The 268,971-nt window shown below is 41.1% G+C and overlaps 3 protein-coding genes across 3 annotated transcripts; 1 reads left to right on the top strand and 2 right to left on the bottom strand.

Moving 5' to 3' along the window:
• The first annotated feature begins 11,386 nt into the window (after nt 1-11,386).
• rpp38 (ribonuclease P/MRP 38 subunit) lies at nt 11,387-17,522 on the top strand. Its single transcript, XM_080210523.1, is given in 3 exon segments — nt 11,387-11,463; nt 14,487-15,448; nt 15,450-17,522. Coding segments are annotated over 3 exon segments (1,008 nt in total). The 5' UTR covers nt 11,387-11,459; the 3' UTR covers nt 15,492-17,522.
• A 3,308-nt stretch (nt 17,523-20,830) lies between these two features.
• Nucleotides 20,831-63,435, bottom strand: nmt2 (N-myristoyltransferase 2). Its single transcript, XM_080210509.1, has 12 exons — nt 63,305-63,435; nt 51,913-52,051; nt 47,666-47,810; nt 45,808-45,926; nt 43,907-43,998; nt 43,693-43,809; nt 42,750-42,920; nt 37,484-37,592; nt 36,886-37,056; nt 28,486-28,653; nt 25,277-25,414; nt 20,831-22,482 (listed from the first exon to the last, which is right to left on the bottom strand). The coding sequence occupies exons 1-12, from the start codon at nt 63,412-63,414 to the stop codon at nt 22,462-22,464; spliced, it is 1,500 nt and encodes a 499-aa protein (XP_080066635.1). The 5' UTR covers nt 63,415-63,435; the 3' UTR covers nt 20,831-22,461.
• Nucleotides 63,436-93,805: 30,370 nt separating this feature from the next.
• On the bottom strand, nt 93,806-267,818 carry fam171a1 (family with sequence similarity 171 member A1). The gene is made up of 8 exons (XM_080210497.1): nt 267,564-267,818; nt 161,903-162,130; nt 144,948-145,040; nt 136,705-136,863; nt 130,179-130,355; nt 98,137-98,253; nt 97,754-97,877; nt 93,806-96,580 (listed from the first exon to the last, which is right to left on the bottom strand). Exons 1-8 carry the CDS (start codon nt 267,664-267,666, stop codon nt 94,993-94,995), a joined length of 2,589 nt encoding a protein of 862 aa, XP_080066623.1. The 5' UTR covers nt 267,667-267,818; the 3' UTR covers nt 93,806-94,992.
• Between the last annotated feature and the right edge of the window lie 1,153 nt (nt 267,819-268,971).

Here is a 268,971-nt window from a genome sequence, read left to right as displayed (position 1 = left end):
CTGGAGCCAATAGTACTGCATGATGATCAAATAGATTCAGAAGAAATTCCTTCTGGTAAAGATAAAGTTTATTTCTTAGTCACAAGTTGGCTTACATTCACACTGCAATGAAGTTACTGTGAAAGTCCCCTAGTCACCATACTCTGGTGCCTGTTCAGGTACACTGAGGAAGAATTTATCATGACAAATTCACCTAATCTGCACATCTTTGGACTGTAGGCGGGGGGAAACCAGAGCACCCGGAGAAAACCCACAGGGAAAACATGCAAACTCCACACAGACAGTGACCCACGCCAAGAATCAAACTCAGGTCCCTGGCGCTGTGAGGCAGCAGTGCTAACCACTGCCACCATGTCTTTATTGTTTTTAACATAGGTTGCATCCTTCAGGTGACAAGTGGGCAGAATTCCCCCATGGGAGTGAATGATTCTCCAGGTTCTATACCTTGGGTATAAGGGTTATAACAGGAGAGTGTCCTCTCTACGATGCAATTCCTAAGCCATGTCAAATGGAAACATGGGAGATTTACTTTCCACCCCAAGTTGCAGCTCCCTCATGTGATACAACACCACTGTTTCGCTCTTCAGGAATTCTGACCCCATGGTGTTTCCTTAAGCCACAATGCTGTTTAATTTCCTGTATTTGTTTAGAATCACATTTAAATAAGTTTTCATGGCATCCTCTTATACATTCCAAGGAAGAAGCAACAGCTTTGTTTTAGATATGGTTATTTTAAGCCGTTTAGAACAGAGTTGAGGAGGAACAACTCTCAGAGGGTGGTGAATCTCTGAAAGGGTGGAGGCTAACTCGTTGAATATGTTTAAGTCACGGGTAGATAAGTTTCTGATCGATAAGGGAATTAAGGGTTATGGGGAGCAGGCGGATAAGTGGAACTGATCCACTTCAGATCAACCATGATCTTAATGAATGGCTGGGCAGGCTCGAAGGGCTAGATGGCCTACTCCTGCTCCTATTTCTTATGTTCTTACTGTATTTATCTTTTGTGCTTAATTTTTAAAGCTTTGCCTAGTATTTCAGATGTTGCAGAGAGAAGTTCATCTTTCACATCATTCAATTATTTACAATGACAATGTAAGTGCATTGTCACACCAATGTTGCCAGAGCTAAACTTTACTATTGTATTTTGGTATTGGTATTGCGAGGTTTGCTTTAATTCAAGAATGCTACACACTGCATGATACGCTGGGTGCAATGACCACCTCAGTTGCTGGAAAATGGTGGCAGCTGAATCTCTGCAGAAAGATCTTCCAATAGCTTATAGAAACTGTGATCAACTATTAACAGAACAGAGTGAACGATGAAGATTGTTTAAGCAGGCACATGTCATAGAAAATAGGAGCAGGCGGAGGGCCATTTGGCCCTTTGAGCCTGCTCTGCCATTCCTCATAATCTTGGCTGATAATCCCATTCAATAGCCTGATCCCACCTTCCTTCTATATCCTTTGATTTCCCCCTGCCTCAAGTGTTATATCTAACTGGGGCGGCATGGTGGCACATGGTTAGCAGTGCTGCCACATAGCACCAGGGACCTGGGTTCAATTCCTGGTTTGGGTCAGTGTCTGTTCGAGTTTGTATATTCTCCCCATGTCTGCATGGGTTTCCTCCAAGTGCTCCTGTTTCCCCTCTCAATCTGAAAGACGTGCTGTTTAGGTACGTTGAGCCAAACAGATGTCGGAGTGTGGCGATTAGGGGAATTTCACAGTTAGTTCATTGCAGTATTAATGTGACTAATCACTTGTGACTAATAAATAAAACCTTTAAACTTTTTAACTTCTTTTAACTGCTTCTTGAATACATTCAATGTTTTGGTCTCAACTACTTTCTCTGGTAATGAATTCCACAGGCTGACCATTCTCTCAGTGAAGAAATTTCTCCTCATCTCTGTCTTCAACTGTCTATCCTCTATCCTCAGACTGTGACCCTTGATTCTGGCCTGCCCTTCTTGCATATCCACCCTGTCTAGTCCTGTTAGAATTTTATAGATGTCTATGACATCCCCTGTCATTCTTTTGAACTCCCGCGAATACAATACTAACCTACTCAATCTCTCTTCATACATCAGTCCCACCATCCCAGAAATCAGTCTGGGATGATTTCTGACTGATCATCATCCCCTATCTGTACTCCCTCTAGAGGAAGATCATCTTTTCTCAGGTAAGGAGACCAAGACTGCACACAGTATCCTAGGTGTGGCCTCATCATAATTGCGTCAAAATAGGCTTAGTCCTGTACTCGAATCCTCTCATTATGAAGGCCAACATAGCATTTTCTTATTTACTGCCTGATGCACCGACATGCATACCTCCAGTGACTGGTTTATGAGGACACTCAGTTCTTGTTGCATGCTCCCCCTTCTGAATTTATAGCCACTCAGATAGTAATCTGCTCTCTACTTTTGCTACCCAAGTGGATAAACTCACATTTATCCAAATTATACTGCATTTGCCAATCATTTGTCCGAATCGCTGACTTGTTCAAATCACACTGAAAGATCTCTGCATCCTCCTCACAGCTCATTCCCACCCAACATTGTGTCATCTGCAAATTTGGAGATATTACATTTAGTTCCCTCATTTAAATCACTATGTATATATATAGTGAACATCCTCGAAGCACTCCAATAGATTTTGTCAAGCTTGATTTCCTCTTAATAAATTCATGCCGACTCTGTCCAATCCTGTTATTGTTTTCCAAGTGATTTGCTATAAAATCTTTGATAATGGATTTTAGAATATTCCCCACTGCTGACATCAGCCTTTTTAAATGGTGGGGTTACATTGGCTACCCTCCAATGTATAGCAACTGTTCCAGAGTCCATAGAATTTGGAAGATGACTACCAATACATTCACTGTTTCTTGGGCCACTCCCTTAAGTACACTGGGGTATAAATTATCAGGCCCTGCAGATTTATCAGCCTTCAATCCCATCAGTTTCCCCAACACCATTTCTCTACTAATTCTGATTTTCTTCAGTTCCTCTTTCTCATTAAACCCTCTGTTCTCAACATTCCTGGTAGTTTATTTCTGTTCTCCTTTGTGAAGACAGAACCAAGGTATATATTCATTTGGCCAGCCATTTCTTTATTCCCCATTATATATTCCTGTGCTTCTGACTGTAAGGGACCTACATTTGTTTTTGCCAATCTTTTTCTTCTCACATACCTATAGAAACTGTTAGTCAGTTTTTATGTTCCCCTCAAGCTGTGTCTGATACTCTATTTTCTACTTCTTAATCAGTCCCTTGGTCCTCTGCTGAATTCTGAACTGCTCCCAGTCCTCAGGACTGTTGTTTTTCTTGGCCAATTTGTATGCCTCTCCCTTGGATCTAATACTATCTCTAATTTCCCTTATAAACCATGGTTTGGCCAGCTTTCCAGTTTAACTTTTGCACCAAACAGAAATAAACAATTGCTGCAGTTCACCCATGCGGTTATTGAATGTTTGCCATTGTCTATCCACTGTCATCCCTTTAAGTATCATTGCCAACTTGTGCCTCGTATCATCGTAGTTTCCTTTATTAAGATTCAGGACCCTTGTCTCAGAATCAACTACGTCACTCTCCATCTTGATGAAAAATTCTATCATGTTATGGTCACTCATCCCCAAGGGGTCTCACACAACTAGATTGCCAATTATTTCTTTCACATTACACAATACCAAGTCTAGAACGGCCTACTCTCTAGTTGGTTCTCCAACTTAGACAGGCACATGACTGAGTTGGAGATGGGTGGATATAGGAGAACCTTTTAAATAAGGCGTCCCTGGTAATGTAAATGGGTATAGTATGATAATAATGTTTTTTCTCTTCATTCACAGGTTTTAAGTCGGTCCACCTCGTGTCCAACGAGGGGCATACACGCGATGGGTCGTACTGGGGCTGCTCTTGGTTGTTCGAGATTGGCCTAGTGCTTCATGTCATTAGTGTGTGCCTAAACTGGACAAGATACTGGGCAACACGACAGCTCAGTGACTATCGCTGATTGCTGTGCAGACACATGGATTTGGGCCGGTGTCTGTGGGAGTTTGCACATTGTCCCCGTGCTTGCGTGGGTTTTCTCCGGATGCTCCGGTTTCCTCCCACACCCCAAAGATGTGCTGTTAGGCTGATTGGCAGTAATAAATTGTCCCTAAATTAGTTTCCCTCAATCTGGATGGCCATAAAACATTAGATAGGGGTCATGGGTAGAGAGGTGGACTGGTGGTGTTGAGATGGCGGCACGGGCTCGTTGGGCCAAAGGGCCTGTTTCCCGGGCTGATTTTGTTCGTTGTTCTTTGTCTAGAAAACCATCCCGTGTACACTCCAGGAATTCCTCCTCTACAGTATTGTGTCTAATTTGATTTGCCCAATCTATATGCAAATTAAAATCACAAATAATTACAGATGTACCTTTATGATATGCATCTTTAGTGTCATTACCAACATCACCATCACAGTTTGGGGGGTCTATAGTCTATATACTAATGTTTTTTGCCCCTTGGTGTTTCTTAGTTCTACCATATAGATTTCATATTGTCAGAGCTAATGTCCTTCCTCAGTATGGGGTTAATTTCTCCTTTGACCAGCAATGCAACTCCATCGCCTTTACATTTCCATCTGTCCTTCCTAAATACTGGATGCTCAATTCCCATCCATGATCATCCTGTAGCCATGTCTCTGCAATTCCAACTATATCAAACCTGTTTGCACCTATTTACACAATTAATTCATCCACTTTATTGTGAATGCTCCACACATTAAGCACAAAATCTTTAGATTCGTCTTTTTAACATCACTGGTCCTGTTCCCATTATTTTTCACTGAGGCCACATTTGAATCTGGCACTTTGTTTCTCTGACAATCACTTTTCTTATTCCCCTTTCTCTCTTTAATTTTTGTCCCTGATTCCCCATTCTCTGACTCCTTGTACAGGTTCCCAACCCCCTGCCATTGTGATTTAAACCCTCCCCAACCATTATTGCGAATACTCCCCCTAAGACATCAGTCCTGGTTTTGCCCAGGTGTGGCCCATCCAGTTTGTACTGGTCCCACCTCCCCAGGACTGTTTCCAATGCCCCAGGAATCTGAAACATTTCCCCCTCACACCATCTTTTCAGCCACATACTCATCCAAAATATCCTGATACTTGCACTCTGACGAGCATGTGGCACTCATAGTAATCCTGAGATCACTACCATTGAGGTCTGACTTATCAAGTTTCTTCCTAACTCCCTGTATTCTGTTTAAAGGATGTCACCTTTTTTTAACCTATGTCGTTGGTACTTATGTGTACACGACCACTGGCAATGTCTTGTATCCACTCTGGGACATCCTTGACCTGGAGTCTCGTTTGCAGCCATAGAGACAGCTATCTATTCCCCTTACAATTGAATACCCTATAACAATTACATTCTTATGCTTTTTATTCTTCCCCTCTGCAGCAGAACCAACCATGGTGCAACAAATTTGGCTGCTGTTGCTTTCCCTTGCAAGGTCTTCCTCTCAACAGTGTTCAAAGTGACATATTTGTTTTACAAAGGAACGGCCACAGGAGATTCCTGCACTGCCTGCCTAGCCCTCTTGTTCTGTTTGGTGGTCACCCACCCCCTTCTTGCCTGGGGAACCCTAATCTTGTTGTTACAAAATTACAAAATTCGCATTCCTAATACTCACAATAAGTATCACAGGCAGTTTCCCCTTCATGAATTTGCTGATCAGTTTCAAATCATAGTAAGCGGAGGCTTTCTTAAAAAATACTGGAGAGTGCTTCAGAAAAAACATAATTTGTAACAGCCTTTACTACAAAATGTATTGAAGCTAAAGTCACCATAGTCTCAGATGACCATAGGCAGCTCTCCCTTTTGATGGTAGTGGGTTATCGTTGATATTTGCTCCCTTTTGAGGGTGAGAGCTGAGTGGTGGTGATGTAACCTGAGCATCACCACACAATTCATGAATAGCCTCAACCCATTCAAGAATTGAATCTGTACTGTTGATTTTCTCTCTCCACCACTTACCAGCTGTCCAGCCAAAAGTGATAAACCAACCCTCCCATACTGTGGAAACATTTGACTCTTTGGCAACCCCTCAGGGTCAAGGAATCCTGGAGCCACAGATTCTGCCACAGGTGGTATAGATGTTTGCTGAAGGATGCTGCAAGGCCTTGCCACTTAGCATCCAAATGCTCCACGTTCAATATTTTTGGCGTCCCTATGAATGCTTCTTTTCTGGTTCGTGCATTCTAAGGCGAGTGATTCCCATTTGTCAATGGGAATGTTGCACTTATTCAGGAAGGTTTTCAGAGTGTCCTGTAGGATGGCAAAGTGTCCTCTGTTTTCCGAGTGAGCACTTGCCATTGCAGAGCTCAAATTTGAGCACTTGTTTCAGAAGTCTTGTGTCGCAACTATTCAATTCCTGCAAAGATCCCTGTGAAGATGAAAAAAACTTGTAACAATCTAGTGGCACTTTCATTCAAACACATTTGAAACTGGAAAGAAAAACTAATTGATAAAACCCATTCAAAGATTCAAATCCCTTCAACTGGTTATTCTGTTAATTTCACTAACCATTTCAAAGTCAAATAAGCCTTTAATAAACCCATAAAACTCTGAATCAAAATGTGAACACAGGCCCCTGCTGAGATAAGTAGTTCTGGACCTTTTAAATTTAACCAAGGATTCATAATGAGCTCAGCTATAATCACAAACCCTGAGAAATGTAAACAATATAGTTACTGGAAACAGAAAAAAAAACAAAGGGCCTTCTTTTCCTAAGCTACACTAAATGGCCTGTCGATCAAAGCAATCCAGGAGCAGGTGGGGCTTATTAAATGAAAGCTGATGGAGATTTTCTTTTATTGTGAAGGTACTCTGGGCATTTCACTTCAAATTATAACACTAGAGATATCAGTGTAAACGCTGCCTTGATCTTAAACCTAGTATTGGTCGACTTTCCGTTACGTGACAGAGCCCTTTAATCAATCTCTGCAGTAAAAACACATTGAACTTACAATATAGAACATAACCCCTGAAATGGAAATAACCTTTTTTCCTATTTCAAACTGGAAAACAGTAAAACGGGAAAGTAATAGTACTGGCCTGAATTGGGCTTGTGTTCTTTAAAATGGAACACCTGTAAAATGAGGAAATAAGAGTACTTGTATAAACAGTTTCTCCTTCTAGGAATCCTTTTGGTGAAAGCAATCTAGAAGCCGATGACAGATTGGTGGCACAGTGGTCAGCACTGTTGCCTCACAGCTCTAGGGACCTGAGTTCAATTCCTGGCTTGGGTCGCTGTCTGTGTGGAGTTTACACATTCTCCTAATGTCTGCATAGGTTTCCTCTAGGTGCTCCAGTTTCCTCCCACATTCCAAAAATGTGTAGGCTGATTGGCCATGCTTAGTATCCCTGGATGTGTAGGTTAGAGGGATTAGGAAGGTAAATATGTGGGGTGACAGGGATAGGTCCGGGTGGGATTATTGTTGGTGTAGACGTGATGGGCTGAATGGCCTCCTTCTGCACTGTAGGGATTCTATGACTGTTCTTTTGATTCTCCAACTGGAAACTGGGGTTTCCCTGTGGTTCATATCTCCATTGGGAGACCATAAGCCATGTCTACCTACTGAAGGACCTAACTCCACTAAAATATGGGAGGGGAGGGGGCTTTAAATAATTCACTTCAACAATGAAACTGACAAGCTCAAGAGTGTTGCATAGAGGTGTGAGACTTGTACCCCTCCTTTAAAACGTTCTTGGAAACAGGAATCTCAGAATGAGAGAATCAGAAGTGTTATAGCACAGAAGGAGGCTATTCAACCCATCACATCTATACCAGATAACTGAACAAGCAACTCACTTAAACGGCATTCCCCCACTTTCTCCCCATAACCCTGCACATTTTTCCTTTTCAGCTAACAGCCTTTTCATGATTCAGTTGAACTTAGCTCCAACGCACTCTCAAGCAGTACATTCCAGACCATAACCACCCACTGCATTAAAAATTTTCTCTCACATTGCTTTTGCTTCTTTTGCCAATTACTTTAAATCTGTGCCTGCTTGAATGAGGTCGTGACCACCATTTTTAAGGGATTCCCCAGTCATCCCAACTCCGCCAAAATGGGGGCCTTGATAAGTAATGTTGAGCTCAATTGGGAAGTGGTGAATGGCAGCAAAGTTATTCATCTGAGATTTATCTGCTTCAAATAGTAAGTGAGCAGGGAAGTAAAAAAAGTTAAGACAAAAGAAAACTGGTAATTCAATTAAATATTGTTAATTAATTAAAATGTTGGGGGATGATGGGAGAACTTGCATGTTTTTCACTGTCGTCACGTGGGGACTTTGCAGTTCCAGCAAAAAACCTGTGATTCATTTAGGTAGGACAAACTTGAATGCGGATTACAGGGTCGGTGACAGGGTTCTGAGGAATGTGGAGGAACAGAGAGATCTTGGGTTCATATCCACAGATCTCTGAAGGTTGCCACTCAAGTGGATAGAGCCGTGAAGAAGGCATATGGTGTGTTAGTGTTTATTAACAGGGGTTTGAGTTTAAGAGTCGTGAGGTAATGCTGCAATTATACAGGACGTTGGTGAGACCACATTTGGAATATTGTGTGCAGTTCTGGTCACCTCACTATGAGAAGGATGTGGAAATATTGGCGTGCAGAGGAGATTTACCAGGATGCTGCCTGGTTTGGAGGGTAGGTCTTATGAGGAAACGTTGAGTGAGCTGGGGCTTTTCACTTTAGAGCGGAGGAAGATGAGAGGCGACTTAATAGAGGTTTATAAGACGATGAGGGGGATAGAGTGGACGTTCAGAAACTATTTCCTCAGGTGGATGTAGCTGTTACTAGGGGGCATAACTATAAGTTTCATGGTGGGAGATGTAGGAGGGATGTCCGAGGTAGATTCTTTACTCAGAGAGTGGTTGGGGTGTGGAATGCACTGCTTTCTGTGATCGTAGAGTCAGACACTTTAGGAACCTTCAAGCCGTTATTGGACAGGCACATGGAACACAGCGGGGAGTGGGATAGCTTGATATTGAATTCGGAGATAGCTCGGCACAACATCAAGGACCAAAGGGCCTGTAGTGTGCTGTACTGTTCTATGTTCTAGCTGACAAGCGGCATCAGAAACAGCAACTGTTCCATATTCCCCTCTGAAGGCAGGAGTACTAAAATTGACACAGAACAGTAAATGCACAACAACTGGGGGTCACTTTAGCTCAGTTGGCTGGATGGCTGGTTCCTGATTGCAGAATTTGATGCCAATAGTATGGGTTCAATTCCCATACCTGTTGGGGTTTTTCATGAAGACCCTGCCTTCTCAACCTTGCCTGAGGTGTGGTGCTCCTCAAGTCATATCACCACCAGTCAGCTCTGCCCCCTCAAAGGGGAGAGCAGCTTATTGTCATCTGGAACTTTAGATGGTAACAAAAAAAGTCTTTATCTGGGAATAGCAATAACATTTTGTGCTTGGTTTCATTCCTAACATTCCTATCTCTGATATCAGCTAAAATTCCACTTGATGATTTAAGTACAAATCTAAGCTGACTTTGGTGAAACGTTAAGGGAGTATTATTTTGTTGGACATGATGAAAAATCAAACAGGTTCCCTTACAGATTTTTCAAAATTAATTGTCAAAATCTCTCTCGCATGGCTTGCATTTATTACCCATCCTTGCTGCCCTTGAGAAGCTGGTGGTGGACCTTCTTCTTAAACCATTGCAGTTCATGTAGTGCAGGTACTCTCACAGTATTCATTTATACAATCATAAAGAATGGAAAGAGGCAATTCTGCACATCCCACCTGTGCTGTCAATTATTCTCACTACCGTGTCTTTTCTAAAGCTCCACAACTTTTTTTACCCGTCCAAGTATTTGCCCTTTCTTTAATCAATCCCTTGGGCGGCACAGTGGCACAGTGGTTAGTGCTGCTGCCACACAGCACTAGGAACGTGGGTTCAAATCCAGCCTTGGGTCACTGCCTGTGTGGAGCTTGCACATTCTCCCCATGTCTGTGTGAGTTTCCCCTGGGTGCTCTGGTTTCCTCCCACACTTCAAAGATATGTGGATTAGATTGATTGGCCACATTAAATTAATCCTAGTGTCAAGGGGATTAGGCAAGGTAAATATGATGTTATGGGAATAGGGCTTAGGTGACCATAAGACATAGCAGCAGAATTAGCCCATCGAGTCTGCTCCACCATTCAATCATGGCTGTTTTTTTTCTCATTCCCATTTTCCTGCCTTTTCCCCATAACCCCTGATCCCTTATTAATCAAGAACCTATCTATCCAGCAACACCCACATCCCTTGAATGGATAAAAGAAGACACACACCATCCTGATTTGGAACTGTGTTCTTTCATTGTCACTGGGTCAAAATCTTTGAACTCCTTCCCTAAGATATCTCTGGGCGTACCTGTGGTGGTTCAAAAAGGTGTCTCACTACCATTTTCTCAAGGTTAATTAGGCATGGGCAACAAATGATGGCCAAGCCAACGATGCACTCTGTGAAATCATTTTTTAAAATTACATATTTTTACATATATGTCTACATATCTTTGTACATTCCAGAAGGAGATAGGCATTGGTCTCTCTCTCCCACTGCAGCCACTGTGAAGACACATGCATTGATGCTGAGGTTATATGCAGGAATGTTCGAGTTCTGGAGGAAGATCATTTAGATCCAAAATGGTAACTCTGTTTTGTCTCCACAGATGCTGCCAGACCTGCTGAGTTTATCTAGCACTTTCTGTTTCTATTTCTGACAGGAGTCCTTCCCTCCACTAGCTAAACTACTGTGCTTGTTTGAAAGTTTTGATAATGAGGTATTCTGTAAAAATAATTCCAATAGTTGGCCTTTTGGCTAAGACCAAGCCCAAATGGGATGCAACGCCTTATCTTGTCAGCTTGGATCTTCTGGTGCGGGGACCATGAACTGGATTCAATTGTAATTTGAATTTGGTTTTTGGAGCAAGCAAGGAGATAGATTTGGGTTTGCCCAGTCCATTCTGCGCATTGACTTTGTAACTTTACGAATGGGGTGAAGAAAAATTTAAAGAGTGTTCCAAAAAGTCTGTTGAGGGAAACATCCGACAGGATACAACACTGGACCTTGGGGAACATTTTACTGTGTAGAACATTTTACAGGCAGACCACTGCTAGACAAAGATGTGTTTGTTTTTTCTGCACAAACCTTTGCATTGAGTGGTGGGCGAGGTGGTGTGGCACAGTGCAACTCTGAACACAAGAGTCAGCATTGGTTGAGCTGTTGCATTTCAGTGTGTGAACCGCAGTTTTCTGCCTGTGTGTTAAGTGTGTGTGCTCATTGATAATTACACAGGAGGCGGGACTCTCAGCCAGAGCGCTCTGTGCTGACTGGCCCCGGTGAGTGAGTCTCAGCCTCCGGATGAAGCGTGCTGTGGACTGAGCTGCGTGTGGCTGAGCTCCGGAAGAGGAGCTGATGGGTGAGATACTCTTTTATCATTCACGTTGCGTTAAAGTCAAATCCGGAGCGTGAGGGCTGACTGTCTGGGAGTTTGCTGGCTGTTCTCCCCTATGAATATTCAGTCCATCCTGTGAACTTTCCGCATGCTTTATTATTAGTGCACATTGTGGAGGAACTGGGGGGGTGGAGGCAACGTGGAGTTGACCGTAGGATAGAAATACAAGGCCGGCTGGTGGAGAGCCCCTCAAACACTGAGGCACAGTTCCTACCCCCCCCCCCCATTCAGTGTCAACATTGCCTCCCCCCTTCGCCCTCGTCAGTTTGTCACCCTCCCCTCCTCCCCGTAAGTTTCTCCCCCACCCCTTCCTTGTCAGTCTCTTACCGCCCCCCCTCCCCCAATATCTCTTGTTGGTCTTTTGTCCCACTGCCTTCTTGACCATTTGTCTCCCCCACCCTGTCAATCTATTGCTCCTCTTCCCCCCCCCCCCCACTGTCAGTTTCCCCCACCCCCAATCCTCTCTATGGGTTTCTCCTCCCCCACCCCTCTTGGTTTCTCCTTCCCCACCCCTCCCCTCTCAGTCTCCCCCCACCTCTCACCCCACCTTTGGTCTTGGCACCACCCCACCTTCGGTCTCCTCCCCCTCCCCCCTTCTCTGTCAGTCTCCCCTCGCCCGTCTCCTTTGTCTACATGGACTTTAGCAAGGCCTTTGACAAAGTTCTGCATTGTAGGTTGTTGCATAAGGTTAAATCTCACAGGATCCAGGGTGAGGCAGCCAAATGGATATAAAAGTGGCTTGATGATAAATGACAGAGGGTGGTTGTAGAGAGTTGTTTTTCAAACTGGAGGCCTGCGACCAGTGGTGTGCCTCAGAGATCAGTGCTAGATCCACTGTTATTTGTTACTTATATTAATGATTTGGATGAGAATTTATGGGGCATGGTTAGTAAGTTTGCAGATGACACCAAGATTAGTGGCATAGTGGACAGTGAGGAAAGTTACCTCCGATTGCAATGCGATCTTGATCAGTTGGGCCAGTGGGCTGACGAATGGCAGATGGAGTTTAATTTAGATAAGTGTTGAGGTGATGCATTTTGGTAGATCGAACCAGGCCAGGACTTGCTCAGTTAATGGTAGGGCATTAGGGAGAGTTACAGAACAAAGAGATTTTAGGGTAAGATTCATAGCTCCTTGAAAGTGGAGTCACAGGTGGACAGAGTGGTGAAGAAAGCATGCGCCATGCTTGGTTTCATTGGTCAGAACATTGAATACAGGAGTTGGGATGCCTTGTTGAAGTTGTAGAAGACATTGGTAAGGCCACACTTGGAATACTGTGTACAGTTCTGGTCACCCTATTATAGTGAGGATATTGTTAAACCAGGAAGAGTGCAGAAAAGATTGCAGAAAATTGTTGGGCCGAAGGGCCTGTTTCCTGTGCTGTGTTGTAAAAGATTTACTAGGATGCTACCGGAACTTGATGGTTTGAGTTATAAGGAGAGGCTGGTTAGGCTGGGATTGTTTTCTCTAGAGCGTAGGAGGCTGAGGAGTGATCTTATAGAGGTCTATAAAAAAAGAAGGGCATAGATGAGGTAATAGTCAACATTGTTTCCCAAAGGTAGGGGAGTCTAAGACTAGAGGACATAGGTTTAAGGTGAGGGGGGAGATACAAAATGGTCAGAGGGGCAATATTTTCACTGAGAGGATGGTGTGTGTCTGGAATGAGCTGCCAGAGGTAGTAGTAGAGGTGGTTACAATTTTGTCTTTTAAAAATCATTTAGACAGTTGCATGGGTAAGATAAGAATAGCAGGATATGGGCCAAAAGAAGGCAATTGGGACTAGCCTTGTTGTAAAAAACTGGGTGCCTGGGACAGGTTGGGAAAAAGGGCCTGTTTCTATGCTGTAAATCTCTATCACCCTCCCCTCCCTTACTGTCTCTGCGTGAACAAAACTCATGTTGAACTGTACAGGGATACATCAGAGGAGGTACTCATTAAATTCTTCAATATTTTGAATAGAGCATCTCATTCAAGTTGTCATGAAATAAGAGATATATTCTAAAGGCTAATGCTCCTTTATGAGCTACCAAAAGACATTGGAGAATCTTAGGTTTTACGGCAGAGTGATGATATTTGATTTGATCTATTATTGTCATATATATTAGTATATAGTGAAAAGTATTGTTTCTTGTGCATTATATAGACAAAGCAAAACATTCATATAAGGAAAGGAGAGAGTGCAGAATGCAGTGTTACAGTCACAGCTAGGGTCTAGAGAAAGATCAACTTAATGCGAGGTAGGTCCATTCAAATGTCTGTTGGCAGCAGGGAAGAAGCTGTTCTTGAGTTGGTTGGTACGTGACCTTAGACTTTTGTATCTTTTTCCCGATGGAAGAAGGTAGAAGAGAAAACATCTGGAGTGTGTGGGATCCTTAGTTATACTGACTGCTTTGCCGAGGCAATGGGAAGTGTAGACAGTCAGTGGATGAGAGGTTGGTTTGTGTGATGGATTGAGCTACATTCATGACCCTTTGTAGTTTCTTGTGATCTTGGGCAGAGCAGAAAGAATGGAGATATGCAAGTTTATTAAAAATGTGGAAAGGCCTTAATTTAAACTAAATTGCAGGAATACAAGTAAGAGACAAAATCTTAAACTAATAAAGGATTAATTTAAGACAGACATTAGGAAATTCTTCAGAGCGATCAGGGAAAATATAATCAGAGGCAAAGCTTGTCAGAAAATATTAACTCCTTCAGTCATAAGAGTTTTTCAGCCCATGTCTGCGACAGCCATCAAGCACCTCCTTGTTTTATTTTCCAACACTTGGCCCATATACCTATCTGGTATGATGTTTCAAGAGCTCATCTAAAGAGGTGTTTTATATATTCTGACAGCTACCTACTGTTCTACATTTAGTTTGACAATTGAGAGGGGTGCTGGTAGAAAAAGCCTGAGCATTGCCTAATCTTTGAGTTGAGTTTGGTTAGGTCAACATATTGCAGTCTCTTAGTTTAATTGCCTTTCTAATGCACTTTTTTTTAAACAGATCGACAAGTATTGTACATGAGTCAAAACATGGAAAGCTCAGCACAAGTTGCAAAAGGAGCAGGGGTACGGAAAACAAGACGTCCGCCTGCTAAAACTTCGTTCAACAATCCTTTTAGCATAGCGTGGAAACATGTGGATGGGAAAAGCATGGGCTTCATCCTGGAGAAGTTAAAGCTAGCTTTTCAACAGACTGGATTGTATAAAGTAGAGCCTACTTTAAGACCCAGGAAACCAAGACCTTGTAAGGGACCAAAAGGTCAAGAAGAGAAAAAAATGGAAGGGGATATCAAAGAAGACCAGCAGAAGGCTGAGAAGCTCAAAGAAGTGATGGACGACCACATTATGAACAGGATTCAAGAATTTAAACAGGGATGGACTAATGTGGAACTTAGGAAGCAGTTGGCCATTGGAATCAATGAGGTCACCCGGGCTTTGGAGAAGCACACATTGTGTTTAGTTCTGGTCTGTAAGTCAGTGAGGCCTTCTTTGATGACACAACATCTCATTCAGCTGAGTGAGAGTCGGGAGGTACCTGCATGCCGAGTTCCCCGCCTGAGTGAAACTGTGGCACCTGTGCTGGGGTTAAAATCTACCCTGGCACTGGGATTTAAAAAGAACTCGGAGGCTTTTATGGAGACAGTTAATGCCATTACCCCACAGATACCGCCTTTAAATGTTTCATGGATGCAGCAAAGTAAGGTCATTGAGAATGCTGAAGGATTGGAGTCGGAGGAGCAAGGTAGCATCAGCGAAATGCCAAAGCTGGAATTAGCGAACGCTGGGTTTCCACCAAGTCAGAAACGTAAATTTGATGAAGTAGCGTCAAGTGACCTTTCCTTCGAATTAGATGATGGTGCAAAATGCAAGAAAACAGGGGTGACATTGCTTCCTTTAAAAATAAAGAAGGTCATTCCAAATCCAAATAAAATTCGGAAGCCAAAAAAGAATAAGAAAATAAATAAAACATCGAATGCTGGAAACACCAAATAAAAACCAAAACTAAATTGAGCAATGTTAAAAACAGAACGGAAGAAAGACAGAGAGGAGGGGGATGTATTTGGACAATATATTGTTGATTTGTTTGTTAAATAAATATTTCATGCAAATACTCTTCTGTAACCATGCAAATTTGAATTAGAGCTTTCCTTTCTTTCATTCTTCCATGGGATGCAGGCATCACTGACAACACCAGTATTTGTTGCCTCCACTAGTTGCCCTATAGAAGGTGATGTGATTTCCTGAACTGTTGCAGCCCACCTGGTCTTGGTATACCCACAGTGCTGCTGGGAGTGAGTTACAGGATTTTGACCTCGTCACTCTATCTATAGAGCGGATGGATTTAAAAATGATACTCTTTGGTACTATTCCATACTTGCTTTTCCAGCTGTTGCATTTTTAAAGAATGCCATAATTTGCTTTTTTTGCGTAATTTGTTCAGCAACACTGTCACCACTGCAGTCTGCAGAAAACTGAATCATGCGAAAGATTAGATTTTTCTCCTTTGAATAAGGGTATTTCTTGGTGAGTGAAACTGCTGTGATGGGCCTTGTGGCTTTCTTGCACCAGGAATAATGTGAATGTGTATTTTACATCACCAAAGGTTACTTGGTTTTCAAAGTTTTGATCTTGTTGGAATAGTTTTTAACAAGAATTAAATATGAGTTTTTCAGTTTCCTCACGCACACTTCTGTGGTTCCTTCCAACCCCATTTTCAATACTAATTGTGAGGCATTGAATTCGGAGTGAATGAGGTCCTTGCAACTTTTCCTCCTATTTACCAGGGTGGCATGGTGACACAGTGGTTAACACTACTGCCTCACAGTGTCAGGGACCTGGGTTCAATTTCCGTTTTGGAGTCACCATCTGTCTGGAGTCTGCATGTTCTCCCCGTGTCGCGTGGATTTCCTCTGCGTGCTCTGGTTGCCTCCATCTGGTTGCATTGGCTGTGCTAAATCTCCCTCTGTGTACCCAAACAGGTGCTGGAGTGTGGTGAATAGGGTATTTTCACAGTAATTTTGTTGCAGTCTTAATGCAAACCTACTTGTGACGATAATAAAATGAACTTTAAAGTTTTATCAGTCCCAGCCCTGATCTCCAAATACATGACTGTTTTGCGTGTCTTTTCTGCACCTTCCTCATCTTTCATGAAATCTAACTCTTGCCCCATGGATTCCCCAAAACCTGGTGTTGTCAGACTTTTTACTGTGTTCCCCACTCCTGGCAGCTATGTCCTTATCCTGTCCATTATGAAGTTTGGCTCACTTATCACACTCATCCTTACAAACTTACAATTTGTAGTTGATTGCTGCAGGGCTAACAGTATCCTCGACCAGACGTGATTTCCTTCTTGCATTCTTCATTCTAGGGTCCTGTGCATCCTCCATTTCTCAAATTGGTGCAGAACTTTTAGTCACCTCAGCCCTGCTTTCTGGAACTTGTTCTCAACCCCGCTGCCTCTACACTGTTTTGAACTCCCACGCATCCTAAACTTTCTCTGGAATTTGGAGTTCCAATGTAACTATTCCCTGAAGTGTCTTTGGATGTTGCTAAGTCTGCAGAAAGGCAAATTGTGACTTCAGTCAGCGAGGAACGTTGATTTGATGCTTAGCTCTGCTGTTTTTTTGACACTGTGGTGATGTCAGTGTTTCTGAACAAATTCAGCAGAAAAGAAATATAGTGTTCTTTAAAAATACAAAAAACAAATATGTAATATTATCATCTTTATAATCCATCCACTGCACAGGCAAGATTGCTGGGTCAAAATCCTGTAACATGCTCCTTAAGATCGCTGAGGGTCTATTTATATCAGATGTATGGTAGTGGTTCAAGAAGGTGAATCATCACCAACTTCTCAAAGAATTAGGAATGAGCAGCAAATTCTGGCCTGGTCAATGGTGCTCACATCCCATGAAGAAATAAAGAAAAAATTGAATTTTAAATCTGCCCTTAAAATGGATGGTGTGTTTAGCTCAACCAAGGACACCCTCTACCCCATTTAAAGAGGTCATCAATAAATTGCTGATTAATTACCACAGGTTTGAGTTTGTGGAGGTGTTTGGTCCAGAGTTGGTAGAAGCTGACAGGAAATGGTGCAGCACATGGAGAAGGTCTTAATTTTGTTCAAGGGTTAGAATCGTAGAAGGAGGCCACTTGATCCATCAAGCCTGCATTGACAACAATCCCACCCACGCCCTATCCCCATAACCTTAAGGGGCAATTTAGCATAGGCAATCAACCTGGCCTGATTGCTTTGGTGAGACTACTTAATTGCCAGTCGTGAGTGCTGTAGTTACTGTTCACCTGGATTTTCAGCAGTGGAGAGATGGAGCAAACATGGGAAAGTAAGTGGGGGGCAAGCTGCTGTGAGCAGGAGGGGGGAGTAGGGCTTTTAACAGGAAACTATCCACCTAGGATCCTGCAGGATTACTTCTATTGCCTTCATCTAATCCGAGAGTGATGTGTAGGTGTGTGCATGTGCACATGGACATACGAACAATTGCTTCTGGAACTTTGTAACCTCTGGCAGCCAGATCTGGAAACTGAGGACAGGGCTACCCCTAGCAGCCACAGCGATTGTATGCTAGGAGAATTCATTGTGGTTTGCTGACTAGACAAGAACAGGCTGAGCTTGTCACACTTACGAGCAGGTTGCACACATGTGGCTTTGAAGGTGCTGTGTCTAAATACTGAAATGTAACACAAATGATACCACTTGCCTGAATCTGCAGGGATTGAATGTATGCTCACCACATCATGTTGGTGACTGCATGCTATCCTGGAAGTAGTCATGGTGCTTTCATTCTGCACCAGTCTGTTGTTCCCTTCTGAGTAACGAAGGCTATTTGCTTAACACTGAGTCTGTGATTCTGCTCCAAACCCAACTATGTATGGCCAGTATTTGTAAATTAAGAGCTATGCTGATGTATGGGAATTCATCGTGCAGGCTAGTGAAAGTTTAGACTGCTGTGGAAGAACCCTAGATTATATGATGGAGCGCAGGCTCCTGCTTGTTGATATTCTGCTGTGTCCTCCACACCCTGGCACAGTCCTCGTCAACAGGAATGTGGAAAGCATCTAGGGAGGAGCAGACAGCCAGCAAATTCCCTTCTGGCTTGGCATGTCTGAGATCATCTCATTCAAAGGAACATGTACACAAAACTTCACTTTCCCATTTTACTTTTCCATCTGTCATAGACCATCCTTTACTCAATGAAGAGAAAAATACATCACGTGAACAGGCCCTTTAGCCCTTCAAGCCAGTACTGGTCATGATGCTCTAACTAAACTAAAAAGACCTTATGCCTTTCCCACGCTGTTGGAATAAAAGTTAACACAAACCAAATGTATCCAATGAATCATCCAATATTTCATGCATAAGTCTACTTATTTACCCTTGTGTGTTCCCTTTGTGCCTGTTTTGAGGGTGCCTATGCTTGACCTGATGCTCCTAAGAAGTGTTGTGCCTGTGGCTGCAAAGCAGTGGAGTGATGGGGAGAGCACATTTGCATAGCCACTTCACTGGGGCTTTATCTCAATGATACTATTCATTTGCTGGGGCACAGATTTCTGGAGTGCTGAGAATTCCTGAAATGGCCATAGACTGAGCCTGCACGGCAACAAGCTGGGAATTCATAACATCACTTTTATCTTGCATTGCACATGCAAGAATTGAGTGGGGTTTTGCAGTTCTGTGAACCTCTTGGTGGTTCATCAAATTTTCTGTCTTACCCACAATGATTCCTGTAGTGGGTTGGGACCAGAAAATGCCACCAATTGGGTGGCTTCTGCTACAACAGTATCTTCTTAAAATCCCTTTTACTGGATGTGAGCATCGCTGGCTAGATAAGAACATAAGAAATAGGAGCAGGAGTAGGCCATCTAGCCCTTCGAGCCTGCCCCGCCATCTGCATTTATTGCCTAACCTTAATTGCCCTTGAGGTGAAACCTCAGCATTGTGGTTGCATCTCCAAGTGTATCATGATCACTCATCATTCTCATTCTAGAAAATGATGGAATCCCAGCTTTACACAAAGCCTGGTGCCAAATTGGAGCTGGACTCTTCCATTCTTCAGAACAATGACACCAGGCTTTTTGGCAGGTCTGAAAATGCACAAAGGAACAGTAACTAAAATTGCTGAAAAAAGACATTTGTCACTCATTAGGACATCTTTAAGATTACAATCCCATCCTAACAGAACTCTAGGTGTACATGCACCAGATGGACTGCAGTAGTTCAAGATGACTCATCACTATCTTCTCAAGAGCCACTATGGATGGGCAACAGATAATACCCATATCCCAAGAAAGAATTTTAAGCAAGGCGGTCTTTGGTTAGACAAATAAAAACCTGGTCAAAGAGGTGTTATAAGTGTTTTAAAGGAAGAAAGCAAGGTAGAGGAACGCATGGCGGGTATGTTAGAGCTTGGGGCCTAGGTAACGGAAGGTGCGGCCACTAATGATACTGCAACTAAAATCATCGATTCACAAGAGGCTAGAATGAGGGGAGCATAGGTATCTCAAAAGGGTGAGGCATTGAAGGAAATTAAAGAGATAGGTAAGAGCAACAATATGAACAGATTTGAAAACAAGGATGAGAATTTTAAAATGAAATAAGATAACAGAGCAGCAAACACAAAGGGTGAAAGGGATTTGGTGCAAGATGGGCAGCAGATTTTTGGATGATTCAAGTTTAGACGGTAGGATGTGGAACATCAACCAGCTGTGCATTAGTCAAGTGTAGGGGCAATGAAGGCATGAATAAGGATTTCAGTAGATGAACTAAGTCAGGGGTGACCTCAGGCATTGTTACAGCAGTGGAAATCATCAATCTTAATGATGGTATGAATGAGATCAGAAGCTTACCTTGGAGTCAAATGAGACAGGGAGAAGGATGGAGCTGGTAGTTAGGGAACAGAGTGTGAAGTGGAGACTAAAAACATTGGATTCAGTCCTCCCAATACAAATGGGGGAAATTTCTAACATCACCACACACGCATTTTTTGACCTTTTCCTGTTCAATGTTCCACTGAAGTGCAGAAATAGACCCAATTCCCATCGATATAAATAAAAAATTGGAGAACAATTGACCTCAAATTAAAATTAGCCAATGCAAAGCAATCTGTCCTCTCAGCAAGGCTAATTAATTGTGAAGGGAAATCTAGAAAAAAAAGGAACAAAAGAAAAACATCCATTTGCAAATATATAATTAGTATAAGTTTGGCTCCTAGGATGATTACTGTATTAAATTGAACTTTCTAACATTTATCGATTTGAAGTGAAATAATTAAATACATTCAAAGTTTACGTTAATTGAGAAAGAATCAAAGCATGCACAAGTAATTGCAAAGTTGTAATGACTTTTATTAATTCAGACATCAAACAGTCATGCTGGTGACTTCAAAACATTACTGAAATCAAAAAGTATATTCTTTCTCTGGCAACATTTAAACCATTCCAGAACCCATTTACGAATAGGTAATTTTTCGCACACATTTTCTAGTGTGGGGCCTTTTCAGTGAAGCATGCATAGCAATAATAGTAAACTGTACATAACCCGTCACTTGACCAGGCAAAGTTTTAAGCTGCTGAACAGCTAAACATGCTTTAACAAACAAGGCCCAAATCCTTTCTTATAACATAATTTGTGCAAAACACAACATAGAACAAAGCTTTCAGCTTTCACTTTTTTTTAAAAAAAGAAACTATTTCCCTTTGATTTAGTTTTGTTGTCAGGTATATTCACATGTGCAGTTTATGCTAAAAAAAATACATATCTGACTCCATGTCCAGGTATCTGGCGAAAAAAAATACCCAAATGTTCATGTGTAGAGAATGAAAAATGATTTGGCAGGAGAAAAATGCTAATCCATCATGATTTTTTAATATATTCTAAATCTGCACGTATCGGTGTGGCTGTTTTTACCTGCAGCCTTCAGCTGCTGTTCTCTTTAAACTGTCACCAACTCAGCTACTCCTGTTATGGCTTGTCCAGAGATCTGAAAATTAGTCACCGACCAGTCTCACATCTCAAATGTCAAGCAACTCCAGGACTTCAATCCCTGATCTATGAACTGTAAAGCAAGTACTTTTACTACTACTACTATTGGGCCACACCAGGTGGCATTTAAAAAAAGCATAAAAACTAACAGTGACAAATAAAGCTTTACCCCAGCCTTACATAAAAAAAACATGTGGGGAATGTAGCCTCTTTCACAAATAAGCCATGAACACTACCTATGAGCAGCCAGATTACACTGTTGACACTGCGGATGCATGTGGAATAGAGTGGGACATTTTCCAATTCATTTGCATTGCTGCAAATTCTGGAATTTGCCCAAATGCACTATTGCAAAAAAATTCCCACATTCTGTTACAAACATGACACAAATGGGTAAAAATTAGTTTGTATCATAGGTCCTTCAAAGTTCCCATAGTGAACACTTTTAAAAAACACTGGTCAATAAATAGAAATCTGTCTGGCAGTACCACCCACTAGATATAGCAGTAACAATTTTCTTCACATGATTTCCTGTACCTCATTTGTACAAAAGACTTGAGCTGTCATTCTGCAAAAGAAGCCTCCAGTTCCTCACTACCCAAGGTAGCCGTAACATGTTCTTCATGAATATCTAAATATAGATTTGCCTCTTGAAACTAACAAAAGTGCATTCAAAATCATCTTCGGCATTGATGAGAATTCTTATTCAGGTTGCCAATAGTTAAAAGATAAAAGTCATAGTGATTTAAATTCCCAACAAACAACATGGAATTATGCAACACTGCACTGCACAATAAAATCAAATCCTAAAAAAAAATCAATCGTCTCCATTCCGTTGAAAGCAAAGTGTGGCTGCAATTACTAGCTCCTTTCACAGAGTTGTGTGTTGAGCTGGTAGATTTTTGTCACCGAACAAAGGCATGATATTGGACCCTGGGCTTCAATGAAGAGGCTTCTACAGCAGTAGTAGAATGTTCTACTGCAGCACGAGACCGACCTACGGAAAAAGAAATCAAAACTTTCAATGAAAGGCGAAGATAGACAAGCTTTGATGAATAAAGCTATAGAAATTTGAAAATGCAATAATTAAGTGAGGATACCATTGAAGGATTTAAGGTGATTCAATGGTATAAAATAAGTCATAAGTCATAAGAAATAGGAGCAGGAGTAGGCCATCTAGCCCTTCGAGCCTGCCCTGCCATTCAATAAGATCATGGCTGATCTGTCGTGGCTCAGTTCCACTTTCCCGCCCTCTCCCCATAACCCTTAATCCCCTCTCTTATCAAGAACCCATCAACCCGCTTCCTAAACATATTTAGCGAGGCAGCCTCCACCACTTCAACGGGCAGAGAATTCCAGAGATTCACCACCCTTTGAGTGAAGAAGTTCCTCCTCAACTCCGTTCTAAACCGCCTCCCCTTTATCTTGAGTCTGTGCCCCCTAGTCCTACTGTCTTTTTTGAGCGGGAAGAGTCTCTCCACCTCTATCCTATCCATCCCATTCATCATCTTATATGTCTCAATGAGATCTCCCCTCATTCTTCTAAACTCTAACGAGTACAAGCCTAGTTTATTCAGCCTCTCCTCATAGCTCAATCCCCTCAACTCCGGTATCAGCCTAGTAAACCTCCTCTGCACTCCCTCCAGGGCCAAAATATCCTTGCGCAGGTGCGGCGCCCAAAACTGCACACAGTACTCCAGCTGCGGCCTCACCAATGCCCTATACAGCTGCAGCAAGACCTCCCTACTTTTATATTCAATCCCCCTCGCTATGAAGGCCAGCATCCCATTCGCCTTCCTGACCACCTGCTGCACCTGCAAGCTGGGTTTTTGCGACTCATGCACAAGGACATCCACAGCATTTTAAAAAGGTCAGGAACATAAGGATAGAAGTATATTTTATAAGTTATATACTTAAAGAGTGGCAAATATTTAAAATTATTTGCTAGACATGGCGGTAGAGACAAAAAACTTCAATGAAAGTTTCACTGCAGATGGATAGTAAAATGGAGGGTATTCATATCATGGACTTTTAGTCTTTAAATTTATTGTTCTAGCTATTTACCAATATTTATAAAATTGGCTCCAACTCATACCTGAAATTATGTTCGGAAGTTCAGAGGACCACTGTGTCAACTCTTTCCTAATTAGTTTTTAAAAATCACCACGTTTCATCAGTTGAAAAACAAGTGAACTAAATTAACATTGTTCTGAACTTTAAGATATGTTGAATTTCAGTATGCCACAAGGTGACTGAAACCATTCAACATTTCAGCTACATGCTACATGTTGGAATGAACTGTCACACCAGAATGAACATTTGGAGATCTCATGGTTAAGAGCATAAAAACATCACAGAATTTTATAAGACCCTTGTCAGACCCCACTTGGAGTACTGTGCGCAGTTCTGGTTGCCTCACTACAAGAAGGATGTGGAAGCTATTGAGAGGGTGCAGAGGAGATTTACAAGGATGTTGCCTGGATTGGGAGGCATGCCCTATGAAGGTAGGTTGAGGGAGCTAGGTCTCTTCTCCCTGGAGAGATGAAGATTGAGAGGTGACCTGATAGAGGGTTATAAAATGTTGAGAGGTGTAGATAGGGTGGATTCTCAGAGGCTATTTCCCAGGGCTGAAATGGTCATTATGAGAGGACACAGGTTTAAGGTGCTGGGGAGCAGGTACAGAGATGTCAGGGGTAAGTTTTTCACACAGAGTGGTGAGTGAGTGGAATTGGCTGCTGTCGGTGGTGGTAGAGGCAAACTTCTGGATGAGTACATGGGATTTAATAGGATTGAAAGTTATAGATAGGCCTGGTAGGATGGCTATGATCAGTGCAACTTGTGGGCTGAAGGGCCTGTTTGTGCTGTAGTGTTCTATGTTCTAAGTAGGCAGTTTGACCCCAACAAGCCTGCTCTGCCATTGAATGGTGGTGTGAATAGAGGGGAATGCAAAAAAAGGTCAGGCTCAAAGAAATTCAGGGTGTTATTTAGCTACAGGTCAGAGTTAGGAAAGTTTAGAAATTATTTATTAGTATAACAAGCAGGTTTACATTAACACTGCAGTGAAGTTACTGTGAAAACCTAGTTGCCACACTCCGGCACCTGTTCGGGTACACTGAGGGAGAATTTAACATGGCCAATGCGCCTAACCAGCATGTCTTTCAGACTTTCGGAGGAAACTGGAGCACCCAGAGGAAACCCACGGGGAGAATGTGCAACTCCACACAAACAGTGACCCATGCCGTGAATTGAACCCAGGTTCCTGGCGCTTTGAGGCAGCACAAGTCAAGGCTTTGAAGGAAACTCAACATATATATGAGAAATTTAAATGAGATAATGTTGACTGGAGGCCAACACTGATAAGCAAGAAGAGAGGCAATCACTGTGCCAAACCAAATATGAATGCACATACTCTGAGCTTGTGGCTCATGATCTGAAACACTGCTGGCATAAGAGCTGCAGAAAATTAGATGGCAATTGCTACTCAGAAGAATATCCAAGTTGGGTATGGCCTGGACACTGTGTGGCATGATCAGGAAAATTAACCTTCTTACACAGGGGACTGAATGATTGGTAAGGATCGGAAAAGTAGTTTTAAGCCAGCACAACCAGTTAGTGCTCTCTCCTCCTAATTAATGCCACCCACCTCATGTGACTTGCCAATGCCACAACTTCCTCCTATGCCTAAATTACATCCATTCCGACTAGAGATATCTGAAATAGCTGAATCCACCTTAACTGTGAATTACAGAACTTGTGGCTTTGGTGTTTACAATAGAGACAAAGTTTCTCACCTTTTCTGGTTCCATATCTGGGCACCTCCAATTGTACAAATAGTACTGTAAATTGCCATCACCTATACCAAATTTTAGTTTTTCTAGGAATGTTTTGTTTTCCATCAGATCAAGTGCATTCAAGACATCAAATCCTTTCTGTGATGGGAAAATAAAATATCTATTAGAAAATCGATAGGAGTGGCAGAAAAATAAAACCTTTAGAAATTATTTCCTTGCATGCTAAGGATTTTCCTTGCACCTTGTCTAAATAATTTCATTTACCATAACCATTATTTAGGGTTACAAGAATACTACAAGATTTAACAGTCCACAAAGAATCAATTGTAGAAAGAAAACAGAAAAAAAGGAAGACCTTAATATCAGGAGATAAACATAATAATACAGGTAGTATCTCAAATCTAGTTATCCCAAAACCAGAATTGATCAAAAACTGGATATTTTTCTCTCAGATACCACTCCTAGAACAGACTAAGCACAGGAATGAAGCGCAGGGCTGAACCCAGACAAATAAACAAGAGTTGTGTACACACACACACACACGCACAAAGTCCTGAGTCTGTTGCAACACTAAGAACTGCTTCCCCCTGGCCTTCCCCATATTCCAGACACACAGCTGCCTGTTGCACCAGCAGAAACATTCTGATCCCAACATTCCTGGCTACGGTCACGTGGTAGGATCTGAAATTAGTCGCTTCTCTCTGTCCAAACAAATGGTGTCACTTCACTGTAATATTAATAGATTTTTTAAAAGTTAGTCTCATCAAACTTTTATATCTTCAATTAAAATCTCCATTTCAAAACTTCTTTAAATCTTATGACTTGCAGAACACAAGCAATCTTCTTCCTGTGATCTACAACCCTAATTATTTTTAGGACATTGACAATTAGACAATCAGGGACAGCCTGATAGGAGCAGTTAGTTACACAATTTGGGAAAATCTGAAATCCTGTGGGTGCAGGATTTGGGAAACTGTACATGTACATACGAAGTTCTGTTTTTCAACTTATCTCAGCCTTGGTGTAGTACGGAGAGACATTTTTTAACTCCTGTTACCTAAATCGGACACTTTTGCTCCACTTTACTAGGATTATTCTAAGGAAATGGTAGGCCAATATAGTTACTGAAATTAAATACTGCACTGTGAAGATTAATTAAGAAAATATTTTGTAAGCATATAATTACAATCTTGTTGCTGAAAATACTCACACTTTCCAGGGTACAATTTATTGAGTCAACCAGCCATGTGCTATTCCCTAGTAGCTCACCCAAGTAACTATTCTTTGCATGAGTTTATTAAGACAGTGATTGCTAGCACATTATTATTTAACGAATGAGGTTCACAGTCTAATCATGCCTTCATCTAATCTCAATGTGCATTGCCTGCATTAAGATTCCCATTATGCTTCTGGCTCATTCTCATTTGAAGTGCTTGGCACTTTGAAAAGATAACAATGGATTGGTCAGGTGGGCAGAAAGTGGCACCCAGAGAAATAAGAGGTCAAACAAGGCAAGGAAATACAAAATAAATAGAGAAGTATAGAGGAAGTGAGGGACCTCAGAGTGAATGTCTACAGATTCCTGAAGGTAGCAGGGCAGGTCGAGAAGATTAAGCTGGCATATGGAATCCTTTTGTTTTTTAGCTAAGGCATTAAACATAAAAGCAGGCAAGTTATTCTGAAACTATATAAAACATTAGTTAAAACATTAGTAGGCAACTTGACTATTCTGAGCAGTTCTGGTCACCTCATTACAGAAAGGATGCAACTGCACTAGAAAACGTACAGAGAGATTTACAGGATGTTGCAGGGCTGGAAAGCTGCAGCTATGAGGAGAGACTGAATAGGCTGGAGTTGTTCTCTATGGTATAGAGGAGGATGAGGGGAGATCTGATTAACAAAATTGTGAGGGATAGAGTAGTTGTGGAGGACCTATTTACTTGAGCAAAGAGGTCAGTGATTTAAAGTGACTGATAGAAGGATTAGCAAGGACATGAACAAACATTTTATCACTCAGAGGATTGTAGTATCTCAAATCTAGTTATCCCAAAACCAGAACTGATCAAAAACTGGATATTTTTAACAGAATGTTTCTGCTGGTGCAACAGGCAGCTGTGTGTCTGGAATATGGGGAAGGCCAGGGGGAAGCAGTTCTTAGTGTTGCCTGAATGAATAATAGAGCCAGAAACCCCCAACTCATTTGAAAAGTGAAGTGACATAACCTGCAGAGCTATGGACCAAATGCTGGAAAGTGGGATCAGGCTGGATGGCTCATTTTTCAGCTGGTGCAGACATGTTGCACCAAGTGGTCTTCTGTGCTGTAAACTTTCTATGATTCAATGAAGTCTGTCAAATTTTAAGATTGTCACCTGGCCATTGGCATTGAAAACGTTTATTAGCAGTTATCAATTTTTAAAAAAGCTGCTCCTAATGCTCCCTCCCCACTCATAAATATAAATGTCCTCAACAGAAATTTACGATAAGTCAACAGATGCATAGAGTAATAAGTGCAAAAGTACAGATATCTTCAAATCCTAGCAATCAAAATTTGAGTTGTCTCAAGTAAGTCTTAAATGGAATGCCAAATCAACTCCACTTTAGGATGCACTGGCACTGCAAGTTCTTCCCCATCTCACCAAAGCTCTCTAAAATTTAAATGTTAAGTTTTTGGCTCTACTCCTTCATGTGTCTTGCACGTGAGGAGCTCTCTCCTAAAGACAACAGTTAAAAGTTCCAACCTTGCATGAGCCAGCAGAGTATAGACTGTTGCATTTCCAACAACCTGCACCTGACGATTTGAGACCCTTTCCTCAGTGAGTCAATTCTGACATATACGTTAACAAATTTATTCCAGAAACTAACACTATTAATTACATTACCATAAGAATGGGATTCAGTCTGACAAAATCCACATAAATACTTAAAGTAAAAGTAAGGTAAAGTTTATTTATTAGTCACAAGGCTTACATTAACACTGCAATAAAGTTACTGTGAAATTCTCTTAGCTGCCACAGTCTGGCACCTGTTCTGGTCAATGCACCTAACCTGCATGCCTTTCAGACTTTCATATCCTCACGCTATAATTGCTGTACCATCCTCAAAACATCTTTGTAACTCAGTTAACCATGAATAATTTTATTGTGCTGTAACTTATTTATGTTGTAATACTAGATCATACATTTCAAAATATCAAATAATGAAAAGTTTACCGATTTTGCAATTATTAATGCATCATTCATAAGATCAATGAGTGGAGTTTCAGTGTGGACATTATAAAAGGAATAGGCAGCCTTAAGATTCTTATGAATAGGATGATGCATAACTGTGGAAGGTAAAGTGTAGAAGCTCACAAAGTCTGTCAGTTCACCATCAGAACCCTGAAAGAAAATAAATACTTGTTTAAAGGAGTTAATTGAAGAAAAGTTAAAAAGCATTTTCAAATCAGTTTAATCATCTTTAAATATCAAAGTTGAAGACAAAACTTGTCCACAAATACATGGACAACAAATATCAGCTAACTGATACAGATTAAAATAATAATTGCAAATGAGTTTAAATTAGAGAGAGGGGAGAGGGAACACAGATAGTGCGGTGTCATTGTGATTGCTGTCTTAAGGAAACTGAATTAATTTACACAAATGTATGATGTTGAATAAGTTATAGTGCTCAGTCACAATTCCAAAGATGAACTGCTAATTAATGTTTGAACAAAATATATGAAAATTCATAGAACGGGCAAAGGATCACTAGACATAGCTCTTTGTTGAAGGCAGGCTTAGTATTGAGAGAATTGGTGATTTTGTAATTTAAACTACACTCTAAAATACAAAGCAATTTACAAAAAACGTACTAGGGTATTTATATAACATCCCATGAATTCAAGTTTTGTCAGTTCTTTCTGGTTAATACAGAGACAAAAAAAATCACCCCACTGTACAATTCCTCTCCCTTTCTTCCATTCTGCAGAAAATTTAAAAACTGAATGTATTTTTCAGTGGGGAATCAGAATACCACACAAGATGTATTTAAATTTAAAACAATAAATTTGTGAAAATTTTGAAATCTGCAATGCTTTTAGTGGCATAAAGGCACTTAGACATTTTATAGCACTGAACCAAGTTCAGAAAGACTATTTTCCTAGTTCTCAATGTATGAAAAGAACAAAACCAAACCAAAAATGTAGGTGCTTAAAGTCAAGGAGATTTTTAAGACAATTTCTGTGCTTTGGGCTACAAAGAACTAGACAAAATAGATTTGAAATAGTGCTACGAATTGAACAAATTGGCAGTAATTTATATGTATGCCAACCATTATCTGTTTTGATGTACAAGGTGGCATGAGGTATATTTTAGCAACATGGAAAAAAGATAGAACATAGAACATAGAACACTACAGCACAAACAGGCCCTTCGGCCCACAAGTTGCGCCGATCACATCATCACCTACCAACCTACAGACCTATCTATAACCCTCAATCTCATTAAACCCCATATACTCATCCAGGAGTCTTTTAAAAGACCCCAGCGAGTTCGCCTCCACCACCACTGACGGCAGCCGATTCCATTCACTCACCACCCTCTGAGTGAAAAACTTACCCCTAACATCACTTCTGAACCTCCCTCCCCGCACCTTAAATCTGTGTCCTCTCGTAGCGACCATTTCAACCCGGGGAAATAGCCTCTGAGAGTCCACCCTATCTATTCCTCTCAACATTTTGTAAACTTCTATCAGGTCGCCTCTCAACCTTCGTCTCTCCAGGGAAAAGAGTCCCAGCTCCCTCAACCTAACTTCATAAGGCATGCCTCCCAGTCCAGGCAACATCCTTGTAAATCTCCTCTGTACCCTTTCAATAGCTTCTACATCTTTCCTATAGTGAGGCGACCAGAACTGCACACAATACTCTAAATGAGGCCTGACAAGGGTCTTATAAAGTTCCAGCATTACCTCCCGACTCCTAAACTCAATCCCTCGATTAATGAAGGCCAGTACACCATACGCCTTCTTGACCACCTCCTCCACCTGCGAGGCCGATTTAAGAGTCCTGTGGACCCGGACCCCAAGATCCTTCTGCTCCTCAAAACTACTCAGACTTCTGCCCTTGATAGTGTACTCGTTCATCCCGTTGGTTCTGCCAAAATGGACGACTACACATTTATCCGCGTTGAAGTCCATCTGCCACTTCTCCGCCCAGTCCTGCATCCTATCTATGTCCTGCTGCAACTTTTGCCATCCTTCCAGATCATCCACAACACCACCGACCTTCGTGTCATCAGCGAACTTACTTACCCATCCCTCCACTTCCTCATCCAGGTCATTTATGAAAATGACAAACAACAAGGGTCCCAGAACAGATCCTTGAGGCACTCCGCTGGTGACTGACCTCCATTCAGAAAAAGCCCCATCCACAACCACTCTCTGCCTTCTGCAGGCAAGCCAGTTCTGGATCCACAAGGCCAAAGGCCCTTGGATCCCATGCCCTCTCACCTTCTCAAGAAGTCTCGCATGGGGGACCTTATCAAACGCCTTGCTGAAGTCCATGTACACTACGTCCACGGCACTTCCTTCGTCACATGTGTTCAGTCACATTATCGAAGAACTCAACTAGGCTTGTAAGGCACGACCTGCCCTTGACAAATCCATGCTGACTATTCCTGATCATGTCAAACCTCTCCAAATGTTCGTAAATCTTGTCCCTCAGAAGCCTCTCCATCAGCTTACCAACCACTGAGGTCAGACTCACCGGTCGGTAATTTCCCGGGCTATCTCTGTTCCCTTTCTTGAAAATAGGAACTACATCCGCAATCCTCCAATCCTCTGGAACCTCTCCCGTCTCCATTGACGACGCAAAGATCATCGCCAGGGGCTCTGCAATCTCTTCCCTCACCTCCCACAGTATCCTGGGGTACATCCCATCTGGTCCCGGCGACTTATCTACCTTGATAGAATTCAAAAGTTCCAACACATCCTCCTCCTTAATGTTCACGTACTCAATCCTTTCCTTCTGCTGCAAATCCATAACAAAATCTCCCAGATCGGCTTCCACTGTGAATACTGAGGCGAAGTACTCGTTAAGCATCTCCGCCATTTCTTCTGGTTCCACACAAACCTTTCCCCCCCTCACCTTCTATAGGTCCTATCCCCTCTCTTCTTATCCTTTTACCTTTCACATATTTATAGAAGGCCTTGGGATTCTCCTTAATCTTACCCGCCAAGGTCTTCTCATGACCCCTTCTGGCTCTCCTAATTTCCCTTTTAAGTTCCCTCCTACAGTCCTTATACTCCTCAAGATCTTTAACATCTCCTAATTCCCTGAACCTCTTGTACACCTTCCTTTTCTTCCTGACTAGGTTCAACACTTCCTTTGTGCACCATGGTTCCCTCGACCCACCAAAACCCCCTCGTCTCATCGGAACGTTGTCATTCAGAGCTCCAGACACACATTCCTTGAATATCTGCCACCTTCCTTCGGTACTTTTCCCTAAGAATGCCTCCTTCCAGTTTATTTGTCCAAGTAACTTCCTGACTTCTTCGTATCTCCCCTTACCCCAGACAAACACCTTCCTAGCCTGCCTGATCCTATCTCGTTCCAACGCAATTGTGAAGGAGATAGAATTATGGTCACCATTTCCAAGATGCTCACCTACCGAAAGATCCATCACCTGCCCTGGTTCATTCGCCAGTACCAGGTCAAGTACAGCCTCTCCCCTCGTAGGCTTGTCCACATACTGCGTCAGGAAACCTTCCTGAACACACCTAACAAACTCCTCCCCATCTATACCCCTTACCCTAGGGATATTCCAGTCGATGTTTGGGAAATTGAAGTCTCCCATCACGACAACTCTGTTATTAAAACATCTCTCCAGAATCTGTTTCCCTATTTGCACTTCAACTTCCCTGTCACTATTGGGCGGCCTATAGAATACACCCAGCAAAGTTTTTGACCCTTTGCTGTTCCTAACTTCCACCCACAGAGATTCTGTAGACAATCCCTCCACGACATCCTCTTTCTCTGTAGCCATGACACTATCCCTGATCAACAGTGCCACTCCACCACCCCTTCTGCCACCCTCCCTGTCCTTCCTGAAGCACCTGAAGCCTGGCACCTGAAGTGCCCAGTCCTGTCCCTGAGACATCCAAGTCTCCGTAATGGCCACCACATCACAATCCCAAACAGCTATCCACGCCCTAAGCTCATCTACCTTATTCACTATACTCCTTGCATTAAAATATATACACTTCAGCCCCTCAGTCTGGGCATTTCCCATCTCCACCGCCTGTCTAACCTCCCTCCCATACTGCCTGCGGTCCTCCCGTACCTGGGAGCGAACCTCCTCCGTCCCAGTTTCCCCATCACAGTTCCCTCCCCCCATCCTTTCTAGTTTAAAGTCCCCCCGGTAGCCTTAGCCAGTCTTCCCGCCAAGATACTAGTCCCCCTGGTATTTAAGTGCCACCCGTCCTTACTATAGAGGTCCCACCTACCCCTAAAGAGGTCCCAGTGATCTAGGAACCGAAATCCCTGCCCTCTACACCAGTCCCTCAGCCACGCATTCACCCTCCACCTCATTTCATTTCTTCCCTCATTCTCCCTTGGCACAGGCAGCAATCCTGAGACTACTACCTTTGCTTTTCTCTTCCTCAGCTGCCTACCCAGTTCCCTATAGTCCCTTTTCACGAGTGCCTCCATATATACCAAAATTTAAATTAAGCTTCTAGATATTCAGCTATCTAGAAGTGAGTAGGTCAGTTTCCAAGAAGAAAAACAATTAGTTATTGATATATCAGATATTATAACATTTCATTCAAACAGAATTCCGATAAAAAACTTCTTTGGGTTATACAGCTGAATTATCATAACCCTTCTTTTCTTTTTTGTAGCTCGTTTTTTTAAAAAATTGCATTTCCAAAACTGATTGTTCTTACTTATTGTTTTTCAGACTTAAAATTTGTTTGCCAAACCATTTTGTCACAAGTTGAGGGCATATTAACTTCCTTATCAATTCTGAAAATTACCAGCATTCAACTACTTAAAAAAGATAAATGTTGGTTATCTGCCAAATCAATCAATATATTTTAAACCACTGAACTAACATTTATTGTGGAAAAATCTCCATGATCATTAGTCTGACCACCTCCAGCAGGAAGAGGGTTAATGTTTAAAAATACCTTCCTGTTTCCATTTCAGATTAAACACAGAAAATTGAGTTAGACTAAGACTGAACTTTAATGGAATATTTCAAAGAAAATAAGTATATAAAATATTTTGATATAAGCAAAGTAGTTTGAACCAAATTGAGATTCTGTAACATCCAAACAGTGATGTATTCTAGTTCTATGTTCATTATCAAAAGTAAGTAATTTGATTTCACCTCAACTATATTTTTTATTTGAAGATCTTTATATGTCTCACCTCAGTTTCTTTTTCCAGTGAAATTTAAGTTCAGCTTCTCTTTACAAATTAGTCTCCAAAAGGCCTGGAAATATCCTGGATACTTCTCTGAACCACTTCTACTGCATCTATACATTGAGGTAATCCAACCACAGTCTTACTCCATATTCCAGAATTGGCCTCACCATTGAGTGTACAATGTCAGCTTAACTTGGGTTGATTCTGGTCCCTGTGTCCATCAGTACCTGACTTACTTGACCAGCTGCTTTCAAATGATTGCAAACTAACACAAAACTCATCCATCCAGCCCATTCAAATTCAGCTTTACAAAGAGTTGCTGCCATTTCCGATTATACCTTAAATGCTTCGAGGATTTTCACCTTCATTATTTTCTCTGGTAATCTATGCAATGAACACTTTGCATGAAGAATTTTCTGATATTTCCCCTAAAGTTACCTTTCACTAGTTCGAACCTCTGTCCCCTTGTTATTAGGGTGAACAAGGATAAAAATGTAGAATGCTAACTTCAGTATTCTAAATAAATAGCACCCAAATGTAGCCAAAAAACCCAAATCTCAGTCGTAACAATTTAAAAACACAGATTCCACCGGCACTCTCTGAAGATAGAAAATATTTACATCACCGTACATATGAATTAAGAGCATGATCAGGTCATTCGGCCCCTCAAGTCTGCTCTTCTATTCGATAAGCTCATGGTTGATCTGACTGTAGCCTCAACTCCACATTCTGCTGACCCACAATAACCTTTGACTGCCTTGGTACACAAGAATCTATCTACTTCTGCCTTAAAAACATTAACTGACCCTGTCTCCCCTGCCCTCTGGGGAACAGAGTTCCAATGATTCACAAGCCCTCAAGAAAAAAAAATTTCTTCTCACCTCATATCTGGCTTTAACCTTGTTAAATTTTTAAACTTAATTAAACAATGGTAATGGTATGGAGGTATTTAAAGTTGAATCAGCTTCACCCATGATCAAGAGCTGATAGCTCAGAGAAGCAAAACTGCATGTGCTGTGAACTAGGCATGATTACGTCACACTGCTACTTGTAAGTTTCTTAATCAAAATGTCTGTGTAAGAAACTAAGATAATTAAAGAAAGAAATAATCTGTTGTACTTCTGCTTTATCTTATACTCATTTTGGAGTATGGTCAATAATCATTCCCAAATTATTTTCCTGGAGAACCACTTACTTTGGTTCTCAATCTTGAAGTGGCCATTAGCAGGCAAAGGGAAGGAAAGTTCAATAAGTAAACTTAACCTGTCTTTATAGTGTCATGTTTTTAGACAACAGAGCTGGTCAGTGACTCGCATTCATAGCCAGGGTGCAGAATGTTAAAATATGAAAGACAATATTGACATTTAAACATTACTATCTAGCATTTTCTGGACAGTCGATTCTAACACACTCAGACTGCACTGAAGCATTCATGCTGCATCGTTAATAAGCTAACTTGACAGAACGATAAAACTAAGTTTGTATTAATATTCTTAATTACGAAAATGTACAAATTTGCTAATCCAGTTAATTAGGTTATGCTATTGAACAAGAGGAGATCCAGAGTCTGAAAAGGGATCTTGAGTCCGAGGACCAATTCCACCTCCTGGAAACACCTGCCAAGTATGCAGTCGGAAATGCAGCTCCAGGATCGGGCTCAACAACCACGCGAGGACCCACAGAACCCAAGACCAGTAACACAGAATTTCTTAGGTGGACAATCACACTCATTAGTGAGTGATCTCCGAAGAAGAAAGAAGACTATTAAACTGACAAAAGTGGAACCTCCATTTCCTCTTCCAAAGAAAACATTTTACAGAAATATAGTGAATCTGCAATATTCTTTCCCTGCATGTTACAGGCACCATTTAAATTATCTGAGTTACATAAAATTCTAGTATTTTCCATGCTTCCGCAGAAATGTTATTACATCCCCAAACCATAAATACAGAATTTATTATTCACTCCATTTCAATATTGTTAACGTACCAGGATGATGGGAAAAACAGCAAATTCTAAAAATATTTCATATTCTCTATCAAATGCTCTGAAAACATGTCACTAAAGCTTAATTTAAGAACATAACTAGGATCGGGAGAAGCCAATTCAGCCTCTCAAGCCCCTGCTCTGCCATTCGATACGATCCTGATTGATCTCATCTTGACCTCAACTCCACTTTCCTGCCTGTTCCCCATAACCCTTCAACCTATCATTAATTAAAAATCTAACTCCTCCTTAAATTTACTCAATTTCCCGCATCCACCATGCTCCGGGGTAGTGAATTCCACAGATTCAGAAGCCCTTAAAGAGGTAGTTTCTCCTCATCTCTGTTTTAAATCTGCTACCCCTTATCCTAAAATTATGACCTCTCATTCTAGATTGCCCCACAAGAAGAAATATCCTCTCTACATCTATCCTGTCAATCTCCTTTATTATCTTAAATACCTTAATTAGATCTCTTCTCATTCTTCTATACTCTAGAAAGTATAGGTCTAAACCGCTCAATCTCTCTTTGCAAGACAAACCCCTCAGCTCTGGAATCAATCTAGTGAACCTCTCTGAACTGCCACCAATGCAACTATAACCCGACAAAAACTGTACACAATATTCCAAGTGTAGTCTCATTAATACCAAGTACAGTTGAAGCAACTCTTCCCTATTTTCATATTTTATTCCTTTAGCAATGCCAAAATTTCATTTGTCTTCCTTATTATCTGCAGTATCTACATGCTAGTTTTCTGCAATTCTTGCACAAAGATGCTCAGATCCCTCTGCACTAAAGCACACTGAAGTTTCTCTTCATTTAGATAATAAATTGCCTTTCTACTTTTCCAATCAAATTGGATAACTTCACACTTATCTAAGTTAAACTCCATTTGCTAAACAAATAAAAACTACCTATCAGCCAATATTCATTTGAAGCATGCAGCTTTACAACTTTCAAAAATAATGTCCTTATTTCATCAAAAATATTCTGATTAGCCCAAACAAAATTTCTCTTGCCATTCCCAAACACAAAAGATCATGACTGGTGCTGGGATAAAATTTTACAAGTGATAAAAGGCATCCAATTATCATCCAAGTGGCTATTTTTTCATGTTTAGCCTAGATGACTGTCAAGGGATGGAGGGATGGGTGCAAAGTTTATCATTTTTTTCCAAAACAATGTCATTACACATACAGACACACAACATCATTGCATTACCTCTACCACATATGTGTCAATAATGTTTTCACGGGGTAATAGCCAATGGATCACTTCTTCCTCACTCATCACTGGAGCAAGCTCAAACTGCTTTAGATAATTAAAGAGCAGCTCTTGTACTCTTTTTATATCCTTTTGCTCCATTGGCCTCAAACCTGTTGTCTTGGGGGTCTAGCAGAAAAGAAATATAATGGAATTATCATTGAGATAAATAGAATTTGGTATTGCCACTTCTAACTAAAATGCAGTTTAGCCTCCTTTCACACCATCAGGCCACGTTGTACCTTTATTTGAACCCATAGGAATACACACACAGCCACTAACTAAAATGAATATAATTTTAATATTTAAATACAAAGTACAAATGCTGATTTTTCAATTACACCACTGAATATATTTGAAAGGAGAATCATCTTCCTAATACTTTGATGTAACAGAGATGCTGAGCACAATACATTTAGGATATTGCAAAGTGTTATTGAGCTGAAACTCTTCCCTCACCAAAATAAATGCTGTAGAAAAGTGACAATAAGAAGTCAATTAGAAAAGGGTTCACTATTGTATCTACTTTAGGAAGAAAGTGATTTTAGCTGCTTACATCTGGTAACCTGTAGAGCTTCATAGTTCTCTGTAAAGTCATGTTTCTACTGAGATGGGAAAACTTCACTTCCACCAGCTTTCTGGGGTTCAAAGATCGATGCCAATACCTTGGAAAACAACAGCAGCATTCAACATAAATCAAATAGCCATCGGTGATCTTCTAACATCAATGCCCTTAGATCACAAGCTTCCAAGTGCATTAATAGCAAACTAAATACAGCCTAGCTGTGTCAGAATGGTAAGATACAAGTTTCTAATCATGCACATGAACCTGGCCTGAGAAAAAAGTTGAATGGTTTTCAAGCATTTAATAAATTGTAGGCAAAGTCACCAAACCAGCTTGTATAACTTTTGAGTCACAGATAAAACCACTTCCTTGTTTCACTCCTCAGCCATATTCAGCTAACCATTCCAGTCCCACTTCCTTCCAAATCTGGCTAAAATAATTTCACTCCAGCAATAAACTCTCCTCCCAAAGCACTTACAAACTTTTTAAAATCTATTTATCCTCATCATCTGTGCAGTTGTCAATCTGCTCAACCATTCCCTAACCTCAACCTTGTGATTAACTCTTTTCCAAGATAGTTGTTTTCCAGGGTGGCATAACTAATCATTGTTCTCTCAATTACAAGACCTAGAGCATATCTGACAAACAACTGAGTTAGACATCTGCTGGCACACCTGCTTGGACCACATCAAGCACCTTAAGACCTTGCTCTCCTCTACCAAAACTACTCATGACTTTGGGATCATCCAGAAAAGCAAAGATAACTCAGTTTCTTTTCTCTTCTGCCAACTGCTTCCACCATACCTATCCCCTCCACTATAACCTGCAAAAATAAGCATGAAGATACATGGAGCGATATGTAACACTAAGAACATCTGCTCAACTGCTCTTGTCATAGCCCTTTTCCTGCTAAGATTCCTCTAAGGTATTTATTACTGCCTGACTCCACCAAGACTGCAGGCCTTAACCAGCATATTTCTCTAGTTCCTCTGCTATCTCTCAGTCTACCCTGTCCGTGAGAAGGTTGGTGTGGGAGAAGTGGGTTCAAATTCATGGGATATTGGCACCAATACTAGGGAAGGAGGGAGCTGTTCCGATGAGACAGTCTTCAACTGAATGATGCTGGGAATACAGACCTAGTGAACTGCATAATTGCAGCTTTAGACAGGGCTTTAAACTAAGTAGAATGGGGTGGAATGGAGCAGGACGAGAGAGAGAAGGTAGAAGTACAAGTGGTGACTACTGAGACAAGGGGCTCGATTTTACCATCAAGTTGTGCCTGTTTTTGAGCATTGGGGAATGAGCTGAGTAAATCAACACCCACTTCCGCGCCAGTCCCCCTTTACCAAGGCCTGAAAACGGCCACGATCGGGACCGCACCCAAAACAGGCATGACAGCCATTTAAATGCATTTGCATACATTTAAATTGTCTTAATGGGCTGCATGCCCAACTTTACTGGCACTTCCCCCTTTACCACCATGTTCGCCTCCTGCCACTCTGCCTGAGATCAGTGAGGGAGAAAGAGGGGGTCGCTGTCACTCTTCCAGAGATCAGTGAGAGGGAAGAGGGGGTCCGCTGCCACCTTACCCAAGATCGGTGAAAGGGGAGAGGGGCCCACAATTGGTCAGGGTGAGGGGAGGGGGTGGGGAAATAAGGGGGTCAGTAATGTTGTGGGCGTGGGGCAATGTCTGTGGGGGCCACTGGGAGTGATGTGGCAAGGCAGAATGCATGGTTGGAGGTGCTGATCAAAGCTGCAGGGCTTTGGGTGCGTTAAGCCCCGCCCACAGGCTTCTGCAGTGCAATTCGGAATTGCTGATATTTTTTCAGGCAGAGTGCGTATGGGGGAGCCTGAGAACAGGTCTTTAAGTCTGCCTAGCACTTAGAATGAAAATGGTAAAATAGGGCCCATGATTACAAGGAAAATAGGTCTGGGAATTGAATATCCAAGGGTACTCAGTATTTCGGAAGGGTAGACAGAAAGGAAAAGGAGACGGTGTAGCTTTGCTAGTGAAGAAAGGGATCTGTTCTCTAATGAGAAACAATATAAGCACTGAAGATCAAAATGTGGAATCAGTCTGGGTAGAAGTAAGAAATAGCAAAGGAAAGAAGTCCTGGATAGGAGTAATCTGTAGGTCCCCAAACAATAGTGCCACAGTGGGGCACAGTATAAACCGAGAAATACTGGGGGCTTGTAAGAAAGGTATGGCAATAATCATGGGTGATTTTTATATGCACATAGACTGGATTAATCAAAAGTGACAGGGTGGCCTTGGGGGAACAGTTCATAGATTCTATTAGAGATTATTTCTTGGGGAAATATGTTGTGGAACCAACCAGAGAGCAGGCTTTTCTGGATTTGTATTGTGTAATGAGCAGGGATTAATTCATGGCCTCATAGTTAAGGATCTTCTAGGAAGATTAATCATGGTATAAGAGAATTCAAAATGCAGTTTGAGGGTGAGAAACAGGAGTCCCATTTTCACATTCTAGGGTTAAAGGTATGAAGATAGACTTGACCCTAGTGAACTGGGCAGGAAGGTTAAAAGGTAGGGCAGTTATTTAAGGAGATATTCATTTTTTCCCAACTAAAATATATTCCGAAGAGGAAGAAAGAATGTAAGAGAAAAAAACATCCACGTCTAAGCAAGGAAGTTGAAGACAACATAAAGACAAAAACTAAGGCATACCATATTGCAAAGGCCAGTAGCAGACTGGAAGATTGGGAAACTTTTAAAGATCAAAGGGTTACTAAAAAATTAATAAAAAGAGCAAAGATAAATTGCATAAGAAAACTAGCATAAAATATAAAAAAGGATAGCAATACTTCTACAAGAAGACAAAAGGGAACAGTGTAGCTAAAGTGGATGTTGGTCCCTTGGAGGATGAGACTGGAGAGTCAATAGTGGGGAACACAGAAATGGCGCCAACACTAAATCAACATTTGGTGTCAGTTTTCAAGATGGAGCACACATCCCAATAATAACAGGTAATGCAGAGGTACTCAACAAGCCATTGGGATTGAAGGCAGACAAGGCCCCAAGCCTGATGACCTACATCCTAGGGTATTAAAGGAAATGGCAGTGGAGATTAGGATCAAATTGGATGCCAAGATTGCAAACAGTAGTTTCCACTTGAGACCACAGTTGGGGAATGGAATGGAATTTGTGGCAAGAGTACAAATTTGAGTTAGAATCAAATGCCAAAATTCAATTTGTTTTCCTTATTACCTACTGTACCTGCATACTGGTTTTCTGTGATTCATGAACAAGGATACCCAGATACCTCAGCACTGAAGCACCCGAAAGTCTCTCTCCAATTAGATGATAAGTTGTCTTCCCACTTTTCTAACTAAAATGGATAACCTCACACTTATCCAAATTCTGCCATATTTTGGCCCACTGCCTTAATCTATTTCTATCTGTTTGTAAATTTATTTCCACATTGCAATTTACTATCCCACCTATTTTAGTGTAATCTGCAAATTTGGCAACAGAACCTTGTATACACATCACTAATAAAAATTATAATAAAGGATCCACTGGTTATAATATTCCAAAAGTCCTTGGATGTGGGAAAGAGCATTATGTTAGTACGTGAAAAAATGCTAATACTCAAAAAGGGATGGAGGCAGAAAGTAGGAAACTATAGACGAGTTAGTTTAACATCTGTTGTTGGGAAATTGTTAGAATCTATTATTAAGGAAGTAAAATCTTTATTACGAAGAAAAGTGGGAAGACAACTTATCATCTAAATGAAAAGAGACTTTCGGGTGCTTTGGTGCAGAGGGATCTGGGTATCCTTGTTCATAAATCACAGAAAACCAGTATGCAGGTACAGTAGGTAATAAGGAAAACAAATTGAATTTTGGCATTTGATTCCAACTCAAATTCGTACTCTTGCCACAACTTCCATTCCATTCCCCAACTACAGTCTCAGATAGAAACTACTGTTGCAATCTTGGCATCCAATTTGATCCTAATTGAGCTTCTAGCCTCATCTCCCATACATCGCGAAGAATTCCAACTTCCACCTCTGTAAAACTCCCTGCCAGTCGCCAGTTTCAGTCCACTTGTTGCTGAGACCCTTTGTCACATTCAGACTCAATTATCCATTTGCTCTCCTGTTGGCCAACCATAAACTTCAGCTCATCCAAAACTACCCTATGATGCATCAAATTCCACTCATCCTGTGTGTTACTGCCTACATATTGTTGGGTTTCGAGTATCTAATACTTCCTAATATCTGTCCTAATGTCTCCCTTTTTGGTTTGGTTATTATTTTCGTCTGAGTGTATTTCTGTAAAGTTTCCTGGAACATTTCTCTACATGAAAGGCACTGTATAAATACAAGTTGTTGTTTTATGATATAAACATTTATAATGAAGGTACAGAAATCTAGCAACAAGCAAGTCAAATGCTGAAATCAAAGAAGCAAAAAGAGTTATTGGTTGGATATCACTTTTAAAATAAAACCTTCAATCTAAATTGCTTGCATTCCAATTGAATTGACTTACCTTAATTTTACTAATTTGGAATAATGCACACCATATTACAAGCATTTTGTATATGACATCTGGTATGTAAATTGCTTTATCATTGATAAAACAAAAACATCTAAAATTAAAACATAAAATGCTGGAAACACAACAACCCATAGGCAATGCAAAAAAAAACATTTTAATCATAAACATTGAGTGTTGTCAAAATTGTCTGTTTTTTGAGTTTCATTCAGTCAATAGCACTCACAGATCTGGATCAGAAGGTTGGCTGTTAAGCCCTATCAAGGAATGAGTGCATTACCTAGGCTGATACTCTATTGCAATATTGAGCGAGTGCTACATTGTCAGAGACGCTATCTTTGAGAGGAAATATTAAAGTTAGGTATGATTGTTGTTCTGGTGATCATTAAAGATCCATTGGTGCCAAAGAAGAGTACCTATCTCAATCACTTAAAGAAAGATTGATCAATTAACCTTTGTATTTAAAAATAGATGGTTTATTCACTTTATATCTGTTCATGGGATTGTTGGTGAGGAATTGATGCAGTTGTTCACATAGCAATTCCTACACTTCAAAAAGTAATTCACTTTCAGATGCTTTGTAGTTAAATGCATTCCTAATTAATAAAACAAAATCAGTGACTTCATATAGACAAATAAGAAGGAACAATCAGCAATATTAATCTTGTCTAACAAATATGCTTAAATGCCACTTAGTTATTCAGTACAATTTAGATTAACAAAAATATCATCCTACCTGCATGTAGCTACAGGCTTTGGAAGAACCACTCCTGCAGTGTAAACTGCCTGAAAGATCCCTTCCAAATTTACCCTTCGTGTAATTTCACGGATCAAAACTGGTGCAACACGTTTTGACCGCAGCTTTTTGTGCACACAAAGAAAATTGATTTCTACCATCTTCTTCTCACTGACAGAAATAATGAGAAAAAATATGCATTTGAAGTATTAGAAAACTAACCATAAAATCTAGCTGCCTTCACCACTCCAATCTTAAATATTCTAATAAAAACCCTCACAAAATTTAAGAAGAATTCAGATCAATACTTGAAACTCCGTAGCATACAAGGCTACAGACAAAGTGTTGGAAAATTGAATCAGAATAAATACATTTTTGTTGGCCAGCACAGACACGATAAGCCGAAGGCCTCTTTTTGTGCTGCAAAGCTCTATGACTCTAATATTGAAGTGGTGGATGTTTGAATGAAGAACCTTCCCCAAAAATGATTGCAAACACATTACTGTCAAATGTTCATGTACCAGTCAGGTGCTTTTGTTAGCTGGGCGAACACTGTCACAAACTGACACTGGTCAGAACGTGACATTAAACTGCATGGAAGCATTCAGAATGTGACAACTGAGCAGATTCCAATGCTGAAAATAGCTGAACAACAACAAAATTGCAGCAGGTTGACATGAGCACCCATGTCAAGTGATCATACACACAAAAATATGGAAAAATAATCATGTTTGGAAATACACCATCTCAGAAGTGGAAAATAATGACCCCAACTCATATGATGCTGTAAATATAAGCACAGTTCAAGAAGATTTCAAGAAAGCAAGTTACTTGATCTCTCAAAACGAAAAAGAATTCAATAAACAAACTTTATAGTTATCATGTTTTTCAATTGTAACAATTAAAGCTTATTTTAAATAAATGCAATAAAATTAAAACTTACATTTCATAAATACGAATATTGGCAGGAATGGCACTGATAAACCCTACTAATTTTCTGTTTGAAGATACACGTACGCCACAATGCCACTGTGGTAACCAGCCTGGAGGACGAAGAGCCCTGCAAGAAAATGCATCTTTTAAATAAACAATCCAAATTAACTTCAAATTAAAATAGAAGTTCCAAATGGCTGCATCAAGTACAAATGTGTACTCACCACTGTAAAAACTGAGGAGAGTAATCAAATCTAAACATATTGTCATCATCTTCCACATAATTTTCATTTAACAATGTGTACAATTCTTTCAGCTGCAAGAAAAAAAAAGTGGGATAAGCTTAATTCAGAAACAGGAAGAGCTATTCATGCTTCATATCAATCACTGAATGTTTGATTATTAAAATTTGTGAAGAAATTTCAGATCCAACAGTTTTATAACACGGGTTCAAAACCATGGGGCAAGTTCAGATTTCACTTAAAGTGAAATTGATAAATATTTTCTATGATGGTAATTAAAATATATAATTGTAATCATGACAAAAAATTGTTCACTACTATAATCCCAAGTCCTGTAGTGAGAGGAGATGCCAAATCAGTTTTAGTGTGGATTATTAGTAATGTTTGAGCTAATATTACAGATGGTCTTATTCCTTTTTCTAAAAATGAGCATGAGAGCTACATTCAACAAGGAACCTTAGTACTGAAAATTACACAATTTCAGGCATGGTACATATAAAACTCCCTTCACTGTCCCAATCTTAAAACTACTGAAAGAAATTCACACTATAGGGTGAATTATTTCATAAGAACATAAGAAATAGGAGCAGGAGTAGGCCAACTAGCCCTTCGAGCCTGCCCCGCCATTCAATAAGATCATGGCTGATCTGTCGTGGCTCAGTTCCACATTCCCGCCCTCTTCCCATAACCCTTAATCCCCGCTATTTACGCAATGACTAGATTTTGCTTATTGAACAAGCGATATACCTGAGCAAAGGAAATTTATTCTTCTTGTTCATGTGTCTCTTAAAGTCCTTGAGACAAAATATATTAGCAACCTTCCCACTAATGAACTCAAACACGAGTGGTAGGTTTATGGAAATAAAATTAACTTTGCAGCCACATTTTCAAACATTTTTATAATATGAACTATATCTCAAACAATCTACAAGAATTGGACTTATTGGTGCAATTGGTCAGATTAGATTCAGAGTAATTTATGACACAGGAGGCGGTGATTTGGCGCACTAAGTCATGCTGGTTTTCTGCAGCGGAAACCAATCAGTTCCATTCCTCCCTGTGTAACCCTGCACATTTATCTTTTCCAAGTGCTCTTCCACTTTTCTTTTGAAATCATTGATTGTTTCTGCTTCTGCTATCCTTGTCAGCAATGAGTTTCACAACATTACCACTATCACAGGTCGCATTAAAATTTGTTAGAATGTAGTACCAAATGAAGTAATTTGAAGGGAATTACTGTCGCAATATACGGAAACACAGCAGCCAATTTTCCTACAAGTTGCATGCACAATGATCAGATAATATTTTAGTTATATTGTCTGAAGGATAAGTTATGGCCAAGGCAAAAATAATTTACTAGTCCTACATTATAATGGCTATGCAGTTTCTTGGAATAATTTACAAAGCCACTTCAGAAAACATGAACACTCCTAAACATAAATGGCAAATCCTGATCCAACTTCACTTCAATATTTTCATGAGTGTTGTATTTCAATTTCCCACATTAATTATCCCAAAGGCTTCCTCAATTTAGTGGTGGGCACATAACTTCTGGGACACAGGGTGTGAATTCTCACATTCATTTCAACAGGACTCTTCCAGGCAGAGAGAAAAGCCTTTCATCTTAACAGTCTGGAATGGATTCAAGTATGTCCCACGTTTTCTCCAAGTCTAGTCCACTACAATATCGAGCCCCATGCCCCTCCTAGCTGATGAAGACTGGAAAAGCAATTACCCACACTGTCTTGTTCTTTCAGTTTGCAACAAGGAAATTGGAGAGGATAATGTACAAACAAGTAAACTAAATTTTAGTTAAAGTAACCATATTCATAAAAAAGAAAACAAACCAACTTGTGTAAGCTTAAAACATTTGAACTACAAACCTCTTCAGAACTGCCCATATCCAGCGTATCCCACATGAAGCCCTGAGGCAAAGAATATGGCTCTTGACGGATATTTTCTTTATCTGGTTCAATAGAACCATGAGTTGTCACAACTTCATCTATAGGGACCAAAACAGAGAACTCTTTCATAAATTCACTGCAAACACAATGCATCAGCAACTTAAATGTGGATGTTAACATAAATCAACTATAATTAAATGGTGTTGCAATGGAGACTGGATAAACAGCAATTTTTTGTGTCAGTCCAAAATATTTTGCAACATAAATTTAGATTTTGGATAATATTTGTAATTCTTGCAGAACCACAAAATCAATTTACTGAAAACTGAAATTATAAATTAAAAATGAATTCACCACTAATAAATAATCTTTTATAGAAAGCATATGGAGCATTTGCACTCTTCCTACAATAAGCTTACAATATTTAAATGTCTCTATTGTAACTTATGTTTTTGAATTTGGTACATGAAGATTTAATCATAAATATGAAATAACTATGTCTGATATAGCTATAAGTGCAAGGGTCGATAAGGCTGGGAAATAAATCAGTCCCTAAAAGCAATACAAAATAGCAGTTAATGAAGAAAATCAAGGTTTAAGCTGCATCAACAGTGCACTGCATTAAATTCGAAGCAAGTTAGTTTGGTCATTCAACTTTTGTTGTTTTACTTCCAAATAAAAACTGCTGACACATTTGAAAAACAAGGAGGAAAACAAAATCTGAATTCAAAATAAAACTACAGTGGTATTCTCAAAGTTAGATGATATCAAACTTCAGTTGACACAGTTAAATATATTGTAGATAGGGCATTGAGGATATGGAGAGTTTATAACACAGATACACCAGAATTATTCCAGGGACAGGGAACTATATTTATTGTTACGTGGAGGAACTTGAAATACTGGAGCTTTTTTGCACTGTTGCACAGAAGACTAAGAAGAGATTTATTCGAAGTTTTTAAAATTATGAAGCGTTTTGATAGCTTGAATAGAGAAAGACCATTTCTTTTAATTCAGTGTCTGGAATGATGGGCCAACAGTTTAAATAGTCACTAAGAAAGTGAGAAAAAGGTTTGGGACAATTTGATTGCTCAATGGGATTACTGAAACATTGAATGAGTTGCTACAGTACATGATTGAGGCAGTGATTATTCTTGCTTTTAAGGGAAAATCAGATGAATATTTAAAAAGGGAAGATACAGGATATGGGGAGAAAACAGCATTCTTCTGGTACTGAAATCCTCCAGAAGAAAAAACAGTTTTAGCAGCCAGAACTTACTTTTCTGTCCTCTAAACTTCTGTAAGTTCAATTATATAATAAGAGTTGAAATTTGATGGAGAGGCAGAATATAGAATCATAGAATCCTTACAGTGCAGTAGGCAGCCATTTAGCCCATTAAACCTGTATCAACAACCCCACCCAGACTCTACCCCTGTAACCCCATGTATTTACCCAGCTAATCCTCCTGACACTAAGGGGCCTTTTAGCATGGTCATTCAACCTAACCCGCACATCTTTGGATTGTGGGAGGAAACCAGAGCACCCAGAGGAAACTCATACAGACACAGGGAGGAAGTACAGATGGCATACAGACTGTCACCCAAGCTGGAACTGAAACTGGGTCCCTGGTGCGGGGTGAGGCAGAAGTGCTAATCACTGTGCCACCGAAGTGCCCCTCCATAAGGAGGTCACAACTGTAAATAGGACTGAAGCATCAGTTCAAGTTAGAAAATTACAGAATCCTCCCTTTGAGTTCCTGAGTGGAAACTGCTCCCTTCACGACAAGAGAAGACTCCTACATTTACTGTAGTCAGTCAGAATATGTGTTAAACGTACTAAGTTTGGGTACCGGTTGGGTGTCCCAGAAGTGGTATCTGTGTTGACTTGCCTCCTCCAGACTCTTGCCAGGCCCTTGGCATGCTGTCAGCAACTCCATGGCTCTTTGTATGTCCTGTAATTTTTGCATTGGAACGGAGGGATTCTAATGAGAAAGAACATCAGTTTTAAAAAAAAGATATTTTAAAAAAAGTCAGCTGCCTTGGGCTATTTTCCTGCATTAATTGTCTGGTAGAAATGCAATTTTTTAATCTAAATAACTGTTCAATCTGCTTATTCTGTCTATATTAACTGAGATATGTATACATTTTCATGCTCTCTGCAAATTTGCAAAAGTTACTTCAATATCTTAATTTAAATCATTACTGAAAATAATATACAACAATGGGGCCAATCTCGAGTAGCACAGAGTCTACTTTGGCCAGATTGTATTCAGATCCACTCCCATACTGACCATCCTCTACTGGCCCAAATAATCTGGCAGGCTATAGAATTCAATTTCAATCTGAATTAGGTGGTTGTAGTCTGAACAGGAACAGAATACTATGATTGCCCCCTGGGATGAAAGGAGAGAGAGACTTTTTTCTGTTCTTGGCCACTATCCAAGAAGCTTTCTATGTTCACTTTTTTCATTAAATTGTACATCCAGACATTAACTGAAATAATGGCCAGGTTTAACTACTTTAGTCACATTGTCTGTAAATTAACTTATGAAAAATGAACACACCAGCAAAGTTGAGAGTTCACTTATCTGTGAAACCACTCTTAACTATGAATTTACCCCATTCAGAAGGGTTTAAGTGAAGGAAAGCGGTAAAACTGAAGGATGGATATGAGTGCCACGTATATAATATGCATATTTCAGCTGCTGATGTCCATACAAAGCAATGCTGATTTTGTGCATTGGGACAGGGGATAACAGAGAATGTTGAGGATGCTCATGGTTATATACAATGGAATTTAGGATTTAATTTGCTCCTGAATAGCTACCATGACAGCAAACCCAGTATTGGAATCTACCAAAATGAGTTTTGAACAAATACATGTTTAAAAAACCAAAAGCATTAAATTTAAGCTTTTAAAAGGAAAATCAGATAAGTATGTAAACCTAGCCTCTCATTGACTGAGCAATGAATTACAATCTCAAAATCATCACAATCATACAGTGCAGAACAGGCCGTTTGGCCCATTGAGTCTGCACCGACATATTAGAAACACCTGAACTCCCACCTAATCCCATCTGCTAGCACTTGGCCTATAGCACTGAACGTTAAGATGCGCCAAGTGCTCATCCAGATATTTTTAAATCTGCACAATTTATCAATGCATATAAAAAATTGAGACAGCAAATAACATTGGTTTAATCACTTCATGTTTGTTTAATGTTTCATTATCTTAAACATACACTCCCCCATCACATGGCTGCAGTATGTACCATCAACAAAGTGCACTAATTTGTGAACTTGGACACTGCCACCTGCCACCCTTCAACTCAAACACCATCCTGATTTGGAACTATACTGCCGTTCTTTCACTGTCACTGGATTAAAAGCCTGGAACTTCCTGCCTAGAAGTGCTGTGGATGTATGTACACTGCACAGACTACAGTGGTTAAAGTAGATGGCTCACCACCTTTTCAAGGGCAATTAGAAACAAACAATAAATGTCGGCACTGCCAATGACACCAACATTCCATGAACGAATGAAAAAGAAAATAAGCATCACTTTATAACAATGACTTTCTTTCTTCATCTGTTCAACTTAATATCTAATAAAGCATTTTGACATTCTGAAATAACACATGTGTTTGAGAATATGCAGAGCTCCTATTTTCTAAAGGGAATGACCATGAGTAAATTCTTTATTCAAGCTTGGCCAAAATTGAGCAAAGTTTGGGATATATTAGGTTTGGAACATTTGCCTGGTTTATACTCAGGAACATCAAGCACTTCAAGATCAGTATTAATTGTTGCAGAAAATGTTTTAAATATTCTACTATTGCTCCTTCCATTCACTACATAATTTTTTCAAATGCAAAGAACTAGTTCCAACGTTATAAAGTAATAAAGAAATAGAATTTATTGGATTAAGTGGCTAATGATATCAAACATTTTATCGGCAAATCCATTTCTATGTGGAACCCTGTAAAGATAATATTTTTATTACATCATCACCTTAAACAACTTCAGCACATCTCTGGTGAAGTGCAAGTTCTATCTCCTCTCAGGCCTACACCTGACTGTGTAATTTTTAAGTGTACAATTCAAATAAATGACATCACTACTCTTCCGGTGGGATTCCAGCTTGTTGGGAGAATCTGCTTCAGTGAAGGAGGAAACTCATGGCAGCAGGCCATGCACAACAGGTTCAGGCTGCAGGACTTAACATTTGCATTTCATGAATTTGGGAAGTAGAATAGATTGCCCCATAACACAACAGAACTGTTAAAGATGAGAAAGCTCATTCAGTCCATTTAGGTTCATACATCCACAGGGAGCCTAACATCTGCCTTCCTCGGATCTAATTGTCTCCTAAATGTTTCAAACAGTTTCGCCTCCAATAAGTCCTTTCAACATGTTCATTCTCTGTGACGAATTTTCAACCCCAATGTTTTAGTTTGAATCAGTGCCTCAATGTCCTACTTGTCAATTTAATACAAATTTGAAATATTATTCTGGATTTAGCATTTCCATTTTCTGAACCATCATATGTACCTCTAAGATTATTTTCCTAATGCGTACTTCCCAGGATTAATAGCTTACATTTCTAGCTTTCTTCATCATTTTGGTCAGCCTTGTTTTTGACATTTTCTGCCTTACTTCCAGCACCCAAGGTCCCCTTTGTGTCTCGAAAACCAGAAATGGATACAACATTCAAAATGTGGTCTGACCATCAACCGTACTTGTCTGCTCCTCAAAAAATTCAATCAAATTAGTCAGACAGAAGCACAAAAATTAAAATTCTACAGTTCAACCTTTCCAGACTAGTGATACAGTTAGAGAGTAAAGCTAAATTAAGTAATGTAAGCAATGAGAATTAAACAGAAATTTTATATTGATATAAAAAGCTGCATTGTGGCTCCACTGTTCTTGACATAATCACGAAGACCAAGGCCCTGACATAAATGCCAACCACTGTGGTGTTCTTCTGGCCTTAGCTTGGGGAGTGGGAATATTCTCTGATGATTGCAAAACATTGAGTAACATTTGCGACTCCTCAGACACTGAAGCAGTCCATGTCCAAATCTCAACACTTTCCAACAAATTAAACATAATTTGTCCATCTAATTTTGTATTTTCCTGCATTATTTCAGGTGCAGGACTGCTTAACAACCATTTATTAACAGGTTGCTTTGCTTGTTACAACCACAAGCTGAACATTTCAAAATTCAAATGATTTTTAGGCATAGATTTTGAATGACAGTAAAAAAAAAGCTTCTTGCTGAAAGAAAAGGAAAGGTGAAAAAATCTCGCACCATCATCTCGCAAGTGATTATATTCAAGATCAAATGGGGGTAAAAATAAACAAGCTTAAGGCTAAATTTAAAAGGAATTGGCCAGGCCCATGGTTACAGTCACACATGTGCATGTGGTATGGCTCAACAGCAGAAACAGAAATGTACACAGTTTTAGCAAAACATCTGTAAATATTACTTTAAATATTGAACAAAAAACAATCACTTAGCATTCCTTGAAGCTTAAAGGGCTTACACCCAAGTCACATTTTGTTGAAGAAATGTATTTTGGATTTGTTACTGAAATGGCACATCTCCTATCCTGCAGAACACAACAACTGGTGTAAAATGGAAGTGATATTTTAAAAGAAACTATACCAAATAGTGCACTGACAGGTGAGAATTGCAAATTAATCCCTAATATTACTTTTGTTTAATGAATTGTATTTGGCTCCAAATTGAATGACATTGGAAAATAATGATTGAAAGTCTAGGCAGCGAGTCCAACTAAAAAGTCAGTACTAAGTTAACAGCAAATCATGTTGTCCGTAGAATGCCTCTACTACTGCATACAGCATTTACACTAACAGTCATCTCACTTACTAGTCAGGAGCAAGCTAGTAGATAAATTACCCAAGTTCTAAGCATTAGTCCACTTGAAGTTTATCAAACGGTACTCCAGTGTAAAACATACCTAAAGCTACTTTTACCAAAGAAATCAAATGTTTGAGTTTTTCGTTTTTTTGTCCTGCAAATAATGTAAATAAATGAATATTGAAAAAAATAACTTCACTTTTGAAGGAGGCTGTTGAACTTTGATTTCCTGTGAATCGGAAGCAGAGTCTGACTTGGTGCTAGCAGAGCTAGGCTTCTCTTTCTTTTTTTTCTGCTTTTTCTTCTTCTTTCTGGCTCCAGTATCCCCTCCAGGACTTCTGTCAACAGGTTTGGAAAACAAATGGGGAGAACAGACATTATAACAAACAAGTAGTTTGGTAGTACAAAATGTACAGATTGCTACATGTTGCTAAAGTTTTTCAACTTGCACTGAACTAGACAAATGCAAGCACACCGAATTTTGCATGATCACAGCAATTTATATCGCAGGAGAAAATGAGGTGAAGACTAGCTGGCAAGTCAACTCTGATTTGATTGAGGCATTACCATGGAGGAAGTGACAGAGAACTATAGCTCCCTACGCTCTTAATTTATTTCAACAACTTTGGAAGGACAATGTAATAGCAGATTATTATTTAAACGAAGAGATGGCAGAAATCTGTGGTACAGAGGGGTCTGGGTGTTAGTTGTACACGAATCCCAAGAAATAAGCATGCAGGAACAGCAAGTAATTAGGAAGACAAATGGAACTTTGTCTTTTATTGTAAGGGATGGACTATAGAAGTAGGGAAATCTTGTTACAACTGTACAGGGCATTAGTGAGGTTGCACCTACAGTACTGTGCAGAGTTTTGGTCACCTTATTTCAGTGGGGATATATTTACATTGGAGGTAGTTCAATGAATTAATCAGGTTGATCTAGGGATGAAGAGGTTATCTCATTAAGAAAGGCTGGGTCTTATTGAATTCAAGAAGAATGAGAGCTAGTCTTACTGAGGCATTTAAGATTCTGAGGTAGCTTGACAGGGTAGATGCTGAGAGGATGTTTTCCTCTCATGGGGGAAATCTAGAACTAGGGTCTAGAGTTTTACAATAAGAGGTCTCCATTTATGAGGTGGAATGTTCAGTCTCAGGGATTGTTAATCTTTGGAATTCCCTTAACCGGCGAGTAGTGCAGGCTGACTTATTAAATACATTGTAGACAGATTTTTGATCCTTGGGGTAATCAAGGGCATGGGTAGCTGGACAAAAGTGGAGTTAAGGCAATTGGATCAACCAATGAACTTATTATGGCTCAAGGGACCAATGACATAATTCTGTTCCTATTTCTTGTGCTGTTGAAAGAGAGTTGGATCTTAGAGGGTTGTGCACAAAATGCATAGGAACTAGTCATAATTACTGGCTTCCTTCTATGCTGCAGGTATTATGATTCTGTGTTATCACCTCAACAGGGCCAAATACGCAGATGTATTCATATGTTAGACACCTTGATACGCATCTCAACATTGTTTCCTTTTTAGCTGCGGGAACATTGTGCTGATGATTTTAGTGATGTCTCCACTGAAACCTAAATTTTGCTAGATTGTGCAGAGTGTATTCAACCAGTCCACGCTTGCAAAGTCCAAAACAAAACTTCTAATGTTAGCTGTGATTCCACAATGGGGCAACACTTGCTGAGCAATCCTAAGTGCACTATTAGTTACACTAATGTTCAATTTAAGTTGAGCTCATAATGTAGTTCATTTACTCATGCTAAAAACATGCATTATTATAATAGAGCAAGATTGATGCGTGCTGCAGTCAAGAGAGATCTGAGCATGTACATGATGCCCAAATCCCTCTGTACTGCAACATTCTGTAGTCTTTATTTAAATATTATTCTGCTGTTAGATTGCTCCTGCCAAAGTGATAAACCTCACATTTCTCCACATTATACCCCTTCTGGCCAAACATTTGCCCACTCACTTAACGACATCTCTTTGCAAGCTCTCTGTGCCCTCTGCAAAATTTACTCTCCAACTTACATTTGTATCATCAGCAAATTTGGCTACAGTCACTTCACCAAAGTTACTAATATAAATTGTATATCATAAGTTCTGAAGAGGACTCAAAGTATTAACTCTGCTTCCCTCTCCACAGATGCTGCTAGGCCTCTGAATTTTTCTAACACACTATTTTTATTTCATATCTCCAGCACCCATAATATTTTGTTTTTATTATTAGAGATGTACAAGAAGAATATGGTGGATATGCGGATGGGATTGCTGACGAGTTTCTCCTGCCTGAAACTGTTACTACATTTCTGTTAGTCTACTCATCAGAGGTTAGATTTAAGATATGTCGCTCAAAGAGGTTTCACATATTAGCCAATTTACCATCTTCTAAAATTTAATAGCAAGACTTCACCACTTCAAGATTCAAAGAAAATATGAGTATTAATGACTAGGAATAACATCTAACTGCCCTGAATCTCATCAAGAGAATCAATCATCAAGTCTTTCTAGGTTTAAATTGGTCTTTGTGATTCACAGTTTTCACACTGTCACAATAGAACGTCTAAAATATAATTAAGAAGGTTCAGCATGACATCAACTATTTGTTGCCTTAATGTCATGTATTTCCTGCAGGCAAGGAGCAGAGATCAAAAGGACTATTTTACCTCAATGGCCTCATTTGTATGACATCGATATCCAACTTGATCCATCAGTTCCCTTGCTGCTAAGCTGATTAACATTAATTTTCAGTTGGGCAAGGACATTTTTTTAGTTTATTAATAAAACCAAAGCCAGCCTGTCAGCTTCTGCCAGAAACCTCACACCTAAACAATCAATGATATAGGCCAGTCGTAATGGGGACAATCTCATCTCACTTTTAACAATGATGTGAGCTTCCAATCCCACATCCTTTCATTCACCATCTATTTGCATTTACTTTACCCATGCAGCAACTGAAACTTATTTGGATCTTCTTCACTTTCAGGCTTCATTTATCTAACATTCATCCTGCCAGCTTTCTAAGAAATGGCCAGTTAAGCACTGACAGAGCTGGCAGCATTCAGTTAAATGATTTTTAAGAATATATTTATGAACTAACAAGAAGCAATTTACACGAGATGCAGTAATTGATTCAAACAACTGTAAAAACACAAGCTGATATTTAGGATGATTATTATTGATTTTAAGGAATATTGTTCACTTTACTCAAGAAATATTCAAGTTTTATCAGTAAAGTTTCAGATGGAATAATCATAGAGAACACAATCATATTTTATGAATAGAGATTATTCCCTGTTTGATGAGATGGACTGGTGCCCAGAAATGGTGTCACGAGTTAGGTTGGTTAGACAGTGAACTTTAAGAGAACCCACGAGAACATTTATTTGAACTCTGGCTGAGTGTCTTAGGTTACTTAGGTAACCAGGGTTTAGGGTCAGCCAAGACAGGAGTTAGCTTCCGGATTACACGGATTAATAAAATACCATTATGCTGAGGGGTGAAATGCGATCGGCTAAGATATTTGACGTGTATTATTATTGATTTGTAAATCTTGAAAACCATTGATTTAAAAGTTACTGAAAGGCACGAATGATTGATAAGAAAAAACAAATTGATCTGTTTTTGATTGTATATGCTGGATTCAAAGAGGTTTTGCTGCTCTATGCCAGAGCTACTTAACCTTTTGATGGTCTCCTGGCAGCTGCTGGTTGAAATAAAGTTATATCTTTAGTACAGAAATGCTGGCTTCGTGAGTCTTGTATTGTTTAAAGTTTGGACAGTACTGGTTACCTTGGCTACCCCAGAAACAATAACTACCCTGGAAACATTTTATGTCACACATAATGTGAGAACCTCCATCAAGTTATGCTCAAAGCCAACAAAATTTGTGATAAAACTTTGTGATAAAGTGTACTTGCAGACGTGTAGCTAAATGTTAGTGTATAGCTAACCCTATATCCTTGGAGGACTTCAAAGTTAATAGTGAGGGCAGAGAAGAAAGCCATTTCCGGGAATACACTGGCTATTATAGATAAAATGTGAAAATAACATGGTGGTCTTTGCTGCAAGTGGATTAAGAGTACAAGAATAAAGAAGTCTTACCACAACTGTACAAGGTTTTGGTGAGACCACATCTGGAATACTGTATACAGTTCTGGGGTCTCCACATTTAGAAAGGATATACTTGCATTGGAGGCGGTAGTGAAGGTTCACTAAATTGGTCCCTGCGATGAAGAATTGTCCCATGATGAGAGGCTAATTAAATTGGGCTTATATTCTCTAGTGTTTAGCAGAATGAGGGGTGATCTCATTGAAGTATACAAAATTCTGAATGGGCTTGATAGGGTGGACAGTGAGATTGTTTCTGCTGGTTGGAAAGTCTAAAATATGTGAGCACAGATTCAGGATAAAATGTCAATCATTTAGGACTCAGGTGAGAAGAAATTACTTCACTCAAAGGAAATGTGAATCTTTGGCATTCTCTACCTGAGGGTTGTGGATGCTCCAGTGTTTAATCTATTTAAGACTGTGATCAACAGCATTTTGGTTTCAAGGAATTAGAGATATGGGAAGCAGGCAGGAAATGGGTTTGAAGCCCAAGATTATCCATGATTGTACTGAATGTTACAGCAGGCTTCAAAGGCAATATGGTCTACTCCTTTTATTTCTAGTCTTCTTATGCATCGAGACTAGATCTCCACCGAGCTGAAGCATAGAAAAGGTTAGTGTCATTAACTGCATCAAAGGTTGGAAACCAAATAGGACTGGTAGGAATAATGAATCACAATCAAAGTCATAGAGTTTGAAATACACAAGTTTAATTAGAGCTAGTTGGGTGCAGCAACATGGACAGAAACTGGTAAGATTCAAACACGGGGTTCAGATATGGTTTTGGGAAGTGTTTAAGGACTTTGGGGAGGAAAGAGAAAATGGTAATGGGAAGGTAGTCTGCAAGAAACAGAAGGGTTAAGAATGTTTCTTTTTTGAGGATGTGTTGATGGCAGTAGTTTAAAAGAGTGGGCAAAAGAGTTGAAAGGGGACCAGTTAGAATGTCAATTAGCATGGGGTAGCCAAGTTCAGTACACGAGGATGGCCTCAACCAGGATCTTGGGTTCATGTCACACTATCTGTAACCTCACGACTTGGCTGAGCTTGCAAACTCTCATTAACTGTCCTGGCTGGAGACAATACACAGCTCTTTAACCCATGCTTGGCCCTCTCTCCACTCATACTGTCTGTACCTTGAAGACTTGATTACCTGTACTGACTTGCATTCCAATCATTACCTTGTAAACTGTGTTTGTGTCTGTATATGCCCTGTTTGTGAACACAACTCCTCACTCACCTGATGAAGAAGCGAGACTCTGAAAGCTTGTGCTGCCAAATAAACTGTTGGGTTTTAACCCAGTGTTGAGAGACTCCTTACTGTGCTTACCCCAGTCCAACACAGGCATCTCCACATCATAACTAGCATGGGGACCAGGAAAGTTTGGTGGTCAGCAGTTTAGCAGCAACAGTTCAAGAAAACAGGTGAGGTGGTACCCTAATGTTAATGCCAGTGGAATGGTAAAGGCCCAGACTAACTCTCTGGGAACACAGATTCAAATCTCACCAAGGGAATTTAAATTTAATTAATAAATCTGGAATATAAAGCTAGTCTCAGGTGATGGTGACCAAGAAACTGTCAGTGATTGTTGTAAAACACATCTAGTTCACTGTAAAGAAAATCTGCCATCCTTAGCTGGCTTGGCCTCCATGTGACTTCAGGCCCACAGCAATGCGGTTAACTCTTATCTGTCCTCTGGAATGATCCAGCAAAACCACAAGGACACTCAAGGGCCTAATCAGTGATGCCCACATCCCATGAAACAATAAAGACAGTTGAGTCTCTTGACAGAATTCAAGTCAAAGAAGGGATGGAAGATTGGAGAAATGATAAAGAAGCATGGATCTAAGGAATGCCTTGGACGAGGTTAATCAACTAGTCAAAGCTAACTTGGCAATCAACTGCAAAATACTTCTTGATAACCTCGTAATCCATGGAAAGCGTAGGTTAGGTGGATTAGCCATGGTAAATGTGTGGAGTTACAGGGATAAAGTGAACATAAAAGTAACAGCAATCACTCCATAACATGTCAATGATCTAAACTGAAACACAGCACACAGGGACATTTCAAATAAATAATTCAATTCTGTTTTTCAGATGGCAGTTATCTGTTGTAGGTTATTACATTACCTAAACCTCGATTAAATTATTGCTTCAATTACTCCAAACAATCTAGTACTTCAAATATACTCTCTCAAACCCCTGGTTCTTCTCACACACATGAAACAACTGAACCTTACATTTTTAAACAGTATTATTCTGTACTTCTCTCGATCTCTTTATGATAGTGACTGAAAGAGTTACATCTCAAGTGTTTGGTATGTAGATAACAACAAATTCATGCAATCCAACTGTGACTTTTCACCAAAACCCACTACAAAATATGAAGTAAACCACATATTTGGCTACAATTAGGATATAAGTGTGCACAGTTAACATGCTTGACAGGATGTTACTGGGACTTGATGGATTGAGTTATAAGGAGAGTGTGAATACACTGGGACTTTTTCCTCTGGAGCGTAGGAGGCTGATAGGCGACCTTATAGAGGTCTATAAAATAATGAGGGGCATAGATAAGGTAGATAATCAACATCTTTTCCCAAAGGTAGGGGAGTCTAAAACTAGAGAGCATAGGTTTAAGGTGAGAGGGGAGAGATACAAAAGTGTCCAGAGGGGCAATTTTTTCACATAGAGGGTGGTGAGCATCTGGAACAAGCTGCCAGAGGTAGTGGCAGAGGCGGGTACAATTTTATCTTTTAAAAAGCGTTTAGATGGTTACATGGGTACGATGGGTGTAGAGGGATATGGGCCAAATGCAGGCAATTGGGAGTAGTTTAGGTGTTTTAAAAAAAATGTGGCATGGCCAAGTTGGGCTAAAGGGCCTGTTTCCATGCTGTAAACCTCTATGACTCTATGCTACTGTAGGCTTTTAAAAATGTAGGCACAATTTCCACCAAGCATTTTACCAGCACAAAACAATGAAATGCACTGTAGTTTCTCCAATCCAGAGATCAATTGCTCAGAAATATCCAGTTGTCTGGAAATATTTTGAGCAGGCTCAATGTTTGATACTCCTGCATCATTTTATTACAATACTTTGTGGTGTGGAAACATGGAAGATATTGTATTTGGATAGGTAATACATATTTTAATTATGGCTTTATGAGTTTTATCTATTTAATTTACTGGTAAATATTTATACCTATGGTGTTTGCCAGTTCACATACTTGTGGTTAGGCATTCTAACACCATTCTATAGAAAATTCCAAAATCCAGAAATAACTTGGTCCAAACATTTCAGAATGGAGAGGTTGCAGTGCACTGAGTGCACAGCTTGCATATTCAGCTCTGGGAGAAATAATTTCTGAGTGCTAATCTACATTCATGTTTTTAATCTCTGCCTACTGACCCCAGATGAGTTAAAGGTCAAACTAGCATTTTTTAAATTCTGCAATAAGATATTGGCATCACTGGCAACACCAGCATTTGTTGCTCATCCCTAATTGCCCTTGAACTGAGTTGTTTGCTCGGCCATTTCAGAGAACAATTTAGAGTGAACCAGATTGCTGTGGGTCTAGATCCATATGTAGGCCATATCAGGTAAAGATGACAGATTATTTTCCTACAGGGTATTTGTAAACCAGGTGGGGTTTACAACAATCAATGATAGTTTCAGAGTCACCATTACTGTGGCTGGCTTCCAGATTTTATTAATTGAATTTAAATTCCACGCGCTGCCATGATGGGATCTGAACCCATTCTGCCACTGCATTAGCCTGGGCTTCTAGATTACTAGTCCAAGTGATAATACTACTGCCCTACCATCTCCCCTAAATCAGCTGTATGCTACATATGTGAAATAAAAACATGTTAAACTTTTGAGTTTACATGTTCAAAAGAAAAAAATTGTATTGCTTAAAAAAAAAAGCCATGCATTCTAAACTGTTTGCCTTTGACTTATCAGGATAGCTTGCAAGAAATGATCAAATTGTAACGGGGGATGACAATTTTTACTGCATGAGAAGAGAATGCCGATTGATTGGCAAATGGACGCTAATTGGCGAGGATGTTGCCGTGGAGAACGCAGCATGGAGCAATTAACTGCCCAGCAGTGTTCAAATTCAAAAGGGCAGCTTGACTCTGGTTGGTCAAGGCATTGCTCTGGGGAATGAAGCAGCGAATGACTGCTTGAGTTGAAAAAGGTGCCAAGCATGGACATCTTTCTTCTGTCTGCAAGGACCTTGTGTGTGAATGTGAATGAGGCTTGAGCACATGCAGGTGAGCCACATTGTTAGTACAACCGGTGATCTAAAATTCATTTTCAGTGTAATTCTTAGCACACTCAGGATTGTTTAGCAGAATTGTATCTAATGGTGAACTCTGTATTCTGAGATTTGCAAGCAAGGGCAGATTGGATATGGTCAGCATCCAATCACCAATCATTGGAACATATGGCCTACATAACCGACATCACAGTGGCACTGAAATTCTTATGCCATATTACTCATTGTGTGGTAGTTAGAACATCTCTCTGGCTTGATGGCAGCACTCTGTTAGTTGCTATTGTACAGTAATGACATGCAATGACTAACTTCATCTGTCGCTCAAATTTTTGATATACCTTACCCTTTGGAAGACTGGGCACTTTTCAGAACTGAAAGGTGGCAGCCTCAGGTCCATAAATTTGTCCAAAACACAGAGTGACGACCCAATCAGGATACCCATTATCCCACAGGAAGATGCTGATGTGCCCACATTTCAGCTTGTGCAATAAGCAAATGGCTTGGGCCCTATTTACTAGAATGCAGTTAAAGCTATTATAGTGCATGAAGTTGTCGGAATTCCGACATGCATATTCACCAGTGAAGCTAGGCTTGCAGTAGGCAATACAAGAGAACCAAGATTTGTAAACTAGTACGTCAAGGAAGAAGGGGCTTTTTTGAATGCTTCATTTCAAAGGAGAATGGGCTTCATTTCGTGTTCACATTCACCATTGAAATGAAACAGTCAAATGGGTTCTTCCCTTTTTCCTTGGTGTTCTAGATGAGAAACCTGCCAATGGAATCTCTACTACTGTCTATCGCAAGCCTATCCTCACTGGTCAATAAACGCTCTAGGATTCCTGCATTTGCGCGCACTATCATGTTGGCTTTATTGGCAAGCTCATAAATAAGGTCAGAGCAATTTGTTCATCACGCAAGCTTGATGCTGAAATGAAGCACATCAAAATCATCCTGTGGGATAATGGCTCCCCTCATCAGATCTTTATGCAGTACAGAACAAACAAACTCCTGAATGGGCGTAAGGCTGTCACTATCAGTAAGGAAAAGTGCCCCGTCTACTTTAAGTTACCTTGGAAGGATAAGGTGTCTCAAAAATTTGAGCAAAAGATGAAGCTAGCCATTGCAACCTATTATTATACAGTAACAACACAAGCGATGTCCTCCACTAACAACATGCTGCCATCAAGCCTAAAACATATTCTGTCCAATTGCACAAATGAGCTATGTTACATATGAATTTCAACACCAATGTGAAGCCAGGTATTTGCAGTTTGTTACCACAGGCAATGTAGAGACAGTACCCAACCAGCAAGTGCTTGCAAAACTTGAAATATAATGTCCAATATTAGATGTGATTCCACGATTGGTCAGCACCTACTAAACAATCCTGATGGTGCTAAGAACTATATTGAAAGCCAATTTAAAATTGCCAGTCGGGTTTGCAGTGTGGTTCACTTACACATGCTAGAAGCCACATTTATTCACACACAGACAGAAGGGACACATGCAAACTTTGCACCTATTTCATCTACACGAAAGCTTAGAGAATTGTCATTCCGTGAATCGTTCTCCAGAACAATGTCTTGACCAATCAGAATCAGGTTGCTTGGTTTGAATTTGAAAAAAGCTGGGCAGCTCCATGCTGTATTCTCCATGGCAACATCTCCACCAATCATAGTCCACTTGCTAACCAATCAGAACCCTCTTCTCATGTACTATAAATTGCTATTTCCCTGTTGCATTTTAGTAATTTCTTGGAAGCTATCTGACAAGTGCAAAACAAAAAGCTTTGATAACATCACTCTTTTTTCAGCAATATGCGCGCTCTGTACTAAACAAAACCAAGTAATATTTCTACTAATGTCATCCATATGTTAGTCCATACACTGCAATTATAAACTGTTGTTATAAATCTAAATGCATTTATTAGGCCGTACCAGATATATGATTCCAATGAGAGCAAATCCCAATTAGATACCACCTTCCACATCTCAGTTCAATGGAAACATCCCTCGTTTGTATATGCTCTTTACCTATCGTAGCCAGTGCATCTCCAGAAGCAGTTTTTCTTCCCTGCTCCGCAACTGTTACTACTGGAGTCTCTCAAAATCTTGTGTGTTCCCTTCCACCTTCTCATCTGTTTGCCCTTTGGCAAAATCATCTGCATTTCTGGGATCAAGTTCTGGTTACATCCCTGTTAGTTTGTCTCGTGTTCACTTTCATGAAACAAATAGCATACTGGAGACAGAGGCTGGGACAGAAAAGAAAGATGCATTTCCACTAACATGTTAAGAAAACAAAAGCTATTTTGATGCTTTTGCCTTGCAATCTTTCAAAATAGCACAGTGGTTAGCACTGCTGCCTCACAGAGCCAGGGAGCCGGGTTCGATTCCTGGCTTGGGTCACTTGTCCATGTGGAGTCTGTACATTCACCCTGTATCTGCGTGGGCTTCCTCCCACACTCCAAAAGACGTGCTGGTTAAGTGCATTGGCCATGATAAATTCTCCCTCACTGTACTGTACCCAAACAGGCATCGGAGCATGGCGACTAGGGCATTTTCAGAGTAACTTCATTGCATGCTAATATAAGCCTACTTGTGACACTAATAAGTAAATTTAAACCGTGCAAGTGCAAATGGAGTGATCACCTGATCTCACTCCACCAAGCACGTTTACTCGCCAAACCTACAGGTGGGAGGTTGAACCTGCCAATTTATAGAGCCCAGGGGCTCAATCCTCAGGCAGCCATCAACCACCATTTACTTGCCAAGTGTATACAGCGCAAGGGACAGATTCAATCCCTTGTGATCTGCCTACCAATCTTACAGACAGGGGACTGACCCACCTACATAATGACCTGTCAAAGCTGCCGGGCTCTAAGGGTGAATGGCCAGGCAGTGACCCTGAGTGATGGAGGGGCAGAGACCTCTTCCCTCCCTCTCCACCTCCTCATTACGCTGGGAAGCAGCCAGTTACCGGGGCTCGGCCCTCTCCCCCAGCCTGGATTACCGCTCCGCCCGCCCTCCTGCATGAGGGGCTTTCCTCTCCCCCTGTAGCCCCGGCTTTGCTGCCGATCAGCCGGGCGCTGGGCCCCAGCTCACACCCACCCGCCCCCGCCAAGGCCCATCCCTCTGCCCAGCTCGGGGCTCCGGCGGGCCGCTCCCTTCCCCCGGCTAGCGGCCACTACCTGTGCGTCTGCTCATTTTCCTCCTCGTTGTCTCCGTCGATGCCGCAGGTGTCGTGATCGTCCAGCTCCAGACTCTGCTGACTGGCCGCCGACTCGCTGTCCTCCGCCATCACTGAACCTGCCGCCCGGCAGCCCGGAGCCGCAAACAGCGCCGCCGCCCGGCGGGAACGGGAACAGCGCCCGCCCCGCAAATAATTGCAACGCCCGCAAATAATTCGCAATACTCCGCAAATAACCAGCAAATAATTCACAACACCGCACAAACAGCCTGCAAATAATTCGCAATGTTTCGCAAATAATTTGCAATATCCCGCAAATAACCCGCAAATAATTTGCAAAATCCCGCAAATAATTCACAACGCCCTTAAAATAATTTGCAACACCCCGCAAATAACCCACATCCGCCCTGCAAATAACCCGCGAATAATTTGCAACATCTCGCAAATAACCCGCAAATAATTTGCAACACCCCGCAAATAACCCACATCCGCCCTGCAAATAACCCACATCCGCCCCGCAAATAACCCACAAATAATTCGCAATGCCCCACAAATAACCAGTAAATCTGCAGCCGCAAATAACCTGCAAATAACTCACAATGCCCCGCAAATAATTTGCAATGCTCCGCAAATAATTTGCAACATCCTGCAAGTAACCCACAAATAACCTGCACCTGCCCCACAAATAACCTGCACCTGCCCCGCAAATAATTTGCAACACCCTGCAAATAAGTCGCAATGCCCTGCAAATAACCCACAAATAATTTGCAACACCCCGCAAATAATTTGCAAATAATTCACAATGCCTTGCAAATAACCCACAAATAACCTGCACCTGCCCCGCGAATAACCCGCAAATAATTCGTAATGCCCCATAAATAACCTGCAAATAATTTGCAAAGCCCCACAAATAATTTGCAAAGCCTCGCAAATAACCAGCAAATAATTTGCAACACCCTGCAAATAACCCGCAAATAAACCGCAAATAACCCACAACACCCCACAAATAACCTGCACCCGCCCCGCAAATAACCTGCAAATAATTCACAATGCCCTGCAAATAGCCCGCACCTATCCTGCAAATAACCTGCAAATAATTCGCAACACCCTGAAAATAACCTGCACCCACCCTGCAAATAACCCGCAATAATTCACAACGCCCCACAAATAAACCGCAAACAATTCACAACGCCCCACAAATAACCCCCAAATAATTTGCAATGCCCCGCAAATAACCCGCAGCTGCATATAATCTGCAAATAACCTGCAGCTGCAAATAATCCATAAATGACCCATAATGCCCTGCAAATAACCCGCAAATAATTTGCAACACCCTGCAAATAACGTGCAAATAATTCACAACGTCCTGCAAACAACCCATACCCGCCCTGCAAGTAACCCACAAATAATTTGCAATGCCCTGCAAATAACCCACAGCCACCCCATAAATAACCCGCACCCGCAAGTAATCTGGAAATAACCCGCACCTGCCCCGCAAATAACCCATCCCACAAATAAACCACAAATAATTCACAACTCTCCGCAAACAACCCACCCAGCAAATAACCCGCAGCCACCCTGCAAATAACCCACAATGCTCTGTAATTGCTCCGCAAATAACCTGCAATTCTCCGCAAATAAACAAAATCCTTCATAATTGCTCCACAAATAACATGCAATGCTCCTCAAATAATCTACAAAGCCCCATGAATAACCCAGACTGTAAGTAGCCTGTACCCGCCTCACAAACCTCTTGACCCAAACCATAACTCTCCAACACCCAACCTGCTGATAACCCACATCCACAAATAACTGGTAAATAACCCACACCTGCCTTGCAATGCTCTGCAAGTAACCCGCAACGCTCTGTAAATAACCTGCAATGGTCTGCAAATAACATGCAATGCCCTGCAAATAACCCACAACGCCCTGCAAATAACCCACAATGCCCCGCAAATAATCCTGCAATGCTCCGCAAATAACTCACAATGCTCCACAAATAGCATGCACCCACAAGTATTCCTTGAATAGCCCGCTCTGCAGATAACCGGCACCCACCCCATGAATAGCCCAGACTCTCCTGTAAGTAACCTGCACCCGCCTCGCAAATCTCTCACACCAGAAATCTCCAGCATCCAGCCTGCCGATAACCCTCACCCACCTCTCAAATAACCTGTTCTCTCCTGCAAATAACCTGCCCAACACATAAATAACCGGCACCCAACCCGCAAATAACCCAGATTCGACCCACAAATGACCCGGAGCTGACCCACAGCTAACCCAGCGTTGATCCGCAAATAAACCGGACCCAACCAGCAAATAACTCAGACTTGACCTGGACCCACACACTAATAACCCAAACTCAACCTGGATGCAAGCAGAAGTAACCTGGACTTGACCTGGACCTGACTTGCAAATAACCAAGACTTGAATGAATGAATTTAAAAATAACCTTTCAAACACACAACCTCTACCACCTAGAGGAACAAGGGTAGCAGATACATGGGAACACCACCACCTGGAATCGCCCTTCCAAGTCACACAACATCCTGACTTGGTGCTATATAGCTGTTCCTTCACTGGTGCTAGGTCAAAATCCTGGAACTCCCTCCCTAACAGGGATGTGGCGGTTCCTATAGAACGTGGAGTGCAGCTCCATTGAGTGTAATTTCTCAGCGGCCAGGAGTTGAGAAACTGCACAAGAGAGCTTAACTTTCAAAATGGAGTGACAAAAAGGAAACATAAGTTCATTGGTTGGTGACAGGAAAACAGGTGTAGAAGGGAGGACATCAGATTTCTGAGGCATTGGGAATGGTTCCGGGATTTGTCTACACTTCAACAGAACTGAGACAAATTTGTTCGCAGGGAGATTTGCTAGTGCTGTTGTGAGGTGGAGGTGGGAGGAGAGTCGGGGGGGGGGGGGGGGGGGGCGGTTTGGTGGGGAACAGCAGGGGGGGGTTTGCTGGGAGTGGTAGGGAGATTGTTTAAACTAGATTGGAAGGGGGATGGGAGGGTACCTGAGTGCAAATTCGGAGCAGAAAACTGGAGATGGAAAATTGGTGAGTGACACTGAAAGACAGAAGAAGCACAAGTTATAACCGTACAGTACAAAAATTGGACAGTGTTAAAAGGTATATATGTAAATGCAGGGAGTACACAAATAAAGCAAACGAGCTGAGGGCAGATATAGGCACATGGTGGCATAATATCATCGCTATAATGGAAACTTGGCTTTAAGTGGAGCAAAAATAACAACTCAATATCCCTGGATATACACTTTTCAGGCAGGATGGGGGAGTATAAAAAAGGTATTAAAGAATCAACTACAGCTGTCAGCATGGATGCAGTATCAAATGAAGCATTAAATGAAGTAATTTGTGTTAAAATCAAAAATAAAAAAGTGGCAGTCACACTGCAAGGAGTGTACTATGGACTCCCACATAGTGAAAGGGAGTTCGAAGAGCAAATATGTAGACAGATTCCTGAATGCAAAAACAGTAGGGGAGGGTGGTAGCGGGGGGTTGCCTCAGATGCTTTAAAAAGTACCTGGATAAACGTTTGGCATGTCGTAATATTCAAGGCTATGGGCCAAGTGCTGGTAAATGAGATTAGGTGGGACTTCAGGTGCTTCTCAAGTGCCAGTGCAGACTTAATAGACCAAAGGGCTTCTTCTACACTGTATGATTCTATGAATAGGGCAGTAATATTTGGAGATTTCAACTAACCTACTGTCAGTTAGGAAACAAACAGCATGAAGGGCACAAAGGACATAAAATTCTTTAACTGTTTTCTGGAGAACTTGTTTTAGCCAGCAAATAACATGCCCAATAGAAGATTGTGTCTTAGTAACTGAATTGATTTTTTGATTTTGATTTGATTTATTATTGTCACATGTAGTGGGATATAGTGAAAAAGTTTTGTATCGTGTGTGCTATGCAGACAAAACAGACTGTTCATAGAGTACATGGCAGTGGCGCGGTGATGTAGTAGTTAGCACTGCTGCCTCACAATGCTAGGAACCCAGGTTCAATTTTGGCCCAGGTCACTGTCTGTATGGAGTCTGTATATTCTCCCTGTGTTTGTGTGGGTTTCCTCTTACTTGTGGTACTAATAAATGCACTTGAAAGGAAGGGGTGCAGAATATAGTGTTGCAGTTACAGATAGGGTGTAGAGAAAAATCACTTAATTTATGATAGGCCTATTCAAAAGTCTGACGGCAGCAGAGGAGAAGCTGTTCCTGAGTTGTTTGATATGTGATCTCAGACTTTTGCATCTTTTTCCCAATGGAAGAAGATGGAAGAGAGTATGTCTGGGGTGCGGAGGGTCCTTGATTATGCTGGCTGCTTTTCTGAAGCAGCGGGAAATGTAGACAGAATCAATGGATGGGATGCTGATTTGTTTGATGGACTGGGCTGCATTCACAACCCTTTGTAGTTTCTTGTAGCCTTAGTCATAGTAGGAGCCATACCAAGCTGTGATACATCCAGAAAGGATGCTTTCCATGGAGCATCTGTAAAAATTGGTGAGAGTTGTAGAGGACATGCCAAATTTCCTTAGCCTCCTCAGAAAGTGGAGGAACTGGTGGGTTTTCTTAACTACAGCGGCAGTATGGAGGGACCACGACACACTGTTGGTGATCTGAACACATAGAAACTTGAAGATTTCAACCATTTCCACTTTATCGCCATTGATGTAGACAGGGTCATGTCCTCCACTACGTTTCCTGAAGTCGACGACTATCTTCTTTATTTTACTGACATTGAGGGAGATATTATTGTTGTTGCACCATTTCATCAGTTTGGCTATCTGTTTCCTGTATCTGTCTCATCATTCTTTGAGATCCGACCCACTACGGTGGTGCCATCAGCAAACTTGAAAATGGAGTTAGAGCGGAATCTGGTGAAATCTCATGGGATACAGGGGAAGATGGCAAGTTGTATCCAAAATTGGCTCAGTGGCAGGAAACAAGAGTGTTTGAGGGATGCTTTTGTGAATAGAAAACAGGTTCCAGTGGCATTTCACCAGTCTTTGTGTTGGGACACTTGCTGTTCATTATATATATTAATGATTTGGAGTCATGCGAGAGGTATGACTGGGAAATTTGCAGATGACACAAAAACTGGCTGTGTAGTTCACAGTGAAAAGGAATGTTGTCATCTCCAAAATGATACCAATAATTTGGTTGAGTGGACGGAAAAGTGGGAAATGGAATTCAATCCTGAGAAGTGTGAGGTAATGCATTTGAAATAGGCAAACTGAGCATGGGAACACTTAATAAACGGGAAGATTTTGTGAGTGGTAGAAGAAGTGAGAGACATTGGAGTGTATATCCGCAGGTTGCTGAAGGTGACAGGACAGGTGGATAAGGTGATAAAGAAAGCAGATGGAATGCATTCCTTTATTTGAAGAGCTGTTGAATATAAAAGCAGGGATGTAATGTTGGAACAGTATAAAATGCTGGTGAGGCCACAGCTGGAATTTTGTTCATTGTTCTGGTCACCACATTACAGAAAGGACATAATTGCACTGAAGAGGACAGAGGTTTCCAAGAATTTTGCCAGGACTTGAAAATTGCAGCAATGAGGAAAATTTGGACAGGGTAGGCATATACTAGGAGGTCAGTTACTGAATATATTCACAAGAAATCTGTCAGTGTATTTTTAACATGAAAGATATATATTAAACATCTAAAAATGAATTACACTGCAGAAAACAAAAGGTTGGAAAGATTTCAATACAAAGATTTCACAGTGCTCAGCAAAAGTATACACCAGTGATAAGGAAGGACTCTTGAAAAAGAGATAATCAGCCATGGATATCAAAGGAAATAAAGGCAGGTGTTAAATTGAAAGAAAGTGCATATAAAGTGGCAAAGATTAGTGAAAAACTAGAGGATTGGGAAATATTTAAAGATCAACGGAAAGCCACGAGAAAAGCTACAAAGGAAAGTAAGATTGTTTTTTGCGGGTAAACTAGCTCAGAATACAAAAACAGATAGCAAAAGTTTCTACAAATGTATAAAATGAAAAAGGGTGGCTAAGATAAACATTGGTTCTTTGGAGGATGAGAAGCGGGATTCAGTAACGGGAAATGAGGAAATGGCCAGGACACTGAACAGGTATTTTGTGTCGGCCTTCACAGTGGAAGACACAATGACATGCCAAAAATTGATAACAAGAAGGCTAAAGCAGGTGAGGAATTAGAAACAATAATTATCACTAAAGAGGTAGTGTTGAGCAAGCTAATGGGTTTAACAGTAGTCAAGTCTCTTGGCTCTGATGGAATGCATCCCAGGGTACTGAACGAGATGGTGGCGGAAATAAGAACATAAGAACATAAGAAATAGGAGCAGGAGTAGGCCATCTAGCCCTTCGAGCCTGCCCCGCCGTTCAACAAGATCATGGCTGATCTGAAGTGGCTCAGTTCCACTTTCCCGCTTTCTCCCCATAACCCTTAATCCCCTTGCCTACCGAAAACCTATCTACCTGCGTCTTAAATATATTTAGCGAGGTAGCCTCAACCACTTCAACGGGCAGAGAATTCCAGAGATTCACCACCCTTTGAGTGAAGAAGTTCCTCCTCAACTCTGTTCTAAACTGCCCCCCCCCTTATCTTGAGGCTGTGCCCCCTAGTCCTGCTGTCCCCACTGAGCGGGAAGAGTCTCTCCACCTCTATCCTATCCATCCCTTTCATCATCTTATACGTCTCAATGAGATCTCCCCTCATCCTTCTAAACTCTAACAAGTACAAGCCCAGTCTATTCAGCCTCTCCTCATAGCTCAGCCCCCTCAACTATGCTATCAGCCTAATGAACCTCCTCTGCACTCCCTCCAAGGCCAAAATAGCAAATAGCAAATGCACTATTGGTAATTCACTGGACACTGGGCAGCAGTTCCAGCAGATTGGAAAACAGCAAACGTGATGCCACTGTTTAAAAAAGGAGGTAGACAAAAGGCAGGTAACTATAAGCGGGTTAGCTTAACGTCTGCAATGGGAAAAATTCTTGAATCTATCATCAAGGAAGAAACAGCAAGACATCTGGATAGGAATGATCCCATTGGGAAGACACAGCATGGGTTCAGGAGAGTCATGTTTAACTAATTTAGTGGAATTCTTTGACGATATTATGAGCATGATGGACAATGGGGAACCTGTGGATGTGGTGTATCTGGATTTCCAGAAGGCATTTAACAAGGTACTGCACCAAAGACTGCTGCATAAGATAAAGGTGTATGGGTAATGTATTAGCATGGATAGAGGATTGGTTAACTAACAGAAAACAAAGAGTGGGGGTAAATGGGTGTTTTTCTGATTGGCGATCAGTGATTAGTGATATGCCTCAGGGATCAGTGTTGGGGCAACAATTGTTTACAATTTACATCGATGATTTGAAGTTGGGCACCAAATATAGTGTGTCAAAATTCGCAAATGACACTAAGATAAATGGCAGAGCAAAATGTGCAAAGGACACTGAATGTCTGCAAAGGGATATAGTCTAAGTGAGTAGGCAAGGGTCTGGCAGTTGGAATACAATGTTGGTAAATGTAAGGTCATCCATTTTGGTAGGAATAACAAATTGCAGCATGCTGTTGTGCAGAGGGACCTGGGTGTCCTTCAGCAAGAATCACAAAAAGTTGGTTTACAGGTGCAGTAGTTAATTAAGAAGGCAAATGAAATTTCCATTTGAATAAGTGGGCGACCAATCCAAAATCATTCATGTTGCATTATTACTCAGCCACTTCAGTTCAAATGTTAAGAAATTTTGAAATTCTGAGACTGGTAAAGAAGAAATATTTCTTTTAAAAAAGCATATTGAGACTGTGCTTTACATGTTGAGTGTAAACGTTCATCGCCTGGAGTGTTTTATTGCTTTCTGTTCACTTTGGTCTTAGCCAGTAGAGGGTGCTTGTATTTCAATTTTGCACTCATTCAATGTGCATTTCAGGGCCGTGATGTGGAGATGCTGGCATTGGACTGGTGTAAACACAGTAAAAAGTCTCACAACACCAGCTTAAAATCCAATAGGTTTATTTGGTAGCAAACACCATTAGCTTCCGGAGCGCTGCTCCTTCGTCAGGTGAGTGGGAGTTCTGTTCACAAACAGGGCATATAAAGATACAAACTCTTGAGTTGAATTTTCCAATGGTAAGGTGAACCCTGGAGGAAACTGCAGCGTGGCATGTTTACACATTGTTTACACTACTTGTTTTCAATGTCTTGATATAGGTTTCTGAAGTAATTGGAAAAATGCCAGTTCATTAATTGGAATTGCTCCAGTTAAGCCAGCCCAGCTTCAATACCTCCACATGAGAAATATATGCATCAAAAATTTAAAAAAATCAAAAAACCCCAAAATTTACGTCTCAGAACCCAAACAATGTTGGATGGAAATCATAGGATCCCTTCAGTGTGGAAACAGGCATTTGGCCCATCGAGTCTGCACTGACTTTCCCACCAAATATCTCACCCTGCAACCCTATCCCCGTAACCCCACATATTTATCTTGTAAATTCCCTTAACCTACACATCTTTGGACACTAAGAGACAATTAAGCACAGCCAATCAACCTAACCTGTGTGAGAGGAAACCGGAGCACCTGGTGTAAACTCTAAACAGTCACCCAAGGCTGGTATTGAATCTGGGTCCCTGTGAGGCATCAATGCTAAACACTGTGTCGCGTGCTTTTGGGATCTCCTTGGGTTGAATTTTACATATCAGAGACGGGCACTCGCCTGACCCGAAAGTACGTGCAATTGCACAAGACGATGTAGAACGTGCCTCTTGCTGTCCTCATTCATTCGCTTGCTATTTTGGTTTGTGGCATGAGTTGGGATTGGCTGTGAGCCCTGCAGCAAGTTAAAGTTAAAGGGAATAAAAGTCCAGTTGACTTGAATTTTATCTTGCCTGTCCCAAAGTCTCTCCTACTAATAAGGCCAAAACGATTTCAAAAACAAATTATATATATCCCTAGGGGCTAAAGGGATCAAGGGATATGGGGGAAGCGGGTTCAGGACATTGAATTCAATGATCAGCCATGATCAAAATGAATGGTGGCACAGGCTCATAGGACTAAATAGTCTATTCCTGCTTCTAGTTTCTATGAAACATCTTTCCCACGTCCACTCTATTCAGGCCTTTCAGTATTCTGTACGTTTCTGTAAGATCTCCCCTTTTTCTTCTAGACTCTATCTAGTAGAGAACCAGAGTCCTCAGACGCTCCTCATTCGTCAAACTTTTCTTTCCTAGGATCATTCTCATGAACCTCCTCTGGACCATTTCCAAGGCCAGCACATTCTTCCTTAGAAACGCGGCCCAAAATTAGTTGCAATATTCCAAATATGGTCTCACCAGAGCCTTGTAAAGCCTCAGCAATATATCTCTGGGCAGCAGGGCAGCACAGTGGTTAGTATTGCTGCCTCACTGCACTAGGGACTTGGTTTCAATTCCAGCCTCAGTTATCTGTCTGTGTGGAGGTTGCACATTCTCCTTATGTCTGTATGGGTTTCTTCCAGGTGCTCCGGCTTCCAAAGATGTGAAGGTTAAGTTGATTAAGTTGCCCCTTAGTGTCAGGGTAAAGATGTGGGGTTACGGGGATAGGGCCTGTGTGGGATCAATGGGCTTAATGGCCTCTTTCTCCACTATAAGGATTCTATTATGTAAATAGCATCCAATGAAATTCATATACCACATTGCTCACTTACGATAGGCAGAACATCTTTTTGCTAGATGTCAGCATCCTGTTAATGGCAAACATTATTCATGTTTCTAATGTACAGTAAAAAAAATGAAACAGCTAGCTTCACCTGTTGCTCAAATTTTTGAGATACCTTACCCTAACCTGAGGTAATCTGGGCACTTTTCCAGGCCAAAAATGGTTCTTTCAGGCCCATTCAGGGGTTTTTGCAATATATTGCAAGCAATGACCTGATCAGGGTAGCCATTACTTCACAGGATAGCTTTGTTGCGTCCCATTTCATCATCAGGCTTGCACAGTGAGCAAATGGCTTGGACACTATTCATGAGATTGTCAATAAGGCTACCTCTGATTACCCTGGAAGGGTAAGGTATCGCAAAAAATGAATACACAGGGCCCTGTTCTTTACAGACAGAAGGAACATATACACACATTGATTGGAATTTTACCATTCTGCCCGCCATGGGAATTGGAGCAGGTGAGGGGCAGACTGCGGAAAGTTCCGTTGGCCTTAGGCAGGATTCTGACGTTTCGGGATGAGCGAGGCTGTAAAATCCCACCCATTGTACCCATTTCAGCTGAACAAAATAGGTGACAACTATGTTCTGGTTCAGTCCCTAGGCCTTGACCAGAGTCAATCTGCCTCGTCCGAAGTTAAACTAAGCTTGCCGGTTAGTTGTCAGTCATCAGTTAACTCGTGCATTCTCCATGGCAATGTCTTTACCAATCAAAGTCCACTTGCCAACCAATCTGCACACTCTTTTCATGAAGTGTAAATTGTTGTTCCCTTTACATTTGGTATTCTTGCAAATGTCCTGGTCACGGCAAGATGAAGGCCTTTGACCTGTCTCTTTTTCAGAAATACTCAAGTTTTGTACTAGCAAATGATGATTCATTTAACTTTAATTTGCTGTGTCCTACATTACCACAACTTGTTGATGGCCTATAAACAACTATCATCAATGTTTGCTGCCTTTTGCTCCCCCAAACTGAATCTACATCTTGATCCTCCAACCTGAAATCCTCTCCCATTAATTTACTGGTCTCATCCTATATTAACAGAACTACCCCAGTTCCTTTTCTTTTTTGCCTATTCTTCCCAAATGTTGAATCCTTAGTTCCCAGGCTTATTCACCCTGCAGCCACATCTCAATAATGACAATTAGATCATAACCATTTACTTCTATTTGTGAAGCCTGTTTACCTATCTTGTTGCAAAAGAAGTGTGCATTCAGATAGAGTGTCTTTGATTTTGTCTTTTCAACATTTTTCTGTAGCTTGACCCTGTTTGATGCTGGCCTTCATTTCTGCTGCCTTCCAATTTCACTCACGACTTTTCTTCCCACCATTACCAGCTTTGTTTCTTTCCTACCCAAATTCCTCCTCAGGGACCCATCCCCCTTGCCAAGCTAGATTAAACCCTTGCTAACAGCACTAGTAAATTTCCCAGAGAGGATATTGGTCCTGGTCCTGCAAAGGTGTGTCCCATCATCCTTGCGGAGGTCCTAACTGTCCTGGAACCCGTGCAATGCCTCAGAATCTAAATCACTTCTTAATGCAGCATGTCTTAATAAGAACATAAGAACATAAGAAATAGGAGCAGGAGTAGGCCATCTAGCCCTTCGAGCCTGCCCCGCCATTCAATAAGATCATGGCTGATCTGTTGTGGCTCAGTTCCACTTTCCCGCCCTCTCCCCATAACCCTTAATCCCCTCTCTTATCAAAAACCCATCAACCCACGTCTTAAAAATATTTAGCGAGGCAGCCTCCACCACTTCAACGGGCAGAGAATTCCAGAGATTCACCACCCTTTGAGTGAAGAAGTTCCTCCTCAACTCCGTTCTAAACCGCCTCCCCTTTATCTTGAGGCTGTGCCCCCTAGTCCTACTGTCTTTTTTGAGCGGGAAGAGTCTCTCCACCTCTATCCTATCCATCCCATTCATCATCTTATACGTCTCAATGAGATCTCCCCTCATTCTTCTAAACTCTAACGAGTACAAGCCTAGTTTATTCAGCCTCTCCTCATAGCTCAATCCCCTCAACTCCGGTATCAGCCTAGTAAACCTCCTCTGCACTCCCTCCAGGGCCAAAATATCCTTGCGCAGGTGCGGCGCCCAAAACTGCACACAGTACTCCAGCTGCGGCCTCACCAATGCCCTATACAGCTGCAGCAAGACCTCCCTACTTTTATATTCAATCCCCCTCGCTATGAAGGCCAGCATCCCATTCGCCTTCCTGACCACATGCTGCACCTGCAAGCTGGGTTTTTGCGACTCATGCACAAGGACCCCGAGGTCCCTCTGCACCGTCGCCTGCTGCAGTTTTTCGCCACGTAAGTAATAGTCCTTCCTACCATTCTTCCTACCAAAGTGGACCACCTCACACTTGCCAACATTAAATTCCATTTGCCATTTCCTGGCCCATTCGCCCAGCCTATCTAGATCCTTCTGCAGACTCTCCACACCCTCCGCACAATTTGCCTTTCCCCCAATCTTGGTGTCATCAGCAAATTTCGACACCCTGCACTCGGTTCCCTCCTCCAGATCATCTATATAAATGGTAAATAGCTGAGGCCCCAGCACCGACCCCTGGGGCACCCCACTAGTCACCAACCGCCAATCCGAATAGCACCCATTGACCCCCACTCTCTGCCTCCTATTTGACAACCAATCCTCTATCCACGCTAACACCCTACCCCCAACTCCATGTCCCCTGACCTTCTGCAATAACCTCTTGTGAGGTACCTTGTCAAACGCCTTCTGAAAATCCAGAAAGACCACATCCACCGGCTGTCCTCTATCCACTGCCCTAGACACATCCTCATAGAACTCCAGTAAATTTGTCAGACACGACTTCCCTTTAATGAAACCGTGTTGCGTCCGCCCTATCAAGCAATTCCCTTCAAGATGCCTCGCAATTTCCTCCTTAATGACGGATTCTAACATTTTACCTACCACAGACGTTAAACTAACCGGCCTATAATTCCCCGCCTTTTGCCTGGCACCCTTCTTAAACAACGGCGTAACATTAGCTGTTTTCCAATCTTCCGGCACTTCCCCGGAATCCAGCGACGTCTGGAAAATAACCACCAAGGCATCCACTATCACCTCCGCCATTTCTTTCAGAACCCTCGGATGCATTCCATCCGGTCCTGGGGACTTGTCCACAATCAGCCCCTCCAGTCTGTCGACCGTTCTGCATTCTTTTGCTCTGTCCCCTGTTTCTGTTCTCTCCTATATGTCCCACTGGGAATAATCCTAAAATTCCTATCTTGGAGGTCTTGTTTTTTAATCTCTTTCCAGCACTCTAAAAGCTGCCTTGAGGACCTCATCCCTCTTTCTATCTTTGATATTAATACTGATGTGGACTGCTGGTGGTTCATCCTCCCCCATAAGAATGTTCGGCAACTGTTCAGTGATACCCGTTATCCTGAAATCATAGAAGTTACATACTATTCTGGACATGCCTACAGCTACAGAAATGCCTGCCTGTTCCCCTGTTGAATCCCCTATCAGTATTGCTGGTCCGGAAATTCTAGAAGATTGTCTGGAAATGAAAATATAATAACAAATAGCGAACATGGATTTTAAAGAGAAAATCTTGCTTGAATTATTTTGAGGAGAAAACAGAGAGAGTGTAGACAATGGTAATGCAGTAGATGTCATTATCTGGATTTTCAAAAGGCGTTTGATAAATGGCCCCATAATAGACTAATGTCTAAGGTCAGAGAAGGTGCAGAGCAGGGAACAAATGTATTGCTAACAGGTTTCAAGACAGAGAATGGGAGTAAAAGGGAACAACTCAGAATGGCAAATGGTGGGAAGTGGAGTTCTGCAAAGATCAGTATTGGGACCACTGTGGTTTATAATTTATATCAAATATTAGGACTTTGGAATCAAAACCATTTTTATCATTTTCAGTTTGTACCAAATTGGGGTGGGGACGTATTCACTACCAAGGACAGCTGCAACAAATGACAAGAGGACATTAATAATTGGCAGATGAAGCTGAATAGAGAGAACCTTGAAGCAATGCATTTGGGTAGGAAGAGTAGAAAGATCACTTAGCACTTGGAAGATGCAAGTCTAGATGGGACAGAGACGAACACAAGGCTTTCAGAGAATACATCAATCAATAAAACTTTCACTCAGGTTAGCAAGGTCATAAAAACAAGCGGTAGGCTTTATTTCTAGGATAGAATTAAAAAGTAGGTAAGTTAGGCCAAACCTGTATTTGGTTTGATCACACTTTGAGCATTGCACGAAGTTCTGTTTGCCATGTTATAAGAAGGAGAGGGGATCTGGAAAGGGTGCATAGAAGATTTACAAGGAAAATGCCAGACATGTGTGGATATACATTGATGGGTTGATTTTTTTCTCTTGAATAAAGAGGGTCTTCAAAAAAAAAAATTCATCATTTTAAATCTCTGTTTAGAGTGAATACAGAGAGAATTTTCCCTCTCATGGTGAAGTGTATAACTAAAGGCTGTATGTATAAGCTAGTCACCAAGAAATTCAACAGGAAATTCAGAAGAAACTTCTTTACCTATATAGTGATGAGAATGTGGAACTTGCTATCATAGAGTTTGGTTGAAACAAATAGTTATAGAGGCATTTAAAGGGAAACTAGACAAGCATTTCAAGGAGAAGGAAATAGATTGTTACGAAGATAGGATTAAATGTAAAAAGATAGTAGGAGGTTCGAGTGGAGCTTAAACACTTGCATGGACTAGTTAAATTGAATGGCTTGTTTCAATGCTTTTTATCCTATGTTATATATTCCAATAATTTATATAGCCAACTAATATTACAAAGAACAAAGAACAAAGAACAACCCAGCACGGGAAACAGGCCCTTCGGCCCAACGAGCCCGCGCCGCCGCATCACCCTACACCTATTCTACCCTGCATGCCTACGAATGGAACCCTACTCAGTCAGATTCAGGGAAGAAATAGTGTCAATTTGGTAAAAACCGATTAGCCTAAGAGCACATCTTTGGGGTGTGGGAGGAAACCGGAGCGCCCGGAGGAAACCCACGCAACCACAGGGAGAATGCGCAAACTCCCACAGACACAGGCCCAAATCCATGTGTCTGCACAGCCAGCAGTGCTAGTCACTGAGCTGTTGCGGCGCCCGTCTACCGGTCCAGGATCAAGCACACACACCGACATGAAGTACTAGGCCACTCCTGGAACTTCCAAGAGCAGCCCACGCACGACCCGCCGTGTGCATGCCCCTCGTTTGACACGAGGTGGACCTCCACCTGTGGAATAAAGACAAAAATATTAATCTTACAGCCTGCCTTTCCGGTGTCTCCCGAGGTTTAACCCTATTTAATAGCCCCTACCATATCCCTCCATTCTCGTTTCACTCATGTGCCTATCTAACTGCATCTTAAACGAGTCCAACATTCCTGCCTCCACCACCCTACTCGGTAGCGCGTTCCAGACCCCCACAACTCTCTGCGTAAAGAACCTTCTTCTCACCTCCAAATTATACCTCTCCCCCCTCACCCTTAAATGATGACCTCTCGTGTTCGTACCCAGTCTAGGGAGCAGTCTCTCACTATTAACTCTATCTATTCCCTTCAGTATCTTATATACTTCTATCATGTCCCCTCTCAATCTCCATCTTTCCAAGGAGAATAGTCCCAGTTTCTTCAACCTCTCCTCGTAACCCAGTCCCCCCATGCCAGGCAACATCCTGGTAAACCTCCTCTGCACCCTTTCCAGAGACTCCACGTCCTTCCGGTAGTAAGGTGACCAGAACTGGACGCAGTACTCCAAATGCGGTCTAACCAACGTTCTGTACAACTGAAGCATTAGACGGCAGCTTTTATACTCTATGCCCCTTCCTATAAAGGCTAACATCCCATAAGCCTTCCTAACAACCTTCTCCACTTGTGACGCAACCTTCATGGCTTTGTGAACCTACACTCCCAGGTCCCTCTGTATGTCTATACTCCTAATCGGCCTACCTTTTATCACATAGCTCCTCTCTGCATTATTCCGTCCAAAATGCATCACCTCGCATTTGTCAGGATTAAATGCCATCTGCCACCTATCTGCCCACTGCACCAACCTATCTATATCCTGTTGTATCACCTGACAATCCAGTTCCGTACCCGCCAACCCTGCCATCTTGGTGTCATCAGCAAACTTGCTGATCACACCACCTACGCCCTCTTCCAAGTCATTTATGTAGACTACAAAGAGGAGAGGTCCCAGTACTGAGCCCTGCGGCACACCACTGGTCACTGGCCTCCAGCCTGACAAGGTCCCCTCCACAACTACCCTCTGTCTCCTATTTCCCAGCCAGTTCTCAATCCACCTAGCTACCTGGCCTCGTATCCCATGCGCCTTAACCTTTTCTACCAGCCTACCGTGAGGGACTTTGTCAAACGCCTTACTGAAATCCATATAGATGACATCAACGGCTCTCCCATCGTCAACCGTTTTTGTCACCGACTGTTACTGACTGTTTACCTTGTTGCAGTATATTATTGGGAACATTTTCTACATTTTCTTTACTGTATATATTGTAGCTTTGCTGTATATATTATACTTACCAATTCAATTTCACCTGCTATTTTCTTACCGATTATAAACCCGCAATCAGATCCTGCTTTTTTCGTCATTTGAGGTATCAAATGTTCACTAATTGTCTCATGACAAACTAAAGTCAGAAGATTTCCCTGGCGAGCTTGATCACCATTATTCTTTCCTTTATTTACCTACATTGCTTTTCCTCCTTTATTTTTCTATATAATTTTATTTCCCATTTTATTTGGTTTCGATTCTTGGTTTCTATCCAGCTTTCCTTTTCTACTTTCTCCAGTTGTTCTATTTCTATCTTTGACATTCAATCTTTCTGTCGTGTGTGCACGTGGTTCTATATTAATGCTTCCTCCATTCTTCACATTGATATTCTCCTTTCAGTAATTTATTCTTTCATTCATATTGCTGAAAGCCTGAAAAGAGTTAGACAAAGTGAGCTGTCAACATATTTTGTTAAGCATGTATTATCACTTTTGCAACTATCGGGTACTGAAGTGTTTGTCTCCAGTGATCTGTGTTCACACACTAACAGTTCAACGAGGATGGGTGCCTATCGTCAGCAGGAAGGGAATACAAATATAACGACTTCACCCACCCTGACCCTGAGAGATTTCTGCAGTGATGTCCTGGGACAGAAATGAACGTCTCTTTGGGATGTTCCATTGCAACTGTTGCCCTTGGTGATAGAAGTCAGGGGTTTGGAAGATGCTGTCAAAAGAACTTTGGTGGATTGCTGCAGTGCATCTTGTAGATTGTACTCACCAGTGACATGGTGCGTTGGTGGTGGATGGGATGCAACAAAGCTGGCTACATTGTTTGGGATGGTGTCAAGCTTCTTGAATGTTGTTGGTGCTGCATTCATCCAGGCAAATGGAAAGTATTCCATCACACTCTTGACATGAGATTTGTAGATGGTGGATAGACTTTGGGGAGACAGGAGGTGAGTTACACATTGCAGAAGTCCCAGCCTTTGACCTGCTCTTGTAGCCACAGTATTTATATGGATGGTCCATTTTGTTTCTGGATTTAGTGATGGTAATGCTTTTGAGTGGCAAGACAAAAGACTTTACGTAGTTGGAGATGATCATTGTCTGGCACTTATGTGGCAAAAGAGATCGTCATGAATATCAGCCCTAGCCTGTATGTTGTCCAGGTCTTATTGCATGAGGATATGGACTGCTTTGTTATCTGAAAAGTTATGAATGGAACTGAACACTCAGTGAACATCCCAATTTCAGAGTTTCTGTTGGAGAGAAAGACATCGATGAAGCAGCTGAAGAAGATTGGCTCTGGGACATTATCCTGAGGAACTCCCGCAGCAATAGTCTATCTGGAATTAAAAAGCTAAATGATGACAATGAAATCATTGCCAATTGTCATAAAAACCCATCAATAATGTCCTTTATGAAAGGAAATCTGCCTTCCTGACCCAGTCTGGCCTCCATGCAACTCCAGACAGCAATGTGGTTGACTCTTAAATGCCCTCTGAAATGGTCTAGCATGCCATCCAGTTCAAAGTCAATGAACAATGGCCCAGCAAGCAATGCTCATAACAGATGAAGAAAAAAATGTCCTGGAATTGAGATAAATATCTTCCAACAGACACAACCATCTTCCTTTCTGCTAGGCAGCAACCTAGGCAAGTGAGAAGTTTTCCACACTATTACTCCTGTAGTTAAGAACTTCATCCCCTCCCCTCTCCTCCCACTACCACCCTTTGACTTCAATTTTACTTTCAATGTCACACTCAGTCAAATACTGTCGTGGTGTCTCAAATCACCTCTGCAATTCAACTCTTTCATGTACGTTTGGACCAAGGCTGTAAAGAAGCCTGGAATCGAATGGTCTCGGCCCAGTCTGAACATCAATAAGCTGGTTATTGGTGAGTAAGTGTCATTTGATAGCACTGTTGCCAACACTGCCCATTCTTATATTGATAAGTGGAAGTAGACTGATGAGCATTAATTGGCCAGATTGGATTTGTCCTGCTCTTTGTAAACAAGAGATATCTGGACAATTTTCCCATATAACCACATTAATGCTAATATTGTGACTTGGATAATAGGTATCGACGAAATATGCCTGAAAAACTTAGGACATTCCAGTACAACTGTTTTTAATGACTGCGTTTGAATAATACATTCCGAAAGCAGGAGCAAAACATGATACCTCAACACATTATCGAACACGAAAACGTCAGGTCAATCCTAATGTCATCACAGCAGTCTGGAATAATTATGGATGAATCTGGAAATCAGGAACCTGCTTATGCTATGCAAATTGAACATAATAGGCTAGCTATGCTCATTGAAAGGCATTCTACTGGCATATTATGCCAGTAGAATGCATAATATGTGCAGAATAGAGTCAAACACTTTCAGAGTGGGATTTACACTGGCCATATTTCCTGTTTTTTTTCATCAGGCAGGCAGTAATAGTGGGTTATCTGTGGGCAGAGTTAAATCTTGGCTACGCAGTGTTATTTGGCTGCTGGAAGTACTTTGTGGAAGTAGACATATTGAGACTTAATTTCATGATTTAAGAACCTGAGACTTCACGTAGAGAAGTCTATTTCTGCATTGTGCTGCTAAAGAGGCTAAAGTGGTCCTTTAAATTAAAGGCTGTGACCTTGATTCTGGTCATAGTCCACGAGCTCCAACATCAGATATTCCACCCTACCGCTCTGATTGGGTGGGATATTCTCAGTCTGTGACCTGGAACCCGCCCAATACTTTTAATTGGCCCAATTGGCACTTTATTCAGTGTCTTTAGGTAGTAGGCTTGGAATTCTGAATGCTGGCTGCTTTCAGGTGCATGGCCCGTGCACCATGCCAGTGCATATTATTTAGCCCATGATAAGCCTTGATGACTGCTACATAATTAATATTTACAATTGTGGATTTTAATTGCTGAAGATTTATAAAATATTAAAAAACTTAAATAGTTTTGTTTTAGAAAATTCTATCTCCTGATGTATTAAGGTCTCTTTGTTGTAATGTGCTTTGTGCTTTGTATTCATTCTTTAGTTACCGTTTAACTGCTGTTCACTCAAATGCCCAAATGTCAAATGCAGTCACTCAACATTCAAGCTCAACTCTTATCCATGTTTGGACCAAGGTTGTAATGAGATCAGGAGCTGAATGGCCCTGACAGAACTCCAACTGAACATCAGTGAGCAGTTTAGTGGATGAACAAGTGCCAGTTGATTGAAAACGTCATCAACAGCACAATCACTTTGCAAATGACTAATTCACGGGATTGCATTTGTCCTGGGTTTTCTTTGAACAGAACATACCTTGGCAGCTTTTCACAGTGCCAGCTAGATAGCGGTGTCATAGCTGTACTGGAACAGCTTGGCCAAGGGTGCAGTTCATGGTTAAGCATGAGTCTTCAGTACCACTGCTGTGATGTTGTTAAATCCAATGTCCTTTGTGCATCAGTGCCTTCACCATTTCTTGATATGTATGGAGAGAATCAAACTGGTTGATGATCAGCATCTGTGATAGAGTCACGGAGGTTACAGCATGGAAACAGGCCCTTCAGCCCAACTTGTCCATGTCGCCTTTTTTTTAATCCCCTAAGCTAGTCCCATATCCCTCTATAACAGAGAGCCCATATCCTCTATAATAGGGAAGTGATGTTGGGGATGTTTTGAGGAGGCCGAGAACTATCATCCATTTAGAAGATCTGGCTGAAGATGGTTGCAAAATACTTCAACCTGTCTTTTGCACAGATGTGCTGGGTCCCATCACAATGAGAATGGGGATAGTTGTAGAGCCTTCTCCTCCTCCAGCTAGCATTTTGATTCTCCATTCACAACTGGGTGTGGCATGTATAATGCACCACTATTGAGTTAGAAAAGTCCATCTCTTGTGAATGCCATTTAGATCTCAAATGAACTGTAGTGGTGGTGGTTTTACTGTGGCAAATTGATTTCCTCAACGTTTCACTGTTTGCTAAAATTTGAATTATCATTTGTTCAGCAAATTCAAATTCATATTGAATAATATTTTGAATAAGCTGGGCCATGAGCATGCTGATTTGAAATAGGCTTAAACTGACAAGGTTTAGGCTGGTTTAAAAATGCAGGAAAGGGTGTCCGAGGTGTGGTGCCTTGGCGAGACCATGAGATACTATGGCAACAAATGAATGAATGTACACCGCACAACAATCACCAGGCAGGAGTGTTCTCTTCCAGTTGGGAAACACTTCAGCAGTGAGGGGCATTCAGCCTCCGATCTTCAGGTAAACGGTCTCCAAAGTGGGCTTCAAGACACACGACAACTTGGACTGATAGCCAAGTTTTGCGCATATTAGGATGGTCTCAACCAGGATCTTAGGTTCATGTCATACTCGTGTAACCATCACCATTTGGCCTGTGCTTGCAAAATCTTACTAACTGTCCTGGCTTGAGACAATTTGCACCTCTTTAACCAGTGATTATCCCTGTCTCGACCTGCACTGTCTGTACCAGTAAAGACTCGCATTCCAACCATTATTTTGCCATTGTGTCTTTGTCTATATATGCCACGTTTGTGAAACCCAGCTCTCCACTCACCTGATGAAGGAGCAACGTTCTGAAAACTCATGATTCCAAATAAACCTGTTGGACTTTAACCTGGTATTGTGAGACTTCTTACTGTGCCGGCATCTCTACATCATGGTTTGAAATAAATTATGCATCCAGTATTTAAAACATGTTTTATGATGTCGTTAGAAGTCATTTTTTTTTGCATGAATCAACCTAGTTTGAGTTTAGAACTACTTTCCATTTGTTCTTTGTACTCTGGTGTGGTGATCAGGTAATGGTGTTTTTAATTAATAGTGAAGACTCTGAGGTACATTTAAATGCTATTGGTTTAAATGTTCAAAATCATCATGTTTCCTGTGAAATGAATATATAATTTGCAATTGTTAGCTTAATTTATAATGACCGATGGAAAAAAAACTGTAGGACATGGTGGTAACTAATATTGAGTGACCTGATTCTGCACAAAACCTGGCATTTTCATATTTTTATTGCAAATTTCAGGGTAATCAGGCAGCAAATTTCATTATCATGGCAAATACAAAAATTTGCTGTTTGTCAGAATAATGTACACTGTGCCAATGTTTTTGCCCAAATTAGCGACTAATCTCATTCTGATTGAATAAGATGTTACGCATTCCATTCTTGCTTTTAAAAGATCTTGACCAAGGGCAAAGAATAATTAAATAAATGCTCCTTTTTCATCCAGATTACAAATGTCTCAATCATCCTGTTTTGCTTAGTTGACACTCAATATCAAATATAATGATTCAGACAAAGAAGAATTTTGCAAGTACATGTAACAATGACAGCATTGAGGATTGATTAACAGATCACCAAAGGATACTAATTGCTATCTATATACTTGTACTTAATTATATGTTGTTTCACATACCATCTTTCAATGAATTCATAAGGATATGATTTGCATTCTATTATAGGTTACAATAACCAATAGCATTAATTATGCTGCAAATTATTTGTATGTAATTTAGTTTAAAATTGTATATTTGCATTAGCATTAATTATTTCACATCAGCATTCATTCCTATATGTGGTGTTATTTCCAAAAGGGAATATTGTTCAGGGCAATATTCAATTTCTACCAAGGAACGATATATTCTTGGGAGGAAGAATGCCAGTCATATATTGCAACATTTGAAAAGGTAAATGAGTGTGACTGGTTTGCAAATGGGCAATTAGATTGCATCACAATGAAACAACCATGTGAGTAAGGTGGAAAAAAAACAAAAACCAGGGGCCAGATAAAAAGCGTAAAGAAAAATGCATGAAGGACTGCACCAAAATCCTTGGTGGGGGTAGTGGTCTTTTGTCATTAATTGGCCCTATTTGCCAGTGGCAGGAGTCCTAATGCCCTGTTGAATGGGACTTTGAGGCTGAAATGGGATTCTCGATACGTGTCAAACCCACTGTCATTCACCTAACCAGCCCCACTGGCCCGGATCAGGTTCCTGCTAAGGGCAGGAACAATTATGCAAAACTGTCAAGAATGTAGTTAGCAGTCATGAAGCCTGATTCAAAGCCCACCCCACCATTCATCTACCTTGCAGTAGAATTTGCACTGGGTGGGCTCTGGTGGAGATTCCTGTGGGAGATTAAGGAGTTATGCATTGCTCATGTAACATCTGCCACTGCCAAGTTGTAGAGGGTGGGTTCTCCAAGGAATCAAGTCTGGACACAATTTGAAACCAGGCTCCAACGGTGAAAGACAACAGTTACTCTTTCACCTCCCCTCACACTTTGTAAAAAGGAGCGATTTTTCATGTAAGGCAGCAAACATGGGGTATGAACGAACTCTGGTCATTTACAAGTGTATAAAAGAAAGACCAGGAAGGGAAGTCATGGATCCTGATATTCCCCCCATTTCCGTGTCTCTTATTTCCTGGCCACCTCCCTCAATGATGCATGTTTTTCCTTTCCTTTTCAAGATTCAGCAATCACAGAAAAGTGCAAGTAAAATGATAAATACATTGTTGTCATCTGATTACAAAAATAACCCTCACCCACACACATACAATATTGGTCTTTAATATTAACAGCAACAATGTTAGTTTGTGTGTGCCTTGTCAGTGATTCCACTTGGCTATTAAGAAGTCTGAATGAGCTAATTTTCTTTTAATAGTATTGTATAATATTAACAGGAACATATCCTGGTAGTTATTTATAACATTATGTAGTCAGTAATATGGATTTTGGTGGCTGCCTCATTAACATATGTTCTGCACGTCACAGCATATGCACGAGGTGTCAGCAAATTCAAATTTGGGGGAAGATTCAATATTTGCAACCCAGATTGCAAGAAAACCTTAAGGTTTCGTTATATTTTGACTTCCAGCTCAGTACAGGAAAGAAGTGCCATTGCTATGCTGCAGCTTCCATTGCTCAATTGTTGGAGAGTTCTAGAAGGGGAAGAGATTGGGAGAGAGGGGTGGTGGAGGAGGAGGAGGAGGGATCCCATTCACTTGTGTCTGCCCAAGCTCCCTCCTTCCTCCCTGGACCCACTGAGCCAGTACTCACTCACCTAATTTAAGATAACTCAGCACCACTAGAAATGACTTCCAGTTTCCTAGGAGTGGCTTGTGCCAAGAACACTGACATCAGTGGGCTCAGCCTGGTATGAAGATGAGTGACAATCCCTCCTACCAGCGCCCCAGCTTGGCCTTGTTACCAGTAAAGACTTCTTCATTTCCTTGTATTTTCTATTTCTTTTCCTTGGTCTCCTGAAAGACGTTATCACAAATCATTCAGTGCAACTGAAAGACCACTACATAGTGGCCAGTGGGAATGGTCAGAATAAGTGATCCAGCTCCTCTAAAAACAGGTTTCCTCTTTCTTACTGCTCCTTCAGTCATGGATTGGGAGAGTGTCAAGAGTGGAAAGGAAGGAACCTGCAATTGGACGATCTGAAGCAATTATTAACTCTAGCATGGAATGCAGAGTCTTGTTTTGTCTTATTGGTTTCCACAGTAGATTGATTCAACAGGTCTTAGCAACTTCAAGGAAAGATGACATGAGAATTTCAACATCTCTGAAATACACACATCTGCAGATCTGTTCATGCATTAAATTTGTTTGTTGTTTATTCGTGCATAAAACAAAGACATTGCTAGACAACCTTTATAGACCGATCAGCATGAGGGAGTATGGAACAGACAGCACCGCACAGAGTCACCGGAAGATCAGTCGGCAAGCAAATCAGTAGAATCAGAGAACAAAAGAAAGAAGCGCATCAAGGTAGGTAAATCCCTAGGACCTGATGAAACGCATCCCAGGACACTGTGGGAGGCTAGGGAGGAAATTGCAGGTCCCTTACCAGAGATATTTGAATCATCAACAGCCACAGGTGAGGTGCCTGAAGATTGGAGGGCAGCAAAAGTTGCGAGCTTGTTTGAAAAGCGCTGCAGGGAAAAGCCTGGGAACTACAGACCAGTGAGGCCAATGTCTGTAGTGGGTAAGTTGTTGAAATGTATTCTGAGAGACAGGATCTACAGGCATTTAGAGAGAAAGGACTGATTAGGGACAGTCAGCATGGTTTTTTTAAGTGGAAAATCATGTCTCACGAATTTGAGTTTTTTGAATGGGTAACCAAGGAGATAGCTGAAGACAGTGCAGTCAATGCTGTCTGCATGCACTTTAGCAAGGCCTTAGACAAGGTACCGCATGGTAGGTTGTTGCATAAGGTTAAATTGCATGGGATCCAGGGTAAGATAGTCACTTGGATACAACATTGGCTTGATGACAGAAGGCAGAAGAGGGTTGTTTTTCAAACTGGAGGCCTGTGACCAGCAGTATGCCTTAGTGATCGGTTCTGGGTCCATTGTTATTTGTTATTTATATTAATGATTTGGATAAGAATTTATGAGGCCTGTAAGTTTGCAGATAACACTAAGATTGGTGGCATAATGGACAGTGAAGAAGGTTATCTAGGCTTGCAATGGGATCTTGATCAATTGGGCCAGTGGGCTGATGAATGGCAGATGGAGATTAATTTAGATAAATGATGCATTTTGGTAGACTGAAACAGGGCAGGATCTACTCAGTTAATGGTAGGGTGTTGGGGAGAGTTATAAAGAGACCTAGAAGTACAGGTTCATAGTTCCTTGGAAGTGAAGTCACAGATGGATAGAATGGAGAAGAAGGCATTCAGCATGCTTGGTTTCATGGGTCAGAACATTGAATACAGGAGTTGGGACGTTTTGCTGAAGTTTACAAGACATTAGTAAGCCACATTTTGGAATACTGTGTACAGTTTGGTTACCCTATTATAGAGACGATATGATTAAATTAGAAAAGATTTACCAGAATGCTAGCAGGACTTGATCATTTGACTTATATGGAGACTTATAAGAGACTTTTTTCCTTGGTGTGTGGGAGGCTTAGGGGTGATCTTATAGAGGTTTATAAGATAACGAGGAGCATAGAACAGGTAGACAGTCAACTTATTTTCGCAAAGGTAGGGGAGCCTAAAACTAGAGGGCATTGGTTTAAGGTGAGAGGGAAGAAATATAAAAGGGTCCAGAGGGGCAATTTTTTTTCCACTCAGAAGGTAGAGAGTGTCTGGAATGAGCTGCCAGAGGCAGTAGTAGAGGCGGATACAATTTTGTCTTTTAAAAAGCATTTAGACAGTTACATGCGTAAGATGGGTATAGAGGGATATCGTTTCAATCCGGGGGCAATTGGGACCAGCTTAGTGGTTAAAAACTGGGCAGCATGGATAAGTTGAGCCAAAGGGCCTGTTTCCATGCTGTAAACCTCTACGACTCAATATCCAGCGTGGGAGACAAAATCTGTAACTGGAGGTGTAGCTCTGTTCTTCCCGTGTTTGCTGCTCCTCCAATCACTGTTCTGCTATCCATTTCTGCTCTCAGCAACTGACAATGTCACCCTCTAATTTAGAAAGAAATGCCAGTTGCTCAGAGCAGGACTTTTTGGCAACTTCTTGGTTGACTGCTGTCAAGAAAACTTGGAACCAGTTGTGTATAGGAACTGCTGTGGGCAGGTTTTAAAATAATTGGAACCATGAAGCTGCCTGTAGGTCAGAAGCAGCAGCTCCTACTTGCAGCAACTTTTACTGAAACTGACAGTCCCACTTGGTTACAAAAGAACAAAGAACAACACAGCACAGGAAACAGGCCCTTCAGCCCAACAAGCCCACACCGCCATTTTAACATTGTGAGTACCCTCTTCTACCTATGACCTTTGTCTATGCCTATTGGTGTCCACAATAAAGGAATTCTACCCAGATTGAGAGACGCCTAATTTAGGGACAATTTGTTAACACCAATCAGCCTAAGAGCACGTTTTTGGGGTGTGGGAGGAAACCGGAGCACCCGGAGAAAACCCACGCGAGCACGGGGAGAATGCGCAAACTCCCACAGACACTGGCCCAAATCCATGTCACTGCACAGCAAACAGTGATAGTCACTGAGCTGTCATGTTGCCCGTCAGGTGGTCCAGTTCTAAGGCCAATTTTTCCAGATCTGAAACTGACTACTCAATCTGGTCAATAACGAAAACTCCATTTTATAACAATGAGTCTGGATAGCCTGGATGGCTCATCATTCAGAACATCTGGTACTAGTGAAAAGCAAAGGATGTATTCCATATCGGTGCACAAGAGGATTCTCAGTCTGCTTAGGTACCTGATCTAAGGCTTCTTCAACAGAACTACTGTGAACAACCATTATACATAAATCAAACTTATTCTCTTGTTAATAGTTGAGTTCTACTTATCTAATTATGATATAATCTCTGGTCCTGGCTGGGAGGTGTTACCAAGCCGGAGAATGTGAGCATGCAGAAGTAACTTCAGTAGCCAAAGGCTCAGCAAAGTCTGGTGATGACTGGGAACACCTGAATAGAATTGTTTTTGGGTTCCAGCATAAAGAATGTTCTTAATGCTGGAACCCAGAAACATCAGCCAAGCCAGGTGGCAACTCATGATTGGAGATGCTTTTTGATGCATTTGTGATTTCCTTCTGGAAAACCCAGAGGTTGAAATGCTGCTCAGATTCATATCGAGAAGTGCTGCAGTCACACAGATGGACGCTCCTTTTGTGCTGTAAAATGAGATGGGGAGACCTTGACACTGGAATATTTGAGTCCCAGAATTGAGGGAGTAGGTAATGAGCAAATCAAAAGCAATGCAAACAGCAAGAGAATATTCTAAGTACTTGAGAAAACAGCCAATCCTAAAACATCAGTCATTAGAACTTGCCAGTGACAGAAGGGAAACGAAGAGAAATCAACTGAACCACTTGAACATTCTTTGTTCGTGACTGAAATTTCAAACATTCGAAGCAAGGTTTTGAAAATAAAATTAAAATGACATATTTCATACGATAGTTGAATCCAGCTAGCTTTTAATACCTGTGGAATCAAATTGCCACATCTGGTAGCACAATCCCCCTCCAAGTCAGGTTATGGACTTAAGCCCCAACTTCAGTGTAACACCAAGGGAGTGTGGCATTATCAGAAATGCCATATTATAGACGATATGTTAAATGGAGACAATCTGCTCATGTGTACGTATTAAGCTCAGCTGTATAGTTTGCAGTGTTGTAATATTGCTCCCTCAGCTTGCACCACCTAAAGTAAATCTACTGATTAATCATTAATTTCTTATTAATGCAGTTTATAACCGACTGCCATGCTCATCTACCCAACAACAGCGACCACTTCAAAAGTAATTTGCTGGTTATGAAGCATTTTGGGATATTATGAGTGCTCATTTAAGTTCCATATAAATGGCACTCTTTTTCTTTGTTACGCTTCACCTGAAGGCCTCAGTCTCACCCAAAGCACTAGCCTTAACATAGCCCTTTCTTGGGAAAATTCCTCCCGTCGCCCACCAAATGTCATAACAAAGAAAACCAGAGCAATGCGGGTCCGTCTGTCCGGTGTGCACTGGACTGCAAACATCCCACATTTAGTCATTTTCTTTTGGGAGTAGTAGCGAGCTGCATGCCAGTTCTGGGAGGGGTAGGGTCTAATCATGCTGGTGAGCCTGGCTCTAAAACGACTGGGCGCCGATTTGAAAGAGTGCCTTGATCTCTCAGTGCACTGGAAGAAACCCTCCCTTCCCTCACGGACAAAGAGAAACAACAACCCCCTCCCCCCACCCCCCAATCATTGGCATCTTTCCTCATCCCCCTCTCTGACACAGATTTCTGGCATTGGGGTCCTCCTAATTGGTCCCACTTCCTGACCCCTGTCATGCCCCCATTCTTCCCTTCACGCCCTCGTGTATCCCTGTTTTATAAAGCCCCCCGACATGAGTCCCACTCAGGCCCCACTCCCTTGACAACACCCCGGCAGAGCCCAACTGGCAGTGCCAGTGTGCCAGATGGGCACTGCCCAGCCATGTCCCCAACCACCAAGGGGTTCAATGGCCTCCGAGCTCCCCAGCAACATCATCATGCCTGGTCTCCAGCAGTGGAGACCAAAAGTGACTTTCGCGGTGTTTGTGCCACATCTGAGGGCCAGAAGGCCTCAGGAGCTGGGAGAATCCGGCATCAGGGCTAAGCCTATTTAAATGTTACTTTAAATCCTTTCCAGGTGAGATCCAGTTTGTTCCAGTAGGAAGGGACTGGGTTGAATGCAAACCGTTTGGCACTGTGCGCAGCGCCTGTTTTTGGGCTCGCACAGAGTTTTCTTGGATTAGTGCTATCTGCACCAGGCGTGGCAAGGCTGGGAAAATCGCCCCCAGTGTTTTTTTGCCTAGAGCTGTAATTCTGCTAACTGAAGGCCGACTCAGCAGCCTGAGCAGCAGTGATTATAGTTGCCAAGGAAGGGTCAATAGCACTTAGTGAGCTCAACAGATGCTTCTGTTCAGTTTAGTCATATCTTTCGTATATTCAAATTATTTGAAGAAAAACTGGACTATAAATTACAGAATCTTTATTTGGGCAATGTCTGCATTAGGTTTATATTAAAAAATAATAAGCTGTTTGTGTGTGTGAGTGGAATCTATTTCAGGCATGACAAGCTTATATGTACCAGCTGTAATTTTTGTTTCGTGGTCAAATTATAAACAATCTACAAACTGCAAGTTAAGAGTAGCGGAGAACCTGATTTTATCCTAACTCACTCAGTAGGGGCAGGCTTGGGTTGGATGTTAGTTCTGCAGTCCTACCAAATTTACTCCTCAGTGAAGTTATTTGCCTCTGCAATTGACCTTCCCAAATTCCAGGCCCAGCTCTGATCATTTATAAAGCAAAGTATTCGAGGCTGCTTCTAACCTTCGGGAAGCTTTGCGGTTTTACTGTTCAAAAAGGTATCTATCCTTGCCTAAAAGCATGCAATGAGGTAGCCTCAACTGCTTCACTGGGCAGGGAATTCCACAGATTCACAACACTGTGTGAAGAAGCTCCTCCTCAACTCAATCCTAAATCTGTTCCCCCTTATTTTGTGACCATGCCCCCTAATTCTAATTTCACCCGCAAGTGGAAACAATTTCCCTGCTTCTATCTTATCTATTCCCTTTGTAATCTTAAATATTTCTATAAGGTCTCCCCTCATTCTTCTGAATTCCAATGAGTATAGCCCCAGTCTACTCAGTCTCTCCTCATAAGCCAACCCTCTCAACTCCGGATTCAACCTAGTGAATCTCCTCTGCACCTCCTCCAGTGCCAGTATATCCTTTCTCAATTAAGGAAACCAAAATTGTACACAGTACTCCAGGGGTGGTCTCACCAGCACCTTATACTGCTGCAACATAATCTCACTGTTTTTAAACTCCATCCCTCTAGCAATGAAGACAAAATTCCATTTGCCTTCTTAATTACCTGCTGCACCTGCAAACCAACTCCTTGTGATTCTTGCACAAGAACACCCAGGTCCCTCTACACAGCAGCATGCTGCATTTTTTTTTTACCATTTAAATAATAGTCCATTTTGCTGTTATTCCTCTCAAAATGGATGACCTCACATCATATCTACATCCCTCTGCAGACTTTGTGTCCTCTGCACACTTTATTCTGCCATCTTAGTGTCATCTGTGAACTCTGACACCGTATACTTGTTCCCTAACTCCAAATCATCCATCTTTGAAGCTCTGGCAGCTCAGTGTGGACAATGAAACATATACAGCAACATGCCCAGGTCTCCCTAGCTCCCAGTGTTCTGAAATTTGTTCAAGTTTCTCTCCTGGGCATGTACAATCTATGAAACTGTTGATGCAAATATAAATGGACCATATTACAAAAGGCAAATTTCCAGCATGTAAAGCAGGATGGCAGAAGGATGGAAAACAGCTACTCCAAGTAAATCAATTTATTTACATATTGATAAGGGGTCAGTGCTTAGACACCTTTAGGCAAATTGGTTATCAGGGTTGCTGCCCTAAGTGTTGAGTATCCATGATGTTTTTTAACTTTTAACATTGGGTAACTAATTACATTTAAACATACATTAACTGGAATTCATACAATGCAGAAGCCACAACATCTTAAACAACTAGCAATTTTAGTGAGACAAAGGAGAACATAATTTCAGATACAGATTTGTTTTTTTTAAAGAAACTATCGTAGTCACTGAGTAAGCAGATATTCAACATAAGTTCTCAGCCAGCAGGCCAAGAACAGAACAAAAATCTCCAATCCACAAATAGGAATTGGTTTTCTGTGTATATAATAAAAAGTATAAATACAGGACTAAAAATAAAACTGACTGGGAAACCTTTCAAAAAATAAATACAAGAAAGTTCAGCTTTTACCCAAGATTTATTTTGAATAATTAGCTATATAGAAACAAGCAACCAATCCAAAAGATTGTACAGAAAAGGAATCCTGGCACTGTAAAATGATACAGAAGGACAAAACATTGGCTTAAACAGATTGATCATTCAGTCTTGACCACTCAATTATCCCAGACTGAAAAGACATGGGAATGCTAGCAATTAAAATATTCAACTGCAGCCAAACATACAATATATACAGAACATCCAGTCATGGCTACTTTTTTCATGTCTCTGTAAAAGTTCTCTAAGTCTACCTGTAGTTCAACAGCAAAACCAGTAATACAATACACATTACTATCTACAGTATACGGTTGTATTTAAAGCATGACAAAAGAGCGCAACTGGTTGATAATTGCATGCAAATCAATAAAGAACTGTCAAAAAACTGACAATTTTGTAAAGCAGAATCTCAAGAGTCCAGAGACAAGAACTATTGAAATAGGGTTTGTTTAGTGGAAAACATGAAGGCACTTGGAGAATACCAGACCAGATTATTTATTTACTTTTTTTTTTAAAAAGAGGACTGTTTGGTTTTAATCAGTGGCTTTCTGCCATCACTGAGTATGGTCTTTCACAGCGTACTGGTAGCTAAATGCTCTAACAAGATCAAGTCTAATAGAATAAACAATCTTAAAAGAAAATAGTTTACAACAAATATTAAGACATGACAAGTAATTTCAGCAACATAATTTTAAAAGCAGCAATGCATAGCCTTTCTTTCAAATATTCTATAACTGTGGAGACAGCATTTATGCATGTCCTTTAATACACTATTACAGTATAATTCTGACAAATAAGTAGAAATCCATCAATGCCACCACTACTGGGATATTCAGGTAAAATATCTGGCATGGAACTGATTATTTCATACAATAGGTCATTTATGGCAAAAATAAATTTGAAGACATTGTCTTTCTATAATCATCTGGCTGTCTCATAGGCCTTCATTCCAGCAACAATTGCTTGGAAAATTGTGAATTTTCCCTCATTGTATCTGAAAAACCAGCACAGCATTCAGAGTTCCTTTCAAATATATTCATAGTTTTTCCTCTTTCAGTTACCTCAAATTCTCACAACTGAACAAGCACGTCCATAAAATATTTGGCAACCTTGTATTTTTAAAACTCCAGTGAGAGTAAACCTCTAAATGATCATTTCAAATTAAAAGCCATTAAAGGTCTTTCCTCCCGTTTCTGCCAGGGGCTTTTTTTATCCTCGTCTTGATCTTCAGTGCTGTCATTGTCATCATTTTCATTGATCTGATCATTGTCATTAATACGATCATTTTCATTATTCATCATCTTATCATCAGTATCAGCATTCTCGGTCTGTTGTGAATTAGTTGGAAGACATTCTTCAATTTCTTCAATTCTCTGTATATTTTCATTCTGCAATCCTACTGTCATGCCACCATCTCTTTCAGCTGATCCATCCATGAGTGGCTTCATCGCGGTGTCCTCTGGACTGCAGACAGCTGTGCCACTTTCACTCCCACTCTGCTCCATGTCATCCACATATACCAGCCTTGTGTAAGTCATACTGCCAGAAAGATTTCGTTCTCGTGCTTCTTTTCCCTTACGGGAAGGTTTTGGTTCATTCATATCCACACCAGAATCCAAACTTGCGTCATTACTCCCATTTTTTCCAGCTTTCTGTAAGTCAATGTAAGAATGTCTCACCTGGGCATTTGCACGGCCATCTAGGGAAACAAACCAAGCTCGAGGATGAGGGAGGGGTTTCCCTCCAGCTAGTTCCAGCAGTGCTTTTTCCGTAAAGAGTTGGACTTCTCCGTTCATCTGAGCCATTGCAGCTTCACTTAGTGATGCTGGGATGGATACAGATTCTGACATGGTGGATGATTGTGGACTCCAGTCTCCACCTTCCGTTTCCTGAAGCTGTTGCTGTGATAACGTTTGCGGTGTCACTTGCTGTTGAGAATGTGGATGCACCTGTTGGTGAGAAATAGAAAGCTCTGCCTGTAACCTTTCCAGCTCAAGCTGCTGTTCTGCTGGGGCAGTCAAGGGCTGTCCTAAAGATGGATATTCCATAGGCAACTTCATATAACGGGCAGGAATGACCAACGTGGGTAGTACTTTTCTGTAAACATTGTCATTCACCTCATCTGCTGAACTGCAACAGAGCAACTGGCCTGGCTGAGGAAAAGAGGTTGGTCTTTCAAGGTGGTCAACTGACCGGGACATCATGTAATCAGTTGTTTTCCTATCCACCTTTTGTGCTTTGTCAGGGGCATATGGCAGCTGATAATCTGGTTCTCGGATACTACTCTTACTGTCAGTGGACAGTAGGCTTATTGAAGCCTGAACTTCTTTATCTCTTTTATCCAATAGTGGCTGGGAAGCCACTGAATTGTAGCCTTTCCTATAGTCTTCCCTCACAGGAGATTCAAAATCCTCAGAAACATCAATAGATCTTGCCATTTTGAGGCGATAGTTTCTAGGAGGAGACATACAATACTCCTCCTTTAAAGTCTCTCTCAAAGATGGGTCATTACGTGAAATTAATTCTTCCCTAGAACTGAATTCTCGTGAAGTACTATATGAGGGTTTCAGCATTGGTGTACGAACATCTGCCTCTCCGTTGGCTGATACCAGTTCCATGTGGACTGCACTAATTAAGTTGAGGTGAGACATGGAAGTCGCTTGGTCCTTCTTCGAACTGTCCAATGCTGAAGTCAGCTGAATTTTCCTATGGTGTTGACGGGGTTTTAAGCATTTTCTCCTGGAAAAAAAAAATGAATGGGGTGGGAAGGAAAGAATAGTTTAGGTTGTGTTGGAGAGCATAATAAAAAAAACAAAATGCAACTGGAAATGTGTTTAAGAATAAACTAAACACATGAAAACTTTCCCAGGAGAATGTATCTGGCATTTTAAAAAGCAACTAGTGATTACTTAAACTGACTTAGGATGGCTAAATTTTGGCTCTTTAGACTTTGCAAACACTAATCTAATAGCAGGAAACAGATACACTTAGTCAGCAGACACCACAAAAATGTTTGTTGCAATGGATGATACAAAAATAAATCAAACATTTTCTTAACCGGCTCTCTCAAGGAACATCTCCAGGACTTTAAAATGCTCCCAATTGTTTTTATTTTTAATTATAATTGAGATTTTGGTACTGATGCTAAATTATCCATGTTAACTGTGTTTATTATAATGAATAAGCATATATTTCAAGAAAGCTTTTTTTGGTACAAAAAAATTACCAATTTTTCCACTTTATCTTAGTGTCCCAGTCCAACAATTTCTCAGCCAACAGATGCACCCTTAGCAGCACGGCTGAGATTAGGAAGAATCACAGCATGAAGCACTTCCCTACCATAATATGGTCCAACATGTTGGATAAAATACATTAATATAATTTGGGTGGCATAGTGGCAAGCACTGCTGCCTCACAGCACAAAGGACCCAGCTTCAATTCCGGCCTCAGATGACTGTCTGTTTGGAGCTTGTAAGTTCTCCGTATCTGCTTGGATTTCCTCTGGGTGCTCTGGTACCTTCCCACAGTCCAAAGATATGCAAGTTAGGTGGACTGCCCCTTAGTATCACGGGGATTAGCAGGCTAAATATGTGGGGTTAAGTGGATAGGGATCGGGTGGGATTCTTGTTGGTGTAGACCAGATTGCTCAAATGGCCTCCTGCCCTGTAGAGGTTCTATAATAACTAAGAACCACTGCAGCAAAATTAATCATCTTTCAAACTTCATAAAGCTCTGGCTCCAAATATTTTTTTCAATAAATCACTAATGAGCACAAGAATCATGCAAATAACATTTTGTCATTCAGAAATTTAAGATTTAAAATCCTTCCGATTAGACCTCATCGTTTTGAAAATGGATTATTTTGAGGTTCTGCGCTTTATTCCTGAAAAGTAGCTTCCTCTGTCAGGTTACCTGCAATAATAGATGAGTAAGCAAAGCAGAACCAGCAGAATGACAGTCATCCCTCCAAGAATGGCCAACAAGAAGGCTGTATGATAGACAGAGATGTCACTGGATCCAACGGGACCCATATTACCTAAAATGTGCAAAATACATATCAAATGATTTACGTTTGTAATGTATAATTGAGCAAACTTCAGAGTAGATTTGTGAAAGCAGTAGATAATCTTTTTACCACATTAAGTAGAATATGCTCATTATCAACCATCCACATTTTTAATATAATTCAAACGTCAACACAGTACTTCAGTGTTTTAGTCCATTAATTTTCAACCCCCCCCACTCCCCACTACAGCCATCTTCAAACTTGGCTGCAATTCTTCCAAATTATTTACCTGGGCTCTGAGGGGACATGGCTGCTACCCAATAACCCAACTGTGGAGCGAGATATGTCCAAGTCAGATAATCCCCTTCTCTTTGTACAAGTCCCAATCCACTCTTCAGCCAAACACCTAAAGAAACAGGAATCAAAAAACTTTGATTCAAATCATAGCTACATTTTTTTTCAAAAATTATTTAGCCCGTTAAGCTAATACTGGAAAACTGGGTACCCTTGTTAAGAAACATACCCAATTTCCTCCAATAATTTTAATAGAAGGAAACTAAAAGAAGCAAGTTGGTATTGAGAAGGTAGGTGGAAGAGTGTTTTGAAAATGTGCCTTCTTGGCAGCTGTTCCTCTCACTCCGATGGCATTATCATCAGCGCTAAGTCCAATTTAACATAAATCACTAAATAACAGCAATTCAACATCTATTTTGTAACTGAATCGAGCAAATCCTATCACTTATATTTGCCAATCCCAATTGCTTTAACATTTGTGCAAGCCTTTCATTGCTCACTAGAGGGCATATAAGCATAGTGGATACATAACATAAAGAACAAGAGTGTATTGTTAGCGCTCTTTGATAATTAAGGCCAAATACCAAATCAAAGTTGTTGCACAGCTCTTTGCTTAACATTCAAAACCACTTAGACATTCTCGAGTGAGCAGCGGGTGATAATGCACGCTGTTAGCAAAACACACTCAAGCTTGACAAAGGATGCCTTGCAAGTCTTCTTCCCAACTCTCCCTGAAATAACTGCAGCCACCTACTGATATTAAAGTTTGCTCTCAATTACACACTCAGCAGAACTGCAGAGGGTCAACGTCAGGGGGTCAAAGCTCTGACATCAGGTTACAATACAACTCTGACCAGTGCATTATGTAGCATATTTATTTGTGTCACAAGTAGGCTTACATTAATACTGCAATGAAGTTACTGTAAAAATCTTAGTCGCCACACTCTGATGCCTGTTCAGGTACACTGAGGGAGAATTTAGCATGGCCAATGCATCCAATCAGCACGTCTTATGGACTGTGGGAGGAAACTGGAGCATCTGGAGGAAACACATGTAGACACGGGGAGAATTTGCAGACTCCGCATAGTGACCCAAGCTGGAAATCAAACCCAGGTCCCTGGCACTGTAAGGTAGCAGTGCTAACCACTGTTCTACCATGCTGCCCATAAAGAATAAGGCTATTTTTATCTTAAAGTTGTAATAAAATACCACAAGATGCTGATTATAAAAGGCCAGGCTTTGAATGTTGAAAACACAAGTGTAACGTTTAGTGATTACTCAATTGTCCATTGTAACTGAGTGGTCAGATACTCAGAATACAATTACAGCAAACTACATGAAAATATTCTACCTAAACATTCTTCGTTAGTAATATTTGAAAACAAAGGAAATTAAAAACTACATGAAGGATTCTGTATTATTTGACCAAAAGCATTTGAGGACCTTTAAAAATGGTGAGTTGGACCCAGATCCATAGCTCTCACTCCCATATCGTCAAATCCCATTTTATGTAGGCAGGGATAAAGGGCACAATTTGCACAGGAGGGAAACCCAAATGCAGCAGAGCCATTTGAACTTCAGTCTGAGTTCAAACAGACCCCATTTTGGCTGTTACAAGGACTTTAACCCAATGTGGAAGTACAAATTGATGGAGTAGACGTCTATGCTTATGAATGACAGACAAGCTCTGTTCAAGTATAATGTGAATTTTAAAAAATTCTTTGTTCTTTAAACATGAAAATAATGTTGAAGCAGTCAGTGAGAATTTAAAAAAAAAACCCTACTGGTCTGCTTTGATTGATAGGCATCTGATCATACAGTTTCAATGGAGGTTTTAATGGATATTTCCCTTGGGCATTAGGTCATTATGAATGCTTGCCTTCAGAGTTTCAGAGTCTCTGATTATCTCAGCAGGGTGTTTTGAGTTCACAGTTGGATTCACAGTTTAAAGAGTTCATGGAGAGACTAGCTGTTTTTGATGTGGAATTTGATTATAGAAGGTTTTTTTTTAAAATAAGAAAGTGACCACTTGAGATTTAAAAGATTTGAGTAATTTCCGTGAATAAGGGCTCTATTTGTTCGCAATTTTATCATCTCCACAAAGCTCCTCATGTCTGGCCATTGTAGATGTTGGGTGAGAGAATATAGAGGTTGTATAGGGGTATCTGAGGGGCATGAGTTGACATAGAGGTGGTGTGGGGATATGAGGTGTATAGGGGGCAACTGAAAGTCATGAGTTGGCATGGAGGGGCCAAAGAAAGTTCAGGAAAATAATTCTGTTAAGTCCACAATTAATGTGGTAAATGACTAAGAACAACCAGTAAACTGACTGAAAATTTGTGATGCAAGATAGAGATGAGTTTCCAATGGGAGCATGTGGAACGAAGTAGGTTAGAGTAATTTCTAAGGAAATAAGAATCTGTGCTAAATCGTTCTTTAATGCCCCTCAAATGACTGAACCATGATTGCAGGTTCTTGTACAAATGTATCAGCATTAGATTTTTTTCAGAAAGCAAAGTTTTTCAAGGGTAATAAAATCATGGGTAACTGAACCATTCAATGCATTGAACCTAATTGCTTCAGATGCAACCTCTTCCAATGATACCTTAAAAACATGTCTTTGTATGTGGGGAAAAACATGGAATAAGAACATAGAAAATACTCCATTCAGTAAGAAAGCTATGATGAAAGCAGAGCTTCCTGTTCTAAGATGTTATAGTACAAAGTTTTCACCCACTGTCAATTAAAAAATAGCACTTTAGAAAGTCGTGATAAATGCATGTTCTGAATTGGATTCAGGTTACAGTTGCTGAAATAAATCCTTTTTTCTCTGTGCCAGAGTTTTGACAATGCATAAACAGAATCAGTGTTACGAAGAAACTAACCTCATTTGTTCAACTTTAAGATGGAACCTGGAGATAAATTGGCAATCAGACCAAGCCAGGTCATTTAATTTGTAAATTTATTCACTCTGTGCAATACTCTTCATTGTGCTTTCTGGTCTCACATCTGTTAATTTGGTTGCTTGCACAGAGATTGACAGCTTTTCCGACGTGACCATCATAGAATAATTGAAGTGCAATTGTTTCCCAAAAACAACATGTTTAATCTCTTCCAGGAAAGCTCAGGAGACTGCTAAAATGATGAGTAAAAATTGCTAATCAACAGCTATGATATTGGTTTTGAATAAAAATTCCTGGACAATTTCATAAAAGTTACTTCTATTAATCAGCAATTTTCAGAATCAGAGGTCATCAGAATATAAATTGAAGAATATAAAGGGACTTTTAATTCCAATCCAAATTATTGACACCAACTTTAAAACAATGTGGAGAATGAAGAAATTTGAATTCAAAATTAGAAGTTAATCCAGTGCGCAGATTTGATTTATTATAGTCATACGTATTAACATACAATGAAAAGTATTGTTTCTCGCACGCTATAGACAAAATATACTGTTCATAGAGAAGGAAATGAGAGAATGCAGAATGTAGTGTTATAGTCATAGAGAAAGATCAATTTAATGCAACGTAAGCCCACTTAAAAGTCTGACAGAAGCAGGGAATAAGCTGTTCTCGAGTTGGTTGGTATGCGACCTCAGACTTTTGTATCTTTTTCCTGGAGGAAGAAAGTGGATGAGAGAATATCTGGGGTGCATGGAGTGCTTGATTATGCTGCTGCTTTGCCGAGGCATTGGGAAGTATAGACAGAATCAATAGATGGGAGGCTGGTTTGCGTGATGGATTGGGTTACATTCACAATCTTTTGTATTTCCTTGATATATCTAGATGATAAATTTATGATTCAGAACACCAGGCTTTGACTCTTAGCTCAATCTATGAGTATAACATGTGGTGTGGGTCTAGGTTATAGAAGACCTGGAAGATTGTCACAAGATTCCTTGTTTGCAAAGTTGATTCATCTTAAGCATCTGCTCCTTGATGACTATTGCGTGCTATAGCAAACCTCTTCATGGGGCAATTCATGTTTCCAATGGCTTTCCACTTAGAAATATGATGTTGATGTTTCTAGATGAGAAACATGTGTTGAATTCTCGTGACCAATTTTTTAGGCCTCAAGTCGCAGGGTCGACTTTTACAAGGATAATGTCGGAGGGATTGACACATGCTTGATTTGGGCCCAATTCAATATTCATTTTATAATATTAGGAATTATACATATTACATCCAATGCAATATAAATAAACTGTAACAGTGACAAAATCCTTCAAATTCACTGTTTGCCATCTGAAGCAACAAACAATTTTTCCCAGTTTGTGCTGGTATAATATCACATAAATCTTCTTCATCAATAGTAATTTTGGTACCATTTGACGAGCAATCACCCTCCGTGCAGATTTGATATTCCACATCTAAGAAATGACGTTTGGACAATATTAGGATTAAAATCATTTCATGTGCCGATAGCCCATTGACACTATGATGCTAGTGAGGACGTTTGCATAGTTCCATCTTTAGTGAATGTTCTTTCCAGCATCCATTTGCTCTATAACTTTTGGATATTGGCCTTGAGAGATTTATTTATACACACATCCAAGGGCTGAATAACACCTGTAGAATGGTTGGGAATAACTGCCATGTTGGTTGGTCTCACATCATAGACTACATCGTCAACAAGGTGTAATTTGAAAATGTATCTGACAAGTAAACTTTTTGGTTTCATAGTACCCCGGCCTTGAATTGCATGAGTCTTTGATCCATTTTTGCAACCAGCTTCATCCATCCATTCTCTGAACATGGATGACAACACCTTCTGTGAAATTCTTCTTTGGAAAAGTTTTCCACTTGAATATCATAATAGGCTTGAATTTTGTGCTATCCACCATACAAGATGTTATGTTCAGGTGAGGAGGGGTCAAATGACTCCCCTTTGCCCTCTCCTTGTTTAACAGCAATGGTTTTACTTTGCAGTGGGTGCGATCTTACTGCCCATTCACACCACACTCCCAATGCAGTGAAGTCGAAGAATTTGGCAGCAAGCCAAATCTCCATTCACTGCAGTGGGATAGGAAAATCACACTCGCTTGACGGTTGGAAAATTCCAGCCAATATATTTGCCAATTTAGTGAGTGTTTAGGTGGTCACATTAAAAAAATCAAACTGGTTAGGTTTTCTGGACTTTAACAATGAAAGAGATTAGCTTTAGGAAAATAGTCACAAATACTAATAGAAAATGCTAGATAAACTCAGAAAGCTTGGCAGCATCTGTAAAAAGAAGTAAAATAGTAATTTGGCAGTATAGAAATTGCACAGTATTGCTGAAAAAGGAGATATGGTGTCGAAGCTTTCCAACTTGCAAATCTGTCCTGATGAGCGTAAGAATACCAAATATCAACGAGAACAACAATTTATATGACATGACAAGAGGGTTGGTTGACAAGTGGACTTTGATTGGTAGAGGCATGGCCTAAAGAATGCACTAAGAGAACAACTGACTGCCTAGCTTTTGCTGAAGTTCAAATCAGACAGATTAACTCTGATTGGTCAAGGCATTGCAAAAGGTGAAATGCATGCACAAGTTCTGTTTGCAAAGGACAGGGCCTTGTTTATGAACATATGTAGCTTCTGGCATGCATAAGGGAGACACATTGTGAGCTTGACTAATAGTCTTAAATTGGTTACCAGTTTAATTCATAACTCTTAGCACAGTCAGGACTGTTAATGAGTCTTGTCCAATTGGTTGAATACAATCAGTATCTTGCCTATTGTAAAAAACCAAGGGGATATGCTGTTTGAAACAATTCCCCAGTCACTGGGATGCACGAGCTACATACCTGGCATCACAATGACACTTGTAATTCACATATTACATTACCATTGCGTGGTAGGCTGAAAGTCTTTTTTTGGTTTGATAGCAGCACTGTCTTGGTGGAGAATAATACTCGCATTGCTCCTGCATTTGTCACAGCATGAAAAGGCTAGCTTCACCTATTGCTCAAATTTTTAAGACACGTTGCCCTTTCCGGGGTAATCTGAGGCAGGTTTTTACAGGATCAAAAGTAGCAGCCTCAGGTCCATCCATGATGTGAGATATAGAGAGTGATCAATGATTTGACTGGGGGAGCCATTATTCAGCAGGGTAGCCTTGATGTGTTCTATTTTGGCATCAAGCTTGCATGCTGAGAAAATTGTTCTGGTCCTATTTAGGAGATTGACGATATGGCCAATTTGATAGCAAATGGAACTGTAGACATCCCAACGCACATATTAAACAGTAAAAGTGGGTTGCAGTAGACAGTATTTTACGATCCATTTGTACTTCTCAACTAGCACAGAGGAAAAGGAGTTCGTTTGACTGGTCCATTTCAAAGATGGAAATTCCGCGACGTGCTAGTTGAAAAATCTGTTAATGAGTTCTTTACTATTATTTACCAGAAATCCACTGATTAAAACTGCTCCTATTGCACAGACATGTTGGGCTAAATCACCTACTTCTGTGCTGTGACAACTTTGTGATTCATTATCAAAATCTCGCATGATTTCAAATGCTTATATTAAATCTCCTCAACTCTTTCTGCTTTGGGAGAACAATCCTAACTTTTCTAGTCTCCCCGTATGACTGAAGTCTTACTCATAATTTCCATCCTAGTCAACTTACTCCACACCTTTTCAAAAGCCTTGACACACTCAAATGTGGTGTTCAGAATTGACCACAATACTCCAACTGGGCTTAATCATTATCTTTAGCATAGCTTCCTTGCTTTATATTTTATGCATCTATTTATAAAAGCAAGGTCCCTTATCCTACTTAAAAAGTCCATTGTACTGTTTAGTTTCATGTCATCTACAAACTTTGGAATTATGCCCCGTATACGCAGAAACAGTTCATTTATATATAGAATAGTGATCCCAACACAGATACCACTGCATCTACCTCTAATCTGGAAAACAACCTGGTATCAGTACTGTCTGCTTCCTGTCCATCAGCAACACAAACTTTGCCTTTTTGTCTGCACAGACTTAATTACGGTACTTTATCATGTGGTGGCCAGTTGGCTTGATAGCTAGCGCAAGTTTCAGATTAATACCAGTAGCACAGTTTCAATTCTTATTCCAGCTGAGATAGACTTGGGACCTGCCTCCTTACCCTACCCCTGAGCATAGAAGGCAATGGCAAACCACCGCTGGCAAAATCTGTCAGGAAAATCGCACAGGATGAAACATCAGCACACGATAGGCCAAAGACAGACCTTCCTTCGGGTAGAGCACACATGAATGAATGAATGAACTCTATTGTACACCTTTTGAAAATCCATGTACATGATATCAATCACATTACCTAGACCTGGTGATGTCTCTCCCCAACCATTTTGTCTCCTGTTGTTGTGACCCAGTTAGGGACTGTCAACATTTAAAAAAAAAATCTGAATTTTTAGTTTTAACCTATAAAAACTACACTGCAACATCTCATTTTTCTTTAAAACAAAACAAATTTAATTAATAGCAATTGTTAAACTTAATTTTTTTATACAAGGAAGTATAACAATCACTATTAATTTAACAACATGGTATGTTATGCACTCGGGTTTACTTCATACTTCCTTAAGAATTCTCTTATAAAACTCATTAATCTTGAAGTTATTTACTTATGTAGGGTTGACCCACATGTCTTCTTCAGTGCTCTGGATAATTGTCCTCAGCACCAGCTATTCTCAGAAGTAAAACTCCCATTTACCACTTCTTGACTTTGGATGGCCCAGTTCTTTGTTCTGGTTATTTATTCAATATTTCCCAGTTAATTTAACTGATTGTTTTCTATTTCATGAGATTCTAAAGGCCACTGCAGATTCTTGCACTAGCTTCAAACTTAGCAATCTTCCAGCTTCTGTTCCCTTGGAAAATTCAAACAGATTATGTCTCACACACCTCCCACATAGTAAATGATGTTAGTTCTTTACTCTGCTTACAGTGCAGATCTAATTCATTTATCCTAGCTAACTTCGCTCAGTGAGCTGCAAGCTATACAAGGGCATATTGCAACTAAAAACGTAGTCAGCAAACACCCAGATCGATTGAAACCAGAGAACCTTCCTAACCTCCATTCATTTCCATAATGACATTGCCTGCTCTGGACAGTCCCTACATCAATCTTTAAGTTAATATTCCTTATTTACATAGATAGAGAATTGAAGTCCCTAAATGAAACCATCTCTCCGGGCAGCAATTACCGCATGCTTTGCGGACATCACATCTCCACTTCTTTAGCTAAGTAAGCCCACCTTCTAGAATCATAGAATCCCCATAGTGCAGAAGGAAGCCATTTGACCTATTGAGCCTGCACTGACAACAATCCCACCCAGAACCTATCCCCATAACTCCAGATATTTACCCTGCTAATCCCCCTAACCTACACATTTTAGTGCACTATGGGGGAATTTAGCATGGCCAATCAACCTAATCCACACATCTCTGGACTGTGGGAGGAAAACAGAGCACCCAGAGGAAACTCATGCAGACACGGGGAGAATATGCAGACTCCAAACAGACAGTCACCTGAGGCCAGAACTGAACCTGGGTCTCTGGTGCTGTGAGGCAACAGTGCTAACCATTGTACCACTGTGGTTTATGGCATTCTTCTGGTTTATAGCACTCGCTCTTCTACTCTACTTTTAATGGACATGAGTCGCCTTTTGAGCTGCTATTTCTTCAGGCCGTCTCAAAAACCCAGCATCTTAATCACCTTTCCTTTTAACTGTTATTCCCTTAAGGTAACTTGGCCCCAAACCTTTGTGCAAAAGGCTTCAGGCTTGCCTTAATTATATTTTTCCCTTTTTCACTGATAAAACTTTAATTACTAAAACTATAAATTGTATTCTAAACCACATGAATCAGACATTCACAACATTATCCAATGTCTTTGCTTCCTATGCCTTTATTCTGTTATTGGCAGCATTTCCCTATAGTGAAAACAATTGTGAAGAATTCACTTAGTATCCTAACCATAGCTGCTATTACACAAGGCAATCACCTTTACAGTTCCCAAATGACCCTACCTTTCCATTTACTTACCTTTTACTATGTATAGGTTAATAAAAGACTTTCAACTTTCCCTTTCTATCATTCATTAATCTATTCTTACCCCCCACCCGATGCCCCTCTAATTTCATATTTCAGTTCTCCTTTGCACTTTCTGCATTCTGTTTCATTCTCTATTGAATTAAGAATCCAGCATTTATCATGAGCATCTTTCTGTTTAATTTTAATTTTTATGTTTTCAGTCATCCAGGGATGCACTAACTTTGGTGCCCTTCCTTTCTCCCTTGTGGCAAGGTGTTTAATTTGTTCCCAAATATCTCCCTCTTTGAAGGACTTTATCTATCTGACAATCTTTCATTCCAGTCTATTGGGCCAGGTTCTTTTTATTAGCTCATTGGAATTAGTCTTGCTCTATTTGAGTAAAGCACAAAAAGGTATTTTCCTGTTTGAATGTCACATGTCCTCTTTGTAACTATTCTAAACCTAATGGTATTGTGGTCATTGTTTCCTAAATACCCCTAAGTTTCATTAATTAATCAACAAACAATCTTTACTGTGGGAGGAGGCTGTGTGTCATGGTCCACAGGCATAAATACTTAGAATTGTATGTAATTCAGCAATATTCTAATAAAATTTCATTATCATAGAATCACTACAATGCAGAAGGAGACTATTTGGCCCACCGAGTCAGCAGCGACTCTCCAACAGAGCATCTTATCCAAGTCCTATCGCTACCCTTTACCTTGACCAATCCAGCTAACCTGCACACCTTTGGACTGAGAGAGGAAATGAGGACACCCAGAGGAAACACACAGACCTGGGGTGAATGTGCAAGCTCCACCCAGATAGTCACTCAAAGCCAGAATTGAACCAGGGTCTCTGGGGCTGTGAGGCAGCAGCAGAGCTAACCACTGTGCCACCATACTAATGAAATAATCAGATATCCAAACTACAATTTCAGGAACCCTTAAAATTTCGCTGATTAAACAGACAGGCTTTTGGGGTCACTTTGTCCATCAAGGTTCCAGTCTGTCGCCTTCACTATGCTTTTAATATATTTGCAATTCGCAGGAGAAAATTAGAATTGAAGGTAGGAAAAAAAACAATTCAAGGAGCTTTCTACAAGATGATCCACAACACTAATTTTAGGACCACTATTTTTTTTTTACAAATTATTTTTGAATTTGTCCTCCTCAACCAAAGGCAAATTTTTTTTTCATTCATTTGTTGGACATGGGCATCACTGGCTGGTCACCATTTATTGCCCATCACTAGTTGCCCTTGTTCAGAGGGCAACTGAGAGTCAACCACATTGCTGCGACTCTGGAGTCACATGTAGGCCAGAGCAGTGAAGGACAGCAGATTGCCTTCTCCAAATGTCCTTGGAGTCTATTGCTCTGTGCAAGGTCAAGCAGTTTCATCATGGTCTATATTATCCAGTCCTTTAGAATCCCTCTCAATTTTCTGTTTTTCAATGAGAACATGCTTGCTCTGTTCTTTCTTCTTTCAATAGCTGTAATATCCTTTCTGCATTGTGGCAATACTGTACACAGTATTCCACATGCAGCTGTAGCAATGATTTATGAAGTGATAGGATTACCTCACCGTTTTGGCTCAATATTCGCCTTTAATACATCACAACATCTGATTTGCTTTATTCGCTGCCATTGAACATTATTGCCATAGCTTCAATTTACTGTCAATCAGGGGCCTCAGACTGCATTCATTTTCCACCCACATTATTTTCCTTCCATTTAAGTAATCAACCCATCCTGGAGTTTTTTTTTCTGCCCCTGTGAAACACAAGCATTTAACATTCACATGTGAGGTAGACTACATCAGGGCCACAGATGTGTTTCTTTTTATAAATGCAGTGTGCGAACACCAGAAAGTCAATTAAATTTATTTCTGTTTCACCATCTTGTAGGAAATCCGCTAGTGAAGGATTACATTGTTTTAATGGGCAAGAGTTTAAGACATTATAGTATGCTATTACAGTTATAGTTAAACAACAGCCAAGTAAAGAGTTGTAATGCTCCAAGTAGTATAGCCCAATTTCCGCCCACCTGGCTACAAAGAGATGTCTTCATTACACAGTACCAGTCTGCCTGAACTATAGCAATGACTTTGAATCTACTTTGTGGGTACCAGGGGCCTATCCTTGCATACTAGAATAGGATGATGCACTGGAACATTAATATCCTCTGATCCAGGACTTTTTTTATTCAATCGTAGGACATGGGCCTTGCTGGCTGGCCAGCATTTATTACCCATTCCTAGTTGCCCTCGAGAAGGTGATGGTAACCTGCCTTCTTGAATCACTGCAGTCCACATACTGTGGGTTGAAACACAATGCCACTAGGGAAGGAATTCCAGGATTTTGATCCAGCGACTGTGAAGGAATGGCAATATATTTCCAAGTCAGGATGGTGAATGGCTTGGAGGGGAACTTGCAGGTGATAATGTTCCCATGTATCTACTGCCCTTGTCCTTCTAGATGCAAGTGGTTGTTGGTTTCAAAAGTGCTACCTAAGGATTTTTGGTGAATTTCTGCAGTGCGTCTTATAGATAGATGGCTGATGGCCAACAATAAAAGAGAAAGACATAGGGGATTTTCAAAGTAGGGGAAAACGCAGAGAGTGAAAACTTAGCAACAGAATTACCAAAATTCTAACCAATGGTGCTGAAAGCATACCTGTTAACAACGAGAAGAAAAAGCACAGGGAAACATATTAGGATTGATGGGTGAACGAAGATTAATAAAGGTTGAAAACCTTAGGATAATCAAGAATTTGTTTGAATTGCAGCAAGTAGAGGTGGCAAAGAGGTCAGCAGTGTTGCATTACTGGATGTAGTCAGTTTTTGATAGAGAAGCTGTGTAATTGGAAATTCAGTTCAGGATCAAATAGGACTTTGAAGTTCCAGTCTATTTTTGTGTGAAATAATGGCTGGGGGAGGGGGAATGGAACAAGTTGGACATCAATAGACACTGTGGCAGGAGCTCAAGAAGATGTATTTGTTAATTTCATGTGAAACCGGTTGAAGTTTAGACTTATCCAGGATGATATGACGGAAAAGTAGTTTAATAACGCATAAGTCATCAACAGATCAAGAGAAATGGAAGAATTGGATGTCTTTGGCATACATGTATCTGCTGATGTCACAGCAAGGCAGCATGTAAATGAGAGAGTGGGGTTGCGGGGGGGTTTGTGAAAGTAAAATCCTTGGCGGCTTTGGAGGTACAGAGAAAATATCATGGCTATGTTTGGATCAATAGGTATGAAAATAGATGGAGAGTGTTTTGAGAAACTGAACAGATAAAAGTTTCAGAGGGGAGATGATCAGGAGGACATAAACAATCATAGAGCAGGCAGACAAGGGTTAAATCTAATTAATGTGGGAGAGTGTTAAGCAATTCATTTTGAAGAAAAAGCAAGGAGTTGAGTATTAATTTGAGAATCAGACTTGAGGTTCTGATGTATAATTTCCTGAAACTGCAATTAGAGGTAAGTAAAGGGTCAAAGTATTTTTGGTTTGTAATATAACTTTGTAAGATAACAATAAGAATACAGTTAGCCACTGTATATAGTTTTGGGTGTCCTAATATTGGAAGGATATTCAAGTTAGAGAACGTATAGCAAAGATACCTCAGAATTAAGTCCTAAAATCAGAATCCCTACAGTGCAGAAGGTGGCCATTTGGCCCATTGAGTCTGCATTGACAACAATCCCACCTAGGCCCTATCCCCGTAGCCCCACATATTTACCCTGCTAGCCCCATGACATTAAGGGGCAATTTTGTATGGCCAATCTACCTAACCTGCATCTTTGGACTGTGTACTTGAAAATGAAGTGCCAACCTGGCGATGCTACAACACAGGACCACCTGCATGTCAAATAACAGAAATGGCTGAGCTAAGAAATCCTGTCACCAATGAATCAAATCAAAGTTTTGCAATCTTGTCAAATCCAATTGAGTTGTGGTCGACAACTAAACAGTTAACAGGAGCAGGTGGCTTTAAGAACGTTCCTACCCTCAGTAGTGATAAGCTCATTGGTGAGATGAGTGACGGTGGCACAATGCTTAGCGCTGCTGTCTCACAGCAGCAGGGTTCCAGGTTTAATTCTGGCCTCGGGTCACTGTCAGTGTAGAGTTTGCATATTCTCCCCGTGTCTCTGTGGGTTTTCTCTGGGTGCTCCAGTTTCCTTCCACAGTCCAAAAGGTGCGGGTTACGTTGATTGGCCATGATAAATTGACCCTAGTGTCAGGGGTAAATGCGTGAGGTTACAGGAGTAGGGCCCGATTGGGGTTGTGGTCAGTACAAACACAGTGGGCTGAATGGCCTCCTTTCTGTACTGTAGGAATTCTATGATTCTATGGCTGCACAAGGCAGCATTTCACCACGTGTGGCATCAAGGAACCCTTGCAAAGCCGGAGTCAGTGGAAATCAGGGAAAACATTCCACTGGCTGGAGTAATATCAATCACAAAAGGAAGAACTTGTGGTTGAAAGCCAATTATTTTAGCCCTAGAATGCTGCCTCAGGAATCCACCACAGCAGTGGTCTAGGGCCAAAAGCACAACCTGGACACATTCAGGCTTGGGCTGCCAGTGGCAAATAGTATATTCACCAGGCACAGACCAGCTCCAACAAGAATCTAACCATCTCCCCCTGACATCCAATTCACCATCGCTGAATCCCCCAACATCAATTAGAAGCTTTTCAGAGAACTTGTTTACGGCAGAGACTTCTTAGAGCGGAGGCCACTGCATCCTTTATGAGAATTTTTAAAAAAAATAACAGAACAAATGGGACAGAAGGAACTGGTGAAAGCAGAGACAATCAATGATTTCAAAAGGAAACTGGATGGGAAATTGCAGGGCAATTGGACTGACTGGATTGTTCTACACAGACCCAGCATAGACTTAATAGGCCGAATAGCCTCCTTCTGGGCCACAAATGACAGAGCAATGAATGTGATTCTACTAAAGAAAACTAGAATGACCTCCTTTGTAGGAGGTCCTCCTTGCTTTATTATTCTGCAGACCTAAATTAGACCAACTGTTAACATTCTAGGCACTAGTGAAAAAAAATCTATTCACCTCTCTAATTAATTGCGCTCTCTCAACTCTGGTAAATATTCCAGGGAATCACTTTCCATAACACACAATTTAGCAGGCCAGGGAGAGGGGTAAACATGTGGCTCTTCTTTGGGGAGTTAGGTACACATTTCCTACAGTGAAACAGATTCACAATTTCCACCTTATGTGGGTGCCAGTACCGACTTAAAATGCAAAGCCATCAAGCTTCTCTTAAGTACTTGCCGTAGCACTTAACTTTTGACTTAATCCAACACTGGCCTGTCACTTCAACTTAGCAGTCCCAGCAACTTAAAAAAGAAACATGTTTAGCAACCTTGAATTTAATTCTTTAGGAAGCTGATCACTTTTACAAAGTTTGCTGAACAATTGACAGAAGGAAATTAATGGCCTAAGTGCAACGAGCAAATAAAAATGGTGCTTATTTTAAGACTAGAGCGATGTAATTAAAGTGTTACCTTTAATGAATGTTGCTTTACTTTGAAATACTTATTCGTACCTCTGGCAACATCATTTATGACAGACCGCTCAATGCATCTCAATGACTCTCCCAGGTCGTGGTCACAGATGGCTTCCTGCTCAACTCAAATTACCAATCCCAGGAGTTACATGAATCAGTATACCCGATTTCATTTGGATATAAATCAGGAAAGCGTTTGCAGGCATCAGACATTACTTTAAGGGAAAGCCACAAGTTTATTTATAAAGTATGTTAAACCAGATGTAGGCAAGATTGTGGCATTGAAACTGTCACAATTATTTCAGAATGATTACCACTCTACGCGCATACTAACATGGTCTCGTTATCAAGAGCAGGTTTAATTTTGAACCATAAAATCCTTACAGTGCAGCAGGAGGCCATTTGGTCCATTGAGTCTGCACTGACCACAATCTCACTCGGGCCCTACTCCCATAACCCCTCATAATTACCCTGCTAATCCCCCTAACACTAGGGTTAATTTATCAAGGCCAATCAACCTAACCCGCACATCTTTGGAGAGTGGGAGGAAACCGGAGCACCCCGGAGGAAACCTATGCAGACACAGGGAGAACTTGCAAACTCCACACAGTCATCCGAGGCTGGAATTGAATCCGGGTCCCTGGCACTGAGAGACAGCAGTGCTAACCACTGTGCCACCCCAGTGTCAATGAAACCTGCTAGTAATAATTCTAAATTTGTTAAATATTTTAAAGTGACATTAGAAAGCAGATTTCAACAGTCTACTCCCATCTTGTGAAACAAAACTATGGACAAAACAATGAAAAGTCTTAGTAAATGTTAGCACAAAGCAAACGTTGTTGACTGTCATGAAGACAGAAGGCTGTCTTGTCCATAGGATACTTCATTATACAGCGATTCTTCTCAACAGTTCTGTACCATATACTACGCTCGCATTACAACTTCTCAATCAGTCACAACGGCCAGAATTGTACCACTGTTCACATCAGTGGGATTTTCCCATTCTCCCACAGTGAATGGAGATTTGGCCAGCTGCCAAATTCTCCGACCTTGTTGCAGCAGGACGGTGGCATGAACGGCGATAAGATCGCTCCCAACCTGCTTCAAAAATTGCCTCGAGAGAACCTGCAAGTCCAGAACAGTGCTTGTCTCCTTTTAATTCGTTTATGAACAGACACTGGAGAGATTTGTTCTCTTAGGCAGAATAATTAAAATTTCTCCGACTCAATTATTTTAAACTATAATTATGCTTCAGTTCTAAAACTGTACTTTTGCTCAGTTATTCCTTCTTCCAGTCCTCGTGTGGGCAAAAGAATAGCTAGAACAACCTAGTCTCAGAACAATCCTGTTCTATACCCATCAGATGGAGGTGCAGCCAAGACCAGTGTCTTAACGCACCGATAGGTAATTTCGTCATATGCAGTGTTTATGAACACTGAACATATGCAGTGTTTATGAACACTGTTCATAAACAAATCGTCTTTACGATTAACTATTTTATGCAACATTCATGGGAAAATTTATCAAACATCTGCTTTTCTAGATATTGTGTAACAAAGGCATGAAATAAAAAAAGATATAGATAGGGTGGATTCTCAGAGGCTATTTCCCCCGGTTGAAATGGTCGCTACGAGAGGACACAGATTTAAGGTGCGGGGAGGAAAGTACAGAAGTGATGTTAGGGGTAAGTTTTTCACTCAGAGGGCGGTGAGTGAATGGAATTGGCTGCCGTCAGTGGTGGTGGAGGCGAACTCTCTGGGGTCTTGTAACAGACTTCTGGATGAGTATATGGGATTTAATGGGATTGGGGGTTATAGATAGGTCTATGGATTTGTAGGTATTGATGTGATCGGCGCAGCTCGTGGGCCGAAGGGCCTGTTTGTGCTGTAGTGTTCTATGTTCTATATATAATTCAAACTGACAAATCTTTCACTAGCATAGGCTGTGGAAAGCCTGCCCCATTATAAATTCTACATACCCACTCAATCTGCTGGGATAGCTTTGCACACAAAGTTCACTAGTTACCTCCACTCTTCAACCCTGATCACCACTCTCCCACAATGGATTATTTAGTCCTTTTCTATGATCATGTGCATTAGGAGACCATATGGACAGCTTGCCCAGGAGGAATGCAAAGTTTATAGTTCTCACTTGCTGCCAATTTCAATGTGGTCCATTCTGTGTTCCATTCTTGCAATGCTGAAGCACTTCTCCCCATTCTCTTCACCCTGAATGCAAGTGAACAGCTTGCACAATTCAGACTTGAAATGTTAAATCATTTCCTCCCTCCAAAGATGCTGCTTGATCCAATGTGTGATTCCCACATTTTGTGTTTTTACTTTAGATTTGAAACATATGCAGTTTTTTGCTCTTGTCAATAATAGTTGAGCTGTTCTTGATTACCATTTGGAATGGAAGCAAAGGAAGCTCCAAGGCACAGAAACTTCTAATGTTTCAAGATTTCTGAAGAATTCTTTTTCTGCTCATCAGAAAGGATTTTGCAGTTGTGCTATGTTTTGTTCTAACATGACGTGAATTGACGCAAATTTTAAAAAAGATTAAAGGCATCGCAAGTATGTACTGAAGCAATTTGAATATGCATGAGGGATGTTACAACTCTCAGCCCACTTCAGACTGATACAAGGACCCATTATTTCTTCCCAGACCCAATACCTAGTGTGAACGGTGGAGTTAAACAATTTGATACATCATTTCAGGTGGCCAAATATTCACATCCATTGGGGTGAAGATAATTGTCTTCACATGGTTCAATAGGTGTGAAAGGTATTCTCTGGAGAGAGAGGATAGTCATTTTAATTCAAATTGGCAAATACCAGCAGTGGACTACATTGGAGATAATGCCCCTCTGCTTCTGAGGCCATGATTTCTTTTGGGCCAATGGAATTCTCGCCTGCCAATCAGGGACCAATTTCATTTCCACAGGGAGGCCCGATGGAATCAAGTGACCTTCACGCTTTTGCATGGCATCTGTTGGCCTGCCTAGTGATCTTGGTCCCCAATGACAGCAGTCCTACTTATGGAGTACCTCCGGCCAAATCAGGATCCTGTAGCTTCTTGTTCTGCAGGCGGGAGTGGTAATAGCTGCTGGCAATGTAAATATCAGAAGTTTAGAATCATTAACGGATCTCAGGCCAAAGGAGAGAGAAGATGGGATAGCGATTGTGGGGTGATGGTCTCAGGGAGCAGGGGAAATCAAGGGCAAGAGCAGAAGAGCAGCTTCTAAAGACTCCTGCTCCCTGATACAAGGTCCCTCGATCAGGCACAGAGTACCTGATCATGAGCAACCTTGCCAGGAGGTTGCTAGCAAACCCAACCGAGTCAACTCAGCCTTTGGGAAGCATTGAAAAGCTACATGGCACCTATTTAAAATTTAAAAAGGTGCAGAGGGACCTCGGGGTCCTTGTGCATGAATCGCAAAAACCCAGCTTGCAGGTGCAGCAGGTGGTCAGGAAGGCAAATGGGATGCTGGCCTTCATAGCGAGGGGGATTGAATATAAAAGTAGGGAGGTCTTGCTGCAGCTGTATAGGGCATTGGTGAGGCCGCAGCTGGAGTACTGTGTGCAGTTTTGGGCGCTGCACCTGCGCAAAGATATTTTGGCCTTGGAGGGAGTGCAGAAGAGGTTTATTAGGCTGATACCAGAGTTGAAGGGGTTGAGCTATGAGGAGAGGCTGAATAAACTGGGCTTGTACTCGTTAGAGTTTAGAAGAATGAGGGGAGATCTCATTGAGACATATAAGATGATGAATGGGATGGATAGGATAGAGGTGGAAAGACTCTTCCCGCTCAAAAAAGACAGTAGGACTAGGGGGCACAGCCTCAAGATAAAGGGGGGGCGGTTTAGGACGGAGTTGAGGAGGAACTTCTTCACTCAAAGGGTGGTGAATCTCTGGAATTCTCTGCCCGTTGAAGTGGTGGAGGCTGCCTCGCTAAATATTTTTAAGACGCGGGTTGATGGGTTTTTGATAAGAGAGGGGATTAAGGGTTATGGGGAGAGGGCGGGAAAGTGGAACTGAGCAGCGACAGATCAGCCATGATCTTATTGAATGGCGGGGCAGGCTCGAAGGGCTAGATGGCCTACTCCTGCTCCTATTTCTTACGTTCTTATGTTCTTATTTAATCCAAGAGTCATGAATAGATTACAATGGGCTCAGGAATAATGGATTTCAACTGGTTCATTAATGAGCCGATTTGAAATCTCCATCAGCCCCTTCAGTCTGTTAACTTAGTTTTGCTCTTAGTGGGAAACTGACATGGGCCTCTCCCACAATTAAGTAGAGCAGGCCGCCATATTTACTGTTATAATGAGCTGCATTAAATCCATTCCCTAGATTCAGAGCTAATAGTGAAAAGAGAGAAGCATATAATCCCTCCAGTGCAGAAAGAGATTACGTGGCTCATCAAGTCTGCACCAACTCTCTGAAAGAGCATCCCACCAAGGCCTCCCACCCGCCTTATCACCTTAACCCTGCCCATGGCCAATTCACCTAACCTACACATCTTTTGCCCTGTGGGAGGAAACCAAGTACCCGGAGGAAACCCGCACAAACACAAGGAGTAAGTGCAAACTCCACACAGTCACCCAAGGCTAGAACTGAACCCGGGAGCCTGATGCTGTGAGGCAGCAGTGCTAACTACCGTGCCACTGTATAGACAAAACAACACGGGGTACAGCAGGATTCAAACCAAGGTATGAGACACAGCCCTTGACACAAACCTGGGCTGCAGTGAGAAGTGATCTGAAACAGAGACAATGTTTGAAAGCAAGCAAACAGCCCATGAAGAGGACAAGTAAAACTACATTGGCAAATTAGGCATAACTAAGGGACCAGCATCTGGCACCTTTTATTTGAACGTGCACTCATTTTCCCAAATAAACATTCTAGGCACAGTAAACGGGATCAGCCAAATATTTCAGGATTAGTCGCTTCTTCTGCAGGGTTCCAACAACTTTTTAAAACTTTTACTTGGAATTGCGGCTAATTTTGGAGCCCTGCCAGCAGGATATATGATTTCAGCTCGTGTATTTTTTTTTGCTGACGTTCCTGGTTCTTTGCCATCGCAAGGTCTTTCTCCAGTGAGTGAAGGATATCAAGGCTTCACGTTTCACATCGATCTCTCTCCAAGAAATGCTGGCTGACCCACTGCATGCTTTCAGCATTTTCTGTTTTTATTTCAGACTTACAGCATCTACATTGTTTTGCATTTGTGAGGAAGTTTTGGCCCTTGCATCTGCGACATTCGCATTGTTATCAAGGCAAGGTGATTGCTGTAGAGCCCCAGTGCCTGACTGAGTGCAGCCCACTGAATAGGATAGAATCTGTACAGTGCAGAAGGGGGCCATTCAACCTCTCGAGTCTGCACCGACAACAGTCCCACACCCAGGCCCTATCTTCACAACCCCACATATTTACACTATTAATCCCTCTGACACTAAGGGGCAACTTAGCATTGCCAATCAACCTAACCAGCACATCTTTTGGACTCTGGGAGGAAACTGGACCATGCAGGCACAAGGAGAATGTGCAAACTCCACACAGTCACCCAAGGCCAGAACTGAACCTGGGTCCCTGGCACTGAGAGGCAGCTGTGCTAACCACTGTGCTGCCCCTTGGGGGGGGGGGGGGGGGGGGGTGGTGCTGCAGTATTAAATGTCTTGCTGCTCCCCAACCAGACCTAAGTCTCTACATGCTGCAGCTGCTCATGTCTCAAGGCCTACTGAGTGAGCAGAAGCTTCTGGTACCTCAACAATATCAGGCACAATGGCGCAGTATGGTCACCAAGCCTGGTTGGAAGCATTCTTGGAGGTCTGACCATGCGACGCTGTGGCCACAAGCCATCTGACCGTGTGCTGTCATATGAAACTGTTATTGGATTTATCATATAAAAATGGATCCTCTGTTATTGAAAATCTTTGTGGTTTTACGCCAACAGGTGTTGTGCGAGAGTTCCCAAGACCAGGAGGCTACCTGAGAACAGGAGGAGAGGAGCAACAGTGATTGGGTGGGGGGAAGGGAACGAAGGAAATACTTTCTTTACGCAAACCTCCAGTATCAATCTTTGTCCCCACGCGCGACCCCCTGCAGTTGTTATCCCTCAGTTTCCTCTCACTTAACCCAAGCCTGCCTCCAACTCGAGCTCTCACCCTCAGTTCAAGGTCCTCAATTCCTTTTCTCCATGCTGGCAGATCTATGCATTTCTGCAATGAAGACTGTTCTAGCCAACTGTCTGGTGACAATGGAAACCACAGTCTGAGAGTGCTGGGCAGCGTACAATCCCAGGGAAAGGTGGGTTTCTCAGTTACTGTGAACGGTGGGGAATAAATCTTCACGACACAAAAGCTGTTCTTTAACCAGCTGTCAACTCATACTTGTGCGTGTCCAGTGTTTTAAGTTGTGAGCAGACTTGCTGCATTGAAGGCTGTCCATAATTTGTAACACGGAAGCGCTGATAGTTTAAGGGATAGTTTTTAAATCTGTTATTTATTATATTTACTTAAAATAATTGAGTGTGTTGTATTGAAAAAAAATAGGGGAGGAATGCTCAAGTGCCTTAACACTTTACCAAATTACTTTTGTCTCCAAACCTGCCTTTAAAAAAAGTCATTGGTAAACTTAACACAACACTGATCGCAGGGGACTATTGGCTGGGTTAGCAGTGTTCCGTCAAATAATTTATAGCTCCATATATCACGTCCTTGACTGGAATCTGGACTCAGCATAGGACACAATTTAAACAGTTTTTCCAGCAAAACAATTAGTTAAAGGCATCCTCCTTCTCTTTCTAACTGTAGACGTTGGTATTAGATAAACAGGCATAATGTTGATTTTTGAACTAGTCTAACTAAAGCGCACAGATCCTAAAAGGAATGCTGGATCTCAACATTAAATCAGTTTAGATACTGATTTGTTAATGTTGCTATGCACATTTGACAAGAAATATATTAATAATATAAATTATACATAGTTAAAGGACATTATTACATAAAGCTAACAAAAATATACCTAAATTACTCAGGTATGTGAAAAATATTTTACACTTCATTGTCTAAAATTTAGGCTAATTTTCACAAAACTTATGATGTAAATTAATTGATCATCATAGCAGATCATTTGACACATGGAATGAATTTTGCCGTCCCGCTCAACACAGGAATCGGAGTGGGTGAGGGGCGGTCCATGGAAAAGTCCGTTGACCTCAGGTGGAATTTTCTGGATTTGGGTGAGTGAGGCTGGCGAATCCCACCCAAGTCTGTGTCAGCTCTTTGAAAGAGCTTTCTTCTCTTTCAGCTTTCACAGTATACCCATGATGTGTTGGACTAGGGTGGGCACAATAAGAAGTCTCACAATATCAGGTTGGAGTCCAACGAGTTTATTTAGAATCGTGAGCTTTCAGAGCACTGCTCCTTCATCAGGTGATTCACTTTAACCTGGTGGTGTGAGACTTCTTAATGTGCCCACAGCATACCAAAGCTGGCGTTTAAAATGCAGGGCATCCTTCTGATTTTAATCTTCAATGTTTAGTCATAAAAACAAAGTTTAAATAAATGTAAAAACTGTGGTTCCAGCAGGCTGCTGTACCAAGATACAACATTACGCTCTTGCTCACTATTCCCCAGTGGCTGGGTGACAAATCTCAGGGGCCATGCCATTTTCAGGAATTCTGCTGTGTACTTTGTACTAGTCATTCATACAGAACTGTTAGCAAAGACTTGTAAGAATAGGTTGTCTAGCAAATTCATGATAGAAGAGGAAGGAATTTAATGGGCGCCTTACCAGAACAACCTGAGCCATACCCCACTAAATGAGGCATCATAAAAATAGAATTCTGCCACAGACTTGCTTGGCGATGTATAATTGCAGACAGAAAATTGCGAAGAGTATAAAAAACACGCTAGAGAGCTGAGAGTTGACTTCATGCAAGTCAGTGATTTTTTGGGCCACTGCAATGCTGCAGTTCACTGAAAAGAATTTGCAAAGATGAGTACAGCACAAGACCATTACATACATAAAGTAAGTTTCAAGAATCTCCTGCTTTTTTTGTTTGGAGTTCAGTAGCTTAAGACAAATTGTCAATTCATGGCAAGTAGGTGTAGGGCAGAACTCCTTGCACTCTTGTCCAAAAGGACATTTCTAGAAATGGAAGACACCATCTGATACCTTAACCATTCATAGAAACTAGGAGGAGTAGGCCATTCGGCCCTTTGTTTTCATCATGGCTGATCATCAAATTCAATATCCTCATCCCCCTTCCCCCATATCTTTAGCCCCTAGAGCTATATTGGATTTCTTGAAGTCACACAATCTTTTGGCCTCAACTACATTCTGTGGTAGTGGATTTCACACATTCACCACCCTCAAGATTCGCCAATCTCCAAGATTCAATCTGTACTTAAGTGTTAGATGATCTCAAATGTCTTTGTAATCTGTCCATACCTTATACTTTCCAACTTAACAGGAGGATTCAAAACTGTGGCAGCCCTTTCCTCTAGGGTTAGGAAGATGATGCCAGACAAGGAGATCCTTCCTACCCCCATGACCTGAGCCCACAGACTTGCCATAATGGTTTGTCCAATGGCCTTATCACAAGGCTTGAGCACAACTCACTGCTGGTTAAAATACCAGTGGGGATGGGAAGAGAGCCTTATGTGGTGAATTGATAATCAGTTAAGGGCTTCAACTGAGCTAAGGGTGGGTGGGTGGAATGACACCTACTCTGCTGTCAGTAACATACCTACAGAGGCAGGTGGTGTATGTCTAGGTTGGGAGGTGGTGGGGGGATGTGACAACTTGAACACTTGTATCTAGAGATATCTATAGTTTGCTGTACAGTGATAGGACTGTAATTTCTCATTTACATATATATAACAACAAAAAATATACACCCAAGCTTACACTGCCGTTGTGCATTATATTACAAACATGGAGCACGTTATTACCGTAAGACACAGGAGCAGAAGTCGACCAGTCAGCCCATCAGGTTAGCTCTGCCATTCAATGAGATCATGTTTGACCTAATATGATAATCTTCAAATCCACCTACCTGCCTTATACCCATAACCCCAGATTCCCCTACTGATTAAAAATTGGTCTATCTCAGCCTTGAACATACTTAACGACCAAGACTTAACAGCCCTCTGTGATAAAGAAATCCATAGATTCGCTACCCTCTGAGGAGAAATTCCTCCTTATCTTGGTCTTTAAAGTACGATCCTTTACTCTGCGATTATGCCCTCTGGTCCTATACTCTCCCACTAGGGGAAGCAAACTCTCATCATCTATCCTATATGTTTCAGTAAGGTTACCTCTCATCCTTTTATATTCTGAGTACAAGCCCAAACTTCTTAACCTCCTCTCATAAGAAAACCCCTCCATATCCAAGATCAACTCAGTGAACCTTCTCTGCACTACCTCTAATGTCTGCATATCTTCCCTTAGATAAGGGGACCAAAATTGTTCACGGTACTCCAGGTGTGGTCTAACTCATGCCAGTAGAAGCTTCCCAGCACAATGCAATTGAACACTTTACAAGCTATATTTATGATATATTTAAAAATAAAACATGGTTTAAAAACTGTGCCAAAGTTAAATAAGGAAAAGAAAACTAATATTGTAATATAAAGCTCCATATAGCAATGTTTCACTCCTAAAATGTTTATAATGGAAGTTTCCATATTCAGCTTATTAATTGCTACCAAGAAAACCTTAAAAGCTGGACATTAAATACAGTATTGCAGCACAAAGTTATCTTATTTGCTGCTTGAGTAAATGGTGCAGCAGATTCAAATTCTGATTGTTCGGAGCAAGGAAACATCCAGAGTAGTAAATGTCATGGTTCTTATTTCCTTCTGTTGGAATTATTGTGGATATGAGCAAAAGTCACTCTTTTTAGTAACTACTAGTTTTTGGGTAACTTGACTGCTGACATAAGCATTTGTCTGCGTAGAAATAACGTTCCAAAGAATCTTCTGGCTGTAAATCTAACCTTTCAGTCTTTCCAACGTGAGTGCGCAGATCACTGTCATGAGAAATAGAGCATGGCAAATTAAACTGATTATTTTCGAGTATGGCATAAAAAATGAACAGCAGTGGCAAGTAGTGACTAAGCAAGATGAACTTGGTTAGAGGATGGCAGTAGTCAAGGTGAAAAAAAACAGTGATGTTGCTGGGATTGGGCAGCTTCCAGTCATCTGATTGGTAGTGGAGGTAGGACATCCTCCCTCATGGGGCAGAAACCACCACCTTAGGCAGTTACATAAAATCCAGTCATGGCTTCCCAAGCCAGCAGAGGGTGGCTCATCCCTGAATTCAGCTGGGATGTGGCCATCACCCCCACTTAAAATCCAGCCCATTTATACAAGATAGTGTACCGTTTATACTTGAGTAATAATCAATGTCAGGTAAAAGTCGACCCTTAACATTTAGTCAAAAAAAAATCACATATATATCCAGTGTACAAGTAAATCTTAGTTTTTAAGAGCTAGAACAATTTTTTTAATGCCGAATACTAAACCAAAACATAATACAAGCTGCTATTGGAAGTTATAATTTCTTAATATTACAGCCATACTACCAATACTATTACATTACCTACATTTTAATTACAATATCCTTTGGTGCCACGTACGGTAGAATCTTGTAAAGTTACTTGAGATGAGAAATGCTCTCAGTTATGAATCCGTTCACAGACAGAATGCCAGGAAGATGATACCATGTGTGGCCTGGGTTGAAAATCCACCAATCTCACCCTCCAAACAAGCCAACACCATGATAAATAACCTGTTACTACTGGTAGTTTTAATTTCTTGATATTATGATTGTATCTACTAATATTTTCTTCTGCTACAATGATTTACATTACATCCTATTAAACTGTTCTGAAAAGAAAACATTGAAACCAAAGCAGGAAATCTGGAAACTGGCATCACAAGCTTTGTACATATCACACCTATGTACTGATATAAATACAGGCCCATATTTTCTGACAAATGGCATCAAGAAAAGTCCAGTTCAAGTTTAAAGTTGTTGAGTTTGGAGAGCAGAAAAAAATATTTGTGCAGCAGCTAGAGAATTCAGGATAGTGGAGATAAGAGGAAGTTCTCTAAGAAGATACCCCAAGCATAAATACGCTGAGAGCAAATGGGCACAATTGGAAGATGAAGTTGCTAAATATATCAAACACTTTTTAGCTAGTTTTTGTCGTCAGCAGAGACAGAAAGCTACTTGACTTTATGAGAGATGACAGCCAAAAGCTGGGAGAAGAATCATCACTGGGACAAGCTTTAATTGCTGGTGGCAGATTTTGAAGAAAGCACCTGGAGACAGTCATGCCAGTTACACTTGAGAGACTTGGGGAAGTCTAAAAATGTACAAGGCATGAAAGGGAGATATGCAATGACAGATAAAGAACGTGAGGGGGAGAAACCTGGTGCGAAGCTTAAAGAGCTATGCAACTCAATCCAGTCTGTGGACCAATTACGTTCAGAGAAAAATAAAAGATGGTATCCCAGGGAAAACATTTAAGTGATTGGTTGGGTGAGTAATTTACTCACTTATTCTCAAATCTCATCTAATTTATTAGTAATTGTAGGTGTTATTAGTATTGGTAAACTTTACTACAGTAATGAAGTGTAATGGGAGTAGAGGGGTTTATTAATTATATATTAATATCAAATTAATTAACACATTGAAAAAATGACAGGGCAGATGATGTGTTGCAAATACAGAATGTGGGGAATCCTGGACACCTCTGTGATCTAGGGCACAAGTCCTCTACAGTTAAGTGTCTGCGGCTTGAGGAGCTTTGGTTCAGAGTCACTGAATTTGTGGCTAAGCAACAGGCACAGATGCAGCAAAGGTGGGGCATAGGTTATGTTACCAGAAAATTTTGTTACAGAAGATGGTCACACATTTGATGATAGGGACCTCTGATTTGGGCAGTGATTGTGGACAGGACAGTGTGACTGTGAGCCAGTTTGAGGGACAGGAGTGGATCTAAGATTAGTATTTTACGCTTAAATAAGGGAAATTATAAGGGCGTGAAAATCGAGCAGGCTAAAGTCTGTCTTATTCTTTTCTTGAATTGTCATTTCCAGAATCTATAGACCAATCCACCCATTATCTCTGCTGCCGCTTTAAAAAAACAATGACCGAGGATACAAACCATCACAGTCCAGGGAACTGGTCAGCTGTTAGACAGATTTCCCAGTACTTTTCCTCAAGTGACCATGATTGTTTTAAGTTTCTCTTTCCCTTTCACTTGTTGACTTACTACTATTTTTAGGCTGTTTTTTGTGTCTTCTACAGTGAAGACAGAGAGAAATATTGTTCAAAGTCTGTGCCATTTCCTTGTTTCCAGTTGTTAATCCCCTAGGGATAGGTCAATGGAGATGCAGTGACAGACATTAAAGGGGATATTCAGAATACTCAGGAAAAAAAATTCTAGTGGGAAAGATAAAAGACTTTAAGGGAAGGACATACCTTTCATGGCTTAGACCAGAAGAAATAGGAACAGGAGGTAGGCCATTTGACCCATCAAGCTAGCTCCATCATTCAACAGGTTCATGGCTGATCAGACTTTCCTCACATCCAGTTTCCCCATAATCCTTGATTTGTCTTACTGATCAAAAGTCAATCTACCTCAGCCTCAAAAATACACAAGGACTGTTTCCCCGCAGCTTTCTGTAGCAAGGAATTCCAAAAGCTCACAACCCTCAGAGAAGAAACTCCTTCTCACCTCAGTCCTAAATTGGCACCCCTTTATTCAGAGAGCAAAGAACAGTACAGCACAGGAAACAGGCCCTTCGGCCCTACAAGCCTGTGCCGCTCATTGGTCCAACTAGACCATTCTTTTGTATCCCTCCATTCCCAGTCTGCTCATGTGACTATCCAGATAAGTCTTAAATGATTCCAGCGTGTCCGCCTCCACCACCCTGCTTGGCCGTGCATTCCAGGCCCCCCCCCACCCTCTGTGTAAAATACGTCCCTCTGATATCCGAGTTAAACCTCGCCCCCATCACCTTGAACCTGTGACCCCTCGTCTAGGCCCTCTGGTCCTAGTCTCTCTCACGAGGGGGAACATCCTCTCAGCATTTAGTCTGTCAAACCCCTCAAGAATCCTATATGTTCCATTCTTAGATTTCCTCTCTCATTGTTCTTAATTCCAACGAGTATAGTCCCAATCTGCTTAACCTTTTCCCATAAGACAATCCTGCCATACTAGGGATCATCATACTGAAACCTTCTCTGGGCTGCCTCCAATGAAATAATATCTTTCCTCAATTAAGGGAGCTAAGACTGCTCACAGTCCTTCAGATGTGGCCTTAATAATGCACTCCAGCTTTACCCAATGACACATATTAGACTAACTGACCCACCATTTTTGCTTTCTGACTCACTCCTTCCTTGAATTGTCATTTCCAGAATCTATAGAAGTTTACCACCAATCCATCCACTATCCCTGCTGCCACTTAAAAAAAATACAGGCCATCACAGTCCAGGGAATTGGTCAGCCTTTAGTTTTCCCAGTACTTTTTCCTCAAGTGACCACGATTGTTTTAAGTTTCTCCTTCCCTTTCACTTGTTGACTTACTACTATTTTTGGGCTTTTTTTGGTGTCTTCTACAGTGAAGACAGGGAGAAATATTGCTCAAAGTCTGTGCCATTTCCTTGTTTCCAGTTGTTAATCCCCTAGTCTCATTCCCCAAAGGACTGATGCTTAAGGCTACTCGTTTCATTTCCATTTACTTGTAGGAGCTTTTAATGTCTGTTTTATATTCCTTGCTGGTCTTCTTTCATACTCCAATTTTTCCTTCAGTTTTCACCCCCCGCCTCCCCCACCACCCCCATGTCATCCTTAAAATGCCCAACTGGTCTACATTCTCCAATGTTACTATTCCTCTAGGAACTTTCCAGTAGTAATTAAATTAATCGTTTTGTGACTATTTCTTATGCCTACTTCAATTAGACTTTGATTAGCAGTGACTGCAAGGCTACTACATGGGATAATACTTGTATGTTTAGCAGGCATTACGGTTTAAATGGGGCCAGTATCCAGGACAACGTTTTTAACAGATGTGGTTTGGCAAGGGTTGAGACATTCCTCTTGGGGCCTCCCTTCTTCTACATTGTATTATTCTAGCATGGCTCATAAGCTTTGTGACAAAGAAAGCAAGGTTACCTACTCATCCTTAACAACACTGACATTCTTTGAATGACCATGTGTGTCATAATCTATGATTCCTTCCAACCATTTTCTCAGGCCACGTTGGATTTCTTTTGGAGTCAAGACAGACTTTAGAACAAAGTCAGTTCAGAAATAAGCTGCTTTCTACTTTTAAATGGAGTCCACAGGAACTATTACCGGAACAAATTAATGCTATCTAAATTCCTAAGATAGAAGGATAAGAAGTAAATTAAGTTAAATGCAACCTCAACTGGCAATCAGCTGTGGCTACTGCATTAGGTTTCCAATTTTCAGTCATTATGCAACTGAGCAGGTAACATACTCAACATATATCAGGTGACATCTTGAAATTAAAGCCAACAAGGTTATAAATCAGGCTAAAAGAATAGCTCACTGCATTGGAAAAACAATCATCCAACTTCTGCTCCAATTTATATGTTAAGACTGGGGGCAAGGTAAGATTGCAATATAGCCAAAGTATTCTGCATCCTTAGCTGTATTGCAGCATCAGCTGGCTTTTGTTCCCTTTACATGGGCAAAAGCAGCTCAGCTGGCAAGAAAAAAAAGTCTGAATTCAAGTCCCTAACAGAAGTTTAGTTACAAATGCTTAACGTGATGATAGTTTTTCACCCTCAGTTATGACGCAATTAACTTCAACAGAGCAGTTGAAATCTAATTGCGCGTATTAACACTGATCTTTTACCATTACAATGTTTAATTTGCAAGCTGATTAGCTTGGCTTGAAATTCAATATACACTATTTTCCATTGTTGAGCCTGAAAACACATTTTCTTGACATTTCAAGTTTTGTGTGTTATTCAAAAAGCCATTCAAGATGACATGCTTAGTGCCACAATCAATCAATCTCTCTTCATCTGGCATTTTCGAATGGAAAGTTGGCAATTTACATGGACTACTGGACTGAGATGGACTGAAAGGGAAAGACACCAAGAACAGAACAAGCAAAAAACAAATGTTTACCAGAAAGCAGAGTAATTGGAACGATTGAAAAGACAGAAAAATACCACGACTAGCAACTATTGAAAGAATCAACTTATATATTTAACTGGGACACCAAAAAAATCTTCTGAGGAAACACCCTGGCAACATATAGATTCCTTCAACCAAAAGGATAAGAGCTGATGACAATATGGTTCCATTGAGAGTACATTCTATGGGGATTGTGCAAACATTAATTGGACCCTCATTATAATGGACCATTTACTGACACCCAAACAGTAGATCACAACATGTTTAATGTATCTGGTAAAAATGTGAAATGTGGAATGGAGATATAAACACAACCATTAGTACAACCAAATGTTGTTACCTGCAGCTGCAACATGCACTAAACCAAAATTACTTTAGGGTCAACTGCATACTTATGTCTATTCTAGCTTATTTCCATTCATGTAAACACATAAGGCTGCTGATTAAAATTATTAGCATATTTTACCATTTAAATGTGCAACTTGACATTCTAGCTTGTGATACAGCATACAAATGAGAATAATGGGACAACCAAACATCACAAGGAAATGGAAACCTGTACATAAATGTTACGCAAGGTTTTAGACTGTTGAATTTTTAGAAAATGTGCAACACGATTTAGATACCGAGAACACCTAGAAGCATTCATTCAATAAGAAAGAATTATAGGACATGCCTCAAACAAATTGCACTTTCAATTCCATCTTTTTCCTTTTCTTTCGTTAATATGCCCTCTTGTAGTCCCCTTCAGAAAGTAGAACGAGAGACAGTCCGGAGAATGCAATCCTTTGTAACTATCAGCAATATCATGGAAATATCTCACGAGATATGCTTGATGGAGAGTGAGTAGTAGTTGGTGTTTCACCTCCTGGGTGAGGCATCTTGCTATACAATTGATAGATATTGATAGATTAAGAGAATGGGCAAAACTGTGGCAAATGGATTTCAAGATATGCAAATGTGAGGTCATCTACTTTGGACTTTGAAAGGACAGGACAAGCTCATTTCTAAATGGTGAAAGGCTGGAAGTAGTGAAGGTCCAGAAACCTGGGGAATTCAGGTACATAGTGCATTTGCAATGTCACGAAAAGATACAAAAATAATCAGAAAGGCTAATGGAACATGAGGACTCAAAGGGATTAGAACACAAAAGTCATGTGTCAGCTTTAGAAAGCCATGGTTAGGCAGACCTGAAATACTGAGAGGAGTTCTGAGCACCCCATCTTAAGAAGGATATATTGACTTTGGAGGCAGTGTAGCATAGGTTTATTAGAATGATACCCAGATTTCAGGAGTTAAATTATAAGGAGCTATATAAATTAACAGGAGGGCTGCATTCCCTGAAATTAAGTTTTGAAAAAAAATCATTTGTGGGACATGAGCATCGCTGGCTGGCCAGCATTTATTGCCCATCCGTATTGACGTGAGCTGCCTTCTTGAAATGCTGCAGTCCACATGCTGTGGGTTGACCCACAATGCCGTTAGGGAAGGAATTCCAGGATTTTTGACTCACCGACTGCGGAAAATAGGCAGCAATATGTTACCAAGTCAGGATGGTGTGTGGCTTGGAGGGGAACTTGCAGGTGGTGGTTGTTCCCATGTATCTGCTGTCCTTGTCCTTAGGGGATGATTTAATTGAGGTTTTTAAGATATTAATGAGACTGCTGAGTGGAGGGGCTAGGGCTCAGGAATATAGTCTAAAAATTGAAGCCAAACCTTTCGGGCATAAAAGTAGGAAACACTTTAAATGCAAAGGGTGGTAGAAAAACTGAACTTTCTTCCACAGGTGGCAGTTAAGACTAGATTAATTATCAACTGTAAATTTGACTTTGATAGATTTTGTTTAATCAAAGATACTGGAAGAAATGGGTAAAGGCAAGGAAATGGGGTCAGGTTACAGATCAGCCAAGTTCTCTCAGAATAATGGCTCAGGTTGAAGGGACTAAATAGCCTACTCCTGTTCCTACAGCCATTTTCTGTATTGGGCCCAAATGAGTAAAGGACAAGACTTCACAGTCACTATAAAAGCTGCATTAACTACAATGGCCCAACGAACTAACGCAAGAAGTTTAAGAGAAAGATCAACATATATGATGATGGAAATAAGTAAACTTGCAGGGAGGCCAAAAACAGGATTTTGTGTTTTCTACTTGCCACGTAAACTTCTCAATAAGAAAGAGAAATATATAAGCTTCTGTAACATACTGAGCACTGCACTTGGAGAACAGACAAACAGTAAGCTCTTCTGTTCAGTTTTCCAAAGTTTGACAAATTATCTGGACTGCTTACCAATTTTCTTATCAAACTTCCAGGCTGGAAGAGGATCGTTATGCTTCAAGGAGCTTTTGGTTGGCAGGGGAATAGTCACACAGATAGGACCGTTCACTTGGATCTCAGTTCCATCACCATTCAACAGATGAACACTCACTGCTGTGACAGGGGTCAGCTCAAACCTGCTGCTGTTTCCTGTTAAAAAAAAAATTGCATTAGCAGTATTGAACGGATCAGATAATGTAACGGAGAAACAAAGAAAATCAGTGTAGCTATAATCATTTGTTATCTTAGCATTAATCAGACAAACTGTGTGTAGGTTTAGGGAAACAACGTGCTCAGAATATGGTTAACATGTGCTAGTTGTCACAATCCATCTTCCCTGCTTTAAACCAAACAAAATTCTGCCAGGCAATGATATGGTTCACAAAACCCACATCACAAGTGTGCACAATTACACAAATGGACCCTTCTAAGCAGCTGAATTTGCCCCACACTGCAGTGAACTACGACCGATTCAATTAACCAGATGCACATAATCAATATAGGCATTATTTTCAAACTTACCAACTGCAACACAATGTGAAGATTTTCAGTTAGCTGAAAATTTACATTCAAAAAGTTCATGAAGGGTCCCCACTTTTAAATATAGCCAGATAAAATCTCCCATTTCACTGATTGAACCAAAACACAAAATCACTGGCGGTTTTATAAAAACTAGATCCACGTTACAACAAAAAGTAAATGGCGCATTAATAATGAACAGTATCAGTGTTGATGATGAAAGAAACTGCTACGTTTAACTTACAGATCTATCTCCTATTGCACGATTCCTGAAAGGAAGGAAATAGCATGTGCAGCCAATGGGGAAATAAGAGGAATAATCTGAAGAGAATTTAAATACCATACAAGTCACTCAGCTGCTGTGGTAATCAAAAATAATCAAATTGAAAACATTACAGTAGCTCAATGAACACACTGAAAATGGCACATTTTCCCAATTTAACGTAATTTATTTTAAACCGAAAGAAATACGTTGCTTTTCAATTCTTTGCCATTAAGGATCTTGTAACGATAATAGGATTTGCATTCAAACTGCTGGCTGTCTAATTGGGCATGGTTTATATCACAAGTTTCAGTCGCTGGTTATCCTTATTGTTCTTACTGATCAACCACTCTGAACACAGTTAAATGAACCAGGTACGCATGCAACACACCACACTGTCCTGGCCAGTCATTATCCCTCAGTCATCACTAAAACAAATTCACTCATCATTAGCTCATCGCTGTCTGTGGGACCTTGCTGTTTACAAATTAGCTGCACTATTTCCTATATTACAACAGTGACTACACTTCAAAGGTACATTTTTGATTGTAAAGCACTTTGGGACATCCTGAGGCTGTGAAAGATGTGATAAAAATCGTAAGTTCTCTCTCCTTCTTTGCTTGATGAATTATCATTCCTCTGTAAGGAGAAATTATGATGAATTATGCATGGGAACACTACCACCTGCAAGTTCCCATCCAAGCCATACACCATCCTGACTTGGAATTATATCACTGTTCCTTCACTGTCACTGGATCAAAATCCTGGAACTCCCTCATTAACAACACAGTGGGTGCACCTACACCACATGATTTAAGGCAATGGCTCACCACCATCTTCTCAAGGGTAATTAGGGATGGGCAATAAATGCTGGCTGAGCCAGTCATGCCCACACCCCATGAAAGACTAAATTATAAAAAAGGTCAATTTAAGCTATATGGAGGAGACAGTTCTTGATTTCATTTTGTATAAGAAAAGCAAAGTTCTGCTATCATCACTTGCAAGTGCTTGAATTTATTTTTTGCTTAATGATAGCAAGTAGGCAATTTTAAACCAAGATGCTAATATTTGTCATTAACATGAAAAATAAATTGGAGATAATAGGCAATGTTAACAAGGCCATGACAATGTGCCACTCAGTACACACTATCTCTTGAAATATACTGCTGCAGGAAGAAAGTAGTACTCATTGACAATGGACATCAGGTTAAAAGTTTCTGTTAAAAGTCTGATTTGCAAATTAAAATTAATTACTTATTTTAATAAAAGATTGTTTTATTTTGCAAAATTGGCATGCAGCTTGCAGTTTATTATAAATCAAGCTGGGGAGTGATAGGGAAGGATATGGAGGTGAAAAAACACAGCTTAACAGTAGAGTGAGAATTCATTGTATTATCCCAGTTCAAAACTTAACAATCTCAGATCCGCAGCTAGTCTCATCCGTACTGTGAGGCCAACTACACCAGACTGCATATAATGAACATTGGTATGAGCAAATAATTTGAGTATTGAAACTAAGAACAAAAAGGAAGTTTGTGTGAAATGGAACAGCACGATGGTCAGAAAGAATTGTTCTTGAGTCACTATGCTCAGCTGCAAAGTAAAAAACCATAAGAGATTGGGTTGAATTCTAGGGATAGAAAAAATTGTACTCTCTGTTGAAGTAACCTTCACCTGCTACCTTCATGAACGCCAACTTACTTTGTTTGCCAGTCATATTTGTACGTTGATTTTTAAATTTTCAACCTTATTTTTGCTTAGGCCATGTTAAATTCTCCCTCAGTGTACCCAAACAGGCGCTGGAGTGCGGCGATTAGGGGATTTTTGCAGCAACTTCATTGCAGTGTCAATGTAAGCCTGTGATACTAATAAACATAAACTGAAATAAATCACTCCATGGCTTTGCCCTTTACTATCACTATAATCTTCTCCAGCCCCACAATCTTTCAGATATCTGTACTCTTCAGCACAGCTGACTTTAATTATTCCACCATTGGATGGCTGTACCTTCAGCTGTTATGCTCCTAAGGTCTAAGATATCCTCCCTAAATCTCTGTTGCTCTCGCTCTCTCTAACCCCCATTTAAGATGCTCCTTAAAATCTATCCCTTTCATCAAACTTCCAGCCATCTCTCTTAATATTGCCTTGTGTAGCAGGTGTCTCATGCTCTTTATAACTCTGTGAAACATCGGGAGATCCTTAATTATGTTAATGGCACTACATAAATACAAGTTGCTGCTGAAGATGTTGCTTATACTCAAGTAACGTATTCTGCATAACTCTTACTTAACCATATCATGAATATTATTACCCGAGAGGATAAAGTTTAGTGCTGAGGATGATTGCAGTCTCACAAATTTTAAATTATGAATGAGAAAAGTATGCTCATTTTTATTTTGAAGATATTTTAAAGATTCTCTAATGGAAGTTTCAGGTTTGTAAAAGAAACTGGTAAAACTGGTTCTGACACGGTGCAAAAAATGAAGCCATTTTGCCCAAATCTGTCTGTACTAGCCTTTTTAATTATTCATTAAATCACAGTTTTAAACTCAGTTAAAAACTGTCATGAAGAAGAGTGTGTGCAAATCTCTCAATTCTCATGGATAGCTTTTTAAGTAGAAAACTTCTGACTATTCTATTCACCAGTAAAAGAATGTGGCTTAATTACAAACAACATCGATTGCATTAAAGGCACCTGTATAATTATTATTATACATGTCTACTCTCCTTTTCTTCCATCTCTTCATTGCTTTTCTTTACAATTGAAAAGCTGCTGAACTACAATTTCTCTTAACAACTTGTAGTTAGCCAGGTGAACAATTTGACCGTTTCAGTGTTGCCCATCAAGCATGGGCTGTCACCAACAATTCACATTTTTGGAATGTGAACTTGTTCCCATTCTAGCATAGCAATTACGAACAAGTGAGAAAGGGTAAACCAGTGCCCCTCTATTCAACCTCTTGGTTGGTCACAACAAAGGTTTACATATTTCTTTCATGAGGATACGCCTCTTCCGAATCAATGTATTTAAGCTGCGAACAATAAGGAGACGATCAAACAATGTTTTCTTGAGTCAAGGAAAGAGCAAATTTATTAACCACTAAACCTGAGAAAAATAATAAAAACTCAATGCCAAGCATGCATGACTCATGCGGTCATTAGGGGGAGTTAGAGTCCAATAAGAAAGGGTAAATGAATATACGGCTAAGTGCCCTTCGATTGTCCTCAAGGTGTAGATTTTACAATGTTATGGCTAATTTAGATTAGCTAATTTCTTTTGTGATCAGATAAAGAAGGCAGTGAATTATTGAGAGATCTCAGTTCATGGATACGTTTCTGATTCAGGTGACCTCTTGAACCAGATGAAAATCTTATTTCAAAGAGAGGGACAGAGAAAGAGCAGTCCTTAGCTTGTGCCATTTATTGAAAAATTTCTTGACATCATCTGTATCACTTGCAATTTCTCTCTACTGACTGGCAGTTTTGCTTTGAAATACTCACCCAATGTGTTTTCCCAACAGGATTTGGTGTCCTTGAGACAGCTAGTGTTTCAATATCCAGTACTTTACATTTTCAATGTTTCTGCCTTAAACAGTTATGCATTTCGATGGGTGTCTGGATTATAGGAAATGTCTCTCTCTTCACACTCCCTTGAGGGTAATTTGTTGGTTTCCAACCGTCAACTTGGAAGCAAAGCAGTTTGCTTTGTCTCAATTTAAATTGAAGACGAATAAGACAGTCAAATTGAAAAATCATACTTTCAAAAATAAAATGACAGTTTTGTAAGAAGGAGGAACTCTAGATGATCAGTGGAATATTGGTTTTATTTTTGGCACCATTTTGAATGCTCTAAAGTACATTATAAGTCAGCAGAGGATTTTGCAAGTGCAGATCACGCAGCAAACCATTATTTAAAACACCCCAGTGAATTGACTTCCAAGGATTTGTCTTTAAATTGAGCAGTTGTTGATTTATGAATACATATTCTTAAATGGTCTACTCGATATCTGCCACGCGTGAACTTTCATTGCAATGATTTCTCTTGGTTCTCACCCTGCCAGAACTTGTAGTCACAATTATTTGTATGTGGTTCTTGAGAAGTCCCAACTAGTTTACAGGTTGAGAAGACAAATTCTGAGAGGAAATTCATGCATTTCCTAATGAATAAGTTTGAACTTTGTTGGCTCGAAAAGATCTTGCCTGCTAAGAATCAGAAACTTAAAGAAAAGGACATTGACTTCTATGTTCCAGCTAACCAACAAGAAGCCAGCAATGCTTTTTGGAGTGCCCCTGCAAAGATTTTGTTTGCAAGCCCAAAGAGCTTTTCCTTACCCCAGCAAAGAAAACGGAAATGTTGCTTTTTAAATTGAATAACCTTGAACACTTGTCCTTTCACTTTTATTTGCCGCAGTTACAGGTGGTCGCTGCTCAATTGTGCTAGTGACTTAAGTGGTCACAAGATTGAGCAGCAGCCAAATGAATGCCACAGCAATAGGACAAGGAATGTGTGCTCTCAAAGTGTTTCAATGTAGATCTTCAGTGCAACAATACTAATGAGTTTTGTAATCTAACTTAAATTAGAAATGAAAAGCCGTGATTATGCTGAACTAACATAGGTCACAATATCATGCATGCAAATGCATTGTTATTGCATTATGCATTGCAGAGAAATTAATTCTCACTGTTGCCCACTTTCACAATATTGACAATTTTGCTAGGACAAAAAAAAGATAGAATTCCATGTAGGCATATACTTTTGCACTATTTAGCAGAACATGCATGCTGTCAATTAACCTAAATTCTGTGATATATTAAAACATGCTTAGCCAATAAGCATTTTATTGGTATTGGGTATAATTTTTGAAATTAGTGGTAACAATCTGCAGCCTTCTGGCACTTGTTGTTCTTGGGGCACGGAAGAGAAAGAAAATAATGAATCCTGGTGCTGTGTGCATTGCTCACCACCAGTACAGCCTCCTTTGGGAACGGTCTTCTAGATGCTAGTCAGGCAGTTTAAGGGTTAGCGACAGACCTTTCCTGAGATCAAGGATCCCAGAGACAGAAATCCCACTCTCTGAGAGTTGTCAGTCAAAGGGGGCCCACTCCTTATTGCTATCAGCTCCAGTGAGAGATTCATAGCAGCTGTCGGCAACGCACCCACGAGAGGCCCAGGATCAGTGAGGGACCAGATCACCGGTCACTGAGGGAAGGTAAAGTCAAAAGAAAGGGCTAGTTGTTATTTTTATTCTACTTGTAATGAGATTAAAATTTTCAATATTCCAATTGGCCTTTGCTATTTTCCTAGTGAATATCACTGTCCTGAATCTTGACGGCTGATATTGCACACTGTACAGTGGGATATGAATTTATACCACAAGGAGCAGCCATGTTTGCATTCTGATAGTTTTACAAGCGAGAAATAAACTATTCCCATTGAGTATTAGGGATTATATCACTTATTCACTTTGCACATAATTACTTTCAGACTACTTTGGTTTGTGTGAACATCAAAATGAAGGTTGTTTCGATTCTTTACTGAGAAAGCTTGTAAATACATCACCCTAACTTGAGTCATAACAGCAACATGAAGCAAATTGGCAGTTATTGCAGCACCATACATGAATTGGGAGAGGTAAATTTAAAAATACATCAATATTAAGAGGACCCATCGCAACTTAATTCTACACATGGGTTTGCATTGCCTAAACTGTGCCTTACCTGTTCGATTTACATCAACTCCTTGCAAATAGGGGAAATTGCCTACTTCCCAAGGGGTGACAGCTACTGTGAGAAAAGCTATCAGATTTCTATAAGTTGAATTCTTTGGCAAGTTGAGAGACCTTCTGTGGAACTGGACTCTAGGCTGAATTAGTGCACCTATGGATTAAAACAGATTAGGATTTATCAATCATTTATCATTAGAGATCACCATATAAGCATTAAACTTCAAGTTAAAACATTAACAATTTACAATCAATTGTAAAATAAAAGAAAAACACTGCAGATGCTGAAAATTTGAAATAAAAACAAAGTGCTGGAATACTCATCAGGTCCCACAGCATCTGTGGAGAGAGAAACAGAGTTAACACTGAATTGAATAGGACTCTTCAGAAGAAGTTTCCTGCCAGTTTCCTTTATCCCTGATTCCCTGAAACCAAAAATATCTTCGCGTTAAATGTATTCAATGATGGAACATTCACAACCCTCTGGGATAGAGAATTCCAAAGGTTCACAATGCTTTGAGTGAAATATAGAAACGTAGAAGATAGGAGCAGGAAGGAAGCCAGTTGGCCCTTCAAGCCTGCTCTGCCATTCATCAAGATCATGGCTGATCGTTCAACTCAATAGCCTAATCCTGCTTTCTCCCCATAACCTTTGATCCCATTCGCCCCAAGAAGAAATTATTTCTCCACATCTCAGTTCTGAATAATCAGCCCCTAACCTTGAAGCAGTGTTCCCTTATTTTAAATCCCCCAGCCAGCAAAAACAATCTCTCACTGTCTACCCTATCAAACCCCTTCAGAATCTTACATGTTTCAATGAAATCACCAGGTTCTGATGAAAGGTCACAGCCTGAAACGTTAACGCTGCTTTTCCCTCTGGTTTCTCACTCCATAGGATGCCACCTCATCTGTTTAATATTTCCAGCATTTTCAGTTTTATTTCAGGAATATACCTTTACAACTTAAAACTGGATGTAGTTATGCCCTGGGTAACCATGAGGCTGCAAAAACTCCTTATTGTGTGTGCTGGATACTGTGATTTTGTACACTTCCCACTAGTCTTTGGCATTTCATCTCATTCACTTGCGTTTTTCACGTACATCTGAATACCATTTTTAAAGCAAGTTTTACCTTTTTTCAAATCAGCACTCAAAACCAAAACATCAAATGATCTTACATAAGAACATAAGAAGTAGGAGCAGTGGGCCATCTAGCCCTTCGAGCCTGCCCCGCCATTCAATAAGATCATGGTTGATCTGAAGTGGCTCAGTTCCACTTTCCCGCCCTCTCCCCATAACCCTTAATTCCCTTGTCTGTCAAAAACCTATCCGCCCGTGTCTTAAATATATTTAGCGAGGTAGCTTCCACCACTTCAACGGGCAGAGAATTCCAGACATTCACCACCCTTTCAGTGAAGAAGTTCCTCCTCAACTCCGTTCTAAACTGCACCCCCCTTATCTTGAGGCTGTGTCCTCTACTCCTGCTATCCTTTCTGAGCAGGAAGAATCTCTCTACCTCTACCCTATCCATCCCCTTCATTATCTTATACGTCTCTATAAGATCCCCCCTCATCCTTCTAAACTCCAATGAGTACAGACCCAGTCTATTTAGTCTCTCTTCATAGTCCAACCCCCTCATCTCCGGTATCAGCCTAGTGAACCTCCTCTGCACTCCCACCAAGGCCAAAATATCCTTGCACAAGTGCGGCGACCAAAATTGCACACAGTACTCTAGCTGCGGCCTCACCAATGCCCTTACAGTTGCAGCAAGACCTCCCTGCCTTTATATTCTATCCCCCTCGCTATAAAGGCCAGCATCCCATTTGCCTTCCTGATCACCTGCTGCACCTGTAGGCTAGGTTTTTGCGACTCATGCACAAGGACTCCCAGGTCCCTCTGCACTGTAGCATGCTGCAGCTTTTTGCCCTTTAAATAGTAATCCCTCCGACTATTATTCCTGCCAAAGTGGATAACCTCACACTTGCTAACATTGTACTCCATCTGCCAGGTCCACGCCCAATCGCTCAGCTTATCTAGATCCCTCTGCAGACTTTCCACACCCTCCGCACAATTTGCTTTTCCATTTATCTTTGTGTCATCAGCAAATTTCGTCACCCTACACTCAGCCCCCTCCTCCAGTTCATCTATATATCTTATTCCTTTTTTCTTATTCATCTTATTCCATATTCATCTTATTCCTTTTCTCTGGGCTAAATTAACTTCTTAAAATGACCGGTACTGATTTTTCTTATTGCAGGGGACATGTGGTCATGCCTCAAACTTGAATTTGTCACAGCCTTCATTTGCCTAAAGAGAAACCAGGAGTAGAATTTTCCTGTCCTGTCCACTGTGGGAATGACGGCCGGGTTGGGGGGGGGGGGGGGGGGGGGAAAGCCATACAAAGGTTTGTTGACCTTGGACAGGATTTTCCAGACTTGTAGCGAGCATTGCTGGAAAATCCTGCCCCAAGAATCTTCTACCTCTCTATCTGTTTTAGTTAGCTAACGCGGGTTTACTTTCTTTCTCAACCATAGAATAACCCAAAAGCTTAGTCTTGAACAAACATCCTGAGTACTCTGTGAGCATAGAAGACATCTTATAGGCCACTATTGTGCTAAACAGTGAGTGCAAAGGTCAGTAAAAAAACATTGTATTGAAAAAATTGGCCGTGCACAACATTTTTTTAAAAATGGGAAACATAGTCTTGAATTAAAATTCACCACATATATTCTTCAAGTCTGTTAAATCTCTTGGACCCAAGGTTGCTTCCCAATTGGTTCAAAAATACCACCTTTTAATTAATTCTAAGTGAACCAATTGGGAACCCACTTATTCCAAAACTCAGCAAGTCGTCCAAATATAAAACTTGCAATGTTATTTCAATGTGTGAAGAAATCCACAGACTAAGTAAAAGAAGTCTGCAGGCTAAGTCTGCCCCCATGGACCACCCGTTTCATGCTCTTGACAATATAATATTTGAGCCATATCCTAGGGAATGTTCTACATTTGGTAACAAAAAAAAATAAATAACCTGTCTCAAATGCTACTTATTTAATGTTTTCTTTTTTGTTCTTTTGAAGTATTGGAATGAAGCTGTAGGCAGCCCCTTCCTTCAAAACATGAGGCCATGCAGGTACCACCTTTGCACAAGTATTTTTCAAATGACTGCATGCAACGCCCTTCAAAGGCAGAAAAAAGGCATCCCTGTTAAATTTTATCCTACCTTCTAGCCCAGCATCAATACTGAGAACAATGGATTCAATAACTGGATGCTTTAAAACCAAATCCACCTTATTAACAAAATGCTTAAAACCAGCTAACAGGCATTTGGCTTTATCAAATCCAATGAATTTAACTTTGGCATTCAGAGCAGGATATAAAGTCAGAATTCAAAACAAAATACTTCCATCTCTCCACTTGGGGCTGTCTTTCACATCAATCTGTCTATATTTGTAATATTTACTTCCCTAACCTTGCTGACAGTTCAATAATGCCCAAAATTTAATAATGTTCAGGATTACAATGCGAATTCTGTCACTTACTTTTGTCAATAGAACCATGGTTGTCATTTCTTTCTCTACTAGAACAGTTATTCGAAGGTTCTGCTTAAGAAAATTTGTTGCAGTTAAAATATGGCAAGGTTATTTTCCGTGAATACCTTTAGGTGCTTTAAGGGCCTCCAAGATGACTGAGATGGGAACTTCAACTGCACTGCTGGTTTAGTGCAAGGTAGCATCTTGAGAAAACAGCTGAAGCATGTGCTTGGGACATTGACTTGGAGGAGCTTTAAGGGTTTGATTGAGAATTAAATTATATGCTCATGCGCATTAACGAGGCAGCATGAAACTTTGAATGCTAGTGTTCAACAAATGCATTCTTCTACCAGTGACCAGCTGAACAAAAACCAATAAATTGTAGCTGAGAATCCCCTGAATTACATAAAGGCATGCTTAATTTTCACTGTTAGCTGCTGCAGGACGTTTTGTCGTACATGGAGACACTTGGTCAAGACATCAACATGCTATCAACATTTATTCCAGAAATTCTCAAAGGACTTTAGTGAAGGAGAGTGAGTACTACTCTAGGAGAAAGACAGTGCTTGTTCATGAGCATCCTGCTCATGGTCCCCTTGTACTTGAGGTGGAAGATGAGTGCCAGGGACCTGGCTTTGATTCTGGCCTTGGGTGACTGTCCGTGTGGTGTTTGCAAGTTCTCCCAGTGTCTGCCTGGGTTTCCTCTGGGGCTCCGTTTTCCACCCACAGTCCAGAGACGTGCAAATAAGGTGGATTGGCCATGATAAATTGACCTTTAGTATCCAAAGATGCGTAGGTTAAGTGGATTAGTTATGGTAGATGCCCAGGGTTTTGGGGATAGGGTGGAGGCATCCTGGGTAAGATGCTTGTCGGAGATCAGCGCAGAATAGATGGGCTGAAAGACCTCCTTTTGCACTGTAGGAATGCTATAGTAATCCCTCCTGCTGCAGTAGCGATGGATATAAGGATAAGGCGGATAACGACTCAGCTTTGAATACAGGACATCCATCCTCCTCTCAAACATTTTCACCAGGACCTTCAATGCAATACCCGAGGTGATATGCAGCTTCTCCCTGGAGTGTGTTGTGGTCTCAAACCACTCTCTGGTTTGAGACCAGAACTCTCCACTCACCTGACGAAGGGGCAAGCCCCAAATGTTTGTGGGTTTACTATCAAATAAACGGGTTGGACTTTAACCTGGTGTTGTGAGACTTCTTACTGGGTTTACCCCGGTCCAATGCCGGCATCTCCACATCGTGTGTTGTGGGTCAGAGAAAGCTTTCCACTGTTTCAGTGGAAGTAGGTACATAGAGGTTACGTACAAGCCGCCATTAAAATTGTTGTCCATCAGCATGTCAGTTTTAAATCTGCAGGTACCTTCAACTTCTAAATACAAACTGGTGTAATAGTGGCATTGTCACTGGACTAGCATTCAATAAAAATCTGAACTTAAAAAGGTCTAATTATGATCCTAAAACCATCTGGTTTCACCAAGTCACTCCGGGAAGGAAATCTGCTATCTTTACCTGGTCTGGCCTGCATATGACTCCAGATCTACAGCAATTTAGTTGACTCTTAAATGCCCTCTGAGATGGCCTAACAAGCCACTCTGCTAAAGGGCAATTAAGGATGGGCAATGAATGATGGTGCAGTGACACCAAAATCCCATGAATGAAAAGAAAAAAACTGCACATTTCTTCAGGAGATAATGAATTTACTTTGTAAAAAAAATCTTCCTAAAGCATTATCCCTATTCCTGAAGGAGTGGGAGGGGAGAGTTATGGTAGCAATGTTTGATGGGGGAAGAGAAGAGTTGACTCGCTAGTATTCACCTTGACTGTAGTGAAAGTCCTTAGTGAGCTGCGCTCATGGATACAAGTATAAGGAACAAATATACCACAGCAAGTTAGGTGGACATTCCTTTAAAATTAATGCAAGAATCAAATAGGCCTAAATGCAACATATGCTTCATCTCCTCAAAAGTAGTGGCCAAAACAGTGCAGCACACTAAAAATACAGCAAATGCATCATCAAAACCAAACAATGTATGCATGCAATACCATGGGAATGAAAAGTACACACAATCGGATTAGTATTAATCTATAAATCCACACTGAAAAAAGGTATTTGGCTCAGTAAGCCTACTTCATCTGGAGTTTAGGTATAATTGCTATCATTGACTTCCATCTCTCATTATCCACTGATCCCTATATTAAGGGAAACTAATTTCCTTTCTCGATTGACCCTGAAGAAAAGAAAAACAAGCAGTGTTATCAGCTTTTCCTACAACTCCCAATCCTGCTGCTTAAGAGGTATTGATCCAGCTTCTTCTTAAAGATGTAAGAAGACTGGTGCAAACTGATGCTGCAGACAATTAAGTCCCAATATTGAGATATAGGCACACCATACTGGCCACAAGAAAAGCTAATTTCATCCAAGAGTATTTATTGCAAGTCCAGGTCCAAAGCTCTTCTGACCTACATCACCACCCATTCCTTGGATAACTAAATATATGAATCATTTACTGAAGGTTCCTGGAGAAGTGAAACCAAGCAAAAATATTGTATATGACATTTGAAAACGTCATAGAATCATAGAACCCTACAGTGCAGAAAGAGACCCTTCGGCCCATTGAGTCTGCACCAACCATAATCCCACCAGGTCCTACCCCCATATCCTACATATTATTACCCACTAATCCCTCTAATCTAAGCATTTTAGGACACTAAGGGGCAATTTTAGTATGGCCAATCAACCTAACCTGCACATCTTTGTCTGTGGGAGGAAACCCACGCAGACACAAGGAGAACATGCAAACTCCAAACAGACAGTGACTCAAGCCAGGAATTGAACCCAGGTCCCTGGAGCTGTGAACCAGCAGTGCCACGCCCCAACTTATTGTTATAACATATTGAAATGAATTGTAGCATCTTCAAGTTGCGGTTCAATTTGACTGGGGCGGCACAGTGGCAGTGGTTAGCACTGCTGCCTCACAGTGCCAGGAACCAGCGTTTGATTCTTGGCCCGGGTCACTGTCTATGTGGAGTTTCCAAATTCTCCTCGTGTCTATGTAGGGCTTTCTCCATGCGCTGCGGTTTCCTCCCACAGTCCAAAGATGTGCGGAGCATGGTCGATTGGCCATGCTAAATTGCCACTTAGTGTCAGGGGGACTAGCAGGGTAAATACGTGGAGCTGCGGGGATAGGGGCTGGGTGGGATTGTGGTCGGTGCAGACTCAATAGGCCAAGAGGCCTCCTGCTGCATCTGAAGGATTCTGTGATATTTACAGTACCAAACTGATTTTGGAGCCAATGTGACATGTACACACACGCAATCCAAATCAGAGGAATAGCATCTTCCACAATGTGTCTCACTAACCCCCCATCTACAAAAATATCCATAAAGTGCTTATACCAAATAAATGGATAATTTTCCACAATTGGTTGGGGTTGGGAATGTGGGGAGAAAAAGAAGAGTCTATATTCATCAGACTATATTGACCACACAACTAAGAAGGACCAATGGCATGATTTCAGAAGGAAAAATATCATGGGTTACAACTTGGAAGTATAAAATTAGATGAGAAAACAAAGGCCTGGATATAGTGGCCAGCAATGAAGTGACAGCATTCACTGTTGACCTCAAAAAGAACTTGCCACAAAGATTTAATGGTCCCTATAACATGAATTTCCTAATGTAAATTTAAATCTGGTGCCAAGTCAAGGGGATTTCCCAGTGTCCAGCAACAGTAACATTATCAAGCGGGGTAAACAGCAAATCACACTGAGGTATTTTCAGGGACAGCAAATTAAGCATATTGCATTGAGAGTCTTTCCACATTTTATACATTATACAGAGGTTAAATTAATGATTTAGATATTAGAAGCAGAAATACCAAACTTTAAATAAGTATCACGCCTGGAATTATCCAAATGGAAAATCTGACATTACATAATTATCAAATTAGATTTTCTGGGCCAGAGAGGTTTTTCTGCAGCTTTATACAGGAAAACACTGTGGACGCTGTAGGTTCGAAATAAAAACAGAAGGTGCCTAAAAACTCTGAAAAATCATTTTAGCTTTGAAATTTTAACTTGCTTCTCACTCCACAGATGCTGCAAAGCTGGCTGATTTATTGCCAGCACTTTGTCTTTTGCAGTTGTGACTTTGTGAGTAATAAAAACTCAGCTACACCTCATTAACAAAGTGTGATCTTTTCAGGGTTTTTTGTCAGCAATGTTACAGCGTAAAAGAGTGGGAAATTCCTGTCAGTGCCACGATTTCTAATTGATTGCAGTCGGTGGAGGTTTCAACAGTGCAAGCTACAGAGAAGTGGAGAACCACTGGCAGGATTTGTGCATTTCTGCATTTAACAGTGCAGGTACAGACTCCAGATGTTGTCAGTTTCAGAAGAGTGACAGTAGAGACTGCTGACAATTTTGCTATCATTACTGCTGCAAAATCTGGATGCTGATGTACATTTATACACCATAAATTTCAGTTTACAACAATGTCATTTTTAAGAAATGCAAGACAACAGGGTACCTTCACACAATATTGCAGTGTATTTTTAAAATCCAAATAGCTTTCAAACTTGAAAATAAACTCTAATAGAACATGAAGGCATCTCTGTGGTATGGGCAAGTCTTTGATAATAATATTCAATAAATCATTTAAAATTATTTGTCATATTCCTCCAGTACATACCCTGAAATCCTGAGACAATCTGAACGATGTCTTCATACACCATTAGGGTTGCTGACCGTTCAGGATGTAGAAGCAGGCTCACAGATGAAAACACTGATAAAAAAAAATAAAATTTAAAAACAATATGTATATTAGCTGGATCCTCATTGCTTTGCAGGAAGTTAGAAAATACAGAACTTCATAAAAAAATTACCAATTTTTGCTAAACCTGCATCCTTACAATTTACAAAATGCTCAGATCATTAATTTTAGAATAGTTATTAATTTGGACAGTAAATAGGTTGCTTAAATCATCATCATGCAAGGCAGACAACTGTTTCACACAATCTTGCAATTTACATGTGAAGGGCATGACAGCATTATGGACGATTGGCAAGTCATGATTGTATGAATAACCATATCAGTAGACAGGCTCTATACAAGCTCTTTGCAGCCTACAAATTAATGTTTTCCAGTCGATTAACTTTTAATGAAGTAGACTACAAGGTCATTGTTTTGTAGACTCTCCAGCTCCTTTTTGGTATGCTGGATCTATCTAGCCAACATTTTGTAAATGTAAATCACAAAAAGCAAAAGCAAGATTACATTGCACCCTACAAACCTGATAATTCTCCTACTTGAATAATTCAATTCAAACCCCTAGCACTGATGGTTTTCTTGGGAAAATACGCAGCATTTAACAAATAATTTGGGGAGAGGGCGGAAATGTGGGACTGAGCCACGACAGATCAGCCATGATCTTACTGAATGGTGGGGCAGGCTCGAAGGGCTAGATGGCCTACTCCTGCTCCTATTTCTTATGTTCTTATGTTCTTGAAAGTTCCTTTCAAAATTTGCCTCAAAAGTAGTTAAGGGTTAACATTCATTATCTCCAGTATTCCCCAGCCCCTAGGTAATCAGTTACATTCTTTACCTGCTAATTCAATCTAGTCTTTTAGCCATTGGTTAGCACAATTCAAACTAGATTAATTGTTGTATATTTTGGTATTAGAAATGAGTAGTTTTCAAACTGATTAGCTTTGAATTTCTAGAAACAGGCAGGAACTGGAATAGTACATAAATAATTCCATCTAATTAACACACAGTATGCCAGTATTATTTTCAAACTCTCTCAGTTTCTGGAATTTCCCTTTAATAGTTCACAAAATCCGGACTTGTTTAGCAGAGAAATGTTTCAGGTTTGTATTATTCCAGCTGTAATTGTTTAAGATGTAAAGCTCGTGTACCTAACAGACGACCTTCCAGGAGTGTACTAGGCTGATACCGGAGTTGAGGGAGTTGAACTATGAGGAGAGGCTGAATAAACTAGGCTTGTACTCGTTAGAGTTTAGAAGAATGAGGGGAGATCTCATTGAGATAAGATGATGAATGGGATGGATAGGATAGAGGTGGAGAGGCTCCTTCCGCTCAGAAAGGACAGTAGGACTAGGGGGCACAGCCTCAAGATAAGGGGGGGCAGTTTAGAACAGAGTTGAGGAGGAACTTCTTCACTCAAAGGGTGGTGAGTCTCTGGAATTCTCTGCCCGCTGAAGTGGTGGAGGCTGCCTCGCTAAATATTTTTAAGACACGGGTTGATAGGTTTTTGATAGGCAAGGGGATTAAGGGTTATGGGGAGAAAGCGGGAAAGTGGAACTGAGCCACTTCAGATCAGCCATGATCTTATTGAATGGCGGGGCAGGCTCGAAGGGCTAGATGGCCTACTCCTGGTCCTATTTCTTATGTTCTTATGAGTGTTGTCAACAGCAGCAAGGATTACAAATACTGATCACATTTTTATGGACAGAAAGCATCCTTGGAATGATCAAATTTGCTCCTTCCTCCACTCACCCTTCTCATTTTATCAATAGTATTTACATAAAATCAGAAAGGAGGTGGCTTTGACAACCTATGCCCTTAACTAACTGGGCTTGCTCATGAGCTAAGATTGTCCAGATTTCAGGGATTGCCAAAGATTCTCAAAATAAATTTCAGTTGATACTTAAGTAACGGATGGCCGGCATCTATATCATGTTAGAGAAAATGTTTAACATGGCAAGTTGCTGGAACAACAAATTCTGGCAAGTAAGGTATAAAAGTGAACACCCATGCATCATTTTCAACACCTTTTTTGCAATTAGTTTAATTAGCCTGATGCTAATTTAAGTACAAGAGATGCATTTCATTGCCAGGCTGCAGTACATTGATCTAGGCAGGTCTAGTTCCCAAGTTCCAATATCTCCAAATGCATTGGTGGAAAAAGAGAAAGTCTGCACAGTACTGTGCTTGTAAATTGGCACAAATGGGTTGATCAGGAGATGAAGGTGGTACAACTCAGTTCTAAAGTCCATAGGTTCACGCGATACTCCACCAGAGACAGGAATGCAAGAATATAATTAGATGCTTGTGAGAATTTGAGAGTGGGTTACCCGCATAAAGGTTCATTTTTGCGAAGCGTTACCAGAAAAGGATGTTCTCCATAAAGGATGGTGAAAGAATGATCAAAGATAAATTGTAAACTATTATTTTGTTTTATGTGCTGTTACAACATGATTATAATCTGCAAGAACAATACATCACAGATGGCCAGCACTCAAAAGGAACTGCAATAGTATTGAGCATTTAAATACTTTCATCAAGTGCCAAGACTTCCAGGCTCACCTACTGGGTTAGAAGCTTATACATATTTACTCCTCACTGATCACAAGCTGGATCTCCTAGCAGCCCTTCTACTCAAATCTTTTGACTGCACAGACTCTAAGGCGGTCATCTTGGCTCAGTTAGCAACACGCTCATCTCTCAGCCAGGCACTGAGCCACATTATCAGATTTCAGCTCATAATAAAAAGTGGACTGTTGCTATGTCAATGGTGCCATCTTCCAGAAGAGGAATTGATGTCAGAAAGGCATGTTCTATGAATCGGATGGGCATAAAGAAAATACATAGAGAGTATTTGGAGAGTAGAAAATGTCCCTGATAGCAATATTTTCAGCTTCAGCATCTCTGGTATGGAGCACATGTCAAGAACTTGACCACTTAATGTTCTGAAGCGGAGTCAAATTGGACTTAAAATGTGAACTTGGCTTCTCTCCACAAATGCTTCCAGGCCTGCTGAATTTTTGAAGCACTTTGTTTTTATTTATGAACTTGACACACGGTCTATATTTTCCACTCATTGATTTTAACTCAGCTCCAGGAAAATTGAAAATTGATGACTTTACTTCGACCATAAATAGCACAAAGAGGAAGACTAATGACATTTACAAACTGAAAGCCAGTGAGCACCATAACAAAAAATAACGAATGAAGCTGTATCGGTATCTTAAGATATCTTGGGACGGCACAGTGGTTAGCTCTGCTGCCTCACAGCGCCAGGGACCTGGGTTCGATTCCCGATTTGGGTCACCTGTCTGTGTGGAGTTTGCACATGCTCCCAGTGTCTGCATGGGTTTCCCCCGGATGCTCCGGTTTCCACCCACAGTCTAAAAGACATGCTGATTAGGTGCACTGACCTGAACAGGTGCCGGAATGTGGTGACTAGGGGAATTTCATGGTAACTTAATTGTAGTGTTAATGTAAGCCTTACTTGTGACTAATAAATAATAAGTACCAATGTTGCTCATTTGATTAGAGGGGATACTCCCAATGGTGGGAGTATCCAGAACCAGGGGCCACAGTCTCAGGATTCAGGGTAGGCTATTTAGGGAGAGAAATAAGGTGACATTTCTTCACCCCAAGAGTGGTGAGCTTGTGGAATTCATTACTACAGAAAGTAACTGATGCCAAAAACACAATGTATTCAAGAGGCAGCTAGATCTAGCATTTGGGGCAAATGGGATCAAAGGTTATGGGGAGAAAGCAGGATTAGGCTATTGAGCTGGACGATCAGCCATGATCATAACGAATGGCAGAGCAGACTCGAAGAGCCAAATGGCATGCTCAGTTAGGACCCACAATGTTTCTGCTTCCAGAGAGGCCCCGCATCCTGTCTGGCAGCTTCAATCACAATGCAGGCATCGTACAGTTACGATTCACAGCCTTTCTGGTGGCTTTGGCAGCTTCTCCATTGAAGTAAATGGTGTGGTTACGGCTTCCCAGCAAGAGTCCTCCTGTCAAATAGCTGTCATCGCACTCTACCATCTGCAGCTGTTTAACTATGCTTAGCTAGTACAAACGGGTAAGGTTTGCAATGTCTGCAAAATAACATTCACATTTAACCATCTGATTTTATGGAAATGAAAGTTAAAGAATTAAAGACATGAACAAGTAAGGAAAACATGAATAAACAATTTATATTGATGACAGAAGTAGTATAAGCTTGAGGAGATCAGCCATGAGGAAGGGTTATGTTTGTGATATATGCAAAGTACAAAATACATTAAATTCATTAACCCTTTCCTTACTTCAGTCCCCCCTTTTGGCCAGGGCCAGGTCTAAGCATGGCCCCATGACCAATTCAGAGCCCAATGTTACTAGCATATGGGCCTACCTCCTTCATCAGGAAGTTTGCCACTTCCGCCTGTACACTGGCACTCGGCATAATCCGGGCTGTTAGCGTTTTACAACAAGCGTTCAATAATACCATACAAACACAACAAGCGATAACAATGACAATTAATACAATCAACCCATGCATCAAGTACGATCCCCACTACCCAAATCATTACCCCAGCCATCCTGGAGGGTTATATTATGAAATTGACTCCCTTCATTTTGTATTATTTTCGCTACTCGTTTGATATGACCTGCCAAATGAGTTATATTCTCCAAAGCATCCGGAATATACGTACAGCATTCAGAGCCAACTATAGCATATGTCCCTCCTTGGTAGGCTAGCACATAATCAAGTACCAATCGGTTCTGTAAAGCAACAGTCTGGATAGCTACAACTTCGGCTGATAACCTCAGAGATGGCTGCGCTTACTTCCTAGTTTCATCTGCAATCCCCTCTAAAGTTGAGGCCCTATGTATAAGTTCCTGAGCTGCTTTTGCTGTCCCATAAAGCTATCATGAAGAACCATGCTGTCTCACTAATGGATCGCCTAGCCCTAAGCAGGTGTATTTTGGGGTGGTCCCGTAACTCAGTGTAATAGAACATAGAACATTACAGCGCAGTACAGGCCCTTCGGCCCTCGATGTTGCGCCGACCAGTGGAACCAATCTAACGACCCTCTAACCGAAACTATTCCAATGTTATCCATATGCCTATCCACTGACCATTTGAACGCCCTTAAAGTTGACAAGTCCACAACTGCTGCAGGCAGGGCATTCCACACCCTTACTACCCTCTGAGTAAAGAACCTACCTCTGACATCCATCCTATAATTACCATCCCTTAATTTAAAGCTATGTCCCCTCGTGTTAGCCATCACCATCCGAGGTAAAAGGCTCTCACTGTCCACCCTATCCAATCCTTTGATCATCTTGTATGTCTCAATTAGGTCACCTTGTAGCCTTCTTCTCTCTAATGAAAATAACCTCAAGTCCCTCAGCTTTTCCTCATAAGACCTTCCCACCATACCAGGCAACATCCTGGTAAACCTCCTTTGCACCCTTTCCAACGCCTCCACATCTTTCTTATAATGCGGCGACCAGAACTGTATGCAATACTCCAAGTGCGGCTGCACCAGAGTTTTGTACAGTTGCAACATGACCTCACAGCTCCGAAATTCAATCCCTCGACCAATAAAAGCTAACACACTGTACGCCTTCTTAACAACCTTATCAACCTGGGTGCCAACTTTCAGGGATCTATGCACATGCACACCGAGATCTCTCTGCTCGTCGACACTACCAAGAGTCCTTCCATTAGCCCTATATTCTGTACTCCTGTTATTCTTACCAAAGTGAATCACCTCACACTTTTCTGTATTAAACTCCATCTGCCACCTCTCAGCCCAGCTCTGCAGCTTATCTACGTCCCTCTGCAAACTCTAACATCCATCCTCACTGTCTACAACTCCTCCGACTTTGGTGTCGTCAGCAAACGGTGAAGATAGGGCACCACATACGCTAAATAACACAATCCTGCCCAAGCCCATGGAAGCCATGGGTAGGTATTGTTTCCACAGAAAAAATGGGTACTATTATACGCAGCCATAAGAACATAAGAACATAAGAAATAGGAGCAGGAGTAGGCCATCTAGCCCTTCGAGCCTGCCCCGCCATTCAATAAGATCATGGCTGATCTGTTGTAGCTCAGTTCCACTTTCCCGCCCTCTCCCCATAACCCTTAATCCCCTCTCTTATCAAGAACCCATCAACCCGCTTCTTAAAAATATTTAGCGAGGCAGCCTCCACCACTTCAACGGGCAGAGAATTCCAGAGATTCACCACCCTTTGAGTGAAGAAGTTCCTCCTCAACTCCGTTCTAAACCGCCTCCCCTTTATCTTGAGGCTGTGCCCCCTAGTCCTACTGTCTTTTTTGAGCGGGAAGAGTCTCTCCACCTCTATCCTATCCATCCCATTCATCATCTTATACGTCTCAATGAGATCTCCCCTCATTCTTCTAAACTCTAACGAGTACAAGCCTAGTTTATTCAGCCTCTCCTCATAGCTCAATCCCCTCAACTCCGCTCCCATGCCGCTCCCATAAGCAGAGGAGAGGCGGACTGGGACATCGGTTGTGGGGCAATGGATGTAAGTTGTTGCTCCAAAGTCCAGGCACCACTGGTGACATTAATCTGCTGAGTACAGTAGCTATGGCCAACAGGTAAGGTTCCGTTTCGTACCAAGCAGATAGACCCTCTTTGTTGATTTTTCACCACAAAGTAGGGAGAAGAGTCCAACCTATTATAGCTCGGCTGGTAATGGTTCTTAAAAGTTGATAGAATGCACCCTCCACCTCCTAACCCCAAAACAGCATCACTGTCGCTGACATCGAAGGCACCTTGCATAGTGGTGCCTGGTGGGGTTTTAAGTGTCATTTCCCTTGTCCCGTCCTGGGTTCCCCTCTGATTTAAAATCAATTCTACCATTTCCAGAGTTGACAAAGGGATAGGGAATAAAGGACTCCCCCTCCTTGTCTCCATGCATGGGAATGTGTGAGCAGACCCGGCACTTCCTTAAATTTGACTGTAACGCATACAAGTGAGACATATACACGAAAGTGTTTACGTGATGGGGTCCGATTTTAAAAGGGTTGGTATAATGACTGTTTGGATCGGCCAAATCTCAAGTTGATGTACTCGTCGCCCCGAGCTCTCTGCTGCCACCGGGCACAGGTTCACTCCGGTCCCTCAGCTAAACACCAGAAGTTCCAGCTACACCAAGTTACATTGCATAGGAGACCCCAATCACTTCGCTCCTCCAACAGAGTTAAGGAACCCTGAGTAGCGGTCCCTATGGGTTACCTCCCAGGGGCCTATTCCATGTGTCGAAAGGTTACAATAGACAGAGTCATCGTTAAATAGATGCTTGCAATGCTCTGTCCCTAAGTCTACACAATTCTACAATACTTTCCCTCTGTAATTGGCAGGGCAAGGGTCATGGGAAGCAGCAAAAGAATCATCCTATCACTTAATTATAACCCATGCGACCGTTATACAATGGTTCAAAGGCGTGCAATTCCCCGTGAACCTGGTCGCTCACGCACAGCTTCCAGCGAACCTAGTCGCTCGCGCGCAACTTCCCGCGAACCCGGTCAGCTTGCTCGGAGGTCAACGGTCTCACATGTCTGCGAATTGAGCACAGATACGTGAGAACTTTCCACTCACCTGACGAAGGGTCAGAGGCCCGAAAGCTAGTGGCTTTTGCCACCAAATAAGCCTGTTGGACTTTAACCTGGTGGTGTAAAACTTCTTACTGTGTTAAGCTAATTAAACAGTTCCACCATTGCATCGATCTCGGCATTTGTCTCTATTGCATTCGTTCACCTTCCGCCTCGGTAATCCAACTGAGCTTGGTCGGCAACGTTATTCTGGCCCGCTCCGTCATCCATTAGTCTCCACTTGTCCTGTGGGCAAGCGGCCCGTGCCAACTGGCGTATATCCCGCAAGTGTAACTGGTCTCCAGTTCTGCCCAAAATTTGCTATTGTTACTCCGGGGCTAGAACCGTCCCAGGGATGCCAAAACTTGTCGTCTTTCTCCTGGCGTGAAGGGTTTATAACAGGCAGTGGGATTCTGTAATGTCCTGCCCCGAGTTACGGAAGCGAGATTATTGGATTGAAGTCTCCTACGAGTGCCATGGGTTTTATGGCCGACCCATAGGGAGGTAAGGATCCCCAACTGGGGTTCTCTTAAACTTGGTTTCTCTTTTCTAGTTCTCTATTGCGTGATTCCAAGATTTCGATTTTTGCTTTGTCATCAGCCGATTTCTTACCTGAGACTGAGACTTGTTCAATTAATCCGGCCAATTGGTGAACTAGGAGAACCCCAATTTTCTTAGTTCTATCTTTCTTTTCTTTCTCCAACCATTTCCATTGTTGGTCTAACAGGTGAGATGAGTCCCACCCCCCTTTTCTCATCTGTTTAATGAGCCTGTCTCTCTCGGTCATATATTCATTTATCAGGGATCCCAGGGGTCTCCAATGTCCTTGTGATCCCGCCATAATACAGATAAATTTTACACTCCCCCTTCTCGCTCTCCCCTCCCTGGCTGCTCTTATCAGTGTCTGGTGATACCTGTCAGGGGTGATCAGTGCCCTCCGTAACACCGCTTACACAAGTAATCTACACTATTAAGCCGGCTTTTCCTTCTACTCCGGCGATCACTCAGACAATCTCTTTCTTACACATGTCTGAACATCACACTCCAGACATTGTTCTCCAGTCTCCACACGCACTTCCAAATCCTGACCTTCGTGTGGGGGGGTGGGGGGCTACCCCTCTTAACAACTGGTCTAAGGCTGGATGTTTAAAGACAAATGCTTCCTTGTCCATATATGTTCAGTTCAGACCTCTTTCACACTCTCACAGTCTCTCATCACAGACTCTCTTCACAGATGATCATCCACTGTAGTTTGACTCACCCTATTAAGTTCAGTATTCAATTCCGGTGCCCCGGTTGTGGCCATTCAACTGAGCCCGCAAACAGAATCCCAGGTTTCTGCACCAAATTGTTGTAGGTAAAAGACACCTCTGAGACTGTTAGTGAGTCAAAATACAGTAGCTTTATTTCAGAAGCTTTTGGGAGACACCTGCCCCCTAACAATGGTTTACCAGGCTTACCACCGAACACAAATAAATGTGGATATTTATACATCATGATTTTCAGCACCAGTCACGATGCAAACACTAGTATCAGTTAGGGCCCGCAATGTTTCCACTTCCAGACATGACGCAGCCCCCGGCTTCAACCAGGACCTGCAGCCTGTTTGGCAGCTTCAATCACGACGCAGGCATCGTACAGTCACGATTCACAGCCTTTCCAGCGGCTTTGGCAGCTTCTCCACTGAAATAACTGGTGTGCTCGTGGCTTCCCAGCAGGAGTCCTCCTGTCAAATAGCCGTTATTGCGTTCTACCATCTGCAGCTATTAAACTATGCTTAGCTAGTACAAACAGGGAAGGTTTGAATGTCTGCAAAATAACATTCACATTCAACTATCTGTCTTTATGGAAATGAAAGTTAAAGAATGAAAGAAATGAATAAGTAAGGAAAACATGAATAAATAATTTATATTGATGCCACAAGCAGTATAAGCTTGAGGAGACCAGCTATGAGGAAGGGTTATGTTTGTGATATATGCTAGGTACAAAATACATTAAATTCATTAACTCTTTCCTTATTTCGCCCATCAACAGCCTCGACACAGCGATCCCAGCAGATCTGCCAACCTCACTACTGCACCGGCCTGTTTATAGATTCCTGTAATGGTACTGTAGTAATAATTGGATTGCCCTACACATTTTCCAGTTCTTTACTGGGTGTATTCACTATATTGTAAAGACCACCACACCCCAACCTTCTCCCCCCCCCTCCGCCCCCTTCAACTTCCATCATTCCAACATTTGTTAACCGTCAGTTATATTTTGATGCCTGGTGGTCAAGCTTAATAAAACATTATGCAGAAAGACAATTAGCATTTTTTTCATTTATTTGGTTAAATCAATCAGAAATTCCCAAGGGTCTCAGTAAATAGTCTTTTAACATTTGATGCTCAAGATAATTAAAGCAGGGGCGGGGGGGAGTAAGTATTTTACCATTTCACTTGCATTTGTAATCCCTGTAATTTGTACAGTTTGGTTGGTCTCTGAAGCAAGTATAATAAGTGCAAGTGAAACGACTGATAAATGAACTGCCAACAAGAAAACCAATTGTTTAACATTGCTGCATCACATAAGAACAGAACTAGGCCATTTACCTCAAGCCTGTTCCACCATTTAATGAGATTATGATTGATTTCGTTATCCACTTTTGCGCGTATCCCATAGCAATTTTGGTTAACAAAAATTTAATCTTCATTTTAAAATTCATCTCACATCAAATACCATTTGCAAAAGAGATCTCCAACATTCTAACACGCTTTGCACGTTGGAAGTGTTCCCAAATCTCTTGCCACAAAAGCTCTGGTTCTAACATTTAGACCATGCTCCCAGTTCTCGACACCACAACCAGCAGAAATAGTTACATGGCCTTTTTTTTGAATGTTAAAAACTTCAATGCAATCAGCACTAAAGTCTAAGAAATGCTACCCTAGCTTGTGCAATTTAAAAATCACAATCTAACCCTTAGAGTCCAGATACATTTTAATAAATCCAAGATGCACTCCCAAGACCAATATATCCTTGCTAAGGTGTGTGAGAATGGTCCACAATATCCCAGGTGTGGTGGAACCACCTCATTGGCCGTAAAGCGCTGCGGGATATCCTGTGATTATGAAAGGCACTATATAAATGCAATTCTAGCTTTTTTCTTTATTTCAAAATATGTAAACATCAGGAGATTGGCTTGAAAAGTTGAATTTGCTTATAATTTAGCAAGAATTTTGGAGGTAGACTAAATCAACTTTGGAAATTGGTGAACAAGCATGTTTAATTGATTATGGCTGGGTGAGGATGGGAATTGCAGCATTAATACAAGTTGAACAATCCAACTGAGCATTATTTCAACAATGCAATAGGTTGGTGGCTTTCTCTAGATATATGGCTTCAAAATATCACCTACATGCAAGATTATACATAGTGTTTAGCTGTCCAAGGTCAGTCTATTAACTCACTAATTTTGTCATTTGGTAGTACAGAACTTGAGTATTGCTGACAAAAAAGACATATCAAAGCTTTTTGTCTTGCACTCATCAAGATGTTTCACAAGAATACCAATATAAGGGAAAAGCTACACTTTTTACTATGTGAGAAAGAGTGCAGATGGTCAGTCTTACAGTATAATGTATTTTAATGTACTGGAAGCTACCTATAATAATACACAAGGCCCTGTTCTTTGCAGACAGAAAGAGCAGGTACACACATTGCACCTGTTTCAGCTAAACAAAATAAGTGACAGCCATTCACTGACTCAATCCTCAGGGCAATGTCTTGACCAATATGGATCAAGCTGCCTGGTTTAAATTTCAAACTATTTTGACAGTTAACTGTCAGTCACCATCCTCCATGGTCTCTACCAAAGTCCGCTGAAAAACCAATCAGCACTCTCTTCCCATAGTGTAAATTCTTGTATCCCCTCATCAGGACACTCACACATTGACAGTGTCCTGATGAGTGAAGACAAAAAGCTTTGGCATGTCTCTTTTTTCAGCATTGATTTATTTTGATAAATAGCCAGTCCTCATTGTGTTTCCAGAAAAGTCTGAAAGGGTAACTATGTTTAATTATACTACAATTGAACGTGCACTGTTATAATCTAAGAAACTGCTTCTTATATTGTAATAAATTTTGTCAAAAAAGGATTTACATTATTTACGGCCCGAGAGGGGTAAACCTCTATTGTTTATCAAAGATGTTGTGTAAATATTTGGTTCTAATGGATAGGTGTTTGTGTATTGATTTTTGTAAAGGTTGCATTTTTGAAGATAGTAATGATGCAAAGATTAGTATATATTTAGTTGAATTTGAGGAGGGAATGTGGGGATGGTGGTTGTAATTATCAGTGAATTTCCTGGATATTACAGATATCAAGCACGAGTTACTGTTAATATTGAAAGCATGGTCATCCTACATTGGAAGCACACTGCCAAGAGACAGCATAGAATTATTTTGTCATTAAGAACATCTTGAAGAATAGCTAGCTCATAAAACATAATTGGATTTACTAAAATGATTGCAGTACCTTCGGGCACTCAGTATCATGATTTGTAGAAGACACAGTTATTGACAGTCCTGCGCAAAGGTTTAAATTAACTTTTAAATTAGATGAAAACAAAAACAAAATGAAATAGGTGCTCAAATATATTTAGCAGAACAATGGAGATGTAAAGGACTGTCATCAATATCTGTTACAACTCTTGCAAAACGGTCCCATAGATGAAAGCACAGCGGGCAACACCATACAGCTAAACAAAGACAGCATGGGCACCATATCCTGAGGCAGAAATACAACCAGCTCTTCTGTTTATTAAAGTTAACCTCATTTGCACTTGTATTTTCCTTTGCATTACAACTCTGGTTATCAAAACAAAAGACTGAGTCTAGTTAAACCACTATAACCCGAAGCAATCAAGGCCAAGTTCACGACACAAAAGCACGAGTGAATCGAATATTGTGCTTTCTGCCAAACTCATTAGCAACTGGCTGTTCGTGCGCCAAATTTGCTACAGTTTATACACTAATTACTAACTTGTAAATACAGATGGAGTGTGCAAAATTGCTGGATGTTCTCTTTTGCGGAGACTATAGTAGCGCTTTCCAAAGGGGAAAGAAAGGGAGGCATCAATCTCTCCAGAAAATTGGGAGCTAGTATAGCAGCCCAAGTAAATGAATGTATTGAAAAGATGGTACGTTAACCAAAAGGCAGAAAGTAAACATTTTGTACAATTTATTTTGTTCGAGAATTTTGATCAAGAGTTTTGAATTTTTGAGGAGATTTACAAAAACTTCCAGCAAAAGAATTAAAAACATGAACAAAGCCTACATTTCCTGCCATTCAAACAGAGCCCATTAGTTTGAATATTCCAACAGAAAAGACCTTGGCAATTGCCATATTAAGATAATATAATTAATGATCTTGTGAAGAAAAGGTAAAGAAAAGCTATCTAAATTGCCATGCCAACAAGGGATGAAGCAAGAAAATCTGAAAAATCTGTTGCTGTTCCATATTCTCTTGTTTAAATTCTGTTTTTCAAAATGGACCATTGCTGGTCTGATATAATGGTCACATGCTGATAGTTCTAACCATTATTGATCTGAAGACTGGCCTTCAGAAAGTCTTGTCAGGACAAAGAACGGAATCCTGCCAGACTGAGCCAGCTGATATTGGGCTTGGACTCACGTGACATTCCGGTCTCACTGATTTATGTCAAGGCCTGCTTTGATTTTGAGAGAGGAAGTAAGAAATTTATCTTTTATTGTTGATGCTGAATGAAACTCTGAAATATACAGAATGGCAAGTTTGATCCCTGGCTTGAGTCATTGTCTGTGTGGAGCTTGCATGTTCTCTGTGTCTGTATGGGTTTCCTCCAGGTCCTCCGGTTTCCTCCCACAGTCCAAATATGTGGTTTGATAATTGGTCATGCTAAATTCTCCCTCAGTGTATCCAAACAGGTGCCGAAGTGGGCAAGGTTTTAGAAAGAATTATTAGGGATAGGATTTATAGTTATTTGGAGAGTAATGAATTGATTAGAGATAGTCAGCATGGTTTTGTAGCGGGAAGGTCATGCCTTACTAACCTTATTGAGTTCTTTGAGAAGGTGACCAAAGAGGTGGATAGGGGTAAGGCAGTAGACGTGGTATATATGGATTTTAGTAAGGCGTTTGATAAGGTTCACCATGGTATGCTTCTGCAGAAAATGCAGATGTATGGGATTGGTGGTAATTTAGGTACTTGGATCAGGAATTGGTTAGCAGATAGGAGACAGAGGGTGGTGGTTGATGGCAATTATTCATCATGGAGTTCGGTTACGAGTGGTGTGCCTCAGGGATCTGTTTTGGGGCCACTGCTGTTTGTAATCTTTATTAATGATCTGGATGAGGGTATAGTTGGGTGGATTAGTAAGTTTGCTGATGACACCAAAGTCGGAGGTGTGGTAGATTGTGAGGAAGGGTGTCGAAGTTTGCAGGGTGACTTGGACAGGTTGCAGAGCTGGGCCGCGAGGTGGCGGATGGAGTTTAATGCGGAGAAGTGTGAGGTAATCCATTTCGGTAGGAATAACAGATGTGTTGAGTATAGGGCTAACGGGAGGACTTTGAATAGAGTGGAGGAGCAGAGGGATCTAGGTGTATGTGTACATAGATCCCTGAAAGTTGGGAATCAAGTAGATAAGGTTGTTAAGAAGGCGTACGGTGTCTTGGCGTTTATTGGTAGGGGGATTGAATTTAGGAGTCGCAGCGTCATGTTGCAACTGTACACAACTCTGGTGCGGCCGCACTTGGAGTACTGTGTGCAGTTCTGGTCCCCACATTACAGGAAGGATGTGGAGGCTTTGGAGAGGGTGCAGAGGAGGTTTACCAGGATGTTGCCTGGTATGCAGGGGAGGTCCTATGAGGAGGGACTGAGGGATTTGGGGTTGTTTTCACTGGAAAGAAGGCGGCTAAGAGGGGATCTTATAGAAACATATAAGATGATTAGAGGTTTAGATAGGGTGGATGGTGATAGCCTGTTTCCTCGGATGGAGAAAGCTAGCACGAGGGGGCATGGCTTTAAATTAAGGGGGGGTAGTTATAGGACGGATGTCAGGGGCAGGTTCTTTACCCAGAGGGTGGTGAGGGACTGGAATGCCCTGCCTGCTGCAGTTGTAAATGCGCCTAGTTTGGGGGCGTTTAAGAGATTGGTGGATAGGTTTATGGACGAAAAGGGATTGGTTTAGATTAGTGGGTCAATGTTTTTTTTAAAAAATAAGACTGGTCGGCGCAACATTGTGGGCCGAAGGGCCTGTTCCGCGCTGTAATGTTCTATGTTCTATGTTCTATGAAGTGTGCCAACTGGGGGATTTTCACTGTAACTTCATTGCAGTGTGAATCTAAGCATTCTTATGACTAATAAATAGACTTTACTTAAGTTTACTTCATTTAAAATGCTTACCTGGGACCTTCCAAAAGGGATACTAAGGTGCATCTTTGGCTACTCCCTCCCAAATCCGACCCTGGGAAGCCAGCAAGTTACAGATCATTAAGTATTCTTGATTTGCTCTGTGATTCTAAGCATATATCACCCTTTTTGCCCGAATAGGACCCAATGTTGTGTGATGTTTCTCGGGGCTAAAGAGATCAAGGGATTAAATACAGGAGGGTTCTCCTTCCACACCTCAAAAAAGATTTGGGAGAGTTTTGGCAATCTGGTTACTCTTGACCTGAGCTATTTCAGTTTACTTACCACCTGTAAGAAGCAAAAGTTCCATCTATTCTCTATGGGCAAGGGATGGAGTCACAGGCATTTCACTCCCTCAGACAGATATCCCACTCCTGACTCACATTTGGGACCCACCATTTGTCTAAGACTCAGTATGCTGGTAGATGTTGAAGATGCTCGTTGGGCTGCCAATCAAATGAGCTGCTTTGTCTCGGATGGTGTCAAACTTCTTGACTATTGTTAGACCTGCACTCATCCAGGCAAGTGGCGAGTATTTCAGCGCACTCCTAACTTGGACAGGCTTAAGAGAGTCAGGAGCGGAGTTATTCTCCACAAAATTCCCAGTCTCTGTCCTGCTCTTTCAGCCACAGTATTTATGTGGTTGGTCCAGTCCTGGTTAATTGGTAACCCCTAGTGTGTTGATAGTCGAATACATTTGGGAATAAGAAAAACTGTAAATCATAGAACGAAAAAAAAACCGGATGTTGAAATAAATCAAAATTTAATAGGTTCTTTTGAGGGAATGTTACTCCATTTTTGTAAAAGTAGTTTCTCAGGCCAGGCAAGGATGTTCAGCATTAATTAAGTCTTGATACACTACAAAAGCAACTCACTACGAGAAGAAATTCCTCATCACCTTAAATGAGAGACTCGTTAATATAAGTGGGTTGAGCCTTGTATGAGAACACATTAAGCTTGTGTTTATTATCCTTGACAAAGGCAATGATGCAAAATTCCTGAGCTCAGTGTGGCTGCACAACTAAATAAAGTTGCAGGGATTATTACATTTTGTAAATATAGCGGTAAATTTTAAGTCATTAACCATACAAAAACCACTTTTTCCCCCAAAAGTAAAATCAGGCTGAGATCAACAATTCCTTGCCCACTACTTAACCAATTCAGAGATGTTATCATCATTTGGATGTTGTGTAAATCTTGCTGGAACAATAACATTGGTCTCTTCGTCCAAATCATTTATATAAATTGTAACGAGTTGAGGCCCCAGCACTGATCTCTGTAGTAAACCACTTGTCACACCCTGCCAACCAAACAATAACCCATTTATACCATTTGTTTCTTCTCAGCTAGCCAATCTTCTATTCATGTCAATATGTTATCCTCTACACCATAAGCTTTTATTTCCTGCAATAACATTCATAAGGCACCTCAAATGCCTTCTGAAACAGTTCCACTTTATCCCAGGCATCTGTTATTTCTTCAAAGGGCTCCAACAAATTGTTTAATTTCTCTTTTAAAAACCATGTTGACTCTGCCTGTTTACCTTGAATTTAGCAAAATGCCCTGTTAAAGTATCTTCCAGCATTTTTCCCTATTCAGGCCGCCAGTGTCAAATCAATTAGATTCTCAGCCAGTTTAAAGTGGTTAGCTTAAAAATGAGTCACATCACATCAGATTTTATGATGGTCACATCTACATCATGCATAGAGTGAAAAACATTAAGAAATTAAAGCCACCTTCTTTCAATAACAACAGTCCCCCCGCAACCCCACCTTTGTCCTTTCCCTAAAGAATAAAAGAATTTTCTTACACTTATTAGGAGAGTACTAATATAAAACTCACAGGGCAGTTTGGTGGCTAGCCATGGTGAGGAGTTTGGGACGTAACCACTTTTTGTTGCAGCAATAAGCAGTTGGACTCCAAGGATGTAGCGGAACGTGATGAAGGCTACCCCATCTGCTTCTGAATATCCTGAGGCAAATGAGGTCTGGTTGGTAAAAATCTCAATGAAGGCTTTACCCAGAGGCTGATGTGTACTGAAATCACTCACGTGGACTTTTAACGTCACCTCTGAAAAGAAAAGGAGGATACAATCAGAAAGCGCTGATCACTGGAAACTTAAGTTTGAAAAGATTTTTTGTCTTTACTGCAAAACACTAATTACCCCCATTTTAACTCATAACATATTGTAGATCTGAGGTGCAACTTATACCTGCTTATTATGATGCTCAGAAAGATGACAACAAGCGAGATAGTGACTAATGTGTCTTTCTTAAAATAAAAAGTTGTAATAATGAAAAAACTATGTGCAACAATCAAGAGTTTAAACCATATTAATACATTTAGAGGGCCAATGTCCCTGCACTTTACGTTGTCAACCCTGCCAGTTTTTGGAATGACCACTCGTACTAAGTGATCGGTGAGTTGAATTAGTCACGGGACAAAAAAAAATACGAAGTTGAGCCACATTGTATCAAGTGCATCAAGTTTATTTTTTGAATTCTTTTTCATGAAACATGGGTGTTCTTGGCTAGACTAGCATTTATTCCCCATTTCTGTCTGCCCTCTATTTTCAACAGTTTTCTGTTTCAATTTTTTTCTCTTTAATCCATTGGTCTTACTTAAAATTGAATTCTGCAATTGTACCCTCCTTGTGGTTATTTTTCACATTTCTGCAATTTATAAATTAAGACTGAATACAACTTCCTCTGAAATTTTTGTATGTTTTAAAAAAAATTAGATCTGATTTTATTGCATGTACAGTGAAATCTTTTAAAGGAGATGCCCCAAAAACAGACACCTACAAAAAGATGCCTGAGAAGCACAAATAATTTTAATGGTCAAATACAAGGCATGTATTGAGACCATGAATAAGTGTAAATGGTGAATGAAGGGGAGCTTATGATGCACCAAACTCTTTTATAACTCAAATCATGGGACAAGGCTCATTAAAAATGTTCACTGATTGATGATTACTGCTGCTCAACCTTGCAGCTAGCTTACCTCCTGCCCTCAAATCCTCACAAGGTCAGCGTATATGGGTCAGACCAAGGTGGCAGCAGCTTTTGTGAAAAATAAAAGCTTTTATGTGAGGGGGGAGAGATACAAAAGTGTCCAGAGGGGCAATTTTTTCACACAAAGTGTGGGGAGTGTCTGGAATAAGCTGCCAGAGGTAGTAGTAGAGGCGGGTACAATTTTATCTTTTTAAAAGTATTTAGATAGTTACATGGGTACAATGAGTAGAGGGATATTGGCCAAATGCAGGCAACTGGAATTAGCTTCAGGGTTTTTAAAAAAAAAAAGCAGCATGGACAAGTTGGGCCGCAGGGCCTGTTTCCATGCTGTAAACCTCCATGATTCTATAACCATCATTCATTGTGGCAGTGAAACCACACTCTGGCGTGCACATTCTTTCCTGGGAGTACCTGCAGAGAAGTTTCTATTCTCTCGTGCAAGTCATGAAGAGAAAAGTTTCCAAATCAGTGGAGCATTTAAACAAAATAGTACATTGAATAGCCATTCTGAAAATAAGGAAACATGCATTAAAAAGGTATAGGAGATGCCAGTCACCAAGGTGTCTGTAATTTACAAGTTTTCAGGTATTTCCTAGATATGAGATTTTTTTTAATTAAGTGTGCTATCTTGCGCCCTTCTGGGTGACAGATGTTAACACTGTGCAACGCTAGATGGACAATGTAAATTTCAGCACTCAGGTCAGGCACAGCATGGACTGGATTCCAGGGAAAAGCTCATTCCTTACAATGAACAAACTTGCCTTTACCCAGCCAGGAAAAAAGACTACGCCGCACTGCACAGCACCATGACAGTTCAGTTTCACACTGGCAACATTTGTGTAATTTGTAAAAAGGGAAATTATCAAAGCAATTGAACAAATTTGCATTTAGGAGGGCTCCAGGACATTCCAAAGTGCTTTACAGCCAACTAAATACTTTTGAATGGTAGTTACTATTGTAATATAGGACACAGCATAAGTGCTTGGTGGCACAGTGGTTAGCCTAACAGCGCCAGCGACCTGGTTTGATTCCCGGGTCACTGCCTATGTGGAGTCTGCACGTTCTCCCTGTGCCTGCGTGGGTTTCCTCTGGGTGCTCTGGTTTCCTCCCACCAGTTTAAAGACATGCTGATTAAATGCACTGGCCATGCTAAATTCTCCCTCAGTGTACCGGAATAGATGCCAGAGTGTGGCTACTAGGGGATTTTCATAGTAACTTCATTGCAGTGTTAAAGTAGGCCTACTTGTGAAACTAATAAACTTAAAACTGCTGTGGATTCAGCCATTAGGAATTAGCAGAATGAGATAAAATCCTAGAATATGGCCATATATTTATCGTGACTTAGCAGACTAACAATTTTTTTTCAGATTAATTTCACATTTACCATTCTGGAAGTAACAAAAACCTTCATCAGCTGGGAATGAATTTCAAATCAGTTTTCAAAAGGTGAGAGCACTACATTCTGGTCCCCTGCCAGAATAGCTAGCTCCAGCTTACTGTGCAGATTGAAGTAGCATAAGGATGCCTATTATGAATATGAAGGTACAAGGTAGGAATTAAATTAAGTACTAGCTTTTTTTTGTATGCTACTGTTCAAATGATTACAGATTCTTTTTCTTAAAAAAAAGCATAGAAATGAAAGACAGCAGCCAGTATAATAGTCAATGGTTATTTTACAGAATTAATGATCTAAAGGCTTGGATGAATGATCTGGTTACACGAGTTCAGATCCCATGAGGGTGACTGGGAAATTTAAATTGAGTTAATGAAATAAAAACCTAGTATTAACAACAGCGACTATAAAGTGTCATAAAAACCCATCAGATTCACTTTTCCCCTTTATGTGTGGGGATCTGCTGTCCTTACTCAGTCTGACCTACATGCAACTCCAGGTCCTTGGCAATGTGGTTGACTCTCAGCTGTCTCTGAAATGGCCCAGCAACTCACTTGTATCAAGTTGCTGCAGAAAAAGGCTGGAAACACCTGCATTGAATTTGGCACCAGACACAACACAAGCAAACCAAGCGCAGTCAACCTGCATAATCCTACATAATGCATTAATGTCTAGGGAACTGTGTCAAAATTGGGAGAACTGTCCTTATATTTTAGTCAAGCAATAGTCTGAGCTGTCATACAGGCTCTTCCTTTTCAGTCAGTAACCCAGATTCATCCATCATCACTGTGCCACTGTGGGCTGCTATGAAATCAGGAAGGACTGACCCGGAGTGTATTCAATATTGACTCCAGACTCCTTGAGGGATCAAGTAGAGCATAGGTAAAGAAACCTCCTGCTGAATTAATATTCCTACAAGGTGAACTCAAGTTCAAAGAAGCATAGGTTTGCATGGGCACTTAAGGAGGAAGCTTCCATCTGCATCACTATGGGTGGCTTGGTAACGCCATGAGTGACCAAGCTGGCTGAGTCTTGACGGCAATTGGTGACAAACTGGGTTACTAGCAGGTGAAGAGAGAGACCCAACACAAGGGAAAAACCTCATTCTCAATCGATCAGCTACAGATACATCTATCAAAGGTATTATTGGTAAGAGTATTCTTTGCAAAGACAAAGTCCCATCCTCATACTGAAGACACCTTCCATTGTGCTGTGTGGCATTAGCATCATACTAAATGGGACAGATTCAGAGGGATCTCCTCACCAATGTTGAAACATCTCCAAAACTCAAATTGTGTAACAGGTAGATCAGTGGTCTCCAACCATACAACGAAGACTGAAGTACATATGGTAGAAATGGCTTGACTGTCACCTCATCTTATTGACCACTTGATCAAACCCCATTATTTCATCATCATCAAACTCCATTCTCATTTTTGCTCCCACTGGTGTGACAATACCACGCCTTTAAGAAATGTATTTTAATCATGTTTCTCCACAGTTTTTTTTCCCCAAACAGGCCCTGGTATTTTATTGTTGCCATAATGTCCGAATTGATGTCCTCTAATTTTGATCGAGATGCTAATGTAGTGTCCTGAAGTTTTATGACCCTTTTGGAATTGTTGGATGCAGCGTGACTGACAGGTCAGGTCAGGTGCTGCCTTTGGTCAGTTCTTTATTCCCACAAAAAAAATGCAAAGTTTTAGTTTCAGTTTTGTCAGAAGTTGTTTGGATTGAAAGTAGTGTTTTTTTTCTCTCTCTCTGGTGTTGGAAATCTTGTTGGGTGGGTGTGGTGTTGGGATTGCAGTTAGAAGCTAGAGGCAAGCAGTGTCTCTATCTCCCTCTCCATTTCTGAAAGTTCCCAGACTGGAAAGCCTCAGTGTTTTAATCCAACATCCAAAGGACACATCAGGAGTTCAAACGCTGCAAAATCCAGCATCATGTGAGCATACCTGCTTTTTGTGCTAAGCCTAGGGTTATGTTTGTGGGGGTTGTTTGATTTAGAACTGTAAAGTTAGCTGTTAACGTTTATGCAATGTTATAGTTGTTTTCCTGTAATTGGTGAAAAGTATGCTAATTTTTCTTATTATAGTTTAACTGCATTATTAAATAAACTTTGTTTGATAAAAACTTCCCAATGGGTGCCTTGAATCATACCAGGAGTGAAACGCCTTATGCTCACCCGTGCTAAATTCAAATGTAAAAACTTAGGGTCCAGGCTATCTCCACAAAACACCTTGGAGTTTCCGGCCTAGATCATAACATGTGCAACCAGTTTTCCCTTCCCACCAACGTCATTACAGAATGGAAGCGTTCAAGATTCCCTTGTATTTATAATGAAGAGCATCCATTCAGCCACTTGTGTCTCCTGCATTCCTCACTGCACCATCCCTGAACCACTCTTCCGACACCAGTTGTCAATTTGGGCTCTCATACTAGATATTGTCCTCAAGTTCAGCAGCATAGGCGAACCCAGTAAATCAGCATTTATTTGTTGAATATCTGGTTAAATGTAAGCCCAGCAGTCAAGCAGATTAGGGAACCTGAGATTAGTTTATTCTGGCTTTCTGACATATTCTCAGTAGGCTTCTGAGAAAACATACACTCAGGCTGTGAATTCGGTCATGGACTAAAGATGGAGAGAGTAGAGTAGTTCAGTGATGGAACAGGACCAGTGCAGCTGAAAGCTTTGCTGCCAACGTTCAATAATAGAGACAGGCATAAAAGACCAGAGTCAGGACCGCAAGGAGCAACAAGGAAGTCCAAGAATACAAGAGGTGGCAGAATGGTTTTGGTGGTGTTTGAGGAGTACAGAGGAAGGGTTGATGGTGGGGGGTGAAGAATTTTAAACTCAAAGACAAAAAACCTTTGTGTTTGATGCATTAAGAGATAACAAATCAATGTAGGTTAGCAAAGACAGACTGGCTGATCGGCCAACTGGATTTCGTGCAGGTCAGGAACCTAATGTTATACTTGCTTCTCAAACAACTTTCTCCTGCATCTGTCACCCCGCCTAAATAAAACAACTTCTCCTTTCAATCTTGTATTCCATTTCCTCCAGCCAATCTCCTTGGTTTTATTTGACCTTGACCGACTTGTTATCTACACGCATAGAACACAGTCACATACACGGGGAAAAAACACAAATTGAAAATTAAAAGTCATTCATAAATTACAACTACCCCTCTGCTCTTCCCACCTAATGTATTCAATATTTCCAAATAGATTTTAACAATGCTTACAGATAACTGGTGTAACCATGGAAACACTCCTGGAATATGGAAATGTGAATGAAAAAGGCCCCATGGAGGACACATGCAACATAACCAGGGTGGTTCCACTCAACCTACCCTTTTCCATTTAATAGGCTGAGGCTGGATTATACCCAAGGGAGGGGGGTATTATAACCATAGCAACATAAAGGTTAATTATCACAAACTACAAAGCAGGAGCTGTAATAGGAGCTGCAGGATGACAGATTGCCACCAGGACAAAGGGAAAGCCTGCAGAGAAACACTGCGCAAAGAAAAACTGACAGTAGGGAAACATTCATCACAATTGAAGCTGTGAAGACGCAGCGTAACACAAAAAAAACCTGACCTATTAATGGCCAACCAGGATTCGAAAATACTGCAAATTTAGAGGTTAGTTCAATATATTGGTGGCAAAACACTGCTGACTTTGGAGAAACGAGCAGCATCAGTTGAAAAAAGTCACGGTCTACACAAATACCGCAGAAAGCTTAAAATTCATTAAAAAAAATTCAGTCGCACTTCTACTATAGCAAGAGAAGAAATATTCGGGGCTCCAGTCATTTTTTATGTCTCTCCAGGTATAAACTGATAGAGTGTTAATGCTATATATTGTTGGTTAGAAAGGGAAGAAAGGATAGCTTCAATAGGACAGTCAGCCTAACCTCAGTGATGGACAAATTATTGGAGAAAGCTCTGAGAAAGTGTAAAAATCATTTAGAGACAGACTTAACAAGGGCAGACAGTATGGATTGCTTAAGAGAAGCAAAACAGAAAATGAAGAGAGTCAATGTTTTGTATTTGGAACTTTGGCTTTATTCTCTCTCAGTAAGAAGTCTGACAGCACCAGGTTTAATTTACTCTCTCTCCACAGATGCTGTCAGGCCTGTTGAGATTTTCCAGCATTTTCTGTTTTTGTTTCAGATTCCAGCTTCGGCAGTATTTTGCTTTTGTTAAGACAGGGTTGCCTCTGATGAATTCAGTTGGATTTTTTGAGTAGGCAACATGGTGGGTCAAAGAGGGTAGTGCATTTGGTGTGAACTATGTACATTTTAACAAGACTTTTGACAAAGTCCTACATGACACTCTGGTCATGGGAGCAAAGGGAAAATTGCAATGCAAATCCAAAATTGCCTCAATGAGCGCATGCAAAAGATAACTGTCAGCCGGTGTTTTTCCAATGGGATCATTTGCTGTGCGCTTAAAAAAAAAGTGATTTAAGCATAGATTTAGACGGCATGATTAAGTGGTTGCAAATAAATAACGAGGAAAAAAGTTGCAGAATGATGCCAATGGGCTAGCAAGGTGTGCAAAAAGTGGCAAATGGAATTCACTCAGGAGAAATACAAGGCAATACATTTGGGGAGGACAATTGCAAATACACAAGAAATGGTATGTGGTGGAAACCCAATACATCACCCTGCTCAGCCCGTGGGCGGGAAAGCTGGGGTACACCTCCGTCACTGGCCCGCTTTCCCAATTGGGTGCTTGCCATCATCACATCCATCATCATTCTTTTCCCCAGTCCCCCCCCCTCAATCTCACCATGAGACTCTGTACACTTAGGGAGGAAATCCTGCCACCTGTAAAATTCTGCCCATAGTGTACAGGAGAGCAGGGGATTTATGCTAGAACTGTAGAAGATGTTAGTTAGACCATAGCTAAAGAACAGTTCTGGTCATCACATTACAGGATGGATGTGATCACATTAGAGAGGGTGGAGAGGAAATTTACAAGGACGTTGCCAGGATTGGAGAATTTTACCCATGAGGAAAGATTGGGCAGTCTGGGGTTGTTTTCATTGGAATAGAGTTGGGTAGAGGATATTTAGTTCAGATGCATAAAATTAGGAGGGAAATAGACCATAATGGAGAGAAAGGACCAATTTCTGTTGATAGAAAGGTCAAAAACCATTGGTTGGTTAGTTCAGTTGGCTAGAACGTGATGCAGAATAATGCCAATGATGTAGGTTCAATCCCCATACTAACCAGTGGTTCTTGGAGGCCTGCATCCTCACCTTGATCCACGCTGGAGAAACATTTTCCCTCAAATATATGACAACCAATTATCACTCACAAATGGAGTGAGGTGCTTCTGGTCTTTTGTGGACTATGGCCATTTAAAAATGACCAGGTTTGAAGTAAGTAGTGGAAGTACCTTTTTTCATCCAGAGGGTGGAGGTGGTCAAGAATTCACTGAACTGAAAGGTGGTAGAGGCAGAAACCCTTATTACATTAAAAAAACAAATGGATATGCTGCCGACATGCCATAAATCACAATGTTACAAATTAAGAGCTGGAAGCTGGGATGAGGCTGGAAAGATCTTTATTACTCAGCACAGATGCAATGGGCTGCATGATTTCTGTCTGTGCTGTAATTTTTTTCTAGATTGCTAACTTTGTTCAGTTTCTAAATACTGAAGAGAGTTGATTACCATTCATTATAAAGCTTAATAAGCACCAGTATCCAATGTGCAAGCACTTCAGACCAGATTTGTAGAGCTGTTACTGATGAGTCACAGTTGAACCGCCAACAAAAGTTTTACTTGGGCGTTACACTTGTACGACTCGAGTAGGGATAACATGGGAAAACAAAATTCTTCCCCAGTGGACTGCTTGGTAAATACACCATCTGCCGTGGCGCTGAGCTTATAACAACAAGAATGTCCTTGGCTCGATTCCCCATCTGTGTCAGTTGATCTCAACTGAGAGTCAGTAAAGTATTACAGTTGGCTTCTGTGCCTCTGGGTTTGAAAAACAATTCAAATTTGCCTCCATCCTCATAAAACTGTTCCTCCCCACCTGTGGCACACATTATTCTCCATAAGAGATGTGGAGAGAAAGCCTGCTTCTAACCACTTTTGGCATTTGCTAAAACAGCCTGTGATAACTCTCAGTCCAATTTCCCCATGTCCTAAAGGAAGGCAGCCTGGACCATGCTTAGTAAGTTCTTTGGCTGACCGTCAATATCTCAAACTTGAGATTTATACCATCAAGGGACATAACAACTCTGTGGTAGAATACATTGCTGTACGGAAACCAAAATGATTTATCAACATTTAAACAATATTATGGGATCTTCAAATCTACTACCTCAACGGGTCCTAACTGGATTACATAGATAGAATCTACTTTGATCAATTATTCTGCCAAAATTAATATCAAAAAAGGGTCAAGTAGGCATTTTCAGTACAATATAATAGATGTATTACAAGATATTCAGAATCATCTGAAAGTGCAGTGCAATTAACCTTCAACCCTGCATCACTTAGCTTAATTATAAGCACTATACAATTGAACACACACAGCTAAAATAAATAAAATGCTTTTACAGTTAGGGTACAAGTCTGCCAAATCCTATTATCTTGTTCGACATCCTGTAGAAATAGGGTATTCAGTCTCGACGAATCAATAACTGTATTTATTATGTTTGTAAAGGTGCAGCCTTCTGTGTGGTTGCTGCAAGGCATTCTTATTTGCAAAAATTAAAGAATATCAGCATATTTAGATTCCTATTTATTGTAGGAAAGTAAGTGTTGAATAGTCCAATTAGCAACTTATTTTGAACAAGAATCCTAGGAATGGAGTTTAAGTTTACTTATTGGTGTCACAAATAGGCTTACATTAAAACCACAATGAAGTTACTGTAAAAATCCCCTTGTCACCACATTTCAGTACCTAATCGGGTACACTGAGGAAGAATTTAGCATGGTCAATGCAGCTAACTAGTACGTCTTTCTTCCTCTGTGGGAGGAAACTAACAGAGACACGGGGAGAATGTGCAGAGTCTGCACAGACAATAATCCAAGCCAAGAATTGAACCCAGGTCTCTGGCACTATGAGGCAGTAGTTCGAACTAATCATTGCACCACCGTGCCACCTACAATAATATATTTACAGTGTATTATTACTGAGCTAAATGACACAAGAACTGCTTCTTTTCTATATCATTCACAGCACACAGCAAAAGCTATGATTTGCTTGAAACATTCAAAATGGTTTTCCTCATTACCTTTATCTATTACAAACAATGCAGCTTTGCCTTACACATCTTCATATTCTTGCAATGCAGGTAGTGCTGTACCAAGGTGAGTCAAAGACTTTCCACATATTGTTCTGTGTAAAGGTTCCGTAATATCAAAGCATTACACTGTAAGAACAAACTAATATCCATGTACATCTAATTTCATATACCTGCACATCATTTGCACTATAGCTGTTTGACCATGATCACTTAACTTTCAGATTGCCACTTCCTAAATACCAGTTATTGAGATCTATGCTGCTTAACTAAAGATAGCATCTATAAAGAGAGAGAGATTTGGCAGCGAATTTTGTAATCAACACCTTGAAATTAATTCAGAGTGAAATTCTAAACTATATGGGGAATATGTTAAGCTTTAATGTCATGTTTGTTTCCTGTTAGTTTATTAATCTGGATAAAAATGCGCAAACAGCTGCCTGTCTGCCAATGCAACATGTACAGATTCCTGGATTTGATTAAAGGAGTGGTTTTCTCCATGATCAATGATTGTGAGATAGCTAGCATAAATTTTCCAACTGCAGTTAAGGGGAGTGGTACCTCATTTGTATTACATAGAGAGAGCACAAAGATATCACATCACTACACCCAAGTAAAGAAAACTCCCGCCACAAGGATTAGTATTTCTATGGAAACCATCCCTATAGCCCATGTAATGTTGTATTGTGCCACATGCATCTGAGTTTGATCCTAAGCTCTTGCTAAATGAGCTGATCTCTTCCAAGGACAGCAGAATTCGCAGGCTCGGCAGAAAACAACAAAAGTAGCCCTGGTCATTATTCAATAGATGCTAAGTAGCACCAGGCAAAGGCAAAGTCAACCTTAATTGTGATATTCCTCTTGCAACCAAAAATGACCAAAACTATGCAAAAGTATGATTTCCTAAGCAAAGAATCCCAGAGTTATCAACTGATTAATCCTAACAAAGTCTTTAGGGGAAATGAAATGGGAAGTGGACAAAACATTTCCTTTCTGGATGGCTTTGTGCTTCTCATTGAAAGGAAGGGGGACTCTAACATTGGGGGGTATAATTTCCCAATTTGGGAGTACCTGGGTAGGTTCACCTTAAGTCAGATCCCTGAAAAACAAACATTCACAAGTGTGGAAGGAAATCATTGCAATGTTGTGTGACCCTGTTGCAATCCCCAACTCAAAATTTCAGATCTACGTAAACTTTAATTACAGCAACGATAGATTGAGGACAAATCAAGAGTGAAAAGCTTAAGTAATCAATATCAGCAAAGAAAGGCATTAGGGAAGTTTAAGGGATTTAAAATGGACAAATCCCCAGGGTCTGATGGCCGATATTGCTCAGGGTCCTAAAAGAGGTCACTGCAGAGATACTGAATGCACTGGGTATGATTTTCCGAATTTCCCCAGATCCTAGACAGTTCCAGCAAGCTGGAAGCTAACTCACATTGTTATTCCCAAAAAGAGGGAACTACATGTCTGTTAGCCTAACATAAATTCCTCAACTTTTCCCGACAACCTATGATTAGGTTTGACAATGCATTTAGAACGTAACAGTATGGTCAAGCAAAGTCAACACAGTTGCACGAAAGGGAAATAGCGTTTGAAAAATTTATTTGCTTTTTTTGAGGATGTAACTAGCAAGACAGATAAAGGTGAACTAGTAGATGTAGTATGTTTGGTTTTCAAAAGGGCATTCATTAAGGTAACACAAAAGTTTAATATACAAGATAAGGGCTCATGGAGTAAGGGATGATGCATCCCAAATGGATGGAGGATTGGGTGACCAACTGGAGGAAGTGGAGAAGAGTGACCCCGAGTAAAACAGGAAGCTTAAAGAGAATGATGCAAGTGGCTTGCAGTAATGTCCTTCGTTCCTTAGTTTCTGTTCCTTGTCAGACTTTGAATTTAGACACTTAAATATATAGGCATGCAAAGACTGATGTTCTGATTATGATAAAATCTGCCTATAGAATCACAGATTGCAATTGTTCCTTCACTAAACATAATGGTAGTAGTACAGGAATGAAAGGGCGGAGAATAATGTAATTCACTTGTTTGAACAGTTGAGGCAGAAAGCAAGATCACAATAGGTAGGAAGTGTGGGAAAAGACGCTGAATGGACATGAAGAGGATGGGTAAATTGGAATAGAATTATTTATTCATAAGGAGGGTAAACATCATGTATTGGCATGGATAGAGGATTGGTTAACTAACAGAAAGCAAAGAGTGGGGGTAAATGGGTGTTTTTCTGGTTGGCGATCAGTGACTAGTGGTATGCCTCAGGGATCAGTGTTGGGACCGCAATTGTTTATGATTTACATAGATGATTTGGAGTTGGGGACCAAGTATAGTGTGTCAAAATTCACACATGACACCAAGATGGGTGGAAGAGCAAAATGTGCAGAGATGCTGAAAGTCTGCAAAGGGATATAGATAATCTGAGTGGGCGAGGGTCTGGCAGATGAGTCCAATGTTGGTAAATGTGAGGTCATCCATTTTGGTAGGAATAACAGTGAAATGGACTATTATTTAAATGGTAAAAAATTGCAGCATGCTGCTGTGCAGAGGGACCTGGGTGTCCTTGTGCAGGAATCTCAAAGAGTTGGTTTGCAAGTGCAGCAGGTAATCAAGAAGGCAAATGGAATTTTGTCCTTCATTGCTAGAGGGATGGAGTTTAAAAACAGTGAGGTTATGTTGCAGCTCTATAAAGGGCTAGTGAGGCCACATCAGTGTACAGTTTTGGTCTCCTTAAGAAAGGATATACTGGCAAAGGACGAAGTGCAGAGGAGATTCACTAGGTTGATTCCGGAGTTGAGTGGATTGGCTTATGAGGAGTGACTGAGTAGACTGGGGCTATACTCATTGGAATTCAGAAGAATGAGGGGAGATCTTACATAAATAAACAAGATTATGAAGGAAATAGACAAGATAGAAACAGGGAAGTTGTTTCCACTGGCAGGTGAAACTAGAACCAGGGGGCATAGCCTTAAAATAAGGTGAAGCAGATTTAGGACTGAGTTGAGGAGGAACTTCTTCACACAAAAGGGTTGTGAATCTGTGGAATTCCCTGCCCAGTGAAGCAGTTAAGGCTACCTCATTGATTTTTAAGGCAAGGATAGATAAATTTTTGAACAGTAAAGGAATTAAGGGTTATGATGAGTGGGCAGGGAAGTGGAGCTGAGTCCACAAAAAGATCAGCTACAATCTTATTGAACGGCAGAGCAGGCTTGAGGGGCCAGATGGCCTACTTCTGCTCCTAGTTCTTACGTTATGTTCATACATTGGGTGGACCAAATGATCTGTTCCTGTGGTGTCACTTCCACATGAAAGAATTTGAGGTCATTCTTTACAGCAGTTATAAGAATATAAGTATAGGGGCAGAAGTAAACCAAGAGGCATGCTGAGCCTGCTCCACCATTCAATATGATCATCGCTGAAAATCTCCATCCCTCGTTCGCAGTTGGGATTCTCTGGTGCCGCTGAAAGTGCTTGGGGTTTTGGCTGGAACACCAAATTTTCCATCCGCACAGGGCAGCCATGGATGAGGTTGGGGAATCCCGCTCATAGCTAATCTTCAGCCTCAACGCTGCTTTTCTGCCCAATCCCTTATTCATTAATTCCCTAGAAACCAGAAATCTTGAACATACTCAATGATGCAACATCTACATCCTTCTGGCATAGCGAATTTCAAATTCAACAACCCTTTTGAGTGAGGAACTCTCTCCTCATCACAGTCCTAAATAATCAACTCTTTATCCTGGGGCTGTGCTGCCATGTTCCAGTTTCCCAGGCAGGGAAAACAAACTCTGAGTACCTAGCACTCTTGTATATTTCAAATGATATCACCTTGTATTCTTCTAAACTCCAGAGAACAAAAGTCCCATTTACTCATCCTGGGCAGCACAGTGGTTAGCACTGCTGCCTCACTGCGCCAGTGACCTAGGTTTGATTCTCAGCTTGGGTCACTGCCTGTGTGGAGTCAGCATGTTCTGCCAGTAAATGCGTGGGTTTCCTCCAGGTGCTCTGGTTTCCTCCCATAGTCCCAAAGATGTGCTGTTTAAGTGCATTGGCCATGCTAAATTCTCCTTCAGTGTACTCAAACAGGTGCTGGTGTGTGGTTGCTAGGGGATTTTCATCCCCTAGCAACTTCATTGCAGTATTAATGCAAGTCTACTTGTGACACTAATAAATAAAACTTACTCTTCCCAAAGTACTTGAATCTACTCCATTTCTCCAAGTCTTTACCCATAACCTTTACAATTTCACTCTGACCCTTTCATCCTGGCTAAAACTGACAGTCCATAAACGGGATACTTTCCTTGCCATCTTCCAGGTCATGTTCGCATCAACCCACCACATAGTCCAACATCATCTGCAAACATCATTGACCGTAGCGCTTCTTGCCTTACTTACCCAAGTGAGAACATCCTTGGGCAAGTAAGGAAAAGGATCAAGCTCAGGGCCAATCCTTGATGTAATCTAACTTTGAAACTGAAACTCTCCCTGTGCGGCTTCTTATTCTGTCTGACATGCCTTGGAAACGTCTTTTAATAGTCACATACTTCTCAGGCACTCCACAACTTTTAGGAAATCTCAAGATCTCCTCCCTAGGTACATAATGATAGCCTTTTCCAGATAGATGAATCACAGAATTCCTACAGTGCAGAAGGAGGCCATTTGGCCCAAAGTGTCTGCACCGCCAACAATCTTAACCCGACCCTATGTCCATAACCCCACATATTTACCCAGCTAATCCCTCTAACCTACACATCCCAGGACACTAAGGGATATTTAGCATGGCCAATCGAGCTAACCCGCACATCTTTGAACTGTGGGAGGAAACTGGAGCACCCGGAGGAAACCCATGCAGACACAGGGAGAACATGCAAACTTCACACAGACGGTGACTCAAGCCTGGAATTGAAACCTGGGCCCTGAAGCTGGGAGGCAACAGTGCTAACCGCTGTGCCACCGTTCCACTATAATACCATCTTCATCTTGCATTGGCCTTGTTAATGCTTCTCCATCACTTGTCGCAAAACAAAAATGGCATTGGTGGTGCCCAGACATGAATCTTAATTGACCTCATGCATTTTTACTACTCATCTGAGTCTCTGGACAATGATGCTATCTTATATCTTGAGCATCTCGCTTTCATTTGAATATGGTTACCAATGTGCTCTGTCTCCATGCCTTGGGACCTTCTCATTTATAACAGAATTGGGTGGCTTGTTTAAGATCTGGATCCCATATCCACCTTGACAATTCCTCTGGAGTCTCACCAGTCCTAATGCTTTGCCCTTTGCCCTTGCTTTCAATGTTATTCCAATTCCTTCCAGATTGATGCTAGTTGTCATTTCCTGACTTTCAACGGCTTTTATTTTTGTTCTTGGATTTTCTTCATTTGTGAACCAGTTAAAATATTGGCCCTCATCTCCCTTCATCCTCTTTCAATAAGGTTAACCCACCTACACCATTTCTCACATCTTCTACTATCGTATCTCGAGCAGCCACTATTCTGAAGTTCTCTCTTTTGATATGCAGACATTCCCATATGTATTCTGTGGCCAGAGATCTGCAAACTCTCTACTGGGACCAATTTTCTAAAGTAGATTCAGGTGGAACAAGCAAGACAGAACTGAAATTCGATTTAGCTTTCAGGTTGGCTTGATGTTTGAATCCCACAGTTGTGTACTGCTACACGTTAGATTGCTCCCCTGTGACCCTCAGAAAAAGCATAACTAAACCAAGGGAGGAAAGAAATATGTGGACGTGCTGCATTTATTAGGAGAAAAAAAACTTCCTTGGAGCCATAAAGACATTTGCTGTATGGAGTCTTCTTCAGCATCAAAACTAATTTGATTCATCACGCAGGCTATATCTGGATGAACTCCCCCTGGGTTTACGTACAATTTTATATCTTGGCATCGTAAAAAGATCGATTTGGATCGCTGAATCTGATCATGCTGATCTGAATACAGCTCACAAAATGTCATGGTGTGAATAGTCCAAATAGAACAAGAGTCTGTTTGGTGTAGTTAATTTGGAATGTTTTGCAATCTCAAGTTCAGAAAAAAATACAAATTTCGCAACATGTTTCATAGGAAGCTCAATCCCTTACAACAGTCATATAATTTTACTTCAGTGATTGCACATAAACAAAATGTCCATATAACAAACATGGTCAAGACCCTTTTGGTGCTATTATGAAGGTCAGGAGTTGACACTGAAGCTTTATAGACTCACTTATTGTGTAGACAGGGCTGTAAGTATTTGCAGACACTTTTACATGAAATATTGATTACAAAAGTGTAAAGTTAATCAAACTTCGGTGGGGTGTTCTCTTGTATTTACATTATACTTCACCCCTCTTAGCAACTGGAGATCCATTAGGGAAAAAGATGCGTGCAAAGGAGCTCAGACCTCCATATTGCAAGTTGTTCACAAACTATTGGAGGAAAGTAGGGACAAAAGAAAATGAACAAGATTAACCTGAAAAGCCATTTCTATAGGAATTACAAAATAAACATTTTAAAGGGTGCAGGTTACACACAGAAGAAATGAATAACTCAAGGAGCTAGCACAGGCTCTTTAAATAAAAACTCAAAATGCATCAAATTATAACAAAAAAAAGAAGCCCCATTTTTAAAATCACAACCTATCTCAATGGAGGGCTTGTAGAGTTAGGGGCTTTGCTGGAATGCAGGTGAGTAAACACTTCAATTTTATTAGAAGTTTAAAAGAATGGAACATGGTAGGTAAAAGCAGAGTACTTCCAATATTTGGAGTGGTTTAGAATAAGACTATAGATTAAAAGATTGAATGTGGAAGAGAGAGCAAGAGAAACAGAGAGTCACACACTAAGATGACATAGCACTGGAGAAGGCCATTTGGCCTATCATGCTTGTGCCAGCTCACTGAAACAACTATCCAACCGGTCCCACTACTCTGCCCTCTTCCAATGGTTTTGAAAATCTCTCCAAGTACTTATCCAATTTCCTTTGTCCTTCAATGTAATTCAGACCATAACAAGGCACTGTGTACAGAAAAAAATCATCTTGCCACTGATTCTTTTGCTACTGACCTTAAACTGGCATCCTTTAGTTACTGGCTTTTCTGCTGGAAACAGTTTTCTTTCTTTACTCTGTCAATGTCATTCAGAATTTTTAACACCTCTATTAATCCTCCTTAATACCTGCTGCTCTAACTTGAACAACATCAACCTTTTCACAATTTAACAGCCCCACGTTTTATTTATTTTGTTTGTTCATGGAATGTGAACATTGTTAGCTGGGCCAGCATTTATTGCCCATCCCTGAGGGCATTCAAGAGTCAACCACATTGCTGAATATCTGGAGTCATAAGATCAGGTAAGTATGGCAGATTTCCTTCCCTAAACCTGATGGCTTTTTACAACAATTGACAGTGGTTTCATGGTTGTTATTAGACTTTTAATTCCAGATTTTTATTGAATTCAAGTTTCACCATCTGCCATGGAGAGATTTGAATCTGGGTGTCTAAAGGATTAACCTGGATCTCCAGAGGATTAACCTGGGTCCCTGGATTACTAGTCCAGTGACAATACCACTATACCCCAGTCTACTCTCGAATATCATTCTAGCAAATATCCTTTACTCCTTCCTTATGGGTTTAACATTCTCCCTAAAGTTTGAAATCCATAACTGGACACAATATGGAACTTTTACACATAGATTTTAGATATAGTCAATAAAATGTAATAAAGGATGGGCATTAAATGCCCATCACTAGCAATGTTCATACATCATAAACAGATTAAAATTTGTCATGCTGTTGAATTAATTTAAACCGCTAGGGGTTGAAGCAAAAACTACAAAGATTAATCTAGGCCGGCAGAAGATGGAAATGCACTGGAAATGATGATGAGAGCAGGCAGGAAGTGTGACTGGACTTGTATGGAAGATAAATGTCAATATGGAATGGCCAATGGCTTATCTCCATGTTGCATTTTTTTCCCTTTTTCAGATGCTGGACTTGCAGTGAAGCTCTATTTTGTAACAGAATTATTCTTCAGTGTGAAATGAGTCATAATCTCATGCGAGCTTGCATCATAACATAATATTGTGCAAACTCAACAAATTTAGTGCGTGGTTGTTTGTAGCAAAGGCAGAAAGTAGGATGAAGAGTATGTGTCAACTCTGGCTTTCGATCAGCAGTGGAGGCCAGTCAGCTACAGCAACTTAAAAATGCCAAACTTTATACTTCAAATGCTGCTGCCATCTTAAAGTTAGGTCGCAAAGCTTGAAAGCAAATTGAAAGGCACTTTTACAACACTTAAAAAAAAATCACCATTTATGCATTCCTTCTTTGTATTGCTGATACTATGTAGAGCTGATTAGTTAATGGAGCGTAAAGTCATACTTTCCAACTTAAAAATATAGGGCCTTTAACTAATGGGCATGATATAAACCAGATTTTCATAGGCCAATGTTGCACCAATTTCTTGGATGCCAGTTCATGTACACTAACATGTTCAGTTGGTGGAAGGCTTTAATGTAAATGTTGTCCATTAAATGTTTGACTTGATTTGATTCACATTGGTGAGACATCAATGTTATAGCAATAGCAGCTCATGAAATGTATATTAGAACCTAGATAACATAAATGGTGCAAAATGTCACACTGAACCCATCAATCAAGATTTTTTTTTAAGTGCACAGTTTAAATACAATTACTAACGGACAGAATGTTGACAGCAAAAGCAATTTCCACAAAGCATAAAACACCCACGTACGGGCAACTATTTTTGAAACCTGATGAGTTATAACTTAACCCAATTTTTATTCCTGTAGTCAGCATCAATTGTTTCAGCAAGTTCGCAATCAAATCTCAAAACATACAAGACAGAACTAGTCCATCTTTGGCAATTTTAAAATACCACAATAAATTCACTGTACTCTCAGAATCAGCTGATGGATACTCATCTCGCCCTGAAGTAATAACTTCCCTTCTCCAGATATTTTTCTAAGGCAATACAATACTGAGCTTTCTTCTCAGACTATAGATTCCATTGCATTCTTTGCACCTCTATGTACTTTTACTGGCATTAATCCAACTGAAATGCACGATAATTTGCTGCAGAGGTAGGTAACACGCTGTTGTAACTTAAAATATTTATTTTAGCAATAAAAAAACCGTAAAAAGTTTTATTCTGTGAAACATGGTGTTTGGCAAATTTACTTTTCCATTCGATTTTCCAGGAATTAATTGCGCAACACTTGCTCAGTAGCAAAATTTCCAACTGTTAAAATTGGAAATGTTCCTGGCTCTGGTGAGATTCCGAATAAATCTAAATGGAGAAAGTCACTGTTTTTCCTTAGTTTATCTATGATCATCTCATAAGGGTCTTCGAAGAAAGGGCATGGTAGATATGATCAATAAGGTTGCTTGTGTATAGTGCCTCTTCCATTAAAATGTAGTTTAATGAAAACAACAGCTAAGCTGTACATACATTGTTTAAAAAATACACTGGCAATTTCTCTATATTAGAAAAGAACAAAAATCCTCATTTGAAACAAAGGAGGAAACTGCATTTCTTTTCATTCATCATAGCTGTTGGCTGCATCAAATTAAATTGTTGACTGAGAACTAACCATGCACAAAAGGAAATCCTTGGATGTGAGAAGAGATTATTTTATGTAAGCTAACTGGAATGGATAGCTTCTTTGAAATCACACTGATAATGCGAAAAAGTTACAGCAGTTGACACTCATCTCAAGATGTCTCACATCTTGACACATGTTGCTATGAACCATTTTTCCTTTACAAATAGGGGAAGCAGTAAACGGTTATTAAAATAAAATTCATTTCAGGCCAAAAGAATTGAGTTATCTTCTACAGTATCAGTGAATTACCAATTTAGTTAAAATTCTCCATGAAGTTACATCTCTTCTCATTAAGTTGCCATTACATCACAGCAGCTACTGTAATGTTCAATGGTTTGATTGAGCGCTGTTTGATTATAAAACTCTGGTTAGGCAACTGTACTTGACTGCTTAACCATGGGAGTGAAGTTCATGAGCTTTGCAAATTGAGAAGATTGAGTTCAAGCTGAAACCATGTACGTACACAACATGGTGCCCAACCGTTCCTTAATTTACAGAATTATTCTGTATCTCTGAGTCCACTGTCCCATGTTGCATGGTATCCAGGCACTTTGTCCCGTAATTTGGGTCTTTAAATTTTGAGCATGTGCAGTACCTGTTGACTATGCCCTTTTTGATATGCTTGGATTCAAATTTGAAAACTTTACCAGAGCACTAAACATGACTGATGATGCCATCACGAGCATTCTTCCCTATTTACTGGAATTGGGGAGATTAAGGGGTACTGCCATGCTCCTCACCTTGACACATTAATTAGTGTCATTTGCAATTCATGCCAAAGAACGGCTGAAATGGCCAGAAGCAGAGCATTGAATAAATTAGTTCATTGACATGGATATCAAATTGATTCATTGCTCAATGACAGAATGGCATATCTAGAAAATGCATTGACATTAAGATAGTCAATACAATCATTCCAGTCAAGCATCTGCTTCTTACAATCCAAGAACTGTCAGCATAATTTCATGTCTCCACAGTTTTAATAAAACCTGATACACAATGGAGCTAAAGCTGATATCCTAAAGATTTTGTTACTCATGTAGATGTGTTTAGGTATTACAGAATAACTTCTGGACCAAATTCAGCATTCTTGAAGATGGTTTCTTCATTTTTGTCGGGGCATTCATCCTAGTTGATGGTGCTGTTGCCCATGGAAAGGACAGAGCAGAACATTTGTCAACCAGACCCAGCATAACTCACACGACTGACTAAACATTACTTGATGTCTAACAAAGACAAGTGCACATTGATGGAATCCAAGATCGACTTTCCATGATACAAATTGACATGAGCTGTTGCAAAGCCTACACATGATGCTGCCAAAGCATTTCACGCATTTACAACATCTTCTAACACGAGCATCATAGGGTCATAGAGGTCTACAGCCTGGAAACAGACCCTTCAGCCCAACTTGTCATGCTGCACAATTTTTACTACTAAGCTAGTCCCAATTGCCTATGTTTGGCCCATATCTCTCTATACCATATCCATATAACTATCCAAATGCTTTTTAAAAGACAATTGTACTTGCCTGTACAATGACATTTGGCAGGTCGTTCCAGACACTCACCACCCTGTGTGTGAAAAAATTGCCTCTCTGGACCCTTTTGCATTTCTCCCCTCTCACACTAAACCTATGCCCTACAGTTTTAGGCTTTCTACCTTTGGGAAAAGATATTGACTATCTTGCTGATCTATGCCCCTCATTATTTTATAGACCTTTATAAGATCACCCCCAAACCTCCTATGCTGCAGGGAAAAGAGTCCCCATCTATCCAGCCTCTCCTTATGACTCAAACCATCAAGTCCCACGAGCATCCTAGTAAATCTTTTCTGCTCTCTTTCTAGTTTACTAATATCCTTTCTATAATAACGTGACCAGAACCATACACGGTATTTCAAGTATGGCCTTACCAATGTCTTGTACAACTTCAACAAGATGTCCTGACTCCTGTATTCATTGTTCTGACCAATGAAACCAAGTATGCCAAATGCCTTCTTCACCACCCTGTCCACCTATGACTCCATTTTCAGGAGCAATGAACATGTGCCCCTGTTCTGTTTTATAACTCTCCCCAATGCCTTACCATTAACTGAGTAAGTGCTGCCTGGTTCAATCAAAATGCATCATCTTTCATTTATCCAAATTAAAATCCGTCTGCCATTCATCAGTCCTCTGGCCCGATTGATCAAAAACCTGTTGCAATCTTAGATAACCTTCTTCACTGTCCACTATGCCATCAATCTTGGTGTCATCTGCAAACTTACTAACCATACCTCCTAAATTCTCATCCAAATCATTAATGTAAGTGACAAATAACAGTATATCCAGCACCAATCCCTGAGGCACACTGCTGGTCATAGGCCTCCAGTTTGAAAAACAATCTTGTGTCATTTGTCGTCAAGTCAATTTTGTATCCATTTAGCTACCTCACCCTGGATCCCATGAGATTTAACCTTATGCAACAACCTACCATGCAGTGTCTTGTCAAAGGTCTTGCTAAAGTCCATGGGATTAATAAGATCAAATAAGATAAAATAAGGTCCATGGGGGCAGCTCGGTAGCACAGTGGTTAGCACTGCTGCTTCACAGCTCCAGGGTCCTGGGTTCAATTCCCGGCTTGGGTCACTGTCTGTGTGGAGTTTGCACAGTCTCCTCGTGTCTGTGTGGGTTTCCTCCAGGTACTCTGGCTTCCTCCCACAGTCCAAAGATGTGTGGGTTAGGTTGATTGGCTATGCTAAGAAATGCCCCTTAGTGTCCTGGGATGTGTAAGTTAGAGGAATTAGTGGGTATAATATGTAGGGATATGGGGGTAGGGCCTGTGTGGGATTGTGTTTGGTGCAGACTCGATGGGCCGAAGGGCCTCTTTCTGCACCGTAGGGTTCTATGATTCTATGATCCTGACTGTATAAAAGTCATCTAAATGTTAAGATGAAACATCAAACCTGTGAAGTAGTGTGGTGGCCAGCAAAGTTCACTGTATAGAACAGTTCATCAGAAACTGCATTGCTTGTACCCTTGGTGAGAAAGGAGTTAAACCATGGTCCGCTCGCAAAGGAGCACAGTGGTTAGCACTGATGCCTCACAGCGCCAGGGACCCAGGTTCATTTCTGGCCTTGGTGACTGTGTGGCGCTTCCACTTTCCCCCCATGTCTCCATGGGTTTCCTCCGGGTGTCCTTGCTTCCTTCCAAAGGTATGAGGGTAAGGTTGATCGGCCATGTTCAACTGGTAAATATGTGGGGTTATGGAGATAAGGCCCGGGGGGGGGGGGGGGGGGAGGGAGGGAATTGTTGTTGCTGCATGCTCGATGGGCCGATCGACCTCTTTCTGCGGGGATTCTATGATTCTAAAGCTGACCCCATGAGCCTCAAAACCATGCTAACAGCTCCAAAATATATATTTGGAGAATTGTAAGTTCTGGGAATTAAATGTTTTCTTTTTGTTCAGAGTCTACATAGTAAATGGCCAGAAATCGCTACAACAGTTGGTCTGGAGACACAGACTGCAGTTTGTTTTCCAATCAGCGTGCAGGGTTCCTAGAAAGTTACAGATTTCACCACCATCTGACAGCGTGCTACTACTCACAATTGAATGGTGGCATTTGAATGATTCAATGATAGTCTGACAGCTCAGATCAGGAGGAAAAACATTTGAACAATACATTCAGATCTTGACTGACACATATCGATCCACTCCACTGACTGGAAAGACACCAGCCGAACTCAGGTAGGTCGCAGCTTTCACATACCACTGCCCATTCTAAAGCCATCGACTCCAGTTAATGAGAATACAAAGAGAAAGCAAATAAGATCACCAAGTGAAAACATAAAGCAAAATCATTTTTAAGCCGAATGAACAGCTTCACAATTTGCCTCAATGGTGGACTTAGAATAAAATTTACAACTAAGATGAGGTGGAATTTCGTCAGTTAGTGGATGGTAAATCTTTGGAATTCACTACCACAGAGGGGTGTGCTTTTTCATTCATCAAATATGTTCAAAGCAGAGATCAACAGATTTCTTGAAACCAATTCTATTTAGAATAGAGGGATAGTGCAGGGGGATGGCTTTGAGGTAAAAGATCAGTCATGATCTGGTCAAATAGCAGAGTAGGTTCGAGGGCCAAATGGCCCATTACTGGCCTTGCATTCCTAAAACTGCCACTGATTGTGTATTTTGTTTATAAACACCTTAAAAATGGTTAATAGGTGGTATGAAGAAGTTGCTGGCTTCAGGTTACACTACAAAAACTTGACATCTGGTCAAGGTGAGCCAATTGCCGCAGAGTAATCCCACTAGCTGCAGAAACAGCCGAATCCATCCACAGCCCAAACCGAAACAACAGCCCACACCACCATAACCCCACCCCCCTCCATCTCATTACTCAATGTAAAAGATGCATCAACATTTTCCCTGGTGCCTTGTTGGGTTTCTTCATATTTCTTTATTCCCCGCCTCAAATTACCAACAGTTCTCTAAGTAGCAATTATAGGTTTTGATGTGCAAGAGTGAATTTTGAAGAGAGAAAATAACTCTATTTCTTTATAATTAATGACTGGGTAATGAAATTGTATGTTTAGAATCACAAGTTCCTATAACTATCAAGTCTTTAATTACAGGCATCAAGCAATCTTGTGTTTTGTTCGAGGAATTTCACCCTAATGAGGGAGTGCGTTAATAATTTACAAAGAGTGAGCCGCTGTGCTGCAAGAATAGGAATCAGGCCTGCAATTTTAATTTAGTTTATAATGTCATTTACAACTAACTCTTCTGTATCTGCAGCAAGGATTTTTGGTTAGAAAATTAACAGCCTTCAGTAATCTTCCTTTGCAACTCAAGACACATCTGGTGCATTCATTCGTACGGAGATCAGCCACATCCCACTTACGGCTTCATTCCAACTTAGCTGCATGAGCATCTGTCACATCATCTTGATCCATTAAAGAGCACATCCAATCCCAATATGTTTCCAACAGTCTTTCCAATGACAACATTAAACAAATGAGTCAGAATTAATTTAAACAGTTGTGGAAGTTTGCAAAAGAAAATTAACATTAAAACAAAAAAAAATTCTCAATCTTTGCCCTAATGTTTTGATGGATGATTTGGTTAGCCTTTCCCAATGTTTAAATCTCTATACACAAGATTGTGGGGAGATATATCAGTGTGCTCCTTGAACAGCTTTTCTTGCCCATGCAGCTTGAGGCCAACTCCTGCCTGCTTAGTTCTCACCACGAGTTAAAAAAACTAGCATAAAATCCTCAAGAGTGGAGAGAAGGGAAAATATTGCAACGCCCACACGCGCAGAATGCAAAAACAAAATGAGGGAGGTGCTGGGTTTTATACTTAGAATACCATAGAATCCCCCTTAGTTTATTCTTTGCCCCAGCTGTTAAAAATAGAAATCCTCCCAGAATCCACATAGTGCAGAAGGTGGCCATTTGGCCATCGAACCTGCACCAACCACAATCTCACTCCTGCTAGTGCCCCTGACACTCAGGGGTAATTTAGCATGGCAGATCAGCCTAATCTGCACATCTCTAGTGTGGGAGAAAATTGGAGCACCTAGAGGAAACCCACACAGACATAGGGAAAATGTGTAAACTCCACACATACAGTCACGCAAGGCCACAATCGAATCGGGTCCCTGGGGTGCTGTGAGGCAGCGGTGTTAACTACTTTGCCACTGTTCCGTCCCTCCCAATTCTTTCCTCAATTTTAAACTTTCCACTTGTCATTGTCGAATGGATAGCTCATCTTGTTTACATTTTTCAAACCTTTTGATATCATAAAGTGTGGGCTTAGTTTCAACTTGGCATCAGAACTGAAAAATCACTTTGCCTGCAGAGCCTTGTGTGGCATGCACAGCCCCAAACATATCTTGTGAGCACAAAAATGACCAGAAGTGGTACGTTATATAAACGAGTCGCAGGATTTTCAGTGCAATCGCTTGGTTGTCAGAATGCTCACAAACTACTCTTCCATTTGACATGATCTGCATTCCAGACATGCAAGCTTAAACAGCTGAACGAAATTTTGTTCTGAACCTTCAAAAACAACCGTTCTTTTCCTCATGGTCTGCTGCACAACAAGACAGATCAAAAAAGAAAACGAAAGCTTCACATCCGTAAGTAAGGTTCAAATAAAAGGAACTCCATTTGTAGGTCAGTAAGTAGGGCAGCAAATATTAGGTTCACAAGTGAGCAGATCGCTCATGAAATCAAGTGCACTCAAGTAACAAAGAGGGAAGGGGAGGCTGTAGAACTCAACCATCTCCTATCTGACACTGTCAAAACTACATTTAAGTGCCATTTGTGGATTAATATTTTAAACATCCAAACATGCTGCAATGGAACACAAGAGGTGAGAGTCGTTACACTGAAACACCATAAATTTTAAATAGGATCATTGCTACCACCTAAAAGTTCATTCCTTGATATGGGGATTAGTGCTAACCTTTGCAATTCTCAATGCTGCTATTTAAAAATGTGCACGTTCTCATCACTTCCTTTGCTAAATGTCTCAGCCAAAAAAGCAGATGCCATGTCTCTGGGGATTCATCAGATGAATCTGCCCAGGGCAGCCACATTCTCACAACTTCTAATTGTTTGTTGAAAGACTAAATCTTTGTACCTGCCACATCTTAATTACTGACTGCTCTCTTCAAAAAACAGCTCAGCAGTCATTGCACAATTGCTCTCATCATCCTTAGCCTCACCGTGCATCAGAACCGGTAGACTAATGTTGCAAAATGAGAATCTTAAAAAGTATTCAGATCAAAATCGACAAATTCAGGTGAGTGAGTCTTTGAAATGGCCTTTTACAAATCATATACAGTTGGAAGTACAATCCTAATGCTAAACCTATCAACAAATCTCCAAATAGACCTCGACAAGAACGGGATTCGATGTTACAGTGAGATGGGAACAGTGTTTGTGCCCTGATCACATCTCAGTGATCCTGTTTTAAAAAGGTCCAAATGAGTGGGTGAAGATGTGAGCAACCTTAACTAATATGCATCTCAATACAGTTAAAATCCAGCTAAAATCCATTGTCTAGATTCACGTTAGAAGAATGACATTTGGTACAAGATGGATGTTTATATTCTTGGAAATCTTTTCCAGATTAACATCAAACTTCTCAGAACTTATTGGTGAGAGAGCAAAGGAGGCCAATCTCCACTTTTGTAGTATTCAATTGAGTATGATGTTAGAGGATCATTGCTGGCTGTTAAGGCTTCCATTGTTAATTCGTCCCCTCATGTTTTGACCAACTCTAGTTTGATGGACAACATTGATTTTTGTCAAACATTCCCATTGCTTGTATCTAATATACTGTGGTGTTGTATAGTTTTAGCAACAATTGTCATCTGCTGGGATAGAAGTTCAAATATTAGTCAAATGTCTAATGTTAAACAGCATGTTGCATTCCAAAACCACAGTATTTGGATTGCACATTATTGTTAAATAACACCACTGTATTTGCTCTCTACTTTAAAAATTCATTCATGGAACGAGGGCATTGCTGGCTAGGTCAGCATTTTTTTGCCCATCCCTAACTGACCTTGGGAAAGTGGTGTGAGAGGCCTCCTTGAACTACTACAGTTCAGTGCTTTTAAGTCAAAAGTTTCATGAATTAGAGCCAGTGGCAGAGAAGGAACAGCAATAAATCTCTAAGACAGACAGTATGTGGTTTGGAGGGGAACTTTTAGGTACATCTGTGCCCTTGTTCTTCTAGGTGGTACAGGTTGTGGATTCGGAAAGTGCTGTTGAAGGAGTCTTGGTGAGTTGCTACAGTCCACTGTGTAGATGGTACACACTACTTCTAGCATTGTACATCAGTGGTGGAGAAAATGAATGCTTAAAGTGATAGATGTTGTGCCAGTCAGGATTGCTTTGTCCTGAATGATGTCAAGCTTCTTTAGTGTTATTGGAGCTGTACTCATCACACTCCTGTCAGACCTTGTAGTTGCTGGATAGGTCTTAGGAAGCCATAGGTGAGTTACTGCTTGCAGAATTCCCAGCCTCTGACCTTGTCTTGTAGCCACAGCATTTAGAAGGCTGGTCCAGGTGTCTTTTTGGTCAATGTCGGTAACATTGGACTTTGTGATGGTTATGCCATTGAATGGCAAGTGGAGATAGGTAGATTACCACTTGTTAGAGATCTCTTGTTCATTATTTGGCTATTGCTTGCATTCATCAGCCCAAGCCTGAAACTTGTGCAGGTTTTTGCTGCAAATGGACATGGACTTCTTTGGTATCTCACAAACGGTGCTGAACATTATTACAGCAGTAGCAAACACCCCCGCTTCTGACCTTATAATGGAAGGAAGGTGACTGATGAAGCAACTGAAGATGGTCGTCCCAGGAGACTACCATGAGGAACTGCTGCAATAATGTTCTGAGACCGAGATGATTGTCTTCCAACAACCACAACCATCTTTTTGTGCGAGATACAACTCAAACCTGTAGAAAGTTTCCTGCGATTCCCATTGACTCCAGTTTTGCTAGGACTCATTGATGCCACACTGGGTCAAATGCTGCCTTGATGTAAAGGGCAGTTACTTTCACCTCACCTCTGGACTTCAGTTCTTTTTTTCATGTTTGAACCAAGACTGGAATGAGGTCAGGATCTGAGTGGCCCTGGTAGAATCCAAACTGAGTGTCGGTGAGCCAGCTATTGTTGAGTAAGTGCTGTTTCATAGCACTGTCAATGACCCCTTCCATCACTGCACCGATGAACCAAACCTAAATTAAGAATGGTGTTGTTGACAATCCCAAGCCACTTTTTGAATAACAAAGTTGTGTTCTGCGTCAGTGGAGTTAATTAAATGTAATGTCTGCCAGAAGTACAGTCTTGGGATAATATAGCAGATATTTCTCTTCCAGTTGAAAGTATTTCATCTTCCAAATTGAAAAAATATTTGGGTCTGAACATTCCATTTCCATTTTGTCAAATGAAGGGAACCAACTAAAAACCAGCATCACAGTCAAATCTAGAAAGTAAAATGTTCCTCAGAATAAGTTTTTAACATTAAATATTTAGTAAGAGCCGCAATATCTTTCCACCGCATTACTGCTTCAATTGTGATCACACTGCTACAAACAGGGAGCTTTGTCTGATCATATTTTGAATTCAGTTAGTGCAAGGAATAACTGGAGACATCTCCAAATGGATTTCAGGCTCTGAAAGGAGCCATGGACTTCACTGCTGGACATTTGACTAATATTTGAACTTCTATCCCAGCGGATGACAATTCCTAGTATTGTTGCTAAAACTATACAACACCACAATATATTAGATACAAGCAATGGGAATGTTTGACAAAAATCAATGTTGTCCATCAAACTAGAGTTGGTCATAACACAAGGGGACAAATTAACAATGGAAGCCTTAAGAGCCAGCAATGATCCTCTAACATCATACTCAACTGAATACTACAAAAGTGGAGATTGGCCTCCTTTGATCTCTCACCAATAAGTTCTGAGAAGTTTGATGCTAATCTGGAAAAGATTTCCAAGAATATAAACATTCATCATGTACCGAATGTCATTCTTCTAACGTGAATCTAGACAGTGGATTATAGCTGGACTTTAACTGTATTGAGATGCATATTAGTCAAGGTTGCTCACATCTTCACTCACTCATTTGGACCTTTTTAAAACAGGGTCACTGAGGTGTGATCAGGGCACAAACACAGCTTCTCCCACCTGGCCTCCACATCCAACAGTAATGCCCAAACACTCAGCTGAGACCAGGAAATTCAGTACAGACCTAGAGAACTTCTCAATCTGCATGACCATACATCACTCATGGTCCATATGGCCACTGAGCAATCATCAGAATTTAAACAATTCTTTAAAGATGTGTAGATTTTTAAAAAATGTTAATCTTGTCCAAGACCCATCTTATTTATGGGAATAAAGAAAAAAACTTTTCAATGATGAGAAGCTTAGGATGTCTTAATGAATGGAATCACATTCTCAGCCAAACTATAAAACAAGAAAGAAACTGAAAAATAATAAGATGAAACTCCTACTGTGCTTGGAATTACTTTCTCACATAAGGAATGTCAAAACAAAACTCATGAAGGGATTCTTTTAAAGAGCTGCACTGAAACAAAGAATAAAAGTACAATTTATATAGAGCATGGAGAGAGGTCCTTAACCCATCCTGCCCCTACACCCACCCCCAAAACAGTTTTTCTTTGAAAATTTTATTCTCATTGGTTATGCAGACAGAATCCCATGTTTAGACTTGGGATAACAATCAAATGGTGAGAATTTTGTTTAACTTTGTATTGACAGTGGCTGTATGGGCAGCAAAAGTAAAAGAAAACAGGAAATGCAGCAGATACCCAGCATGTAACCTATCCTCTACCATCTACAAAGGCACAAGATCGGAGCACCATGGAATACTCTCCACTTGCCTGGGTGAAGTGCAGCTCCAACAACACTCAAGATCTACATTATCAAAATAAAATCAATGTAAAAATGATTTTCAACTTGACCAAATCTAACGTTTGGCACAATCAAAACTTATCCTGTTTAGTACTGAACTGAAACTTGGCATCTCTCTCCATCTCCTTGTGTGGCTGCTTGCTGATAACGCACAGTTCCTGTATTTCTTACGATAGTCAGCTGTGCTTGCATCCCCAGATTCAGTTCATTGAAAAGACTACTAGTTACCAGCCAGGGGACAGTGCCTACCTATACTCTTAACCTCTCACCATCCATTGTTAAAGTCTTCATTGTAAGGCTCAATTGCTGCATGTTTATTTAAATTTCTGGCCTTCCTAGTTCTACCCTACACACAACCTCACCCAGAATTCTGCAGTCTCCATTCTACCCTACATACCTATATCCCCTGTCCTTCACTTGTTTCCATCAACCGGGATATTAACTTTAAAATTCTATCCCTTATCTCCATCCATCTATAGCCAAATAGCACACTAGCTTTGCAATATGAAGTTAATGGCCTTTTACACATCTTCAATTCTACTGTACACTCCTCCAACCACCGTTCCAAGTGTACCAGGCCATTCAACCATTCCGAAAAATCACTCCCTAACCACGTTACTTCATTGTCTTTCCAGACCACTAAAAGCCTTCACAGAACTTCTGGTACGATTGTACAGAAATGGTTTCAGTTGCTGGGTTTCCTATAGTCTATTCTCCGTAAGAATAACGTGTGGTATAACACCCTAAGAGGGGATTAGCAGCAGCACAATGTAGTAAAGTTCCCTGAAAGTGTCACATGATTGTTCCAACAATCCTATTGGACTTTGGGAAAATATAAAGGAGCTAATGTTAAGAATTACGGGTTCTTCCAGACAGCAGGACGAAGAAAAAGCATCTTTCACAGTTAGCATCTGCTTTCAATCAGTGGCTGGAGCCAAGTACATCCAGGCTTGTTGTCAAGGTTGAATGTTAGGCCACAATCTGTTGATGAGATACAGATAATGGAGGAGAACTGATGGTTAAAGCTGAAGGAACCAATCACAGCTTTTATCAGTAATTAAAATATGTATTGACTCCAAGGAATCCTTGCAATAAGTTATCATTCAGATTGGCTAAAATGACAAAGGTGGCTTGATATAAAATTTGAAAAGATAGTTTTTTTTGACATAAACGATAAAAGGGCTCAATAAGTCAGACGGAAAGGTCAGACAGTCACTGATGGATGGGCAACTTTTGATAAGAAATTAAATTTATGGAATAGAGGGAGACTTGAAATTAAGAACTCTATTAGACATAGAAAGCCAATGAATTCAGCATGTCAGCTGCATGCATAAATTATTCCACACATAAATTATTTTGAAAAGAGAAGCAAGGTCATTTCTCCTGAACTACACTTTCCCAGCCTTAAAATTCAATTTTATCTCGAATATACCTCTGTTGCTTTAAACCAGCAATGTGTTGCTGCACTGTTTTTATAGCTCAAATAATGTCCCTTTCCATTGTTAATGCTGGCTTGCCCTTACTGGAGGGAGGTTATTGATAAAATCCAGCCCCAGGTTTTAGGCCCAGCATTTCCACAAGCTCCACAAAATCCTTACAAAAAAACATGTAACTGGCAGCAAAACAACTGCAGTCGCATGACTGCGTGCAACTGCTGTATCTAATCTGTAACGACTAACATGAATATAAAAAAGAGTTCTATTTTTATACATCAGAAATGAGCAGTAATGTTGTCAAGTTGCTGAAATATCACATGGCAATGGAATCAACGAAGTATCCTCTATGTATCCAATGATCTACATGAAGCAAATACATATGTAATTACCTGGATTAATAGTAATGTGCTAAGTATCCAAGAGCTAAAGGCATCATTCCAGATCTAATAGCAGATTTATGTTGAAGTACTAAGAGTCAACAAAACAAGCCAGCCATTGATTTAACTTTTGGCATCCAATATGTTCTGCTAATTTAAAGCATTCATATAAAATATTTATTACTCAAAATCCCTTATTTAGAAGGCTCTGCATTCTAATGTAAAGCACATGCAATTCTCAGTTTCATATCCCTTCCAGGCACATCCTTAAAACTATGCAAATTTTCCTTCCATTTTGCAAATGTGACATTTCTTTCACTTGACTGACATTTGCTCCTGTTCATCAACAGATTTACCAAGGAATGCACTGATAACACCAGCCATTTTTCCTGAAAGGAGCAAGGGAGACTGAGAAATAAATGGGCACAATTATTTAAAAAGAAATGTACTGGATAGCAGATAAGTTACTCACAGTACTGTCACATTGGGATACAGTCTGGGTTGGATTGTCATTGGTGCAAGCTTGATGGGCTGAATGGCCTCCTACTGCACTGTGGGATTCTATGATTCCACACCACTAACTGTTCCTCTGGTCCCTCACGTGCTTTCAGCAACTCTAGATTTGTTTTTTTTGGCTAATGTCCCTAGCCACCCATCATAACATTCAACTTCCAATAACCTAGAAGCAACCTGTACGACTCGCCCCATATCCCCATCTTTGTTGGCCAACATGGACACAACATTTAGCTGCCTTTACCTTACATCCACAATCTCCTCCAGACTTGTATTCCATTTATTCCAATACACCATTCCCTAACCCCTTACTGCTTTTGTTTCTGATCATGTGTGCATTCCCTCCACATCTTCAACTCCCTCTCCAGCTTTAAGCATCATCCCACCTCTTCAATTGACATTGATTTCTACCCTCTCCCTGGCAATTTGTGAAACTTCAATATGACTTATACATTAAAAGATTCTAGATAAGTTGACATTGAAAGGGGTATAAATACAGATCCCTTTTGATTATGCATATAAATCAACAAGATCTCTTCATGAATGGGTCTAGAACATAGAACATTACAGCGCAGTACAGGCCCATCAGCCCTCAACGTTGCACCAACCTGTGAAACTAATCTAAAGCCCATCTAACATACACTATTCCAATATCATCCATATGTTCATCCAATGATCATTTAAATGCCCTTAATGTTAGCGAATCCACTAACGTTGCAGGCAGGGCATTCTTACTACTCTGAGTGAAGAGCCTACCTCTGACATCTTATATCCATCACCCCTCATTTAAAGCTATGTCCCCTTGTGCTAACCATCTCCACCTGAGGAAAAAGGTTCACACAGTTCACCCTATCTAATCCTCTGATCGTCTTATATGCCTCGATTAAGTCACCTCTTAACCTTTTTCTCTAATGAAAACAGCCTCAAGTCCCTCAGCCTTTCCTCATAAGGCCTTCCTACCATACCAGGCAACATCCTGCTAAATCTCCTCTGCACCCTTTCCAATGCTGCCACATCCTTCCTATAATGCGGCAACCAGAACTGTACACAATATTCCAAGTGCGGCCGCACCAGAGATTTGTACAGCTGCAACATGACCTCACGGCTCCTAAACTCAATCCCTCTACCAATAAAAGTTAACACACCGTACACCTTCTGAACAACCCTATCAACCTGGGTGCCAACTTTCAGGGATCTATGTACATGGACACCGAGACCTCTCTGCTCAACCACACTACCAAGTAACTTACCATTAGCCCAGTACTTTGTATTCCTGTTACTCCTTCTAAAATGAATCACCTCACACTTTCCATATCGAACTCCATTTGCCACTTCTCGGCCCAGCTCTGCAGCTTTTCTATGTCCCTCTGTAACCTGCAACATCCTTCCGCACTGTACATAACTCCACTGACTTTAGTGTCATCCACAAATTTACTAACCCATCCTGCTACGCCCTCATCCAGGTCATTTATAAAAATGACAAACAGCAGTGGCCCCAAAACAGATCCTTGCAATACACCACTCATAACTGAAATCCAGGATGAACATTTCCCATCAACCACCACCCTCTGCCTTCTTGCAGCTAGCCAATTTCTGCCAGCATTCAGGCTTTTCCCAATTCTACTTGTGGTTTAAGCCATCATTTAAGATTGGTAAAAAGTTAAAACAAAATTGTATTCCAAAAAACAAACTTTATAATACCTACAAAAGGCAGTAATATCTGACCTCAATTTAAATATAGCATTAATAACCTACCTATGAGTTCTATGTTCTCGATGTTCAGAGTTTGAGTTACACAATAATGCCAAAATGAATCTACCAGAGTGGTAGAACACTAATCCCATTCTCTTTACTTTCCTGGTTCAAGGAGCAAGTCTACCTCAGTTCATCTCTTAATCGTGGTTCCTGATACCTACTTACTGGCACTTGAGAAGATCAAGATGGGATCAAAAGTCCTTCCTATCCTGTGCTGCACATTTGATGTCTGCAGCAGCAAAGTGTAGGAAATGAGCTCAGCAATCATGGTCAAGTTAGAGAATGAGCTAGAATAATTTGGGGAGATTGATAAGGGGGAGAATAATGTTCAAAACTGTTGCAATAAAAATAGCTGATTCTCCGCTATCCCATTAATATCTAACTCTAGGGATGCTGTGTTTCCCAAGCCCAATTGTTGGCTGCTAAAAGCCTGTCAATGCTTAAAGCAGGGGAAATATCCACACACTCTCATAGTCCTTATCAGTAGTCAACATCATGAACTACTACTTCTTAAAGGGTGGAAAAATGCTGGGCTGAATTTTCCCACCCATTGGGATTAGCTGAGAGGTGGGAAAGTTGACCCTCTTGATTGGACCAACAGCTCGAGGTTGAGGCACTGTCCTTGATTGGACAGCCTTGGTGGGAACTTGTTAAATGGCTCCCTCTGACTAAATGCTGCTCTAGACTCTTGCAGCCCACTGGAACAGGGCTGACTCCTGCTTTCAACAGTGGCAGCAGGACTTCACGGTCCCTTGAAAAGTTCAGCCTGCCATATTTTTAATTGTTTTCCCCTGTAAAACAAAGCAATTTGTTAATGGTTCATGTTAATCACTGGCTGTGTGAATTTAATCAATTTATGTTAAATTGATTCACAGTTAGCCACATATAATATCTTGGCAGAGAAAAAAATTCAGATCAATGTTGTAATTAACAGTAATCTATTAAAGTCATTGAGTTATTCATTTTTTGACTAGACTTTGCTCGGGTTACTGAGAGGTTCAGTTCAACACGGGCTTTGATCAAGGCCTGAGATCATTTGAATTTGGTTTGGTCATTTCCCATTGAATTGATGTCTTTATGGGATAGAGCAGCAAATTTGGTACATTTTTATTTTACAATGAAGAACAGTAGTGTTAAATGGCTTTGCAATAGTTCTGGTATATGTGGAGGATGAAATGAAACACAAGGTTTAAAAGAGAAAGTCTTTTGGTAACAAACCAGAAATGGTTCTCTAACACGTCATGAACAAACAAGGTTATTTGAGAAAATTGGGTCAGCAATGGATTATGGAAAACAAACTAGCTCTTTTTCTCCACCTTCCCCTCTCCACTATGGTTAAGAAGTATTAGCTGAAATTGATACATGGTTTTGCACATTTAGTTTTAGGACTTCTTTCAAAAGAAGTGGGAGAATCTAAGTTCCATCAGAATAACCCTGTTCAACATCAGACTGGAGATGTACATTTTATGATGCATTATACAATATGCACATTGGATATGCAAAGTATCAAGAGCAAATGAACTGCATTATAATGAGCCACAATGTACCATAGCCTCAGTTGAGGATGACATATACCATGTTTTCAGGATAAACGTGATTAAAAAATCTGCCATTAAAATTAATATGGACTTTCTGCTGCTTAAAATACAGTTCTTGAGGGGTACAGGAATGGAGTATGGAAAGGTTAAAAATTTATTGAGAATTACCCAATTTATTCATAAGAAACATAAGAACATAAGAAATAGGAGCAGGAGTAGGCCATCTGGCCCTTCGAGCCTGCCCCGCCATTCAATAAGATCATGGCTGATCTGTCGTGGCTCAGTTCCACTTTCCCGCCCTCTCCCCATAACCCTTAATCCCCTCTCTTATCAAAAACCCATCAACCCGCTTCTTAAAAATATTTAGCGAGGCAGCCTCCACCACTTCAACGGGCAGAGAATTCCAGAGATTCACCACCCTTTGAGTGAAGAAGTTCCTCCTCAACTCCGTTCTGAACCGCCCCCCCTTTATCTTGAGGCTGTGCCCCCTAGTCCTACTGTCTTTTTTGAGCGGGAAGAGTCTTTCCACCTCTATCCTATCCATCCCATTCATCATCTTATACGTCTCAATGAGATCTCCCCTCATTCTTCTAAACTCTAACGAGTACAAGCCTAGTTTATTCAGCCTCTCCTCATAGCTCAACCCCCTCAACTCCGGTATCAGCCTAGTAAACCTCCTCTGCACTCCCTCCAAGGCCAAAATATCCTTGCGCAGGTGCGGCGCCCAAAACTGCACACAGTACTCCAGCTGCGGCCTCACCAATGCCCTATACAGCTGCAGCAAGACCTCCCTACTTTTATATTCAATCCCCCTCGCTATGAAGGCCAGCATCCCATTCGCCTTCCTGACCACCTGCTGCACCTGCAGGCTGGGTTTTTGCGACTCATGCACAAGGACCCCGAGGTCCCTCTGCACCGTCGCCTGCTGCAGTTTTTCGCCCCGTAAGTAATAGTCCTTCCTACCATTCTTCCTACCAAAGTGGACCACCTCACACTTGCCAACATTAAATTCCAACATTAAATTCAGCAAAATATGGTTTCACTGATTCAACAGTCACTTATAAAATCCAACAATTAACTGTAAAGTGCATTTGGCTGACTATATTAAATCATATTTAGTAGCTTTTGAAAGTCTTCAGTATTCAATGCCCTCCAGAGATTAAACAAAGTAAAACGGTGCAGTTTGCCGGCAGAAAGCTAAATGCCATCCGTTTAGCTAGGGCTACCTTGTCAGTAGGTCTATTGACTTGTAGAGCTGCTTGGAATCAATAGTAGTCGCTTACCCAGTAACAATTCGACCTTGCCAACGAAGTCAAATCAAAAGTAAAATTGAGAGACTCATCAGCACAGGCTGTGTCTGCCCCATATCTCCAGACAGGGGGATATGGGGCAAAGAGAGGGAGGAGAGAGCAGAGTGCAGGATAATATTCCTGTACAGGTGAGAGAGAGAGAGAGACTGGCATCCATGCAGCAGCTCAGTGTCTGGCTTTTTACAACAGTTCTGCATTTTCCTCTCGCACCATTTTCTATTCTGCCATTTAATTTTTTCCCAAAACAACATTTGGCATGAAATGAAAATTGTAAATCTAACCTATTTGTAGTGTATTGAAATAACTCAAGAGCACCAAATACTATATTAAAAGATAAAAGCAATACACTGCAGATGTTGGAATCTGAAAACAAAATCAGAAAATGCTGGAAAATATCAGCTGGCTTGACAGCATCTGTGGGGAGAGAACAGGGCCAACACTGACCCTTCGTCAGCACCCCCCAAAGATGCTGTCAGACTGGCTGCGATTTTCCAGCATTTTCTGTGACTATATTAATGGAAATTGAATTGTATTGCAGTCCATTGGAACAGTCAAGTACATTTACTTTATTCATGAAATATGTTAAAAATCAAATCAGAAGTAAAATTGTCTATTCTGGAAAACAAAGGCAGCACCCTATCTGATTCAGTCAGTATTTCAGTCAATAAGTCAACCAGTGACATGTTATTGAAGCCTGTCTATTAAAAATCGGCTGATATTCATGCTGTCAATCCCTGAGCAGGCCAACTATTTGTTAAGGCCACTTTCCCACCCCAGAGTTAAAATTCCTACTTTAACACTTGATTAATTAAAATTTCTGACAAGTTAACTTAACCTTTCTTAAAGATAAATTGTCATTGGGACGTGGAAAGGAAATAATTCCTCAGAGGCTGGTGTCTCTGCACCAGATTCCCTTTTATTTGCAAACTTATATCTCCACTCCTAAAAGTGTTTCAGGTACAAACTCAGAATCTGGACTGTCAGTAGACCTGACACTCCTCATTATACACAGGGTGAGACTCCCTGATTGGGCAGGCAATCATTACCTCAATCAAGGAGCTCGTATTCCTAAGACGCCAACCTCATGGGGCTCGTTGAGGTCATTAGAATGACCAGTACTGGAAGTTGCCCCAAGAGGTTTAAGAGCCAATGGTGAAGTTTAGAACTGGAGTCATGTTACTGGGTCAAAATTCTAGAAACTTCTTGGCTAAAAGCACTGTGGTGTAGCTACCAAATGGACTACAACAGTTCAAGAGGGCAGCCCACAGCTCCAAATGCAATTAGTGTAGGTAATAAACGTGGACCCATATCCAGAGAATTAAGTTTTACATGGATCACAGGTTTCCATCTCTTAAGGCTGTGGGTTTCTACAACAATCTAGCAGCTTTCATGGCTTTTTTTTGGGGTGAGCCCAAAAACAATCAGATTCTTTGCTTTCAATTTCAACACTTGGCATGGTGGGATTTGAATTCAACATCTCTACATACAACTACCAGGCTACAATTTAAATCACTCCAATCATCACTTCAGGTTAATTTTCATGAGATTCCAGAATGACACTCGACTTGAAGCTGAGAGTCTCCTTCCCCACAGCTATACCATTACAAAGATCAACTTCAGAATTAAATGTACACCACGACCAACACTATCATTCAATTTCTCCTGCTCAGAGCCAGCCTATTTCCACCCTCCACAAACCCATTTTCACTTGTTGTAGCCCATGTCCTTAAACTGCTCAAAGGCTAATACTTTCTTTATCCTATATCTTATGCAAGTCCAAAAATGCTGGAAAATATCAGCAGGTTTAACAGCATCTGAAGACAGAATAGTGCGAATGTTTCATCAGAGCTAGTGAAGGGTCATCCAAACTCAAAACATTGGCTCTACTCTCTCTCCATAGATACTGCCAGATCTGTTGAGATTTTCCAGCATTGTTTTCTCGTTTCACATTCCAGCATCCACAGTGGTTTGCTTTTATTCATATTATCAACCATTTTCTGACTTTTGTTCTGACCATTAGCACCTTCTTCACAATGTCCTTGTTTGCACCCTTCAGTCTTATTCCTTTCGCTCTCACAGCAATCACTCTTTTTCTGCCATCATGACCCTACCCATCAGAATGGTCTCTCAACATGTTGCCATCTGAGACCATGTCAGGAAGTAAGATTTATAACCAACACGAGCAAAGCAAAGTTCAAACTTTTCAGAATTCATATTAATATTGGTTACACTTCTAAACCACATGAATTGTGTCACATTCCAAAATGTAAGCTTTGATAGGCCTGACAGGGATCCTATTCAAAACATGGAAATATTAAACTCCTACGTGCACTCGTGCATTTTTTTTTAAGTTTGACTCTACGCTTTGTAGCTGCTGGATTTTGAAAACAGATACGTTATGTCTGACTAGGCTTCGACAACCAATCATATTCATCTTATGGTGCTGCAAACATGTGCCCACCCGGTGCTAGCACGAGTCGATACTTGTTTTACTGAATATGCTCTTGCCAAAAGGTTTATTGAGTTGACTGGGTTTCAAATGGGACTCTACTCCCATTTTCTAGAAATTAAAAATGATGCAGTGGAAGACTGCCATGTCATAAAAACAGGACTAAAAGTGGTCATCTGTCATACTGACAATACTCATTAACATGAGAGAAATAAAAGCAACCAATTCTGTTTCAATATCTTCCTTATGAAAGGACGTGGTTAAAACAAGAGTATCATGTAGCGCAACAGAGAAAGAAAATGTGAGAAATACTCTGTGTGTCTAACAGTAGCTGTGGGGGGAGAAACAGAGTCAACATTTCAGATCAATGACCTATCATCAGAACTACTGTCCAGTGGGGTGTACTGGAGCTCCACTTAAGAGGGGCACAAAACAGAAGACATCCAGTAACATGTCATTCTAGCTTAATTAAATGTCTTTTTTAAGAAAAGAGGTCAGTACATAACAAGAATTTCCAGGAACAGGAAAAATACTATTTAAGCCCAAAAACGTCCATCCTGTATCTCATGGACCATATTTATGAAATATGATTAAATGTTCTAAACATTCTTTCTAACCAAAACTTTGCTTAATCTTGTATATTTCCAAGGTTCAATTATTCTTTCAAAATATGGCTTCATTCTAATGCTTTTTTACTGTGATGCCGAGCAGTAAATTGCTTTCGGCTAAAGAGAATAATGTTCCTGATATTTTGAATGTATTATTGATTTTAAGGAAGGCAAATATCAGTATGGTGGCACAGTGATTAGCACTGCTGCCTCACAGTGTCAGGGACTCGAGTTCAATTCCAGCCTTGGGTCACTGTCTGTGTGGAGTTTGCACATTCTCCCCGTATCTGCATGGGTTTCCTGCAAGTGCTCTGATTTCCTCCCACAGTCCAAAGATGTGTGGGTTAGGTTGATTGGCCACATTAAATTGCCCCTTAGTGTCAGGGAATTGGCAAGGTAAATATGCGGGGTTACGGCAATAGGGTCTGAGTGGGATTGTGGTTGGTGCAGACTCACTGGGTCAAATTACCTTCTTCTGCACTGTAAGTATTCTATGATTCTACTTCATCTCCACACTACCTCAATCTAATAAAGTCTGTACTTCCCACTAATCTATTCTGAGACTATTACCCAATTAGTTATCTTGTACTTGATTTCCATATTTATAAAATGCACCCATCAATATTTCAATCCTTTGTAGGGATCTGGATTGGTTCATAATCCTGAAAACAACTGCCAGTTATCCAATATCCCAGATGCTTCACCATGGAACTAAATTAAGAGAAATCATCACCAGGGTAAAATACTTGAGAAATGACTGAAAGCTTAGTGGAAAATGGATTTGATTAGGTTATTTATATAAAGGGGGTGAAAGGGCTTGATAAAAAGCGATCGGGTTGTAAGTGGGAACCCAAATAGGTTTGCAAGATTTTTAAACCATCAGACATTAAAAGTACTGACAGAACCAGCAGCATTCAGTTTGATGACTTTTAAAATAAGTTTGAGCTAACAAAAAGCAATTTACACATGAGATGCAATAATTGATTTATGATTGTAAAACACATATGCTGACATTTAGAATGCAATAAATTATTGATGTTAAGGAATATTGTTCGCTTTGGCCGAGAGCAATTTACTGCTCGGCATCACGGTAAAAAGACATTAGGATGAAGCCATATTTCAAGAGAATAATTGAATCTTGGAAATATGCAAGATTTATCAGTTAAAGTTTCAGTTGAAAAAAAACGCTTAGAACACTTAATCATATTTCATGAATAGAGTTTATTCACTGTTTGGATGAGATGGACTTGTGCCCAGACGTGGTGTCACGAGTTAGCCTGGTTAAATAGTGAGACTAACAAAATACCATTATGCTGAGGAGTGAAATGTGATTGGCTAAAGTATTTGACAAGCATTATCGTTGATTTGTGTATCCTGAAGATGACTGATTTAAAGTTACTGAAAGGTGGGGACGATTGATAAAAAAAAGCTACAGTTGATCAATTTTGATTGTATATGTTAGATTCATTGGAGAAGTTTTGCTGCTCTATGTCACAGCTACTTAACCCTTTGATGTTCTCCGGGCAGCTGCTGATTTAAATAATGTTACGCCTTCATACAGAAACACTTGCTTCATGAGACCTATATTGTCTAAACTCTAGGCAGTACCAGTCATCTTGGTTACCATACCAATAAAGGCCAAGGTAATCCAATTCTCCTTTTAATAGTTAAAAGATGAAAAAAAAGGGATTTGAAGATAAGAATGAACATTTTAAATGTTTAAATGGGAATAGAGGAGTTAACGTAGGTTAGCAAGGATGGGGGTAATATTTAGGTAGGACAGATGTAGCTGGCTGAATTTAATTAATTTGAATACTTTCAAATTAATGAAAAATGCGGAACGGGGACAGTGGATGGAGATTACCAATGTGTTTCCTTATTTAAAGAAAAAAAGTGCAAGCTCCTCAAGTTTTCTTAATAGGTTAAACTGCTGATACCAAGATCATTTTTATTACTGACTTCTGTAATCTCAACAGCAGTTAACAAATTATTGCAGTGATATAAAGGATTCTAGATTGAAGTCTGATCGATATCCAGGACAAACACTTCAGATCCCCATAGAGGTTGTGAAGATCTCCTACCTATAACCAATAACTCCAATGCCCTTTGGATCCCAGAACCAATTTCCAAGGCATTCCTTTCAGTATATCTCCATAACCTGATGTTCTTTTAAATGGCACCTGATTCTTCTTTTCCAGTCAATTTCTGCACAAACTGTAAGCTTGAATCAAGGATATTTTACCAAAACTTAGGTGGAGGTCAAGTTATAAACAGCTTGAAGGAGCTAAGTGACACAAGAAATGAGATTTATTATATGCGGACAGACGATCATCGATGAAGTTGGTGTGGCTCCATTGAACTTATAAACATTGGTATCTATTTTCGAGAAAGTTTATGAAACAAAAATCAAGGCTTAGCAGTTTAGTTAGTCTGCTATTGGCAAAATAATAGAATCTAGCATAGGGAGCAAAGTTGAGTATGAATATCTATATGAAAATCAAAGCAGCATCCACTAACTCCTCACCCAGCTCCCGGCACTCTATTCAAAGTCACTGGCAGTGCTAAATAGCATTGAAATGTCTATTTACATCCTGCTAAAACTCATGAGTTAGCTAATTCCAGTTACAGAAACACAGGTTTAAGCTGCTTTCCTTACTTAGTTAGTTTCAGCTCCTCTTGCAGTGCAAGGCTGAAAAATTTACAATTTAGTCAGTACATTTCAAGTAAATGCAAAAAAACAAACATTAGTTTCTTATAAAGATATTAACACTCCCATTCTCATCCAAACTGCCAGCAATCAATCAATTAGCATATCACATGGATGGTCCCATGCCTTTACCGAAGAAACAATAAAACAGAAACATAAGTGTATTCAGCATGATAACAGGCCCTTCAGCTCAACTTGTCCACGGTGCCAAGTTTTTAACCACTAAGCCAGCCCTAACTGCTTGCATATGGTCCATATCCCTTTGTACTCATCTTACCCACATAACTATCTAAATACTTTTTAAAAGACAAAACTGTACCTGCCTCTGGCAGTTCATTCCGGACACTCACCAACCTTGAGCGAAAACATTTGCCTCTCTGGATCCTTTTTGTATCTCTCCCCTCTCACCTTAAACCTATGCCCTCTAGTTTTGATTCGCCTACCTTGGGGAAGATATGTTGATTATCTACCTTATCTATTATTTTATAGATCTACCTTCTCATTATTTTATAGACTTCTATAAGATCACCACTAAGCCTCTTACACTCCAAGGAAAAAAAAAGTCCTAATCTATCCAATCTCTCCTTATAACTCATACCATCAAGTCCTAGTAGCATCCAAGTAAATCTTTTCTGCACCCTTTCTGGTTTACTAACATCGTTTTTATAAGAGAGTCACCAGAATTGTATTCCAAGTGTGGCCTTACTAATGTCGTGTACAACTTCAACAAGAAGTCCTAACTTCTGTATTCAATGTTCTGATCAATGAAACCAAATATGCCAAGTTCTTCACCACCCTATCCACCTGTGACTCCACTTTCAAGGAGCTATTAACTTGTACTCCTAGATCTCTTTGTTCTATAACCTCAGCTAGTTTGCTTTATGAGAGAACTTCCTTGTTCTGTTAGTACATTGTCAATTAAAAGTTTATTCATTAGTCACAAGTAGGCTTACATTAACACTGCAATGAAGTTACTGTGAAAATCCCCTGGTCACCACACTCCGGCGCCTGTTTGTGAGGGAGAAATGTGAGGGACAATCCACCTAACCAGCATTTTTTTTAAAAGAATTGGATTGTGGAAGGAAACGGGAACACCTGGAAGAAACCCATGCAGACATGGGGAGAACTTGCAAACTCCACACAGACAGTGACCCAAGCTGGGAATCGAACCCAAGTCCCTGGTGCTGAGGCAGCAGTGCTAATCACTGCGCCACGGAGCCGCCCCAAAATTGTGTTTTGTATCAGTATTTATCGGATTGATATCGGAAAACTGGCTTGACCTGCGAGTAAGATTAAAACACTTGCCCTGGTGAATCCAACTTATCTGCTCTAATATCACAGCCCTAAACATAGTCTTTTTCTCTCAGCTAGAAAGCTTCCTGTGATCACAACACAAGCATTACTTCACAAGAGGCAAGTATAGATGAAGGAGGGTATTTGACCCATCTATCACATCACAAGAAACCATTGTATCAAACTGCCCCTAAGGATTCTTACCATCAAAAAAAAGACTTTGCCCAACATTTATCAACCTGTTTGAAAAAAATGCTTCCTGGCACCACGGCCATGATTTTGTGCCCACGTTCACTGAGAGGGTGAACGGCAATATGGGCACAAAATATATCATGAGACTTGGAAAATGAGAATCACGCCAATGCAATCTTGTTTTCTGATTCTCCCCCCACCCAGCCAGTGACAAAACAAGGTTCCTGCCTAGGGAGGTCAGGAACTTCAACTTCATTTCAATCTAATTAACGGGCTTTCCTGCCATATCATCACCCCACGTGATGTCACATTGATCAGGTTTACAACTGTTTTTAAAAAACAAGAAGCAGGCTAAGGGAACCCGCTGGGGGCACACAATAAGTGTAGCTACAGGGGGAGAAGGGCATGGGATCATGACCCGTTAGAACCCTGCACTGCCCTCAGCTCTACTGGGGTAAGTGCCAAGGGGCTCCTCTAAGGATCTCCGTTGGCACTTCTTCTGCACACGGGGAGTGCTCATGTCCATGCGTTCTCCCCTGAAGTTAATCAAATTTCCAGTATTTTCCAGCCCTGCCAGTGTGGACCACATTTCCAGATTTTTTTCTGCACAGTGCTGGAATATCTGGCAAGAAAAGCCAACTGCTTTTCTCATCTCAACCAGCAGTCCATGCAGAGTGTGAAAAATTCTGCCCCACGCCTTTCCTATGTTGCCGATCTTGCAGGAGTCATTAAATTTGGAAGTATCTTCAAGGTTAATTTTTTCTATTACATTTAGTGTTTTATATTTCTTTATAGTGTGGCTGGCACGAATCTTCCAAGGATGATGCCTTCCTAACCTTTTCTCATACATCAAGAAAGTAACCTCAGCTACGTTCTGCACTGGTTTTTTTTGTGCCTAGTGCACTTGTACCCTGCTGCATGGAGTGGAACATGGTATCTGATGTGCAGCCTACCAAAACTTCAGCATCATTTGGATATTAATCTCAGCGATCCATATCCTTTGGTAAATGCCGCTTTACAATGATTGGATGTGCTCACTGTAGAGTTCTCCATAACTCCACATTCTCATTCGTCTTTCCCTGACCAGGCTAAAAACCTGACTGCGTCCAATTGCTTTTTACCATGTGAAAAATCCTGCATTTATCTGACATAGTTCTTGCAATGTGCAAATGTTGCCTGTGATTCCTGGCTGCTTCATTAGAAACTATCACCCTTATTATCCATAAACTTGCAGCCTGTGTGAACTTGATCAACTTTCTTTGAGTAATGGAATCCTAATCTTTCATGCAGATCTAAAACAGTAGAGGTCCCAGAACCCATTGCCAAGGGATTCCTTTTAGTATAGGGTGGCACAGTGGCACATTGTAGCAATGGTGCCTCACAGTGCCAGAGACCCGGGTTCGATTCCTAGCTTGGGTCACTGCCTGTGTCTTTTTTCTATTCATTCATAGGACATGGGTGTCACTTGCTGGCCAGCATTTATTGCCCATCCCTAGTTGCCCAAAAGCAGTTGAGAGTCAACCACATTGCTGGGGCTCTGGAGCCACAGACCAGGCCAGGTAGAGACAGCAGATTTTCTTCCCAAAAGGACATTGGTGAACCAGATGGGTTTTTCCAACAATCGACAATGGTTTCATGGTCATCAATAGATTCTTAATTCTAGATACTTTTTATTGAATTCAAATCCCAAATCTGCTGTGGTGGGATTCCAACAGATCTGTAGAACAAAAGCTGAGGTTATGGATTTTCACCCCACCAGTCTCCACATTCAAAGGATCATCCTCCTCTATTTCCGCAAACTCTAGCATGATCCACGACTCAACACATCTTCCCCTAATCTCTCTCCATTCAGCAGAGCCCATTCTCTCCAGGAAACCCTGATTCACTCCTCCATCACACCTAACACCTCAACTCCAGCCCAAGGCAGCTTCCCATGTAATCGCAGAAAGTGCAAAACACTTCCCTTTACCTCCTTCCTGCTCATTGTCCCAGGTCCTAAATACCAGTTTCAGATGAAGCAGCTTCACAAGCACCTCCTTTAATCTGGTCTGTTGCATTCACTGCTCCCAATGTCTCATCAATACTCGACATGAGGGAGACCAAATACAGACTGGGTGACCGCTTTACTGAATACTTTCAGTCCGTCCACAAACAGGACCCAGACCTTCCAGTTCAACAAACCACCCTGCTCTCCTGTCCCTACGTCCGTCCTTGGCCTTTTGCAATGTTCTAGTGAACCCCAATACAAACTGTACAAACAGCACCTCATCTTCCAGTTGGGCACTTTACAGCCTTCCGCACTGAACACTGAGTTCAAAAGCTTCAGAGTATGAACTTTCCCCTCCATCTTCACTCTGTTTCCATTTATTTTATTTCATTTCATTCATCCACTTTATCAGCCTTCTTTCTCACTTCCATTTTTCCACTTCTCATCCTTCCAGCTCTTCTTCTTGCCTCCCCTCTCCCCAAACTCACCTTCAGGTCAACTGCCATAATCCTCAGGTAGTCCCTTAACAATCTGTACCTCTGTTCTGCCATTCACACTTTCTGATCACTTAATGGACACTTTAGCACCTCCTCAGCATTTTCTGTTTTCGTTACCAACAACACTGCAGACTTTTCTTAACTTTCTCAGTTTGATGGAGTCCACTGAAATATAACTATGCACTGCAGCAATACAAGATCATCTCATTTCTTTCCACTAATCAGTTAAATTCTCTGGAAAACAGGGCAATGCCATCTAGAAGAACTGTGCATAAGTGCTTGGCTATTGGACTATACTTTCAACAAAACAAACTCTACACAAACCTCAGCAAGCTGTTACAGTTCCCATTGGGAACAAGACCGTGGACAGCCCAAGAATTAACTTGATAGCCTAAAATACAGTGCAATTAGCATTTGATGCTTTGGGAAACTCCAAGCTCCAATTTTAAAGTATATAATATATTGTAGAATTTTCTAAATTTATAACAATTTTGAAACATATTCTGGGTTGGGGTAGTGATGTACAATTAAGCCATTGCAGTTTCTAAAAGAAGTCATAAAGAATTTAAACAATTAAAACATTTTGTTCCTTGGAACACAAAGTCACTCTGTGTCTTAAAAGTCTTCACTTCTCATGTTGATCTTGCCAAGCGCCCACACAAGCTGGGTAAGAGGGTCTCAGGGGTGCCAGCACTATATTCCAGGCTCAAATACAAGTCACATTACCATAAAACATCACTATAAAACCTGCCTGTCTCCATTTTAATGAGCTTCGTTTACACCCAATGGTGGAATGACTCATTGCAAATGCTTCACCTCTGGGAAAGGAATAACTGTCATCATGCCCAGAGTTGGCAGGCAACAAAGCAGTGGAGTCTGCAGCCAGACCTCCCCTCAGTTCTGAGTAAAAGTAGAGTGAGACAAGTGGGAATTATTAGGATGGTTACCAGGACAGAAAGGTATTTTCAGAAGAAAAGCAAATATCAAAAATTATGGAATGTATTCTCTGTTCAGGCCATGGTCAGCTGACATACACAGTTTGAGTTCTGGTCACCACATGTGTTGTGAGGAATTAAGGCCCTGGAAATGTTCAGGGATGAACTAAACTGAAACTTGGTTTAAGACCTTAAGCAACCTCAATAGGCTAAAAGAGAAGATATATGTAACTCAAAAACAATTATAGGCATTGAATGAGATCTTTAAAAGTGAAAAGTGAAAAGAATTAGACTCAGTCTTAGTTGATTGGCTATTTGAATTGAGAGAGATTAGGACAATCTAGTAGGTATAAAAAGTTTATTTATTAATGTCACAAGTAAGGCTCACATTAACACTGCATGAAGTTACTGTGAAATTCCCCTAGTCACCACACTCTGGCGTCTGTTTGGGTCAATGCACCTAACGCGCACATTTTCAGACTGTGGGAGGAAACCGAAATATACGCAAATCTTTGTGTCTTCCTTGGACACAGGTGAGGTCCCAGAAGACTGGAGGGTAGCTAATGTTGTACCGCTGTTTAAAAAAGGTAGTAGGGATAACCCTGGTAATTATAGACCAGTGAGTTTGACATCGGTGGTAGGAAAAAATTCTTAGGGATAGGATGTATGAGCATTTGGAGCGTTGCGATCTGATTAGGGATACGCAACATGGCTTTGTTAGGGGGGGGTCTTGCCTTATGAATCTGGTAGAATTCTTTGAGGAGGTGACAAAAACGGTTGACGATGGGCGAGCTGTTGATGTCATCTATGTGGATTTCAGTAAGGCGTTTGACAAAGTCCCTCACGGTAGGCTGGTAGAAAAGGTTAAGGCACATGGGATACAAGGACAGGTAGCTAGGTGGATTGAAAACTGACTAGGCAACAGGAGACAGAGAGTAGTTGTCGAGGGGACCTTTTCGGGCTGGAGGCCAGTCACCAGTGGTGTGCCGCAGGGCTCAGTACTGGGACCTCTCCTCTTCGTAGTATATATAAACGACTTGGAAGAGAGCGTACGTGGTGTGATCAGCAAGTTTGCAGATGACACCAAGATGGCAGGATTGGCAGATACCGAGGAGGACTGTCAGGTGACACAGCAGGATATAGATAGGTTGGTATATTGGGCAGATAGGTGGCAGATGGAATTTAATCCTGACAAATGCGAGGTGATGCATTTTGGAAGGAATAATGCAGAGAGGAGCTACGTGATAAAAGGTAGACCGATTAGGAGTATAGAAATACAGAGGGACCTGAGAGTGCAGGTTCACAAGTCTATGAAGGTGGCGACACAAGTAGAGAAGGTTGTGAGGAAAGCTTATGGAATGCTAGCCTTTATAGGAAGGGGTATAGAGTATAGGAGCTGCCGTCTAATGCTTCAGTTGTACAGAACGTTGGTTAGACCGCATTTGGAGTACTGCGTCCAGTTCTGGTTACCTTACTACCGGAAGGACGTGGAGGCTCTGGAGAGGGTGCAGAGGAGGTTTACCAGGATGTTGCCTGACATGGAAGGACTGAGTTACGAGGAAAGGTTGGAGAAACTGGGGCTCTTCTCGGAAAGACGGAGAATAAAGGGGGATATGATAGAGGTATATAAAACACTGAAGGGAATAGATAGAGTCAATAGTGATAGGCTGTTCCCTAGATTGAGGACAATTACGAGAGGTCACAATCTAAGGGTGAGGGGGGAAGAAGTATAATTTGGATATGAGAGGAAGGTTCTTCACACAGAGGGTCGTGGGGGTATGGAACGCGCTACCGAGTAAGGTGGTGGAAGCAGGCACGTTGGACTTGTTTAAGGTTTACTTAGATAGACACATGAGCGAAACAAGGATGGAGAGTTATAGTAGAGGGTATTAAATAGGGTCAGAGCCTCGGGACGACACCGGAAATGTAGAATTACATGTTAACGTTTTTGTCTTTTTATTCCGCAGGTGCCGGTCCACCTTGTTGTCAAACGAGGGGCACGCACACGGTGGGTCGTGCGTGGGCTGCTCTTGAAGGCTCCGGGAGTGGCCTAGTACTTCGTGTCATTGTGTGTGCTTAATCCTGGACCGGTAGACGGGCGCCGCAACAGCTCAGTGACTAGCACTGCTAGCTGTGCAGATACATGGATTTGAGCCTGTGTCTGTGGGAGTTTGCGCATTCTCCCTGTGGTTGCGTGGGTTTCCTCCGGGTGCTCCGGTTTCCTCCCACACCCCAAAGATGTGCTCTTAGGCTGATTGGTATACCAAATTGACACTATTCTCCCCTGAATCTGGCTAAGTTAGGGGTTCTACTCGCATACACACAGGGCAGGGTAGGTGTAGGGTGATGCGGCGGCGCGGGCTCGTTGGGCCGAAGGGCCTGTTTCCCGTGCTGGGTTGTTCTTTGTATACGGAAGAAAGGTAGGAAATGTGCAAACTCCACACACACAGTGACCCGAGGCTGGAATTGAACTCGGGTCTCTAACCACTGTGCCACCTTGCCACCCCTCAAGAAAGAACAGGATTATTCAGAACAAATAGTTCTGATCCTTAACAATACTGCAGGCTGCTGGCCACCAGTTGAGCCACGTTCTCCTCCCTCCCAGGATATCAGAGCTGCATTGGCATATCTGACTGGTACCCAGAGTTCACTGGCTTCATACAGATGAGGTTTGAGACCCAGTTTCCAGCAAGCGTTAGGCACATCTTCCAAGCACATCACCTGTTGCATCAGTTTCCGGCACAATGCTTCAGACATTACGTCCATTCCTTTCAGACTTAGTTATTTGGAATGAAACATCTCACTTATTTCCAGCTTTGAGGTGGCCCATATTCCTCACTTTATCAGTGATGGAGCTGTTGCATATTTCTAGTTTAGCCATTATACTTAGCATCTGTTTGAAATTGTACGGTCTATGTCATCTACTGTGCTAATTAACACATTCATGCTGGTTTTCCTCAAGGGCAAATCATGTTTAAATAACTTGAAGTTCAGAGGGGGCTTATTAGAGTCATGCTGTTGATAGTATTTATAATAATACTGGTATTTAAGAACATATAGATTAGGAGTAGGCCATTCGGCCATAGAGTCATAGAGATTTACAGCATGGAAACGGACTCTTCAACCCAAGTTGTCCATGCCGCTCTTTTTTTTAAAACCCCTAACGTAATCCCAATTGCCTACATTTGGGCTATATCCCTCAATACCCATTGTACCTAAACGCTTTTTAAAAGATGAAATTGTACCTGCCTCTACTGCTACCTGTGACAGCTTGTTCCAGACACTCACCACCCTCTAAGAAAAAATTGCCCTTCTGGACACTTTTGTATCTCTCCCCTCTCACCTTAAAGCTATGCCCTCAAGTTTTAAGACTCGCCTACCTTTGGGAAAAGATATTGACTATTTACCTTGTCTAGCTCCTCATTATTTTCAGCCTCCTACGATCCAGACAAAAAAAAGTCTCAGTCTATTCAGCCTCTCCTTATAACACAATCCATCGGGTCCTGGTAGCACCCTAGTAAATCTCTTCTGCACTCTTTCTAGTTCAATAATATCCTTTCTATAATAGGGTGACCAGAATTGCACACAGTATTCCAAGTATGGCTTTACCAATGTCTTGTACAACTTCAACAAGATGTCCCAACTCCTGTATTCAATGTTGTGACCAATGAAACCAAGCATGCTGAATGCCTTCTTCACCACTCTGTCCACCTGTGACTCCACTTTCAAGCAGTTATGAACATGTACCCCTAGATCTCTTTGTTCTCTAACTCTCCCCAGTGCCCTACAATTAACTGACTAAGTCCTGCCCTGGTTCAATCTACCAAAATGCATCACCTCGCATTTGTCTAAATTAAACTCCATCTGCCATTCATCAGCCCACAGCCCAATTGATCAAGATCCCACTGCAATTGGAGATAACCTTCCTGACTGTCCACCATGCCACCAATCTTGGTGTCACCTGCAAACTTACTAACCATGCCTCCTATATTCTCATCCAAATCATTAATATAAATGACAAATAGCAGTGGGCCCAGTACTGATCCCTGAGGCACACTGCCAGTCACAGGCCTCCAGTTTCAAAAACAACTCTCTACAACCACCCTCTGGAAACCTGGTGTTGTCAGATTTCTTATTCTGTCAAGAAGCCAATTTTGTATCCATTTAGATACCTCACCGTGAATCCTGTGAGATTTAACTTTATGCAACAACCGACCATGCAGTGCCTTGTCAAAGGTCTCACTAAAGTCCATATAGACAACATCAACTGCACTGTCCTCATCTACTTTCTTGATTACACCTTTAAAAAACTCAATCAAATTTGTGAGACATGATTTTCCACTCACAAAGCTATGCTGACTGTCCCTAATCAGTCCTTGCACCTCTAAATGCCTATAGATCCTGTCTCTCAAAATATCTTCCAACAATTTATCCACCACAGGTGAGAGACTAACTGGTCTGTAGTTCCCAGGCTTTTCCCTACAGCCCTTTTTAAACAAAGGCACATTTGCCATTCGCCAATCTTCAGGTACCTCACCCGTAACTATTGATGATTCAAATATCTTGACTAGGGGACCTGCAATTTCCTCCCTAGCCTCCCACAACATCCTGGGATATATCTGGTCCTGCAGATTTATCTGCCTTGGTGCACTTTAGGACTTCCAGCACCTCCTTCTCTGTAATATGTACACTCCTCATGACAGTAAATACTGATGAGAAATATTCATTCAGGATCTCGCACATCTCTTGTGGATCCGAACATAGACTATTTTGTTGTTCCTTAAAAGGAACTACTCTTTCCCTTGTTACTTTTTTGCCCTTTATTTATTTGTAGAAGCTCTTTGGATTCTCCTTTGCCTTATCTGCCAAAACAATTTTGTGTCCCCTTTTTGCCCTCCTGATTTCTCTCTTAACTCTACTCCTACACCCCCTATACGCTTCAAGAGATTCACTTAATTCCAGCTGCCTATTACGTCATGTGTCTTTTTCTTCTTAGAGATGCAGAGGAGATTTACCAGGATGCTGCCTGGTCTGGAGGGTGGATCTTATGAGGAAAGGTTGAGGCAGCTGGGACTTTTCTCTTTAGAGCGAAAGAAGATGAGGGGCCACTTAATAGTGGTTTATAAGATGATGAGGGGGATAGATAGAGTGGACGTGCAGAAACTATTTCCTCGGGTGGATGTAGCTGTTACTAGGGGGTATAACTAAGGTTCATGGTGGGAGATATAGGAGGAATGTCTGAGGTAGATTCTTTACTCAGAGTGGTTGGGGTGTGGAATGCAGTGCCTGCTGTGATAGTGGAGTCGGACACTTTGGGAACTTTCAAGCAGTTATTGGATAGGCACATGGAACACACCAGAATGATAGGGAGTGGGATAGCTTGATCTTGGGTTTGGACATAGCTCGGCACAATATTGAGGGCCAAAGGGCCTGTACTGTGCTGTATTGTTCTATGTTAATCAGGGCCTCAATATCCCGAGTCATCCAGGGTTCCTGACTTCTGCCAGCCTTGCCCTTCACTCTAAGAGGAATGTGTTTACCCTGAACCCTGGTTAACACACTATTGAAAGCCTCCCATTTACCAGACATCCCGTTTCCTTCCCAATTAACTTTTGAAAGTTCCTGCCTGATACTATTAAAATTGGCCTTGCCTCAATTTAGAATATTAACTCTTGGGACAGACCTATCATTCTCCATAGCTATCTTAAAACATAATTCTATTATGTTTTATGGACACTGGTCCCAAAACGATCCCTCACTAACAATTCTGTCATCTGTCCTTTCTTATTTCCCAAGAGGAGGTCAAGTTTTGCCCCCTCTTTATTCGAGCCACCCGTATACTGAATGAGAAATTTCTCCCAAATACACTCAACAAATTTCTCTCCATCCAACCCTCTAATACTATGGCTATCCCAGTCAATGTTGGGAAAATTAAATTTGAGTTTTTTTACATAAGAACATAAGAAATAGGAACAGGAGTAGGCCATCTAGTCCTTCGAGCCTGCCCCGCCATTCAATAAGATCATGGCTGAACTGTTGAGGCTCAGTTCCACATTCCCGCCCTCTCCCCATAACCCTTAATCCCCTTGCTTATCAAAAACCCATCAACCCGTGTCTTAAAAATATTTAGCGAGGCAGCCTCCACCACTTCAACGGACAGAGAATTCCAGAGATTCACCACCCTTTGAGTGAAGAAGTTCCTCCTCAACTCCGTTCTAAACCGCCCCCCCTTTATCTTGAGGCTGTGCCCCCTAGTCCTACCGTCCTTTCTGAGCGGGAAGAGTCTCTCCATCTCTATCCTATCCATCCCATTCATCATCTTATATGTCTCAATGAGATCTCCCCTCATTCTTCTAAACTCTAACGAGTACAAGCCTAGTTTATTCAGCCTCTCCTCATAGCTCAACCCCCTCAACTCCGGCATCAGCCTAGTAAACCTCCTCTGCACTCCCTCCAAGGCCAAAATATCCTTGCGTAAGTGCGTTGACCAAAACTGCACACAGTACTCCAGCTGCGGCCTCACCAATGCCCTATACAGCCGCAGCAAGACCTCCCTACTTTTATATTCAATCCCCCTCGCTATGAAGGCCAGCATCCCATTCGCCTTCCTGACCACCTGCTGCACCTGCAGGCTGGGTTTTTGCACCATTCAATAAGATCACGGCCAATCTGATTGTGATTTCAACTCCACTTTTCTGCCTGCCCCCCAAAAAGCTTGACAATCAAAAATATATGCAACTCAGCCTTGGCTAAATTCAATCATCCAGCTTCCAATGCTTTTGAAGAAAAGCTATTCCAAAGACCAACAACGCTGACAAAATTCTCCTAATCTTTATCTTAAAAGAAAGGCTCTCTTATCTTAAATTAAGTCCCCTACTTCTGGGCCTGAACTTTCCAGTCCTTCCCATTGGTGGGACACCACAGCACCCTCCACCTCCGCCCCGCCTCCCACCATCCCCCACTCCAGCAGCACGACTGGTGAACAATGCAGAAGGCCATAAACATCGGCAGGGCCAGAAGATCCCACTGCTGCGTCTCCACTGGATGGGAGTTGGGGTTGGGGTGGGGGTGGGGGGCAGAATATCACCCCATAGAGGAGGAAACTTTCACCTAATCCCCTTTTGAACTTGCATGTTTGACCAAGATCATCTCTCAATCTTCTAAACTCCAATGGGTGTCGGTCAAACCTGTTCAACCTTTCTTTATAAGGTAACTCTGTTATCCAGGGATCAGAAATGCCTTCCTGCTAACTTGCTGTACTAACACATGTACCAAGAGATTATAGAAACTAGCTAATCCCTCTGACAATAGGGTCAATTTAGAATGGCCAATCCACCTAACCCGCACATCTTTGGACTGTGGGAGGAAACCAGAGCACCCAGAGGAAAACCCACGGGGACACGGGAAAAACATGCAAACTCCACACAGTCACCTAAGGCGGAATTGAACCTAGATCCCTGGTGCTGCAAGGCAGCAGTACTAACCACTGTGCCACCCAAATTAGTTCAGTTACATTATCATTATGCCACTGTCTCCCAATGTGAGGATATGGAGACAGAAAGGCATTAGAGAGAGTGCAGAAAAGGTTCACATGAAAGATTCCAGAGATAAGAAATGTTACTTGTGAAAATAGATTGAAGAAGTTGGGACTGTTTTTCTTGAAGAGAGGGTTGAGAGGAAATTTGATAGAGATTGGGGTTTGGACAGAGCAAACAGGGAGAAACTATTCCCAATGGAGGAGGATCAGAATGTAAAACACACAGAAATTAAGGTGATTAGCACAGATTTAAAGTAATTGGCAAAAGAAGCAATGGAGACATGAGGGGACTTTTTTTTTCATGCAGAGAGTGGTTGGGATCCGAGACTCTGATAGTGGTAGGTTCAACTGAGGCATTCCAGAGGGAATTGGGTTGTCTGAACAAAAGGAAGAACGTTCAGGGTTATGGAGAGAAGGCTGCAGATAGCACTGAGTGACTTGTTCATTCAGAGAGCTGGTGCGGAGACCAAATAGCTTCCTACTGTGCTTTACCAATTCTGTGATTAATAACAATTCACTGTTGATTTTCAGCTTCCTCTTACCAGCAACACATTAACTTGAGCTTGCTTGTTGAAAAGGGGTCCAAGTGGGTCAAGCAAAAATATTCAAAACAACACATCAAAACACACATCCTGCACTACTTTCAAAAGAGGCACAGATGGCGAGACTTCATCCATGTATTGTAATAGGATACACTTTCCGTACTTAAACACACGCTCATTCAATCCAGTCTGCCATGCTGACATGACATATGGAGAATGAGCTTTATTATGACACAGGCAGGCATGAAATTTCTCCTGAACTCTGGCCTGAATAACATTTTAAAAATTACAACCTCTCATTTCTGCATGATTTCCAAACAAGAACAAAGAAACACCAATGCAGCATGTGTTAGCTCCCAGAATGAAAATACAATCATAACCTGAAGCTTTATTTTAAGCCTGTATTATAGAAATATTAAATTAACAAATTCGGTCAAGAAAATGATCTGTCAAAGGCCTTGTGCTAACTTGATAAAATTTATAACCAAGTTTGACAATAATAGCAAATGTATAAAACTGACCCAGAAACAGTAAAGTAAGACTTCTCTATAATCTTCTCCCAAAACAAATCCTACCTCCCAAGTTTCGTCATATTAAAATATCTCAAAGTATCTCACACAACGTCTTGCGAGGGATGCAATGAATTGTGTGGACAAATATAGTGGCCACTCTGTGACAACAATGAAAAATAATTTTGTTTTAAAAAAGTTCACTAAGACAGGAATATCTGTAAGGTCACAGCTTACGCCATGATCTTCTTTAAAAAGTGCCATATAACCTTTGTTAATCTTTGGCTGATCCATGAGGTTACAGGTGTGGTCTTGGTTTACTATCCCAGATATCTCACATGAAGAATATCAAATATTACAGCATTATCTTTTACTGATTGGCATTTTGTACAATAAACAACATTTCCTGTTGTAACTGGCCTTTTCAAAAGCTCGTGATGTGGAGATGCCGGTGTTGGACTGGGGTAAACACGCCTGACAGAGGCAAAGCCTGAAAGCTTGCGAGTTTACTATCAAATAAATCGGTTGGACTTAAACCTGGTGTTGTCAGACTTCTTACTGTTTTCAAAAGCTACCAAGAAAATTGCAAAACAATCAAACGTTAACTATAGGAGAACCTGTTCGATTTTAAACTCCGTCATCTTAGATTTAGCCCCAGTACAGCGAGACTCCCATTATACAATTGCTCCTGACCTCAAGAACAGATACTTCTGTTCAGTAATTGAGCAAAATAATTGTATAAATGTAAGACTTTTGACCAATCTAGGAATGAATATAGATGAAAATAGATGTTGAGACATTAGCAGAATGAAAATAAAAATGTCAACAGAATCCCATATTTTTCTTAGCATTTTTAAAAAAAATTGTTAATTATCATTTGAAAATAAAAGCGACAGAATCTCACATTGATTGTGGGACAACTCGAGTTCACAAAACAGGATGAAATTAATGAACACTTTGGAAAGCAGAGGATAATTTGGGTCAGATATTTAAAGGGCAACTCATCCTCCACTACTACAATTGATCTTGAGGAAGCCACAAAGGATGTACAAGTAGAAAGACATCAATATTCTTATAGAAGTTCCAGCAAAGGAAGGGGCCATGCGATCCACTGTGCCTCTGCCATCACAAGCTCAAACTGGAACTGCCTCAACTCATTCCATTCATCTGTCCTATTCAGCAACCTACAGAGTAATTATTTTTAATATATATTTAGTAACTAGACATTTAAAAGGTTTAACAGATGTATCAAAAAATCAAACGTATCAGGTGGAATGTGGCTGCATAGAGAGAGAGAGAGAGAGAGAGAGAGAGAGATCAGAATCATGTGGCAAACACCATGGAGGTACAGTCAATGGAAGTTGTTGGATTAGTAGACATATGGACAGAACCCCGCGCATTTAACACCCAACCTACACATCTTTGGACTATGGGAGGAAACTAGATAAGCCAGCAGAAACCCATGCTGACATGGGGAGAACATGCAAACTCCACACAATCACCCAAGGCTAGAATTGAAATTGGGTCCCTGATGCCACCTTCCCACCAATGAGAATTGCTTGTATAAAAGACACAATTTCAATCTAAAATGAACCAAGTAGCTACAAGAATAAACGTTCAGGGTTATTTGAATTTATTCTGCCTCAGATTCTCACCAGGCAATCTGACCATCCACCTGTTTTCTACACAACCAGATTAAAGTAACAGGAAAGTAAAATTGAATGGGGTGTAAAATGGATAATTAATCCTATGATATCAGTTTCTCACCCGACAAGTTCAGTCAAATTGTCCCTATAAATCAACATCACTACGAAGGAAACATGGGGGATGGGGAGGTGGTACAAAGTTCAATATAAATGGACAGCACTCTCCCATTACAATGTGTTTTCAGACTACTTTCAATCTCAAAACACAGCAGGACATCTGTGTGCTATGGCTCATCAAGCCTCCATAAAATGTTTGTTGAGCAAAGTAGCTTTGCATTCATACTAACCAACACACAGTGCAAGACCCTGATTAATTATTACCAGCAGTTAATAACAATGGCACAGATCAGTAGCTCTTGGCAAGAACAACTGGATTAAAGATGCAAATTCCAAAGTCTCAGAAGAGTCAACAGAACGGAGAACAAAAAGCCACACACAATGTGTTCAAAACAATTCCCAAATTCATGTCAACGGAAGGCCACCAACAAAACCCACAAAGTACTACAGAAATAAAGAATAAAACCAAAACGTTTTTTGAAAAATGAACCACAAATTACTCCTCAGATACGGGCTTAATCAATCATCTATTTTATTTTTCTTACTTCCCCCAGCAGAGAGGTTGGTATTCAGCAAGTAGCCATGATGTGGAGATACCGGGGTTGGACTGGGGTACGCACAGTAAGAAGGCTCGTAACACCAGGTTGAAGTCCAACAGGTTTAATTGGCAGCACAAGCTTTCGCGGTCTCGGGCTCCTTCTTCAGGTGAGTTCTGCAAGTAGTCATGATGTGGATATGCCGGCGTTGGACTTTCTGCAAGTAGTCCAGAGGAGTTGAGCAAAATATTTTCCCTACTTCATACCGCTCAGCAAAACAGAATGAGAATGGCAGCATTATTGGTGAGCAAGTATCATCAAGCTAATCTGTACAAATCCAGTCATCTGGGGAAAGTTAAGGCACTGTGCTTTCATACTCAAACAAATTCATAAGGATCCATTCCCTATTTCTGACTGTTAGTGACATATTGAATATATTAGAACAATGTATTCTGTCATCTTGTTCCTTTTGAAATTTTGACAAACCAGCCAACTTTTTAAAATCACAATAAAGATTAGTTTTATGCTGGCTGTCATCAGGCAGCCCCATTTGACATCCAGTACTTCATTTCCAAAACAAAATCTTCCAAGCGGTTAGGACAAAAAACACAAACACAATGGGCTGTACAACTAACACAAACAAAAATATACTTTATACTAGGATCTTAAGTCAGACTCCAGAATTAGGCTTTTATAAACTCATTTAATTCTTTTAATCATATGTATTTTAATTATTTTCCCCACCGTTGCATCCATTTCTATTAAACTACATGCTGCTGCTTTCCCTCAAGAAATAAATCTCAGGATAGTGCAAGCACACCATCAATAATTTTTGTTTTCCAGCTGAAAATGGAACTCTACTTCTGCAGAAATACATAACGTACCCTTCCCAGAACATCATCGATCCCACTTACCAGGACTGGCAAAGACCACCAAACAAACATGATCACCAGCAAGTGAGCAGGACCCCTCTCACCCCAAGCTGCACAATAGATATAATAATCCAATAAAAAGAAAGGAGCCAATAAGTTAGTGAATAAACCATCAAGTGAGTGAGGTCTGTGACTCTTAACAGTGCCCTTCATATGCTAATAAGCTCAATGTTACTACTTGGTGAACTATTGCTCTGTATTTTATGCTGAAGGAGGAGCTTTAATGTTAGTCGAAAGCAATTGACGCCCTTGCTTTATTAGCAGAGCACTCGATTGTTAATTATGCCTTCATTGCTTCCCACTGGTTTCTCTTGTGTTGAGTGCTATTAGCTTGGTTAACTGTTCATTTTCTGAAGCTCAAATGAAAAAAATAACCTGGAGAATGGAAAGGGGTCAAGTTAGTCTCTCAAACTTACAGCTCTCAATCCCCACTCAAGCCAACAATGGTTTGAAATTGAATTAAAACATTTGGCTAATTAAAAGCCTTTGACCAGCTAATAAATAATGTAGGTTCCACTCCATAATAGAATTGAAAAATCAAAATCTACTACAGAGACTTGGAAGATGTGCTGGTTAGGTGCATTGGTCATACTAAATTCTCCCTCAGTGTACCTGAGCAGCTGCTGGAGTGTGGCAACTTGAAGATTTTCACAGTAACTTCATTAGGGTAAGTCTACTTGTGACTAATAAATAAATAAACTTTTATTACAATAACTAGTCATCTTTTCTATTTACATGCTAGTTACAAGTAAAACCATTTTAAAAATCATTTTGTTGCCCCGCATTGTATCTTTCGAGTAGGAAATAACATTAAAATGATACCTCTTTCGGAAGCCTAAATAGTAATGAAATGTCTCCTGAAGAACTGAAGTATTCAGTGTACCAATAGATTCATGCTATTAGTGAAATAATACTGATTGGCACACAATGCAGAGACGTGGATATCCATGATTGAAAAAGACACACGCACCCGTGCGTTTCCTAGCAGCCCAATTCACAATACTTCTGACAGAAATGGCCTTAATGAGCTCAATTCATGTCACTTCTCATTCCAGGCCTTCTTTTACAAAGGTCATGTTGTAAATTGAGGAAGGAGGATTGCATTAATTCTTTTGAAGACAAGAAAGTAATCCAGTTTCATTTGGTTTAGATTTTCCCATGCCACCTCCTCACAACAAACATAATGGATTCAACATACGAGGACGTCACATGCTCTTAGTGCTCTACAATACCAAAATAACTAAAAACTTTGCAGCAATAGTACCTCCAACCAAGTTAACAAATGAGATTATCACTCAAAATCATAATGAGTGTAGGTTGGAAGATCACAGAGTACAATTTTGAGTGAAATGCAGTGAATCTCATTTCCAGCAAAGTGATTTTTTTTAAACAACGGCCAAACAATGCTTAACAACTGTGTTTCTGACACCTTACAGAACAGGCATTAAAAAAATGGGAAGGTTGAAGATGGCTTGTGTCGCCCCACCTCTCTCTTTCTGTGTCTGGCCACCATTGGTCATCAGCTGTTTTATTGGTCTCAACCCAGGAAATTCAGCCAGGACTCGCGCTTTTGCAGAATGTACGAGAACCAACACTGCTGATCTGGAAATATGGCCTCAACATGTGCTTCAGACCCGTACATTAGAGACATCAGCTTTTCAAGCTCGACTACATTGCAAATGGAGCAAGGGTGCATACTAATGCAGTCCAAAATGGAAAGCAGTATTTGTCAAACAATTTTCTACTGTCTTCACCTGGAAGAAGCAAACTTTTCTGATGCTCCATTTTTGTAAATAAAATTTGATTGTCATTTGTTCTCAAGGAAAAAAGAAAGAAAAATCCATCCACTAGTTCCGCACAGAGGTTGCGATATTCCAATATCTGTTCTTTCCTAAGGGTCTTCTCAGAAATTTTGACTTGCTCAATAAACATCCAATTGCCCAAGAAACTTGCTCCCTTCCATACAAGTAGATCATGTTCCAATAGGCAGGAACAGTTTGCGACACCTACTTCCCAGTCTGCAAAGGCTCTCCCATCATTGAAATATTAATTTGCCCACCTTTAAAAGTAGCACCAAAAGATAATTTCTTGAAAAAAAATTTGTTCAGAAATGAAATGGTGTAAGCAGAGAGAAAGCAAGAACTTTTATTCCTCCAGTTTCTTGCTAGGTAGCTCCATTCATTAGGCACAACACCAAGGATATGAGAAGGCTATTCAACCAGGTAGTATCACTCACAGGCCTATTTGTATCTTTATCCTATGTGGAACTATTTTGCTCTAAACATAGCCCTCAGAGGTTGTAGACCTTGCGAGAAGATAGCACTGGCATAATGGACTGAATACTGGAGATTTTTGGATGGTGGTTAGTAGTAGGAACCTTGATCAGAGACTTCAAAAACCCAATGCTGTTTACTTTGGGAATCACACAGCACAAAAGCAGGCCTTTGCTCCCATCATACCAGTGCCTGCTCTCAAGTGCCCCTCCCCTGCCGTTTCCAGTATTTATCCCTACCCTTTTTGAAAGTTGCATATGAACCTGCTTCCATTGCCCTTTTAGGCAATGCATTTCAGATCGCAACAGTTTTCTCCTCATCCACCCATGCCTTTTTGCCATTTTCTTAAATCAGTATCCTAGAATCCTACAGCACAGGAGGCCATTTGGCCCATCAAATCTGCACTAACCACAATCCCACCCAGACCCTATCCCCATAACCCCATGCATTAACCCTACCTAGTCCCCCTGACACCGAAGGGCAAATTAGCATGGCCAATCCATCTTTGGATCTGGTTATTCGTTATCTTGAAAGTTGGAAGAAAATGGTTGTTCTTATCCATTATCAAAGCTGCTTAGAATTTTGCATCCTAATTTAATTCCAAGGTGCTCATTTTGATGAGGGCCAACGTATTTCAAATATGTGATCAACTGCAAATCACCACCACTTTGCCATCACCACTCCACACTGTCATTACATAATAACATACAGCAGAGGACTAGGCCACTGAACCCATTCAGTCTGTTCTGGCATTTAATCTCCCGGTGACACACTGTAAATTAACATTCTCCAGCTATCACTAATGGTTAACTGTACTCTGGTCTATGGGAAATACGATAACCTCTATTATTGTAACTTTGGCACTTGCTTTAACCAAGAGTGGTGAGCAATTCTCCTTTAAAAGGGAGCAGCATCCTTCTCAGTGTTCACTTTCTCAGTCTGACTGCGCACAAATAAACATGCACCATAAGAAATACTACTCTTATGGAGAGGCTTCCAGAATTTTAAAAAAAAATCAGCTGTGGGACATGACTGTCGCTGGCTGGCCAGCATTTATTGACCATCCCTAGTTGCTCTTGAAAAGTTGATGGCGAGTTCCCTTCTTGAAACCCTGCAGACGACATGCTCTGGGTTGACCCACAATGCCGTTAGGGAGAGAATTCTAGGATTTTGATCCAGCGACTGCGAAGGAGCGGTGATGTATTTCCAAGTCAGGATGGCGAGTGGCTTCGAGGGGAAATTGCAGGTTCCCATGTATCTGCTGCCCTTGTCCTGGGTTTGAAGATGCTGTCTAAGGAGCTTTGCTGATAAAAGACAAAGCTAGTAATCAGCTATTGGTTCAACTGATTGACACTTAAAGCTTGAAATGGGTGAAGTGATTGTGTGTGGATTTTGTACAATATCCTTGTTTTAAGAAAAATTAGATTAGCTACCCTAATTTGGATCGAGTGGGTTTAGTGCTTAAATTTTTTTTCTTTACTTGGCCAGACACACCAAAAATATTACTCAGGTTCCAGTACAATGCTAGAAAGAGGGCAAATGTTAACTCTGGGCTATGCAACCCAATACATTCCATACTTGAGGATGGCACAGTTGTTAGCACTGCTGCCTCACAACGTTTGGGACGCAGGTTCAATTCCAGCCATGGGGCACTGTCTGGGTGAAGTTTGCATGTTGTCCCCATGCTGGCATGGGTTTCCTCTGGGTACTTTGATTTCCCCCCACACACCAAAGATGTGCAGGTTAGATTGATTAGCCATGTTAAATTGCTCTTTGGTGTCAGGAGGATTAATAGTGTAAAATGTGTGGAGTTGCGGGAATAGGGCCTGGGTGGGATTGTTGTCAGTGAAGGCTCGAAGGGCTGAATGGCCTCCTTCCGAACCATAGGAATTCTGTGATTGATCATGAGTTGGGCAGATAAAGCTTTCACAATGGAAACAGTGTTGAAAAAGCTTGAGCTGTAACAATTTTTTTAAAAAAATCCAGTCAAAAAATAAATTGCCACTCCAACTACATAACAAGGAAAATAGAAACCGATCCCGGATTTCAGAATCATTCCCGGTACTATTAAATTCCACTCAACCTTTGTGTGGAATATCGCTTTCAGAAATAAATCAGGGGACAAAAGATTTACTTCATGTAATGGTCAACTGGATTTTTCTATGCCTAATAAATGCGCAGGAGTCGCTATCTGAAACTGGATCCAGGGAGCAGGAAAGAAAAACAAAATGTGCATGATGTCAACGAGAAACCATTTTTGCAATACAGTTGGTTCAATTTACAACTGAAGCAGACTGCCAAAGATTTGATTTCACTGGTGAAACTTTGCTAGTGTCGACTACGCGCCAGCTGGCCAACAGTCACTGAATATTGAATTTTCTCCACATGTAACCTGTCAGCAGCTTTTCCACAGGGCATAGCAGCCTCCAGACAGAGAGGATGCATTTTGCTATTGGCCATTTCCTCAGGTACGTGGTTTGTCATGTGCTAGCTGCACCGTAAAGTTGTCACTCAGCCACTTAGCTATGAACTAATATGAACAAAGTTTTAAATCTAAGTGAAAAATTGGCAAAGCGAATAGAAAAAAAAAATGCTTAACAGTAGTTGGCAGAAACAGTTGAAGGAAAGATTATTGAAAAGCTCCCTACTTGCTCTCATTCTACTAAAAAAATCTATCGCTTGTGGTGAATTAGGATAATTTACTTTCTAAATATTCTAACAATGCACATTTTAGACTCAAGTTGTGTAAAATTTGTAATCCAAACATTTTAGATTAATGTGATTTCTCTAAAGCTCAGAATTAAAATCAGTTCAAGAAAGTAGCAACCTGAGGGTCACTTTTACAGAGCACCTTTTCATTGGTCAGGACATTGAATATAGGAGTTGGGATATCTTGTTGAAGTTGTACAAGACATTGGTAAGGCCACATTTGGAGTACTGTGTACAATTCTGGTCACCCTATTATAGAAAGGGTATTATTAAACTAGAAAGAGTGCAGAAAAGATTTAGTAGGACGCTACTGGGATTTGATGATTTGAGTTAGAAGGAGAGGCTGGATAAACTGGGATTTTCTTCTCTGGAGTGTAGAAAGCTGAGCGGTGATCTTAGAGGTCTATAAAATAATGAGGGGCACAGATCAGCTAGTCAATATGTTTTCCCAAAGGTAGGGGATCTAAAACTAGAGAGCATAGGTTTAAAGCGAAAGGGCAGAGATACAAAGGTGTCCAGAGGGGCAATTTTTTTCACACAGACGGTGGTGAGCGTCTAGAACAAGCTGCCACAGGTAGTAGTAGAGGCGGGTACATTTTGTCTTTTAAAAACCATTTAGAGAGTTACATGAGTAAAATGGGTATAGAGGGATATGAGCCAAATGCGGGCAATTGGGATTAGCTTAGGGGTTTTAAAAAAAGGGCGCCATGGGCAGGTTGGATTGAAGGGCCTGTTCCCATGCTGTAAACCTCTAATGACTCTATGAGCTTTACACGTGAACATGAGAAAAATGATGGAAAGAGATTCCTGCTCTCAGACCTGTTGCAGTTAAGTACCATGATGGACAAGGTTGTCCTTTTTCTTCTACAACTACAGGGATTTATCTACCAGCTTTGAAAGAATCGAGCACCCCAACAGCTTCACTGAAATGTTCTCAAACAAAATCTGTTACTGAGCCACATAAAGAGATAGGTGGAGGAGCGCACCAAGGACAACTGTGAGGCTGAAACAGATAACAGAAATAGGGACGAACGAGACCATAGAAGGATTACAAAACAACAATCCAAATTTAAAAAAAAAAATCGTGTTGCTGAACCAAAGCCAGGTGGCACAGGAGTGATGAACAGGATTTGATACGGATATGGGCTGTACGGTTTTGTATGGTTATGCATCGTGGAGGATGGGAGATGTTGGAATATCCACAAGATTGACAAAGAAGTTGATAAAGAAGGGTAGGAGAAACTATGAAGCTGGGCTAGCGCTTAATATAAAAAAGGATAGCAAGAGTTTTTATAAATATATAAAAAGGAAGAGGCTGGCTAGGGTGAACGTTGGTCCCTTAGAGGATGAGAAGGGGGACTTAGTGGTAGGGGATGGGGAAATGGCTGAGGTCTTGAATAACTTTTCTGTTTCGGTCTTCACGGAGGAGGATGTGAATAATTTGCCGGATGTTAGAGATGGAAAGGTGGTAGGACTGGAGGGTCTCGATGACATTGCTGTTACTAGAGAGGCGGTGCTCGACAGACTGGAGGGGCTGATTGTGGACAAGTTCCCAGGACCGGATGGAATGCATCCGAGGGTCCTGAAAGAAATGGCGGAGGTGATAATGGATGCCTTGGTGGTTATTTTCCAGACGTCGCTGGATTCCGGGGAAGTGCCGGAAGATTGGAAAACGGCTAATGTTACGCCGTTGTTTAAGAAGGGTGCCAGGCAAAAGGCGGGGAATTATAAGCCTGTTAGTTTAACGTCTGTTGTAGGTAAAATGTTAGAATCCGTCATCAAGGAGGAAATAGCGAGGCATCTTGAGGGGAACTGCTTGATAGAGCAGACGCAGCACGGTTTCGTTAAAGGGAAGTCGTGTCTGACAAATTTACTGGAGTTCCATGAGGATGTGTCTAGGGCGGTGGATAGAGGAGAGCCGGTGGATGTGGTCTTTCTTGATTTTCAGAAGGCGTTTGACAAGGTACCTCACAAGAGGTTATTGCAGAAGGTCAGGGGACATGGAGTTGGGGGTAGGGTGTTAGCGTGGATAAAGGACTGGTTGTCAAATAGGAGGCAGAGAGTGGGGGTCAATGGGTGCTATTCGGATTGGCGGTTGGTGACTAGTGGAGTGCCCCAGGGGTCGGTGCTGGGGCCTCAGCTATTTACCATTTATATAGATGATCTGGAGGAGGGAACCGAGTGTAGGATGTCAAAATTTGCTGATGACACCAAAATTGGTGGAAAGGCAAATTGTGCGGAGGGTGGTGAGAGTCTACAGAAGGATCTAGATAGGCTGGGTGAATGGGCCAGGAAATGGCAGATGGAATTTAATGTTGGCAAGTGTGAGGTGGTCCACTTTGGTAGGAATAACGGTAGGAAGGATTATTACTTACGTGGAGAAAAACTGCAGCAGGCGACGGTGCAGAGGAACCTCGGGGTCCTTGTGCATGAGTCGCAAAAACCCAGCTTGCAGGTGCAGCAGGTGGTCAGGAAGGCGAATGGGATGCTGGCCTTCATCGCGAGGGGGATTGAATATAAAAGTAGGGAGGTCTTGCTGCAACTGTATAGGGCATTGGTGAGACCGCAGCTGGAGTACTGTGTGCAGTTTTGGTCGCCGCACTTACGCAAGGATATTTTGGCCTTGGAGGGAGCGCAGAGGAGGTTTACTAGGCTGATACCGGAGTTGAGGGGGTTGAGCTATGAGGAGAGGCTGAATAAATTAGGCTTGTACTCGTTAGAGTTTAGAAGAATGAGGGGAGATCTCATTGAGACGTATAAGATGATGAATGGGATGGATAGGATAGAGGTGGAAAGACTCTTCCCGCTCAGAAAGGATACTAGGACTAGGGGGCACAGCCTCAAGATAAAGGGGGGGCGGTTTAGAACGGAGTTGAGGAGGAACTTCTTCACTCAAAGGGCGGTGAATCTCTGGAATTCTCTGCCCGTTGAAGTGGTGGAGGCTGCCTCGCTAAATATTTTTAAGACGCGGGTTGATGGGTTTTTGATAAGAGAGGGGATTAAGGGTTATGGGGAGAGGGCGGGAATGTGGAACTGAGCCACGACAGATCAGCCATGATCTTATTGAATGGCGGGGCAGGCTCGAAGGGCTAGTTGGCCTACTCCTGCTCCTATTTCTTATGTTCTTATGTTCTTACAAGAGTATAAAGTAATAAGGGCATTGACGAGGATTTCAGCACCAATTCAGCAAAGGCAGGGGAGCAGTCAGGCAATGTTATGGACGTGTTACAAACACAGAAAATATCAGCTGGTTTGACAGCATCTGTCGAGAGAATGTCGAGCCAACGTTTGGAGTCTGGATGACCCTTCATCAGAGCTAAAGACAAGCAGATAGGACAAGATTTATACTATGAAGCTGGGCAGGTGGGGAGAGGTCTGCAATTGGACAAAGGGAATATAAATGGTGACGAAAAATCTGAGAAAGGTGTTAAGAGCGTCCACTAAGAGACTGGAATGTCTGAACGGCAAAACAAAAAAGATTATCAGAGGACAATGTGAGGATTGTGTAGATTGTGCACAGACAATTGCTAACTTAATGGACACTCTTAATGTCTTCATCAACACTTACATTCCCTTTGTCCAATTACAGCAACTATCCCTCCAAAACCCCCCCATCCTCATAGTATAAATCTTGTCCTATCTTTGTTTTCACCCTGATAAAGGGTCATCCTGACTCAAAAATGTTGGCTCTGTTCTGTCTCCACAGATGCTGTCAGACCTGCTCAGGTTTTCCAGCATTCTCTGTTCTTGTTTCAGATTCCAGCACTTGCAGTATTTTGCCTTTAACTTATTTAGGTAGTCATGATGGTGCAGGTGTGGTCAGTAAGTTCATCTCAGGGACAACACTGAGGTTTATAAACAGTCTGGTTCAACCTCACATGGTTGCCAGGGAGGGAAAGAGTTGGCGGTTTGGTAATTTGACCAAAGATAATGGCTTTAGTCTTCCCCATATGTAATTGGAGAAAATGTCTGTTGAGTGTTTGTTGGACAAACAGTCAGACGGTTTAGAGACAGTAGAAAGATCGAGACACATGGTACAGCTGACAGTCATCCAAGTGAGCGTACATAGCACTTTTAAAGCTTTAGAGCAGGTAGTATGCAGATTCAGTAAGATGTTTCTTGTTCTCAAGGATCCTTGTAAAATGAACTTTGAAAGTCTTGGTCTAGTTCCCACTGGGTAGAAGAGCACAACAAACAAAATACAAGTAATCAGTACTAAAAACGTAAGCTTGTGGTAACCACAAAATGACTATTCTCTCCAGTTTGTCAAACCGCTGAATCAGAATAGATGCTACACCCCACATAGCCTCAAGAGCCCAAGGTAAACGCTGGGCACACAGAGTAAATAAATGTCATGATATTTCTTATGGTTAATGACAGGAAAAGCTGTGTAATGTCATGTAAAGCATAAAATAAAATATGCTCGACAATTAATATAATAAAAAGACCACCGAATAGTGCAGAAAGTTCCATACAAGAAGAACTGCTTAAACAAATGAAGAGGTGGTAGAGCACAAACCCCTGCTACACTGTTAACTCAACATTATTACAGTAACATAGGAAGAAACCCCGAGGGCCCGATTTCCTGAATCAGGACTAAGTGCCCATGCCAGCCGGAAAACCAGACTGCTCCCCACTGGCAGCTTCCGTCAAGTGGGATTCTCAAACCTGATGGATGCAAATTCATGCATCCCACAACTCACGCATCCCACAATTCACGCCTGCCAGCCCAGCTTTTCAGAGATGGGGGCGCCCCCAATTTCTGCTGTCAGAGGCAAGTTCCCCTCCCCACAAAAACTGAGCACAGTAAGGAGTCTCACAACACCAGGTTAAAGTCCAACAGGTTTATCTGATAGCACAAGCTTTCGGAGTGCTGCTCCTTCATCAAGTGAGTTAGGAAGGAGCAGCGTCCGAAAGCTCCTTACTATGCTTTCCATGGATAATTCTTGGGTTGATGCTCATGTTGGAGCAGTACTAAAGCATCTAGATTAAGAGCATGACTAGCTCTAGAGGGCAAAGCTTTGTTGTTTTTGTCGTGGTTACTAAAATTTGTTCATTTTTATGCAGACTGATCACTTCAGGGTATTTTAAAATCTTTGACTAACATAATTTTTCCTTATTAGAACAGAATAAAATCGTAGAATAGAATCCCTGTAGTGCAGAAAGAAACCATTTGACCCATCGAGTCTGCACCCTCCAAAAGTCCACCCAGGCCCTATCCTCATAACCCCATGCATTTACCCTAGCTAGTCTCCCCGACATTAAGTGGTAATTCAGCATGACCAATCCACCTAACCCGCATATCTTGAGAGTGTGGGGGGAAACCAGAGCACCCAGAGGAAAGCCACGCAGACATGGGGAGAACGTATGAACTCCACACAGATATTGATCCAACGCCAGGATTGAACCCAGGACCCTGGCGCTGTGAGCAAGCAATGCTTGCCACCTTGCTGTATTAAGTGCATATAAGCTGTATTAGATTATTGGAAGTTTAATTTTCTTTTCACCTCCACAGGGCTCCTAGTTTCTTGAAACTGGATGAGTGGCAGTGATGGCATGGAACAGAGGGCAAAAGGAGTATGAGGAGGGAGGGTTGGAGGATCTAGCAGCTTTCAAAGACAACGGACAGAAAGTTCCAGAGAACAGTGGCAAGCCTTCCTACCAGCATGCCTTGCCTGCCCATACGGTCATCCCTGACCTGCTTCAGGGGGTTGACGAGCACTGGAATTGCTGCCAACTTGAGCAATTTCTTCACCTAAGCTACACGCCTCAGTTACAAAAATCCAAACCTTTTTGTCTTTAAATCAACGTTCATCAGCAAAAACACATTTTTCCATACTGCCCAATCACCCATGGCATTATTTACAGATGTAGAGATGCCGGTGTTGGACTGGGGTAAGCACAGGTCAGCTGTAAAGACTTGGATTCTAATCAGTATTCTGTAAACTCTGTGTGCTTTTATTTGCCTTTCTCAGATCAGAACCTTCCACACACCTGACGAAGGAACAGCGTTTCTGAAAGCTTGTGGGATTACTACCAAATAAAATGGTTGGACTTAAACCTGGTGTTGTGAGACTTCTTACTGTGCTTACATTATTTACAGACTCAGGTGATGTATTATTTTACAGTATGCAATGTATTACCAGGATAACTGATTTGTGGAGGATACAGAAAAACATCATGGAGTGCTTTGGTACTATTTACAGGTACAAATAATGAGACTGTGGCTACATTTTCTTGGAAATTGTAAATAAGTGGCTAGGATGCTTAATAAGTAGTTGTTTAACCATGCATTATAGCTCTAACATACCACTTCTCACAAGTGCAGGAGGAAATAATAGGCAAGATTCTTCCAGATTGGTAAGAGGAGTACAGGATTACAGAGGTTGGAGGGGAATTATAATGGTTTGGTAGGGTAATCTCAGGGTATGGCAGGAACTGGCCTTGTATGGGTAGGATGAATACATGGGAATCTGGTGGCATTCAGAACAAAATATAATAATGGTATTTGTAATAATAATGGCTTTAAATTCAACAATATACTAATTAACAGCAGTAGGTCATTTTGGCCCCTGGAACCTGCCTTGCCATTTAATAAGATCATGTCTGATCTGATCGTGGCTTCAACTTCACTTTCCGCCTACCCCAAATAACCTTAGATTCTTGACTAACGGGAATCAATCTAGCTCTGCCATAAAAATATTTATTGACCCAGCTGCCACTGCTCCCTGGGAGTTCCAAAGATTCACAACCCTCAGAGAAAATTTCTTATTATCTTGGTTTCAAAGAGGAGACCACCTATTTTTAAATCGTGTCCCCAAGTTCTTGCCTCTCCCAAATGGGGAATTATCATTTCAGCATTGACCCTGTCAAATCAGCTAAAAGTCATACATGCTTAAATAAGATCACCGCTCAAGCTTCCAAACTCCAGTGGACACAGGCCCATTCTTTAAAAGAAAATCATTCAGGGATGTGGGGTTTGCTGGCTGAGCCAGATTTGGCACCCACGCCTTGAGAAAGTGATGGTGAACTGTCTTTTTGACTCACTGCAGTTCATGTGGTGTAGCCTGTCCAACTTTTTCCGTGCAAGACAATCCCCCATCCCAGATATCAACTGACAGACCTTCTCTGAACTGCTTCTAATGCATTTATATCCTAAGGAGACAAAAACTGTACACCGTAGCAAAACATTTCTACTTCTATATTCCATTCTTCTTACAATAATATCACACTTACCTTCCTTTACTTACTGCATCTTCACACTAGCTTCTCCTAATTCATGTATTAGTGCACCCAGATCTCTCTGTGTTCAGATTTGTTCAATTTCTCTCTGTTTAAGTAATGCACTACTTTTCCACTCTTCCTGATAAAGTGGAAATTCACATTTTCCCACATTATATTCCTATCTGCCAAATGTTTTGCCCTCTCATTTAACTTGTCTGTCATTATGTCCTCTTCATAGTTTCCTTTCCTATCTTTGCATCATCAACGAATTTAGCAAACCACATATTCAGTCCCTTCATTCAAGTGTTTGATAATAATAATTCGTAAAATAGTTGAGGCTTCAACATAGAACCCCGTGGCATTTCACTTGGACATCTTGCCAACCTGAAAAAGATTCATTTTTGTCCATGCTGTTTCCTGTGAGCTAACCAGTCTTCAATCCATGTGAGTATGTTACCCTCTATACCATGAACTCTCATTTTGGGTCGTAACCTTTTTGATGTGGCACCTTGTTAAATGCCTTCTGAAGTCAAGGTATAGTACATCCACAGGTTCACCTTATCCATGCTCCTCGAAACACACTCGCAGCCCAAATCTGAATTGCAGTGTGACTCATGTAAGCTAAGTAATCAAGTATGTAGCTCTACAAAATAGGTATACAACGTCTTGTGCTACACAACTTAATTGATTAATTATGAAACAGTAGACCTAATAATAAGGAAAAGGGAAGCTAGATGTTTTTAGAATTACTGGGTGACAGATTATTTTGTGACAATGTGGAGATTTCTGAATTTGTGCATCTCTGCTGGATAAGCATAAATAAAGCTGTGCCTGGGAGAGTTTAGGATTAATTAAAAGTGATGTTGTTGAAGTAGTTGCCTACAGAAGCTAAGATTAATGGTACAATCTTCCTGCATTTTGTAAATGAAACACCATAGTGGCCCTTAACAGGGTAGAACTGAAATTTGCATTTGGGAATATGTGCTGTAGCATTGTAAGAAAGAGAGTCTCAAAGTACTTACATTTTACAGATTTGTAAGTAAATAGGGGTTGGCGTTTCCAATTTTATTGACACAAAATAGCAGTAAAATAGGAACGTGAAAGGTTTTAATATTTGGGAACCTGAATTTTCAAGGGGATATTTGAAGACAATGGAGAGCTAAGATAAAAGGGGTGAAAATTTATTTATGAAAATGGGTTGTTAGCTGTAGTTATTTGCTGTGGAGGGAGGTTCCACAGAAAGTCAGCTCCTGTGTTTTGGATTGTGTTGGAAAGTTGTGAAAATCTTTCAGCCGAACAGTTTTGGGCCAGGAGAACATTTGTCTTGAATTTCATTTTGGAAAACCAAATCAGCACTGATTTGTTCTGGCAAGTTTGGATTGTATTTCTGTTTTAACATGAAAACACTTTGGATAATATTCCCTGAATTGTATGCTTAAGAATCAATAAGGGCTGTTACGAAAAAGGTAATTTTATGGAAACTTTGATAAGCATTTTGGGGAGTTATTTTGTAATTTATTTCTAACTGTTGTCCTTTTATCTCAGCAGGTCTGGCATCATCTGTGGAGAGAAACAAAGAGTTCTGAATGGCACTGCCACTCTACCTGGGTTCAGTGAAGGGGGAAGAGGGGTCCGTTGTCACTCTGCCTGAGATCAGTGAGGTTTGGCTGAGGTTAGGGAGAGACTGGGGTGTCTGCTGCCACTCTGCCTGTAAACCGTGGGGGAGGGGGGGGGTGGAGAAGAGAGATGGGGGGTTCCACTGCCACTCTGCCCAAAATCAGTGGAGGGGAAAACTGTGGGTAAGGGGGTTCCACTGCCACTCTGCCTGAGATCAGTGGGGGGAAGGGGGAGGGGCCCACAATCAGTCTAGATGGTGGAAGGTGGGGGGATAAGAGGGTCAATAATATTGTAGGGGTGGGGCAATGTTTGTGGGAGTTAGGGGGCCAGGGTGAGGCACTATTTAGCCCGGGAGGGATGTGGCAGGGGAGCCGCATTCTATCATTTTATTTTGCACACACGCAGTTAGAGACTCCGATCAGAGCTGCAGGATTTCAGGTGCGTTGAGATCTGTCCACAGGCTTGTGCAGTGCGATTCAGAATTGCTGATATTTTTACAGGCAGAGTGTGTACAGAGGCGCCTGAGAACGGGTCTAAAAGTCAGATCTGAACCACTCCCAGTTTCAAGTCCGCCCAGCACTCAGAATCAAAATGGTAAAATAGGGGCCATAGAATCCCTATAGTACAGAAGAGGCCATTTGACACATCAGAATTTGCACCAACTCTCTGACAGAGTACTTCACCCAGGCCCTCTTGCCCACCTTATCCCTAATGGCTTATCCACCTAACCTACATATCTTTGGACTGTGGGAGGGAACACGAGCACCTGGAGGAAACCCATACAGACACAGAGAAAATGTGAAAACTCCACAGTCACCCAAGGCCAGAATTGAACCCAGACATCAGTGCTAAGCACTGTGCCAACGTGCTGGCCACATTATCAAAGGAAAAAGGCACTTTGCACTTATACAGCATGTTTCATGGCCAGACGTCTCAAGCGTGCTTTATAGCCAAGCCAATAATGCACTTTTGATGCTTCTGCCACTGCAGAAAACCACGGGAGCCAACTTGCACTCACCAAACTCCCCAAAATAGTAATGCAATCAAGATCAGACAATTTGCTTTTTGTGAAGGTGATTGAAGCATAAATATTGGTTAGAACACTGGGGATAACTCCTCTGCTATTTTATAAAATAGCGCCATGGGATCTTTTACATTCACCCGAGCTAGCAAAAGGGACCTTAGTTTGAATGCCTCATCCAAAAGATGGCGTTGCAACATTTCCTCAATACTGATTTTATTTATTGTTGTCACATGTACTGGGATACAGTGAAAAGTCTTGTTTCTTGCACGTTATACAGGCAAAACATACCTTTCACAAAGTACGAAGGGGAAAAGGAAAAGAATAGGGTGCAGGATGTAGTGTTGTCGTTATAGGGAGGGTGAAGAGAAAGATCAGCTTAATGTAGGACCATTCAAAAAGTCTGCTGAAAAACAAGGAAGAAGCTGTTCTCGAATATGTTGGTCTGTGTTTTCAGACTTTTGTATCTTTTTCCAGATGGAAGAAGGTGGAAGCGAGTATGCCAGGAGTGCATGGGGTCCTTGATTACGCTGGCTGTTTTTCCAAAACAGTGAGAAGTATAGACAGAATCAATGGATGGGTGGCTGGTTTGCATGATGGTTTGGGCTACGTTCACAACCCTTTGTAATTTCTTGCAGTCTTGGTCAGAGCAGGAGCCACACCAAGATGTAATACACCCAGAAAGGATACAAAGGATTCCATGGTGTAAAAATTGGAGAGTGTTGTAGTGGATATGCCTGTCAGCCTTGTTTCTCATTCTTGAATCCTGTGCGTCAGAGGTGAGTGTGCTGCCACTAAGGTCAGTGGGAAGGCATCCAGTGATCTGGACATTGGCATTGTACATGAAGAGTCATGGGAAAATTGCTGGAGTGCCCATGTAACCAATGTGGGTAACAGCATGAAGAAAACCAGTTCACAGAAAGCTGGCTGATCAGCAATAGCAAAAATATTTGTGTCAATGGCACTGGCTTGTGACCGCAAGTGACTTGTCAGTGCCACATTTCCTCTAAACCCTTCCTGCCACCACCAGCAATCAACCCAGCAGCGCTTATATACTGGTTTATATTGGCACAGATGCCCAGGAAATACTTAAAGCAGCTGGCTTTGCCCTGACTTTGAATACTTCAGCAAAGTCAGGAGTGCAAGACAATGGCACAGCATGTACAAGGATCAGCACCAATACTATTAGATGCTGTGATATTTTACTGCAGGCTGAATTCACATTCAATCCTCTTGTGATTACAGCCTTCCTGCAGACCTATTGAGACAGACTATTTAATTTGTTTGGAAATTAAATCAAGATATATTACTCACCTTATGAGGGAAAGTCTCATAGTTCATCCGAGTGTCAGCAATTTAAACCTGTTCAAATGAAGGCGGTAAGCTAATCAATTCACCAGTGGATGCAATTACACTCTAATGCTACAGATATTTAACTGGTGAACGATGACCATTTGATGCCTTTCTTTCCAGTTAAAACTTCAAAGGGGATAGGAGCATATCAGTCCCCGTTAAGAAAAGATCTTTATTCCTCTGGTTGCAATGATACGGAGTGGAACAAGACTCTAAGGGGGTTAACTGAGCTCTTCAAAAAACTGATGGATCAGTTGTCAGCTGAGGTTCGGTAAGATCAGGAGAGTTAAAAGTGTCACTCACTATATTATTTCTTGTATCCAAGGAGATGTTACAGGTTTCATGATCAGGCATTCTGTTTCATTTTCAGAAGACCTAATTCATAGTATATGGCTCAAATCAGACTGCCCAACAGATTGTATATTCTTCCTCTATCTGAAAGCTATGAAAACACAAGAGGACTTGTGTCAATTCTAGTGAGTGAATTACAGTGACAAGAATGCTCTGTTCAACCCCAGGCAATAAAACATCACCAGACAGTATGTGCGTAAGATCACAGTTTGCTTTGTAGACGCCAAGCCTTGCTCATGTTCATTGTCACGGAGTCCCAAATATTAGCAATCGTTGTAAACTTGCACTTTATTGGTTTCATTATGATTTTAGATTCAATCTCTTGACATAGTTTTAAGTAATGGTCTGGATTTAACCCATCTACAACATTTAATGTCTGCACCGTCAAAAGCTCCCTATTCACAGTTGGAACATTTTGCAGCCAATTTTTAAACTACCAGCATATCTATAAACTGCCAATCTAGAAAGATAACTTTATTATCTCTGCAAAATAAAGCAACATTTCAGGAGGTTGACCAAGTGAATTTGCGTAACAGGAGAATTTAGTTAGTTTCAATTAGGTTAAAAACATGTATCTATGTAACAATTTGAACAGCTTCTACCCTGGCGCCAGACTTTTGAGTTGTATTAAGTTGATGTTTCTCTACACCTTAGCTATGACTGTAACACTACATTCTGCATCCTCTCCCTTCCTTTCCCATTTAATCTATATGAACGGCATGCTTCGTTTGTATGCCGTGCAAGAAACAATACTTTTCACAGTATATCCCAATACATGTGACAATATAAATCAAGTATAAAATGCTACTGTATATTTTACTTTTAAAAATATTTAGCAGTTTTATTTTGATGTTTATTTGGTAACCTGACAAGAATGCAAAAGTCAGAGTTGTGCAAATTATTAGATCACAAAGAAAATGCTATAAATCTAATGCAGCAAGGACTGGAATAGTTTTAAACTGGTCATCTGTTCCAACTGGGTCATTGTAGGCTGATGTTACACTGAGGAGATCATTCAGCCATGTACACAGGAGCATTAGCATCATGCATGTGTAATCAATTGTCACATACACTGAAGCCAGATGGGAAGTATATTTCTTTACACTGGAGCAGTCATAATAGCCGGAATAAAACGATTCAAATTTGGACTGAGCTTGTATCTATTCTCCCTGTTTTCTACATATATTGCAGGGTGGCTCCTATGAGCAGCACAGGCTTTGCAAAAGCAGCCACTACATCTGATATTTAAATGCTAATCCACAGCAAGTTTGAAACACAAAATTAGAAGCCCCCAAAAAATCCAGTTTTGATATTTATGTTAAGATCGTAAATGTAAATAAAAAACACAAAGTAAAAATCTTTTCTGCGAATTGGCACCATTATTTCATTCTATCATGGGGTATGGGTATTACTGACAAGGGCAGCACTTGTTGCCCATCCCCTATCTGTCCTTGAACTGAGTGGCTTGCTAGGCCACCTCAGAATCACAGATAGGCCTGGCTAGGCAGAGATGGCAGATTTCCTTCCCTAAAAAAGGATGTTAATGCACCAGACAGGTTTTTCTGACAATCAGTGATGATTTTACCGAGACTTAACTGCCAATTCTGGATTTATTAACTGATTTTAAATTCTTCCACTGCCACGGTGGGAATATGAACCCATGACCTGCATCAACCATTAATATGTGCCTCTGGATTACTGTTCAGTGACATTACCATTATGCCACCATCTCCCTCAGTAATGTAAAAGCAATTTACATTTGTTGAACAATATACACTATTATTCCATTTGACCAACAGGGGAATGCAAGTCAAAAACACAAGAACCTACTTTGGATGACCAATGAAAATCTGATGCTTAACACAACAGCCTGTGAATGCTCCACAAAATCTTTACCCAAGTCTGCAAGTGTGTACTACTGCTGATCAATACTCACAGGGGCCACCCAGAAATCCTATCAATTACATAGCATAGAACAGGCCAAAGCTGTTGTTTTTTGGATTAGAGTAGTGCGGGGGTGGGGGTGGAGTGAAGAAAACAAAAGATCCTTACAATTATTTCCACGACAGTTCAGTGCCTTGTGTGCATTGTGGCAAAAGCTGATTTGAATGGAGGTGGTTCTAAGGGGGTCACGATGAACAGACAAAAGCACAAAGTGCTATACTTCATGGCTAGCTGGTAAATGCCTGAAGCTGATCATCTCAGCTTTTAACACAGCATCCAATTTGTGACTGACCTGATACCATGAGTGCAGCTGTGCACTAAATTTGCAAGATCCCAATGACTTGTAGCCTTCCAAATAGAACAAATGTTTTATCATATGATTTTAAAAAGGGAGATAATCATTCTCCTTCCTCACTGTAATTATTTGGATATGCCCGAGAAATAACAGGGGCAATAGAAATTCAAGATGTTATTATGCTAATAGAGCTCAAGGAACACGAGTTTCCCCAAACTCACCTCCTACATTTCTTTTTATTCATTCGTGGGACATGGGCATTGCTGGCTGGCCAGCATTTATTGCCCATTCCTAGTTGCCCTTGAGAAGGTGGTGGTGAGCTGCTTTCTTGAATTGCCACAATCCATATGTTGTGGGTTAACTCACAATGCCATTAGAGAAGGAATTCCAGGATTTTGACCCAGTGACTGCAAAGGAACAGCGACATATTTCCAAGTCAGGATGGTGAGTGGCTTGGAGGGAAGTTGCAGGTAGTGTTCCCATTTATCTGCTGCCCTTGTCCTTCTAGATGGAAGCAGTCATGGGTTTGGAAGGTGCTGTCTAAGGATCTTTGGTGAATTGTTGCAGTACATCTTGTGGATAGTACACACTGCTGCTACTGAGCATCGATGGTGGAGGGATTGAATGTTTGTAGATGTGGTGCCAATCAAGTGGGCTGCTTTGTCCTGGATGGTGTCAAGCTTCTTGGGTGTTGTTGGAGCTGCACTTATCCAGGCAAGCGGCGGGGAGGTGGGGAGAGAGATATTCCATCACATTCCTGACTTGTGCCTTGTAGATGGTGGATAAGCTCTGGGGAATCAGGTGGCAAGTTATTCACTGCAGTATTCCTAGCCACTCTGTTTATGTGGTGAGTCCAGTTGAGTTTCTGGTCAATGGTAAGCCCAAGGATGTTGACAGTGGGGGGATTCAGTGATGGTTACACCATTGAATGTCAAGGGGTGGTGGTTAGAATGTCTCTTATTGGTGATAGTCATTGCCTGGCATTTGTGTGGCGCGAATGTTACTTGCCACGTATCAGCTCAAGCCTAGATATTGTCCAGATCTTGTTGCATTTGAACATGGACTGCTTCAGTACCTGAATCGTTGTGAATGATGCTGAACATTGTGCAGTCATCAGTGAACATCCCCACTTCCAACCTTATGATGGAGGGAAGGTCATTAATGAAGCAGCTGAAGATTGTTAGGCCTCAGACCCTACTCCTGCAGAGATGTCCTGGAGCTGAGATGAGTGACCCTCCACAACCACAACTATCTCCCTATGGCATAACTCCAACCAGCATAGAGTTTGCCCCCTGAAACCCACTGATTCCAGTTTGGCATGGGCTTCCTGATGCCACACTCAGTCAAATGTGGCTTTGGTGTCAAGGCTGTCAGTCTTGCCTTACCTCTGGACTTCAGCTCTTTTGTCCATGTTTGAATCAAAGCTGTAATTGGAGGTGTGGTAGATTGTGAGGAAGGGTGTCATAGTCTGCAGGGAGACTTAGATAGGTTGCAGAGCTGGGCCGAGAGGTGGCGGATGGAATTTAATGCGGAGAAGTGTGAGGTAATTCACTTTGGTAGGAGCAACAGATGTGTCGAGTATAGGGCTAACGGGAGGACTTTGAATAGTGTGGATGAACAGAGGGATCTAGGTGTGTGTGTACATAGATCCCTGAAAGTTGGGAATCAAGTAGATAAGGTTGTTAAGAAGGCGTACGGTGTCTTGGCGTTTATTGGTAGGGGGATTGAATTTAGGAGTCGCAGTGTAATGTTGCAACTGTACACTACTCTAGTGCGGCCGCACTTGGAGTACTGTGTGCAGTTCTGGTCCCCGCATTACAAGAAGGATGTGGAGGCGTTGGAGAGGGTGCAGAGGAGGTTTACTAGGATGTTGCCTGGTATGGTGGGGAGGTCCTATGAGGAGAGACTGAGGGATTTAGGGTTGTTTTCGTTGGAAAGAAGGCGGCTAAGAGGGGATCTTATTGAGGCATATAAGATGATTAGAGGTTTAGATAGGGTGGATAGTGATAGCCTTTTTCCTCAGATGGAGAAAGCTAGCACGAGGGGGCATGGTTTTAAATTAAGGGGGGGTAGCTACAGGACGGATGTCAGGGGTAGGTTCTTTACCCAGCGGGTGGTGAGGGATTGGAATGCCCTGCCTGCTGCAGTTGTAAATGCGCCTAGTTTGGGGGTGTTTAAGAGATCTCTGGATAGGTTTATGGACGAAAAGGGATTGGTATAGGCTAGTGGGTCATTGTTTTTGTAACTGGTCGGCGCAACATCGTGGGCCGAAGGGCCTGTTCTGCGCTGTAATGTTCTATGTTCTATGTATTGAGGTCAGGAGCTGAGTGACCCTGGTGAAACCCAAACTGGATATCACTGAGCTATTGAATGATACAGATTCCATGTGCGCCTGAACACAACTATTAGTTGGATCATAAACTTTGTAGAACAAGACCCCAGAAATTACATCTAGCGTCATCTGTACTCTCTCTCACTTCACACAATGAAAAACTGCTTTACTGCTCCATTGTCAGGCATGAGAATTGCCCATTCCTGCTCAAAAAGCTAAATGTAACGTTTAAAATAGAAAGCCTGGAGCCCATTATATCAAGGATTCATCCTGATATTTGCTGTGAAGAATTAGAACGATCCCGTCTTTTTTTCTTAAAAGTCCAAATGGTAAAGCATGTGTTCCCCTCGGAGCTTACACATTCAGGAATTTGTGACATATATACCGCTGTACTTGGTGATGCCAGGTTAGCGAAGGATTGGTTGCTGGACTGAAAAGGAGAAAAAGGTCATCTGGAGGTAGTTACCAGCTATCCCTAACCCATAACATTTTGTGCTTTCAATCTTTGCGCCTCCCATTAAGTGAAGCTCAGATTATTCAGCCATTGCAAGGGAAAACAAATCCCATCATAAAACCTAAAGAGAACATCCGGAATTTAACACGGGCTGATTTTGTTCCTTACAAAACACGCTTCACATTAAACATGAGCTGGAAGGCTGCTATGGAAATGTTCCAGCTTTGCTCTGCCGAACTGTCCACAGAGTTAATGGCTCAGCATTGTGTGTAATTTCCTCAACTCCTGCACTGAAGCTACAAGCAGACCAAAACTGGGAGTCACTAAATGAACTGTATTTAAGAAATTAATCAAATTTTACTTGCCATTAATCTATTTTCCTTATAAGATACTACACATTAATGGAATTGTTCCTCCTAATTTTAAACAGTTACTAGGTTTATGCTTCCCTTTCCATTTCCTCAAGTGGTTTCAGCACAGCACTGCAGCAAATCTATTATGTGACCGAGTGTGTGATAAAAAATGCCTACTCCATTCTGTAGTGACGTCTCTACAACACATCACAGGCTTTATGTCTATGACACTTTTACAAAGACACTTGTCAAGCAAAACAAAAGTGGCAAAATATGTTTCAGCATTATACCAATTAATAGATTATTAGCAACCAGGAAAAAAGGCACTTCTAGTTTGGTAGGAGGTCAGTAACACCATTCCAAATTTTGAATCAAAATGAAAATTTAAAAATTCTTGGACAAGTGAAGCAAGAAATAAAACCAAACACAAAAACACATGCTTTCTGAATTCAACACTGCTTTCAATTGAATCCATTAGGTGAATTGAGCCATTTCCCATGGTAGGCAGTTAATGGATACTGTTCTTTCCTGTCTGCCCCTCCCCCACCATGTCCTAGTTCTCCCCCTCAATTTCTTCACATCCTCATTATTTGTCATTCTAACTAACTGTTTTTATTGCAGTCCCTTCCTAGGCCTTATGTCAGTAGCTTCCCATCACTAGCATGCAAAGATGCCTTCCTGACCTCCATCACAGTACGTAGAATAAGATGTTTCCATCTGAGGCACATACATAACAAACATACAAAAGAAAAGGACAAATAAAGCAGGACAGGCCCTTCAACCCTGTCCTAAATGAATTAAAATTGGCTGGTAAAAATTTCTATAATCCTCACAAGGAACATAATTCAAATTGTTTAAAAAAAGACCATAAGCTTCAAGTTCCTCAGGGCCACTTTAAAAATAAATGAAAATTGAACAATTTGTATCTAAATGGCATCTTTTCTATAAATGTGGATGCATTATTTACAAATGTGCCAAGGCATTTCACAGGAGTGTTACCAAACAAAACTGAGCCATGTCAGGGAAGTGACCAAAAAAACCGAAGAGATAAGTTTTAAATGGCGTCTTAAAAGAGGTAGAGACACAAAAGTTTAAGAGACAGAATTCGGGAATTGAGAGCTTTGGCAGCTAAAAGTGTGGCTGCCAACTATGAAGCAATTAAATTTGGGGATGCATATTGCAGATATCTTGGAGGTTTATAGGGCTTGACGATGTTACAGAGAAAGAGATGGACAAGGCCTTGTAAACAAGGGTGAGAACTTAAAAAGAAAATTGAGGTATTGCTGAGCTGGGAGTCAATGTGGCACAGGGATGATGGGCGAACAGGAACAGTTTGTGCGACTTAGAACATGGGACAAGAGTTTCATACGAGCTCTAGTTTAAGGAGGAGAAGCCAACCAGGAGTGCACTAGAGTAGAGAAGCATTGACATGACAAAGTTATGGATGAGGATTTCAGTAGATCAGCTGAGGCAGGACAAAAATCAGATATTGTAATGAAGGCAGAAATACATTAGTGATGGCACAACACATGATCAGAAACTCAACTCAGGGTCAAAATATGTAAAAATTTTGGTCCAGCCTCAGAAAAGTTATTAGTGAGTGTGATAAAGTCAGCAAGTGGAAGCCCATGGGGCTTCCTGCCACTGACACAGAGTGGAGATGGGAAAGTCCCTAGCCACTTAATTAAAATGTCACATGCACCACATGGAGGACACAAAATTCCATCCAATGACTTTGGTCTTCCCAGATTTAGTTTGAAGGAAATAGCTGCTGAACCAGCAACCCGACAATTTAGAGATGATGTGGTAAGGAATGGATAGGTGAGGCAGAAATGGGTGCCATCAGCATCCATGTGGAAAGAAGGGGACATAGGGTTTAACAGGTCTGATACAAATAAGGAAACAAATTTAGTTAACTGAAGGACAAGGAAAGTAAGGTGGGAGTACAAAGATAGAATTAACAAAAAGGTAAAATATTCTACAAATGCAGAGGAAAAAAGGGAATTGTTAGATGGAACTTCAGGAAAGAGTTAATTAGCATAAGTACTTAAGTATTTCACTTCATAATTTGCAAAAGACAATATTAGGGAGGAGGTAAATCCTCAATTTATGAGATGGACATAAAACATACTATAAAATATGATAATATAAATACTACACAGAATATAAATACAACAAACAGGGAAGTATTGGAGTTAAGTTAAAGGAGTTCAAAGTGTCTGGATTTGATGCGTTACACCCAAGAATCCAGAGGGACTGGAAACTAAATTATTTTTCAGGATTAAATTGAATGTATTTGTGCATTAGTGGACTGAAAAGGGACCAATATTGTAGCCAATTTCAAAATAGTTGACGGTGACAATCTATGAAATGATGTAGAGATGCCAGCGTTGGACTGGGGTAAGCACTTTTACCTGGTGTTGTGAGACTTCTTACTAAATCTATGAAATAACAGAATAATTCAGTTTAATCCCTGTGGTGAGGAAAGTTTGTCCAACTAAAGGACTACATTTATAGATGAGGAGAACATTAGAAACAAGTAATACAGGCTTCAGAAAAGAATGGACAAATACTTTGGATGAAAAAAGATAAAAGTGGTGGATGGGGTGTACGTGAACTTTCAGAATGCTCTCACCATATACGATATGTAAAATTATTGGGGATTATTGAAAAGGTATGAAATTAATGAAAGGTAGAGCAAAGAAACTGAGGAGAGTCTCAGAGTTGCTTGGAAATGGATATTGGTGTCCTTCAGGTGTCGGTTCTGGGATTGTGTATATCAAATGAGACCTGGCCAAATGGTTAAAGACAATGATGTCCAAATATTGCTTAAATTGTTACTACAATGAGACGCCAAAAACAAAGGAAACTGTGAAGAGATATTGTGAAAATAGCATGTGGTATTCAAACATAGGGTGGCACATTAAAAATATACACTTTCTAAATGAGAAATGCTGACCGATGAGGAGGAATAACAAGATTTATAGGTTCAGGTATACAAGTCATTAAAGCAAAACCCAAGTGAAAATGACTATAAGAATAAAGCTCAACAGAATTATGGATTTTATGAAAATTGGTTTTTAGAAGTAGCAATGCAATGATGAATTTATTGAAAACATTAGGACAAAATTTGGAATGCAGTGTGACATTTTACACTTAAGGATAATGGAGAGGGTACATCACAGTTTCATTAGCATACTAATATAGGAAACACAAACACCGATGATTTGGAAAACTGGGCTATTTTCATTAGAATTGTTGATGTGGGTATTTTTTTAATATGAAGTGATGGGACAGTTGATGAAAACAGACTAGTTCCAGTGGCTGAGGGGTGTGGTAGAAAAGGGATACAAATGTGCAGTTAAAGTACAGATTGAGACATATCTAGAGAAACATCTATTTCAAAAAAGTTGTGTGACTGTGAAATGCGCAACTAGTTATCAATGAAGCAAGAGACCTGTTAATATGCAAAATAAATAGATGTGAGAATACAAAATTAGGAGCACTGCTTCCAGAGAGGATAAAACCAACATGAACCTCAGCATCTGTTGCAATTTTAATGTCATTCCATTCAGGTCCATACTGTGCAAGTCCCAAACAATGAATGTATAGATAAGGAGGACTAAAGATTTCAGCAGACACAAAAACCAAGCAACCAATCAATAATATTTCCCCCAATACTATTTGAGGGAAGAAAATTGACAAATCCTACATCCGCCAAGATGAGCGGAGAGATAAGTCCCTCAATCTTCACCTTAGACTCAAGTCAAAAAGACCTGGACACATTGAGAATAATTTAATTAATAAACTACACAAGAAAATGCAGAATGAGCTAACAGGTGGTAGACCACAGGACTTCATTTCTCTCATCGTAAGCGAGCTGCATATGTCATCAGAGCATCGGAGGGTGATCAAAATGTCTGGAGTACTGGTGAATCAGAAAAGATCAAATACAACAACTAATGATTAAACAGTGAATAATCTACCTCAGATAGGATACAAGCTTTATAAGGATGTGATCATGACTTTGTCCCCTCCCACCCCTCCCCCCAGAATGATTGGGCAGCGATGCGGAGAGGGATGGTCAACACAAAAAAATGCCTTCCCAACCCACTGATTATAAGCCAAATGAAAAAACAACCTTATATATCTGACAAGGAGAACTGACAGCTTCCACACTCCTCCCTGGATAGAAGGGAGCTATGGATACAAACAGACCAAGACAGTAGATAACCGCCTACAACACATGAGGTTTCTGGGCCTCAAGTTTACTGGTCCCTGTGGAACATTATAGAAGATTGTTTCCCCTACAGTAATGATTTTCTTGGAGCAGCTATTGTGCAGTGAATAATTAAATGCTAAATTCCATGCTGAATTATGTCAATATGGAGTTTCTGACCTTCAGAACCACTGGGAAATTAGACCTCTTTCCACCTGAAAGAGTTGAAGCGTAAGGGAGCTCACAGTTTGAGAGTCAGTAAGCTGAATTAAATACTGTTAAGAATTTACAAAGTTACTGGCAGACTAGCTCGAGATTAGTCAAAAATTAACAGTAATCCACTTTCACAACATTTTACATTCTGATTAAACAAACCCCACTCTGTTCATTAAGAACCACTGTTCAAAGATCAGGAAGTGCATATTTTACAAAATACATTATCAATATCATTTCAAATGTATATTCTATCTTACAATAATGTAATCCACCCTTTCCATACTCATGCTGAAAAATCTGATTCATCTACATCTTTATGCCTATATGCAGGCTTAACTAAGAACCCAAAGAATTGTATTGCAGAAAACTGTACAGAATATATGACACTGAAACAGTATAGTCAGCTCAACCAGACCATGACAGCTTTTATGCTCCAATCATACCTCCCCTCACCTCGCAGCATTGCTGAGCAGAAATTGATAGCCAAATTCCACGCACATGAGGATGGCCTCAACTGGTATCTTGGGTTTATGTCACACTGTCTGTAACCCCTACAACTTGCCTGGCCTTGCAAAATCTCACGAACTGTCTTGGCTGGAGACAGTTCACACCTCTATAACCTGTGCTTAACCATCTCTCCACTCTCATTGTCTGCAACTGTAAAGACTTGATTACCTGTTAAGACTCACATTTCAACCATTATCTTGTAATTGAGTTTGTGTCTGTATGTGCCCTGTTTGTGAAACAAATCCTGCACTCACCTGTGAAAGCTCATGCTACCAAATAAACCTGTTGGACTTTAACCTGGTGTTGTGAGACTTCTTCCTGTGCCTTCCTCATCTCAGCATAACTCTCTATTTTATTCTCCTCTCATGCTTATCTAGCTTCCACTTGCATGTGTCTGTATGGTTTGTCTCAATACTCCCTGTGGTAGGGTGTTCCAACTGCGCATTCCTCTCAGAGTAACTAGCACATTTGATTAGATTAGAAAGCTCCTAGTTTCACTCAACCTCAAAGATGGAATCATTCTCTCAGCACCTATTCAATCAAAATCTTTTAGAAGTAACACATTGTTTGCTAGCGGCGGGATTCTCTGGTCTATCCGCTGTCATTGGGAATTCCCACTGATGTTATTGCACGCTGGCAGGAAACCCATGGGTGGGCGTGCACTGCCGGTGGAGCCGGAGAACCTCACCAGTGTGAATGGTTGGAGAATTCCAGTCAACCTCCCTACATCTCAATTTTTTCCCCCTCTGTAAGTAAAACCTAGTACTTGGTTTGCTAACAGTTTTGTAAACCTGTGCTACTTTTATAAGTTTGCATATCTGTACTTTGCTTCTCTGCCCGATTTAGATTCTTATTTTCTATGTAATACATGACCTCCTTATTTTTCTTACCAAAATATAATACCCCACACATAACTATGCTGAATTTCATTTGCTAAACTTGTAGAATCTGCATATAATTATCAAGGTCTTCTTGTAGCTTGCTACAATACTCCTCAGTATTGACTGTACTATAATCGCACCCCACCATCCAATCTGGAGCTGTCTATAAATTTAGAAATCGTGATCTTGATTCCAAAGTCTAAACCATTAAACATAAATTGCAAACAGCAATTCCAGCTCCGATCGTCATGGAACCCACTTCTCTCTTTGTGCCACCTATTAACCCTACTTCGTCTGACAGTCAGCTAGTTTTTTAGAACTTGAGTCAGGTGGTGAAGGGTAGAACACTGGCACCAGGCTTTTATTGATTTACAAACATTGCAGTTACAGAAGCACACAGTACATATCATGCACCTCAAACCCAATAAGCACAGTTGCAGACTGTTTATGTATAAACAGACACAGTCAAGTCTCCAATTAATGCCCACCACCCAACCCACATACTATTACCAAATCTTCCACTCTGCTGCTTGTCCATTGACTCCACGTGCTTTAACCTTATTCATTTGTCTATTGTGGCACTATCAAAGGTCTTTTGGAACTAAATTACTTCTACTGCATTACTTTATGAAAGAATTCAATGAGATTGCTAAAGTAATATTTGCCATTTAAAAATCCATGCTGATGGTTCATTACTATGGTTGCAGTTTTTAGACATTTTCCTATTTTAGCAGGGATTCCATAATCTCTCTTACCACAGATGTTATGCTAACTGATCTGTAGTATCCTTCACAAGTTATCTCTCTCTGAGATATTAGAAATAACACTACACTAGTTTCTAACATAATAAAATCTCCTCTCAGAGGCCTCTGCTAACTCTTGCTTGTAGGTGCATGGATGTAATCCATCTGGATCAAGGGTTTTATCCAGAATTTGATGAGGTATTTAATATCCTTCCTCCTTATTTTCAATGCATTTATATCATTTTGAATCTTATCTTCTAACGTCATGTTGGCCTGATCCATCTCCCTAATAAACACTGATGCAAAACATAGAACACTACAGCACAAACAGGCCCTTTGGCTCACAAGTTGCGCTGATCATATCCCTACCTGCCAGGCCTATCTATAACCCTCAATCCCATTAAATCCCATGTACTCATCCCGAAGTTTCTTAAAAGACCCCGAGTTTGCCTCCACTACCACTGACGGCAGCCAATTCCACTCACACACCACCCTCTGTGTGAAAAACTTACCCCGACATCTCCAAAACAATTAATCTTTCTGCTTTTTCAATATCACTATCATGATGTTGCCCACTCTGTCCCTTACTTATGCAATGCCTTCCCCTTTAGAAAATCCCTGTGAAACATTTCACTATTTTGTTTAATTTTGTTTTAATAATTCCATGGTTCCTCCTTGCCTTCCTATTTTTATTGCTCTCCTAATATCTTCACTCTATTGAATGGTTTTAAATGTTTCTTTGCTGTTCTTTATCATCGTCCTCCAACATTATTACAATTTGCCTTTAGTTTGATTTCCCTACATAAACCCAAAGGATTTTAGAACACTAAAAGAATATGTAACCACTCCCTGTAACAAACGTTTCCAATATCCGGTACTCACTTTTCTCCTCAGTGATAAATATATTGTTAAAATTGGCAATAATTCATCAAAGTATCCAATTCCAGGAATAATCTACTTTTCTCATTTAAATTTTCAAAAATTCTTGGCCTTCTCTACTCCAATGCAAAGTGTTTGAAATCTCTCTTCATAACTGTAGTTTCTTATCCCTAGGCTATGCATGCTTTCTAGAATGGAGTAGCCAAAACTGCATATGATAATTTTGGATTAACTAAGGTCTCATATAAATTCATCATTAGTTCTTAATATAGATAGGTGTAATAACATTCATAATTCAGTATTTAAAATTATGGTGTTGACAACTTGATAATTAGCCACTTTTCCATATGCCCAAGGAATAATAAAACTTCCATATTCTATTGAGCTTGTTGTAACTAGGTCACTAGCTCTCGGACTGTGTGTTTGACTACATCAAATCCCTCCAGGTCAATGGAACAAATTTAATTTCCCCATGGTCTGGGAAGCCAGAGAGATCAAACTCATATCAGCTACATCAACATAAGTGAAATAAAATTAATTACAATATCTACATCAACAACCAATGCATTAACTTTCATACAACACCAGTGTTATTAACAACAAGATATAGCTCATATATCTAAAAGATTGAATATGCAGGAGAAAGTTCGTAATATAATGACATTCCCAAGGCATCACCTGGAGACATTTTACTATATAGTGAAACATATCCATTAATTCACTAGAATTATGTTAGCAAGATATCTAGCTGAGCTCAATGTTACTTGACATCCAAATAACTCCCAATTGTATTGGTTGGTTGAGGCTAGTTTAAGTCACAGGGCACATTTATTTGTTGGAGAATGATGGGATGAGTGCAAGACGCTAAGGTTGTGAAATTCAGGAATGTGGGACAGAATTAGCAGCTTGATGCAAAAATTAGATTCCGTCAATATAAACCTATCTGTACTGGTTGCAACAACATAAAAACATTGCAAAATAGACCATGTAGTAATTTTAAAGGTTGGGGGCAGGGGCGGGGGGAGACCACAGATTCTTCTTCACAAGATAGCTTAATCAACAATTTTAAAAGTAATTGCTGCAACTTCCTGAAAGGAAATGACTGAATTAATTAGGATTTGATTTATTGTCATGTATTAATATACAGTGAAAATTGTTTCTTGCGCGTTATACAGACAAAACATGCCATTCATATGGAAGGAAACGAGGGACTGCAGAATATAGTATTACAGTCATAGTTAGGGTGTAGAGAAAGATCAACTTAATGCAAGGTAGGTCCATTCAAAAGTCTGACAGCAACAGGGAAGAAGCTGTTCTTGAGTTGGTTGGTACTTGACCTCAGACTTTTGTATCTTTTTCCTGACAGAAGGCGGCGGAAGAAAGAATGACTGGGGTGCATGGGATCCTTAATTATGCTGGCTGCTTTGCCGAGGAGCAGGAAGTGTAGACAGAATCAATGGATGGAAGACTGCTTTGAGTGATGGATTGGGCTACACTCATGCCTGTTTGTAGTTCCTTGTGGTCTTGGGCAGAGCAGGAGCTATACCAAGCAGTGATACAGATGCTTTCTATGGTGCATCTGTAATAGTTGATGAGAGTTGTAGCTGACATGCCAAGTTTCCTTAGTCTTCTAAAAAAGTAGACATGTTGATGGGCTTTCTTAATATAGTGTGGGCACTGGGGCGGTGGGAACCAGGACATATTGGTGATCTAGACACCTAAATATTTGAGGCTCTCGACCCTTTCTACTTCATCCCCATTGATGTAGACACGCTTCGTGAAGTCAATGAAAATCTCCTTGGTTTTGTTGACATTGAGGGAGAGATTATTGTTGCTGCACCAATAATCACCAGATTCTCTATCTCATTCCTGTACTCTGTCTCGTCATCGTTTGAGATCCGACCCATTACGGTGGTGTCATCAGCAAACTTGAAAAGTGAATTGGAGAGGAATTTGGCCACACCGTCATAAGTGCATAAGGAGTATAGTTGGGGGTGGGGGGTGCGGTGGGAAAACAGATGAGAACACAGCCTTGTGGAGCCGCGAGTTAGGAAGTTCAGGATCCAGTCACAGAGGAAGGAGCTGAGGCCCAGGCCACGAAGTTTGGAGATGAGTTTTGTGGGAATAAGTGTTGAAGGCTGAGCTGTAGTCAATAAATAGGAGCCTGACATAGGTGTCCTTGTGATCTAGGTGTTCCAGGGTTGAGTGCAGGGCCAGGGAAAAAGTGTCTGCTGTCAACTTGTTGCAGTGGTAGGCAAAATGTAGTGGATCCATGTAGTCTGGGAGGCTGGGATTGATTCATGCCATGGCTAACCTTTTGAAGCACTTCACAATAATGCATGTCAGAGCCATCAGCCGATAGTCATTAAGGCATGCTACTTGGTTTTTCTTAGGTACATAGATGATGGCCGTCTTCTTGAAGCAGATAGGACTGCAGGTTGTTTAAAAACAGGTTGAAGATGTCTGTGAATACCCCCATCAGCTGATCGGCACAGGATCTGAATGCACGTCAGGAACCTCATCCGGGCCAGTCGCCTTCTGTGAGTTGACCTTCAAGAAAGCTGCTCTGGCATCTGCAAATGGTGACCCCAGATACAGGTTCATCCTGGGTGGAGGCCATGCTCTCGCTGATCTCTTGCTCAAAATGGGCATAGAATGCATTGAGCTCATCAGAGAAGGGTACATTGGAGCTAGCAATTTTACATGTCTTCATCTTGTAGCCTATTATGTCTCGTAGACCTTGCCATAGTCAGCAGGGGTCAGTGTGGCTAGCCTGAGAGTCTAGCTTGGTCCAGTACTGTCTTTTGGCATCTTTGATGAATCTCCTTAGATCGTACCTGGCTTTCCTGTATAGGTCAGTGTTGCCTGACTTGAATACCTCAGACCTGGACTTCAGCAAGCAGTGGATATCCCTGTTATCCATGATTTCCAATTGGGAACACACACAGTAGATCCCATTCGCTGTTCAGTAATTTACTCCTTTTCCATATAATGCTTCTGACAAATACACAAAATAAACCTTCAAACATTGTACTCAGAAAACTTAGTGTACTGATCAGCAGACAGAATGGGTTCTTAAACGGTTTCAATGCGTTCAAGAAGACTGTGAATTAATACAAGGATAAGGCAGCTCCTTACAGAATTATTCTCAGATATACCATTAGTTCAAAAGTAGCTATATTTTCTAAAGCTTCTGTTAGTGAGAGTGAACTGCAAACCTCATCCACAGCTTCCAAAGACAACATAACAATCAGATTGTAATTTGACATGCAACCACACTTGAACAAGTCGGTGAAATTGTATTTTCTAATGGTGAATGCCAAATTCCATTCAGAATGAAAGACTGTTAAAGACACTTATGAAATCAAAGTGAAATTTTACAATTATTTCCTTGCAATTTTCCCCAATCAATTGGTGTACGCAACCTTGATTCAAAAATTAACATCTGTTTACAAATTCTAAAACAATTTTTACACTTGAATGCTATTTTCTCTGAGACTTAATAACATTGTAACATTCAAACTAATAACAAAAAATAAAAATAAATAATAGCGAGTTTTAGAACAGAACTTGCTTGAATTAGTTTTGTGAATGCAATTTAAATTGGAATCCAACTGAGCTATTAACTATGCCAAGTTGAAGCTTCCATCTTTAAAACCAACTTGCTCAGGAAAAATGAAAGCAAAAAATTATAGAAATGCTCAGTAGGTCTGCTTGTATCTGTGGAGAAGAGAGTTAATGATTCAGATTCAGTTATGATGAAAGGTCATTAACTTGAATTGCTAACTCTTGTTCTCTGTCTACAGACATTGCCAAACCTGGGTGAAACAGCATTTTATGTTTTTATTTCAGATTTCCATCATCTACTGTAGTTTGCTTTTGGTCACTCTCCTCAATATTCATAAATCAAATCTTACTATTTAACTACGTGGCTAGATCAAGTAATTGTATGCCTATCCAACTATCATAATTTTTTTTATGTATCATACGCAACGCAAATATGCAAAAGCAAATAAACCTCTAAGAACAGCAGAACAACTCTTTCTTGGATCTAGATTTCCATAAAAGTGAAAGACATTGCATCATTAGAAAAACCACTTAGTTTTCAGTAATTACACCTGCAAGTAATTTGAGCATAACTTATCAAATAGTTATAAGCTCATTCCTCAAACCAGTAACATTTACTTCATTAATATTAACAAACAACTTCACATCGTGGATTGAGTTTTCATTGTTGCTGTTAATGATGTGACTCAAATGGACTCAAAGTTGAAAGCAACTAAATTTCAATAAAATTCCTTCTCCCCTCCTCCTCCCTGCTCCTCCCTTTGTTGTCAAAATTTAGGTACTAACAAAAGTGGGATTCTTTGTATGTTTTGCTTTAGTTAAAATAGTTCATTAAGGTATTTCTGCCTACATAACTTCTTATGCTAAGCTTTGAAGCTAACTTGGCCATATTTTAAAACTCAGCTGGGAATTCTGAGATGAGCTTAGAATTGACTGTATTTGAAAATATGATGTTAGCAGAAATGGTTTTGGTTATAAACAAGCTTTCATGATCACAGCTGCCAATTGTTCATGTTAGTTGAAGACTATGTGTTCCTAGCTATTTCATAACACAGGTAAGCGCTTATATATTGTAAGTAACAGTTATCTACTTAATTCAGTTGTGTTGAATCCTGTTCAAGTTCAAGTCTATATTGGGACCAGCTTTTGAGGCCCTTTACCTCTCTTTTACTCTTTTCTCTCTCTCTCTCCAGTAAATCAGTCTCTTTCATTTCTAAACATAAGGACATAAGAACATAAGAAATAGGAGCAGGAGTAGGCCATCTGGCCCTTCGAGCCTGCCCCGCCATTCAATAAGATCATGGCTGATCTGTCGTGGCTCAGTTCCACTTTCCAGCCCTCTCCCCATAACCCTTAATCCCCTCTCTTATCAAAAACCCATCAACCCGCTTCTTGAAAATATTTAGCGAGGCAGCCTCCACCACTTCAACGGGTAGAGAATTCCAGAGATTCACCACCCTTTGAGTGAAGAAGTTCCTCCTCAACTCCGTTCTAAAACGCCCCCCCTTTATCTTGAGGCTGTGCCCCCTAGTCCTACTGTCTTTTTTGAGCGGGAAGAGTCTCTCCACCTCTATCCTATCCATCCCATTCATCATCTTATACGTCTCAATGAGATTCCCCTCATTCTTCTAAACTCCAACGAGTACAAGCCTAGTTTATTCAGCCTCTCCTCATAGCTCAACCCCCTCAACTCCGGTATCAGCCTAGTAAACCTCCTCTGCACTCCCTCCAAGGCCAAAATATCTTTGTGCAGGTGCAGCGCCCAAAACTGCACACAGTACTCCAGCTGCGGCCTCACCAATGCCCTATACAGCTGCAGCAAGACCTCCCTACTTTTATATTCAATCCCCTTCGCTATGAAGGCCAGCATCCCATTTGCCTTCCTGACCACCTGCTGCACCTGCAAGCTGGGTTTTTGCGGCTCATGCACAAGGACCCCGAGGTCCCTCTGCACCGTCGCCTGCTGCAGTTTTTCGCCACGTAAGTAATAGTCCGTCCTACCATTCTTCCTACCAAAGTGGACCACCTCACACTTGCCAACATTAAATTCCATTTGCCCTTTCCTGGCCCATTCGCCCAGCCTATCTAGATCCTTCTGCAAACTCTCCACACCCTCCGCACAATTTGCCGTTCCCCCAATCTTGGTGTCATCCGCAAATTTCGACACCCTACACTCGGTTCCCTCCTCCAGATCATCTATATAAATGGTAAATAGCTGAGGCCCCAGCACCGACCCCTGGGGCACTCCACTAGTCACCATCCGCCAATCCGAATAGCACCCGTTGACCCCCACTCTCTGCCTCCTATTTGACAACCAATCCTCTATCCACGCTAACACCCTACCCCCAACTCCATGCCCCCTGACCTTCTGCAATAACCTCTTATGAGGTACTTTGTCAAACGCCTTCTGAAAATCCAGAAAGACCACATCCACCGGCTCTCCTCTATCGACCGCCCTAGACACATCCTCATAGAACTCCAGTAAATTTGTCAGACACGACTTCCCTTTAATGAAACCGTGCTGCGTCTGCTCTATCAAGCAATTCCCTTCAAGATGCCTCGCAATTTCCTCCTTAATGACGGATTCTAACATTTTACCTACCACAGACGTTAAACTAACCGGCCTATAATTCCCTGCCTTTTGCCTGGCACCCTTCTTAAACAACGGCGTAACATTAGCCGTTTTCCAATCCTCCGGCACTTCCCCGGAATCCAGCAACGTCTGGAAAATAACCACCAATGCATCCACTATAACCTCCGCCATTTCTTTCAGAACCCTCGGATGCATTCCATCCGGTCCTGGGGACTTGTCCACAATCAGCCCCTCCAGTCTGTCGAGCACCACCTCTCTAGTAACAGTAATGTCATTAAGACCCTCCAGTCCTACCACCTTTCCATCGCTAACACCCGGCAAATTATTCACGTCCTCCTCCGTGAAGACAGAAACAAAAAAGTTATTCAATACCTTAGCCATATCCCCATCCCCTACCACTAGGTCCCCTTTCTCATCCTCTAAAGGACCAACGTTCACCCTAGCCAGCCTCTTCCTTTTTATATATTTATAAAAACTCTTGCTATCCTTTTTTATATTAAGCGCTAGCCCAGCTTCATAGTTTCTCCTACCCTTCTTTATCAACTTCTTTGTCAATCTTTGTTGACATTTAAACCTCTCCCAATCCTCTTCTCGCCCACTACTCTTAGCTACTCTAAATTCCTCCGCTTTTAATTTAACACTTTCCTTCACCTCCTTCGTTATCCACGGCTTATTACCTCTCCTCCTACAGTCCTTTTTGACCATCGGAATAAATTTCTGCTGAGCACCAAGAAAGATCTCCTTAAAGATCCTCCACTGCTCCTCAGCAGACCCTCCCTCCAATGCACTCCCCCAGTCCACATTTGCCAATTCTTCTCTCATCCTACCGTACTCCCCTCTATTCAAACAAAGGACGCGTGTCCGGGAACCCACTTTCTCCTCCTCCATCTGCACCAGAAACTCCACCATACAATGATCACTCTCTCCAAGAGGATCCTTCACCGCAAGGTCCCTAATTCTACCTGCCTCATTACATAGCACCAGATCCAAGATAGCTCGCTCCCTCGTCGGCTCCAACACACACTGTTCAAGGAAATTATCCCGGCAGCATTCCAAGAACTCCTCCTCGAGCCCACCGTGTCCAACATGGGTCGACCAATCAATATGCAGATTGAAATCCCCCATAACTACGGCCGTCCCATTCCTGCACGCCGCACTTATTTGCGCGTTAACAGCCCGCCCCACCTCCAGATCATTATTCAGGGGCCTATAGACGACACCCACCAGCGTCTTCCTCCCTTTGCTGTTCCTAATCTCCACCCACAACGATTCCACGTTCTGCTCCTTGGCTCCAATATCATCCCTTGCTACCACCTTGATACTATCCTTAATCAGCAGAGCTACGCCCCCGCCTTTTTCCTCCCGCCTATCCTTCCTAAACACTTGATACCCCTGGACATTCAGCTCCCAGTCCCTGTCACCTTGCAGCCACGTCTCTGTAATGGCCACCAGATCATATCCATTTGTGTTGATCTGCGCCACCAGCTCATCCACTTTATTCCGAATGCTTCGTGCATTCAGATACAGCGCTTTCATCCCAGCCTTCACCTGGACCCTATTTGCCGTAACGCCACCAACCATACTCACGCCCCCTACTCCCTCTATTATTGGGACATCCTCGGCCTCTTCCCTTACCTGTACCCTCTTCTTAACTTTAGACCTCGTAAGGTCACCTACCCTCGCACCCTCCCCCCCCCTAATTAGTTTAAAGTCCTGTCTACAGTCCTCTTTACTCGATTCGCCAGCACTCTGGTCCCAGCACGGTTCAGACCAACCCCATCCCGCCCGAACAGGTCCCACCTACCCCAATACAGGTGCCAATGCCCCATAAATTCAAACCCATTCCTCCCACACCAATCCCTGAGCCACCCATTCACTTCCTTAATCTTATCAACCCTACGCCCGTCTGCACTCGGTTCAGGCAGTAGCCCAGAGATAACCACCTTGTCGGTTCTACTTTTTAATTCCATTCCCAGCTTCTCATACTCCCTCCCCAGATCCTCAGTCCGCACTTTGCCTACGTCGTTGGCACCCACATGTACCACAACGACCGGATTCTCACCCTCCCACTCCAGGTTCCTCTGCAGCCCAGCTGCGACATCCTGTACCCGAGCACCAGGCAGACAACACACCCTTCTGTGCACTTTGTCATTGTGACAAAGGACAGTGTCAATACCCTTCACCCCACTGTCCCCAATTACTACTGCGTTCCTTTTCCCCTTCTTTTTGCCTATGTCCTGCTGCATCACTGTACCGTGTGCAATTTGCTCACCAACCTCACCTGCCTCGTCCTCTTCCAGACTGGCAGCAAGAACCTCAAACCTGTTTTGCAGATTAAGAGGCTGAGGCCTCTGCTCCTCACCCCCCTTCCTCCTCCCAGCAGCCCCCTCTTGTTCCTGACCCTTAGAGTTAGCCAGTCTAAGGGGGGTGGATGTCACTTGCACCCCATTGACAATGGCACCCTTTCTCCCCCTGATGAGCCTCAGTGTCTGTAGCTCAGAGGCCAGCTCATTTACCCTGAGCTGGAGCTCCTCCAGCAACCTGCACTTACTACAGACATGGTCACTGGGATGGACCCTGGAGTCCACCAGTTCCCACATCATACAGAAACCACACATCACATGCCCCTCCATTATTCACTGTAGTAGGTTTGAGAAAAAATTTTTTCCTTGTTTTTTCAAACAAACTCACCTGGCCTTTTTTCCTTCCAGCCCTTTTTGATATTAAGCCCTATTAACTCACTCTGCTTCCCTCTCACTCCGCTGCCCGCTCAGACGCTGCCCGCTGTCTACACCAGGCCTCCTTTTAAACCTGGCGCTGATTTAAAGCAGGCTGGTCCACAACTCCTTCTAAACACTCCCTCAGAATTCTTAAAGCAGTAAATACAATAAAATAAATGCTTTAAACAGTTCTACAAAGAACAAAGTGCTTTAAACTTATTTTAAACAGGTTTTTAACAGGTAAAATCTTAGCTCTCTCTCTGCTCCAGCAAACAATGGAAGGCTTCGGACCAGTTGTACCTGCATCTATTTTAAGAAAACAGACCCTACAAAAACTTATCAACTCTGAGATCAAGCATCAGCATTAGCAGAAAATTAATAATTTTGACATTATAATTATGAGAAATAGACAAAGATTACACCCACAAATCACAGAAAAAGAGGAATAAGCATGAAGAATGGACAAATAAAGTTCAACACAGATTAATGTGAGGTAGTACCTCCCTTTTCTTTTTAATGATGTAAGTTATTAGTAGGAAGGTACAGGTCAAGGTGGGGAGGAGAACAAAAACATCTCTATTCACTAAAAGTTGTGTTGTAAGACCATAAAAAAAGACAAACCATGCACAAGACTTTATTTCTACAGGAAGACTGGAAAAGTAGAAAAGTTACACTAAACCTGTATCATACATTGGCTTGACAACACTAGACTGCTGCTTGCAGTTTGGTTGTCAAAGTGTAAAAAGGTTTGGGATGCACTAGAGAAGATTTACAAGGATGTTATCAAATCAGAGAAAGATGGGTTCTCTTTTCCCTTGAGAGAAGGCTGAGGCGTGACCTGTTGGAGGTCTCTAAAAGGGCAGCATGGTGGCGCAGTGGTTAGCACTGCTGCCTCACAGCTCTAGGAACCCAGGTTCAATTCCTGGCTTGGGTCACTGTCTGTATGGAGTCTGCACATTTTCCCTCTGTCTGCGTGGGTTTCTTCCGGGTGCTCCGATTTTCTCCCACAGTCCAAAGATGTGTGAGTTAGGTTATTTGGCTATGTTAAATTGCCCTTAGTGTCAGGGGGATTAATGGGATAGGTGTGTGGGGTTAGAGGGATAGGGTCTAGGTGAGATAGTTGTCAGTGCAGACTCGATGGGCTGAATGGTCTTCTTCTGCACTCTAGGGTTTCTATGATTTCTATGAAAATTGAGAGAGTTTTTGATAGAGTGAATACGAAGAGTATTTTTCCTCGTGCGGAAGAGCATAACCAGAGGCCTGGAGTGTAAGATAGTCACCAGAAATTCAACAGGGAATTCAGAAGCAATTTCTTTACCCAAAGAGTGGTGAAAATGTAGAACTCGCTATCACAGGGAGTGGCTGAAGTGAATAGTATAGGTGCATTTAAAAGGATGCTCAAGAATCACAGGAGAGAGAAGGGAATGGAGTTATATTAGTAAGTTTGGGTGAGGAAAAATGGGAAGAATTTCAAGTAAAGTGCCAGCATAGACTGGTTGAGCTGAAATGTTTGTCTTGGTATTATTATATATTACTGCAATTCTATTTGAAACAGAGATGCCATCTGCTTGCTCAGATATATGCAAAAGATTCCATGGCATTATAGAGAAGTTTTCTTGGTGTTCATCTAACTAACAATCAACATCAACCCACACCATAAAACAAACCGGTCATTTATCTTATTGCAATATTACAGAACTGTGCTGCACATAAATTGATTCCATATGTGTCTAGATATTGCAAATACTGCGTGGTATCATGAGATCATGAAGGAAGTGTTACACAATGCAATTTTTTTAAAAAAAGAAAAATCAACGCTTGGCAGATATGAGTTCAATGGAATATTCAGTGGGTAAATGTTCCCATGGTCCTATTCAAAGGAAAATAGGGATGGTTCTCCCCAGTGTACTCCCTTAATCAACATCATAGATTATGTGGTAAATTTATATCAATCTTGCTTGAGAATTTGTTGTGCACAAATTTGCTGCCACATTACAGCCAATGAAGTGCAGTCATTACAAAGAGCTTTCCAATATTCCAAGACTGCGAAAGGCACCATATAGATGCAAGTTGAACATCCTTGCAGAAAAAAAGCGATTCATATTGCTTTTATATCCTTAGCTTATTGATATAGAAACAAATTTCACTGATACGCAAACATAAACGTCTTGTAACAACACCATCCATCCATCTACGATACATTGAAGAGGCAACTTATTGCAGGAGTCACCAGAGTCAACTTTCCGGCATCCTGAACATACAACACCATTGGGAGATAACATTCCTTTCTCACATCACACTATAAACTTTGTATGAACAGCACCCCAGAGGCGCAAGTTTGTTATCTGTTACAGGGCATGAAATTTTACACTGCTCAAAGACTGTTTACCACCATTAAAGAAAAATATGTTAATTAGCATGAGATGGTGCAAGCCCTCTGAAGTACAGACAACATACTCAATTTGACCACCGTAGTATTAATTACAGTAAGAGGCCTCACAACACCAGGTTAAAGTCCAACCTGATGAAGGGGCAGTGATCCCAAAGCTTGTGGCTTTGTGCTACCAAATAAACTTGTTGGAATTTAACTTAGTGTTGTGAGACTTCTTACTGTGCTTACCCCAGTCCAACACCGTCATCTCCATATCGTAACTGAATTACTCAGAATAAAGCACTTAATTGAATTAGTTATTTCTGGTAGTGTTCTTTCACATTAAAAAGCACAAATTTAGCAATTCAAACCTATTTGACAATTCTGCTGATTGTGCTATTTTTCTAGCTGTTGAATTTTCCTGACTTCACTCTATCCTCTCGCAGAGTGGATGAATAGCTGGTACCACAGTAATGATAAAATGGCTGCTATAAATTACACCAAAATTCACTGCAAACTTCATTCTGGAACATTGCGTGCATCCTAGATAAGAAGCAATTCTGTGCGACTTTCATTTCTAATTTGTTAACATACAGAATGGTTTTGACATTAATAGGAAGCAAGCTTCAGAAAGTCTCTATTTGAAACAGCACTCAAAGTTTCCCCCCACCCTCACCAATGTGAAAACTGTCAGTGTACCACCATTTAATTCTGTAATGGCAACCATTCTCCTCAATGGACAGAATTTTCCCTTCCCACCCACCATGGGAATTATAACAGGTGGGACAGAAAATTTGACCTCGGGCAGGAATTTCCGATCTTGGGATGTGTGCAGCTGCAAAATCCCACCCGTTATTAACTGATATTTTAAAGATTTTTTTTAAGGCTACCCAAATTTACTAAGTGGATTGGGATAAATTTTGTAAAATTGAACCAAATAGGACTGCCTTTATACTTGTCTTTCATCTGTCCTTGTTCAGAGGAATGGCCACACTGTGAACAATCTTTCCCCATTGATTTCTGTTCTCTGCTGCCTTCACTGTCTGTCCTATTTAGAGACAAGTTCATGTTCTGATATCATCCCATGCCACCTTAGGTCTCCCATATGCATGTTTTCCAGATGTTTTGTCTTTTTTCAAACAACCCTCTTTGCACTGCATGTCCAAAAAAAATGCGAGCTTCCTTGATATCACTACTTTAACAAATATTCCTCTTAACACCACCTTTCTCAAGCACCCACTGTTAGACCATTCATGACATGTAATATCTGCCCAAATCCTCGTTAATTTCAAATGCTTTCACTCTGGCCTGGTCTCTTCATGATCGTCCAGCCTTCTGCCACAGAAAGGCTTTCAGAAATCAAAATTTTCATTGTAACTGCTGTGGTCATGACTCTTGTTAAGTCCAACCTGAATTTCTTTGGTGAATTCTGCATGTTAGGTGATGATTGACCCAAGATAGTGAAAGGTATTGGTGTTGAGTTGAGGTGTTGAGGAGCAGAAGGACCTTGGGGTCCGGGTCCATAGGACTCTTAAATCGGCCTCGCAGGTGGAGGATGTGGTCAAGAAGGTGTATGGTGTGCTAGCCTTCATTAATCAAGGGATTGAGTTTAGGAGTCGGGAGGTAATGCTTCAACTTTATAAGACCCTTTTCAGACCCCACTTGGAGTACTGTCCGCAGTTTTGGTCACCTCACTACAGGAAGGATGTGGAAGCTATTGAGAGGGTGCAGAGGAGATTTACAAGGATGTTGCCTGGATTGGGAGGCATGCCTTATGAAGATAGGTTGAGGGAGCTAGGTCTCTTCTCCCTGGAGAGACGAAGGTTGAGAGGCGACCTGATAGAGGGTTATAAAGTGTTGAGAGGTATAGACAGGATGGATTCTCGGAGGCTATTTCCCAGGGCTGAAATGGTCGCTATGAGAGGACACACGTTTAAGGTGCTGGGCAGCAGGCACAGAGGAGATGTTAGGGGTAAGTTTTTCATTCAGAGGGTGCTGAGTGAGTAGAATCGGCTGCCGGTGGTGGTGGAGGCGAACTCACTGGAGTCTTTTAAGAGACTTTCGGATGAGTACATGGGATCTAATGGGATTGAGAGTTATAGATAGGCCTGGTAGGTATGGACATGATCGGCGCAACTTGTGGACCGAAGGGCCTGTTTGTGCTGTAGTGTTCTATGTTCTGTGTATCAACCTTTTCAAACTGGAGTCTCAGAATCCAGGCCTTTCCACCTATCCACATCACCTTTTGTCTTGTGAACACTGATCAGGTGAATGCATTTCTGGTTAACTTGGTCAAATTGATTCCGACTATCATCCTTGCAAAGGTATGCCCAGTATACCTGCCATTCTTCAGCAAATTTTACAGATTCACGTCATCATTCCGGTGCAGAAGGAGGCCATTTAAATGCTGTAGCTCCTTCACTGAATTAGCGAGCAGGATATCATCACCCAAATCAAAGATTCAAAATGCACCATTTGCCAATAGGGTCCCATCTTTGTATCCATCAAGTGTCTCTCTCATAATCATTTCTGCTGGGATGTTGAACAAACATGGTGCGAGGACGTCGCTTTTTGACTCTGAACTACGTTGAGTGGCTGCCGGAAACTTTGACCCGTGCTCATTGCTTATGATAAAGTTCCCTTATCAGTTGACTAAAGGTGGTGGGTATCCCACATCTAACATTGTCAACCAGAGTTTCTTGTTTCAGACCAAATCGAATGCCTTCTCAAAGTCAATGAAGCACATGTATGTTGGCTGATGTTCTTGGAATTTGCGCATTATAGTTCTAAGATTAATGACTTGGTCTTGGGTTTCTCTTTCAAATCAAAAGTAGAACAAAGAACAGTACAGGAACAGACCCTTCAGCCCACCAAGTCTGTTCTGACACAGGTGCCTCCCTAATCTAATTTTTTTTGCCTCTACGTGGCCTGTATCCCTCTATTCCCTGCCTATTCATGTACCTATCCTGATGCCTCTTGAATGTTGCTATAGAATCTGCTTCCACCACCTCCACCTGCAGCAGCACAAGGCATTTCTCATACCTTTACATATAATGCTCATTTGAATGCCTAGAGAAAGAAGGAATTTAGAGGAATCACCCACTTAGAGGATGCAAATTGTGACTCCCAAGTTCTCTAAATGCCAACTTCCCCCATTCAGCTGTACAAAGTTTGGGGGCTTGGGGCACAAGCATTTTATTCACCCTTGTGGATTGGAAAGGAAATTTCACCATGCTCTAACGTCAACCAGGGTCATTCAAACAGTTCTTGGAACCAAAACTAATTTATGCATTATTTAAAATTTTTCCTCAAGTTAAACTTGTCGATATACAAAGCAAGACTTCCACAATTGGTGGGCACCAAAGGTCATTGTCACAATGACGAGAATGGGAATTATATTTACATGTACTTTTAGTTGACTTGTTTCAGTGGCGGGAAAGCAATGGAAAAAAAGGGCACATCTCGTAACATTTATTAATTTTGGACTTCTGCCGAAGGGCCTCAATTCACTTCACCTCAGATCCCTCACCTCAGATGCAGCAACTATCGTATACAATGTTTCCCCTGACTGGGAACGATATCCGTCTCTAACAGTAGCAAACTGTGACTGCTGTAAGTGATAAACAGGATGCACTGCTGTCATTCACCAAATTTATTTAAACGGCACCTTTCGGCTCCACAACCTTGAAGAACAAAGCCACTGGGATACCAACATCACCAAGTCTCATTCCAAGTCAAGCATGTCACAGCATTGTCTTTCTAGCACCATCTGCAGTTCCAACAAGCCTATTATCTTCTCAAACAATGTTCAGCAATAACAATAAAAATTCCCTACACTCTCCCCCTCAAAAGAAATGGACTCCATTCAATAATAGATTAGTGAAATAGAAACAACCAGAAAGCTTTCCACGTGTTTCACTTCTTGCACAACTAGCCCAGCTGTTTGCCATTTATGAACAATTAATGCTGAAATCTTCAACAGATGGCACTACCAGTATATCCTCTTGCCCTGGTTTATGATTCATTCTTATCTCTATGAAGACTGTTAAATATTTAATTGTTTTATATTACACGTGATCTAGATGCGTCACTCCCATTTAGAATTCTATATTTTTTAAATGGTACCTTTCCGCAAACTTGCTTTCTTCTTCCTGCAAACTCATTTCCTACATTTAGGAAAACAGAAAATCCTGTAAAATTTTCCAGCATTTTCTGTTTTTGTTTCAGACTCCAGCATTCATTGTATTTTGTCTTTTGTTTTACAATTAACTTGGATAAGAGAGTTTGTGGACTTAACCATACATTGGAATTTGCTGGTACTACCATTACCTTACTACTCTTGGAGAAAATATAAGTCAGGATAAATATCAGCAGCAGAACAGACTAGCTTGGGTCAACATATCTTTTCAATACACATTACCGACATAATAAATTTGTACATGAAGCTACTATGAAATTCACCAGGAGACAAGTCATATGACCCAGGGATACAATTTCAAAGAAGAACAAAGTACAGCAGAGGAACAGGCCCTTCAGCCCTCCAAGCCTGTGCCAATCATGATGCCCTAACTAAAACAAAACCTTCTGCCCTCAGTCAGTATCTCTCTATTCTTTACCTATTCATGTACCCATCCACATGCCTCTTAAATTTCACTAGTATCCATTATGATGCAGGGAAACTGAACCAGGCTAGGCCCTAAATATCCTTTCAAAGTCAAAGTGATTAATTTTTAATTTTCCAGATGTATTATATCCAGCAATTTCTAACTCGTATAGGCAACGAAATGCACAGGGGATGTCTCCAGTACAGCAATACTGAGCTGATTCATATTATTTCTATGTACACGATCTTTTTTTCTTGAAATTGCATGTGCGGATGAGCCCACATGACCATTCTGACAGTGGGTGAGGGGTTTGGACGGATTCCCTCCACCAGTACCCTGATCAAAAATAAATGCTTCACAGCAAAAGGCAACACATGTCAGAAACAGAACAAACACACAAACTTTCGTTTAAAAATCATATTGCTCTGCGGCTGGTTTTTTTTTGTTCTGACATAGGACGTGTTGCGAGATCAGGAATCAATGGTGTTAACAAGGCGCTGGAGATGAGGATTTAAATGATGCTTGTAGGGAGGCTCAGGAAATGCGGCGGTGATCCTCCTCGGTTCAATATTCCAGCTTCCAAAGCGATTGATGTCTTTTAGAACAGGCACGGGCTATCTACTGGACTGCACATTCGGAATTCCACCCCAAATATCATACACAATCTCTTACAATATTCCTCAGGCCGGAGAGAGAGAAAGGAATGACACAACCTTTTCTATACTGCTAAAGAAGGTGAAATGATTGTACCGAATGAGTGGCTCCCCGGAGTGAAGCGAATCTCTGCAGCATCCTAATATCTCACATTGCAGTCTTTCTGCTGCAACTTCAGCAATAGGTATCCAGGGGAAATAGGGCGAATAAGGAAGAACCCTTTTAAAATAGGCTTTAAGCTCCCTCCACCAAGCTGCGGGCAGGAGAGTAACGGTGCTCATTGTTCCCACCTCAGCCCATCCTCCTCCTCCCGGGGCTTTTTGTTTAAAAATGATAATAAAAAGGACTCGCCAATCCTGCTGGAAAAACACATCCAGTTATTTCCCTCCCCTTTCCTTCTCTCCCCCTCTGCCTGTCTGCCACCACTTACCCTGTGCACGCTGCTGCTCCAGTAAGGTTTTAGTAACCGCTTTCCACACATTACAGCCCAGTAAGCAGAGCAGGAGAGCGGCGGACCGGGAAAACTGGCTCATCCTTTACGGGAATGTCTCAGTGAGAGCAGAAGGACGCCGAGACTAGTCCGAGGCCGTCCATGTTTCACACTGCCTGCTGTTGCTGCCCCCGCTGTCTACATCTCCAGCTGCCGCCTGCACTCAGCTCCAGCCTCCCTCCACAGCCCGCGATTCAAACCAGCTTTCCCCCCAGCGCTTTAACCCTTCCCCTTCCCGACCCAGCTCCAGGCTGAGAGGCGCGGTCCCCACTCCGCTGCTCCAAGCTGTGGCGCCATCCGCTGCTCGCAGCTCACTCTGCACAAGGCAGCCAGGACAAACATAGAAAATGCTGGAAAATCTCAGCATCTCCGACAGCATTTAAGGAGAGACAGAATTATTAATTTATTGGTCTCACAATTAGGATTTGATTTGATTTATTATTGTCACATATATTTTTATACAGTGAAAAGTATTGTATTTTTTGCACGCCAAACAGAAAAAGCATATCATACTTAGAGAAGGAAAGGAGAGGGTGCAGAATGTCCTGTTACCCTCGTAGCTAGGGTGCAGAGAAAGATCAACTTCGTATAAGGTAGGTCCATTCAGAAGTCTGATCACAGAAGGGAAGAAGCTGTTCTTGAGTCAACTGGTATGTGACCTTACAGTAAGCAGAGCAGGAGAGCAGCGCACTGGGAAAACTGGCTCATCCTTTACAGGAATGTCTCAGTGAGAGCAGAAGGATGACCAGACAAGTCCAAGACCGTCCATGTTTCACACTGCTTGCTTGCTGCTGCCCCCACTGTCTACATCTCCAGCAACCACCTGCTTTACATGGGCTTACATTAACACTGCAATGAAGTTACTGTGAAAATCCCCTACTCTCCACACTCTGTTTCGGTACACTGAGGGAGAATTTATCATGGCCAATGCAACTAACCAGCACTCTTTTGGAATATGGAAGGAAACCAGAGCACCTGGAGGAAACCCACGCAGACATGGGGAGAACATGCAAACTCCACACAGACAGTGACTCAAGGCCAGAATTGAACTCAGGTCTCTTGTGCTGTGAAACAGCAGTGCTAACCACTGGACCACCCATTAGAACCAATGTTTTGAGGATGACCCTTCGTCAGAGCTGAGAAGGATACGGGGTTGATTTGATTTTGATTTTATATATTATTGTCACATGAATTGGTTGCAGTAAAAAGTATTGTTTCTTGTGTGCTATACAGACAAAACATACCGTTCATAGAGTACATATAGGGAAGAAGGAAAGAAGACGCAGAATATAGTGTTGCAGTCACAGCTAAGGAGTAGAGAAAGCTTAGCTTAATATTTGGTAGGTCC

This window comes from Carcharhinus amblyrhynchos, chromosome 2 (assembly GCF_965287045.1).
Source record: "Carcharhinus amblyrhynchos chromosome 2, sCarAmb.v2.hapA, whole genome shotgun sequence".
In the NCBI taxonomy this organism is placed as follows: Eukaryota; Metazoa; Chordata; class Chondrichthyes; order Carcharhiniformes; family Carcharhinidae; genus Carcharhinus; species Carcharhinus amblyrhynchos.
The sequence above is the reverse complement of the archived record's forward strand: the minus strand, read 5'-3'. Positions and strand labels throughout refer to the sequence as shown.

Excerpts from the sequence above, each read along its gene's own strand:
- fam171a1 (XM_080210497.1), bottom strand. The coding sequence starts at position 267,666 with ATGAGCCAGTTTTCCCGGTCCGCCGCTCTCCTGCTCTGCTTACTGGGC. Across the intron at positions 145,041-161,902 it reads GCTAGCCACCAAACTGCCCT|TGTTTTCATCTGTGAGCCTG; the intron begins GTGAGTTTTATA and ends TTTTTTTATCAG. Across the intron at positions 130,356-136,704 it reads AGTTGATGTAAATCGAACAG|GAAACAGCAGCAGGTTTGAG; the intron begins GTAAGGCACAGT and ends TTTTTTTAACAG.
- nmt2 (XM_080210509.1), bottom strand. The coding sequence starts at position 63,414 with ATGGCGGAGGACAGCGAGTCGGCGGCCAGTCAGCAGAGTCTGGAGCTG. Across the intron at positions 43,810-43,906 it reads TCTCCTCAGTTTTTACAGTG|GGCTCTTCGTCCTCCAGGCT; the intron begins GTGAGTACACAT and ends ATTTTCTTGCAG. Across the intron at positions 42,921-43,692 it reads AATATTCGTATTTATGAAAT|TGAGAAGAAGATGGTAGAAA; the intron begins GTAAGTTTTAAT and ends TATTTCTGTCAG.